This window comes from Capra hircus, chromosome 8 (genome assembly GCF_001704415.2).
Source record: "Capra hircus breed San Clemente chromosome 8, ASM170441v1, whole genome shotgun sequence".
Lineage (NCBI taxonomy): Eukaryota > Metazoa > Chordata > Mammalia > Artiodactyla > Bovidae > Capra > Capra hircus.
The window spans coordinates 102,027,278-102,307,181 of record NC_030815.1 but is presented as its reverse complement, the minus strand read 5'-3'; the positions used below and the strand labels follow the sequence as shown (position 1 = coordinate 102,307,181).

General features: G+C 44.1%; 7 protein-coding genes and 2 pseudogenes across 19 annotated transcripts; 5 read left to right on the top strand and 4 right to left on the bottom strand.

Annotated features, from left to right (window-relative positions):
* WDR31 (WD repeat domain 31) lies at window positions 9,383–40,155 on the top strand. 5 transcript variants are annotated; one of them, XM_018052625.1, is made up of 11 exons: window positions 9,383–9,482; window positions 14,818–14,945; window positions 19,957–20,100; window positions 20,462–20,594; window positions 23,853–23,927; window positions 24,864–25,008; window positions 25,112–25,212; window positions 26,359–26,426; window positions 27,382–27,523; window positions 28,911–29,073; window positions 33,571–35,889. In XM_018052625.1, exons 3-11 carry the CDS (start codon window positions 19,985–19,987, stop codon window positions 33,729–33,731), a joined length of 1,104 nt encoding a protein of 367 aa, XP_017908114.1. In that variant the 5' UTR covers window positions 9,383–9,482; window positions 14,818–14,945; window positions 19,957–19,984; the 3' UTR covers window positions 33,732–35,889. The 5 variants fall into 5 exon arrangements, with proteins under 5 accessions (XP_017908114.1, XP_017908116.1, XP_017908115.1 ...); XM_005684323.3 differs by lacking the exon at window positions 9,383–9,482 and adding an exon at window positions 13,740–13,782; XM_018052627.1 differs by lacking the exons at window positions 14,818–14,945; window positions 33,571–35,889 and adding an exon at window positions 39,071–40,155.
* LOC102176606 lies at window positions 47,673–48,992 on the top strand (annotated as a pseudogene).
* RNF183 (ring finger protein 183) lies at window positions 53,198–61,626 on the top strand. 2 transcript variants are annotated; one of them, XM_018052622.1, is made up of 2 exons: window positions 53,198–53,897; window positions 60,591–61,626. In XM_018052622.1, exons 1-2 carry the CDS (start codon window positions 53,775–53,777, stop codon window positions 61,191–61,193), a joined length of 726 nt encoding a protein of 241 aa, XP_017908111.1. In that variant the 5' UTR covers window positions 53,198–53,774; the 3' UTR covers window positions 61,194–61,626. The 2 variants fall into 2 exon arrangements, with proteins under 2 accessions (XP_017908111.1, XP_017908112.1); XM_018052623.1 differs by lacking the exon at window positions 53,198–53,897 and adding an exon at window positions 58,662–58,900.
* On the bottom strand, window positions 63,733–64,169 carry LOC102171709 (annotated as a pseudogene).
* On the bottom strand, window positions 66,184–86,322 carry PRPF4 (pre-mRNA processing factor 4). Of its 2 annotated transcripts, none has more exons than XM_005684322.3 (14): window positions 86,198–86,322; window positions 85,274–85,451; window positions 83,232–83,418; window positions 76,934–77,021; window positions 76,430–76,509; window positions 76,166–76,259; window positions 75,555–75,649; window positions 74,095–74,153; window positions 73,528–73,651; window positions 71,099–71,188; window positions 68,524–68,646; window positions 68,306–68,413; window positions 68,098–68,216; window positions 66,184–67,234 (listed from the first exon to the last, which is right to left on the bottom strand). In XM_005684322.3, exons 1-14 carry the CDS (start codon window positions 86,222–86,224, stop codon window positions 67,041–67,043), a joined length of 1,566 nt encoding a protein of 521 aa, XP_005684379.1. In that variant the 5' UTR covers window positions 86,225–86,322; the 3' UTR covers window positions 66,184–67,040. The 2 variants fall into 2 exon arrangements, with proteins under 2 accessions (XP_005684379.1, XP_005684377.1); XM_005684320.3 differs by having other exon boundaries at window positions 86,192–86,317.
* Window positions 86,371–100,046, top strand: CDC26 (cell division cycle 26). Its single transcript, XM_005684319.3, has 4 exons — window positions 86,371–86,567; window positions 93,954–94,063; window positions 94,521–94,643; window positions 99,620–100,046. Exons 3-4 carry the CDS (start codon window positions 94,563–94,565, stop codon window positions 99,794–99,796), a joined length of 258 nt encoding a protein of 85 aa, XP_005684376.1. The 5' UTR covers window positions 86,371–86,567; window positions 93,954–94,063; window positions 94,521–94,562; the 3' UTR covers window positions 99,797–100,046.
* On the bottom strand, window positions 101,443–136,566 carry SLC31A1 (solute carrier family 31 member 1). The gene is made up of 5 exons (XM_005684318.3): window positions 136,434–136,566; window positions 108,255–108,412; window positions 107,180–107,252; window positions 105,848–106,016; window positions 101,443–104,740 (listed from the first exon to the last, which is right to left on the bottom strand). Exons 2-5 carry the CDS (start codon window positions 108,360–108,362, stop codon window positions 104,539–104,541), a joined length of 552 nt encoding a protein of 183 aa, XP_005684375.1. The 5' UTR covers window positions 108,363–108,412; window positions 136,434–136,566; the 3' UTR covers window positions 101,443–104,538.
* On the top strand, window positions 136,792–198,524 carry FKBP15 (FK506 binding protein 15). 6 transcript variants are annotated; one of them, XM_018052619.1, is made up of 28 exons: window positions 136,792–136,922; window positions 146,822–146,937; window positions 154,158–154,242; window positions 154,991–155,060; window positions 159,287–159,361; window positions 159,735–159,833; window positions 161,708–161,857; window positions 162,744–162,812; window positions 164,816–164,962; window positions 167,614–167,756; window positions 168,316–168,373; window positions 171,405–171,512; window positions 173,697–173,799; window positions 174,301–174,407; window positions 175,889–176,003; window positions 177,706–177,815; window positions 178,509–178,616; window positions 179,037–179,131; window positions 179,947–180,049; window positions 185,813–185,984; window positions 187,918–188,054; window positions 189,703–189,858; window positions 190,944–191,096; window positions 192,065–192,187; window positions 193,209–193,316; window positions 193,607–194,250; window positions 195,293–195,389; window positions 197,883–198,524. In XM_018052619.1, exons 1-28 carry the CDS (start codon window positions 136,870–136,872, stop codon window positions 197,958–197,960), a joined length of 3,582 nt encoding a protein of 1,193 aa, XP_017908108.1. In that variant the 5' UTR covers window positions 136,792–136,869; the 3' UTR covers window positions 197,961–198,524. The 6 variants fall into 6 exon arrangements, with proteins under 6 accessions (XP_017908108.1, XP_017908107.1, XP_017908106.1 ...); XM_018052618.1 differs by having other exon boundaries at window positions 190,941–191,096; XM_018052617.1 differs by lacking the exon at window positions 197,883–198,524 and adding an exon at window positions 197,361–197,866 and having other exon boundaries at window positions 179,947–180,019; window positions 190,941–191,096.
* On the bottom strand, window positions 200,526–208,945 carry SLC31A2 (solute carrier family 31 member 2). Of its 2 annotated transcripts, none has more exons than XM_018052620.1 (4): window positions 208,817–208,945; window positions 204,875–204,941; window positions 202,624–202,813; window positions 200,526–201,558 (listed from the first exon to the last, which is right to left on the bottom strand). In XM_018052620.1, exons 1-4 carry the CDS (start codon window positions 208,820–208,822, stop codon window positions 201,390–201,392), a joined length of 432 nt encoding a protein of 143 aa, XP_017908109.1. In that variant the 5' UTR covers window positions 208,823–208,945; the 3' UTR covers window positions 200,526–201,389. The 2 variants fall into 2 exon arrangements, with proteins under 2 accessions (XP_017908109.1, XP_017908110.1); XM_018052621.1 differs by lacking the exon at window positions 208,817–208,945 and adding an exon at window positions 207,661–207,820.

Here is a 279,904-nt window from a genome sequence, read left to right as displayed (position 1 = left end):
GAGTCATGATCAAAAAAGTTTGAAAGCTGCCTCTCTAAGGGGACCTTTGGAGTCTTGGTGGGAGTACGGGGGAGGGGAGTGCTGAACTTGAACTTTAGGGCTTACAGAGGCAGGACAGGGTGAGCTAGGGACAGAGAAGAATGTAACCTTTGTTACATTTTAGTCATTTAACAGATTTATGGAGCACCTTCCTATGGGTCAGGCCGTGTTTAAGACACTGAGGATACAACTGTAAAGAAGAACAAAGTCTACTCTCCCAGACAAGTAAAACAAATGGGTATGTAATATAATGTTGGTAAGTGATAAGAGGGATGAAAACGACTCACAAATCACAGGAAAGAAGGCTTGATGGAGGTGCTGATATAGAAAGGATGCAGGAGGAGGTCTGGAACTGTGTCCTAGATAAAGATAGCAAGCAAACTGAGAGTATCTGGGGAAGAAACTTTCCAGGCAGAGGGATGAGCAAGGGCAAAATTTCTTTTTATGCCATGAACTCTGCTCTCTCCCCTTGCCAAAGAATTGGACACTTGTTACTGCTTGTACACTGTACAACGTGTTACTGAAGGAGGAAACAAACAGAACAGGCTCCATCTTGAAAGCAGGACTCCATCTTGGGTCAGACTGTGGACTTTGAGCTATATGCCCAGTATTTACGGAAACGACATACCAACTGGAAAACCAGACCCCCCCCTCCCCCGGAATGGAAGAGCCCCAGGGCTTGTATCTAGGCTCTCCATCACCTAAAAGAATACACTAATTATCTGTGTAACCAAATAGAATCATAAATTCTATTATGCTTATTGGGATATGACCACAGGCCTATTAATAATTGTCCACTGTTAACTACCTAGTCGAACAAGGCAATGACAGCCCACTCCAGTACTCTTGCCTGGAAAACCCCTGGACGGAGGAGCCTGGAAGGCTGCAGTCCATGGGGTCGCTGAGGGTCTGACACAATTGAGTGACTTCATTTTCACTTTTCACTTTTCACTTTCATGCAGTGGAGAAGGAAATGGAAACCCACTCCAGTGTTCTTGCCTGGAGAATCCCAGGGATGGGGGAGCCTGGTGGCTGCCGTCTATGGGGTCACACAGAGTCGGACATGACTGAAGTGACTTAGCAGCAGCAACTACCTAGTCGAACACGACTGAACTAAACTGAGCTGACTGACTGACTGAACTACCTAGGCCTAAGGCATATGAATCACGGATTTAAGGCATATGAACCACGGGTTAACTTTGAATGTATCTTTCTTTTCCTTTGTTCAGACTAGTTTCAGAGAATTTGGGGAGTTGGGTTTGAACATATACACTTAGGGTATATAAGATTTTCACAAAAACTTGTCGGGGTCCTTGGCTAAGAGGAGACTCTGCCTTGGGCCCGCCGGTGTAATAAACTGCACTCCACTATTTGCATTGTCCTTCTGAGTGCGTTTGTTTCCTGGAAAGCGTGGCTACAACATTACCGCTCTGCTCACAGAGGGCTGGCTAATCAGTCTACAGATGAAGTGTTGAAGCAAGGAATACAACTTTATTCAGAAAGCCAGCAGACCAAGAAGATGGCAGAATAATGTCTCAAAATAACCATCATCTCGAGGTCTGGATGCCAGGTTATTTTACAGATGGGAGTAAGGGTGAGGAAAGTGAAAAGTGACAGTGAAGTCGCTCAGTCGTGTCCGACTCTTTGCGACCCCATGAACTGCAACACGCCAGGCCTCCCTGTCCATCACCAACTCCCAGAGTCCACCCAAACCCACGTCCATTGAATTGATGATGCCATCCAACCATCTCATCTCTGTCGTCCCCTTCTTCTCCTGCCCTCAATCTTTCCCAGCATCAGGGTCTTTTCCAATGAGTACTGGAGTTTCAGCTTCAACATCAGTCCTTCCAATGAACACCCAGGACTGATCTCCTTTAGGATGGACTGGTTGGATCTCCTTTCAGTCCAAGGTACCCTCAAGAATCTTCTCCAACACCACAGTTCAAAAGCATCAATTCTTCGGTGCTCAGCTTCCTTTATAGTCCAACTCTCACATCCATACATGACTACTGGAAAAACCACAGCCTTGACTAGATGGACCTTTGTTGGCAAAGTAATGTCTCTGCTTTTGAATATACTATCTAGGTTGGTCATAACTTTTCTTCCAAGGAGTAAGTGTCTTTTAATTTCATGGTTGCAATCACCATCTGCAGTGATTTTGGAGCCCAAAAAAATAAAGTCTGACACTGTTTCCCCATCTATTTGCCATGAAGTGATGGGACCAGATGCCATGATCTTCATTTTCTGAATGTTGAGCTTTAAGCCAACTTTTTCACCCTCCTCTTTCACTTTCAAGAGGCTCTTTGGTTCTTCTTCACTTTCTGCCATAAGGGTGGTATCATCTGCATATCTGAAGTTATTGATATTTCTCCCAGTAATCTTGATTCCAGCTGTGCTTCTTCCAGCCCAGTGTTTCTCATGATGTACTCTGCATATAAATTAAATAAGCAAGGTGACAATGTACAGCCTGGACATTCTCCTTTTCCTATTTGGAACCAGTCTGTTGTTCCATGTCCAGTTCTAACTGTTGCTTCCTGACCTGCATATAGGTTTCTCAAGAGGCAGGTCAGGTGGGCTGGTATTCCCTTCCTATAGCCATCCACAAATGGACAGGGTCCTAAACAAAGGCATTTTGGTTTAACATTCAGACAGAGGGGCAGGGTTCCTGAGGCAGGACATTGTGTGTGTGTTAGTTGCTCAGTCGTGTCCAACTCTTTTTGACCCCATGGACTATAACCCACCAGGCTCCTCTGTCCATGGAATTCTCCAGGCAAGAATACTGCAGTAGGTAAACATTCCCTTCTCCAGGGTATCTTCCCATCCCAGGGATCAAACCTGGGTATCCTGCATTGCAGGCAGATTCTTTGCCATCTGAGTCACCAGGGAAGCCCCTCCATTAGGTATGGACAATATAATTTTAGTGAACAAAAGCCACAGGAAGCAAAGATTAAAGTAAAAGAAACAGATCCAATATGGAGTCAGTTCTTCCCTGTAACAAATTCACATTCTGAAATGGCACCACAAGTATATTTTACAGATTCCCACACACATGATAAAATATTCATTAACTCCTACTATATGACATAGGTGGGATTGTATTTATTTTTATAAAATTGGGATTATCTGTACATTCTGCTCTGTAATCTAACTTTTCACTTGTTTATGATGTTTGGTTTTGGTCTTTTTTTTTTTTAGTAGCGAACATTTGAGAAAATTCTGTTGAAAAGGACTATCCCTGGCCGTTACTGTCCCACAGACCTGCCCTTTAATAGTGGCCCTTGTCTGCCTGCCTGTCTCTGATGTCAGGGCTGGAAACCATCTGACTGGGGTTTGCATGGATTACAGGAGTGGCAAGAAGTCTCTCAGCACTGCGGCTTCTTTCCTCCTGCGATGTATTCACAGCATAGCCAGTCTCAGCTGTTACCTTTAAGAGGGGCTAGGCCGTCTGCCCGGAGAAGGCACTGGCACCCCACTCCAGTAGTCTTGCCTGGAAAGTCCCGTGGACAGAGGAGCCTGCCTGGTAGGTTGTAGTCCATGGGGTCGCTAAGAGCCGGACACGACTGAGCGACTTCACTTTCACTTTTCACTTTTATGCAGCGGAGAAGGAAATGGCAACCCACTCCAGTGTTCTTGCCTGGAGAATCCCAGAGATGGGGGAGCCTGATGGGCTGCCATCTCTCGGGTCACACAGAGTCGGACACGACTGAAGTGACTTAGCAGCAGCATAGCAGCAGCAGCAGGCCGTCTGCCACTGCTGAATTACAGACTCAGGCCACGTGGCTGCCACGTGGTGAAGTCTAGGTCTCTAAGCAGAGTCTTCTCCACTTTGGCCAGACGAGATCCTAGAAGGGACTGGATGAGACCAGGTCTTCTCTCCAGAAGGCTCTCAGGATCAGCTCACTTCAGAGGAATGACAGTATCAAACCGGACAAGTCCAGGAGAGAATCCAGCTAATGCAGTAAAAAGACAAGAACTAGGTTTATATCAATATTTATATAAGGCAGAATTAGAGACACTGGTTTCATTACACTAAGGGGATAAAAGGTCAGGGGGGAAAAAGGCAGTATATGAATTTGCCTTACTTACACCCACAGCATTCTATCTTGCGTCCTAATTGGCTGTCCATGACTGACTTTCACTCTCATTTCTTTATTCAAAAATACTCAGTGATTAAAAAAAGAAAGAAAGAAATACAACCATGGGAAAAATCATCATAAAGGATCACCTCCATCCTTAAATGCATCAGTATTTGGCGGGTGAGAAGTAAATATAATGACCAGAAGTGGCGTTTAAAAAGAAAAAAAGGAAAAAATTGCAACCAAGCCAAAAATATTCCATGAGCATAACTGAGCTGCCCAATACTATAGCCACAAAAACACAGTACCATGGGTACTAAAATTTAAAGTTAAAATTAAATTGTAAATCAACTCTACTTCAATACAAAATAAAAAAAAATTTTAATGTTATTCACAAAAAAGAAAAAGTGGTTCCAAACAATAGTCTCTAGTGCCTATCTCTGAAGGAGATCAGCCCTGGAATTTCTCTGGAAGGAATGATGCTAAAGCTGAAACTCCAGTACTTTCGACACCTCACGCGAAGAGGTGACTCATTGGAAAAGACTCTGATGCTGGGAGGGATTGGGGGCAGGAGGAGAAGGGGACGACAGAGGATGAGATGGCTGGATGGCATCACTGACTCAATGGACATGAGTCTGAGTGAACTCCGGGAGTTGGTGATGGACAGGGAGGCCTGGCGTGCTGCGATTCATGGGGTCGCAAAGAGTCGGACATGACTGAGCGACTGAACTGAACTGAACTGAACTGAGTGCCTATCTCATCGGAGAAGGCAATGGCACCCCACTCCAGTACTCTTGCCTGGAAAATCCCATGGATGGAGGAGCTTGGAAGGTCGCCGGGGGTCGGGCACGACTGAGCGACTTCACTTTCACTTTTCACTTTCATGCATTGGAGAAGGAAATGGCAACCCACTCCAGTGTTCTTGCCTGGAGAATCCCAGGGACGGGGGAGCCTGGTGGGCTGCCATCTCTGGGGTCGCACAGAGTCGGACACGACTGAAGTGACTTAGCAGTAGCAGTGCCTATCTCATAGTCCATAAGAGATCTTCATAACCTGTAAGGAAAACCTGACAGTTATTTTTTAAATGTTAAAGATCCACTAAATAGTCAATGCTATATCTTCTTTTGGAGAAGACAATGGCACCCCACTCCAGTACTCTTGCCTGGAAAATCCCATGGACAGAGGAGCCTGGTAGGCTGCAGTCCATGGGGTCACCAAGGGTCAGACACGACTGAGAACTTCATTTTCACTTTTCACTTTCATACATTGGAGAAGGAAATGGCAGCCCACTCCAGTGTTCTTGCTTGGAGAATCCCAGGGACGGGGGAGCCTGGTGGGCTACCGTCTATGGGGTCGCACAGAGTTGGACACGACTGAAGTGACTTAGCAGTAGCAGTAGCATACCTTCTTTTTCTCTAAAGAAAAAAAAAAAAAAGTGTTTCACAGCCCAACAAATTCTAAGAAACAACAGGGCAGGAAAAAAATCCTGACAATTACTCTTAAATACCAAGATCTTAAAGCTCAGGGTCTGGCTTTCTAACGAACACACCCACCCAGAAGAAGCACCCTCACCACACACACAGTTAGAATTAAATTCAATTTAAAAATCAGTTCTTCACTTGCACTAGCCACATTTCAGGTGCTCAATAACCACAAGTGGCTGGGGACTAGGAGATGGTATAGAGAAGATACAGAACACTACCATCATAGAAGAATGTCTTATTGTAGCACTATGTTAGACGCTGTGTTAACACAAGCAATCAACCCAGGTGGGATCAATCAGCCACTGCCCACACAGAACTCCCAATCAAGTGAGAAAGACAAGAAAATGAAAAATTACGCTAGATGGTGGAAAGTGTGGGGGCTTTGCAAGCACAAAGGAAAGACGGATAACTCAGTCTGGAGGAAGAGAGGTATGGTGGGGAAACTTGTGGGCAGAGAGGGAGATGGCCTTTAAGCTGAGGATAGTGAGGCAGACAGAGACAGGTGATCAATGTAAGGACTGTGGACAGAAGGAACACCTGTGAAAGGATTCACACGTGACAGCTGAATAAGCCAGGGAGCTGCAAGTGGTTTCAACCACTGAAGCATATAGTATGGGTGGTAGACGTTGAAGTTGAGATTCAAAGATAAAGTATATTCCAAACCTTACAGAACCTAGTTATCTTTTGTGTGGGCTTCCCTGGTGGCTCAGAGGTTAAAGTGTCTGCCTGGAATGCGGGAGACCCGGGTTCGGTCCCTTGATCGGGAAGATCCCCTGGAGAAGGAAATGGCAACCCACTCCAGTACTCTTGCTGGAAAACCCCATGGAGGGAGGAGCCTGGTAGGCTACAGTCTTTTGTGTATAATAAACCATCCCAAAGCTTCAGTTCAGTTCAGTTCATTTCAGTCACTCAGTCGTGTCCGACTCTTTGTGACCCCATGAATCGCAGCACGCCAGGCCTCCCTGTCCATCACCATCTCCCAGAGTTCACTCAGACTCACGTCCATCGAGTCCGTGATGCCATCCAGCCATCTCATCCTCGGTCGTCCCCTTCTCCTCCTGCCCCCAATCCCTCCCAGCATCAGAGTCTTTTCCAGTGAGTCAACTCTTCGCATGAGGTGTCCAAAGTACTGGAGCTTCAGCTTTAGCATCATTCCTTCCAAAGAAATCCCAGGGTTGATCTCCTTCAGAATGGACTGGTTGGATCTCCTTGCAGTCCAAGGCACTCTCAAGAGTCTTCTCCAACACCACAGTTCAAAAGCATCAATTCTTCAGCGCTCAGCCTTCTTCACAGTCCAACTCTCACATCCATACATGACCACTGGAAAAACCATAGCCTTGACTAGGCGGACATTAGTCAGCAAAGTAATGTCTCTGCTTTTGAATATACTATCTAGGTTGGTCATAACTTTTCTTCCAAGGAGTAAGCGTCTTTTAATTTCATGGCTTCAGTCACCATCTGCAGTGATTTTGGAGCCCCCCAAAATAAAGTCTGACACTGTTTCCACTGTTTCTCCATCTATTTCCCATGAAGTGATGGGACCAGATGCCATGATCTTCATTTTCTGAATGTTGAGCTTTAAGCCAACTTTTTCACTCTCCTCTTTCAGTTTCATCAAGAGGCTTTTTAGTTCCTCCTCACTTTCTGCCATGAGGGTGGTGTCATCTGCGTATCTGAGGTTATTGATATTTCTCCTGGCAATCTTGATTCCAGCTTGTGTAACAGCTGTTTGTTTGCTCACAGTTCTTGGGATGGCAAATTGGGCTGAGCTCAACTGGGCTGTTTTTCTGATGTTTACTCGTGTGCTTGCAGTTATGTGATTGCTCAGCTGGGTCTGGTTGGTCTAAAATAGCCTCACTCAGGGACGTCCCTGGTGGTTCAGTGGCTAAGACTTTGCACCTCCACAAGGTAGAGGGCACAAGTTCGGTTCTTGTTCAGATAACTAAGATCCCACATGCTGTGTGGTGCACAGAAAAAACATTTTTTTTTAATTAAAATAGTCTCAGTCATACAGCTGGCATTTGGTGCTATCTATTGGATGGTCCATGTGTGTTAAACAAGCTAGCTTGGGCTTCTTCCTGTGGTGGCAGTGTTTCAAGAAGGTGAGAGCAGAAACTACTTGGCCTTTTGAGGCATAAACTCACCAAACAAGTTTCAAGGCCAGCTCTGATAGGAGAAGCTACAAAGAACTTGTGGCCATTTTTAATCTATCACACTGGGATGATGTTGGCCTGAAGCAGGGTGGTGGATAGAGAGAAGCGGAGAGATTTTTATTTTTCGGATATTTAGGAGTCAGAATTGAGAAGTCTTGAGGATTGTTCTGGAACACAGAGGAGAGGGTGAAATTACAAATGACTCCTAGATCCTTTGGCTTAGGTGATTGATGAATGGTGGTGCCCAGTACTCAGAAAAGAGGAAGAACAGGTTTGGGGGGGAGATAATGTTTCCAGTGTGAGTCACGTCAAGGATGAAATGTCTTTTAGACATCTAGGTGGAAGTAGGCAGGAAGCAGGTGGATATGCAGATCTAAGGAGAAGTCTGGCTAGAGATACGAGTTTGGGAATTTCTGGTGCCTTTGGCCTAAGGCAGCTTCCAGGGAGTCTGCAAACTCAGAGCTGGAACATATTACCAGGCAGGGAGGGATCTGGTAAGTCAACTCTGTAGCTGCACTAAGCCTAACCTAGTATCCCAGGCAAAATAATCAGTCTCTCCTGGTTGAAAGTTGCTAGGATGTTATAAGAAAGAGAGATTAAGTTTCTAGGCAGAGTCCTCGGCTCTGAACTAAGATTAATGTTGTAAATGGCAAGAAGGCAGATCCCAGCTCCTGTCAGGAGGAAGTCTCCTAACAACAGACCACTAACTGATAAACTAATGAATGTACCGTCACTGAGGGAGCATTAACAGAGGCTAGAGGAACTGTGATGCAGAGGCTTGGAGGGGATTCCCTCTCTGGGTCCAATGATAGACCTCCATGGCCAGCCCTGACACTCTATGAAGGTAAATTTCCCTCGCCACCTCAGCTTCTGATCCTACAGATACCTAACTTTCAGAAACTGCACGAGTCTTCATTGAAGGCAGTTCTGCTGGGAGATCAGCACTGCAAGAGGCACCTATTAGGGTGCAAAAGAAATGTTGCCTAGGGTCCTTGCCATTCATTCATTTATTCATTCATTCAACACACATTCAACAAGCCACTAGCAAGTCCTGTGCTCTGTACTAGGAACAGAGACACGAAAAGACTCTAATCTGGAAGAAATTCAACTACAACTACAAAAGCTGTCTTGTGGCTGGTGTTAGTTTCTAGGACCGTCTTCCCATTGGATCTCAAGAAGTACTCCAGGGTCTCCTTGCTATGGTGTTGGGCTGTAAAGTTTTGATGAAAGAAAGAAAGAAAGGAATAGGGGTGTCTGAGACCTGGAGAAATGTACAAGGGAGGGATCTCTGCCTGAGTGGAATCAGGGAAAACTCCTAAGAAATAAAGCAACATCCATATCTGAATGAATAGTTAAAAAGAAGACATGTATTAAGTGCTTTCTCAGTGGCTATTACAGTGATACATCGTTTCCTTGTATTATACAGATTCTCTGGCATTGGTGGTCTTGTACACATCAGTCCTATTTTCTGGAACCTCCTCCACGCACTGTCGCAGTAAGAAGGCGGCGGGACTCTCTCGGCTCTACCCCAGAGAGACGTCAGGCGAGCGGAACCCGGGTTCGGTGGCTGGCGAGGGCGCCCGGAGGGTTTTCTTAGGACTCCAGACCTAGCGACGCGCATTTCGTTGCTAAGGGCGGAGGCGCCGGAGGCTGCCGAGCCTGGAGGCTGTGGACGCCGTCGGGTTCGGCGTCCTCGTTGGGCCTCAGCTCCCGGCCCGGCCGGCCCGCCGGTGGGTATGGAGCCCGAGGCGGGAGGAAAGGGTGCAGCTGGCGGGAGGGGAAGTGGGAAGCCTCGTGCTCTCCGAGCCGAACCCGCCTGACTGGCCAAAGCGGGGAGGGGGTTCCCGGGGCCCGCCTTGGGTTGGGTGGCCTTACATCCAGTCTTGGGTGAACACCCCTCCATCCATTCCCACCACCCCCGCCCAGCCTCATCAAAAATAAGCTTTGGGCAAACGTTTAGAAGAGGCGCAGGGCATTTGTGTGATCTGAAAGGAAAAACTGCGCAGTTTGTCCCCACAATTTGGGGCAACCTTGGGAGTTCTGACGTAGTGCTGATTCCCTAAATGACCTTGGGCAAGACCCTCTTATTCTCTGAGACGTTCTTTCCCCTACCTGTACCACTGGAAGGTCATATCGGGCTATTTCCTACTTGCTTCTACCTGTGGTTTTGTTTCTGTTTGAGCTTTGGTTTTAGATTCCTTGGTCTTCCAGAGCGTAGTTTAGATGAATGCAGAAGGAGATCTGGGGAGAAGGAGGGGGCTATGAAATCATCATTTACATGAACAGTGGACCAGGAGTCCAGCTGAATAAGATCCAGTGCCCCAGCTTCACCCCTTTGTGACCTTCGGAAATGGAAAAAAGTGAAAGTGTTAGTCACTCTGTGACCCAGTGGACTGCCGCCCAAGCTCCTCTGTCTGTGGAATTCTCCAGGCAAGAATACTGGAGTGCGTTGCCATTCTCTTCTCCAGGGGATCTAACTGACCCTGGGATCAAACCCGGGTCTTGTGCATTGCAGGCAGATTCCTTACCGTCTGAGCCTCCAGTCCCAGTTTCTTCATGGAAGGTGACAGGTGGAAATATTCTGGAGTGTACCAAGGAATGTTGCACTGGAAGGTTAAAAGAGAATTCTCTGAATTATGCTTAGAGTGACCGTTGAGGGGCTTTCCTGGCAGTTCAGTGGTTAAGGTTTCATGCTTCCGCTGCAGGGGGCACAGGTCGGGTCCCTGGTGAGGGTACTAAGATCCCACATGATCCACGGTGAGGCCAAAAAATTAAATAAGATAAAAATTTAAAAATAGAGTGACCACTGAGGATCTTAAAGGCCTTTGGAGAGTAGCTTGGGGCAGAAATCGTTCCTAGGATTCAGATTTAGGTCTGATTCAACCTGGAACCAAGTCGTCTAGCGTTTCCAGTGCTGATATGTGGAATGGGTCAGAGTAACTGCTACCTGGAAAATCTGTTATTGGACAGTATTAAAGGACCCAAATATTGTTGGGGGCTTCCCAGGTGGCACTAGTAGTAAAGAACCCCCCTGCCAATTCAGGAGACGTAAGAGATATGCCTTTGATCCCTGGGTTGGAAAGATCTTCTGGAGAGGAACATGGCAACCCACTCCAGTATTCTTGCCTGGAGAATCCCATGGATTGAGGAACCTTGTGGTCTATGGTCCACGGGGTTGCAAAGAGTCAAACACACCTGAAGCAATTTAGCATGTATGCACATATTGTTCAGTTCAGTTCAGTCGCTCAGTCATGTCCAACTCTTTGCCACCCCATGAATCACAGCACGCCAGGCCTCCCTATCCATCACCATCTCCCAGAGTTCACTCAGACTCACGTCCATCGAGTCCGTGATGCCATCCAGCCATCTCATCCTCGGTCGTCCCCTTCTCCTCCTGCCCCCAATCCGTCCCAGCATCAGAGTCTTTTCCAGTGAGTCAACTCTTCGCATGAGGTGTCCAAAGTACTGGAGCTTCAGCTTTAGCATCATTCCTTCCAAAGAAATCCCAGGGTTGATCTCCTTCAGAATGGACTGGTTGGATCTCCTTGCAATCCAAGGCACTCTCAAGAGTCTTCTCCAACACCACAGTTCAAACGCATCAATTCTTTGGTGCTCAGCCTTCTTCACAGTCCAACTCTCACATCCATACATGACCACAGGAAAAACCATAGTCTTGACTAGGCAGACCTTAGTCGGCAAAGTAATGTCTCTGCTTTTGAATATACTATCTAGGTTGGTCATAACTTTTCTTCCAAGGAGTAAGTGTCTTTTAATTTCCTGGCTGCAGTCACCATCTGCAGTGATTTTGGAGCCCCCCAAAATTAAGTCTGACACAGTTTCTACTGTTTCCCCATCTATTTCCCATGAAGTGATGGGACCAGATGTCATGATCTTCGTTTTCTGAATGTTGAGCTTTAAGCCAACTTTTTCACTCTCCTCTTTCACTTTCATCAAGAGGCTTTTTAGCTCCTCTTCACTTTCTGCCATAAGGGTGGTGTCATCTGCGTATCTGAGGTTATTGATATTTCTCCCGGCAATCTGGATTCCAGCTTGTGCTTCTTCCAGTCCAGCGTTTCTCATGATGTACTCTGCATATAAGTTAAATAAGCAGGGTGACAATATACAGTCTTGATGTACTCCTTTTCCTATTTGGAACCAGTCTGTTGTTCCATGTCCAGTTCTAACTGTTGCTTCCTGACCTGCATACAGATTTCTCAAGAGGCAGGTTAGGTGGTCTGGTATTCCCATCTCTTTCAGAATTGTCCACAGTTGATTGTGATCCACACAGTCAAAGGCTTTGGCATAGTCAATAAAGCAGAAATAGATGTTTTTCTGGAACTCTTTTGCTTTTTCCATGATCCATCGGATGTTGGCGATTTGATCTCTGGTTCCTCTGCCTTTTCTAAAACCAGCTTGAACATCAGGGAGTTCATGGTTCACGTATTGCTGAAGTCTGTCTTGGAGAATTTTGGGCATTACTTTACTAGCATGTGAGATGGTCCTTAAAAAAAAGCTTGCCAAGCAGACTCTCCCACCTTAGTATTTCATTCATTCATTCATTCAAGAGATATTTGCCTTGTACCTGTTTTCATAGGCCGTGCTCAAAGTGCAAATACAAAAATGAATAAGACATTTTCCTTTTTCTCAAGTATACTGCTGCTGCTAAGCTGCTAAGTCACTTCAGTCATGTCCGACTCTGTGTGACCCCATAGATGGCAGCCTACCAGGCTCTGCTGTCCCTGGGATTCTCCAGGCAAGAGCACTGGAGTGGGTTGCCATTTCCTCCTACAATGCACGAAAGTGAAAAGTGAAAGTGAAGTTGCTCAGTCGTGTCCGACCCTCAGCGACCCCATGGACTGCAGCCTTCCAGGCTCCTCCGTCCATGGGATTTTCCAGGCAAGAGTCCTGGAGCAGGGTGTCATTGCCTTCTCCACAAGTATACTGCAGGTTCACTATATAAACTATGGCAGATAACTTGAATAGTGTTTTCATTTCTTAGTCTACAGCAACATGGACATTATCCAAGTACATATACTTTGTTCTCAAGATTTTAAATCGCCTTGCTGTATCATATCTGGGCTTCCCGGGTGGTGCAGTGGTAAAGCATCCTCCTGCAATGCAGAAGGCACAAGAGATGCAGATTCTATCCCTGGGTCAAAAAGATTCCCCTGGAGAAGGATGGCAACCCACTCCAGTATTCTCGACTGGAAAATTCCATGGACAGAGGAGCCTGGCAGGCTACAGTCAGTGGGGATGCAAAGAGTCAAGACACAACTGAGCGAGTGGGAGCATCCCTTCCTTTCATATAATATCTAACATAATGAATTCTTAGCCTTAGTGTGGTCAGTCACGCTGGTCAGGAGACATAATTGGCTTCAGTTTAATATACTCCAGACTCACTTTCACATATGTATATTCTCTGTGTATATTTGTAATGTACGTTTAATATGTGTGTATTAAGAGTAGAATTAATAATAGTGAAAATTGCCGCTTTTAGCATTGCTATCTCTGTCAATCCAGTAACCATTCGGGTAGTCATCATTTGTTACTAACAATCTGCAGCTCGAACCAAGAACTTGAAATGCACTAGCTTTTGCAGAGATGCAGTATAGTAAGCTGGTAGGGAGCAAAGCCCCTGGAGTCCAAATACCTATACTCAAGTTTCAGCTAGGACGCTTACTTGCAACTTATATGTAAACTTGGACAAGTAATTTAACATCTCTGTGCCTGACTTTTCTCATCTGCAAAATGAAGATAGTAACAACGTCTATCTCAGAGGCTTGTGGAATAGATTAAATGAGTTAAATATAAAGCACTTTTTAAAGTCCTTGGCATATTTTAAGTGCTGTTTTAAAAAATATTTATTTATTTGTTTGTTTGGGTTTCCCAGGTGGCTCAGTGGAAAAGAATCCCCCTGTGATGCAGGAGACTTGGGTTTGGTCCCTGGGTCAGGAAGATCCCCTGGAGGAGGATGGCAACCTACTCCAGTATTCTTGCCTGGAAAATCCCATGGACAGAGGAGCCTAGCAGGTTGTAATCCATGGGGTCACAAAGAGTCAGACCCAACCTAGCTACTAACCAAGAGCAACAGCAAATTTATTTGGCTGCACTGGGTCTTAGTTTTGGCACACAGGATCTTTAGTTGCAGTGTGTAAGATCTGGTTCCCTGACCAGGGATGGAATCCTGGCTTTCTGCATTGGGAGCTCGGAGTCTTAGTCATTGGACCACCAGAGATGTCTCTAAGTGCTATTTTTAATCTTCACAGAAGCTGAATGGTAGAGTTATTACCCTACTTTACACATAGGAAACTGAGACTTAGGTTTAGGAACTTGCTCTAGACCGAGCGAAGCAGAACTGGAATTCAGACCTAGGCCTCATTTCAAGGCTAATGTGCCTAATGAAATATTATTCTGACCATTTTGTGCTGCTCTTAATAATTAGAATAAGATCTATCAATAATTAGAGTTTATTTGAATTCTTAAAATTTAGTTGTTAAAATGCAGTAAAGCTGTTTCTTCTTTGTAGATGTTTATAGTGGAAATTCTGGACTAGAAGTCAAGAGCTCTACCTAGTTAGAATTTTGAGCAAATGATATTTCTGCCCATATTCTGCATATCTTTAAATAAAGAGTTTATATGTGATGATTTTGAGAAACTGTTTCTACTTAAAGTAATATTTTAAAAATTCATACTTAAAGTATTAGTTTAAACAGGAGAATTTGCCTTTCTCACAAAAACAGTAAGCTTGGAAGTAAGCAATCACTCCTGAAGATTTCTGATGAATGAAAATATTACTATGAGTAAAATAAAAATATTTAATGAGTTTATATCCTATTTTGCACATTTAAAAATAGTTGTATAGTTAACATTATGGTATAGTTTCCCCAAGTATTGGAAATGTGCAAGTTATAAAATCTTTGAATTTTGCAAGGTAAATCTTTGTGAGGGGAAATGACACTTAACAATCTCTTTAGTAAACAGTTTCTTATTTACCTTGTAAATCTCCTTTCAGTACAAACATGCTTAGAGAAGAGATTAATCTGATTGTCTTTTCACTAATTACAGAGATTAGGAAGTGGCTGCCTGAACTGTTTTCCAAAGGATAGCTTTACAAAGCAGCAGCTCACCAAGTTTACAAAGTTTACAACTTTACAAATACGGCAGCTCACCAAAAAGATCCCACTGGTTTGGGCGTAAGTAATTCTAAAGATTTTCTTTTCCTTAGAGTGTCCCATGAATATGCTTCAGATAGGAAGTATGGCTGTCAGAAGACACCAGCTAAAGATCCAATCAGTTTTAAGCAGAGTCAGTCCATTTATAGCATCAGTGACCTAGATCTGTGGGTGGCATCTGTCCTTAGTTTGATGGCAGTGTTAAAAAATGGGTTAGGTTGGCAGATAGGAAGCCCTGCAATCTCTTATCTAACTATAACAGTACAACACTGCAAGCTTTTTGAAAACTATCTTGGAATTTTTCCTGGGGGCATATTTGTGGTAACTGAAAAACTAGATTCCCCTCTTGCTGGGTGTCAAGCCAAAAAGACACAACCAAGCCAAAGAGCAGAAGAAAGGATTTAGAACTTGCAGCAAGTTGAGAGAACAGGGATATTTGCCCAAACTGTGTCTCTTGGAACAGCAAAACTGGAGGTTTTAAGATAAGAGTGCATGCATATATATGAAAGGGCTCGGGTGGTGTATGCATATTCATAAGGGGCTTGAGTAGAGGAGAGTTCAGCATAGATTTGGGACACAGGTTGTCAGAGTCACAGCTTTAGTTGATCAAGTCACCAAGGTCAGCAGAGGTCAGCATCATCATTCCTTAAGTACCAGATAGTCTTGTGGTTCGGAGAAGGCAATGGCACCGCACTCCAGTACTCTTGCCTGGAAAATCCCATGGATGGAGGAGCCTGGTGGGCTACAGTCCATGGGGTCACACAGAGTTGGACACAACTGAAGAGACTTAGCAGCAGCAGCAGTCTTGTGATTAGTGTTTGAGGGTGTTTGGATCCTGCAATGTAGCTCAAGAATGTGCCTCTTGCTATCCTGTACCTTCGAAAGAGAACCGGGAGTCCTTTTTTAAAAACTTTAAACGTTATCTAGTATTTCAGCTCTGCTGGGTCTTTGTTGCTGCACGGGCTTTCTCTGCTTGAGGTGTGTGGGCTTCTCATTGCAGTAGCTTCTCTTGTTGCAGAGTACAGGCTCTACTGGGCTTCAGTAGTCACGGCTCCCAGGCTCTAAGGCACAGGCTCAGTAGTTGCGATGCACAGGCTTAGTTGCTCCATGGCATGTGGGATCTTCCTGCACCAAGGATCAAACCTGTGTTCCCTGCATTGGCAGGGGAATTCTTTACACCTGAGCCACCGGGGAAGCCACAGAACTGGGAATGTTCACAATTGATTTATCATCTCCCTGGAGAAGGAAATGGCAGCTCACTCCAGTATTCTTGCCTGGAAAATCCAATGGATGGAGGAGTCTGGGAGGCTACAGTCCATGGGGTCACAAAGAGTCGAACACGACTGAGTGACTTCACTTGGTGTGGTCAAGAGCAAGCCTTCTGGCCAGGCTTAGATCACAAAATGTCTAGGCCTGTAATGGTTCTCTTATGTCAAAGAAGTTCCATCTGGTTCTCTTCCTCTGGGAACCCTCTGGTCTATCTGGCAGCACTTGGGCTTGTCACAGAGAACCCTACAGAACCCTTGTCTGAACTAGAGGAGCCCTTCAGTTCAGTTCAGGCACTCAGTCATGTCTGACTCTTTGCAACCCCATGAACCTCAGCACGCCAGGCCTCCCTGTCCATCAACAACTCCCGGAGTTCACCCAAACACATGTCCGTCGAGTCGGTGATGCCATCCAACCATCTCATCCTCTGTTGTCCCCTTCTCCTCCTGCCCTCAATCTTTCCCAGCATCAGGGTCTTTTCCAATGAGTCAGCTCTTCACATCAGGTGGCCAAAGGATTGGAGTTTCAGCTTTAGCATCAGTCCTTCCAAAGAACACCCAGGACTGATCTCCTTTATTTTTTATTTTTCTATTTTTTTTTTCCTGATCTCCTTTAGAATGGACTGGTTGGATCTCCTTGCAGTCCAAGGGACTCTCAAGAGTCTTCACCAACACCACAGTTCAAAAGCATCAATTCTTCTGCACTCAGCTTTTTTTATAGTCCAGCTCTCACATCCAGAGGCCTTAGGTTTGCTATTTCACAACACATGTGTTTGTCATATCGTGCAAGCTGCTTGAAGTTCAGAGAAGGATATGAGAGTCCCTCTTTTTATGGAGCGTACAGTCTGCTAGTAATCTTGGAGTCTGGTGTCCGTGTTTATACATTAGAGGGGAGGCTGAGGCACAGTGTGGAGGATCGAGGAGCTCCATGATGCATGACACACGTGAGATGAGGCAGGCCTGGTGCCAGAGGCCAGAGCTCTTGATGCCGCTCGTCGTGTTCTTTCCACTGCATTTGCTTCTGTTCCTTGTCAACTTAGAAAATATTCACCACCTAAAAGTTGAGAGTTAGGTTTTATTCGGTAGGAGTTTTTAGGACTTCATGCTCGGGAGGCGACATCTCAAGTAATCCCTAGAAATCTATTCCAAGGAGGCGAGGGGGTGAGCTCGGATATGTAGGAGTTTTGCAATAAAGGGCAGGTAGTCTGAACATCAAAAAATTATTGTTAATTAAAGAAAACCACACACACAGACAACATCAGAAAAGGAAACCAGATGCACCAAGTTAGGGAATTTTGCACTTTTCTATGTATGGGGAGATGCGAGAGTCTGGGCTCACTGAAATCATTCCTTTGATCTGCAGGATTCTTTTCATATCCTGAATCTCCTCAGGACTCACCAGCTCACCATAGTGTGTGGCTGCAACTCCTGATGACTGTGACACCCTTTGTTTACTGATATGGCAGGAAATAGTCCATTTCTCACTGGTTACCTGTTCTTTTCAGGAGGTCAGTTCTGGCAGCTTTCAAATGTAGGCTGAAATTCTTCTGGAAAACTGTGGTGGGTTTTTTGTTGTTTTTTTTAAGTGTTTTGTTTTTTTGTTTTCATCTATTTTGTTGAAGTATAGTTGATTTACAGTGTTGTGTTTATTTCTGCTATACAGTAAAGTGATTGTTATACATATATATACACGCGTTCTTTTTCATTGTGGTTTATCACAGGAAGTCAACTATAGTTCCCTGTGCGATACAGCAGGACCTTGTTGTTCATCCATTCTGTATGTTATCGTTTGCATCTGCCCCCTTGGCAGCCGCAAGTCTGTTCTCTGTGTCTGTCAGTCTGTTTCTGTTTTGCAGGTAGGTTCATTTCTGTCATATTCTGGATTCCGTGTATGATGATAACATATGGGATCACTTCCTCTTTCTGACTCACTTCCCTAAGTGTGATCATCTCTGCTTGCAGTCACACTGCTGCAGGCAGCATTACTTCATTCTTCTTTATGGCTGAGTAATATTCCATTGTGTATATATGTACTACATCACCCTGATGCATTCATATGTCAGTGGGCATTTAGGTTGTTTTTATGTCTTGGCTATTATAAATAAATAGTGCTGCCTTGAACACTGGGGTAACTTATATTTGCAAATTAAGGTTTTCTCCATATGTATCCCCAGGAATGGAATTGCAGGATCACATGGCAACTCTATTTTTAGTTTTTTGAGGGACCTCCATAGAGTGGAAAACTGTGGGTTTTTTTAAAGGTAATGATATGGGACTTCCCTGGTGGTCCAGTGGTTAAGACTCCAAGCTTCCGTTACAGGGAGCCTGGGTTTGATCCCTGTTCGGGAACTAAGATACTGCATGAAGAGTACTTGGTGAGTTTTAGCTGCTATTTCTTGTTATAGACTATTCTTCCTAGAACTAGGTAGGCTCATCGTTCCCGTAAGAAACTCATCTCCTAGAATTTCTTTAAGCAGAGCCCTGGAAGAGATGGCGACTGGGTACTCCCACCTCTACCCTCTGCCATCTCAGGGGACAGCTGATTGAGTAGCAGACGAACATTACCCAGAGAAGCTGAGATTACATCCGAGTCATGTACCTTCAGTCCCATCAGGCGTCCACAGTGGCCACATATTCTGATCTTGACATTAAAACTGAGATTTTTTAAAAAAAATATTTATATATTAACTCTTTTAAAAATAATAAACCTTTTTGCATGTAAACATAAATAATTTTATGAAAAATAAATATACTTTTGAAAACACACAAAAATGTTTGATTGGAAGAGAACGGTATTGTTTTACATTTTTGCAAATCTCTTTACTGTTTGGCTTAAACAGAAGACTGTTAGATTCTCATATCTGCTTCTGCATTCAATCTATTGCAGGATATTGTTTGCATTGTAGTATAAGAAGAAAGTCAGGACTCACACAGAGACATAGTTGGGAAGAGGATTTCACAGACTCCCTGCCGGGGTCTCAGGAACCCCCAGCAGTCCTGAGATCACACTTTGAGACCTGCTGGTCAGGTCATTACCTGTGTCACTATCTCCCACATCTCGTTCTTATTACAGAATAACCTCATGACCCTGCAAAGTATTTAATAGCAGTCCCACAAGCTAGGAAGGTTATAGCCTTTAGAATAACTAGAGCTCTTTTCTAAGAAGCTTACTGGTATAGATTGGTTTTGTTTTTTTTTTTTTGGCCTTGCCTCAAAACTTATGGGATGTCAGTTTCCAACCAGGGATTGAACTCAGGCCACAGCAGTGAAAGCTCTGAATCCCAACCAGTGGACCACCACGGAATTCCCAGTACTTCATTCCTTTTAATGGCTGAATAATATTCCTTTGCATGCATAAACCACATTTTGTTTATTCATCCATTGATGGACACTTGGGTTGTTGTTAGCTTTTGGCTATTGTGAACAGTGCTGCTCTGAACATACATGTATAAATTTTGGATTGAGCACCTGTTTTCAATTCTTTGGACTATATACCCAGGAGTAGAATTGTTGGATCACATAGTGATTCAATATTTGACTTACTGGGGAGCATGTTAATATTTTTAAAATTAATTTTGTTTTTGTTTATCTGCAAATGCTGTATGGAGGGATGGTGCCTTCCCAGGGCCATAAGAGTGAGGCAGGGTAAGAAGGAAAGCCAAATGCCTACAGTTAGTCTTTAAAAAAAAGGTTTTAGCATAACTATACTACCTGCCGTTCTTGTGCCTCACAGAGTTAACAGTGTGTATTTTCTTTTTACCAAACAGGGAACACAGCTTCCAGCAGCCACAAGGGATGCTGCTGCTCAGGTGCCATCTGAAACGAGCTCTTCCCCAGAAGGTCTTGTGCAGGCTCTGTGCAGTGATGGGGAAACTGCAGAGCAAATTCAAACACAGCACTTACAAATACAGGTATAGCAGTCTGCCCTCAGGTGGGATCCCCAGTTTTGTGTCCCATAACAATTCTTTCCTGTAGAAGGAGAAGGCCCGGAGCCATCGTTGATGCCCTCCCTGAACAGTCAGTTTGGTCTTCTTTGGGAATCATCTCTAGAGCAAGCAAAGACTGGGTTTCTTCCTTTATCAGACCCCAGTCATCCACTCATTCTGAGCATTTACAGAGTTAATAATGCCATTTGGTGACATCAGTGTGTCCCCTTTCTCTGCTCCCTTTCTGTCTTTCTCCTCAGCTTGGCCTTGTGGTCCACACTCTCTTCCCCTTGCTCCACTGTGCACCCTACACCGTGGGGCTCCTCATTTTCCATCCTCTCTTTAGCAGGCCTGATGGATTTATCGAAGAGAGGATTCAAACTAAAGCCTTTCAAGAGTATAGCCCAGCTCACATGGATACCGTCTCTGTTGTTGCTGCTCTGAACTCAGACCTCTGTGTCTCCGGAGGAAAAGATAAGGTGGGGTTTCCAGTGCTTCCCAGGGAACCAGCTTATTGCAGAGAAGGGCCGATGTTTGGAAAGGAAGTGCTGGCTTTTCATTTCTGGCAGCAGGGTTGAATAGTGTAAAAATATGCGCTTTAGAGTTAAAAAGACTGGGTTTAAATTCCTACTCTGCCGCTTCCTGTTACTTTGGGCAAGTCTTTTCATTTTCTTGAGCTTCAGGCTCCTTATCTATTAAATGCGGGTAGTAATACCAACCACCGGAGAAGGCAATGGCACACCACTCCAGTACTCTTGCCTGGAAAATCCCATGGACAGAGGAGCCTGGTAGGCTGCAGGCCATGGTGTCCCTAAGAGTTGGACACTACTGAAGCGACTTAGCAGCAGCAGCAGCAATGCCAACCACCCAGGATAGTTGTGAGGATTAAATAGGAATACCCTCAGCACTCTGCAAGACCACCCACATGCTTTTTATAAATGACAAGTATTACTCCAGCTTATCCATTTTTACACCTGCATGCACATAGGAGTTATTTATCAGCAAAAGGAAAGTTCTAGTCTCTTTTATGCCTCTCTTTTGCCAAAATATCTACCACTACTTCGAGACTGCTCCCATTTTCAGTGTTAATCTGGTTGCTTTATCTCCCTCGTATTTGGATCTGTCGTAGCACTCAGACCTAGGCTCTTGCTAGCAGAAATGCTGATTCTTTCATAACAAATAATGCCACTAATTTTCAATAGCCATTTAGAATCTTCAAATTCCATTTTCATAATGTATTTCACTGATTCTAAGGTATGTATGTTTCTACATTTTAACACCTCTGAAATCAGGATGCATCATTTAATTGGCAGCATTTTGTTTTAACATCTAGACATGAAATTATATTTCTGTGATCCTTGCCTATGAGGGGTAGATAGTGCAAGGATTAGCCTCTCTGTTTTGCAGGTTATGAACCTGGGATTTAACTAGGTCATAGTACTGAACTACAGAGACTGGGCCAGAGAATGCTTCTGAATCCTGTTTAGGGGGAGAAATACAACAAAATACTAAAATATATTCCTGGAAAAAGGACGGGAAGAAAATTCTCATAATGATTCTCTCTGGCAGATGGGATTATGGATGAGATTTTTTGAAATTAAAAAAAAAAAGTATGGGGACTTCCCTGGTGGTCCAGTGGCTAAGACTCTATGCTCATAATGCAGGGGGCCCGGGTTCAAGCCCTGGTCCAGGAACTAGATCCCACATGCTGCAACTAAAGATCCTATGTGCTGCAGTGAAGATAGAAGATCCCACATGCCTCAGCTAAGACCCGTGACAGCCAAATAAATAAATATATTAAAAATATATGATCTGTTTCACAACAGTGTAAATATACTTTTATTTTTTTGGCCATGCCACGTGGCATGTGAGATCTTAGTTTCCCAGTTCAGTTCAATCTAATCACTCAGTCTGTCTGACTCTTTGCAGCCCCATGGACTGCAGCACGCCAGGCCTCCCTGTCCATCACCAACTCCCAGAGTTTATTCAAACTCATGTCCATTGGGTCGGTGATGCCATCCAACCATCTCATCCTCTGTTGTCCCCTTCTCCCACCTTCAATCTTTCCCAGCATCAGGGTCTTTTCAAATGAGTTAGCTCTTTGCATCAGGTGGCCAAAGTATTGGAGTTTCAGCTTCAGCATCAGTACTTCCAGTGAATATCCAGGACTGATTTCCTTTAGGATGGACTGGTTGGATCTCCTTGCAGTCCAAGGGACTCTCCAACACCACAGTTCAAAAGCATCAGTTCTTTGGTGCTCAGCTTCCTTTATAGTCCAACTCTCACATCCATACATGACTACTGGAAAAACCATAGCTTTGACTAGATGGACCTTTGTTGGCAAAGTAATGTCTCTGCTTTTGAATATGCTGTCTAGGTTGGTCATAACTTTTCTTCCAAGGAGCAAGTGTCTTTGAATTTCATGGCTGCAGTCACCATCTGCAGTGATTTTGGAGCCCCCCAAAATAGTCTGTCACTGTTTCCCCATCTATTTACCATGAAGTGATGGGACCGGATGCCATGATCTTAGTTTTCTGAATGTTGAATTTTAAGCCAACTTTTTCACTCACCTCTTTCACTTTCTTCAAGAGGCTCTTCAGTTCCTCTTTGCTTTCTGCCATAAGGATGGTGTCATCTGCCTATCTGAGGTGTTGATATTTCTCCCCGCAATCTTGATTCCAGCTTGTGCTTCATCCAGTCCAGCATTTCTCATGATGTACTCTGCATATAAGTTAAAAAAGCAGGGTGACAATATATAACCTTGACATTCTCCTTTCCCTATTTGGAACCAGTCTGTTGTTCATGTCCAGTTGTAACTATTGCTTCTTGACCTGCATACAGATTTCTCAAGAGGCAGGTCAGGTGGTCTGGTATTCCCATCTCTTTAAGAATTTTCCACAGTTTGTTGTGATCCACAGAGTCAAAGACTTTGGCATAGTCAATAAAGCAGAAGTAGATGTTTTTCTGGAACTCTCTTGATTTTTCAGTGATCCAGCAGATGTTGGCAATTTGATCTCTGGTTCCTCTGCCTTTTCTAAATCCAGCTTGAATATCTGGAAGTTCACAGTTCACATATTGTTGAAGCCTGGCTTGGAGAATTTTGAGCATTCCTTTGCTAGCATATGAGATGAGTACAACTGTGTGGTAATTTGCGCATTCTTTGGCATTGCCTTTCTTTGGGATTGGAATGAAAACTGACCTTTTCCAGTCCTGTGGCCACTGCTGAGTTTTCCAAATTTGCTGGCACATTGAGTGCAGCACTTTTACAGCATCATCTTTTAGGATTTGAAATAGCCAGGGATCAAACCTATGCCCCTTGCACTGGAAGTGCAGAATCTTAACCCCTGGACCACCAGGGAAGTCCCTAAATATACTTTTAACACTACTAAATTGTACACCTAAAAATGATTAAAATGGTAATTTTTTTTTTTTAAGTAGGGAAAAAAAATCTAATCCCATGTAGATTTTCCTTCAGCATCTACACCCAGAACCTCAACCTAAACCAGATGCCCCTGGGGAGTGTTGTCCCAAACCCATCATTAAGGCCCAGACGCTTCAGCGGAGGGGCCCAGTTCTGGAAGAGACAGAGAGCTCAAACTTGGGGAGCATGAGGAGCAACACTACAATAAAACCTTGGTAGAAAGGGAGAAATTAGGTAGAGAACAAGATAAAGGCTTGTTGTTTCAGCTAAACAAAAAAAATCAATTAAACTAAAATATTCTAATGACTCTCTGCAGACAGTTGTGGCCTATAACTGGAGAACTGGAAATGTGGTGAAAAGGTTCAAAGGACATGAGCGTGAAATCACCAAGGTAATTGTCATATGATTAGCATCACGAGGAAATTTGGAATTGAGTAAAGGAATGCCTGTAGCTCTATGTAGTAAGAGTGGTTGAATATTTCAGTGTTAAGGAAAAATGCAGAGGTTTCACTTGATGTCACTGTGTGAAGCCCCACTCACACCAGAGCAAACCATTCACTCAGCTATAGTTTCACGTATAGTAGACACAGTTTTTGTTTCATCATTAAGCCCTTCATAGCTTCCCAGGTAGTGCTGACCCACCTGCCAGTGCAGGACATGTAAGAGACATGGGTTTGATCCCTTGGTTGGGAAGATCCCCTGGAGGAGGGCATGGCAACCCACTCCAGTATTTTTGCCTGGAGAATCCCATAGACAGAGGAGCCTGGTGGGCTATGGTCCATAGCGTTGCAAAGAGTTGGACACAACTGAATCGACTTAGCACATAGCACAGCACAGGTAGTAAATAGAGGAGAGCTGAGATTAACTCCCCCTGCCCTGTCCTAACTCACCAGGGTCATGTATCGAAGCCTCACTAAATGTTTACTCTAGGTAAGAAAATGACAAACTCTCCATAGTGAGGAAACTTTTAGTCTAGTTGGGGAAATTTTTTAAAAGCCAGAAACAGTTAAATAATTAATTTGTTAAAGAGCATGACAGAGTAGACTGAGATTCCAGCAAAAATGATAGAGAATGTCAAATTATGTAACTCCTCTCTCTGAAGTCCACCTACATGAACTGAAACTTGAGAAGCAAACTCCATCCTAATGAGGCTGAGTATCAGCGACAGTCACGTAGGACAGAGTCTGTTTACCTGCCAGATACAGCGCACTTTGGGCCAGACTGAGAGTGAACACCAGGCTCTAGCACCTTCATCTCCAGGCTTGTTCCATTTTTAACGTCCAAACAAGCACACTAGAGCTGTCTTTTTTTTTTTTTTTTTGAGCAGATAGCGTGTATTTTCAAATCAAGCCAGTTCTTCAGCGCCTCTCGCGATAAGATGGTCATGATGTGGGACTTGCAGAGCTCCTCACAGCCAAGACAGAAGTTCTCTGGCCACACCATGGTGGTCACTGGACTGACCGTGAGTCCAGGTGAGGTCAAGCCAACGTCTTCCCAACACCAGCACTGTGGTACTTTTCTGAAAAGCCCTGTCCCAAGTCCGTCTCATGGACCGTCTTGTCATTGTTCCCTAAGATTCATCACAACTGTGTACTGGCTCCCGTGACAACACCCTGCTCTTGTGGGATGTGGGCACTGGACAGTGTGCAGAGAGAGCATCAGTCTCCAGGAACCTGGTACGAACTCAAACTTGGTCCAGAGCAGGGCAACAGAAGGGAGCCTGGGGTGAGGAAGAGCGTAGGAGAGAGACGTGGAGACCGCATGACCAGGCCTTAGAGTCTTGGGTCCTAATTACTGCTCGCCCCTAACTAAGGTCTTCTGCTCCAGAGAACAACTCCACTAGTTTATATTGGAGTTTTCAATGGTGTCCTCACTTATGCCTTCAAAACATAGTTATTCCATATCTTCTGTGGACTAGGCACTGTGCTAGAAGCAGCGTTAGTGGCCCAGGGCTTGGTTCCTGGCCTCCAGAAGCTCACAGTTTATGCTTATCATGTGTTCAGTATATGTAACATTATGCAGAGAAATAAGCATGACCTTTTGCTATTTATATAGTTTGATTTGCTTATGAAGACCAGTGTTTTCCGGTAGCAGACTGATGTCAACCCCACTGCCTATGACTAACCTTGTACCTGGGTTTAAAGCATGGATACATCACTTTTTAGCTGTATTAACCCAAGAAAGTTACTAGAAGTCTTGGTGTCTTCATTTATAGAATGGGGAGAGTTATATCACCTGACATGGCAATGTCCTTTAGTGGTTGTCAGACATTAGTCACGTGGTCTTTTCGAGTTTTGAAGACAGCTGCCGATGGCAGGATGTGCTCGCCCCGTGCCCTCTGTATTTGTGCAGGTTGCTGGAAGAAGTGAAAACCGTGTTACCTCCGGTTATTTTGAAAACTGTTTCATGCCTGTCCAGCAGGGGGCTGCAGGGATAAAGGGAAACAGGGAGACTGAGCCCGCTTCCTGAACCCGAGGAGGCCTCAAGTTAGGGTTTCATTGGTCCCACTTGAAAGTAGAGGCCGCTCTCCTTAGCTGCCGCTCAGCCAGCGGTGTTTAGGTTTCAGACACTCTGAGAGTGCTGCATGCATTTCGGGGCTCACGCCCAGTCCAGGTGCTTCCATTGCTGCTGATAACCTGGGAGCTGCAGGTTGAGCATGACCGATGGGCCTCTGCACCACATAAAATCCCTCTTAAGTCAGATGTGCTAGGCTCAGCATCCTTGAGAAGTGATGACAGAGATGCTATTTAGTGACATTTACAGAAATTACAGCAGAGGAATGGCATGGTGTGGAGACGTTTTGAAACTTTTGCTTTTTCTAGGTCACTCACTTGTGCTGGGTCCCCGGAGAACCTTACATACTCCAGACCTCCGAGGATAAAAGCATCAGGTGGGCTTACTCAGCAGCAGTGAAGGTGTTTCTGGTGAAGGTCTGTGGCTCCCGTGCTTACCTGACTCTGCTCCTGCTCTGCTCCTCCGCGCCGCTGCGCCTTCCCCAGGGCCTTCCCCTCCTCTGCTCTTTGCCAGTGCTGGTGTCTCTCGGATCTGGCCCCACGGATCACCTGGATAGAGGTGGAATGGCAGGAGGCCAGCTTGTTCTGGCTGGTTTGTAGAAGCAGCTGATTTTGCCAGCCCTGACTGTGGGAACATGTTCAGATTAACCTCAGGGTCAGTCGCTTGCTTGTCCCACCCCTTCAAGTGGCCCTTACTGGGCTCCAGGTGTTCTCAATCACCTAGCCCTCAGAATCACCATCAGGGAAGTCAAATGAAGTAAATCCTTCTTGGACTAGAAAGCATGACCAGAAACATTGGATCTCAAGAGATTCTTCTTAGAAAATGGTAGGAAGAAGATAAAGAAGTAAAATTGAGACAAGAGGTAAAACAAAACGGTCCCCAGTTAACCCCATGGGTCAGTTGGCCAAGGCCTATAAATCTTCTGTGTCTGATTCTGGAATGATGCCTGCTTCTCTCCATCATGATATGTATCTTTGAAAATTTTTGTTAAATCACAGGCGCAGAAATATTCTCTCTTGTCTGTTGAAAGTAGTACCCCAGAGGACCAAATTAACAAATTAACTTGAACAGTTAAGATGCTTGGTCTAAATTCCCATTAATTAGATCTCAAAATAGAAAGAACTCAGATGTCATTCAGTTTGGTTATTTCCTGACAGCTTTACCATCTCTGAGATTGATCTGGTTCATGTTGCTGTTTTTAGGTAAATCACAGCGTTCTGTTCTGACTTGCCAAAGCCTGCAAAGAGCCAAGACTTCGGTGTTCACAGGCAGTTACAGGTGCATTTCAGCACATTTACTGCAAACTCATTCGCTGCCGTAATTTCTTTCAGACTGTGGGACAGTCGGGGGCTGCAGGTAGCTCATACATTTCCCACCCAGCAGCACATCCAGACGTACTGCGAGGTCAGTGAGGATGGGCACAAGTGTGTCTCCTGCAGCAGCGGCTTTGAAGGGGAAGGCTGTGAAGCCACGGTGAGAGACTGTGGGGTCCAGGTATCGGGGTGCTGACGAGAAACGACTTCCTCTCGCCTCCTGCCTGTCCTGAGCTATACAGGCAGGCTCTACTAAAGTCTCAGGCCTATTCCAAGTGCATAGTATACATGATCCTTGGCATTCTGGATGCTTCTTTCAAAAAAACTCCATTGCCTAAGCTCTCTGCATCAGTCATAGAAAAGAGAAATGTGATGGGAATCAAGATAGGAAGGCGTTAGACACAGAACCACCTGCTAATGTTCCTGATCCCAGTAGAATTTAGAAAGGGGATGAACTGTTTGAAGAATCAAGTATGTTCCCATTGCGCATGTGGTCACAGTAAAGGAATTCAAGTTCTTTGGGAAGTTTGGGGCTCTAGTGTTGGTCAAGGGCCCACCACATCCTGAACCCCTATACCTTTCCTTGCAGTTAATTTCAGGATAGATTGTCTTGGCTTCTCCAGAGTACCTTGGATTTCTCACAGTAAAATATTAGTTAAAAGATTTATCTAGTATCCAAACAGGACAACTATAACTCCCATTTTATTGGACATTTATTATATGCAGGGCACAGGGCTGAGCACATCATGTGCATTATCTCATTAAATCTTTAAAACAATCTCGTGAGTTCAGTATTATTATAGTTCCCATTTTACAGATGGGGAAATAGAGGCATGGCGAGTTGAAATCTCTTGTACAAGACCACACTTCTCATAAGTGGTAGGTTGAAGTGTTGAATCCCAGGCTTCTGATGTAGCATTTCTTCTCCAAGCTAAGCATTTGCATTTCCAGCTCCTACAATTATTCCTTGGACAGTGACTCAGTGTCCAGAGATTTCATTATTTTTTGGACACAGTTCCATGTGCTCTTGTCTGTGAACGTTATTCTCTTAAGTGTAGTCTGATTAGTATCAGCAGGAGTGGGCTGGCAGAACTGTCGTCTCCCTTGTTATAGAATCTAGTCTTCCTATACCAAGAGTCAGTGTCTTGGTATTAAATCAGAAGGTCTGCACCTGTATACACTTATGAGAAGGTGTTCCTAACTGTGGGGTCTCCATGGGACCCACAGATGCCAGGAGGCTGGTATAAGGCCACTCTTGAGCTGTTGTAGAAAATAGGTCACCCCCTTCTGTTCCACTGTGCTGCCATGATGATAATGAAGAAGGCAACAACCCCCGGTTAAACCATCTTTAACCTGGCTTCTTTGACACATAGTCACTGATTGACTGGATGCATGGATGGGAGGGATGAAGATAAGGGTGTCTGTGTGAGGAGGTAGGTTGAGGGAGTAGGTGCATCATGAGAGGCTGGGGAGAGGATACTAGAGAATGAAGCATGTCTGAAGCTCGGAAATATGTATGCAAGCCAGCCCCTGTCATTACTTTGCAGCTGTGGGACCTGAGGCAGACACGGAGCAGAATCTGTGAGTACAGGGGGCACTTCCAGACCGTTGCGTCCTGTATCTTTCTACCCAGAGCTTTAGCCTCGATGCCTGCAATTGCTACCTCATCACATGACTGCAAGGTGAAGATCTGGAATCAAGACACGGGAGGTAAGGAGCCTGCCTCTCAGTACAGTTCAGTTCAGTCACTCAGTCATGTCTGACTCTTTGCACCCCCATGAATCGCAGCATGCCAGGCCTCCCTGTCCATCACTAACTCCTGGAGTTCACTCAAATTCATGTCCATCGAGTCGGTGATGCCATCCAGCCATCTCATCCTCTGTTGTCCCCTTCTCCTCCTGCCCCCAATCCCTCCCAGCATCAGAGTCTTTTCCAATGAGTCAACTCTTCACATGAGGTGGCCAAAGTATTGGAGTTTCCGCTTTAGCATCAGTCCTTCCAATGAACACCCAGGACTGATCTCCTTTAGAATGGGCTGGTTGGATCTCCTTGCAGTCCAAGGGATTCTCAAAAGTCTTCTCCAACACCACAGTTCAAAAGCATCAATTCTTCAGTGCTCAGCTTTCTTCACAGTCCAACTCTCACATCCACACATGACCACAGGAAAAACCATAGCCTTGACTAGACGGACCTTTGTTGGCAAAGTAATGTCTCTGCTTTTGAATATGCTATCATATTGGCATATCATAACTTTCCTTCCAAGGAGTAAGCATCTTTTAATTTCATGGCTGAAGTCACCATCTGTAGTGATTTTGGAGCCCCAAAAAATAAAGTCTGACACTGTTTCCACTGTTTCCCCATCTATTTGCCATGAAGTGATGGGACTGGTTGCCATGATCTTCGTTATCTGAATGTTGAGTTTTAAGCCAACTTTTTCACTCTCCTCTTTCACTTTCATCAAGAGGCTTTTTAGTTCCTGTTCACTTTCTGTCATAAGGGTGGTGTCATCTGCATATCTGAGGTTATTGATATTTCTCCCAGCAATCTTGATTCCAGCTTGTGCTTCTTCCAGTCCAGCGTTTCTCATGATGTACTCTGCATAGAAGTTAAATAAGCAGGGCGACAATATACAGCCTTGATGTACTCCTTTTCCTATTTGGAACCAGTCTGTTATTCCATGTCCAGTTCTAACTGTTGCTTCCTGACCTGCATATAGGTTTCTCAAAAGGCAAGTCAGGTGGTCTGGTATTCCCATCTCTTTCAGAATTTTCCACAGTTGATTGTGATCCACACAGTCAAAGGCTTTGGCATAGTCAATAAAGCAGAAATAGATGTTTTTCTGGATCTCTCTTGCTTTTTCCATGATCCAGCGGATGTTGGCAATTTGATCTCTGGTTCAAAACCTTTTCTAAAACCAGCTTGAACATCTGGAAGTTCACAGTTCATGTATTGCTGAAGCCTGGGTTGGAGAATTTTGAGCATTACTTTACTAGCGCGTGAGATGAGTGCAATTGTGCAGTAGTTTGAGCATTCTTTGGCATTGCCTTTCTTTGGGATTGGAATGAAAACTGACCGTTTCCAGTCCTGTGGCCACTGCTGAGTTTTCCAAATTTGCTGGCATGTTGAGTGCAGCACTTTCACAGCATCATCTTTCAGGATTTGAAACAGCTCAACTGGAATTGCATCACCTCCACTAGCTTTGTTCGTAGTGATGCTTTCTAAGGCCCACTTGACTTCACATTCCAGGATGTCTGGCTCTAGGTGAGTGATCACACCATCGTGATTATCCGGGTCATGAAGATCTTTTTTGTATAGTTCTTCTGTGTATTCTTGCCACCTCTTCTTAATAGCTTCTGCTTCTATTAGGTCCGTACCATTTCTGTCCTTTATCGAGCCCATCTTTGCATGAAATGGTCCCTTGGTATCTCTAATTTTCTTGAAGAGATCTCTAGTCTTTCCCATTCTATTCTTTTCCTCTTTCTTTGCATTGATTGCTGAGGAAGGCTTTCTTATCTCTCCTTGGTATTCTTTGGAGCTCTGCATTCAGATGCTTTTATCTTTCGTTTTCTCCTTTGCTTTTCGCTTCTCTTCTTTTCACAGCTATTTGTAAGGCCTCCTCAGACAGCCACTTTGCTTGTTTGCATTTCTTTTCCACAGGGATGGTCTTGATCCCTGTCTCCTGTACAATGTCATGAACCTCAGTCCATAGTTCATTAGGCACTCTATCCATCAGATCTAGTCCCTTAAATCTATTTCTCACTTCCACTGTAGAATCATAAGGGATTTGATTTAGGTCATACCTGAATGGTCTAGTGGTTTTCCCTACTTTCTTCAATTTGAGTCTGAATTTGGCAATAAGGAGTTCATGATCTGAGCCACAGTCAGCTCCCGGTCTTGTTTTTGTTGACTGTATAGAGCTTCTCCATCTTTGGCTGCAAAGAATATAATCAATCTGATTTCGGTGTTGACCATCTGGTGATGTCCATGTGTAGAGTCTTCTCTTGTGTTGTTGGAAGAGGGTGTTTGCTATGACCAGTGCATTTTCTTGGCAAAACTCTATTAATCTTTGCCCTGCTTCATTCCGCATTCCAAGGCCAAATTTGCCTGTTACTCCAGGTGTTTCTTGACTTCCTACTTTTGCATTCCAGTCCCCTATAATGAAAAGGACATCTTTTTTGGGTGTTAGTTCTAAAAGGTCTTATAGGTCTTCATAGAACCGTTCAGTTTCAGCTTCTTCAGCGTTATGGTTGGGACATAGACTTGGATAACTGTCATATTGAATGGTTTGCCTTGGAGACGAACAGAGATCATCCTGTCATTTTTGAGATTGCATCCAAGTACTGCATTTTGGACTTTTTTGTTGACCATGATGACTACTCCATTTCTTCTAAGAGATTCCTGCCCACAGTAGTAGATATAATGGTCATCTGAGTTAAATTCACCCATTCCAGTCCATTTTAGTTCGCTGATTCCTAGAATGTTGATGTTCACTCTTGCCATCTCCTGTTTGACCACTTCCAATTTGCCTTGATTCATGGACTTAACATTCCAGGTTCCTATGCAATTTTGCTCTTTACAGCATCAGACCTTGCTTCTATCACCAGTCACATCCACAACTGGGTATTGTTTTTGCTTTAGCTCCATCCCTTCATTCTTTCTGGAGTTATTTTTCCACTGATCTCCAGTAGCATATTGGGCACCTACCGACCTGGGGAGTTCCTCTTTCAGTATCCTATCATTTTGCCTTTTCATACTGTTCATGGGGTTCTCAAGGCAAGAATACTGAAGTGGTTTGCCATTTCCTTCTGCTTCTCAAAGATACGTGAAGTCCTATAGGTTTCTTTAAAACTCTTTCTTCCATTGCTCAGCATGTACAGAGTCACCCATGCTCTGCCACTGTCCACCACCATAGTGGTTAAGAGATGGCATCAAGAGACCAGACTCCCTGTCCAGCTGGCTAGAAGCTGTCAGCACGTAAGCCCTGGTATCATGTTGTACAGACACCTTCCTAAAAGCTCAAATATATTTGGTTCTTTCATTCTTTCTACCTGAAGTTCCTCATCATGTTTTAAGTTGTGATGCTCAAAATGTCTGGAAAAGAGAACAAGAATTGCCACTTTAAGATTCATTTTCAAGGGCTAAAATGAGAGCCTCAGTTTGGTGGGGGTGAGGTGTGGGGTAAGGATAGCCTCAGAAAGACTCTGGCCTCTCTTGACTCTGCAGCTGAGGTTTGGGATTATAGTAAGGTCACGCAAAGCACCAGAGAAAGACACGCTTTAGGGAGCCAGCTCGCCAGTTTCCTCAATGTGCTGCTGTGCCGGAGCCAGCTTCTCCTCGCTGACGGTTAAATATTCAGGAATATTTAACATGGTCATGGCAGGAGTATTTAACCTCACAAAAATTGGCAAATGCTGTGAATGAAGGCTTTTTTTTTCTTTCCAAAAAGCCAGTTTACCAGCACCCCACTGCCTCCATACTATTCTGTCCTAGACACTGGCTTCTGGCAGACACAGGGCTAGTGTTCATTTAGAGACCCTCAAGCCAAATCCCTTCGACAGTCATCTCCCAGAAACTCAGCTCCTAGCAGGGGAGGATAGGGTTGCCCCCCTCAGACGTGTGGGGGCACGTCTAGCGGCTTCCACAGTGAGTGCAGTCAGGTACCCTGACCTGGGCTTGTGGGAGGAGCAGCTGTTCCAGATTCAGGGATCGAAATCCGAGACCAGGGAGGACCGGGTGTGAAAGCGCCGCTCGGCCCTCCAGGCATTCATGTGTGCTCTTAGAAGAGCAGCCTGCAAGACGCTGACGGAGGGGAGTGGGTCAGCAGTCCCAGACTGCCCTGCAGGTGCCCCATCATCCTTTGTCCTGAAAAGACAAAGCGAGACCCCGGGGTGCCACAGCTGAAGATTGGTGTCCTTACCTTTTGCTCTGCGCTTTGTTCTCTGGGCGAGTGCCTGAGGGCAGCATTTTAACATGACCTTGCAGTGAGGCCCCAGTTGTCCAGTGTACTTCCAGGTGGAATACGTCCTGTGCTGACAACTTAGGTTGACTTCCCAGTGAACGCTCCTCTGAGGCACTGGGGGCCTCTCTTACCTGGGTTAGATGCGTATACATAGCACGTGCTTTATTTCTGTAGGTTTCTTACAAAGACGCCACCTTTCATGGTATGGCACCCTTGGTCTAACGTGCCGGTTCCCCCTTCCTCCCCAGCCTGCCTTTTCACCTTGTCTCTGGATGGATCAGGACCTTTGACTTCCCTGGCTGTGGCCGACTCCATCTCCTTATTGTGTGTGAGTTTCAGCAGAGGAATTCACTTACTCAGGGTGGACCGCAGCCAAGGGCTGGAACTGCGGGAAGTGGCGGCATTCTGAGGCCAAGAGACCTTCACTGGACAAGAGCAAACTGTGGCCCCTTCTTTCTCAGTGTGACTTTGTGTTTTTTCATGTTCTCTTGAGGGGAGGGCGATCTGGAGCTGATGTTCTTTGCTTAGGTTCCCTTGGAAGATACGTCAGTGTTAGAAGTCAATTTAAGTCAAAATCAGGTGCAGAGATTAGAAATACGGACTCAAATCTGGCTCTCAATTGAAATTAAATCCAAGTACAATTTTTAGTGAGCTTTGGGGACTACTCTTTAAGAAAAGTGAGTATATGAGCCTCTCGATGGCCCACACTCCTATCTGTGGAGTGTTTCTCCCAAGGCCGTCTTACCTTCCAAGATGGACTGCATTATGTTCATAGAATATGTATCTCTCTTAAAAAAAAAAAAGGTTTATAGCTCAGAATGATTACCTGTGGGTATAAGAGTGATAGGCCTCTGTCTGTGAGAGTCAGAACACAGGTCTGAGTCTGCTGAACTGACCTTTTCCATGTCTCCACGAAAGAAAAAAGTGTAGTGGAGAGAGAAACTGTTGTGGTTGCCTCACAGTTATCTAGATGGGAAAGGTTAGTGCAGCTCCATGGAAGAAAGGGATTGCAGACATGAAATTAAGCTCTAATCACAGCCCCTTCCCAGCGTAAAGAATCAAAGTTAGGGCCAGGAAGCAAAAGCCGCCTGGGCCAGCGCTGCATGAGCAGGAAGCCTGCGGTGGTGGGCAAAGAGGGTGACAGCCACCCTGCCCTCCCGGAATCGGACGGATCATCAGACCCATTCCATGGACACAGGAATGGAGAGGTTAAGGCTAAGAACTTCGTTTGTGTATTTTACTATCTTTACTTAGTTTTATATAACCCTTCCTGGGAGATGGCCAGAGCGAGGCAAAGGGAGTGCCTGCCGTGACAGTGGAACATGGAGAAAGAAGTAGGAAGACGGACCCAACCGTGCCAGCCACTGAGCCCCCGCGGTGAGGAGGAGCGGGGTGCTCCCGTCTGTCTGGGTGGTCCCCAGGAGATCGGTCCCGAGCCTGGTGCTCACAAGCCTGCTTTCCTCCAGGGAAAGTAGACTCACTCCTGCCTCCGGCAGGCCCCCACATAAGGTAGCTGAGGCCTGGAAAGTCCCTTTCTGATGAGTCCCAAAGAGTCCTCTCTGGCCCCTGCCTGTCCCTGATACCAGTGGCTGACAGCCATCTTCCATGTCCCCCTCTTGCTCCTCTTTGGGGCCAGCTCCCCCATGCTGTCTCCAGCCACCGGAGAGGAGCATCTTAAGCTGATGCAAAGCATCAGACCCAGGTTGGACTCTCCATGTCCCCATTCAGCTGAATGATCTTGAGAAAGTTAAAAAACCTCAGTTTCCTCACTGAGAAGATGGAGCTCATAACCCTACCTTCCTCACAGGGCTGTTCTGAGAATTGGACCATGTTAAATGCCAAGCAAGCTGCTGGATGCTCACAGTTGGCAGCCCCAGCTCCCCAGTGCCCTCTCTGCCCAGACTAGATGCTGTCCTTGCCATGGGACACATCCACCACTCCACCCATACTCCTTAGGTCGTGGTTTCTAACCCTTCAGTCATTATCCAGCTTCCCTGTGATCCCTTAAGGCACAGATCTTTGAGCCCTAGAAGGACATGGTGAGAGAGGAAGAGGCCTCACTGAGCACCAGCAGGTGGCTGAACACACATATTCCCACTGTGGTTCTGCTAGTCCCCTGTCACAGATGAGCAGACTGAGGCCTGGGGACGTGCAGTCCTCTGCCCGAGGTTACACACATGGGGAGAAAGAGGAGGAGCCCTTTGCCTCACCCCTTAGCCTCTGCATGATGTCACAAAGTCCACTTCAGAAATTCTTAGACCGTGACACTGTTTGTATCTTTTCTAGACCAGTTATCCACTTTTGGGCTCCAAAGAGACCTCCTAACAAGGGGCCTGAGAGTAGTAGACGGGTGTCTCAGGTAAAGTCCTAGCAAGTCTTAAACTAATAGTGCTACAACCGAGCCTTTTTTTCTAGGAAGAAGAAAGAGAATCTAAGGGAGTGGGTTGGGAGGGGGTCCCAGGGAAGACGAATTAGAGGGAATGTATGTGAGAAAATTCGGAGAAGGCAGTGGCACCCCACTCCAGTACTCTCGCCTGGAAAATCCCATGGATGGAGGAGCTTGGTGAGCTGCAGTCCATGGGGTCGCTAAGAGTCGGACACGACTGAGCAACTTCACTTTCACTTTTCACTTTCATGCATTGGAGAAGGAAATGGCAACCCACTCCAGTGTTCTTGCCTGGAGAATCCCAGGGACGGCGGAGCCTGGTGGGCTGCCGTCTCTGGGGTTGCACAGAGTCGGACATGACTGAAGCAACTTAGCAGCAGCAGTAGCAGCATGTGAGAAAATTAAAGGACTCTGACAAGCCCAGTTCTGTTACCAATTAAATCATTTCCCTACACTCTATACCTGCTTGATGTAGAAATTCCTTACCTGTGCATTTTAAGTAGAAAATAGATTCATAAATGCACATGTTTTTATAGGATTTTTCAGTCTTTCATGCCCTAATGCATTCATTTGTTCATCGAACATCTCATTTTAGAGGCTGTTCCTCTAAAATCACATAAGGGAACCTTCCAAAGACAGTTGACTTCTTTTTTCTTTTTTGGCCGTACCACACACATGGCATTCGGGATCTTAGTTCCCTCACCAGGGATCAAACCCATGTCCCCTGCAGCTGAACTGTGGAGTCTTAACCACTGGACCACCAGAAAAGTCCAGCTTTTTTCTATGAAACTATTTAAGCCCTTGGAATCTGGCTAATTATATTGCGATTTTAAAAAATCATATATTTACTTATATAAGTTGCAAATATTTATATATTAATATTTAAGGAAACTGCATAGTGATTATTTATGACCTTTTTAAAATATTTATTTGGGGTTTTTTTTGGTGGCTTAAACTATCTTATGAGGACCTTTATTTTTTCTAAAAGGTTAAAAATAACCTGGAAAAGGGTGTTTTCTTTAAAATAGCAGCATTTCTACCTGCAAGTATTGTGATGCAGTGAACATCATTGGTATCCTCACAGTATCGGACAAGTTCTGATTATCACTGACTTCCTGAACAATGATTATTAAAGAAGGTTCGTGAAGAATTCTGGGTTTACAGTCACCAAAACAGAAATGATATCTGATCTTTCAGGCCAGCAGCAGAAATGTGCCTTCAGAAGTCTGTTTTCAACATTGGTATTGAGAGAGATTGTTTTCAGTCTATAAGGACCTTTGTTTTGATACAGGAATTGCAAGTATAGAACTCAAGAATCGGGGAGTATAGAACTCCCCTTCCCTTCTCTCCTTCAATCTTTCCCAGCATCAGGGCCTTTTCAAGTGAGTCAGTTCTTCGCGTCAGGTGGCCAAAGTACTGCAGTTTCAGCTTCAGCATCAGTCCTTCCAATGAATACTCAGGAATTATTTCCTTTAGGATGGACTGGTTGGATCTCCTTGCTGTCCAAGAGACTCTCAAGAATCTTCTCCAACACCACAGTCCAAAAGCATCAATTCTTCTGTACTCAGCTTTCTTTATAGTCCAACTCTCACATCCATACATGACTACTAGAAAAACCATAGCTTTGACTAGACAGACCTTTGTTGGCAAAATAATGTCTCTGCTTTTTAATATGCTGTCTAGATGGTCATAACTTCTTCCAAGGAGCAAACATCTTTTAATTTCATGACTGCAGTCACCATCTGCAGTGATTTTGGAGCCCAAAAAAAGAAAGTCTGTTTCTACTGTTTCCCCATCTATTTGCCATGAAATGATGGGACTAGATGCCATGATCTTCGTTTTCTGAATGTTGAGCTTTAAGCCAACTTTTTCACTCTCCTCTTTCACTTTCATCAAGAGGCTCTTTAATTGTTCTTTGCTTTCTTCCCTAGGTGTGATGTCATCTGTATATCTGAGGTTATTGATATTTCTCCCAGCAATCTTGATTCCAGCTTGTGTTTCTTCCAGTCCAGCGTTTCTCATGATGTACTCTGCATAGAAGTTAAATAAGCAAGATGACAATATACAGCCTTGACATACTCCTTTCGCTATTTGGAACTAGTCTGTTGTTCCATGTCCAGTTCTAACTGTTGCTTCCTGACCTGCATACAGATTTCTCAAGAGGCAGGTTAGGTGGTCTGGTATTCCCATCTCTTTCAGAATTTTCCAGTTTGTTGTGATCCACACAGTCAAAGGCTTTGGCACAGTCAATAAAGCAGAAATAGATGTTTTTCTGGAACTCTCTTGCTTTTTCCATGATCCAGCGGATGTTGGCAATTTGATCTCTGGTTCCTCTGCCTTTTCGAAAACCAGCTTGAACATCTGGAAGTTCACGGTTCACATATTGCTGAAGCCTGGGTTGGAGAATTTTGAGCATTACTTTACTAGCTCATGAGATGAGTGCAATTGTGCAGTAGTTTGAGCATTCTTTGGCATTGCCTTTCTTTGGGATTGGAATGAAAACTGACCGTTTCCAGTCCTGTGGCCACTACTGAGTTTTCCAAATTTGCTGGCATGAGTCAGCATCATCTTTTAGGATTTGAAATAGCTGGAATTCCATCACCTCCACTTGACTTTGCATTGCAGGATGTGTGACTCTAGTCCAGTGATCACTCCATCATGGTTATCTGAGTCATGAAGATCTTTTTTGTATAGTTCTTCTGTGTATTCGTGCCACCTCTTCTTAATATCTTCTGCTTCTGTTAGGTCCATACTATTTCTATCCTTTATTGTGCCCATCTTTGCATGAAAAGTTCCCTTGGTATCTCTAATCTTCTTGAAGAGATCTCTGGTCTTTCCCATTCTGTTGTTTTCCTCTATTTCTTTGCACTGACCATTGAGGAAGGCTTTCTTGTCTCTCCTTGATATTCTTTGGAATTCTTCATTAAAATGGGTATATCTTTCCTTTTCTCCTTTGCCTTTCATTTCTCTTCTTTACATAGCTATTTGTAAGGCCTCCTCAGACAACCATTTTACCTTTTTCATTTCTTTTCCTTCAGGATGGTCTTGCTCCCTGCCTCCTGTACAATGTCACAAACCTCCCTCCGTAGTTCTTCGGGCACTCTGTCCATCTGATCTAATCCCTTGAATCTATTTGTCACTTCTACTGTATAATCAAAAGGGATTTGATTTAGGTCATACTTGAATGATCTAGTGGTTTTCCCTACCTTCTTCAATTTAAGTCTGAATTTGGCAATACTATTCTGAATTTGGCAATAATGGTAATCTATTATCATTATCAATGGTAGTCTATTGATGGAGTCTGTTTTTTCAACCCCTTGAATCTGTGATGGCCTTTGACTTGGCTGACCGACGGAATGCAGAGGAACAAATGCTATGCAAGTCTGAGGTTCAGCCTTAGACCTTGCAGCTTTACTTTTACCCTCTTGGAACGTTGCTCTGAGGCCTCCACACCAGAGAGGTGACTGAGGCCCTGTGGAAAAGAACCCAGAACCACCACACAGGTGAACAAGGTCTCCTTGGACCTTCCAGCCCTGCCAAACCCTCAGCTTAATGCAGCCACTGATGACATCAGAAGAGAAACTGGACAACTAGCCACTCAATCATGAAGAACAACCAGTTGTTTTAAGACGCTAAGTTTGGGAACAGTTTGTTATGTAGCAGTAGAGCTAAGAGAAACAGTTTGTGCTCTAATCTTGAGCCAAGTTTCTTTGTTTCAACATGTTTGTGATATAGATTCATGTTGTTGGATAGTATTGTATTGTGTGACAATATTATAATTTATCCACTTAACTACTGATGGGCATATGGGAAGTTTCTAGTTTGGCATGCTTATAAATGGTGCTGCTATGAACATTCTATTAATAAGTCATGTGATGAAGTCTGCCTGCATTTGTGTTCACTGTATAAGCAGGGGAGGCCTTTCTGAGCCATAGGGTATCTTACATGATCAGCTTTAGTAGATATCCACCTCTTTTCCAAAAAGTTTGTCCCAGTTCACATTCCCACCAGCTGTAAGACATTTAGCAGAGTTTCAGTTCCATATCCTTGCTAACACTTTGTGCTTTTAAACTTTCCTTAAAACTCTAAGCTTTAAAGATAAGTGCAGGGACTTACCTGGTGGTCCAGTGGCTAAGACTGCACTTCCAATGCAGGTTTGATTCCTGATGAGGGAACTAGATCCCACATGCCACAACTAAGACTCAAAATATAAATAAGCAAATGAGTGTGTAAATGAAGACCGCACTAGGAAGGTGTCAGCTCTGTGAGCCAACCTTAGAAGCTGGACCAACTGGTTTTGATTCCACCATTCTTCCTGACACGGCCAGTTAAGAGGCCAGAATTTAAAACAGAATCTTATATGCTCTGTACTTTACAAACCACTTTCACAACCATAATTTCATCCGAGTCTCCTAATAAAATAACCCTGGTATCAACTAGCACTGCATATCTAGGTGCTGAACTCAGTCTATCCAGAAATATTCCTTTGGAAACCAGCCACCTTTATATGACTGATAACCTTGCTGACATTTAAAATGAGGCTGCAGAACATTGTCCATGGTTCGCCCTAAGTGAAAAACACAGGTGACAAAACAGCTCCATACAGCCTCATCCTATTTTGGTAAAAACATATCTGCATATATGTCTATACATTCATAGGTGAAGGTCTGGAAGAAACAGACCAAAAATGTTAACAATGTTATCTCTGAGTATTGAGCTTAAAGATGAATTTATTTTCTACTTTATGCCTGTATTTTTTTATAATGAGGATGAATTCGTTTCATTTTTAAAGTTTAATTATTTTTGAAATCAATAACATTTATATAGTCATAATCAAGAGTACAAGAGGTTACACAGCAGTCTCCTTCTCATCCTCATCTGCCTTCCATCTGGCTCCCTCAAGAGGTAACCAGTGTTCCAGCATCTGCAGAACCCTTTCAGAGACGTTTCATGCATACACTACAAGCAAACACATAAATTTAATTCTTCTGTCACTTTTATGATAAAATAGGCTATTTTCATTTTGAAGAAAACATTGTAGAATGTGTCATGATGTGGAAAGATAAGTTCAAAGACTACAAAACAGTGCATAGAGTAAGACATTTTATAATGGTGGCGGTTTAGTTGCTAAGTCGTGTCTGACTCTTGTGACCCATGAACTGTAGCCTGCCAGGCTCCTCTGTCCATGGGTTTCTCCAGGCAAGAATACTGGAGTGGGTTGCCACTTCTCCAGGGGATCTTCCTGACCCAGGAATCAAACCTGGGTCTTCTGCATTGCAGGCAGGTTCTTTACCAACTGAGCTACAAGGTAAGCACCTATTTTATAATAATTTATGAAAAAAATTGTATATTTAAAATACTAAAAGGCTATATACCCAAATGTCTTGGTGGTCACTTCTGTGTGTAGGATTTTGGGATGTGGCCTGGGTTTAGGGTGTTGACTCCAGTACCACAATGCCTGGTTCGGATCCCAGTCAGCCTCCTCTTAGCCTCACAGACCTGGGGCCAGGGACCTACCTGTGTCTCCGTGCCATCACCTGTGAAATGGAGATCATATGATGGTAACACCTGCTCACAGAGCGTCATCAGAAATGTCACAGGTTCAGGTAGAGCCCCTCAAATAGTGCCTTGCATCGCTCCTGAGTATCGTATTATTCATCTGAGTCACCTAATTTTTCCATATTGGACATGTATTACAATAAAAGTTAAAGAGTAAATTCCCATGAGAGAACGGAAACAGGTGTAGAGGCAAGCGCCGATGAGAAAGTGCCACAGAAAAGCGTGCAGACCATGAGGCCCTGTGGACCCACCAAGGAGGGTGTGGCCCGGCTTCCTGATTTTGACTAACAGCCCCGTGAGAGGGTCCCTTTCTCCGGTGCTGCCCGCTGAGCACTCCAAGAGCAGAGATGGACTTTGGCCGTCTCTCTCGGGGCATTTGGAGAAAGCTTTTGAGACCTTCCTGGAAACTCCCCTGTCCCTTCCTTACATAAACAACCTCTTGCAATGCTGCCACTGTCTTCCTTCCAGGCAGGGGTCACGTGAGGAAAGATTTCAGAGTAAGTGTGAGGTCTTATCTGGCTGTGCCTGGCCCAACTTACACCAAGGAGCTTCGGGGGACCATTACTGCCAGCCCAATGTGGCAGAAGCTCTGGGGGTTTGGAGAATGAGATGCTTCACAGCCCAGCGGGAGGAAGAACTGTCTGATTACAGTTTTGAGTTTCCAAATACAATCCAGGCAGCATGGGCAGGAGGCCTGCCGTCCTGTCTGCTTGGGGATAGAGCGGGGAGGGGAAAACAGATGAAGGGAGGGGCGGAAAGCCCAGGGCTGGGAGCTGGAGGCACTGGGGGTCCAGCCTCAGCTTGCACATTTCAAAAACTGATGTTAGCTGGGAAAAATTCTCAATTTCATCAAAATCCAGTCACTCCTTACAGAACCCCTCGAGTTGATCTGGGACTGCAATGCCAGGTGTGACCTGCTTGGCGAGAGTAATTATGTGAACTACTTTATATTCGAAAGAATATCTAGGTCTTGTGTAGTTCCTGCTAAGTCTGAGGTAAATGAAGGTTGGGAAATAGTGCAAATCAACGTTTCTAGATTTATTCAACTGGTACACTTTAAAAATAAAATGGTGGTCCAGTGTTTTAAGTCCTTGCCTTCCAATACAGGGGGTGCAGCTTTGATCCCTGGTTGGGGAGCTAACATCCCATTTGTATCACAGCCAAAAAGCCAAACCATAAAACAGACGCAGTATTGGTCGGCTCTCTCTCGAGCCAACCCACTGTTCTAACAGCGTGTCCTGCTCTAATAAATGCTGTTCTCCTCTCATTCCACCTCATGTCTGGAAATTCTTTTCCAACCCACACACAGACCACGACAAACCCTGAAAGCTGTATGGGACAGCCAAAAATAAAACAGAAGCAATATTGTAATAAATTCAATAAAGACTTTAAAATGGTCCATATTTTAAAAAATCCTTAAAAAATAGAATAATAAAATAGTTCATAATCCTTATCCACAGTACTAAAATTCCCACAGTCTGGAGACAAAGTATGTTAGTTGCTCGGTCGTGTCTGACTCTGTGCAATCCCATGGAGCCCACCAGGCTCCTCTGTCCATGAAATTCTCCAGGCAAGAATACTGGAGTAGGTTGCCATTTCTTTCTCCAAAGGTTTTCTTATTAAATTTGGTGCCAAAATTGGCCTGACCTGATGGTGCTTATTCTTTCAGCTTTCACCCTATAATAAATTGCAGAATATTAGTACATTTGATTACAGTGTGCTGCCTCCTCTCACTGGTATATGGTCAGTGCATCATATTATGTTCCTAAAATATGAAAAATTCTGAATTCTAAAACACATCTGGCCCCAAGGGTTTTGCATAAGGATTGTGGCTTGTGAAACAGATTCAGATGCTATACAAAGGAGACACAGAGATGTCCATTCCCACGCTGAGATTTACCCAGCCCTGCCTGGAACATCTTCTTGGTGTCAGGTCCATGGGAAGTCTTCAGGAATCTGAAGATGAATGTACTCAGGATGAGTCAAGGAGCATGTACTGGGGATATTCTTTCCTAAATTAGTCCTCATACTCCAGTGTGTGTCTGAATTTCCCTGGGGAGCTAGTGAAAATGCACATTCTGACTTGGTAAGTCTGGAGTGCGCCTGAGCTTTGGCGTTGCTCTCAGTCTCCGGGTGAGGCCTCTGCGGCTGGGACTTCTCTAGGCTCTGGGTGGGCCTAAGGCCAGGCGCCAGGTGACCCCATGTGGTGCCCCACAGGGGTAGCTGCCCCTGCGCTTGTGGGGTGGGGTCTCACTCAGCCCTGGTCACCGGACCAAACCTGCCTCGTCACCGCCTTTACTGCCTCCTCCGCTGCCCGTTTCCTGCCTTCTGCTGCCTCTTCCTCCCCACGTGGTTCATGCCACCTTCCACCTCCACTCCAGATCTTGGCTGCGCTCCACCACATCTCATGACTCTTCACTCACCCAGTTTCAACAGACTGCTTAGACAAGGTGCTTTTCCAGCTGACTGACCTCACTTCCCAAGCATGAACTAAGTTTGTTCAACTGTCAAATTCTTGAGATGCCTCACTATCTCTCCTGGGTATCTCCCCGGAAAATTTTCCACTATTTGCAAAGTACTCCCTAGCCCCGACCACCCAGAGACACTGTGATAGCGCATTTGCTCGCTAGACAAGAAGTGACCCGGGGAAGGGCCGTGCTTAGACGAGGTGTTTTTGTGTCAATGCTTGCAATACCCTGATTTCTTACACACCCGCCTTCCTTTTCTCCTTAAGTTCTGGATTCCTTGGTTGCAGAGAACTCAGACTTACTTATTTTCCAAGTGAATTCCCCTACTCCAGAAGTGAAGCCATTAGGGGGCTCCGCTCCAGTCCTTTATGTCTCAGAACAGAAAGAATTCAGGAAGAGGCAAAATAATAGATAAAAAGTGATTTATTAGAATAGGACTCTTATGAGGCTTACAATTGGTTGGTGAGAGGGTGCTGCCTCAAGAACTCCATGGCTTATATTTTTATAATCAGAGGAAATGTGGGGAGGGGAAAAAGACCGCTTTCTTTCTCATTCTTCAATAGGTGTCACACTTCCACCATCAACTCCTCCTCCAGGTTGGGTAGGGGAACTTTCTTGTCCCTACATGGTCAAGCTGGCACTACAGAAAAATTACTTCAGGTCTCAGTACAATGAAGGTCTTTCCCTTTGAATTGTCACCTTTCATAAATCGTTGTTTTTAATGTGTGCAAAGAGCATGTCCTCGGAGCCATTAACTCACTGACTCACTGGGCGAGATGCGGTCTCATGCCACCATTGTTGAATTGTTTTGGCCATGCTCCTGCTTCATGGTTTCTGTTGCTACGAAAGCCTACTTGATTTTATGATTAATCAAATCTGATTGCTTAAATGATCATTAACTTACCATAGTCCCCCAAAGTCCCTTAAAATTCCCCCTCTATCTGTGCTCCCCTAATGAAATTTCTGGGCTAACTATTTGATTATCCTACTTTGTCCCTATCAAAAGTAATACATATTTATTAATAAAAGTTTAAAAAATATAGATAAGAAAATGACAATACCAGTAAGCCTAGCACACAGAGATAACCATTGTGACATTTTGTCTCATGGCCTTCAGCCTGTACAAGTTTTGTCAAAGTCTGACTCACACATACAATATTTTGTAAACTGCTTTGCCCCCTCCATTTATAGTATATTGTGATCATTTTCACAAGTCAATAAAAATTCTTCCACAATACCATTTTATTTTATTTTATTTTTTTACTTTAAAATTATTCTTATTTTTTATTGGCATTTTCTTTTTTTTTAATTTTTATTTTTACTTTATTTTACTTTACAATACTGTATTGGTTTTGCCATACATGGACATGAATCCACCACGGGTGTACATGCATTCCCAAACATGAACCCCCCTCCCACCTCCCTCCCCATACCATCTCTCTGGGTCATCACCATGCACCAGCCCCAAGCATGCTGTATCCTGCGTCGGACATAGACTGGCAATTCGATTCTTACATGATAGTATACATGTTTCAATGCCATTCTCCCAAATCATCCCACCCTCTCCCTCTCCCTCTGAGTCCAAAAGTCCGTTATACACATCTATACAATATCATTTTAAATGATTGTATAGTTTTCCACTTCACTGATGTCCTATACTTGGCTCTATTTTTTTTTAAATTAATTTGTAGTTAAAACTGCAATGAACATCCTCACTGAACCAAAAGATATAGGTATATTCCAATTGTGACTGATTTGGATGTGTCTGTATCACACTAGCTGGGTGTACAGTTCAACTCAGTTCTGATGCTACCTGGCTGGAGAAAGCATCAGATCCCAAAGCTTATAGGTTCAGTGTCACGAGACTGCCTCCCCTCCACACACACTTCAGATATCAATTGAAAGCCCACGTAGTTCCTTGTGCTTCTGACCAATTGGCGATAGATCAGAGGTTCCCATGACCCCATCTTGGGTTTGATTAATTTGCTAGAGCAACTCACAGGACTGAGAAATATTTGCTTCCATTTACCTTATATAGGTAATTATAAGGTAGCATATTATAAAGGATATTATGAAGGATATAGATGAGCATATGTATGTCTAGTCAAAGCTATGGTTTTTCTAGTAGTCATGTACAGATGTGAGAGTTGGACCATAAAGAATGCTGAGGCCAAAGAATTGATCCTTTCAAACTTTGGTGCTGGAGAAGACCCCTGAGAGTCCCTTGGACAGCAAGGAGATCAAATCAGTCAATCCTAAAGGAAATCAACCCTGAATATTCATTGAAAGGACTGACTGCTAAAGCTGCAGCTTCAATATTTTGGCCACCTGATGCAAAGAGCCAACTCATTGGAAAAGACCTTCATGCTGGGAAAGACTGAGGGCAAGAGGAGAAGGAGGGTGACAGAGGATGAGATGGTTGGATGGCATCACTGACTCAATGAACAGAAATTCGAGCAAACTCTGGGAGATAGTGAAGGACAGGGAAACCTGGCATTCTACAGTCCATTTATTTAGTCACAAAGTCGGATACAACTTAGCGAGTGAGTGACAACAACAGATGGACAGCCAGATGGAGGAGATGTGTAGGACAAGGTAAGAGGGAAGGGCTGTGGAACTCACATGGGCTCTCGAGGCACACCATTCTCCTAGCGCTTGATGTGTTCAGCAGTCCAGAAGCTCTCTGAACTCTATCCTTTTGGATTTTTATGAGGCCCCATTACACAGCCATGATTAATTAAATCATTGGCCATTGCTGATGGAACTTAATCTCTAGCTCCTTTCCCCTCCCAGGAGGTGGAGGGTTAAAGTTAGGATTGTAAGGACCAGACTGAAAACTCAGACACAAAATCATAAGATTGATTCCCTTGGCAAGCAGCCGCCATTCTTAGGTTATCTTGTATTTTGAAAGTTACCTCATTAACATAACAAAGACACCTTTATTGTTCTCAATCACTTAGGACATTCCAAGGGTTTTAGGAATCTGCACCAGGAACACAATGAAAGCCAAATATACAGTTCTTACTATAAGTCACAATATGACACATATCTTTTGCAGGAAATTATATTATTATGTCAAATTGTATAAACTTCATGGTTTGCAAGAGTTGCCAAACCGGAAAGCATGGCTTCCAAACTTTCAAATACAAACCAGGTCTTCTGGGCTTAATCAGTGTTTTGAATTCTCACTAAACTTAGTTAACCAGAAATGGAAAGTAGGGCATTCCAGGGCTGAAAGGGAATTCCAGGCCACCAGGTCAGGCCGTGAGACATCCCTGTTTCCTGATCAGACAGAGGAAAAATGCTTCCCAAAGAACACAACTATTTTCCAGACAATTCTAGACTTATCTAAATACTGCAATCATTTTGGCGTTTATTTTTCCATCCAATGTTTATATATTTAAAATGAAGGGATTGGGGGAATTCCCTGGGGTCCAGTGGTTAGGACTCCAAGCATCCACTGCAGGGAGCCCAGGTTCTATCCCTGGCAAGGGAACTAAGATCCTGCGTGCCTTGAGGCACAGCCAAAAATGAAGACAAGGGGTTAGATCAAGAAGGGAATGGCTGGGCAGCTCGTCACTCAGTGGTGGTGGTGGTAAAGGGGACGGCTTTAGCTTTGGCCTGTGTCTATAGTAGACCCATGGGGGTGATAGTTGATCCCCAACTGCAAGGAGATCCAACCAGTCAATCCTAAAGGAAATCAGTCCTGAATGTTCACTGAAAGACTAATGCTAAAGTTGAAACTCCAATACTTTGGCCACCTGATGTGAAGAACTGACTCATTGGAAGACACCCTGATGCTGGGAAAGATTGAAGGCAGGAGGAGAAGGGGACGGCAGAGGACTGAGACGGTTGGATGGCATCACCGACTCCATGGACATGAGTTTGAGAAAGCTCCAGGAGCTGATGATGGACAGAAAAGCCTGGCAAGCTACAATCCATGGGGTTGCAAAGAGATGGACATGACTGAGCGACTGAGCAGAACAGAACTGAGCATCCAACTTCTTGCCCAGGACAGAGCTCGAGTGTATGACACCGCAGGAACTGACTTCAGTGCCCTGATAGGCTGTCCCTGTATCTCTCAACATGGGGCAGGGGTCTCCTCTGGTTTGAGAATGGCTACCCTTCAAGATGAGCCAGTTGCTGAGATTGGTGTTGGTGCCCATGGGATGGAATGCAAGGCTGACGATCCCCACAGTGGCCACTTTGTGGCCCTCAAGAGCATATGAGTGCCCTGGAGGGGGCCTACTGGACACCTGTGCCAGCCTGAACTGATCGGGAGACCAAAGTGATCCTGATGTGTGAGTATGTGGACCGAGACCTGTGGTCCAGGACAAGGCACCCCACCAGGTGTACCCGTGGAGACCATCAAGGGTGTGAGGCACCAGTTTCTAAGAGGCCTAGATTTCCTTCATGCCCACTTCTTCATTCACCAAGACCTGAAGCAGAGAACATTCAAGTGACAAGTGGTGGAACAGTCAAGCTGGCTGACTTTGGCCTGGCCAGAATCTGCCCTTTCCATCTGGCACTTACCTCTGTACTTGTTACACTCTGGTACCCTGAATTCCAGAAGTTCCTTTACTGTCTACATATGCAACACCTGTGGACATGGGGAACGCTGGCCGTATCTCTGCAGAGATGTTTCCTCAAAGGCCTCTCTTCTGTGGAACCTCTGAAGCTGACCAGTTGGGTAAAATCTTTGACCTGACTGGACTGCCCCCAGAGGAGGACAAGCCCTGAGAAGTGTCTCTGCCCCATGGAGCCCTTTCCCCCAGAGGGCCTCGAGCCCCTAGTCGCTGGTACCTGAGGCTGAGGAGTCTGGAGCACAGCTATTCCAGAGATGCCAGAGATGCTGACTTTTAACCCACACCAGCGAATCTCTGACTTCCGAGTCCAGAGGCACTCTTATCTGCACGGTGACCCAGGGTGAGCAATGGGAATGGTTGCATCAGAACCAAGAGAGGAAACACTGACATTTCCCTTCCTTCGAATCCTGGAGTGTGACCTCTGCCTCGGTCTCTGAGGCTTGCAAAGACTGGAGACTGGAGACTTCCTCCAGTTTTTAATAGAGACTATTTTGCTGCCTTAATGACATTCCCCTCTAACCCCTCCTTTAAAAAAAAAAAAATTTAACCTAATTTTATTCATGCTTGCCTTGGGACAGAGAATAGATCTTTCAGTAAAAACATATAGTAAAAATAAAATATGTCTTATCATGTACAACTTTTAAACTACAGTAATGATGTACCTTAATTACTTCCAGGCATACAAGTTTAACATTACAGTTTTCTTGTTTCTGTTTTTTAATAAACACAATTAAGACTTCTAGGAACATTGTGTAATAAAGTACTAATCATTCTTAATTTTTCTTTGCAGATAGATCAAGCACCTCCAAAATACAGATTCCTATACACAGCGAAACTTAAAAGCTCAACATTCAGAAAACTAAGATGATGGCATCTGGTCCCATCACTTCATGGCAAATAGATGGGGAAACAGTAGAAACAATGACAGACTTTATATTTGGGGCTCCAAAATCACTGCAGATGGTGACTGTAGCCATGAAATTAAAAGACGCTTACTCCTTGGAAGAAAAGTTATGACCAACCTAGAGAGCATATTAAAAAGCAAGACATTACTTTATCAGCAAAGGTCTGTCTACTCAGAGCTATGGTTTTTCCAGTGGTCATGCATGGATGTGAGAGTTGGACTATAAAGAAACCTGAGTGCTGAAGAATTGATGCTTTTGAACTGTGATGTTGGAAAAGACTCTTGAGAGTCCCTTGGACAGCAAGGAGATCCAACCAGTCCGTCCTAAAGGAAATTGGTCCTGAATATTCATTGAAAGGACTGATGCTGAGGCTGAAACTCCAGTATTTTGGCCGCCTGATGCGAAGAACTGACTAGAAAAGACACTGATGCTGGGAAAGAACGAAGGCAGGAGGAGAAGGGGACGACAGAGGATGAGATGGTTGGATGGCATCACCGACTCAATGGACATTGAGTTTGAGTAAACTCCGGGAGCTGGTGATGGACAGGGAGGCCTGGCATGCGGCAGTCCATGGGGTCACAAAGAGTCGGACACAACTGAGTGACTGAACTGAACTGATACACAGTGAGTGCTTTCAGTTCAGTTCAGTTCAGTTCAGTCGCTCAGTTGTGTCCAACTCTTTGCGACCCCATGAATCACAGCACACCAGGCCTCCCTGTCCATCACCAACTCCTGGAGTTCACTCAGACTGGCGTCCATCGAGTCAGTGATGCCATCCAGCCATCTCATCCTCTGTCGTCCCCTTCTCCTCCTGCCCCCAATCCCTCCCAACATCAGAGTCTTTTCCAATGAGTCAACTCTTCGCATGAGGTGGCCAAAGTACTGGAGTTTCAGCTTCAGCATCATTCCCTCCAAAAAAATCCCATGTCCTTTAGAATGGACTAGTTGGATCTCCTTGCAGTCCAAGGGACTCTCAAGAGTCTTCTCCAATACCACAGTTCAAAAGCATCAATTCTTCAGCTCTCAGCTTTCTTCACAGTCCAACTCTCACATCCATACATGACTACTGGAGAAACCATAGCCTTGACTAGACAGATCTTTGTTGGCAAAGTAATGTCTCTGCTTTGGAATATGCCATCTAGGTTGGTCATAACTTTTCTTCCAAGGAGTAAGCATCTTTTAATTTCATGGCTGCAGTCACCATCTGCAGTGATTTTGGAGCCCAAAAAGATAAAGTCTGACACTGTATCCACTGTTTCCCCATCAAGACTAATACTTAAGTAAATTAAGTACATGGACAGCCTTAGGATAAGTTGACATTATATATTCAGCTAAACAGGCAACAAACCATAGAGCCAAATGGAAAAAAAAAGTGTATTTGCAAATAAAATTCAAAAGCTAACTTTTTACAATGAAGTACAGAAGATATACTGACTTGCTAAAAAAATAAGATGTGATATAGTAACACTTCACTATAAAGAATGCATACCAGAACATTTTTACATGGTGAGTGAAAGTTATTAAGAATATTTTACTACAATAAACGCTGGCTAAATAGAACCACCTCCCCTTTGGAGGCCTATCCTTCTGCCCCTGTGTGTCCTTACACCAAGGGGGGTGTCTCTCTTGTTCCCTCCTTCACTATACCTTGATACTCGGATCCTTTGTTATACAGGAAAAACAAAACAAAGGAAAAAAAAAAAAGGAATGATTAAGTAATTTCTGGTACAGTCATTCAATGAGATCCAGTACAGCCATTAAAAAACTGAAGGGGCTTCCCTTCGGCTCAGTGGTAAGGAATGTCTCCTGCCTATGCAGGAGACACAGGTTTGATCCCTGGTCTGGGCAGATCCCACATACCACAGAGCAAGGAAGCCTGAGTGCCTCGACTACTGAGGCCCAAGTGCCCTAGAGGCTGTGCTCTGCAACGAGAGAAGCCAGTGCAACGAGCAGCCTGCACAGCACAACAGGAGAGCGGCCCCTGCTTGCCGCAACTAGAGGAAAGCCCATGCAGCAGCAAAGACCCACAGCAGCCAACACACAAATAAATAAAATTTTTTTTAAAAAAGGAAAAAACTCTTTATACACTAATACAGAATGATATCTCAGATACATCATTAAACGAAAAAAGCAAGATGTAAAAACGTGTACCATATGCACATTTGTATAAAAGGGAGGAAAAGAAATACATGGACATTCTAACATAGGAGTTTTGCTTGTGTGTTCATAAAGCATCTTGGAAAAGATACTCAAGAAACTGATAGTATAATATGCTAATTTTTAGGGAAATTAGGTAGCTGAGAGAAAAACATTTCCATTGCCAAATCAGACCTCTCATTGTGCTGAATACATGAATGTGTCACCTATTCTAAAATAAAAATTGTAAAACACAAATTAAGGGGACTAGGGCATTTGATTACATCACCAAATACTTTCATTTCTGTTTTTTTTTTTTTTCCTCTTTTTTCTCCAAACCCCAATTTAAAGGATCTGTAAAGGAACGGATCCCTACAGTCCATGGGGTCTCAAAGATTTGGACGTGACTTAGCGACTGAATAACAAAAACAAAAAAGAATAAAAGAAGAATAGGAGAAGGAACAAAAAGAGGTTGTATGAACATGATTTGGGCAGAGAATGAGGCAACAGCAGAGATTTCAGGCTGCACTTCCAGTCCCAGCTCTTTCATTTGTTTCTCCTGAGCGCTTGGGCAAACAAATCCCTTAGAGCTTCTGATCCCTTACCTGTGGAAGAGTAAGCATGAGTCACTGATGTTCTGTTTCCTATATTGTGCCTTGTGGGAATACTGGGATGATTCACTGTCAACAATCAGAAGGATTTAATAAAGTACATAGACTGCTAGTATTACTTTTAATAATAGTAGCATTTTAAGCTATTAGTAATTCAGTCTCAGTCTGATAGGGAAAATAGCAGTATCTTATTTAAATTTGAATTTCTCTAATTATAAATGGGGCTTCCCTTGTGTCTCAGCTGGTAAAGAATCTGCCTGCATTGCGGGAGACCTGGGTTCAATCCCTGGATTGGGAAGATCCCCTGAACAAGGAAAAGGCTACCCACTCCGGTATTCTGTCCTGGAGAATTCCATGAACTATAAATGAAGAGAGTACGAAAGCTGGTTTGAAACTCAACATTCAAAAAATGAAGATCATGGCATCTGGTCCCATCACTTCATGGCAAATAGATGGGGAAACAATGAAAACAGTGACAGACTTTATTTTCCTGGGCTCCAAAATCACTGCAGATAGTAACTGCAGCCATGAAATTAAAAGACACTTGCTTCTTGGAAGAAAAGTTATGACCAACCTAGACAGCATACTAAAAAGCAGGAGCATTACTTTGTGAACAAAGGTCCGTCTAGTCAAAGCTGTGGTTTTTCCAGTAGTCATGTATGGGTGTGAAAGGTGGACCATAAAGCTGAGCACTAAAGAACTGATGCTTTTGAACTATGGGGTTGGAAAAGACTCTTGAGAGTCTGTTGGACTGCAAGAAGATCAACCAGTCAATCCTAAAGGAAATCAGTCCTGAATATTCACTGGAAGGACTGATGCTGAAGCTGAAGCTCCAATACTTTGGCCAGCTGATCCAAAGAGCCGACTCATTAGAAAAGACCCTGATGCTGGGAAAGATTGAAAACAGGAGGAGAAGGGTTCGACAGAGGACAAGATGGTTGGATGGCATCACCAACTCAACGGACATGAGTTTGAACAAACTCCAGGAGATGGTGAAGGACAGGGAAGCCTGGCATGCTGCAGTCCATGGGGTCGCAAAGAGTCACACATGATTTAGCAACTGAACAACAGCAACAATTATAAGAGGTTGAATAATTACATGTCTATTCCATTTGTATTTCTTTTTCTTTGATGTGCCTGATCATTTATAATAGTTAAGATTTACTGCATGTTACTGTGTACCAGGCACTGTGTTATGATCTCTATCCAAATTATCTCATTTAACCTGCAGATCAAATGGGTAAAATTATTATGCTCGTTTGCAGCTGAGAAAACCAGTATTTAGAGAAGTCAATTTGCTCAAGTCTCCATCACTAGTAAGGAGAGTCCGGATTCTGATTGAGGACTTGACTCTGACCCAGAAATCTGACTTGATTGGGAACCCAGGCTCTTCAGGCTTTGGTTTCAAAGACTCTCCCCCTGATCATTTTCCTTTTGCATTATTTGCCTTTTCCTAATATTTTGCAAGAGCCCTTTGTAATTTGGTGGTAGGGCTCAGAGTAGGGGAGGATCTATCTGGGCCAAGGGGCAGAAGTGACTTCAAAGAAGCACCCTGCCTGGCCTTCAACTACCGCTAAGGTGGTGTGTCAGCCTAGGCGGTGCAGTCAGCCATGATGGCAGCAGACCAAGCTGTGTTCTGTGTTACAGAACACGGGTCTGCAAAGACAAGTGGACTTCAACCCCTTTAGAGAGAAAGCAAGAGTGACTCACAGGAGGAGGATGGAACCAGAGCTTTCAGGCTGTCCAAAGTCATCAGAGGGAAAGAAGAAAACATGAGCTGGCCAAGAGCTTCCTGAAGACCATGCAAATGAGGCCCGCCCACAGCTGCCTGGAAACCACGCGCCAGGAGCAGGCAGAGCCCAGAAAGCACGCTGCAGGACCGCTCAGCCGAGGAGGAGGAGGTGGAGGAGGCGCTGAGAAACAGGTAAGGAGTCAGGGAGGGTCGTGGAGGGAAGGGCCACAGAGCCCTGCGTTCTGGAGAGGCAGCTTGTCCCTGGGGTGAACACCGGCTTGGGAGGCAGGGCTGCTGGGATCATCTTTCAAGTTCAACCATTCTTTAGCTGTGAAGCCTTGGGCAAGTCAATTCACCTTTCTGAGTCTTGATATTCCCATCGATAAAATGAGTGTAAAAATGTCATGTTAACTACGCATTGAGCATCTGCTGTGCTTTGCTGGGCACATAATAGCCATTATCCATTCCTCACAACAAGCTCATGAGGTGGGCTCATTAGCCTCTATCATAGAGGAAAACAAAGCTCAGAGAGGTTAAGCCATTTGTCTAAGACCTCACAGCAAAGAAGTCTGGTTCTAAAACTACACACTTTCAACTCTTGATCCTGCTTTCTTCTGAGGGTGGTTTCACACAATCAAATGGTCTATGCAAAAAAAAAAAAAAAAACTGTAAAAGGCAATTTTACCATCAAAATGGGAGTCACTCCACTCAGACCCTGGCCAGAACTGATGCCCTTCGTAAACTGGGAAGTTCTATGAAAATGCTAGCTCTTCACCTCTTTCCTCTTTCCAAGTTGAAAGCAGACAGACAACTGATATTTGGCTGAGTGAGCAGGTCACAGACGGAGGTGATGTCTTGGGTGGTATTGGGATATCCCAACTTGAGAGTCAGTCCAAGTTGGATAAGTGGCCAGTCTCTCCTGTTTCCTGGAGACAGACTCTGAAACCACAGCCAAGGCCTGAGGGGACCATGGCCGATAAGGGCCCAGGTGCTGCTTCGACCATAATCATCCCTCCTCACAACCCTTAACAGATTTAGCCATGGAACTTCAGAAAACGGAAGTCTACCTTGTGGGGAAGGAAGTTCTTTAAGGGTAGTAATATAAGCTTAGCACAGTAAAGTTTGAATTTTCAGATAGAATCAAAAACAAGCCAACAAACTTACACTCTTAGCCGCAGAGATAACCACTGTTGACAGTGTTTGTTTTTCCATGCATTTTTCCCACTGCACACATATATTGGAAAATTAGATTGTACTGTAATATGGTTTTACTGCTGGTTCTTTTCACTAATGACATGTCATGAATGTATTTCCGTATCAATAGATGTTTTAGGACATTGTTTACAGGCTGCAGAACATCTCTTTGTATAGATGGAGAGAACTTATTTAATCAGTGTCCTACTATTGGATAATTAAGCAGTTTTCAATTTTTCACCATTAAAGCAGTGCTCAGATCTTTGCACAGGACCTGGATTGTTTACATAGTATAAATTTCCAATGAGGGGTACTGCTGAATCAAGGTTATATACATTTTAAGGTCTGCTTCTTCTGACACACTCTGGAATTCAGGGGCTTCTCAAAGCTCAATGCAGAAAGCTTCATGGCTTCAAAGTCAGCCTTTTTCAATTTTATTTTATTTTTGGTTGTAGTGGGTCTTCATTGCTTGGGGACTTTCCTCTTGTGGCAATCAGGGGCCGCTCTGTAGTTGCGGTGCCTGGGCTTCTCATTGTGGTGGCTTTTCTTGTTGCAGGGCGCAGGCTCCAGATAACAAGGGCTTCAGTAATTGCGGCACTTGGGCTCAGTTTCAGCTCCCAGGCTGTCGAGCACGGGGTCCGTAGTCGTGGCATGCTGGCTTAGGTACTCTGTGGCATGTGGAATCTTCCCGGACCAGGGACCGAACCTGCATCCCCTGCATTGGCAGGTGGATTCTTTACCACCGCCTGGAAGCCCTCAGTCTCCCTTGAGCCTTCCTCTCTCTCAAAGCCCTTTGCAGGGATAGTTCAACCACCTCATAGATAGTCTTTCCTGGGTGCCAGGTTCTGTCTAAGAACTTTACCCTCTGAGGCACCACCACTTTTAGCTTCCTTTTCAGAAGAAACGGAAGAACAGAGAGGTTAAGCAATTCAGCTGAAATCACAGCCCTAATAAGCAGTGGCTTGGAGATCAATAGCCTTGACAATCTGGTTCTAGAATCTCTGCTGTCCACTGCTTCTCAGAGAGTGCATTTGATCCCATCTCCAAAGATCTCTTTTACCCATCCCTTTGATCTTCTCCACCATCGCCTCACCTGCATCAAGTCCCACCATCCCAACGTGGACCACCGCTAGAGGGCCTATCTGGTCTTTCATTTCCACTCATGCCTTTCAGTCTGTCTTCTGCTCTGCAGCTGAAATGGTGTTTTAAAAATAGAAACAGGATCAGGTCAGCCCCCATTCCCCAGCGCCACTGGCAAGCATACACAGACATAGACTCAGTCCTAGAATAAAAAACCCAGATGCTTTCCCCAGCCTCCAGGGCAGTCTCTCTTAGGATTCTCCTCAGGATTCTTCCTAAGCCACTTTTCATTCTAGACCTGCCCACTACACCTCAGTTACCCAGCCTCCTTTCATTTCTTCAAAGCTGCTTCTCCTTAGAGTTTTGGCACAGGCTGTTCTCTTGAACTGGAATGCTCCTACTCCACTCTACAGGGTTGGATTCTTCTCATATCCCCTCTCTGGTAGTCTCATCTGAAGCAGCCAGTCCTCTAAGCTCACTTTCCTTTTTGTTTATAGCATTCGTTAAAATTGTGCGCTTATTTATTGCCCGTCACTCACTCATTAAATGTTTCCTTCCCTCACTAGACTCTAAATGTCGTGAGGTCAGAGACTAGGTCTATTTTGTTCCCTGTTATTTACTGAGTGTCTAGCACAGTGCCTGACCGGTGATGTTCAGTTCAGTTCAGTTCAGTCACTCAGTCATGTCCAGCTCTTTGCGACCCCATGGACCACAGCACGCCAGGCCTTCCTGTCCATCACCAACTCCCGGAGTTCACTCAGACTCATGTCCGTTGAGAGCTGTGATGAGCTCTCTTTAATTCAATGACTGCTGGACGGATGGACGAAAGACCCACAGGAGGAGGCATTCATTGGTCGGGATCTTTGGCAGACTATCCCAGCTTTGGCCAGAGCTGGTTAATCCTCCCCTGGCATGTCTTCCTCTTCCCTACATGAGGCAGTGGCAGAGGTCTAGGGTCTAGCAGGAAACCAGGAAATCATGGTTGAGAGCGTAAGCAGGTTTTGCTTCAGGTGCCATTTCAGTCAGGGTAGATGAGGTCATGTTTGGGGCACAAGGGAGACACATTGTCCCCAAATTCCACCCCCCCCGCCCCCGCACACTTCCTGGATTCCTACCATGAGAGGAATATTTATGGCTGCTAGAACTCTCCTGCTGCTGCTGCTGCTGCTGCTAAGTCGCTTCAGTCGTGTCCGACTCTGTGCGACCCCATAGACGGCAGCCCACCAGGCTCCCCCATCCCTGGGATTCTCCAGGCAAGAACACTGGAGTGGGTTGCCATCTCCTTCATCAATGCATGAAAGTGAAAAGTGAAAGTGAAGTTGCTTAGTCGTGTCCGACTCTTCGCCATCCCATGGACTGCAGCCCACCAGGCTCCTCCGTCCATGGGATTTTCCAGGCAAGAGTGCTGGAGTGGGGTGCCATCGCCTTCTCCAAGAACTCTCCTAGTGAAATGCAAACTCCCACTATCCAGTCAGTAACACATATCCAGCAGGTGAACCGAATGGTGGGTTTTGTCTCTCTGACTGCAGCATGGTGGTGGCCTAGAAGTCCCGAGGTCACCAGTGCGTGACCCTGGCGGTGGTTTAGTCGCAAGTCATGTCTGACTCCTTACAACCCCATGGACTGTAGCCCATCAGGCTCCTCTGTCCATGGGATTCTCTAGGCAAGAATACTGGAGTGGGTTGCCATTTCCTTCTCCAGAAGGTCTTCCTGACCCAGGGATTGAACCTGGGTCTCCTGCATTGCAGGCAGGTCTCTACCCACTTAGCTGTGAGGGAAGCCCATGAGTGACGCTGGGGGAGACTGAAGGGCTCCCCAGGTGGCGATAGAGATAAAGAATCTGCCTGCCTATTCAGAAGACACAAGATACATGGGTTTGATCCCTGGGTTGGGAAGATTCCCTGGAGAAGGAAATGGCAGTCCAGTCCAGTATTCTTGCCTGGGGAAAATCATGGATAGAGGAACCTGGCGGGCTACAGTTCATAGGGTTGGACATGACTGAGCGTGCGGGCGCGCGCACACACACACGCGCACACACACACACACATCAGCAAAATGAGGGCTTAGGTTGGAGAAGAGGTTTTTAAACTTTTTTTTTTTCTCAGAAGCGCAACTCTTCAGCTTGTTCGAGTGATTAATATGAGGAAAGCCAAGTGTTTCTGGCTGAAATACAGAAGCAGGGCTGGAGCGCTGCTCCTCCTCCATGACTCCCTCTGAAGTCCCCAGGGTGGTGGGAGGGTCAAGTCTTGGACTCAACCCAGTAGTCAGTGCCTGCCGGCTGACCGTCTATGTTCTAAGAACAAAGGGGCAGCGAGGCCTGCATGTTCTGGGTGTAGTTCCTTGGGCCCATTAAGTGATCAGGAGGGCACTTGCTGAATCTGATATTGAGAGAATAGTCAGAGACTTTAGGCAGGGCAGCAAGTGAATTTCATAGCAATTGAAGGGCAGGGCTGGCAGCCCCTTTGTGTGAGAAGGAGGTTTCAGCCATTGTAGAAGAGAAATGAGGGCCCAGGAGAGAGGAAGCCCAGAAGGGTCATTTACCCTCTCTACAATCTAGAAAAAGGCAATTGCCACCCCTGCCTTTCCAGGCCAGGGAGCCCAGGCCTTGAGGAGACTGCCCACAATCTCGCAGACGCTTGGCTTCCAGGGCGCGTTGTTTGCCACGCCCCAGTGGAACGCTGGTCCCCCACCTCCCCACTTGCCACTCTGGCCTTCGCTGCAGGCAGGCGCGCTCCAGAGGCTGCAGGTTGGGCCACCTGGCAGCTGCAGGTGCTGCGTGTGCGCTGCCATGGAGACAGGCCCCGGGGTTGGTGGCGAGAAGGCAGTCTCCCAAGGCTTTGTGGATATTGGAGAGGAAAAGACTGGAGCCTCCGACCTTCCGGGTCAGTCTGCCTTACTACCCTAGTGCCAAGGGAGCCCAGGTGGGTGCTTTGGGGGTTTCTAGGACAAACGGATGGAGGAGGAGTCACGGGAGACCAGATCTTGGGAGAAGGCTCTGGAAGGGTTGATCTGGGGAGCCGGGGAGGGAGGAGCCTGTCCATGATTTCATGTCAAAGGGAAAAGCCTTCACAGAGGTCCCTTTGCCAGGCCAGCGTGGTGCCCTGCACAAACACTGGGTCCACGGATTGCGGGGATTGGCCCTGTAGCCCAAGGGGATGAGGAAGGGAGGGCCTGGCATCTGCCCCCAGAGGAGGGGTAGACCAGGTATCGGCAAAGCCCACCTCTGCCCTAGCCAGGGATGTGAGGTAGCAGGTAGGGAAATATTCATCCTCCAGGAAGATCCCCTGGGGGAAGGCATGGCAACCCACTCCAGTATTCTTGCTTGAAGAATCCCACGGATAGAGGAGCCTGGAGGGCCACTGTCCATGGGGTTGCAAAGAGTCCGACAGGACGGGAGTGACTTAGCACACCTAGCTCATGAAGCACTGTCTGCGGTTCCCCTGCCTCTCCCTGGAGTCCAGGAAACCAAGGGCAATCCCATACAGCACAGGAAACATTTTAATCCGCTTTCAAGGCCAGAGAGCTGTCTCCTTCAGCGTGAGCTCAATGATGCTGGGGTGGCTCAGGCCTTCGCCCAGCACAGGGGATGCTGCCAGAGCACCAGGCTTAGGAACCTGGTGATCTGGAACAATCACTTTTTTTTTTTATTAAATTATTGGCATATAGTTGATTTACAATGTTGTGTTAGTTTCAAGTGTACCGCAAAATGAGTCAGTTATATATATTCAGTTCAGTTCAGTCGCTCAGTTGTGCCCGACTCTTTGCAACCCCATGGACTGCAGCACGCCAGGCCTCCCTGTTCATCACCAGCTCCTGGAGTTACCCAAACTCATGTCCATTGAGTTGGTGATGCCATCCAGCCATCTCTTCCTCTGTCATCCCCTTCTCCTCCTGCTCTCAATCCCTCCCAGCATCAGGGTCTTTTCGAATGAGTCAGCTCATCTCATGAGGTGGCCAAAGTACTGAAGTTTCAGCTTCAACATCAGTCCTTCCAATGAACACCCAGGACTGATCTCCTTTAGGATGGACTGGTTGGGTCTCCTTGCAGTCCAAGGGACTCTCAAGAGTCTTCTCCAGCACCACAGTTCAAAAGCATCAATTCTTCAGTGCTCAGCTTTCTTTATAGTCCAACTCTCACATCCATATATGACCACTGGAAAAACCATAGCTTTGACTAGACGGACCTTTGTTGACAAAGTGATGTCTCTGCTTTTTAATATGCTGTCCAGGTTGGTCATAACTTTCCATGTATCCACTCTTTCTTACACTCTTTTCCTATATAGGTCATTACAGAGTACTGAGTAGAGTTCCCTGTGCTATACAGTAGGTCCTTACTAGTTATTTATTTTATATATAGTACTGTGTACATGTCAGTCCTGATCTCCCAATTTATCCCTCCCCCGCCTGCCCCCTAAGAACCACAGCTTGTTTCTATATCTATTTCAGTTTTATAGATAAGTTCATTTCACTTCATCTTTTTGAATGTAAGTTTCAGTTTCATCTGCGAAATAAATATGGATGATAATGCCTTTCAACAACCCTCAAGACACAGCCTGAGGCCAAGCACGGGCACGGAGACTAATGGGTGTTCCTTTGCTCCTTTTCTGCCAGGACGTCTCCTGTCAGACCCCCCCAGTGTCTGGCCTGAGGATGGCAGAACAGCAGGGCCGGGAGCCTGAGTGCCCTGTCTGCTGGAACCCCTTCAACAACACATTCCACACCCCCAAAGTGCTGGACTGCTGCCACTCCTTCTGCGTGGAATGCCTGGCGCACATCAGCCTGGCGACTCCGACGCGCCGCCTGCTGTGCCCGCTGTGCCGCCACCCCACCGTGCTGGCCTCCGGACAGCCTGTCACTGACTTGCCCACGGATACTGCTGTGCTCACCCTGCTCCGCCTGGAGCCCCACCACGTCATCCTGGAAGGCCACCAGCTCTGCCTCAAGAACCAGCCCAAGAGCCGCTACTTCCTGCGCCAGCCCCGGGTCTACACGCTGGACCTGGGCCCTGAGCCTGGGAGTCAGGCGGGGCACCCCCAGGACGTGGGCCCTGGCACCAGGCCAGTCCCCATCCCCAGCCGTTACTCTCTGCGGGAGTGTTTCCGCAACCCGCACTTCCGGATCTTTGCCTACACGATGGCGGTCATCCTCTGCGGCACCGTGTTGTTCATCTTCTCCATCTTTTGCACCAGACGATTTTTCTTGGGGGTGGGGTGAGCGTCTGTTCCAGACACCTTTCCTGGCAGCTGCTGGGTATGGGGACTGCGGAGCACCACTTGGGGTTGGTCTTCCCTCATAGTATTGTTCATTTTTACAATCCAGGGGTCCGCTAGGCTGTGCATCTGCTTCTAGCAAGAGTCCTACTATAATGAGAACCTCTGAAAGCTAACGGACTGGGGAAGATGTGAAGAGACCTCTGGGTGTGAACCGTGGGTCATGGAAGGGCAGAGAACAGACCTGTGATTACAGAGCCAGAAGCAAGTTGTGCCAAAAGGCTGGATGAGGGTACCCAGGAGCCTGTCCAGCCCAAATAGCAGGCTGCACTTCTTACTGGAGCTGCTTTGAACTCAGTTCACATTTGTTTGTTTGTTTGTTTTTTGAGTTGCTCTTTTTACTATTTGTTGCTAAAAAAATCTGGGAGTGAACTTCAGTCGGGAGCAAGTGTGTTTGTCTTCTTTCAGTTTTCTCTTTGGCTCTCTTGCAACCATTCCCGGTAAAAAGGGCTTGCATTCATTAATTTATTCACTTATTCAACAACCTGTTGGCTGGTCCTCTGTCAGAACTAGGGGGAGAGAAGGGTAGGATTAACCAGGAGTGGCAGAGTTCTTATCAGTAAGGAGGGCAGGCCCACTCAGTTGCTTCTTGTTCACGATGACCTCTTGTTAGTATGTGGTTTATGGAGTGTTAAGAGTATAAAAGTTTAAAGGGAAAAGAAACCAAAGTCAGTGGATCAAAAGAAATCTGGGATTTGGAGGAAAAGATTTTTATTCCTCCTGGTAGGTGCAGGGTAGAGTTCTGAGTCCCTTCCTTCAACCATTTAATTCCGGCCTTAAGAGGCCAGGCAGGGCACATCCATCATGGCACAGTGGGTAAGAAGCCGTCTGCCAGTGCAGGGGACACGCTTTCGGTCTCTGGTCGGGGAAGATACCACATGCCGAGGAGCAACTAAGCTGCAACTATGGAGGCTGCACGCCTATATCCTGAGCTTGGCAATAAGAGAAGCCACGGCAGTGAGAAGCCCCCGTTCACTGCAATAGAGCAAGGCCTCGCAAAGCAACGAAGACCCAGTGCAGGCAAAAATACATACAATTATGTTTTACAAAAAAAGAAGTAAGGCAGGGAATTCTCTGGCAGTCCAGTGGTTAGGACATTCGGAGTCCACTGCAAGGGAACTAAGGTTCCACATGTCATGAAGCGGAAAAAAGAGAAAAAGAGATAAGGCAGAAACTCTGGATAGAGTAAAAGCCTTAGCTCCCATCCCAAGCAGCACGGCCAGGGGACCCTGGTTTTTATCTTGTATCACAGCATCAAGGGACCAAGGGAAACTGGATAGAATTTGGCTGCTGCTTGACTGCCAGTGGCCACCTCTGCAGTATCTAAAACCCTGACTTCTGTTTCCCCACTTTTAATGCTACCTGGTGACTCAGGTCTCTGAAACGACCTCAAAGCAAATTAGAACACCATCACAAAACGGTAACATTTTGTTCTGGGGGGATGAATTTGTAGAATAAGCTTTCAGAGCCCGGAAACTGAGTTGATTTCCTTTGTTCTATATAACATTTTGTGAGTTTCATGAAGGTAGCTTCTATAAATTCTTAGCGTCTTGATGTATAAGATAGTCCCAAACTGCTAAGACATGCAGACTTTTAGCAACACCAAAGCCTTAAGCTCCACTGTGAAGGAAAAGTTCTCCATTACGAAATCAGAAAGCCGCCTTCATATCCTGCCAAGGGACTAACATCTACCTCTCGATTTGTGCCATCAGGTAATTACCCTACAGCTGGAACTCCACACTTCTCCCCACTGACTTCATTTCTATACACATTCTTGCTTCTTAACCTTGTGGCGGGTCAATTAGGCAATGAGCTCACGTTCTCAGAGCCATGAGGAACAGAGAGGAGCTGGGGGAGGCTCAGGAAGGAACACCCGCCTCTGTACTAGGGCCGACTGCTCCCGAGTTCAGGAGGTCTCACCCAAGTTTCACAGATGAAACTGAGGCTCCCCAAGTTCAGCTACCTTGTTCAAGGTCACCCAGGTAGCCTGTGGTGGAGGCCTTTCAGTCAAAACAGAACCTCTACTCTTGGAGTGGCTGATTCACCAAGCAAGACTCAGCTTTGAGTATTCTGGAATAGGGAAGGTTATACTTAACACTGCAGCACCTTCTGTCTCCACATTTAATATTAATGGTTCTAACACTGGGCAGTGCCGTCCTTCTAGAGTGCATTTAGAAATCTTTGGTCCTCCAATGCAGGGGTGAGTTTTGTTTCTGGCTGTTGGTTCTCAGAAGTCAGGGATGCTAAGACATGCTGCAATGCTGCAGACATTTCTACAGAACAAAGCACCATCTGACCCAAAATACAAATAGTTTCCTTGTAAGTTCACAGGTACAAGTGATGAAATTAACTCCCTTTGGCATGAAGTCAGAGTAACAGACGCAGTGATGTGGTATAAACGGTAGAACAGGCTTTTCCAGTAAGTGACCTGAGGTGACTTTTTTTAAGGAATGAGGCAATTTATTAACCCAGGATCATTTGCTCTAATGCTGTTTGTTGGCAGCTGCCACCTGTCTGGTGATTCTGTCCAGAGCTTTTTCCTGAGATGTCAGTTTGCAGCCCCAATCTTGGTCCTTTTCCACCATTTTCAGCCCCTACAGGGCCTGGAGGACCTGATGGGCCACACTCTTGGAACCTCTGCTGAAGTGGCTGGGCATGACGCCATTCCTCTAATCCCCCTGAGATTGTGGTCGTGGGGCCAAGCCCAGCGCCCCTGGAGGTACAGGTTCTGTGCAATGGAAGCAGCTCGTGTGTAGGATCAGCTCTCATTGTAGGGAGTGAGCTCTTTATGCTTGGCCAGCCTGACAGTGTCCACCCACTCAGGGACTTTCAGCTTCCCGAACTTTTTCAGGAAGGCAGCCAGTGCTCTGACAGACTCCTGCTGGTTCACGTCTTTTCCAGTAACTCCAGGCATCATGCAGCCTCCACGCTGCCAGCCGGGGAAAGAAGGGGACTTCTAAAAATGGTTTGCTATTCAGTTGACCCAGAAACCCCAGAAAATCATGCAAATCAAGAGGCTCAAAATCTTCATATGTTCACTTTAATAACACTTGTGAAACGGCCCAGGCCATCTAGGGTGTGCATATTTGAAATGCCACCAAGTATCTGAACAACGTCCCTTTACAGAACATGTGCCGTGCCATTCTGTCGTCACAATGGCAGTTTGTAGGTGTGCTCAGGCCGAAGGGGGGCTGGATGCAGGGTTGGTGGTCCAGAGGGCTGCTCAAAGATGCAGAGAGCAATGCCGAACTGAAGGGCTTAGATGCAGATGCTCTGGCCACCAAGCACATCCAGGTGAACAAAGCCCTCAAGAGGGGGTGCAGGATTTACAGAGCTCGTGGTTCACCTGATCCAGGAGCTCTCCCTGCCACACTGAGACGATCCTCACTGTCCCTGCCACGCTGAAAAAAGGACAAATTCTCACTGAAAAAGGAGACTGTTCCTAAACCGGAAGAGGAGGTGGCACAGAAAAAAAACATACCCCAGAAGAAAATGAAGAAACAAAAAACGTGATGGCCTGGGAATAAACGCCGCCAAAAAATAAATGCAAGTAAAAAATAAATACAAGGTAGAGTGGTTAAAAAGTTCAGGCTTTGTACAGGGAACAGGCTGTGCTGGCTAGACTGTTTTTTTTTTTTTTTTTGGTCTGGTCAGTGTTGCTAACATACTGAAGTCCTAGGAAACCTCTTATAAGGTCACAGAGACCAGAATCTACCACTTACTAATTAGGTCATCTGGAGCAAGTTACTTCTTTGAACTGCAGTTTTGTTTGTAAAAAAGGTAAGAATAATTAACTCATGAGACTGTGAGAAATAAACAAGATGTCTGTGTTGCCTGGCAGGATCTAGACAAAGTGTCCTCTTACGTGATGACGGTAGTGTTTATCTCATCATTATCATGAAATGCCACACTTAGCGTATGCTCCTCAGCCAAAGGCTTTCTAACATTTCCACTGAGGAAATGTATATTCCACATTTCTTTTGCCAAAGGCTTAGATGAAATGTTTTCACTCAGTTGCTACTCCTAAATCACTTGAACACCCCATCCCACCAAAAAGACACATTTGAATGATAGTAAAATTTCACTTTGAGAAAATCTTGCACACACTATATTTTAAAATTGCATGCTAATACACCAAGGTTCATTATTAGTTTCAACACACTACAAAGGCAGTTATGAAAAAAATAATTTTTCATGGCTTAACTATGGAGGAAATGGTAACCCACTCCAGTATTCTTGCCAGGAGAATCTCATGGACAGAAGAGCCTGCTGGGCTACAGTCCATGGGGTTGCAGGAGTCGGACACAACTTTGTGACTAAACCACCACAACTATGGAGGAAATACAGCCCGTTAAACAGTGAAAAGAGTGAAGTCCCCAATGGAAGGCAGAGCTGATAATCCAGAACCTCCAGAGGCACACAGGATGTGTAACCACTTGGTTGCAACTGAAATCAGACTAAAAAGTCTATTTAGCTACATGTCACTCATTCATAGTTTGTACAAGAGTAACTGTCAGCCTCCCTGAGGAGCAAAGGACAAGTGTTTTGAATGTTCAAGAAGCCATCATATAAGCCCTTCAATTTTCTATACACAATCCTTGCCAATTCTACTTTTGTGTGAATCTGTGCGAATTCAGATTTCAGTGGTTGTGTATCTGGGGTGGAAAGAGAAGGTAACTGCTGCATGGCCAATGAATAAGAATTAGAGGGTCCAGATACAGTTCACTGTAGTCTGGCCTATAATGCAACAGCCCTCTATTAAAAGAAAAAAAAAAGACTGACAGAATGCTTACTAAGGAGATGGAATTGGAAAAAGCCATACTTGAGATCATTTGTTACACCCCAAACTTAAAAAAAGGATCTCTGTGGACTCAGGAAATGCTTCACTATACAAAAAAAATGCTTCACTATACAAAATAATTCTTTAAAGGACAGTTTTTTAAATAGGATTTTACTCGGTAGCAAGTGTGCAATAAAGAAAAAAAGTTTTATGTTTAGGAATATCCATTAGGGATTTTCCCCCCCCCCGAGTTATCTCCACATGAAGGGTACATATAAATAACCAACAGAAAAGAACTTGCACAACAGAGACATCGTGTTTGCTTCCTAAAAATTTCACAGAATCTTGACACAATGGCCTAGTTTTGGGGTAATACAAAGGATGCCAAACTTCAAAGCAAAATGGAAGACATCTTCTGAAGAGGCAGCTGCTCAGTTCTGAACTTCCCGATGCAGTTCGCATTCCCAGTGAACTCAACAGGATGAGGTAAGACCTCCACTGCATAACCCGGGACACAGCTGTGGTCTACGTCCCGCCTTCCATTCTCAGGGTGCTCGCTGTCAGGTACTGTTCAGCCAGCGCACAGTGAGATGTGCTTCTCACCTGAGGGCTTCCTGCACAGAGCACAACCGTCTTGCTCGCTGGGTCACATGGAGTCCTGAAACATGTACCATGTAACGGAAAGCCAGGTTTCAAGAAGTAAAAACTGAGTGGTTTGAGGAAAGCAAGAGGGCATTCAAACAAAAGATTAATAAAAACAATGTCTACAAAGTTCATGGAGGGGCTTGAAGATGAAAACTAAAAATTTTCAACCGTGGAAGGGGTTGACCAACACCCAGGGATCGGGCTGCTTGCCTGCAGTGGGAGCTGAGACAGAAATTCAGTTCTTTTGAGGATCTATATACATGGTAATTGGCAAAATACATGATAGAACAAAACACATCAATTCCTTTCTTTTGAAAATGGCTCTAAAGGGAGAGTGAGGCTTGAGTCCTTCTTCCATGGTCCTGCCTATTCAGCCATCCAGAGCTTGAAGGTCCTGTCATAGGAGCAAGTGGCTATGAGCTGCCCATCGGAAGAAATGTCTAGGCCCATCACTTTGCCTTCGTGGCCGGCCAGAGTCTTCAGAGGGGACCAGCCTGGGTGAGTCCAGATCTTGGCTGTGTTATCATAGGCACCAGTGAGCAAGAAATTCCCATGGATAGCTACAAAAGAGAAGAGGAATTACTTAAGGAAGTGAAATATTAGAGAGCGTAAGAAAAGAAAAGAACCCAAATCTGCAGGCTGTGTGCTTAGTCGTGGCCGACTCTTGGTGGCCCGCCAGGCTCCTCTGTCCACGGAATTTTCCAGGCAAGAATACTAGAGTGGGTTACTTCCCTGGCGGTCCAGTGGTTAAGATTCCATGTCTCCACTGTAGGGGGCATGGTTTGACCCCTGGTTGGGAAATTAAGATCCCACATGCCACATGAGGAAAAAAAAAATCTAAAGCAATTAAGAATACTGGAGTGGCTTGCTATTTCCTCCTCCAGGGGATCTTCCCAACCCAGGGATCAAACCCACGTCTCTTGCATCTCGTGCACTGGCAGGTGGATTCTTTACCGCTGTGCCACCTGGGATGTCCCCAAATCCACTAGAATATACTATTTTCAAAAAGATGTTATTTCGGCATTCACAAAACGCCAACCTCCAATCTGCATTTTTACTAGGCCTCTACAAAAAAGACAACAACTACAGACAGACTTAGGGAAACAAATAACATTATTAAGGTCTTTTGGTTCTTTCCCTGATACACAACCTATTCAAAATAATATTAAGAACTAAGAGCTTGGACCTTCCATGGAAAGCAAAACATGCACAGAAGTCTTCTTTCCTTCCTAGCAACAAGAAGCATGCAGTCACAGCTGTGTCTGAAAGGGTGTTTGAGGGAAGGAAATTATCATGTGTTCCTTCAGCAGGGTCCAAATTCTCTCATGTTCCCCTTCCAAGTTAAGCTAACACCTGGTCTGCATTTCATGCAAACGCAATCTGTTTGTCTTGAAGTTAGGCTTACAACAGAAGGAAAACTTACGCTCAAACTTGACACCTGTCACTAGGTTCTGATGGGCAGGAATGGTATAGACACAACGTCGCTGTCGAAGGTCCCACACTTTGCAGGTGTTGTCGCCACTGCCAGTGGCAATGTGGTAGCTGTGGATCAGATGTAGCGAGGAAGTTAGACACACAGAATACTTCCTGACCAATAACCCCTCCACCCCTCCTTCAGTGAGCTTATTTACCCATTGGGGGAGAAACTTATTCCATATATTTCCTTCAGGTGACCTTCTAGGAACATGATACAACGTCCGGTGCGCAAGTCCCAAACTCGACCAAATGCATCCAGTCCCCTGACAAAACAATTCATGAATGAGTATTTTGAACCCAATTCTCTGTGGAAGCAGGCAGATGTCAGAGGTCAGAGGACTGCGCTGCCCCGGCTATGTGGAAGAAGCCTTACCCAGTGCCAGCCAAAGAGCCATCTTGATGGAAGGCAATGTCATACACACCCATGCTGTGGCCCTCCTGATGCAGGATCTCCTCTTGAGCTTCCAAATCCCATAAGCGCCATGATCGGTCATAGCTTAAAAAGCCAAGCTAATAATTAACAGCAGATACTCGAAGTGTACAAAGTGCTATAAATTACAAGTGTACAAAGTGCTTCAATGTACCAAGTACTATAAATAGTTGGAGCTCAAGTTATATTTCTGAAACTACTCAAACAACCATATTAATAAATTCTTTTCTGGCATAAATAATGTCTCCACAACTAAGCATATCTGTCTTGGGTGCTAACTGGGAAACTATGGACTGCCTATGCCTAAAAAACTACCTCAGTGGCTATTTTAAAAAAGAGAATCCCCCTAGAATGGCCCAGAACAAAGACTCTGTCACCTACTTTCTTCCCCAATTTCACTGTTGTGTCCTTCCATTCACTGAGCATTTACTGGGTCCTAAACTGAATGTTGGGGATATAATCAATCACAAATAAATCAAGAGAATATAATAGAATAGAGAGTATATAAAGAGGCCCAGACATACACGGTCAAATGATTTTCAATGCAGCCACCAAAGCAATTTTAATAGTGAAAATCTCAATAAATGAGAAAACTGTAATACATATGGGAAAAAAGATAAAACAAATAAAAAATCCTCAATTAAAAAAATGAGTAAAGCACCTGAACACTGAACAAAAGAAAATACACAAAGGGTCAATAAGCATATGACTCAACACCAACAGTCATCAGAGTAATAAAAACTGAAACCATGAGATTTCACTACATACTTCCAAGACTGGGCCAAATGATGAGACTGCCAATGCCAAATGTTGCAAAGATGTTAAAACAACAACAACAACAACACTAGAATGCTGGGAATGCAGAATGACACCAACACTATGGAAAATTTAAAAGTTAAATATACATCTATCCTATAACCTTGCAATTGCATTCCAAGGTATTTATTCAAGAGAAAGGAAAGACAAATATGTCCACAAAAAGTACTGGACAAGAGTACGTGTAGTAGCTTTATTCTTACCAGCCAAGAGTTGGAAACAGCCCAAGTGTCCACCAATGGGAGAATGGATAAACTGCCAGTTATGCAACTGACTACTTCTCAGCAATAAAAAGGAGCTACTGATACATGCAAGGACAAGAATGAATCTTAAAAATGTTGTGCTGAGTAAAAGAACCCAGACACAAATGAGTTTATACGGTATGACCATATAGAATTAATTTATGGTGACAGAAATCAGGGCAGGGGTTGTTTTGGAAAGGGGAGTTGGCTGGGAAAGGCATGGGGGAACTTTCTGGGGTGATGCAAGTGTTCTATCAACAAGTGTATGGCTATGAGCATAACTGATGCCGTCTTGGGCCCATACAGTCCTTCCTGTCCTCCTGCTGACCCCACCTAGAACTGTACTGTGTGGTAAATCACTTTTCTATTGTCAAGGGCTTTTATTAATAGTTAATAGATATTGTTTAACAACCATTAGGACCAGGAGACCTCCATGCTCTGTTAGTCGTCAAACAATGAAGACCTTTGCTGATGTATTCCCAGCACCTACTGGTTACCCATTCATAAATCTTGACTTAGGAATGTACTTCCTGCTTCCAAGCACAGACCCCCATACGCTACGTTCACTATAAAATTGCTGCAATGGCTTCTTGAAGGTGCAGAGTGCAGCTGCGAATGCTTCAGGATTGCTGACTGCCAGATCCCACCCTATAAGTGACCCTATAATAAACTGATCCACTGGTTATATGGATGGAGTTGTCCACCTTGATTATTCATCTCAAGATGCTTCTCAGGGACATCCCTCATGGTACAGTGGATAAGAACCCACCTGCCAATGCAGGGGACATGGGCGCAATCCCTGGTCCGGGATGATTCCACATGACGTGGGGCCACCCATGCGCCATAACTGCTGAAGCCTGCGCGCTCAGAGGCTGAGCTTAGTCGGCAATAAGGGAAGCCGCTGCAATGAGACGCATGTGCACTGCAACAAAAGCAGCGCCGGTTCACCACAACTACAGAGCCCACAGGCAGCAACGAAGACTCAGTGCAACCAAAAAAAAAAGACTTCTCAGTTTGGTGGGCACTTTTTGTTCCCTTGGACATCCAACAACAGGGATGTGGGTCATGTGGATGTATGCATTTGTCAAGACCGACTAAATTATACACTTAAATCCATTTCACTGCATGTAAATTGTATCTCAAAAACTTCTTTAATAGATTCTGGCCTCAATGAATTTATAGAACCAAGAAAAGAGACTAATCTGTAAGCAGTGAAGTTATAATACAATGTATAGCCCACCCCGCCACCCCCCTCCACCAAAAAATGCACTTCTAGTACTAGCCAAGAAAGAGAAGAGGGAAACTCTAGCTCTCTGGCATTTAGTGACCGAAATTTCAGATTAACTGCAATTTAAAGCCAAATACACTTAGCCTTAACTGTACCATATAGTCTTTTTTGATTCTGATTCATTGCAGTCCAAGAAAATATTACTTGAAGACAGAGTAAGAGGATGGCTTACCAGGTGGTACCTAAGAAACGTCCTGATGGATGCCACATTACACGGGCAACACGCACTGTGTGGCCTTCAATATCTGCCACCGGTTCATCACTGAAAAGGAACCAAATATCGTAAGCAAACTATTTTACAGTCATGCAAATATTCACTGAATTTTTTTCAATGGTTGAGCACACAGGCACTCATTCTGCATGGGTGGGCAGGCCAAAATGTAATTTGTAATCTTAAAATTTTAGGGCCAATGATAATTTAATCACCTCCCAAGGTTATAAAAGCTTTGGGACTATTACATATGTCCACAGGGGAACACTGCCCATCTTCTGTTGCTCAGTAGCTCAGGTGTGTGCTACTCTTTGTGACTCCATGGACTACAGCAGGCCAGGCCTCCCTGTCCTTCACCATCTCCTGGAGCTTGCTCAAACTCATGTCCACCGAGTCAGTGATACCATCCAAACATCTCCTCCTCTGTCGTCCCCTTCTCCTCCTGCTTTCAATCTTTTGCAGCATCAGGGTATTTTCCAATGAGTCAGTTCTTCACATCACGTGGCCAAAGTATTGGAGCTTCAGCTTTAGCATCAGTCCTTCCACTGAATATTCAGGGTTGATATCCTTTAGGATGGACTGATTTGATCTCCTTGCAGTTCAAGGGACTCTCAAGAGTCTTCTCCAGCACCACAGTTCAAAAACATCAGTTCTTTGGAGCTCAGCCTTCTTTACGGTCCAACTCTCGCATCCATAAATGACTACTGGAAAAGCCATAGCTTTGTGTATATGCACCTCTGTTAGTAAAGTAATGCCTCTGCTTTTTAATACGCTATCTAGGTTGGTTATTGCTTTTCTTCCAAGAAGCAAGTGTCTTTTAATTTCATGGTTGCAGCTGACATCTACAGTGGTTTTGGAGTCCAAGAAAATAAAGTCTGTCACTGTTTCCATTGTTTCCCCATCTATTTGCCATGAAGTGATGGGACCAGATGCCATGATCTTAGTTTTTTCAATGTGAATTTTAAGCCAGCTTTTTCACTCTTTTCTTTCACCTTTCATCAAGAGGCTCTTTAGTTTCTCTTCGCTTTCTCCCATAAGGGTGGTGTCATCTGTATATCTGAGGTTATTGATATTTCTCCAGGCAATCTTGATTTTAGCTTGTGCTTCATCCAGCCCGGCATTTCTCATGATTTACTCTGCTTGTACGTCAAATAAGCAGGGTGACAATATACAGCCTTGACGTACTCCTTTCCAAATTTTGACCAGTGTGTTGTTCCATGTCCGGTTCTAACTGTTGCTTCTTGACCTGCATACAGGTTTCACAAGAGGCAGGTCAAGTGGTCTGCTATTTCCATCTCTCTCAGAATTTTCCACAATTTGTTGTGATCCATACAGTCAAAGGCTTCAGTGTAGTCAGTGAAGCAGAAGCAGATGTCACAGCACTTCAGCAAGCATTGTCGTTCTACTTCAGTTCACTGTCAACAAACGCTCAATTCTATACCACTTACGATTAAGAGAAAAACCTAACAAGCAAAATAATTTCTCTGAACCAAAGGACTGCTGAGAGTCTAGAAAGAAACATACTTTGATAGAGATGCAGGGCAATGTCAAACATTTCTGGTGCAAGTGGATTATAGATAATTTTATCTCAAACTTCAGCTTGTCCAAGGATCTTCATGAAAGAACTCCTAAACAGAGGCTTAGTTTCCTTTCAGTGGCCCTTAAATTCTACTACCAGCAACAGCAGAAAGATCTGAAACACCAGTGAAAGGAAATAAACACAAACCCTAAAGAGGGCAATTAAAAAGGGAACACTATTAATGTGGATACACAGAACTAATCAAAGCCCTAGGGGAACAAACATTGCTACTTATTACCAAAGCCAATTAAAACTTGCTGTGCTCACAGGTAATATCCTATCTAGCAGAGTGGAGACACTAATTAGCTCCTCACAAAATCCTAGAACAAAAGCCTCATGTGCTTTCCCAAAGAAGGAAAACTAAGCAACTGAATTCAGAAGTCTTTTAGGCAATAAGGTGCTTCTAACTATTTCTTGGAAAACAATAAATAATCACAAACACATTAAAACAGACAAGCCTGTTGTAATTGGAAAATATGGTTTAGGTAAAGTATGATGAAATTGGGAGGAGATACCACTTCCTTGGCAATACTGCTGGACATAGCCTTCTTTCTCTCCCCTGCGGCTGTTTGCTAAGAACCAATGTGTTGTCTGGAGTATTATTTTCAGTCAATCTACCAAATGGCGCATTTCTCCAACGTCAATCTACTGCAATGGCAGGTATAATAGATCGTTCCAGAATAACTGGAGCCAGGAAACAGTGGTCACTGTTTAGAGGCAAAAGCCAAGGTACAGAGTTCTAGGTCCCTAGGGCCAACCAATCAACTGTTTACTGTGGTGACTGCCGTGCAGACAGAGCAGTAATATTCACCTGTCAAGGCTCCACAGTTTCACAGAACCATCAGCAGCACAAGAGGCCAGGTTGACGTCTTTTTGGTCCAAGGAGACCGTGGATTTGGGATGGAATACGATCGCTCCCACGTTTGTGTTATGGCCTGAAGGAGTGTAAGAGATGGAAATTAAAGGGCTGCTGTTCCGTTATAACTTAAGTGTAAATATACACAATGAGGAATATTATATATACACATTTCAGAAAACGTGAACCTATAAAGTATTAGTTATTCAACTACTAAAAAACTGAACTTTTAAAATTTAAACGTATAAATTACATTAAAAAAAAAGCTAAACACACACAAAAAAGTTTCTTGCTTTAGAGACTGCAAATGCCAGAGTAGGGCTGGACATGAGAGAGAACTATGCATATGATATCATTATCATTCAGCCTTGCAGTCAAAGAAAACCAAACCAAGTCAGATCATATCAAGAATTAATTGTGTGTGTACTGGGTTTGAGTGTCTGGTAGAGCTTTAAGAGCTATACTGCTTGATAGAGTTTGAACTGGGAAAAAGACCAAGCTTTGGGTAAGAGTCTAACTCACCTCGCAGAGTGTGAAGGAGGTTGCAATCCGGAACAGACCAGAGCTTGCAGAGCCCACTCCTATCAAACACAAAGGAAAGCACCTCAGCCAGGGTTGGTCTGGGAAGGAAAAGGTATCTTGGTAACATTACTAAAGGACAGTATCTTCTTACCCCCAAAAATAGTTATAGTGGCAGACAAAAAAGAAAAGACTTATCATTTGAAGGGTTATATAAGAAAGCTATAACCAGGTCTGAAGCAAACAAAGGCCTCTACTGGACTATAAATATTATAGCACAAGTTGCTCTTCTCCTTAACTTTTGGACCAATTTCTAGGCAAAGTAGGAGAAATTAAATTATCTAACTATAATATTAATAATGATACTATCTCCTTAAATATGAATAGCATATTACTTACAAAGTAATTAAATTTTAAAAACTGCTTTATTTTGAAAAATTCCAACAAATTACTTTTATATCATCTCAGATGACCCTTGTAACAGATTTGTGAGGTACATAAGACAGGAATGATCATTTCTACTCTACTTGTGTGTTCGTTTTATTTTCTGTAATTAACTTTTTAAATTGGAGTATAGATGATTTACAATGTTGTGCAGTTTCTGCTGCACAGCAGAGTGAGTCATTTCTACTTTATAATAAAGACGGCTAAGGCTTTGAAGAGGTGGACGATCTACATAGGTCCTTGGTTTTCTCCTGAACTGGTCTTGATTTTTGCCTAGTCAGGTAGCTTCTGTGTGTACAATGTAAGGAAGATAGCCCCTCACTAGATGACAATGTCCCACAAGAACACTAAGTGACTGAACAGAACAAAACACCAAAGTTTTCACATCTTAAAAGTTTTTTGCATATGCGATGGCAAACAGAAAACAGAATAAACACAAAAACGGTAATTCGCTTTGCTTTACAGATAAAGAAACTGAAGCTTACACAGAAGTATCTTGCTTAGGTCACATAACTAATAAAGAAAAGCTGTATCAAGGTGTGTATAATTAGTCTATAAACTCCTTGTATTAATATATCTGCTCCAAAATGATGCTAATGCCAAGAATATGACTGACACATGAGAACTGAAAGCTCTATTATAAACTACAATGGGTACACATTACCACCTCTAGTTTGATGTGATCATGAGCAGCAGAGGAAAATGGGATGGCAATGGCCTTCTATTTATTTTTCACCTTTTTTTTGAAAGTAGCTCAGTCACATCTGACTCTTTGCGACCCCATGGAATTCAGTCCATGAATTCTCAAGGCCACAATACCGGAGTGGGCAGCCTTTCCCTTCTCCAGGAGATCTTCCCAACCCAGGGACTGAACACAGGTTTCCCACAATGCAGGCGGATTCTTTACCAGCCGAGCCACCAGGGAAGCCAAGCAATGACCTTCGAAAACAAATGTTGACTTTCCCCCCAGAACCCCATTCAGGGAAAAGAAAACAAAACACTGTAAAATGGGGACTTACCAACAAGCTGTGGCCAGCATTTTGGAATTGGGACTAAAGTGACAGTAGGAGATAGGCCGATCATCCCCAATCTGACTGCAGAAATTATTCAAAGACTTAAAAAAAAGACAAACAAGGAATCATTAAATGCTAACCCAAGACTTTCTTGGCTTTTCCACCATAAAAACAACAACAACAACAACAACAAAAAAAACCTTTTCAGTTTTAACCCACCCTAAGATTCCCCACCCCTCCTCTTTTGTCAGGAGACACTTCTACAAATGAATGAATGAACCGAGTCAAGGCTTATCTGGAACTCCCTCATGCTGTCATCTACAGTCTGTGTCGACAGCGTCTCTGTCCGCTAAATATAAACCAGAAAGCCATGGCAAGCCTTAAAGCACAGTCTAACATTTTAAAAGGGAGAAGTACAGCACAGAACCACAGGCGCCTGCCTCGTACAAAGTACAGCAGGTTCCCTGGCACCTTAACGGACGGATCCTCTCAAGCAGCAACAGTGCAAGCAAAGATGTACGGCTGCCTTTTATTTGTTAGAGGCGGGCCAAGGTAGAACATTTAATAAACACTGCAAGAAACCTTTAAACATCGGGCAATCATGGAGAGCGCCTTACCCGGAGAGATTTGTGCAGCTCTTGCATCTGGGAGGTTCTAGTTGTCTCAGGAATCTCTTTATGAAGACGGGCCTCTTCTAAGCGTTTCATTGCCCTGTAACACAGAAAACATTACCCTGGGCAAACTGGCTGGAAACAAGGGTCCACAGAAGTCTCTGTACCACTCAATTTCAACTAACAACCACAGTCATTATAAAGCAGATCCTCAGTCCCTGAGAGGAAACAAGAAGCATGCTTCTTCCTCCTCCTCAAATTTCTCCTTACCTGGGCAGTGAATAATTAGCAATCCACAGTCTAGCAACCTTCAGGCTGTTTGGTCCTTCATGGTACCAGGTCTGCTGATACTGAAAGTTAAATAAGAGCAGAAATGTCAAGTCTGAGGCATCCCTGCCTCTTTCATAGCTATCAATTCCCTACTGTAACTGCCCAGGAAAAAGGTGAATTAGTTCAGTATAATGTGATGAAATCAGGTATATGCGCTTACTGCTGTGTTTCTTTCTATGAGTTCCTATTGGATGATTTCTGGTTCCTTTTTAAAAGGGAAACCAGGAATGCTGTGCTTCTTTCCCAAAATGGGAAACTCGCTTACCTCCGTTTGTATCTACAAAGGAACCACAAACAACTGCCAACAACTATTCCTGAACAGCAGTCTCCAACCCCTGCTCTGCGCCTCATCCGAGGCAAAGCTCAGCTCTGAAAACAGAAAACGAGAGAACTAGCCCCTTGCCTCCCGCGTGCTGACACTATGAAGCCAAGGACGTATTTTACCTCTTCTTTGGACTTCTTTGATTTCTCATCATCTTTTTTGGTCTTTTTTAAGGCATCAGTACCGACCACTGAGAGGATATTTCTTAACCTGTAACAAAGAAGAACAGAATTTAAATAGAGTTGAGATAAGGTAAAGTAGGACTTTCACCTTACTTCACTCAGCGCCACAGTGTGTTGGATACTCTTGACGCGCTAAGTATAGAAAATGACCAAGAAACACCCTTGACTTCACAGGGTGCTAAGGGGAATCATGAGTAAACCACCTAGACTTGGAGGGAACCAGGGAAGGCCTTGTGGAGAAGATGGTCTCTAAACTGAGCCCTCAATCAATCAGGTCAATAGGTCAAGAACGTTCGGAAAGGACAGCTAAGGCAGAGGGTTCCACAAATGTGAAGGTCTAGAGGCAAGCATGTTGAGCCTGGAATCAACAGTTCAGTATGGCTGGAGCATGGGGGCTGGGAAAGGCTGAGTGAGAGAAATGGCTGCGAATCTCAGTAGGGGCCAGGCCACAATGTGCTCCTAATGCCAGGGTGAGCAGGGTTCACATTTGAGAAAGACTCCTGGAAAAGCATGGAGGAAAAAGAGGGAAGAACAAAGGAGGGAACTCAGTATACTGTGATATCCTCCACTTGAGTCTTAAAGGACTCAATAAGACAGTGGCAGCGGAGACTCCAGACAGGCACCTAAGGGACACAAACAACAAACAAAGTATATCCTTTGCGAGGCTATTAACAAAGTAACACACCATGACAGAGTATAATGTCGGGGCTCACTTTACCAGGGACCAGAGGTTAGGAAGAGCTTCTTTAAGGAGGTGATATTTATGCTAAAACCCAAAGAATTAAATCCATGGACAGAGGAGCCTGGCAAGCTACAGTCCATAGGGTTGCAAGAGTCAGACACAACTTAGCGACTAAATCACAACACAAAAGGTGAGCGAGGGGAACAAAAAAAGGAAAATTAAGTCAAAAGACAGAAAATAAAGCTTGAGTATCCTAGGAGGATCATTATGGCTACTAAGTCTAGTAAACGGGAAGAAGGGTACAAGGTAAGGATGAAGAGCATATTAGGAGTTTTTTACTCTAAGTTTAGTAAGAGACACTGTAGGATTTTAAGCAAACAATTAATACAGCAAATCTGGGGTTATTACAATAGTCTAAATGTGAAACTAGTGGAGGGAGAGACAAGAGGACATGCTGGAGGTATATTTCAGAAGTAGAATAAACAAGATTTTGCTGATGGGTTATAGAGAAGGTGACGCAGGTTTTTAACTGAAAACTGTGTGAATGGTTGTGTTATTTGCAAGAATAGGAAAAGGATGGAAAATAGATGAGTTCAATGTCAGCTCACTTCAGTTCAGTTGCTCAGTTGTGACCGTATGGACCGCAACACGCCAGGCCTCCCTGTCCATCACCAACTCCTGGAGTTCACTCAGACTCACATCCGTCGAAGTCAGTGATGCCATCCAGCCATCTCATCCTCTGTCATCCCCTTCTTCTGCCTTCAATCTTTCCCAGCATCAGGGCCTTTTCAAATGAGTCAGCTCTTTGCATCAGGTGGCCAAAGGACTGGAGTTTCAGCTTCAGCATCAGTCTTTCCAATGAATATTCAGGACTGATTTCCTTTAGGATGGACTGGTTGGATCTCCTTGCAGTCCAATGGATTCTCAAGAGTCTTCTCCAACACCACAGTTCAAAAGCATCAACTCTTTGGCACTCAGCTTTCTTTAAAGACCAACTCTCACATCCATACATGACTACTGGGAAAACCATAGCTTTGACTAGATGGACCTTTGTTGGCAAAGTAATATCTCTGCTTTTTAATATGCTGTTTGGGTTGGTCATAACTTTTCTTCCAAGGAGTAAGTGTCTTTTAATTTCATTCAACGTAGGTCCATGAGTAAAGGTAAATTGGAAGTGGTCAAGCAGGAGATGGGCAAGAATAAACATCGACATCTTTAAGGAATCAGTGAACTAAAATGGACAAGAATGGGCAAATTTAATTCAGATGACCATTAAATCTACTACAGTGGGCAAGAATCTCTTAGAAGAAATGGAGTAGCCATCACAGTCAATAAAAGAGTCTGAAATGCAGCACTTGAGTGCAATCTGAAAAATGACAGAATGATCTCAGTTCGTTTCCAAGGCAAACCATTCAACACCACGGTAACCCAAGTTTAAGCCCCAACCATTGATGCTGAAGAAGTTGAAGCTAACCAGTTCTATGAAGACCTATAAGATCTTCTAGAACTAACACCAAAAAAAGATATTCTGTTAATCTCAGGGGATTGGAATGCAAAAGGAGCAAGTCAAGAGATACTTGGAGTAACAGGCAAGTTTGGCTTTGGAGTACAAAATGAAGCAGGACAAAGGCTAACAGAATTCTACCAAGAGAATACACTGGTCATAGTAAACACCTTTTTCCAACAACACAAGAGACAACTTTACATGTGGACATCACCAAATGCCAGATTGATTTTATTCTTTGCAGTCGTAAATGGAGAAGCTCTATCCACTCAGCAAAAACAAGACCTGAAGCTAACTGTGGCTCACATCATCAGCTCCTTATAGCAAAACTCAGGCTTAAACTAAAGAAAGCATGGAAAACCACTAGGGCATTCAGATACGACTTAAATCAAATCCTCCACGATCATACAGTGGAGGTAAGAAAGAGATTCGAGGGATTCGATCTGGTGAACAGAGTGTCTGAAGAACTATGGACAGAGGTTCGTAATACTGTACATGAGGAGGCACTGACTAAAACCATCCCAAAGGAAAAGAAATACAATAAGGCAAAGTGGTTGTCTGACAAAGTCTTACAAATAGCTGAGGAAAGAAGAGAAGAGAAAAGCAAGGAAGAACGGGAAAGGTACACCCAACTGAATGCAGAGTTCCAGAGACTAGCAAGGAGAGAAGGCCTTCGTCAAAGAACAATGCGAAGAAACAGAGGACAACAGAACAAGAAAGACTAGAGATCTCTTCAAGAAAACTGGAGATAGCAAAATTCATGCAAAGACGGGCACAATAATGGACAGAAAGAGTAATGACCTAATAGAAGCAGAAGAGATCAGGAAGAGATAGCAAGAATACACAGAAGAACTGTACAGCAAAGATCTTAATGATCTAGATAGCCATGACGGTGTGGTCACTCACCTAGAGCCAAACATCGTGAGGGCCTTCAGAAGCACTGCTGCCAATAAAGCTAGCGGAGGTGATGGAATTCCAGCTGAGCTATTTCAAAGCCTAAAAGACGATGCTATTAAAGTGCTGCATTCAGTATCTCAGCAAATTTGGGAAAACTCAGCAGTGGCCACAGAACTGAAAAAGGTCAATCTTCATCCTAATTCCTAAGAAGGACAGTACTAAAGAACATTTAAACTACCAGACAATTGCGCTCACTTCCCATGCTAGTAAGGTTATGCTCAAAATCCTTTAAGCTAGGCTTCAGCAATATTTGAATGCAAACTTCCAGATGTACAAGCTGCGTTTAGAAAAGGCAGAGGAACCAGACACCAAATCGCCAACATTCACTGATCATAGAGAAAGCAAAGGAATTCCAGAAAAACATCTACCTCTGTTTCACTGACTATGCAAAAGCCTTTGACTGTGTGGATCATAACTGTGAAAAACTCTTAAATAAGAGATGTGAATACCAGACCATCTTACCTGTCACCCGAGAAACCTAAATGCGAGTCAAGAAAACAAGTTAGAACCTTATATGGAATAAACGACTGGTTCAAAATTAAGAAAGCAGTATGACAAGGCTGTATACTGTCACTCTGCTTATTTAACTTATACGTAGAGTACATCATGGAAATGCCAGGCTGGATGACTCACAAGCTGGGAGAAATATCAACAGCCTCAGATACACAGATGATACCACTCTAATGGCAGAAAGCGAGGAGGAACTAAAGAGCTCCTTGATGAGGGTGAAAGAGAGAGTGAAAAAGTCGGCTTGAAACTCAATATTAAAAAATCTAATTAGATGGCCTCTGGTCTTAACACTTCATGGCAAACAGAAGAGGAAAAGGTGGAAGCAGAGACAAATTTCCTCTTCTTGGGATGAAGAAAATCACTGCGGATGGTGACTGCAGCCATGAAATTAAAGATGATTGCTTTCTGGAAGGAAAGCAATGATAAACCCAGACAGTATATTAAAAAGCAGAGACACCACTTAGCTGAAAAAGGTCTGTACAGTCACAGCTATAGTGTTTCCAGTAGTCATGTACGCGTGTCAGAACTGGACCATCAAGAAGACAGAGTTCTGAAGAACTGACGCTTTTGAACTGTGGTGCTGGAGAAGGCTCTTGAGAGTCCCTTGGACAGCAAGGAGATCAAACCAGTCAATCCCAAAGGAAATTAACCCTGAATATTTTCATTGGAAGGACTGATGTTGAAGCTGAAGCTCCATACTCTGGCCACCTGATGAAAACAGCCAACTAACTGGAAGAGGCCCTGATGCTGGCAAAGACTGAAGATAGCAGGAGAAGAGGGCAACAGAGGATGAGACGGTTGGATGACATCATCAATTCAACGGACATGAACTTGGGCAAACTCCAGGAGATGGTGAGGTACAGGGAGGCCTGGCATGCTGCAGTCCCTGGGGTTGCAAAAAGTAGGACACGACTTGGTGACTGAACAACAACAACTTAGAGACGTCAAATTTGAGACTATCGAATAGCCAGGCTACAGAGACCTGGGAGTCATCAGACTCCATGCCATGGGAGTCCATATAAACTCCACATACACCATGCCATGGGAATGGACCTGATCCCTCACGGCTGGTGCAGGACAAGGACAAACAACAGCGGTTTATAAAGGTTATGCAGGGGGAAAATGAGGCTTAGAAGAATTAGCTAAAGAAACAGGAGGAAAACCAGGAGGATTGGGTTTTATGGGAGCCAAGGAAAGGGAGCGTTTGAAGGATGGAATAGGTGGCAGTGTACTGGGGCTGTTCTTAGTAATGAGCTGATGACCTTAATGAACAGCCATTTCAACGTGGTAGTGGTCCGTCAGTTTGCACTGGGCTGAAGAGTGGCAAGGGCCTTAAGAGGGTAAATGTAGTAAGTGAGGAATAGTTGAGCCCCAAGTCTTGAAGAGGCAGGCAGGTCACATCCTCATAACTGCACACGACTAGCCTGTCACTGACAGTTTTGGAACTTCAGAATCACAAGAGTAGCATTATCTGAGGAAAATACCTCTTTTCAATAATGTCCAAAAAACACTTACCATCATGTTTTATGTTAATGACAAAAAACGCGTTTGCTGTTTAAATTTTCAGAGTTCAGTGACAAATTTTACCCAACTGAAAACTACACACTAAGGAGAGGAAGGGGAAGGAACATGTTAACATCTTCACAGTTTATAAAGAAAAATTAGTACTGGAGAATAAACTGGCCTAAGACTTAGATTATGGACTAAACCATATTCACACAACTTAATAAGATATTCTGTCAACATTATGTGAGACATTCTATTAAAGGATTAGCTACAAGTATCAACTAAATAATGGCAGAAAGTGAAGAGGAATTAAAGAGCCTCTTGATGAAAGTGAAAGAGAGTGAAAAAAGCTGGCTTAAATTCAGCATTCAAAAAATGAACATCATGGCATCTGGTTGAATCACTTCACAGCAAATAGATAGGGAAAAAGTGCAAAGTGTCAGATTTCATTTTCTTGGGCTTCAAAATCAATGTGGATGGTGACTGCAGTCATGAAATTAAAAGACACTTGCTCCTTGGAAGAACAGCTATGACAAACCTAGACAGGGCGTTTAAAAAGCAGAGACATCAGTTGGCTGAAAAAGTTCCATATAGTCAAGGTTATGGTTTCTCCAGCAGTCATGTATGGATGTGGACCGTAAAGAAGGCAGAGTACCGAAAAATCAATGCTTTTGAACTGTGGGGTTGGAGAAGACTCTTGAGAGTCCCTTGGACAGCAAGATCAAACCAGTCCATCCTAAAGGAAATCAATCCTCCAAAATTCATTGGAAGGACTGATGCTGAAACTGAAGCTCCAATACTTTGGCCACCTGATGCGAAGAGCCAACTCACTGGAAAAGACCCTGATGCTAGAAAAGACTGAGGGCAGGAGGAGAAGAGGACGGCAGGATGAGACAGTCGGATGGCGTCACTGACTCAATGGACATGAGTCTGAGCAAGCTCCGGGAGACAGTGAAGGACAGGGAAGTTCATGGGGTCACAAAGAGTCGGACATGACTTAGTGACTGAACAACAACAACAACTAAAATCTGGAACTATAATCCTGTGATTAAAAAAGAGTAAGTACTTAGAAAGGGTACCTTTCTCTTCTTTCAGCAGGACCTTCTCCAAAAAGTGTGATGGGTTCCCCCAAAGCTCTAAGGCAAGCTTTGACCTCTGAGTCATCTGTGGAAACGTTGATTTGCCGGGCTCGCTTCCTTCTCTCAAACTCTGCTAACACTTCAGCCTGTCTCTCACTGATGTGCTCTTCAATTTCAAACACTTCTCCTATAAACAGAACAGGCAATATCAGCATAATCACCAATCTTCTTTAATTAAGGAGAGAGAAATAAGCTCTTACAACTGGAGTTTGCACGCCTCTGCTGCTGCTGCTAAGTCGCTTCAGTCGTGTCCATCTCTGTGCAACCCCATAGACGGCAGCCCACCAGGCTACCCCATCCCTGGGATTCTCCAGGCAAGAACACTGGAGTGGATTGCCATTTCCTTCTCCAATGCATGACAGTGAAAAGTGAAAGTGAAGTCGCTCAGTCGTGTCCGACTCTTAGTGACCCCATGGACGGCAGCCTACCACGCTCCTCCGTCCATGGGATTTTCCAGGCGAGAGTACTGGAGTGGGGTGCCACTGCCTTCTCCGCTGCATGCCTCTAGGGACAGTTAACTAATCTGTTAGAAACTTTAGTTTCTCAGTTTATTAAAGTATGCCAAACACAGAAAACTAAATGAGGTTTTAAAGGCCAGAAACTGGTTCAAGTCATCTTGTTTCATTTGGCAACTTACACTTACATAAACACACAGCCTTCATGAGACAATGAGAATATGGAGCACTTTTAACAAGTTATCTAGGCTTTCTATCCATGGCAAAATAGAAACATTATTTTAACAGTTGCCAAAGCTACTCTCTGAAATAGTCTCAGTATAGGAACACTAACAAATCTAACAGTGAACTGGAAATAATTACCATGAAAATGATAAAGCCTTAACTATAAGGCTTTTTGGATAATCTAGTAGCTAGTTTTAAAACTCACATAAAAAACAAGCATTTGGGTGAGAAGTACAAGGGTGATGCAGTCATGTTTAAAATAACATAAAAGGTTTAAAACTCATGAAAAGTGCACACGTATAGAAAAGAAAATGTGTGGGAGGGTCGATGAGAAACAACAGAAGTCCTATCTGCACAGAAGTCTTTTTATACCCTTCCATACTTTCTGAATTTCTTATGACAAACATGAATGATTTTATTTTTAAAATATAGTAGACTACGAGTTACTGGCATGAAAAAATACCCTCAACAGTGTGTGCATACTTACTGGCTTACTTGTTTCCAACTCTTTGCGAGCTGGTGGACTGTAGCCCACCAGACCCCTCTGTCCATGGGGTTTTCCATGCAAGAAATACTGCAGTAAGTTGCCATTTCCTCTTCCAGGGGATCTTCCCCACCCAGTGATCAAAGCCACACTGTCTCCTGTGTCTTGCATTGCAGGTGAATTCTTTACCCACTGAGCCATCAGGAAAGCCCATTTAACAGTATTCACAATGACAAATGCAGCTTACAAAACAATTGGTTTATCGTGATTTCATTTATGGGAAAAAAAAGTGTATTTTTATAGTTTTATTAAGTTCTTGAAATGACATAGCTCCAATTAATAAAGATTACAGGTTTTTCTACTTCATATGTTTCTTTATTGTTTAATTGCTTTCAAAATAAAGATGGCTATCACTTTAAAATTTAAAAGAGATAATTTCATTTTGGGTGAAAAACAGTTGAAAAACTAAAAAGAGGAGAATATTAGGAAACACAGTAGCTCCAAGCTAACGCCAGAACTACACTAGATCTCCAGAAGACAAAGGAAATCACTCTGAATTCAAATACACACTGAATAAATAAATTCCTAGTAAAATTACTAACAGTTCACTGAAGGAAAACTGTATAAAAGGTTTTAAGGAAAAGGTTCTTTGGATGATAAGACCAAGTCAGGTAGGCGGAGAATATGGACTTTGATAGGTGCAAGCTTATTAGTTGTAGTTTCTTGACATAAACTAGTGATATTTAAGATGAGGAAGGTAATCATTACAGAAAATTTGAGCACCAAAGGTAAAGATGAACTCACAATTTGAATCTTACCAGAGGTTATGTTAATGTTTCCTGCTTCAATTCCTGCTTTGAGTCCTTCTTTTCCCAAAAGCCCAGATTCTCCTTTGGCCAGACGCTCCCTCTCCTTCTCTTCCAAACTTCCATAATAGATGTGTGGTTTCTTCACAACAGGAGCCACTAAGTCATCTGGTGCCTTAGTTTTGGTTGCCTGCTAAAACAAAGACCTAGGTTAACCTAAAGCTTAATCTTAGCAGCCTAATAGGTTTCGCAGCAGAATGCAGCTTATTTAGAGCTTCAAACCTATTTCTTCCCCACACAAAGGACAAACCAGACACCAGTTAAAATGTGTCTTCCTTAATCTGGGGGTGGAGGGAAAGAGTGGTTCCAGTCTCTTAATCACTTAAGTTTTGTAGATAGGAAGAGATGGATAAAACTAGTCAATTTCTCGTGCTGATTTTTCTGTCAAAGGTTTTCTCTTGAACATGTGTATTTCATACGGTTGCAGTAGGTGAAATCTCTTCTTGGCTTTTATGAAATTTCCACAATTACTGCTCATCACAGGGGTATCAAGGATAACTGAAATAACCAACGCGATGGTACGGGGGCCAAGTTAGAAAGTTACTGTTCATACATTTCTAACGTTTCGGATATGAAGCAGTAGATAAGTTAGGAGGCCTCGTTACAATTAAGAGTTCTGAAAGTGTCATAAATCTTGGCCAAGACTCTACTCCCTTTCAGAGCTCCGTTTCTGAACCAGACGGAAGAGATATTTACATTTCGGGGCTGGAGTGAGAGGTGAAAACGAGCTAAAACAGATGGAAGCACCCAAGAATTAGGAAAACACCGAAGCCTTCCTCCTCGGCCCTCCACCGCCGTAGCCCGTTCCCTAATGGCCCTGTTTCGCAGGGACCCCCCCCACCCCCTCAGCGCTCCCTGCCAGAATGAGACCTGTACCGTGGAGGAGGGTCGCGAGGAAGCCATGCTGGGCTCCGGGGACGCGAAGCCCCAGCGAAAGCCGCACTCTACGTTTCAGACCGTCCACCGCGCGCCCAGCAAAGCGGAACTACGTCACCGACCGGAAGTGGTCCTAGGTCCGACGCAGCATCCTGGGAGGCGTGGAGCATTATGGGAATCGTAGTAGGAGGGAGTCTGGGCGAGTTGAGAGATGTGATCTGTAGAGCCTCCGAGAGAAGCACGCGGAGGCCAAGGTTCTGCGAAGAGAGAAACTCAGAGGCAGTGTGGGAAGTGTAGTCCAGTTGGCTTAGCGGATGATTCGGGGTGGGCGCCGAGGTTCCGGAAAGGGACTGAACGGGCCTGAAAAGAGGTAGGTGCGGGGAATCGCGCGGCTGCGAACTGAACTCAGGGAGCGAATCGAGGGATTCCGGGGCCTACTGTCGGCTCCCGGCCCGGCCAGGGGCTCTAAGTCCTCCTGGCGCCAAGGCCCATGTTGCCATGGAAACTCTCGCCCTGGACCCTTGAGTGCAGCCCGGGAGCTGCGGCGGGAGTGCTGTTCTCCTCCGCTGTCAGGAAGTTCTCTTGGCAGTTTCTTCTGAGCTGGGTGGGTTTTCGGTGGATTTGGGCAGTGGTGAAACAATAAGTTCAAAGAGCCCTCTAGCGCCGAAGTGAAATAAAGACCAGGCGGAGGAGCCACGCCCCGCTTTTGCTGTCTTCAGCAGGTCTTTCTGTCTTATTCCGAGAGAGATGATGAATGTGAGGCGTCAGGTAAACTGCAAGCAAACAACTTGCACGACTCTGCTGCCCTGGGTGCTGGGGCATCAGAGGCGGACAAGACAAGATTCTTGCCCCCTTGTAGGGCGTGAAAGTGAAAGTGAAGTCGCTCAGTCGTGTCCAACTCTTTGGAACCCCATGGGTTCTCCATCCATGTGATTTTCCAGGCAAGGGTACCGGAGTGGGTTGCCATTTCCTTCTCCTTGTAGGGGGTGGAGATGCTCAAAATATTGATGTTTCCAGAGCTGGAAAGAGCCCCCTCCCCTCCCCTAGGCCTCTTTACGATAATAATGCCTATTTACTGTGAAAAATTCTGAAAGAGATGGGAATACTAGACCACCTGACCTGCCTCCTGAGAAATCTGTATGCAAGTCAAGAAGCAACAGTTAGAACTGGACATGGAACAACAGACTGGTTCCAAATCAGGAAAGGCTTAGTAAAGGCAATATATTGTCACTCTGCTTATTTAACTTATTAGATGCAGAGTACATCATGCAAAATGCCAGGCTGGATGAAGCACAAGTTGGAATCAAGATTGCCGGGAGAAATATCAATAACTCAGATATGCAGATGACACCACCCTTATGGCAGAAAGTCAAGAAGACTTAAAGAGCCTCTTGATGAAAGTGAAAGAGGAGAGTGAAAAACTTGGCTTAAAACTCCACATTCAGAAAACTAAGATCACAGCATCTGGCCCCATCACTTCATGGCAAATAGATGGGGAAACAATGGAAACAGTAACAGACTTTATTTTGAGGGGCTCCAAAATCACTGCAGATGATGACTACAGCCATGAAATTAAAAGACGCTTGCTCTTTAGAAGAAAAGCAATGACAAACCTAGACAGCATATCAAAAAGCAGAGACATTACTTTGCCAACAAATGTCCATCTAGTCAAAGCTTTGGTTTTTCCAGTAGTCATGTATGGATGTGAGAGTTGGACTATAAAGAAAGCTGAGCGCTGAAGAATTGATGCTTTTGAACTGCAGTGTTGGAGGGGGCCCCGGCTCCTGAGCCGGGGCTCAGGATCCAGCCCTGGGAGAGTAACTAAGACCCTGCAAGCCATGTGGTACAGACATTAAGTAAACACTCCAAAAATCTCCCTTCTTTTCTACCCTGTCTGTACCTGAGCCCCCTTGGACAGCAAGGAGATCCAGCCAGTCCATCCTAAAGGAAATCAGTCCTGAATATTCATTGAAGGACTGATGCCACAGCTGAAACTCCAATACTTTAGCCACCTGATGCAAAGAACTGACTCACTTGAAAAGACCTCGATGCAGGGAAAGATTGAAGGCAGGAGGAAAAGGGGACAACAGAGGATGAGATGGTTGGATGGCATCACTGACTCAATGGACATGAATTTGAGTAAGCTCCAGGAGTTGGTGATGGACAGGGAAGCCTGGCATGTTGCAGTCCATGGGGTCACAAAGAGTTGGACACAACTGAGCAACTGAACTGAACTGACTGTTTGCTAAACGCTAGGTTTCATTACAGGAATTTACGCTGCAATGTGACATTCAATCCATATAACAATAGATACAGACCAAAGGAAACAAAGATCTAGTGAAAGGTGAAGCCAGTTGACCAAGATCAGTGGGGATGGAATTAGAATCTCTGCCTCCAATTGTTGTTCAGTTGCTCAGTCATGTCGGACTCTTTGCGAGCCTATGGACAGCAGCATGCCAGGTTTCCCTGTCCTTCACCATCTCCTGGAGTTTGGTCAAACTCCTGTGCATTGAATTGATGATGCTGTCCAATCATGTCATCCTCTGTCATCCCCCTCTCCTGCCTTCAATCTTTCCCAGCATCAGGGTCTTTTCTAATGAGTCGGCTCTTTGCATCAGGTGGCCAAAGTATTGAAACTTCAGCTTCAGCATCAGTCCTTAAAATGAATATTCAGGGTTGATTTCCTCTAGGATTGACTGGTTTGATCTCCTTGCTGTCCAAGGGGCTCTCAAGAGTCTTCTCCAGCACCACAGTTTGAAGGCATCAATTCTTTAGTGATCAGCCTTTTTTATTGTCCAGCTCCCACATTGTATATGACTACTGGAAAAACTATAACTTTGACTATATGAACTTTTATAGGCAAAGTAATGTGTGTGGTTTTTAATATGCTATCTAAGTTTGTCATTGCTTTTCTTCTAAGGAGCAAGTGTCTTTTAATTTCTGGCTGCAGTCACCATCCACAGTGATTTTGGAGCCCAAAATAGTCTGTCATTGTTTCCGTTGTTTCCCCATCTATTTGCCATGAAGTGATGGGACCAGATACCATGATCTTAATTTTTTGAATGTTGCGTTTTAAGCCAGACTTTTCACTCTCTCTGTCACCTTCATTAAGACTCTTTAATTCCTCTTAACTGTCTGCTGTAAGTGTCATCTGCATATCTTAGGTTATTGATATTTCTCCCTGCATTGATTCCAGATTGTGCTTCATCCAGCCTGGCATTTCGCATGATGTACTCTGCATAGAAGTTAAATAATCAGGGTGACAATATACAGCCTTGACATACTCCTTTCCCAGTTTTGAACCAGTCTGTTGTTCCGTGTCCAATTCTAACTGTTGGCTTCTTGACCCGCATATGGGTTTTTCAGGAGGAGGTAAGGTGGTGTGGTATTCCCATCTCTTTCAGAATTTTCCACAGTTTGTTGTCAAAGGCTTTAGTGTAGTCAATGAAGCAGAAGTAGATATTTTTCTGGAATTCTCTAACTTTTTCTATGATCCAAGGCATGTTGGCAATTTGATCCCTGGTTCCTCTGCTTGTATATAAATTCAGCTTGTGCATCTGAAAGTTCTCAGTTTACATACTGTTGAATCCTAGCTTAAAGGATTTTGAGCATTACTCTGGCTAGCATGTGAAATGAATACAATTGTGTGGTAGTTTGAACATTCTTTGGCATTGCTCTTCTTTGGTATTGGAATGAAAACTGACCTTTTCCAGTCCTGTGGCCACTGCTGAGATTCCACATTTGCTCGCATATTGAGTGCAGCACTTTACAGCATCATCTTTTAGGATTTGAAATAGCTCAGCTAGAATTCCATCACTTCCACTAGCTTTGTTCGTAGTGATGCTTCCTAAGGCCCACTTGACTTCACAGTCCAGGATGTCTGGCTCTAGGTGAGTGATCACACCATTGTGGTTATCTGGGTCATTGAGATCTTTTTTGTATAGTTTTTCTATGTATTCTTGCCACCTCTTCTTAATATCTTCTGCTTCTGTTAGGTCCATACTGTTTCTGTCCTTTATTGTGCCTATTTTTGCATAAAATGTTCCCTTGGTATCTCTAATTTTCTTGAAGAGATCTCTAGTCTTTCCCATTCTATTGTTTTCCTCTATTTCTTTACCTTGTTGACTTAAAAAGGCTTTCTTATCTCTCCTTGCTGTTCTCTGGAACTCTGCATTCAAATGGGTGTATCTTTCCTTTTCTCTTTTGCCTTTCATTTCCACAGTTTCCACAGCCGCTTTTTTTCTTAGCTATTTGTAAGGCCTCCTCAGATAACCATTTTGCCTTTTTGCAATTATTTTTCTTTTGATCACTGCCTCCTATACAATGTTACAAACCTCTATCCATTGTTCTTTAGGCACTCTGTCTATTAGATCTAATCCCTCGAATCTATTTGTCATTCCACTCTATATCGTAAGGGATTTGATTTAGGTGATACCTGAATGGCCTAGTGGTTTTCTCTTTGTTCTTCAATTTAAATTTGAATTTGGCAATAAGGAGTTCATGATCTGAGCCGTAGTCAACTCCCAGCCTTGTTTTTACTGACTCTGTAGAGCTTCTCCAGAGAAGCCAATGGCACCCCACTCCAGTACTCTTGCCTGGAAAACCCCGTGGATGGAGGAGCCTGGTAGGCTGCAGTCACTTTCACTTTTCACTTTCATGAATTGGAGAAGGAAATGACAACCCACTCCAGGGTTCTTGCCTGGAGAATCCCAGGGACAGGGGAGCCTGGTGGGCTGCCGTCTATGGGGTCGCACAGAGTCAGACGCAACTGAAGCGACTTAGCAGCAGCAGCAGCATAGAGCTTCTCCATCTTCAGCTACAAAGAATACAATTAATCTGATTTCGGTATTGACCATCTGGTGATGTCCACGTGTAGAATCTTCTCTTGTGTTGTTGGAAGAGGGTGTTTGCTATGACCAGGGAGTTCTCTTGGCAAAACTCTGTTAGGCTTTGTCCTGTTTCATTTTGTGCTCCAAGACCAAACTTGCCTGTTACTCCAGTTATCTCTTGACTTCCTGCTTTTGCATCCCAGTCCCCTGTGATGAAAGGACATCTTTTTTTTGGTGTTAGTTCTAGAAGGTCATGTAGGTCTTCATAGAACCATTAAGCTTCAGCTTCTTCAGCATTAGTGGTTGGGACATGGATTTGGATTACTGTGATATTGAATGGTTTGCCTTAGAAACGAACAGAGATCATTCTGTCATTTTTGCGATTGTACCCAAGTACTGCATTTTGGACTCTTGTTGACTGTGAGGGCTACTCCATTTTCTTCTTCTAAGGGATTTTTCCCCATAGTAATAGATATAGTGGTCATCTGAGTTAAATTCGCCCATTCCAGTCCATTTCAGTTCACTGATTCCTAAAATGTCAGTGCTCACTCTTGCCATGTCCTGTTAGACCACTTCCAATTTACCTTGATTCATGGACCCTGGACTTCAAGATCAAACCAGTCAATCCTCAAGGAAATCAGTCTTGAATATTCATTGAAAGGGCTGATGCTCCAGTACTTTGACCACTGATGCGAAGAACTGACTCCTTAGAAAAGACTCTGATGCTGGGAAAGATTGAATGCAGCAGGAGAAGGGGATGACAGAGGATAAGATGGTTGGATGGCATCGCTGACTCAATGAACATGAGTTTGAGCAAGCTGTGGGAGTTGGTGATGGATGGAAGGCTGGCATGCTGGCGTCCATGGGGTCACAGAGTCAGACATGACTGAGCAACTGAACTGAACTGACTGATGGACCTAACATTCCAGGTTCCTATGCAGTATTCTTCTTTACAGCGTCAAACTTTACTTTCACCACCAGACACATCCACAACTGCATGTTATTTCTGCTTTGGGTCAGCCTCTTCATTACTTCTGGAGAACTGGACACCTACCAACCTGGGCAGTTCATCTTTCAGTGTCGTATCTTTTTGCCTTTTCATAGTGTTCATGGGGTTCTCAAGGCAATAGTGCTGAAGTGGCTTGCCATTCCCTTCTGCAGTGGACCACGTGTTGTCAGAACTCTCCACCATGGCCCGTCTGTCTTGGGTGGCCCTACAGCACATGGCTCGTAGAGTCATTGAGTTAGGCAAGGTTGTGGTCCATGCGGTCAGTTTGGTTAGTTCCCTGTGATTGTGGTTTTCATTCTTTCTGTCCTCTGATGGATGAGGATAAAAGGTTTGTGCAAGCTTCCTGATGCGAGGAACTGGCTGTGGGGCAAACTGGGTCTTGTTCTGGTGGGCAAGGCCATGCTCATCTCCAGAGCAGGCACTTTTGTATGTTACCCTATACTGCTCCCTAGTGGTGAGCTTTTTACAGTTTGCAGAAAGGTTAGAATGTGTCTCAGTTCTTTTTTTCTTTTAAGCATTCTCCACCCTTGGAACTTTGGCCTCCTGTACTTTTTTTCTACATTGGAATCAAGATAATATCTGATTTAGTACAAAGCAATTTGAAATGTGATATGCCAGTGTTTTATATTGGTAAGGGATATTATTTGTGTCTGTCTCAATCTTCGTGGGAGGAGGAGACGTTTCTTCCTTGGTGTATTTCAAAGTCCTGTCTATATCCTAGATACATGTATTAATAATTTGTATCTGTACATATATTTTTGGTTTTTGTTTGTGTGTTTTTTGCTTGGTAAGAAGTGAATTTATTTAGAGAGAAACACACTCTACAGAGTGTGGGCCATCTGAGAAGGCGAGAGGGGCCTATGCATATTTTAAAGGAGCTTTCACTTACATGATTCTCATGTAATCCTCTCCCTGTGGCCTATGTACAGTTTTTATGGGAGGGTGACTTTTTTTTTGTTCCTTCTTGAGGCATGTGGATCTTAGTTCCCCAACCAGGGATCAAACTGGTGCCCACTGCAGTGGACACCCAGAGTCCTAACCACTGGACTGTCAGGGAATTTCCCAGGAGGCTGACATTTATTAATCAAACTGAGCAGCTAAGACTTTATCTGAGCTGCTGCTGCTGCTAAGTCACTTCAGTCGTGTCCGACTCTGTGCGACCCCATAGATGGCAGCCCACCAGGCTCCCCCGTCCCTGGGATTCTCCAGGCAAAAACACTGGAGTGGGTTGCCATTTCCTTCTCCAGTGCATGAAAGTAAAAAGTGAAAGTGACGTCGCTCAGTCCTGTCTGAATCTTAGTGACTCCATGGACTGCAGCCTACCAGGCTCCTCTGCCCTTGGGATTTTCCAGGCAAGAGTACTGGAGTGGGGTGCCATTGTGAAATAGGCGTAATTTTGCCAGCATCATGGAATTTCTGTGCTAAAGTAAACCTGAGAATGTAAAAAGAAGAGTGTGGCACAGTGCTCAAGAAAAGTTCATTCCACTTTCTTTTTGGTTTGGATCTCTCAGTTTATTCAACAGAGCATTTACTAATGGTTATTATAGATGATCTCTACTAGATACCATGAGGATATAAAGATGATGCCATCAACAGGTTTTAAACTCAATTGAGGAGTTTTATTTTCTTCTAAAAGGAAAAAAAAAGCTTTTTTTTTTTTTGTAGCATAAACATTACCTTGGTTTTTCAGATTCCAGAGTGTTCTCTTGAGCCTCTGTGTATATTTATTCTCTCTGCCTGGGATGCCTTTAATCCCCCTTTTCTGCCTGTCCTTCAAAAATCAACTTAGACATCATCTCCTCCACATCCCTGTTCACCCCACTGGGTTGGGTGCCTGTGTGATGCCATTACATTACCCTCATCAAAGTTCTTGCTACAGTATATTGCGGTTTTCTGTTTATGTTTGTTTTCCCCACAGACTGTGACTATGCCTTTTAACTCAGTAGCTGGAGCACAGGAACTGTTGGTTGAATGAATAACCCATCCATTGAAGACCTATTTAGACCTTGAGGATAACCCTGTGAACTGGTGAGTTAGAAGGAGTTTTCATATGATTTCGCAAACTGATTTTAGCATTCAGGAGTGATCATAAGTCTCTCACAATTCCCAGATAGTGTTGGTCAAATCTATTTCCTACTAACTATACTGAATTAAAATTGTGATATGTTAGCTTTATTCTCTTAGCTAGAATATTTCTCTGGGAATGGCCATGAGATTAAAGTGATTGATGCCTAGAATCCTTTTATAGGCAGCTGGCTATTTTAAATTCTGGAAGAAAGATTTTTGTAATTACAGAGTTGTGGATCTGCGTCATGTAATAAAAACGCGATAATTATATCCCTCAGGACTTAGAAGCCAGTGTGTGATTCCAGATGAGTCTTTTGTATCACCATTTGTTTTTGTGTGCATGCTTACAGACTGATCTTACGTTTGTAGCTGGGATTTATGCCTTACAATTTTTTCTCCTCTCTACCATTTTTAACAGCTAAGAGTTTACTGGATCTGCCCTTATAGTGTTGATTTCATTATGCTGCGACGAAAACCAACCCGCCTGGAGCTGAAACTTGATGATATTGAGGAGTTTGAGAGCATTCGAAAGGACCTGGAGGTAAGAGTACAACTTTCAAACCCTTAGGAATATTTAAAACAGTAACCCTTAACTTTTGAACTCCAGATTCTCACACCAACAGCTTGTTTGAAATCTCTATTTGGATGCTTTACAGGCATCTTAAACATAATGTATTAGCTTCCTGTGTCTGCTGTAATGAATTTCCACAAACTTGGTGGTTTCAAACAACAGAAATTTAGGCTTTCACAGTTCTGCAGGCAAGCAATCTGAAACCAGTATCACTGATCCAAAATCAAGATGTCACCAGGGCTGTGCTCCCTCCAGAGACCGTGGGCGATGGTTCTGTTCCTTGACTGTTGCAGCTTCTGGTGGCTGCTGGCATTCCTTGACTTGTGGCCACATCAGTCCGGTGTCTCTGTCTGTAATCACGTTGTCTTCTCTGCCTGTCACGTCTCCCTGTGCCCTCTCTTACAAGATACATGCATTGGCATTAAGGGCCCACCCGCATATTCCAGGGAAATGTCCCCATCGCAGCATCCTTAACTGAATCACATCTACAAAGACCGTTTTCACATACAAGGCAACAATTACAGGATCCTGCCGCCTATGGGGTTGCACAGAGTGGGGCACGACTGAAGTGACTTAGCAGCAGCAGCAGCAGCAGCAGCAGCAGCCTTGGAGGTCATTATTCAGTGTACTACACTTAATATGTTAAAACAAAAAACTCTTGATATCTTCCTCGAACCATTTTCACCTCAGTATACTCTATGTCAGTATCTATATAGTTGCTCTCGCCATAATCCTGAGAGTCAGTCTTAAGTTCTCCCTTTCCCTCACCTTTTATGTTCAATTTTTTCCATAAATCCTTTGGTTCTACCTCGAGAATATTTCTAGTATCTACCCATAACTTTTTTATCTCCACTGTTAGAACCCTGTTCCAATAACCATTATCTCACTGCACAATTCGAGTAGCATCCAAGTTGTCTCTCTGCGTCCATTATTGTATTTTCAATCCTTTCTCCATTAGGTATCTATATAAAGTGATCTTTAAAAAATTTCAGCTCATGTTATTCTCATGCTTGAAAGTCCTCAGTGGTTTCCTGAACCTGGAATAAAGCCTCAGTTCCTTGTCATGCCTCCAAGTGTTTGTGTGTTCTGGCCCCTCTCAGGTCTCATCTGCCACTCTTGCCTTGCCCTCTGCACCCTAGGCACATTGGTTTTCCTTTATGTCCTTGAACATGCCAAACTGTTTATAACTCGTGGCCTTTGCACTTGTTATTTTCCCCTGCCTGGAGTCTTTCCTCTTTCCTCATGTCTCAGTTTGAATGTGACCTCCTCAGTCTGAGAGGCCTCTTCTGACCCTGTCCAGCTTCGGTGTTTCATTCCTACCCGTGCTCTCTCCATCTCATTAGGATCTCTCAGAACACTTTATTCTTTTATTTCATAGCACTTATTATAATTTACAATGATTTGTTTATTGTAAAATCACTTACATTAGGAACATTGATTGTAAAAATCATGCCTGTCTTCTCCACTGTTGAGTTCCTAGCATCTAGTAGGAGTTCAATGTGTATTTTTTAAGCATAGCCTTACCACACGGTATTAGATGTCAATCAGTAAGACTTAAATTCCTTACTGGCTTTTGGAATAAAGTACAAATTCCTTAGGATGACATAAAAGGCCCTTTTGATCTGGTCCTTGGTCATCTCTCCACCTTATCTTCTCCTGACAAGTTATCTTTAATTTCAGTGTCAATAAACACTGTGCACTCTTTCCCTGAAAGTCCCTTATGGTTTAAACTTCAGTTGTAAACTTCAGTGTTAGTCTCATACTGAAATTTGAGCTTGCAGAGTCAGCTCCCCATTGAGTTACTTTTTTTTTAATTGAGTTAATTCTTATGACTGAGTAGTGTTTCATGGTGTATCTAGACAGATGTAGATACAGATACACCGCATCTGCGTTATCCATTCATCTGTCATGAGGCACTGAGGTTGTTTCCATATGTTGGCTATTGTGAATGACGCTGTGATGAGCATGGTGGTGAACTCATCTTTTTGAAATAATGTTTTCATTTTCTTTGGATATATACCCAGGAGTGGAATTGCTGGATCATATGGGAGTTCTACTCTTAACTTTTTGAGAAATCTCCATTCTGTTTTCCTTACTGGCTGTACCAGTTTACATTCTCACAATGTGTGGTTTCCTTTTCTCCACGTCCTCTCTAACACCTATTATTTCTTCTCTTTTTGATAATGGCCATTCTAATGAGCATGAGATGATATCGCATTGTCGTTTTGATTTGCATTTCTCTAGTAATTAGTGATGGCACCCCACTCCAGTACTCTTGCCTGGAAAATCCCATGGATGGAGGAGCGTGGTAGGCTGCAGTCCATGGGGTCGCTAAGAATCGGACACGACTGAGCAACTTCCCTTTCATGCATTGGAGAAGGAAATGGCAACCCACTCCAGTGTTCTTGCCTGGAGAATCCTGGGGACGGGGGAGCCTGGTGGGCTTCCGTCTATGGGGTCGCGCAGAGTCGGACACGACTGAAGCGACTTAGCAGCAGCAGCAGCAGCAGTAATTAGTGATGTTGAACATCTTTTCTTATACCTGTTGGTCATCTGTCTGTCTTTGGAAAAATGTCTATTCAGATTCTTGGGTCATCTGTTTTTTTGTTGTTGAGTTGTAAGAGAGTTTTATATATCTGGGGTATTAATCCCTTATCAGATAAATTATTTGCAGCTATTTTCTCCTGTTTAGTATCCGGTCTTCTCATTTTGTTGATGGTTTCTTTTGCTGTGCCAAAGACTTATAGTTTGATAGAGTCCCATTTATTTTTCTTTTGTTTCCCTTGCCTGAGGAAGGCATACCACCTATGTTTTCTTCTAGGAGTTTTATTGTTTGAGGATGTCTTATAATAAAGTCTTTAATCCATTTTGAGTTAATTTTTGTGTAGAAGGCAGTGGCACCCCACTCCAGTACTCTTGCCTGGAGAATCCCATGGACGGAGGAGCCTGGTTGGCTGCCGTCTATGGGGTCGCACAGAGTTGGACATGACTGAAGCGACTTAGCAGCAGCAGCAGCATGATGCAAAATAGTGGTTTAGCTTCATTCTTCATTGAACAGCATTGGCTGTTCAATTTTCTCAGCAGCATTTATTTAAGAGACGGTCCTTTCTCCATTGTATGTTTATTGCTAAGTCACTTCAGTCATGTCCGACTCTGTGCGACCCCAGAGATGGCAGCTCACCAGGCTCTTCTGTCCCTGGGATTCTCCAGGCAAGAACACTGGAGTGGGTTGCCATTTCCTTCTCCAATGCATGAGAGTGAAAAGTGAAAGTGAAGTTGCTCAGTCGTGTCCGACTCTTTGAGACCCCATGGACTGCAGCCTACCAGGCTCCTCCGTCCATGGGATTTTCCAAGCAAGAATACTGGAGTGGGGTGCCACTGCCTTCTCTGATGTTCTTTGCTACTTTGTTGTAAATCAGTTATCTGCATATGTGAAGGTTTATTTCTGGGCTCTTAGTTCTGTTCCATTGATCTGTGTCTCGTTTTCTGCCAATAGCATGCTGTTTTGATTACTGTGGCTTTGTAGTGTAATTTGAAATCAGGGAATGTGATACCTCCAGCCTTGTTCTTTTTTTTCAAGATTGCTTTGGCTCCTTGGGGTCTTCTGTGGTCCTATACAAATTTTAGGAATTTTTGTTCTATTTCTGTGAAAAATGTTGTTGGGATTTTGATGGGGATTGCATTGAATCTGTAGATTGCTTTAGGGAGTATAGACATTTTAACTGTCCTATCCATGAGCATAGAATACCTTTTCATTTCTTTGTGTCTTCAGTTTCTTTCAACAATGTCTCATTTTTAAGTGTACAGGTTTTTTTACCTCCTTGGTCAAATTTATTCCTAGATGTAAATTTATGCCCTGATATTTTTGTTCTTGTTTTTAATCTTTTTACTACAGATAGTTATTTAGTGGGTTTCACTTGTTTTAGAGCAACTTTGGAGGGAGGAATAGTTTTTGTTCTGTGCTAGAATGGAACAGAAAACCTGGTATTTTACTTGTTACTAAAATTAGTTTAATTACATTTTGCTGACTCTGGATTTTGAAATAGTCAGCAGTTGTACACAGTTGGAAGCCTTTTCAATGATTTCATTTTAGTTGGATATTCTGAATTTCTCACAGCTTATAAAATGATATCATCCTGTGCCTTTTAGAACTTGTCTTGACAAAAGTGTTTAGGGAGAGCTTTTCTAATGTTATGTAGGTAGTATAACCTAGAGAGTAACTCAGGAAGGTCATTATGTATTTATATATATATAAAGTAATACCTCACTGATGCACTATATATTTTGATGCTGGCATTTAAAGGCTCCCAGTTCAGCAGTGGTGAAGAATAGCAGTAAGTGGTGAAGAATAGCAGTGATTCCAGGGATTGGGATTGGTGTAGGGGAGCTGTTCTTCTAATAAGGAACTCTCAGGTAGGGTAGTTGTAGGATGTTAGTTTCTCTCTTTGAAAGTGATCAAACTGAGACATTGACTGTGAATTCTGTAGGAACTTGTGGCTGGAGCCAAACCTTTTATCTGAAAACAAAAATGAATTCCCCAAGTCAGACAGACCTCATGATAAGATAGCACAAACTTTCTATTCTCGTGTTACATTTAATCTCATGGTGTTATCTGTTAATTTCTGGTGGTTATTGTTTTACCAGTCACGTTGATTTCCATCTATTGTGTGGACTTTGCTCTGTCATAGCCCTGATTCATCTTCTATTTTAATGGTCTATTTCCCTTTTAGACTGTGATATCCTGGAAGGTAGGGCTTACATCTTTTATCACTGCATCCTCTTATATCCTCTCGGACCCCTAACCATCTAAACCTAGGATTTCAGCTTATTGTTGTGTAATCCCAAACCCTATCCTTTTCCCTAATGCCTAAAACATTGTAGGTGCTAAATAAATGTTTGTTAATGAATAGAATATTGCCTTAACACGAAAACATTTAAACTTTCAGACACGTAAGAAACAAAAGGAAGATGTGGACATTGTAGGAGGCAGTGATGGAGAAGGTGCCATTGGACTCAGCAGTGATCCCAAGAGCCGGGAACAAATGATTAATGATCGAATTGGTTATAAACCCCAACCAAAGCCCAACAATCGTTCATCTCAATTTGGAAATTTTGAGTTTTAGAGGTGGATTTTCTTGTGTGCCAGAGCCCTGGAATGGAGTACAATGATGGTAGAAACACAAACAAGATTTAGAGAATGGAGTGCTCGAAGTCAGGCAGAATATTTTACCTCCTGCAGAGAAATACTTCTGCGTGAGATTATGGATGCTTAACTTTCACTCTGAAATTCAAACTCTGGTTTGTCTCTGGAAAATTTGACTCGATAAAACTTGTCTGATTTTTGTTTTTAAAAATAAATATATTTTTGGGAAAGTGTGTGACATCCTTAATGAAATATAATAGCACCATTAAATTGCTACATCATTCTTCTCATCTTAATTAAAAGACCCTATGCACAGAATGGGCTTTCTCAGGTGGCTCAGAGGTAAAAGGAGTCCCCCTGCCATTGCAGGAGACGAGAGTCTGATGCCTGGGTCAGGAAGATCCCCTGAAGAATGGCAACCTACTCCAGTATTCTTGCCTGGGAAATCCCATGGACAGAGGTGCCTGGTGGGATACAATCCATGGGGTCGCAAAGAGTCGGACACAACTTAGCAACTACACAACTAACACAGGACACATCCAGTTGATCCCTGTAACTGATTTTCACTTAATTCATTTACTCGACAAGTATTTATTGAGTGCCTCCTATGTGCCAGGTACCATTCTAGGCACTTAGTAACAGCAGTGAACAAATCGAGATCCCTGCCCTTGTGGAGATTAGAATCTCACGATTTTGTATAAACCTGATTCAGCTGTGGATTTCCAGAATCTTTATAGAATGGCTTTGTAACTAGTTTGAGAGGATAGGCAGTGGAGTGTTAGCATTCCAACCATCCCAGTTTTCCTTCTTTCCCAAACTGCCTGAGAGCTTTCCTAACGAGTCAATCTGAGAGGAAGCTCAGAGACTAGAATTATATCCTGTTGTTTTCACTGTTTAATTCAACTACTGGGAACTGCCAACTATAGTAGAAAAGAACCTCTGGAATCAGCAGTTCTGTAGAGACCCACTAGCAGGATTTTACCCAGCCTTTCTGGGGTAGTTTAAGTCTGGGTAATCACAATGTGGGGGGCAGGAAGAGAAGAGGATATATAGTTTCACGTCTTCCCTACCATTCTTACAATAGTTTTATTCTTCCACTTTCAGCTGGGATTTTCCATTCTTTTATCTTGAAAACACAGCAATAGTGGCTCCAGATAGGGAAACTGAGTTCAATTATTTTGAATGCTACAAAGGCCAGGATCAAAGAGTGAGAGAAAAAAAATCATACAAGACTGCCTCAACCAGTCACTGTGGCTTCCCAGCATGAGTGGGCACAGAAGCACAAAAACATTGAGGCTTCTGAGTTTCTTCTTCCCTCCTAATAGCCACACTCAAGAGGATGTTCTGTCAGCATAAACACAGGGAAATGATTATGATATGATAAAATCTTTGGTGTACTGAGATATTGCATCTTCATTAAGACTGTCTCCTGTGCAAAAGGTCATGTTAACTCTTCTGGCGTGTACAAAGCCTGTCGTTTAAAGTAGGAGGACAGTGAGATGAAACTATAACTGGGTCACGCCACCTGAAAGACGGACATCTTAAAAACTGATGATAATGGCCGGAGTCCATGTGGACAGTGAAGAGACCACTGATTCTGACATCACTCTGGGTGGAAGACACACATAGAATCACAAAATCAAAATATTTATTTGTTCTTTTGCACATGACACTGTTAAAATATTCCTACAACAGCAATACTGCCCTCCAGGAGCTTACAATCTAAAACAGTCAACATTAATTGTAGAGCCAGTGATTAAGGCATTATATCAAATGCAGACTTTGTATCTTTAGATGTATCTTCTCAAGGAAGCAGCTGGAGAGGGCAGGACCAACAGTAAATGACATGAAAGTATACTCCCTACCACCTCCCCTTCCAGCTTCTACAGGGAACCCGAAACCAGTGCCCCACAGCCTAAAAGGGAATTTCAGACAACCCTACCATAGAAGCAGTGAAGAAACTACTGACTCCCTGGTGGACAGAGGCCTCTGTCTGTGGGCAGTGAGGGGCTGAATGTTCCTCTGGCATAGGTTGGAGACGGTACCTAAGATTTTGTAACTTAGTGGATAGTACCAGGTAGCCCTTTACCCAGCCTCATAGAAATTCCAACAGGACAATTGCTCCTCAAAGTGTGCTTAGGGTCTCGAATGAGTTTTACAGCTTCCAGTTGGTATCAATATCTAAACCCACTGCACAGCATTGTCCAGTGCATTGGGAGGGCTAAGGAGATTAATAGACTAGATGTATAGGATAAAAGACTGAAAGACAGTAAGGGGCCAAAGACAAGGCGATACGGCTTCCACTTGTTGTGAACAGGAGGAAACGAGCAATTTGCATCCAAAAGGAACAAAGTCAGGCACTAAAATTCTAAATGAACAGGGGTACAGATATGAAAATCAACACGATTATCAACATTAACACAGTCCAAGAACTCAAGAAAGACAGAATTTAAGGTTTACTTCCCCCCCTCCCCCTTCACTAGTTTCTTCCTTTGGCAACCTAGCTCAAGATCACAGAATTCAGGTTTCTCATGAGACTCTATCTTGAATACCCAAAGACACATCCCAAATTGCTTCTCTCTGAGAGTTTGAAATTCGCAGCGTTTTGTCTTAACTGGCCTTGATTTTTCACACCTTGAAAATAACCTGATAAGGTTACTTCATAGCAGATCATGACAAGATGTCTAGAGAGTACCAGGGTTACTACTAAACATTGATTCTTATTTTATTTCTCAGGGTTTTATTATTCATTGGCTTCTGAGACAGTACAGGCTATTTGTACCTTAATGTTGGATTTTTATCAGTACCTGTCATTCCCTTTGCTTATACTAAGTATCAGCACTACAAGGGGTTGGAATGAGAGAAAAACATAAAATTCTAAGTGTTGGTTCTTAGGTTTTAACCTCGAACTGGTAAGCTCATAAGCCTCTCTTGATTCAAAGCCATGCAAGTACACATTTGTCGCCCTCCAATATTTAACTGGCATCAACAGAGTAAGTACAAACTTCAAAACCACAACAGAGGCCAACAGGATAGCTGTGTTTTCTCTCTCCTGCCCTGAGGCACAAAAGGAGTCTAGCACCAAGGAGGGCAGGATTTAACAGACCAGCACAAGAAGAGTCACTATACAGAGGTAGGCTGGACTGGGAACAAGACTGCAGCGTAGACTAACGAGAATGAAAATCCAATACGATTCTTCACTGAGGAAAGCAATTTTTGGCCACCTGTGATCTAATTAAGCTCTCCCCACCCCGAGTAACAAAGATGGTCATGCAGAGAATGAGGATCTGCCTGGTATGCCTTTGGATGTCGGGGCTGAGGAAAATCTGCCCATCAGCCAACCACACCCTAAGCCTCTCAAAGAGATGGCTGGGCTTTTGCCCTTCTAACCCAAGACTGGCTGATTTACATTGCAGATCAAAGGTCTTTCTCAACCTTCAGGCTACTTCCAAGAAATTACAGATCTTTAAAAATAAGGACTAGTGATTTCATACATGCTAAGAAAAGTTTACTTTGGCTCCAGCCCTTCTGTGCATGTGGGCCTGGGCACACAGACACACCGGGGCTGAATAAATGTTTGTGGAATGATTAAGTATTGACCAGCAGCATTTAGTACATGAGTTAAGCCCAGACACACCACCTCGTAATAGCAAATCAAATTCCCGTGCCCGGTCCCAGGTAGCTCACCCACTAGGTGATACTCCCTTAGTTTAAAGCAGAGATGCTCAAAGTATGGTCCCCTGATCATCAGCAGGAGCATCACTTGGGAATTTGTTAAAAATACTGATTTAGGAGCTCTGGGTCGAGGCCCAACAACTGGGTTTTTAACAAGCTCGCTAGGTGACTTTCTGATGCATGCTAAAGTTTGAAAATCACTGGTTTAGAGGCAGACACATGAAAACAGTAACAGAAGAAAATGTTTAAACGCTTGCTTCATTCAGCTGTGACATACTAAGGTACCAAGTCAAAGTAAAAATGTCAATGGTTTCATTTTAAAATATCTATTTTCTCAAATTGATTGTCACCTTTTTTTCTTGATTAACAAGTTCATTCTAATTAAAATGTTGAGTGGGAACATAAGTTGATTAGTCAGCCACCCAGGAATGCACTGTCCTGCAAGTTCTGGGCCTGTATTTATACAGTCTCAAACCATCTCTGACCCTACAAAGATTTCGGTGCAACACGTCACATCTAGGGAAGGCATAACCTATCTTCCACTCATTGAGTCCAAAGACTAAAACATGTTTGGGTTCTGGGTTTAGCTGGGCAAGACTTTCCCTTGCCTGCCATCAATCTTGGCTAAAGTTAACCCATTTCCATCACTGACCCAGGAAAAACCCATCAAATTCACAAACTGTCTGTTTAAAAGAAAAAAGAGAACACAAGACTAAAAAAACAGGAAGCAGGCGATCGAGCCATTGAACAGAAAGCTACCGGGATTAGATAAGAACATATAACTCGGATCTAAGATAATGAGGGAGGAGAGGACTTCTCCTGAGTGGCTTCACCTCAAGAGAAACGGGAAACTCAGCTCATTAGGGAAAGAAGTGTGGGGGGAAGGAAGTTGCCACTTTAGCTCAGAGACTGTAAGCTAAACCTCTGTTGAGCAGGTGTATGTGTGTTGTAAGGAGATAAGGAGCAAGAAGAGAAGGTGGAATCCTGTCTTCCAGTCTTGAACTGCTTTCCACTGCAATCGATAAGGCCACACCATGGACTGAGACGTTAATGGCAATGCTCTGTGATGTCCACTACCACCGCCTTCTTCCAGCTGAAGAGGAAGTACCCTGTGCCAGCCCCAGCTGCTACAGCAATGCAGAGGTACCCGTTGTAGGTCATGAAGATGAGCATGAGGAAGTAGCTGATGACCACTTGGATGATGTGCAGCACTGTTTGCAGGAGGTGCGGGAAGCTCAGCATCTGCTGCCTGGAGAGTAAACAGGGACACAAGAGTTAGGGCCCCAGGAGTGCTCAGGCAGCTCGGCACGCGCTTCAGGGGCAAGAAAGGGAACAGTTGTAGTCATGAGCTCAGCTTGAGCTGCCCTCTCTCAGTCACCTTGGCAACTCCAGGGTACTTGTGTCTACGCAAGTTTTGTTTATTGGTCCTTGGAATGAAAAATGATAGGGCTATGAGGTTAATAGACATCAGCCAGATATGGTTCTATGGCAGCAGGAGTCAAGCTCTTCAGGAGGAGGGCAGAGGGAGGCTGCAGTGTGACTCACCCCCACGGTGGAACCTGAAAGGGATGACCCACACCCTCCCACACTTATTGCTGCGAACATTTTCAGGCCTTCCACCTTCGCAAAGCTCATACTCTTAAAGACTTGGAAACAGAATTGACGGTGGGGTGGTATAGTAGACAGTTCTTAATTAGGGATCAGGAGACCTGGCGGTTTATCTCCTCTGTCACTCACTAGTTCTGTCAGCTTAGATGAGTCGCAATCTGGTTGGCCCTCAATCATGGGTACTACTGGAATAAATAATATTGTGCTTACTTGAGAGTAAGACATTGGTCTATAGGATTCCTTGAATTCCAATTTAGCTTTAAGATCTATGTTTCTATTATAACGGAATTTAAAAAAACACTTGCCAATCTGTGGGGAAAACCAAGTCATCCAAATACTTTAAGTGAAATACAGACCTTTACATAGTGTTATAACAAAATGAGACCAGAGGTGGGCAGGTACCACTTTCTATAGAAAGGAATCAACAGGGTTCTGCCATTCTTCTGTACCCTGACCTGAAACTTCTTTCTTTAACTTGTTTATTATTATTTGACTAATATGTTAAAATGATTCCTTTCCTTTTTCCAAAGTGACCAGAGCTTAGAATTCAGAATGAACTCTAAGAAGAGTTAATATCATTCCTCTTTCGACCTAATGACTCACAATCCCAAGCCTCCACAGAGTGCTGATCAAGGTGATATGGAATCATTAACTCAAGAAAAGGGATGTTGCTAATAAAATAGCCACTTTGCTATTTGGCTAGTTCAGCTCTACAGAACTTCCACTTGGATCTGTTCAATCTCCTTACCCGACAGTTTTGTGTGTCTCCATAAGGATGGTTCCATTTGGTCCTGGGACGGGCATGGAATTGTACCGAATGCTGACTTGGGACTTGCGCAGGAGGCCCTCTCGGGCTATCTTGAGTCCTTCATAGAACATGGCTAGTAAAAACACTGCCACGAAAGCTCCAGCCATTTCTAAGTAGGAAAGGAAAAGATGGCAGTAATGTCAAACATGCAAAATGCTTAGCTGGTGTGCTCTCCAAGCGTGAAAGAAAACGTAGAAAAACTGCTCCTCTTTTTTTTTTTGGACGGGGTGGAGGTGGGTGGGAATGGGCCTTGCTACTCAGCTTGCAGAATCTTAGTTCTCTGACCAGGGACTGAATCCAGGCCCTGGGCAGTCAAAGTGCCATGTCCTAATCACTGGACTGCCAAGGAATTCCAAAAAACTGCTACTCTCTACTGTTAATTCCAGAATATATTGTTACCTCTTCACTCCCATGGGTGGAAGAGAAGGACTAAGATGGTGTTAGTGAAAACTACAGTCTCTACTAAAGAATATACTCCTTTTCTGATTAATATAACAAAAAAATAATTGGAACAACAATAACCTTTTGGTCTGGCTGCTTGATGTGATTAAATTAGTTTCACACACAGAGACACACAATGTAAAACACATGAAAGAGAAATAAAATGCTTATTGTTAAGACTCTGACCTCTCAGTGTAGGGGCATAGGCTCCAGCCTTGACTGGGATCCCACATGCTGTACTGTGCCCTGCCTGCCCTTCTAAAGCATGTGACTCTATTTCTTGAATGGGCATTTCAATTCTGTCTTTCACACTGTGAATTGTTGGTAATAATATGCATGTTTTCAAAACTGATTTAACATACTACCTGAATTAAATGCTTCCCTTCTTCCCAAAACAATCGATTTTGTGGGTCCAAAGAGACTGTACTCGATTAGTAGTTTTGAAGCTAGGGTTATTTTGTGGTATGTATATACAAAATGCTTCTTATATCATTCGAACTTGACTGTAGTCTTACGTCTGAGACCAATCAAACAAGGAAACACTCTGGAAAAGGGTGAAAGACAATGGTCTGCAAAAGACTCCGACCTGTATCTAAATTACGTTTCAGAAACTCTAAAACATACACATGTTATTTAAGAGAGGTTTACAGTAGGACCTAATAGTCATTGTGTATCCTTATCTTCCAGGTAGGAAATAGGGAACCAGATGGTTACAATCGCAACCCTCACGACTCAGTAACTCTGGCAGGAAGAGGTGCTGGGTTTCCAGATTCTTTGTCACTGTCTCTCATGTGAGTGTCACCTTCAAACAACACCTGATGGCTTACTCACCTCCAGCCGTATTGATCACCAAATTGGAAAACAATAGTTCCACGTTCTTAAAGCCAAAGTAGAAGGTCATAGGCTGCCAGGAAACCAAAACATGTTAGTTAGAAACAATCGAAGTTTCTACATGAGAATCTCAGGTCAAGAAGCAGCAGTTCTGGGTAATAAGAGGCATTCATTGAAGTGGAAAGCTTTCTCCTCATTTTCGTATCACTAATATAGGCACTTCTCTGCATGTACTCTCCTTTGCCCTCACTGTCAACTTCTGTCTTTTTTCTCGTCTACACAAAGCATAAAGAAATTAATCCAGGGTCAATTTTGAAAGGAAGATATACTGAAGAAAGAACCATAATGATTCTGGTATAGCCATGAAATTAACCTGCCACATAATCTTGGGTCAATCACTTGACTTCTCTAGGTCTGCCTTAGTTTTTCCTCATCGGTAAATTGATCTTTAACCTTGAAAAAAAAATGCTACCACAAACCAAGACAGTGTATTAAAAAGCAGAGACATCACTTTGTCGACAAAGGTCCATACAGTCAAAGCTATGATCTTTCCAGTAGTCATGTATGGATGTAAGAGCTGGACCATAAAGAAGGCTGTGCACCGGACAACTGATGCTTTTGAACTGTAGTATTGGAGAAGACTCTTGAGAGTCCCTTGGACTGCATGGAGGTCAAACCAGTCAGTCCTAAAGGAAATCAACCCTGAATATTCATTGGAAGGACTGATGCTAAAACTGAAGCTCCAATACTTTGGCTATCTGATGCGAACAGCTGACTCATTGAAAATGACCCTGATGTTGGGAAAGATTGAGGGCAGGAGGAGAAGGGGACACAGAGGGTGAGAGGGTTGGATGGCATCACCAACTCGATGGATGTGAGTATGAGCAAGCTCTGGGAGATAATGAAGGACAGGGAAGCCTGGCGTGCTACAGTCCATGGGGCTGCAAAGAGTTGGACACAACCTAGTGACTGAACAACAACGACAAACACGGTCCTCTTGCAGTCCTAAAATCTGATCATTCCTATGACCCGGGGGGTGGGGGAGGGCCCGGGCTGCCTTCGCGTTGGCACTTACCATCATCATCATCATGTGGTTGTGGGAGTGGTCCGATGATGTGGTCGGGTGATGGTGAGGTGGCATGGTGCTGTTGTCTCCACCACTCATATCCATGTTCATCCCCATGTGGTGGGAATGGCCTATTTTCCCAGGAAAAGTTGAGTCAGCAGACGATTCTTTTAAGAAGAAGAATTATATACAATAATTAAAAACACAAAATCTTGATTTTTTTTTTTTTTAAATCTTCACAATGTTTCAGCTTGTCTGTTTTTCTCCTTTGGCCACACTGTGTGGCACGTGGAATCTTAGTTCCCCGACCAGGGATGGAACCTGTGTCCCCTGCCCTGGGAGCACAGAGTCCCAGTCTCTGGACTGCCAGGGAATTCCCCAAATCTTGTTTCTTGATAAATACTTAGTCTACGTGGGATTTCAGCCAATAAATATATGCTCCCCTAACATTTTACTCAGAATTATTTTTTAATTATCTACAGACACAGAGAGGAGTAAGTGCACCAACAGGGGATGTCCTCTGGCAGAAGGGATTTGTACATAGGGTTTCAGAAACCTCTCTTTTTTAAAAAAATCATTTTTATTGAAGTATAGTTGATTTACAATGTCATGTTAGTTTCTACCATACAATACAATACAAAGTGAATCAGCTATACAATATCAGAAACCAAACTCTTATTCTGAAGAATCAATGCTCTTCTAGATACATTCAATGTATGTTCAAACTTAAATATGAGATAAGGAGAAGAAAAGTAGCTTCTTTGGGTGGCAGGAAATAATTTGTAATAATTTGCATAAAATTGATGCCATGGATGAAATTTAACAGCCTTTCTGATCACAAATGTCAGTAGATAAAAAGCAAGAGTTTTAAGATAATTCACCTAATTGGATGGCCTGTGTTCAGTCAGGATATTACGAATACACTCTCACATAGGGACTACCAGGCTTCAGCTAATTTAAATTAGAAGGAAAGGTCTACTGCTGCCCTAGGCAAGCACTGTGTTCAGAATTTGATATACTATCAATATCAGCAGGGCATTAGACCGGGGAACATAGGGGAAAAAAAGGTATAAATTAGATATTCTCTATTAAATTAAGTCTAGACAACTGCACATTCAGTCTTGTGTCTGTTTACTACCCCTTAATGGTTTTATTGCAGAAGTCCATCCAAGATGTTATTCAAAGAGCAAAAATTCTGGTAGCTGGGGTGGGGAGTGGGAAGGTGAAGAGAGTAGAGGGGGAGGTGGTGGGATTCTCTTTATGTGTCCCTCAATGCCAATTTGTGGAGGAAAGAGTTCTTTAGAAATCCCAAGTAGGCGTTCATGTTCATCAGCCTGTGTGCCTCTTTTATTAATCCAATCAATAAATATTTATCCAGCTTTCGCCAAACTCTGAGCTAAGTGCTAATAATTCAACAGTGAATAAGACAAACAAAGCGCAGGATGGAGAAACAGTAAACAGAACAGTTTCGTGTGGTGATTAGCGCTGTGAACCAAAGACGGGGATATGGCAGGACTACCAAGAGGCTGAAGAGAGGCGCACTTGAGATACAGAAGCACGAATACTCCACCATTTATTTCCCCCTCTTCAACTTCTATCCCATGATTCTATGATAGCAAGCTGAAAAAATAGGTTCCAGCAAAGGAAATGGCAAAGGATCCGTTACAGATAATCAAAGTTCAACTATGAATTTAAATAACTTTCATGCCAGATACTGTATTGCTTCATCATGAGAGAACTCGACAAGCTGGTGGTGTTAATACCATTGCCATAAGGGGACCAGATCAGAGGTACAATGAGACACATAGTAAGATTTTTGCCCACAAAGGTTTATTTATAGTGAATGGTTTAAAAAAAAAAAGAATACACACAAAAATAATCAACAAGCGAGAATACACGAATGCTCGTGGTGCGCCTTCTGGCGTCAGCGACTGAGGGGCATACAGAGATGAAGCAGACAGACTCCTTCCTCGTGGCGCTTCAAGGCTAAAGTTAGAAGGGGAAACGGAACAGGCATAACTGAGTTTGGGGCATAAGATGAAATGTGAAGGACAATTTAAAAAGTAAGAACACGATAGCATCAGAAACTAATTAAGATTTGTGCCCTTGATTTTCCTCACGAACTTTTACATATTCTTCCTTTCACTGCGTTTCTTTTGAAGACCCATGGGTCCCTAATTGTCCAGGCATCTCATTGCCAACCAGAGACACCTATTTAATGAAAGTACTTAATCAAATCTCTTCAGATGTATCAGTATTCTATATGTCCAAATCTTAAGAACGTCTTTCGAGTTATGCACCTGTTTTGAAGTATCACCTTGTAGGATACATTTCACACTGAAATATACTAGAGAACAGAGCAGGAACCGAATCTATTTCCTTCCACTGTCAATAGACAATTAATTTCTTTTTTTTCTTTTACCTTTATTTTTTTGACCTTATCACGTGACTCACAGGATCTTAATTCCCCGACCAGGGATTGAACCCAGGCCTCCAACGGTAGAAGCACTGAATCCTAACTACTGAACAACCAGCAAACTCTCACAGTGGATTTCTTGTTTTGTTTTTTTTAAATAATTTAATTAATTAATTTATTTTTGGCTGCGCTGGGGGTTTGTCACTGTGCAGGCTTTTCTCTGGCTGTGGAGAGAAGGGGCTGTTCTCCAGCGCTGCTACTCAGGCATCTCATTGTGGAGCACAGGCTCCAGGGCACGTGGGCTCCAGGAGTTGTGGCTCAAGGGCTTCGATGCTCCATGGCTTGTGAGATCTTCCCCGAATCCCCGTCTCCTGCATTAGCAAGTGGACTCTTTACCGTTGAGCTACCAGGAAAGCCCACAGTGGATTTCTTATAGTAGAATCCTAGGTAAAAGTCAGCTTTCTGTTAGCTTCTCTCTTGCAGAGTATTCTAGTTAAGACCACTTTCAAACCCTTTCTGCCCATCCTCTCTCCCGAGGCCACAAAATGACTATCAACACATGTGGATGGTTCATAAAAGCTCTCTTGTCTAGCATAGAAAACTTCTTTGCTCTTTAAGAAAATAGATCAGAAGCGGTCTAGGATTTGGCGAGAGAAAAAAATCAAGTATGAATTTCTATGAAACTTAGTTCATAAAAAAATAGGTGAGACGCTTATTTCTTTGGAAGGCTTTACACTATTCAGTTTCCAGGGAACATTCATGCTCAGCTGCGTACTTGAGGTTGGCTATATGCCAACTTGCTTGTATTGGTTGGAATACTATTAGAATGAATGACACATCCTAAACTGAATAACCTGATGCTGGGAAAGACTGAAGGCAGGAGGAGACGGGGATGACAGAGGACAAATGGTTGGACGGCATCACCGACGATGGACATGAATTTGAGTAAGCTCTGGGAGACGCTGAAGGACAGGGAAGCCTGGTGTGCTGCAGTCCATGGCATCACAAAGAGTCAGACATGACGGAACAACACCACCACTGAATCCCAAATAGCTTTGCATTTCCTACCTTCTCCTTTTCCCCATTTAATAAGTATGGTGCCGTCTTTATAAAAATAGATTTCAAAACTTCCTTGGATTCAAGGATCTAATTCCTTCTCAGTCTACTTTTGAGAATCATCAAAAAGAAGCTTCCTCTGTTCCTGCCAACACTTCTCCCAAACACATGCATTGTAAAGCTTAGAGGGCCAGAATATTTTTTGCAAAATCTAGCATCTCTAGCAAAATATATATCAATTTATAGACAGAAGATAGGGAACTAGCGAGCAGGTTAAATTCTGATGCCCATTCTGAGTCTTAGCACTGACCTTAAACTTTAAATCCTCTTTTATTTTCCTGGTATTTCACAATGGTGAATGAGAAACAATAGTCCATAGGGACTACGATTAGATCCCACAAAAGACTACACAGAAGTGGTCACACATCTGCCATATGGTCCCTCTCCTCCAGCTCAGTCGGATGTAATCCGGAGCCTCAGATAATTCTTTTGGAGACTGCTACCAGTCTTTCCTGACTTTCATGATAAGGAAGAAAGCTTTTATTCTTAAAATGATTAGGGTCATGTTCTTTTTTAGATTTGTAAAAACATTTAACAAAGGGAACTCTATCTAGTCACTCTTCTGCTTTCTGGAGTCAATAGTTATGATTGATGATACAAGCTTTTGGCAAGCATAGACAGGGGAGATTCAACACCAAAGACAATGCACTACCGTAAACAAGGGTTCCTGCATATGGACTACGTTCATGTGATTAAGCAACAAGTTTAATTGGACTAATCCTGCCTTTTCATGACCTGTATGGGGTCAGCAGATATTCTGAGGAATGACTCTGGGTTTGTTTCAAGTGCCTCTATAGGTGAACTTTGAAAGTTTCCTATACATGGCTCAGATGATAAACAATCTGCCTGTAATACAGGAGATCTGGGTTGGAACCCTGGGTTGGGAAGATACCCTGGAGAAGGAAAAGGCTCCCCACTCCAGTATTCTTGCTTGGAGAATTCCATGGACAAAGGAGCCTGGTGGGCTATAGTCTGTGGAGTCGCAAAGGGTTGGACACGACTGAGTAACTAACACGATCTTTTATGAATCCTGCTGCACTTATGCTGTTTGCAGGAAGTGGCAAAGGAATGTAGCAATAAAGGAGAGATCTTGAAATAATGCAGTAACAAAACAGGCCTTGGTGCCTCTCTATAGCCTGACATTTCAGGCCAATATACTGAAGTTGTTTAGAAAAAAAATGTAGTGGTTTCTAGGGAAGGGAAATACAATTTGATGAATATAAATGGGGAAGGCCCTTTCCCTTGATGGCTATGATGTTGTTTCACTCATACTCTAGGCCCTGGCCTCACATTTTTACTCCAACTTGACTGACAGAAATGTGGTCATAACTGTTTGAATATAACCACACCATGCTTTGGATATTTTAACTCTCTTTCCTTGGCCTGTATCCATCTTAGAGTGCAGTTAATCATAAGGATACTTAAACTAATTTCATTTACAAAGAGTATTAGGCGTGAGTAAATCTTAAGTTTATACACAGGTTCTAGCCAGAACTGGCAAAAATTTTTGACTCCCAGAGTTCTGCCATATCCATGTATTAAATAACAGTTTAGGAAAATAAGACAGTAGAGGCAGCAAGAAAATAAGTCAGGCCAATAAGAAAAAGGAAATGGTAAAGACCTTAAAATCACAGAGTTCTGCCCAGGTTAAATTTGGCAGGTGATGGGAGGGGATAGGGCACGTGCTATAATTGTAGCTTCCCTGGTGGCTCAGACGGTAAAGCGTCTGTCTACAATGCGGGAGACCTGGGTTCGATCCCTGGGTCGGGAAGATTCCCTGGAGAAGGAAATGGCAACCCACTCCAGTACTCTTGCCTGGAAAATCCCATGGACGGAGGAGCTTGGTGCAGGCCACTCACTGTCCATGGGGTCACAAAGAGTCAGGCACGACTGAGCGACTTCACATAAAGACAGAACGCCAGAGAATAATTTCCAAAACCCTACCACCAACACTGTGTTAGTCGCTCAGTCATGTCTGACTCTTTGCAAACCCTATGGACTAAAGCCCGCCAGGCTCCTCTGTCTATGGGATTCTCTAGGCAAGAATAGTGGAGTGGGTGGCCATGCCCTCCTCCAGGGATCTTCCCAACTCAGGGACTGAACCCAGGTCTCCTGCATCGCAGGTGGATTCTTTATCATCTGAGCTGCCAGGAAAATCCAAGAATAGTGGAGTGGGTTGCCATTTCCTTCTCCAGGGCATCTTTCCCACCCAGGGATCAAACCTGGGTCTCCTGAATTGTAAGCAGATTCTTTACCATTTAAGCCACCAGCGAAGTCCTACCACTAAAAATAAAAAAAAAATGAAAAGGAAAGAAAGAAAACCTAGATTTTATCCTTTAAAAAAATTTCAATAAAACTAAGGCTACCAGGACTTCCCTGGCAGTTCAGTGGTTAAGACTTTCGCTTCCAATGCAGGGGACACAGATGTGATCCCTGGCCAGGAAACTAAGATCCCATATGCTGTGAGGCAGAGTACCAAAAACAAACAAAACCTAAAGCTACCATTTTCTCTTCTAAGTTTGTGCCTTTGTTGATAATTCCAAAGTGAGCTCTACTGTAAACAGATAGTGTAGGTGTTACTGAGTCCAAGCTCGGTCTGCTCACTGCTGGACAGGCCAATTAACCAGAAGATTGAGGCAAGGAATACGATTCTATTGGGAAAGCTGGCTGACAAAGATAGTAGACTAATGTCTCAAAATAACCATCTTGTCTGGGTCTGGATGCCAGGTTCCTTATAGGACAGAGACAGGTAGGAGTTGAAGAAGTAAAGACCATTATCTTGCAAATATCTCCTGGAATGGCCATCCTCCAGAGGTGATGTATCAGTCTTTTCCAGCAGAGGTGCAGCCTTCCCCAAGGCCGGTCATTATGTACTATCATAATAAAGGGGCTTCCCTGGTGGCTCAGAGAATCCACCTGTAGTGTAGGAGACCAGGGTTCGATCCCTGGGTCAGGAAGATCCCCTGGAGAAGGGCATGGCAACCTATCCCAATATTCTTGCCTGGAGAATCCCACTGACAGCTACAGTCCTTGGGGTTGCAAAGAGTCGGACACAACTGAGCAACTAACAACATAGTAACAAAAGCAACACAAAACAAAAGTTGAAGTCAAGGAAACAGATCCATCGTAGAGACAAAACTGACTCTTCGATGTAGCATAGGAGGCCCCTGAGGACAAGAAGCAGGTTTAGCCTTTAGATATAAGAGAAGCCATTTTAGGCCTAAGCCATTTTGCGATCTAAGTCTGGCTACCATGCACACCCTTGAACAAGGTCTCAGTAATAACGATCTTAAGGGAACGTAAGAAGTAACAATAGCAAAGATAAGTCTGTTGCAGGATTCCTTGAAAGCACTTTTTGTGGAAAGAAACCAAACTACACTCTACACACTTAAGCGATAGCAGAGTCTATGTGGCTGTACCACTCATGCATCAGACTAATTGGATGCATCAATAGTAATCAGTGGCCAGAGACAAAGGCGAAAACTACTTCAAATGGTTACACTTAAAACTTAAAGGGCCTCCGTTTATGAGTGGCCAATTCCCTGGTGGTTCAGGTAGTAAAGAATTGTCCTGCAATACGGGAGACCTGGGTTCAATCCCTGGGTTGGGAAGATCCCCTGGAGGAGGGCATGGCAACCCACTTTAGTGTTCTCACCTGGAGAATCCCCATGAACAGGGGCAGGCTACGATCCTTGGGGTTGCAAATAGTCAGACACAATGGAGCGACTAGGCACACACACAGTGATCTAGGCAAACAAGAAAGGCTACATGGACTGAAAGTTTTTAGAAGAACAAAAGAGCTATGAATTAGCGGCAGTAGATCTTTTATACTGAAATTCTTGGCTAAGAATGACCACTCAGGAGCTGCCCTGTGAATCTCATTCTAACTATCTATTGAAAAGACAGAAAGCAAACCCATGATTTGATTCTAATCAGAATAAGACAAGAAAGGCTTTGCTTCCAGGGGATTCAAGGTCACCCCCTTCTATCATAAACTTTATCTTTCTATATCTCCACTCAACAATGGTTAATCTGCTCAGGCTGAGCAAAGGAGATGAGAAGCCTGTTTGTCCTGGAGGAACTGATTACAAGACAAATTATACAGCTATATAATAACAGAGGCTTATCATTTTGAAGAGAAAGCATGCTAAGGACAAACTTAATATTTAAAATACCCAATGCAGATGATACCACCTTAATGGCAAAAAGTAAACAGGAACTAGAACCGCTTGATAAATGGAAGGGGAGAGTGAAAAAGCTGGCTTAAAACTCAACATTCAAAGAGCTAAGATCATGGCATCCAGTCCCATCACTTCATGGCAAATATATGGGGAAAAAAATGGGAACAGTGGCAGATTTTATTTTCCCGGGCTCCAAAATCACTGCAGATGATGACTGCAGGCACAAAATTAAAAGATGCTTGCTCCTTGGAGGGAAAGCTATGACAAAACTAGACAGCACATTAAAAAGCGGAGACAGACCTTTGCCAACAAAGGTCCATATAGCCAAAGCTATGGTTTTTCCAGTGGTCATGGACAGATGTGAGAGTTGGACTCTAAAGAAGGCTGAGTGCCAAAGAATTGATGCTTTCGAACTGTGGTGCTGGAGAAGACTCTTGAGAGACTCTTGGACAGCAAGGAGATCAAACCAGTCAATCCTATAGGAGATCAACCCTGAATATTCACTGGAAAGACGGATGCTGAAGCAAACCCCAGGAGATAGTGAGGGACAGGGAAGCCTGACGTACTGCAGTCCACAGGGTCACAAAGATTCGGACACGACTTACTGACTGACTGAACAACGACAAATCCTCACAGTATCTCTTCTTGTTTCAGAGGAACCAAGGCACAGAAAGTGAAAAGTGGAAGTATTAGTCACTCAGTCATGTCTAACTCTTTGCAACCCCTATGGACTGTAGCCTGCCAGGCTCCTCTGTTCATGGGATTTCCCAGGCAAGAATACTGGAGTGGGCTGCCATTTCCTTCTCCAGGGGAATGGAATCTTCCTGACCCAGGGATCAAACCTGCTTCTCCTGTATTGGCAGACAGACTCTTTACTGCTCAGCCACCAGGGAAGTCCAAGACTTCCCTGGAAAGTTTAAGCAACCTGTTCAATATTATTCTAGAAAGTTGTGGAAGTACCCTGGCAAGAACTTATGTATCCTCACTCCTAGGCCAGGGATTATTCTCTGTTAAATCTGCCTTACTATTTATTCAGTGTCAAATTTTGATCATTTTTCCTAATCCAAATAAGTAAGAAGATTCACTCAGGCTGCCTCTGGTTTTCACAATCACTCTCTTACAAACATGGGTTTTTTCTCATGGTACTTCTGCTCTCTGTTCATCCTATGTGATACATCAATGACAAATCAATCTGCCTAAAGCATGGCTCTACTTATCTGTCCCCAGCATTCCACTGCCTACCAACCTCTCCACTGTCTAGTAACCTCCTTGTTCTAAGATCATAGATCTTTAAAATAAAGGCCTCAACCTACCTTTCGGCCTACAGGTACTTTGTGTTTCAGCCGAACAAGCCTAATTAGCCCAGTTTCTACTCTTACCACACTTTGCTGGCTGGTGTCTTCTGACATTGTTTCTCTAGTCTGCAAGGCCCATCCTTACAATCTCTAAATGCAACACATCTTCCACCTCTTGCAAGGTCTAGTTCTAAAACCTCAGACCACTCATAGCACAATGTGCCTTTCCTCATGACTCCAACTGAGACTAGGTCTCAAATATCCCCATTTTTTTTTTTTTAAATGCTCTTTCAATCTGTCTGTTTTAGTCATCACCTGATAGAACACTGTTGAGAAGATGTAAGAGAAACAGTTGAATGGAGTGTTTCTCCAAGTCCTCATCTTCATCAACTGCAGACATTTAACAAACTCCCCTTGGATGCTTAGCCTCCTGACTCAGCTAAGGAGAGAAGTCTGGCTTCAACAAGCAGACCTAGAAAGAGATGAATGAGCCATCTCTCCATCTATCGGCAGACCACCTCAAAATAAAACCTAGTGCCCTGCCTCTCAATTTGTGGGTCACAGAAACCTCACTAAGAATTGGAAGGGTTTAGGACTTCCATGGTGGTCCAGCAGTTAAGACTCCATGCTTCCCCTGTTCCACTGTAGGGGACATGGGTTCAACCCCCGGTTGCAGAACTAAGATCCTTGTGCCACACAGCATGCCCCTCCCCACAAAAAAAAAAGCCTGGAAGGCTTTTAGAAGTCATCAGATACAGCTATTCAGTAACAACCAAATTCTGTACCAACTGTTTTAGCACCCCTCAGGATGTTTCCATTCCAGAAATATAAGGATGCAAATACTCTTTCCAGTCAAACCAAGCCCAGGAGGTGTTTCAGAGGAGCTGCATTTTGCTGTTTTTTGGTGACGGTGTTGATAATAGAACCAGTAGTTCCAGTGAAACCAGTATCCAGATACTATTTGCATGTATTTCTCAAACCGTGATTTGCATTTTAGGTTTTACTCCCACGAACTAATCTGTCTGCAAAGAAACACAGAAGTATCTTTCTTCACCTCACCCTGCTCATCATTTATTTTATGTTCACTACCTGGCATTTGGGGCTTCCCAGATAACTCAGTTGGTAAAGAATCCACCTGCAACGCAGGAGACCCCGGTTCGATTCCTGGGTTGGAAAGAAACGCTAGAGAAGGGATAGGCTACCCACTCCAGTATTCCTGGGCTTCCCTTGTGGTTCAGGTGGTAAAGAATCCACCGGCAATGCGGAGACCTGGGTTCAGTCTCTGGGTTGGGAAGATCCCTTGGAGAAGGGAAAGGCTACCCACTCCAGTATTCTGGCCTGGAGAATCCCATAGACGATACAGTCCATGGGGACCCAAAGAGTCAGACACAACTGAGTGGCTTTCACTTTCACTGGCATTTACTTATGTCTCTGTTACAGATTTCCTTCCCAGCCTTACCCCAATCTAATCCTCTTCACATTCAGATATTCCAGTGAAAGTCATCCATTCACTCTTCCTGAATAAATTTAGTACTTTGATAGCTGTACGCTTTTTTGGCTCAGCAGTCCCCGTCCCATCTTCTGAATATGTGAAAATCCTATCATTAATTATTCAACATTTACAGTACACTTAAAATGTGTCAGAAGTAAGTGAAGTGAAGTGAAAATCGCTTAGTCGTGTCTGACTCTTTGTACCCCATGGACTATACAGCCCATGGAATTCTCCAGGCCAGAATACTGGAGTGGGTATCCTTTCCCTTCTCCAAGGGATCTTCCCAACCCAGGGATCAAACTCTGGCCTCCCGCATTGCAGGTGGATTCTTTACCAGCTGAGCCACAAGGGAAGCCAGAAGTAGGATAAAGTTAAAATATCTATGAGGTTTTCCTTGAATTCCTGACAGAAGAAATTGCTTTTTATTGGATATCGTTAGCAATCTTCTCTTATGGAACATGTGACTTACAGTTCTTAAAACACAAGATAAAAAACACCATATACACACAGCAAAGTTCTTAGAGGGCAAGTTACTAATTCATACCTCCTTACTGCACCTGGAAGAACACTGGACAAAATATTCATTCACTCAAAATGTATTTAATTCTTACAAAACCCATGTAGGTTTTATATCTACTTACAAGGATCCAGGTGCAAAAGACAAGATTCTTCCTTTTGCAAAACTTACCCTAGAGGAGGAAACTCAAATATGTAAATAAGTAAATGTGTTTAAGTATATAGTTGGAAATACACATGGTACTGTGGTAGGAGAATAACAGTAAGCTAACTTAGACGAAGCAGGGGTAGGCAGAAGAGAGAACAGAGAAGCCCTCTTAAGGTAACATTCAGGCAGACTGAAAATTACTGGAGATGGGTAGATGGGCAGAGAATAGCACCCCTGAGGCAAGGAAAGAATCAAGGTCATTCAAGGTCCGTATGAATAGAACATAGTGAGTACGAGGAAGAGAAGCCTGTGAGGCTGAAGACAGGCAAAAGGGGTACAGTGAAGAAGGCCTTACAGGTCATTTAGAGCAGACTAAACTTTACTCCAAGGGCAGCTAGAAGCTATTTAGGGTAATAAGCAGGGGAGGGATATGACCAGATTTATATTTTAATAGAATACTTTGCTGTGTAGAATAACTGGCCTTTATTTGTTCTTACCTAATAATATTTTCTGCTCTAGCTTCCTGTGAGGCGTTCACAGATGGAAAATAACAAATTCCTTACAGAGCCATGGACCATAATCCTTTAATTTCCCCAAATCCAGAAAGACATCTGTTAAAACTTCCAAAGGATTAGACGAACCTTCTAATTTCTGGCTTATTTAATGGTTTGAGGGGCAAAAACTGAAGAATACTCTACAAGGACGACCTTGGGTTGTAAGAGCAGGTCCACTTCTGTAGGAGGGAGTTAAGCTTACAGAATATTGTTAACAGCATGAGTCAGGTAAGATTCAAATCTTGGCTCTGCTACTTTCTCTCTGAGTAGCTTGGTGACATTTCCTATAAGTCTCATGAGTCTTTCGATAGGCAATCGGTACTATGCAGAGCCTGTTACAGGGGCTGCATTCAGATTTCAATAGCATTTGGGTAACTTACTCAGATTTGGTAGGTTCTCAGTAAGGTGAAAAATATGACGAAGGTAGACTAAGCTCCCTGGACAGCACGTGCCTAGTGGACTGTTATTGGGTTATACAATCTATACTAAACATGGAAATCTTCAGCCATGATATTTGACAAATCCCACTTTTCACTCCACAAGACACTAGCAATAAATCCAGAATTTATGTGACTCCAGTTTTTAATGCTAAGGGCAGTGGAGAATATACGAGACTGAGTTCAAGACCTGGATTTCTGCTTCATCCAACTCCATCACTCTATATTCTTTGGAAGTAAAACGCCAATGTCAGTTTCTCAATTTTGATCTCAGCGACATTTGGGGCTGAACAATTCTTTTTGAGCTGTCCTGTGCACAGTAGGAAGTTTAAGTATTCCAAGCCTTTACTCACTAAGTGACAGAAGCACTATCCCAGCTGTGACAACCCAAAAATATCTCCAGATTTTGCCAAATATCCCCTCGGGGCAGAATCACCCTACTTCTTCGAGAACCACTTTTTTTTCTGTCATACTTCATGACATGTCGGAATCTTAGTTCCCCAGCCAGGGATAGAACTTACAGCCCCTGCTTTGGAAACACAGAGTCGTAACCACTGCACCACTTGGGTAGTCTCTGAGAACCACTTTTGATCTCTGAGTTTAGGTACCTCATCTGAAAGTCAGGGGAATGAGATAAAATCTGTCCTGTTCCTTTTCAGGGCTTTTGTATCATTAAAATAAGATAATGAATGGTAAGAAATACTGAGAGGAAAAGGCAGTGTAACATACATAAAAGCATGATTATTACTTTGTGGGCTATGTTCTATGAGTGCTCAATAACAAGGCTGAAGAAAGCTACTCACATCCTGTTCATGGCATGCATAGTAAGGCCTACTTTAGACTAGGTGGAGTCTAATATACCATTTACCTTGGTATTCAATAAATACTTGTTGACTGAATGCTTCTGAGTCTGGGTCCAATCAATAGTAAACTTTCTTTCCAGCACGTTCTCAGGTTTTCCTGCTGAGCAAGCACAATGTAGTATGTTGCTAGACCTAACTGCATGTGAAAGATAGGACTGGATTAAACAAGAACGGCTACTTACTTTTATAGCTGGAAAATAGAGGTACAAGAGGTTAACTGACTAGTCAAGGTCAGGTGGCAGTCAGCAATTAGAATCCAGATTCTGACCTCAAGTCCAGTGATCATTTTATTACTCATATCACTGGACTTTCACCCAACTCTTCTGTCCTTGTCTCTCAACATAAAGGTGTTAGGGACTTCCCTGGTTGTCCAATGCTTAAGACTTCATGCTTTCACTGCAGGGGGCATGAATTCAATCCCTGGCTAGTAAAGGAGGAACCCCGCCCCTGCCTAGTCAAAGGGAAACAAAACAAACAAAAAACAAAGGTAGCTATTTACTTTCTGGAGGCAATCCTGGCAGATTGAGATAAGGAAACAAAGTTGTAGTTTTTAGGGAGCTTGGAAAGAAACACAGACCTATTTTTATCAGGAGAAAGAAATGAATACTCCCTATACTCAGGGTAAACCAACATCAAATTATCCAAGGGCCTGGGCAAGTCTGTAAAGCACATTAAAGGAATTCTTCAGGTGAGATTACTGGAGTGGGTAGCCATTTCCTTCTCCAGGAAATCTTCCTGACTCAGGAATTGAACCTGGGTCTCCTGCTACTAGGCTTCCCTAGTAGCTCAGACAGTAAAGTGTCTGCCTGCAACGCGGGAGACCTGGGTTCGATCCCTGGGTTGGGAAGATCCCCTGGAGAAGGAAATGGCAACCCACTCCAGTACTCTTGCCTGGAAAATTCCATGGACAGAGGAGCCTGGTAGGCTACAGTCCATGGGATCACAAAGAGTCGGACACGACTGAGCAACTTCACTGTTCTCCTGCATTGTAGACAGATTGTTTACGCCTGAGTCACCAGGCAAGTCCATTAAGTTGCTGAGGAGGAGCTAAATCTACTTGTTATCCACCTCCAGAGTAGTTGTGCCTTGTGTTAAAACACAGAATACTGCAGTATTCTAGGTTGCTTTGCCTCTGTGTGGCTCTAAGTAAATGGATTTCCATATAGCCTGAGCTCCAGGCCATATTTCAGCAGCCCACTGAAATTAACAAAAGTCCCAAATGCCGTTCTACTATATATTTTCAGTGTCAAAAACAGAACTTTGAAACAGCTAACTCATAACAATGTCACCAATAAAAAGTCACCATTTATTCTACTCCTTTAAAATACCAGAACACTTCTGATTATTATGCCGCTGTGTGAACTTTCAAATGGTGAATGTTGTCACAGAGTCATCACTCCCAACCACTGATTCAACAATCTGAGGTATTCTCAGGCAATGTATGGATTATAGCCCACCTGTGCCTTTATAATTATTATAGCTTGAAAGAAAAGAGCAGAAATTCTGAGATAACTTGCTGAAGCAAAAGTACCAAGAGCAAGAGCCCTCCTGGTTCTTGGAGTTAGACACTGACTATCACAAAGCCATGCCATCTTTGGAGCTAAGAACAGGTTTACTAAAATTTTGTGGAAATAATATACATAAGCCTGGGATAATAAAATCTCACTGTTTTTTGAACACCAAATATAAAGATACATATGAAAGTGACTGACACACTAATAACATACATAGAAAATAATAAATGTTAATTACTGCCCTCCTTAAAAAAAAAAAAGTTACTGCCCTCCTAACTCACGAGTTTCTCAAAGTGTGGTCTAAGGACGGCCTGAATCAGAATTATTCAAGAAGTTTGGCTAAAAATGAAAATTACAGACTCCACTCTAGGCTCCCAAATCTCCTCTCAGGGAATGGGGCCTCAGAATTTAGGTATATATCCAAGTATATAGCAATTCTTATCTATTCTGAAATTTGAGAACCAAAATTCTGAATTATAAAGACAAACAACATAGATAAGGGCTTCCCAGGTGCCAATGCAGGAGACGCAAGAGACGCGGGTTCCAGCCCTGGGTCGGGGAGGTCCCCTGAAGAAGAAAATGACAACCCACTCCAGTATGCTTGCCTGGAAAATTCCATGGGCAGAGAAGTCTGGTGGGCTGCAGTCCATGGGGTTATAAACACAACTAAGGGAATAAGCACAAGCACAAGACGACATAGATACAGTGCACAGAACCTAAGGACTGTACTGGATTGGCCAGAAAGTCTGTTCGGGTTTTTCCATAAGATGTTACAAAAACCTGAACAAACTTTTTTGCCAACCCAATATATTTAAACGAGGGAGCTAAAAAGTAAGTGAAGCCTCAACCAGGAACTAAAATAAAGCATTTCTTTATTGTGATATCCCAAAAGGGCACAAAGGTAGTCCAGCATCACTTAAAATTTACACATAGGATCACCTAATATGGTGCTGATAAAGTGCTGCACGCAATATGCCAGCAAATTTTAAAAACTCAGCAGTGGTCACAGGACTGGAAAAGGTCAGTTTTCATTCCAATCCATGGCATCCAATCTCATTACTTCATGGCAAATAGATGAGAAAACAAGGGAAACAATGACAGACTTTATTTTCTCAGGCTCCAAAATCACTGCAGATGGTGACTGCTCTTTGGAAGAAAAGTTATGACTAACCTAGATAGCACATTAAAAAGCAGAGACATTACTTTGCTGACAATGGTCCGTCTAGTCAAAACTATGGTTTTTGCAGTAGTCATATATGGATGTGAGAGTTGGACCATAAAGAAGGCTGAGCACTGAAGAACTGATGCTTTTGAACTGTGGTGTTGGAGAAGTCTTGAGAGTCCCTTGGACTGCAAGGAGATCCAATCAGTCCATCCCAAAGGAAATCAATCCTGAATATTCATTGGAAGGACTGATGCTGAAGCTGAAGCTCCAATACTTTGGCCACTTGGTAAGAAGAACTGACTTACTGGAAAAGACCCTGATTGCTGGGAAAGATTGAAGGCAGGAGGAGAAGGGGACGACAGAGGATGAGATGGTTGGATGGCATCACCGACTCGATGGACCGGAGTTTGAGCAAGCTCTGGTAGTTGGTGATGGACAGGGAAGGCTGGCGTGCTGTAGTACATGGGGTCACAAAGACTCAGACACAACTGAGCAACTGAACTGAACTGAACCACCTAATAATCAAAGAACTTTCTGGGCTAACGCTAAATTTAATACAAAATGGCTCATCTTTGGAATTTGACAGCAGTTTCTTTCACACACTGTGGGAATAGTTCCCAACGTGATTAATGAAATTAAGATTGGCTTCCAGCTGAGCACTCCAGGGCCTGTCCCTAACCATCGGCTCCTGCTTATCTGAAAATGGGAGTTCAGCTTGAGATCCTGAATAGACCACTAAAAATAAACAACAAAAAACATGAGGAGGAAGTTGTGGGCAGAAGAGATATTTTCTTTTTCTGTTTTATGGCGGCTCTCCAAGTATGCAAGGAAGTGATACTCAATCTCTAACTGGTAAAACTGTACCTGCTGGTTGTGGGCCCTTGGGTGAATTACTCAATATCTCTGGCCTCCGCTCTAAAATAAAATAATAGAAGTAGCCTACCTCATAGGGATTGTTATGAAGAGCTCACTGAGGCAGCAGGATACTCAGTTTCCGTGACGACCGCAATGAGAGTATTGCCTACCTTGTGGCAGTGTGCCCTTAAACATGAACTCAGTGCAGCGCCCAAGCACAGTAAGCCCTCGATCAACAGTCATTACTGTTACTTCTCAATCTACTGTTCTTTCTAAACTTAGCATAGGTATAATCCCCTCCAATCTTTTGATTTGTCCTTTGTCCATTTCCCACTTGGGTTCCCAGGTGGCTCAGTGGGTAAAGAATCTGCCTGCAGTGCAGGAGATGCAGGAGACGTGGGTTTGATCCCTGGGTTGGGAAGATCCCCTGGAGCAGGGCATGGCAACTCACTCAAAGTATTCTTGCCTGAGAAATCCCCTGGACAGAGAAGCTTGGTGGGCTATGGTCTACTGGGTCACCAAAGAGTCAGACGCGACTGAGCATGCACGCATAGCTACTCCATAGCTAATTTTTCTTTCTAATCTTTGTTGTTCTCATTTTGGGAGTGTTCAGGGTGTACCAGTGAACCCTATCCACTGCACTTCACAGGGAAGGATGTTCTTCACCCATGTTGAATCAGGTGGTCAGTAATTTGCTTCAATTTGATTCCAATCTGCATTTATAGTCTTTGAAATGTCTCCAAGTTTCAGATTTCTTTAATCTCTATTTTCTAATGATAAAAGATATTTTAATGGGTGTTTTCCCTGCTGCCAAGCAATTCTCTAACTCTAGTGGGGTGTCCTACAATTCAACTCAATTCTATCTTTTCAGAGATAGCATAAGATTATGCAGATTAGAAAGTCCTACAAGACTGCCCTTCACTTCAGATGTCAACTGCAAGCCTGTGTTTGTGATCCACTGGCTATAAGTCAGAGGCTCCCACAATCTCTTCTCCTTGAGTTCTATAAAATTTGCTTGAGTGGCTTATGGGTGCTTAAGTCGCTTCTCCTGTGTCTGACTCTGAAACCCCAAGGACTGTAGCCCGCCAGGATCCTCTGTCCCTGGAATTCTCTAGGCAAGAGTACTGGAGTGGCTTGCCATTTCCTTCTCCAGGGGATCTTCCCGATTCCGGGATCGAATCCGTCTCTTGTCTCCTGACCTGGCAGATAGGTTCTTTACCACTAGCACCACCAGGGAAACCCAACTCTGGTCACTTAGGAAATTCCAAGGGTTTTAGCTCTGAGCCAGAAATGGGATGAAGATCAAATATTTATTGTAAATCATGACAACAGTTACCTTCTCCTGTTTTTATATTTCTAAAGACATTTCGTTAGCATTTTGAGAAGGAAAAAAAATTGTTCCAAGTGCAACCTTGAAATGTAAGATGTTTTGGCCCATCTTATATTTTCTATATTCTAAGTTTCTTAAGAATATGTAAGAGGCAAGTTAACTCTACCCCTTAATTCTAAGCTATAACACAGCACCATACACCTCGGGTATTTTTGAAGCCATAATAAACGAAACTCTTTTCATGGTTAGTTTCTAGAAAGTTTGTGGGCGTTTTACAAGTTTGTCCAAATAACAGGCAGAAAGAAATCTAGTGAGGCATCTCATTGGCACTCCCTAGCAGTAATTTCCCCTGGGAATCTGGCATTAAAAAAAGCTTATATTTGAAAAGATGGGACCCATCTGGGTAACTTACATGCTGGGCCCTATACTCCTCTCACCTTACTACAGGAGTCCAAAAGTAAGCCTAGTCATCTTCTATCCCACAGAGATTATCAGAGCTATGCCACAGAGAATTTATGAGTACTTAAACCATGGCCCATAGACAAGTTTCTTTATTCTAAAACCAGAAGTTGACAGAGTTTGTGTTCATCTAATATTCATGTTTATGATTATATACACATAAGATGAGATCTGTGGGAATCAAAAAATACGTTTATTTTGAGTTGAAGACTCAAAATAAGTAGGTTATTCCTACTGAGCATGTCTAAATCAGGCTTTCCTGGTGGCTTAGATGGGAAAGAATCTGCCTGTGATGCAGGAGACTCAGGTTCCATCTGTGGGTGGGAAAGATCCCCTAGAGAAGGGAATGGCTAACTACTCCAGTATTCTTGCCTGGAGAATTCCATGGACAAGAGGAACCTGGCAGGCTACAGTCCATGAGGTTACAAAGAGTCGGACATGACTAAGCGACTAACACTTTCACTTTCTCAAGTCTAAATCCATAATTACCACTTGTGTGTAGCTTAATAAATAAGGCTCCAATTTTTTAACTGCAGCACAAACAATGGCACCCGCGGCCAGAAGGACTGTGTGTGTGTGTTAGTTGCTAAGTCTAAGTTAGTTGCCGGACTCTTTGTGACCCCATGGACCGTAGCCTGCCGGGCTCTATCCATGGGATTTCCCAGGCAAGAACACCGGAGTGGGTTGCCATTCCCTTCTCTAGGGGATCTTCCCCACCCAGGAATCAAACCCAGGTCTCCTGCATTGCAGGCAGATTCTGTACTGTCTGAGCCAGCAGGGAAGCCTGATGTGTGTGTGTACCTTTCCTTAAACATACACAGACACAAACACAAACTCCTCTCCAAGATAATTTACTTCGTCTTTTGTCTCTTGCTGAATCACATCAAGTATGCATACCAAGTGGGCTGGAGGGTGTGTCACACTGTGCAGGTAAAATGAAGATGTCACCTTGAGAGGGTAGCAAAGTTGAAGCCAAATTGACATCTACCCAAACTTCAGTCAGAAAGTATTTACTAAGTACCGTCTCAGTTCAGTTCAGTGGTTCAGCTGTGTCTGACTCTTCGTGACCCCATGGACTGTAGGACGCCAGGCTTCCCTGTCCATCACCAACTCCTGGAGCTTGCTCAAACTCATGTCCATCGAGTCAGTGATGCCATCCAACCATCTCATCCTCCTTGTCCCCTTCTCCTCCTGCCCCAGGGGTTATAGGAAATTTAACAAGAGGCTGAAGGCTCTAGCTGAAACCTGCTATTTACAGAGCAGATTTTGCAAACGGCTTAAGACACCTACAGAAAGAAGGATGGAAGTGTGGAAGGGAGGGAAGAAGGTGAGTGGGTTTGGTCAAGAAGGTAGGAGGGGATGATTTAATTTTGGTCTGCTTTGAGGTCTCTAGCTCCTCTAACGGAGAAGGCAATGGCACCCCACTCCAGTACTCTTGCCTGGAAAATCCCATGGACGGAGGAGCCTGGTAGGCTGCAGTCCATGGGGTCGCTAAGAGTCGGGTACGACTGAGCAACTTCACTTTCACTTTTCACTTTCATGCATTGGAGAAGGAAATGGCAACCCACTCCACTATTCTTGCCTGGAAAATCCCAGGGACACCGGAGCCTGATGGGCTGCCGTCTACGGGGTCGCACAGAGTTGGATACGACTGAAGCGACTTAGCAGCAGTAGCAGTAGCAGCTCCTCTAAAAGGCTAGAGATTCTTACGGTATCACCCATTTTACAAAGTTATAACTCATCCCACAATCAGCAAAAAAAGAAAAAAAACACCTGGGAAGCCATTAAAAAGAGCACATAGAAACAGACAAATATAGGTTCTCTTATCTTTTTTTTCACTTTCAGTCCATACATGGACTATAAAAAACAGCTAGTCTTCTACATGGCAAATACTTGTAAAAGTAGCTAGGAGACAGTCCCCTTTTGTCCTTAGTTTATAACATTCCCTTTACAATGTAATAATACCCTGAGTAATACTTCACCGAATAACACTAGAAAAAGGATTGTGATGTGACTTTTGGCAAGTTCTCAGTTCAACATCGTTTTGATGAGACTGCTTATACTTGGCCCTTTACTTAAATCAAGATATTTTTAAGGAAATGATACTTTCTCATCTCTCTCACTGATCATTTACAATTTCACTTCTAAATATCTATTCTACAGATAACCTGACACATACGTGAAATGTTATATGAACAAAATTATTTGTTGCAGGGCTGTCCTTTACAGCAAAAAATATTGAAAAAACAAGCTAAACATTAATTGACAGGGCACTGATGAAGTAAATTATTTCCATAGAATGGACTGCTCTGTAGCCATAAACAATGAAGAAGCTCTTACATATTGATAGAGAATGACCTCCAGGGTATATTATGAGATGAAAAAAGATGGGATGCTGTATACTATCATTTGTAAAAATTTTTTAAAGGGAAGAGTATATGCATATTGTTTGTAAACACCTATACTAACTCTGGAAAGACTGAAGGCAGGAGGAGAAGGGGACGACAGAGGATGAGATGGTTGTATGGCATCACCGATTCAGTGGACATGAGTTTGAGCAAGCTCTGGGAGTTGGTGATGGACAGGAAAGCCTGCCATGCTGCAGTCCATGGGGTCGCAAAGAGTCAGACATAACTGGACAACTGAACTGAACTGAACTAACTCTGGGGGCCACAGGGCATGCAGGATCTTATTCCCCAACCAGGGATTGAACCTGTACCCCCTGCAGTGGAAGTGTAGAAGTATGGAAGCCTGGAGTCTTTACCACTGGACAGTCAAGAAAGGCCCATTGATGCTAATATACTCTTTAGTCACCTGCTTCTGGATCCAGCTTCTGTAACACTGGGCTAGCTACTTTCCCCAACCCCCGTGATTTCTCCAGACAGTCTGCCGGGAAGCAGCAGCAGGAGGAGGGGTTTCTGAGCTTTACATATCCTGTTTTAGTGACAAATAATACAGAAGCTCTTGTTTCTCTTGCCCACTCTCACCTTTCTCTACAAAGAAGATCAAGTATACAACTACATTCTTCACAAAAGCCCTTAGAAAAGCTTTTATTTGCCTGGTCCGAATAGGACAGCTCAAATTTGATATGTCAAACAAACAAACTGAAAAGGTCTTTTAGTTATGCAATGGTAGAAGGGCCTAAGTCCAATGGGGAGTGGATCTCCCAGTTACTATACTCCACTTCTCTGATACCTTTTGTTGTTGGCTAAGCTACATCCTTGGAGAAGGAAATGGCAACCCACTCCAGTATTCTTGCCTGGAGAATCCCATGGAGAAGGAGCCTGGTGGGCTACAGTCTATAGGGTCGCAAAGAGTCAGACACGACTGAGCGACTTCACTTTCACTTTAAGCTACATCCTGGAATAAAGCACTCAGGAGATGCACCCTTTCAAACTCCTCTTATAGGACCCATTTGTAGTCTTAATGCATTTCCACCATGCTAACCATGAATGCTTAAGTATGATTTATGTTAAGATCTCAGTGTTTTATGAAAAGTGTGAGAACAGTGGGGACAGCCCTGGATTAGGCAGCAGAGGCTCTCAGCTGTAGACACTAGTTTGCCATGTATCAGTATATTAAGCAAATCACCTTAACTCAACATGCACTAGATCCTCTATTGCAAAATGGATATACAAATACCCACCCTACCCATCTCACAGGTTTGTAAGGATCAATAAGTCAAAATACCTCCTAATTCTAAGGTATCATAAATATGAGATTTTATTAATGATAGCCTGCTTTCTCATTAGAGGACAAAATTTATCTCTGAAAGGAGATATCCAAGTCACACATGGGGCTCACTTTCATGTCACTGAAAACATACAGACTTGGGACTTCCCTGGTGGTTAAGAATTTGCCTGCTAATGCAGGGGACAGGGGTTCTAGGAATCAGAAGACCTGGGTTCAATATCTGACTCTTGGGGCTTATTACCTGTCTGACCAGAGAAACTCAGTCTCTTCATTCATTCATTTGTTTTTATATTTTTTATTCATTCATTCAAATTTATTGTGCACCTACTGAGTGAAGATAGTGTGATGAACTGGTTGTACTTTGGCCACCTCATGAGAAGAGTTGACTCAATGGAAAAGACTCTGATGCTAAGAGTCTTCTCCAACACCACAGTTCAAAAGCATCAATTCTTCGGCACTCAGCCTTCATACAAGGGATACATACAAATAATTAAAATACAGTAGGAGATGTACTAAGATATAGGTGATGCACAAGGTGATGGGATCTGATAAAAAGCCATTGGAAAAGGTAGGAGAGAGGAATGGGCACCTGTGGGGACATAGTTAGCAGCATTCCTCTTCTTTCATTTCATGAACTGAACAAATACATTCTAGATGCTCTAAACTGCTCAAAATTACATAAAAACTCTGTATAGTTCTATAATAAATCTACTACCTATTTAGGGAAAGACTCAATCTGGCTGAAAAAAAAAAGGCTCTGCTAACATTTTACTGGTTGCTAGAGTTTTGCTCTCTTCGCGTGTTGCCCCCCAAATCATTTCTCTTATTTACTTTTGTCATGCAGGTTTCCATCTCATTATGCTGCACTGCACAATGTCCTCAGCCTACAAAAGCAGGTTGTATACAAAAACCCAGGTCCTTTGTGCAAAGGAAAAGAGGTAGGGTGGACCCTTCTCAACCCTTTCCTTCTCTGCAGGGCTTTGTATTCCTAAGGATGGGCCCCTCCTCTGCTTGGGGATGTTACCTAAATCATGAAATGATATTACTCAAAGCAATGGAAACTTCAAAAGCACTTCCTTCCCAGTGCCTTCTCTAAGATTTCTCTTGGCACAAACTGGTTGTTTTAATAGGATTAAGAGTCAGACCCTTGCTGACTTCTCATACTTAGTTACAAACTACAGAAAAGATTTTTTTCGATGGCTTTATTATGCTAAAATCTGCATGTGGGAGTGAAGGCATCAGTCAGCAACCTGCCTTCTCTTCCCTCCCTTTCCAACCATGCCTGGCTTGCCAACTTTAAATGGCAGAGTTATCTGGGTGCTGCCTGGTTACTGACTTATCTGACATTCCACTAGTTGAAGTCATCTTGTCGCTATAAACACTTGCTTTTTCAGTGACAACTAAGTCATCTTTTTCTCTTTTGCAGCATGTCTGGTGAGGAGGGCAAAAAGAATCAACAGCAGAGGCAAACGGGAACAAGGAGAGGAACAGGGCTTAAGAAACAGATTCTTAGGGGCACGGTACACATTGTTACCTTTAGAGAAGTCATTTAATTTTATTCACATTCAGTCTAGAACATTTATTTTTCTCAATTCAAAATTGAGATTATAATCCAAAGAAGAACTGGATTGAGGTTTTTAACAGATGAATACTAGTGCCCTAAGTAATGTTTACCATACCATATTGCACTCAGTTCTCATATCAACTCCACATCTTAAACCATTTGCATTTTTAAAAATATGACCCATGTCATTTAGAATAAAAAATTCCATTTCCTACTGGGCTAAGTACAAGCTTGGCTTTCAATCTATTCGACAAATATGGTCCTGGTCTCCTTTTCTATTTTAATCCACTACTTCCCTATATATACTATCATCCTAAACTCTCAGCAAACTATTGCACAGAACTCTCTTAATCAGTTTAACTAATGACACATTAGCTAGGCCAGTCTCCAGTATCAAGGGAGCAACACTAGCTGTCTATGAGAAACTATGTGTTGATTGAGGGTATCAGTTGTGTTTATCCACAAGCCCATGTACCGCAATTGTGTTTATTATTCTAAATATATAATTTAATAAAATATTAGGTAAAGCAATGAAGTAAAAAGGAGAAGAGGAAAACAACAGCAGCAGCTATTACTGAGTACTTACTACCTGCCAGACATTGCTCTAAGTGCTTTAGGTAAATGACCTCAGATAATGTCACAAGAACCCTAGGACTAGATACTATTAATTATCTCTATTTTACAAAGGAGGTACATTGAACAATGTACCCAAGGCCTACACAACTCATAAGTGGCAAAACAATTTGGCTCCAGAGCTTAAGAAGTTAACTCCTATGCTATACAGACTCTCAAGAAGTTGTCTATGAAAACTGAGCTGAAAGCTAAGGCAAGACCAGGTAAAGATGAGCAGGGGAAATGGCAACCCACTCTAGTACTCTTGCCTGGAAAATTCCACTGACTGAGGAGCCTGATAGGCTACAGTCCGTGGGGTCACAAAGAGTCGGATACAACTGAGTGACTTCACTTTCACTTTCAAACAAGTGAGCATGGCTGGGTTCCAATAAAACTTTATTACAGAAACAAGCAGCAGGCCAAGACAAGATTTTGCCCTTACACTGTAGTTTGCAGATCCCCGAGACCCACATTCCAAGAAAAGACTTCTATTAAAAAAGTGGCAAAAGATGTTTATGTTTTAAGTTAAAATATAATATGCTTAAGGTCTACGGGTAACTAATATCTGTATCATTCTCTGCTTTAATTTACTTTTTTTTCAGCTAGCCAATTACTAGCCCTAATTGCTTCAGTTAAGAGTGGTCATGTATGGATGTGAGAGTTGGACTGTGAAGAAAGCTGAGCCCAGAAGAATTGATGCTTTTGAACTGTGGTGTTGGAGAAGACTCTTGAGAGTCCCTTGGGCTGCAAGGAGATCCAACCAGTCCATTCTGAAGAGATCAGCCCTGGGTGTTCTTTGGAGGGAATGATTCTGAAGCTGAAACTCCAGTACTTTGGCCATCTCATGCGAAGAGTTGACTCATTGGAAAAGACCCTAATGCTGGGAAGGATTGGGGGCAGGAGGAGAAGGGGACGACCCAGGATGAGATGGCTGGATGGCATCACTGACTCGATGGATGCGAGTCTGAGTGAACTCCGGGAGTTAGTGATGGATAGGGAGGCCTGGCGTGCTGCGATTCATGGGGTCGCAAAGAGTCGAACATGACTGAGCCACTGAACTGAACTGAAGAGTGCAACTCATCTTAAACTTGGAAAGCCTTGCCTCCTCACTTCCATCTGGAATTCCAATCCCAAACCTACATTCAGTTCATAATCCTAACACCACACTTAAGATCTAACTTGCTTATAATTTTAAACTATTAGTTTTAAAATCATTCACCAGAACAGATTAATATACTATATAGAATTATATAGTACCTGTATATAAACACTGTCATCTCTGTAGCAAAATTGTTGATAATCCTAAAGGAACTGTTAAAATTCATGCTTTCTGATTAATCTTCAGGGGGGTCAATACATTTCACAAATATGTCTAAAAGCTATATACTTAAGCAAAACAAACAAAAATGCTTTATTCAAACTTGAGACAAGGTAGTGCCTATTTACCTTCGTATCCCCAGCAGTATTATTTAATAGATGTCTGGTAGATTTTAGGGAGCCTGGCCCAAGCTCAGAGAGAGTTAGGAGGGCCGGGACAGGAATTCAAGTTTCCTGATTCCTAGTCCACTATTCTACTTCAGGAAGACAGTGGCTTTTTTGGGTGCACTCAATCCTGCAGTCCAAAGCCTGGAAGACTGGGCTTCCCTGGTGGTCTAGTGGTTAAGAATCTGCCTGCCAATGCAGGGGATGTGGGTTCGATCCCTGATCTGGGAGGATCCCACATGCCACGGAGAAACTAAGCCCACGTGCCTACTGAGCCCGCACCGTAGAGCCCATGAGCCCCAGCTACTGAAGCCCACACACCTAGAGTCCATGCTCGAAACAAGAGAAGCCCCTGCTCTCCGCAACTAGAGAAAGCCCGTGTGCAGCAATGAAGACACAGGACAACCAAAAACTTTTAAAGAGTAAATAAATCTTAAAAAAAAAAAAAAAGCCTGGAAGACTGAGGAAGGCTCACCACTGTCTTCTCCTTTCTCCCAGTGCCAATCAGAACCAGCAGCTGTGTCCTACAAGGGCAAACCGGGCATGCGTATTTGTGGTGTCTCGTCACTAAGAAGGCTGATCCGTGATCCAGATTTTAGTTAGGATTCCTGCCTATCTAGAAAGGTAACTTAAACACCCTGGATATCTGATGTTCACCTAAAACTATCACGACATTGTTAATCAGCTATATCCCAATACAAAATTAAAAGGTTTAAAAAAAAATGCTTTACTGAGAAAACACTCCCAACTCAAGAACACAAGATAAGTGCTCATTGGTCCCCTTTAACATTTGTAAAAAGCACTATTCAGATGCTGCAGTGATGGAATGACAATAACCAGTCAGTCCTAGGCAGAGGGAGTGGAAAGAGCTGTTACTTATATAGATTATTCTTCCCCTGCACCCAGAGTAGCCAAGCTCACATTCAAAAGACAGCTACCACAAAGGATCCCAGTTCCAGTGCTTAGCCTCCAGTTGCATCATTGCTTTAACACTGTCAGCCTTCGCGGCTTTAACCATCTTAATCTGTAAAATAAACACAGGAAGCAGACAACAGCCCTACCCCTCCGTTTAACAGAGGAATACTTTACGAACAAAAATTAGACCTACATATAATATTTCTAGCTATCCCGTTCCTCCTTTTCCCCCTCCCCTAGAGCTTTAAACAACATTAAAGTCATCTTCAACTGAAAAAAAGAGACTAAGCTACCCAGACAGTTCACAGCTAGTACAGCACTTTTATCTTTCTGGAAGCTACTTAGACAAGGCAAGAGCCATTGCTGGGCTCTTTGGGTCACATGGGGAAAAAATATGCTAAGAGGGTAAATTAAGGAATAAGGAAACAAGGCTGAATTGCACTACTCAGTCTAACAAACGAGTAAACGAGAACCCATTACAGGCAAGAGGGCACAGTGCTCCGCGACACAGGAGACACCAGGAGGAATAAAACTGTCATCGTCCTTGAGTTTACTTACCATTTAATAGAGGCACACAAACTATAATAAAAGCAGAACAAGCTAAGTGCTAAGAGGCATTAAAACTCTGGGAAGGAGTTACCAACCACTTCACTCCGTACTCATGTTAACAGATTAAACCTTTCAGGTAAGGGACACGTGTTGTCCTAATATGGTTGAGATCTGTGTAAAGAAGCTAAGGTGGGACATATTCTGCTTATCCACACCTCCTTCGGCTAAGTTAGGCCTACCCAGAAATTGTTCCAAAAAAAACCCCACCAGGTTAACCAAAGAAATGCTTATATCAGATAGAGAGGGTGCAAACTGGAGAGAAGTCGACAACAAATGATGTTGACTTAGATTTGTGACAAGATTAAGCAAAACCCAGGCCAAGGTTGGGGCCAGGGATCTTCAGCTTCTGAAATTTCCTCCTCTCCATCACCCGCTCCCAGCTCTCCTGCGTAGGTGGACACTAGGGAAGGAACTTCTCTCCAGAGGTGTGCCCACTCTGTGAGAGTACACAGTACTTAAGGGTTGATAACATTCTTGTTGACCAAGGCAGCTTGCTCAGTCCCTAATCAAGAAACCAGGGATCCAGCCTCAGTCAGCCCTTTACTCTGTGTGACCTCGGACTAGTCATCCAAGTGCTGAGTTCCTGTCTTTCCATATTTGTGGAGTCTGGGATTACGAGGAGACTGGGATTGAATTGGATGACCTCTGAGGTCTTAAAGCTTCTTGACCAGCCAGCACACTAAAGCACTGGACAAACAGCTCGTTGAACAAATAGCGAGGGCAGCCACAGGGAACAGGCGGCAGGGGGATCAGACTCGTTTTATAGACAGGGAAACGGAGGCACGCAACACCCTGACCCAAGGTCACTCCAGTTATGTCCCAATGGGGGCTGGGCCGAAAGCTCGGGTCTCCAGACCTCCGGTCCCGGGCCCTTTCTCCTTTCGCGGAGCAGAGTGGCGTGGAGGTCCCTGTCCCGGAGAAGAAAGGACTGTGTTCGTGCCCGGGTTACGAGAGGAGCAGAAGAGGCCTTACCTTTCCAGATCGAGTCCCGCCACCGGTGCCTCTCTCTCAGATCCTTAATCCGTCACACCTCCAGGACTCTTCAGAAGCCCCTCCACTTCTGACCCTCGCGACGTGTCCGAGACCGCCACCGAAGCGTCGATTCCCGCCCCTACCCCGCCCCCTGACTCGCTGGCCAATCGCCGCCCAGAGTTTCTGAGCGCCTGCCGTTCTCACCGCCTCTGAGGGCAGAAGAAGCTTACGTCACTCATCAGGCCTCGCCCGCCAGGTCCTCTTATTTGCCTTTGCTCCACCTTCTCCACAGCCTAGTCTCCTCCTGGCCCAATAACCATGAGAGAGTTCGCCTTGCCGGAAAGCAGCGCGCCGCCGCGGCATTTTACGGCGCCGGCGTTGAAAGTCTCTGGAAACGCTCCGACTTCCTCCCCGAAGCGGGGCGAAAGGCGGCGCGATGTTCGGTGCTGGAGACGAAGACGATACCGACTTCCTCTCGCCTAGCGGCGGGTGAGTGCAGAAGCGTAGGGCAAGAGGGCGTGGCTGAGAGCCTGGCAGATCGGTCGGAGGGGGTCGCTCTCTTTGCAGACCTCTTCCCAACTTCCGGGTCCCGAGACCCTTGCCGCATTCCGGTGCTGTACAGGTCCCGGAATCTGGACAGAACTGAAACTGTGCTGAGTCTGTCCACCCGGATTCTGGACCTGACATCTCCCCTGAAGCGCAGTATGACCACAGGGTTGGAACTTTTGTTTTCTGGGTCACAGTTTCTCCTGCTGTGAAATGGGTATGATTGTTGATAAAAAATACCTAAGAATTTTTATGAGTCCACCAGTGCCGATATGAGGCTTTCTCTGCTCCGTGGACAAGACGTTGACCCATCAGAATTGGCCCTGGTGGGTCAGCTTCACCATCCTTCAAGGCCTAGCTCGGATGTCACCTTTTCGGTGCTTTCCCTTCTCCCACAGCCCCAGGCAGAATAAACTGCTTTCTCTTTCTTATCCCCACAACTAGGTGTGTTTACCTTTATCTTTGCACACCGAACCTACTAGATTATAAGCCCTAATAGGACACGGACTGTTCAGTCTGTTCCTGCTGTCCAGCGCTCAGCACAGTACCTGGCACATAGTGACTTCTCTAGAAGGTGCCTGCTGAGTGAATGATAACTGTGAAATTGCTCTCTAAAGCTTAGAGCCCATGTAAGAAACTGCAATTGCTGCCCCCTGTCCCCAGTCTATGTATATATGTACACACACACACACAGGTTTTCAAGAGTCAGGGCCTTGTCTCTTCCAGTAATCATTTTAACCTTTTCTCTTGTAATGTGTCGGTAGACAGCTTGACTGCCTTCAGACTTGTGAACTGCCAAATTCTGATGTTTGCAGAGCCTTTCTTTGAACATCTGTTTAACCACTTCTGGCCTGGAGGATTCCATGGACTGTATAGAAAGAAAGTGAAGTCGCTCAGTCGTGCCCGACTCTTTGCGACCCCATGGATAGTAGTCTGCACCAAGCTTCTCCATCCATGGGATTTTCAAGGCAAGAGTACTGGAGTGGGTTGCCATTTCCTTCTCCAAGGAATGTTCCCAACCCAGGGATCGAACCCAGGTCTCTCACACTGTAGACAGACGCTTTACTGTCTGAGCCAATGGAGTATATGGAGTCGGCACAGGGACTGAGAGACTTTCACTTTCACGTTCTTTGAACATCTGTTTAACCATTTAAGAAGGTACCCAGGAATGAGGAAAACACCAGTATACAATCCTACAATCCTTATTCTACTAAACGCTTAGAGGTTACAGAGATGATTAAGCTGCTCTGCGTGCTCTCAGATTGCTTCTAGTCCTGGTGGAGAGTTCAGTTGACTTAAAATGGCGCTGGCTCTGTTTTGCTCTTAAATAGGATCTTTTGACTTACACAGTGACTAGTTCTATATTAGCCATTCTAAGTTCTCTTTTCATCCTCACTGCCCTGTTCCACCCCTGCCCTCACTTTGGATGGCCTGCATCCACTTAGTTTCATCTTGAGTTCTTTTGGTTGCTCAGTTATTTTAGAGTTAAGCAATCTTTGGTTCCTTTTTTTCCTACGGCACCCAAAGCATTCACTAATATTTCCACACATCCAGCCTGTTGCTGTTGACTGTGTAGTCAGCCATTTGGATGAATGTTTTTTTCTTAACAACCTGTTTTGCAAATGGCTGTACCTTTTGAAAGTTTACAAAGTGTGCTTTAGATTCACATTCTTCACTAGGTGAAAGTGTTGGAGGGAAGTTTAATTTTTATTTTATATTGGAGTATAGTTGATTGGCAGTGTTGTTCAGATTCTTTTCCCATATAGGTTATTAAATTAGAATATTAAGTAGAGTTTCGGGCTTCCGAATTTGGTGCAACAAACACTGCTGACTGAAAATTCCTGAATAGATAATAACAGTCATGTGCTCTTCCCCACATTCCTGGCCTGAGATAAGTTCTTGGTGGCTCAGCGATGCTGCTTTCCTGTCCAGGCTTTTCAAGGTCTTGAGAAGCTAGTTGTGGGCATGAGACTCCGCCCCTAAACACAGGCAACAGCTAATTGAATGAAAAAAAGGCTTCGAAACAAGGATATACAGAGAACTTTTGAGTTTAAGGCTGAGAATACAGAAGGTTTCACCAGCATTTCCTAATTCAGCTGTTCCTGTTCTGGTTCCCTGTGAGGAAGTAGAACACATGACAGTGAGCACTGCGGCTGCTTTTCAGTCCCTCTTGTATATTGCTTATAATTTGTAAGTATTCTCCACTGAAAAAGATGCACAACATGAGAGTTGCGAGTTAAGTTTTATTTGGGGCAAAATGAGGACTGCAGCCTGAGAGGCAGCACCTCAGATAGCTCTGAGAGACTGCTCAAAAGAGGCACTCAGGGAAGGTCAACATATAAGATTTTGGTGAAGGGGGAGTTCAATGCAATCAAGCTTACTTTACAAGAGGTTTTCTGATAGTTGAAAGGATCTGATGTCATCATGAAGGGATTTAGTGCTTTTCTAGATATGAAGAGATGATAAGATTGGGATCATGAAATCAGTTCAGTTCAGTTCAGTTGCTCAGTCTTGCCACATGAACATGTGTGAAAAGATGGTCCAGGATATAAACTGTTATAAGATATATAGGTATGCTATTGAAGACTACCTTCCCAAGAATATCCACCCCTCATTTCTACACTGTCTGACTTCTGGCAAATTTTCCTGTGAGTATATCATTGAGTCAGCCATTATGATTAATTAAACCACCAGGAACTAAGACCAGATCCATTTAATTTGTATTCTGTGCAGAATTAGACCTGTTGGTCACCCTACAATGCTGACCTCAGCTATGCCCCACCAGGGTTCCAGCTGAACAAAGCTCAACTATCAGTGTCTACCTTAGAAAGCCAAATGACTTTCTTTCTAAGGTTCTGTATTACCCCAAAGCATTACTCCAAGTGGGGCAGGATGTATTCGCAATTGCAGTGTCCTTGGAAAGTTTTCTAGTTTGGGCCAGGGGATGACTCTGAAGTAGGATCTACATCAGTTGGAAAGCACAGGTTGATAGTCAACTAGTATGCCCTTCAGTTCAGTTCAGTCGCTCAGTCGTGTCTGGCTCTTTGCGACCCCATGAATCGCAGCACGCCAGGCCTCCCTGTCCATCACCAACTCCCGGAGTTCACTCAGACTCATGTCCATCGAGTCAGTGATGCCATCCAGCTATCTCATCCTCTGTCGTCCCCTTCTCTTCCTGCCCCCAATACCTCCCAGCATCAGAGTTTTTTCCAGTGAGTCAACTCTTTGCATGAGGTGGCCAAAGTACTGGAGTTTCAGCTTCAGAATCATTCCCTCCAAAGAAATCCCAGGGCTGATCTCCTTCAGAATGGACTGGTTGGATCTCCTTGCAGTCCAAGGGACTCTCAAGAGTCTTCTCCAACACCACAGTTCAAAAGCATCAATTCTTCTGGGCTCAGCTTTCTTCACAGTCCAACTGTCACGTCCATACATGACTACTGAAAAAACCATAGCCTAGACTAGATGGACCTTTGTTGGCAAAGTAACGTCTCCGCTTTTCAATATGCTATCTAGGCTGGTCATAACTTTTCTTCCAAGGAGTAAGAGTCTTTTAATTTCATGGCTGCAGTCACCATCTACAGTGATCTTGGAGCCCCCCAAAATAAAATCTGACACTGTTTCCACTTCTTCCCCATCTATTTCCCATGATGTGAGGGGACCAGATGCCGTGATCTCCATTTTCTGAATGTTGAGCTTTAAGCCAACTTTTTCACTCTCCACTTTCACTTTCGTCAAGAGGCTTTTCAGTTCCTCTTCACTTTCTGCCATAAGGGTGGTGTCATCTGCGTATCTGAGGTTATTGATATTTCTCCCGGCAATCTTGATTCCAGCTTGTGCTTCTTCCAATCCAGCGTTTCTCTGATGTACTCTACATATAAGTTAAATAAGCAGGGTGACAATATACAGCCTTGACGTACTCCTTTTCCTATTTGGAACCAGTCCATTGTTCCATGTCCAGTTCTAACTGTTGCTTCCTGACCTGCATATAGGTTTCTCAAGAGGCAGGTCAGGTGGTCTGGTATTCCCATCTCTTTCAGAATTTTCCACAGTTTATTGTGATCCAAACAGTCCCATTTCATGGGATCATGAAATCAGTTCCTGAAAATACCCAACTCTCTGAGGACCTGTCCCACCAGATATCCTGGAGCACAGAGTGCCTCACTCCAGCCTGAACTCCCTCAGGAGCTGTTAAAGGTCAACAGCTGCAGCAGCACAGGGTTCAATCTCCGCAGAGGCAGCAGCAAATGCCCTTGTTGTTGTCTCTGGCAATACTCTTTGCTAGAGCCAGTTTGTAGTTGATAGTATCTTGACTTCCCTATAGCTCAAAGGGTAAAGAATCTACCTGCAATGAAGGAGATCAGGGTTCGGTCCCTGGGTTGGGAAGACCCTCTGGAGAAGGGAATGGCAATCCACTCCAGTATTCTTGTTTGGAGAATCCCATGGGCAGAGAAGCCTGGCGGGCTGCAGTCCGTGAGGTTGCAAAGAGTCAGACATGACTGAGCAACTAGCACATGCATGCATGACTTAAATGTGTGACTTCCTTGATTCTATTTAAGATAGTCAAGCCTAAAAGAAGTGGGAGTATTGGTACCTAGGATGGCTGTCTAGATGATTAATAATTTGTGTTCCAATTTTTCAGTCCTCTTGGTCCGCGGTTAACCTAGAAGTAATAAAGTAATAATCAGGATGCTTTTTTTTGGGGTCTTGGCCCTTTCTCCGCTTTGAGACTGAAATGAAGAAATATGTGAATGTCTACCAGGTGTATGGTACTTGGCTTCAGCTGACAAAGATAGGAATAAGGCACAGTTGCTGCCACTGGAAAACTTCCAGTTTAGTAATGGAATGCAACAGTCCAGTAATAATAATTGAAAAGCATTTTTAGGGGGCCAGTAATATATACTTGTGTTTTAGATTATGTAAAAGTTATATGTAGACAAGTCTGATTAGCATAGTAATGATAAATCCCCATTGTAGAGGCAGAAAAAGGAAATTTAGAACTGATCATCAGAAAGCATTTTTAAGTTCTATAAAAGATATGGAAATGCCTCGATTCTAAAGTTGTTTCTGCCCCCAGTTAGGAATGTGACTTTGAAGTCACTCACTTCCCATCCTTGGCTCTCCACACCCCAGTCTAGTAAATAATGGGGTTGTTCTTAGTGATCTTTGAGACTTCTCCCCGTCTTGTAGCTTTGTATTTATGCTGATATCAGTTCATAGTTCCAGGTCAGCTTGTTCATTGATCAAGCATGCTTTCTTCCTTCTAGGGGTATCTGAGTTGAACTGACATTTTTAAGGTAATAGGATGTGGACACCTGTGTATAAAACATATTGTGTACTTACTTTGTGCCAGGTGCTATACTAAGTATGACATATGCAATATCATATTTAATTTCTCTCTACTACTCTCTGAGGCAGTTTTTACTATTAATCTCATTTTGCAAATAATGCTCAGAGAGGTAGCTTGTTCATGGTCAAACAGCTAAAAAGTAGAAGAACCTGCATTTGAAATCAGGCAAGCAGATTTCATATGCCTGACTACCCATATGCCTTCTTATTATAATAGAAGTAAATGTTTGATACAACAGTTTGGAAAAGAAGTACTTCAACAACAAAAAGAATCCCCATTTGTTAAAATATATTGATATATCCTAAATGTGTATATTTCTGTTTTGAATGAGAAAAGAAAAGGAATATAAAACTAAGGTTAGATAAGGACTTTGATACCTAAATGCATTGGCATTTACTTTTAAAATGTGACTAATGCTGTAATGACTTTTCCTATGAATTATAAACTTAGAGACTGAAGTCCGGAGTTAGCAAACTCACTCTTGCTGAAGTAATTAGGGGGATATGTACATTTGGGACTTCCCTGGTGGCTCAGACGGTACAGCGTCTGCCTACAATGCGGGAGACCTGGGTTCAATCCCTGGGTTGGGAAGATCTCCTGGAGAAGGAAATGGCAACCCACTCCAGTACTCTTGCCTGGAAAATTCCATGGACGGAGGAGCCTGGGCTACAGTCCATGGGGTAGCAAAGAGTTGGACACGACTGAGCAACTTCAATGTCGATGTCAATGTACATTTGAGAACACTTTAGAAGTAGAAAATGTAATAATTTAGAAAAAAAAACCTGTGCCCCTTGTCTGTGTAGAGTTCGTTTTAAAAATTAATAGAAAATAGCTTTAATCTGAAAGATAATTGGGTTGACCTGACTTTTGGATTGACCTGCAGTCATCAGTTGGCTGGCCTTTAGGGCATCTATGGAGCATAGTTTACCTATAATACTCTTGTCTTTCTGATGAAAAAAAAATCTGCAAAATTAAGACAGTAAAGTCAGTACTCATAGTTTACTGAAGCTAACAAGGACATTCACGATTTGTGCATAATCTGTTAATCTTAACAAGGTTTTAAGCTTTGCAAATTTTTCACAAAGTTAAAGGCATTGCTCAACTCTCCTAGGATCTTAAAATTCTTTTAGGGAACCTGCTCTGATTGCCCTAGGTAAAAGGAGATCTCTTGGTCTTGAAATTTCATTAGCATTTGTTGATATCTTAATGTGGAGTAGGCCAGCACTGCTGTCTATGTTTGTAATCTCATTGAAACCTCTTAGTCCATTAAAGTAGGCATTGCTGGCCCTATTTACAGGAAACTCACAGTATACTCACTACCTTGAGAAAACAAGGTATTAATATCATATTAAATTTATTTTGTAAAATCTAGTATGTATTATACATTAAAATTATCTGTGGGAAATAGCCAAAAAAAGTTGTTGGGAAGCTTCAATATTTACTTTACCTAAACTAAAGATGGCTTTGGAGAAGTGGAGCTCAGCTAAATAAGACTTTGAGTCACTTATTGAGCCTGTTACATACCAGACCATAGGGAAAATATAGTTTAGTCGCTAAGTTATGTTGGACTCTTTTGCAGCCCCAAGGACTATAGCCCACCAGGCTTCTCTGTCCCTGGGATCTCCCAGGCAAGAATGCTGGAGTGGGTAGCCATTTCCTTCTCCTGCAGTGCAGGAGGATTCTTTACCACTGAGCCACCTAGGAAACCCATACAGTCAAGTAGTGATCATAATCAATAATCGATTACCATGTTAGATGATAAACAGCTGAATAACTTTTATTAATCTCTATGTTTACTCCATAGTGTGTTAACATGATCTATATGTTGTATTCCATATAACAGCCACTTGCTATATATCTCATGTTATAGGTTACATGAGTGTATCTAATATAGTGTGTATCTAATTCCCTTGTTACAGTATACAAGTTGCTTGAAAACAGAACCCAGTTTTGCTCACCGGTGTATATGTAGCACTTAACATAGGGTATGGTGCATATTTCTTGAATGAATGAAGTACAGAGTTCTCTGGGAGCCTGTAGGAAGATCAGCTAACCTAGTCTTTGAGATTAAGAAGCAGCTTCCAGGGGAAGAATGTTTCAGACAGAGAGACTAGCATATCCAAAGACTGGAGATTAGAAAGATTGTGCCTTATATGAGAAATTAAAAGTTCCACTGTGTAACAGTAGCCTGCATTTGAACCTGAGACTGTTATCCTTAAAAAGTCCTGCTTACAAGGTTGACCCTTTGCTGGCAGATGGGAACTTGATTGACAGCCACAGTTTGCCACAGTGATATAAAGCTTTCCACAAATGATAAGAGCAGCTCGCTGTGCCTCAACTGTTTGTGCAAATGATATGGTTTATACTGAACCTTGTCTTTCTTCTTGAGTGTCCCTTGGACTGCAAGAAGATCCAAGCAGTCCATCCTAAAGGCAGTCAGTCCTGGGTGTTCATTGGAAGGACTGATGTTGAAGCTGAAACTCTAATACTTTGGCCACCTCACGCGAAGAGTTGACTCATTGGAAAAGACCCTAATGCTGGGAAGGATTGGGGGCAGGAGGAGAAGGGGACGAAAGAGGATGAGATGGCTGGATGGCATCACCGACTTGACGGACATGGGTTTGGGTAGACTCTGGGAGTTGGTGATGGACAGGGAGGCCTGGCGTGCTGCGATTCATGGGGTCGCAAAGAGTCGGACATGATTGAGCAACTGAACTGAACTGAACTGAACTGTCTTCTGGGAGTCTATATATATATATATATATTTTAACGTTTCTAGCAGCTTTATTCATAATTGCCAACACTGAGAGTCAAGAATTTTGGTACATGTTAGAAGGTTTCTATGTGACTGTTGCTCTCTAGTCGCTAAGTTGTGTCCAGCCTTTACAACCCCATGGACTGTAGCCCACCAGGCTCCTCTGGCCTTGGAATTTCCCAGACAAGAATACTGGAATGGGTATTTCCTTCTCCAGGGCATCTTCCCAACCTAGGGATCAAACCTCTGTCTCTTGTGTTAGCAGGCAGATTCTTTATTGCTGAGCCACAAGGAAGCACCTTCTGTGTGACTGGCCCACAATAAAAAACCTTGGGCACTGAATGTCTAGTGACCTTTCCTGACAGACCACACTCAGACGTTATTACAACTTATTGGTGGAGGAATTTAACATGTCCTGTATCACTCCATTGGGAGAGGACTCTTGGAAGTTTGTTCCTGGTTTCCTTTGGACTTTGCTCCAGTGCACCTTTTCCCTTTGCTCATTTTGCTGTGTATCCTTTTGTTTTAATAGATCCTAGACCTGAGTATAATATTATATATATTATGCTATAACTATGTGTTAAGCCCAGCGAGTCCTTCTAGCAAATCACTGAGCCTGAAGGTGGTCTTGAGGACCCTCACACAAAATGTCATTCAGGGAGAAGAAGCACAAGAGTAAATACAGGTTTTATGGGGCAGTGGACACTGGAAAATACAACCTTTGGTTTGGACATGTTGCATTTGTCTTCCTTGTGGAACATCTGTGTTGTCTGACATTCAGAAGAAATTTTGTGCTAGAAATACTGATTTGAGCATCATCAGCATTTGGGTAGCACTGATATCAAGGTAAATAAATTAGATGGCCAAAGGAGAGACTAAATCTTGGAGCATGGATGCTTAAAGGTTGGACAGTGGTAGAAGAGAACAAGGAGTTAAATGAGCCAGAGAGATGGAAAGACAATAAGCGAGGGATCCCATTAACATTTGTTGACCTCTTCTTTGGGCCAGCCCCTCTTCCCACCCTTGCAGATATCCCCGCAGAAGTCAAGAGAAGAGTTTGTTTAAAGAAGAACAAGTTAGTTGACAGTGTAAAAAGGCAGGATGAAAGCCAAATAAGATAAAGACAAACAAGCTGTTCATTAACAAAGAGATTGTTGGTAACTTTAGTAAGAGCAATTTCAGTGGAATAGCTGGGGCATAAGATTCATCATAAAAGAATCATTCTGCCATGAAGGATGGAGTCATAGATGGGATTATGTTTGATGGAGTAAGCTTATAATACAGTTTTTTTTAAAAGGTGACAGTATTATTTTTCTTTCTTTTTTTTTTTTGAAAGCTCAGAGCCCTAACCACTGTACCACCAGGAATTCCCTGTAATATAACTTTACTTCAGTGTAATAAACTAGTAAAAACTAGGAAACTATGACTTGCTAAAGGTAAGAACGTACAGTTTGAAGAGGACACCTGGGCTAATCCCCTTAATATACAGATGAAGAAACGGAGGCCCAGAAAAGAGAGACACCTTGACCAGAGTCCTGTGGAGGGGCAAGGCTATTTGGTGCTGCCCAGATCAGAAATACAATCTTGATTTCAAAGATACTTAGCTGCTGCTTCTGATATCGAGTGGTGGGATATATAGTCGAGGAGGGATTTGTTCACGGGTGGAGCATGAGCAGCATTTGTAATAATCCCAGGTTTGAAATGTGTCAAATGAAAGGTCGTTTTCATTTTCTGCAACAGTACCAGATTGGCCTCTCTTTTTGGACTGGATCAGGCAGCTGCTGGCCATGGAAATGAGTTCTTCCAGTACACAGCTCCAAAGCAACCCAAGAAAGGCCAGGGAACAGCACCAACCGGTAAGTTAAGAGGTTAGGATTGATCTCCGACAGGCTAGTTGGGACATTAAACAGCCTTCCAAAGGTGTCATGCCAGGTCACCCATCCTTGATCGGCTTGGCCAGGCTCACCACCAGTGAGGCACAGACTGCTCTGAGCTCTCAGATTCTTTCTGGCGGCTAGGTAGTATGCTCATGTTTGGAATCTGATGGAGGAAGGTCACAGGTAAGCCCTTCTGCTCCAGGTGGAAACCACTCTCCAAAACTCTGCCCAAGGCACTCTAAGTAGGCACTGTCCAGTGTTTCGACAAGAAGGAAGAGCTAGCTGCCTTTCACATCCTTCACCTGGATAGGTTAGATATATGCTAACAGTGAATTTTTCCCAACTAGACAGTGATGCTCAGTGCTGTATCACCTGTACCTTTCGTCATGATGAACACAAGAAATAAGGAATGAACATTTGTTGAATAAAAAGAGAGAAGAAGAGTCTAATATTTTTTAAATGCCTGCCACATGTCTGGTCTCAGGTGCTTTACCTGGATTGTCTGATTTAACAATTCTGTGAAGTAGGTGAGACTGCCACCATTTTAGAGGCTCAGAGAGGTTTGGGGGCATAGTTAAGGTCAAAACCAGTAAGTGACAGAACTGAAATTTGACTTACTCTGATCTGACTTACTCCAAAACTTTTCTGCCCTTCTCTGCACTTTGCTGTATTTGTGTAAGAGTCTGAAGAGGAGTGAGGGACTGATAGACACAGCCCAGGAACGTCCCTGGTGGTCTAGTGATGAATAAGAGTCCGCTTGCCAATGTGAGGGACATGAGTTCGATCCCAGGTCTGGGAAGATCCCACATGCGGCAGAGCAACTAAGCCCCTGCACCGCAGCTGCTGAGCCTGTGTGCTGCAGCTGCTGAAGCCTGCGTGCCTGCAGCCCGTGCTCCGCAACAAGAGAAGCCACCGCAAGGTGCCTGTGAGGAGCCCATACGCTGCAGCTAGAGAGCAGTCCCCCCTCACCGCAACTAGAAAAAGCCCAGGTATAGCAATGAAGGCCCAGTGTGGCCAAAACAGACAAGTGAATGAGTAAATGAAAGGAATAGCCCAGAGCAGAACAAGTGGTAAGAGACGTTATATTAAATTTTTGTTGGATGAAAGAGGGAAGTATTGAGTGTCTTTTATGTGCTAGGCACAGTGCTGACACCGAGGGTGCTGTTAGGATATTTAGAGTTGAATCCTTGCAGCAAATACTGTGTGGCTTGTAGTCCAAAATATTCACTGTTTGGCCCTTTACATACAGTGTTTGCAGACCCCTGCTCCAAGTCTCACCTGTCACTTTTGACAGCTTTGTCGTGGATTGTGGGTCCTATTTTCCAAGCCATAATCTGGCCAGATTTCTAGTAGGCTGTGCTTTTTACATTTCCTCTGGCACATCTTTTCATTAGCAGTGTGCTTGTGACTCAGTTTATGGTGATTGAGTTAATGGATGTGGATAAAAACAAATACCCTCAGTCCCTACCCAGTGAAGTAACTTGGTTTTTTTAAATTAGAAAACAACAACTGTGAATTTGTTATGCTTTTAAAGGGGAAATTATAGAGGTATTTAAAATGAAAAATTAACTGTATTGTCTTATGTAGGCATTCACAAATAAAATAAAAACTAGTAATACAGGAGATGCTCTCTGTTCAAGGAGTATTTATGTAGCAAGTTATTGTAGAGAAGGAGGTGGCTGCAGCATAGCTCTTGAATCTCTTCCGAGATCTATAGAAACAGAGAAACTAGATAAAATAGACAAACTTATAGATAATACTTATAATAAAACCAATTGAAAAAAGATCTTCGTGAACCTCCCAAGTATAAGCAGGTGTGGACCCAGCTTGCATGGTGTCAACATTTGCATGGGAGAAAACCAGGAAGCAATGGAATAATATCTGCCTCTGAGAGTGAGAGAACCCCAGAGTAGCCAACAGATGTTCATGAGAAATACGGCAGGTCAAGCTGGAACTGCAAAGCATTTTGCCTGTTTTAATTGGCTGAGTAAAGGGGTTGATGATGGGGACTAGAAGAGCTGGAGCATTCTTGCTTCTATGAACTTTTGAGACCCACCCTCTATGATGACCTTCTCAGAGAGGTCCCCACGCCAAGAGGAACCTGCTGGGAGTGGAATTAAAATTGAGGAGGTTAAGGATATTAGAAGTGAAGGTTAGGGACTTCCATGGTGGTCCAGTGGCTAAGACCTGGTGCTCTCATGCCGAGGGCCTGGGTTAGATCCTTGGGCAGGGAACTAGATCCCGCAAGCCGCAACTAAGGAGTCCAAGTGCAGCAGCTAGGACCCAGTACAGCCAAATAAATACATTTAAAAAAAAAGAAAAAGCAAAGGAGAGAAGATTCAGATAAAAGTAGGGCTAGAACAGAATCAGGAAGCAGGCAGAAGCCCCCTTGCTTTTTTGAATCCTCACAGCAGAGGAGTGAGTTCCATGAAGTTAGGAAAGCCACCTTGAACGACTCTTTTGTCTAAAAGTTCGGAAAAGCAAATTTCACATAAAAATAAACAATAGAAAAGTATCAAGCTCCATGCAAAGTTATTACAAGAGCAAGGAGCAGAATAATATCCCTATAACATGAGCTCTATTCTGTGAGAATGTTTCTTAACATTCTCACAGATCAAAACTGCAGCCACCTATTACCATTAAGAAAATAACATAAAGACATGAAATGGGAACATAAATGAGAATTTTAAAATCCCAGAAGTAGGTGACAGGACTCAGGCAAGAATTAGAGATATCAGAAAAATTATTTCAGAAATGAAGGCTAAACTAGAAGGAACACAGTTTGAATACACACAACAGGTTACGCCTTAAGGGAAATAGGAGGCTGGTAAGAGGACATTTTTAAACTAAAAAATTTAAGAGATAAAATATTTTCAAAGGAAAGTAAAAAACTTTGCTGGAGAAAAAGATTTCAAATCACATATTAAAAGCAGTCCTTATGAGCAGGGAATTAAACAATCTGTACAATCTTGATTTCAGAGAGGAAGAAATGCTTAGCCAATGAGAAGATCCCATGATTGTGACATCTGACTTGCTTATCCCTCTAGCAAATCCATGAACAGTCTTGCATTTTCAGGATGATAGGTAGGGAGATGAGAGCCTTGAGGAGACAGTAATTTTTTTTCTCAGTGTTAACTGCGGCCTGAGTTTCTCTTTTTCTTGGTCATTTACTACTTCTCTGGAGAGAAGTTTTATATTCTATAGCGTCACATACATACAACTGGAAAGTACTGTTGTCGGTTTTTACAAAATAATAAGGAGAATAAGAACACCACAGACTAGGAAAATAAGCAAGCAATCTAAAAGAGGCAATTCATCAAAATCAAACAAAATAAACGGCCAATACAAATCTATAGAAAATGTTGAATTTCTGCTTCCCGGTAATCTATAAATGCTAATGAAAACAACCGTGAGATGGCATTCCCCTTTCCCTAAATGCCCCCCATCCCATTGATAAAGATTGAGAAAGCTTATCTCCTCTTGTTGGCAAGGATGCAAAGCTGGCATATTCATACTGCTAGTGGTATTTGTTTTGGAGATTCTTTTGAAGAGTATAAGGAAATGTGTATACTAAGTGAGAAAAGGAAATTGCCAAATCATATCATTAATGTTTTTTTTTAGAAAAGATGAAAAAGCTGACAAGTTTATGTATATAGAAACAGGGCTAGGAATAAATGCATCATACTATTGATGTTTATTTTTTGGTGGTGAGATTATAGATTGTTTTTATTTTCTTTGTGTGTTTCTGAATTTACCAAGTTTTCTACAGTATACATGTACTCTATATAAACAGAAAAAAATATGTCAATAGTGTTAATAAAATTCAGCTGATTAAATTTTAAAGATCTTATTGGCTATATTCAGCAGTTCATAAATTGAGTGGCATGAGATGGTAAAGCATCTGCCTGCAATGCGGGAGGCCTGGGTTCGATCCCTGGGTAACGCTGAAGAAACTGAAGTTGAACGGCTTTATGAAGACCTACAAGATCTTTTAGAACTAACACCAAAAAAAAGATGTCCTTTTCATTATAGGGGACTGGAATGCAAAAGTAGGAAGTCAAGAAACACCTGGAGTAACAGGCAAATTTGGCCTTGGAATGCGGAATGAAGCAGGGCAAAGACTAATAGAGTTTTGCCAAGAAAATGCACTGGTCATAGCAAACACCCTCTTTCAACAACACAAGAGAAGACTCTACACATGGACATCACCAGATGGTCAACACCGAAATTGGATTGATTATATTCTTTGCAGCCAAAGATGGAGAAGCTCTATACAGTCAACAAAAACAAGACCAGGAGCTGACTGGCTCAGATCATGAACTCCTTATTGCCAAATTCAGACTCAAATTGAAGAAAGTAGGGAAAACCGCTAGACCATTCAGGTATGACCTATATAAAATCTCTTATGATTCTACAGTGGAAGTGAGAAATAGATTTAAGGGTCTAGATCTGATAGCTAGAGTGCCTGATGAACTATGGAATGAGGTTCGTGACATTGTATAAGAGTCAGGGATCAAGACCATCCCCATGGAAAAGAAATGCAAAAAAGCAAAATGGCTGTCTGGGGAGGCTTACAAATAGCTGTGAAAAGAAGAGAAGCGAAAAGCAAAGGAGAAAAGGGAAGATATAAGCATCTGAATGCAGAGTTCCAAAGAATAGCAAGAAGAGATAAGAAAGCCTTCTTCAGTGATCAATGCAAAGAAATCGAGGAAAACAACAGAATGGGAAAGACTAGAGATCTCTTCAAGAAAATTAGAGATACCAAGGGAACGTTTCATGCAAAGATGGGCTCGATAAAGGACAGAAATGGTCTGGACTTAACAGAAGCAGAAGATATTAAGAAGAGGTGGCAAGAATACACGGAAGAACTGTACAAAAAAGATCTTCATGACCCAGATAATCATGATGATGTGATCACGAATCTAGAGCCAGACATCTTGGAATGTGAATTCAAGTGGGCCTTAGAAAGCATCACTACGAACAAAGCTAGTGGAGGTGATGGCATTCCAGTAGAGCTGTTTCAAATCCTGAAAGATAATGCTGTGAAAGTGCTGCACTCAATATGGCAGCAAATTTGGAAAACTCAGCAGTGGCCACAGGACTGGAAAAGGTCAGTTTTCATTCCAATTCCAAAGAAAGGCAATGCCAAAGAATGCTCAAACTACCGCACAATTGCACTCATCTCACATGCTAGTAAAGTAATGCTCAAAATTCTCCAAGCCAGACTTCAGCAATACATGAACTGTGAACTCCCTGATGTTCAAGCTGGTTTTAGGAAAGGCAGAGGAACCAGAGATCAAATTGCCAACATCCGCTGGATCATGGAAAAAGCAAGAGTTCCAGAAAAACCTCTATTTCTGCTTTATTGACTATGCCAAAGCCTTTGACTGTGTGGATCACAATCAACTATGGAAAATTCTGAAAGAGATGGGAATACCAGACCACCTAACCTGCCTCTTGAGAAATCTGTATGCAGGTCAGGAAGCAACAGTTAGAACTGGACATGGAACAACAGACTGGTTCCAAATAGGAAAAGGAGTCCATCAAGGCTGTATATTGTCACCCTGCTTATTTAACTTCTATGCAGAGTATATCATGAGAAACGCTGGACTGGAAGAAACACAAGCTGGAATCAAGATTGCTGGGAGAAATATCAATAACCTCAGATATGCAGATGACACCACCCTTATGGCAGAAAGTGAAGAGGAACTAAAAAGCCTCTTGATGAAGGTGAAAGAGGAGAGTGAAAAAGTTGGCTTAAAGCTCAACCTTCAGAAAATGGAGATCATGGCATCTGGTCCCATCACTTCATGGGAAATAGATGGGAAACAGTAGAAACAGTGTCAGACTTTATTTTGGGGGGGGCTCCAAAATCACTGCAGATGGTGACTGCAGCCATGAAATTAAAAGACGCTTACTCCTTGGAAGGAAAGTTATGACCAACCTAGATAGTATATTCGAAAGCAGAGACATTACTTTGCCAACTAAGGTCCACCTAGTCAAGGCTATGGTTTTTTCCTGTGGTCATGTATGGATGTGAGAGTTGGACAGTGAAGAAGGCTGAGCGCCGAAGAATTGATGCATTTGAACTGTGGTGTTGGAGAAGACTCTTGAGAGTCCCTTGGACTGCAAGGAGATCCAACCAGTCCATTCTGAAGGAGATCAACCCTGGGATTTCTTTGGAAGGAATGATGCTAACGCTGAAGCTCCAGTACTCTGGACACCTCATGAGAAGAGCTGACTCATTGGAAAAGACCCTGATGCTAGCAGAGATTGGGGGCAGGAGGAGAAGGGGACGACCGAGGATGAGATGGCTGAATGGCATCACGGACTTGATGGACGTGAGTCTGAGTGAACTCCAGGAGATGGTGATGGACAGGGAGGCCTGGCGTGCTGCGATTCATGGGGTCGTGGAGAGTCGTACACGACTGAGCAACTGAACTGTACTGAACTGATCAGATCATTCCTGATTGGTTTAAGATTCCATTTCTTGAAGAGCCAAAACTGTGATTACGTTGAATCTCTGTTTAGTGGATTGGAGCTTAGGCTCAGTGATTCCATTTTGGGCCTGTTGTCTTGTTTTTTAACAACAACGAAAAGAATCAAATGAGGATTCTTTTGAAAATAAGTTCTTAGCTGCTATGTCCACACCTGTGTTCTCACTGTTCCATCAGTGCGTTCCTGTGGTGGGTGTGCATATATGATTTCCTCTAAATGTACTAATTTAAATGTTAGTGTTGCTTTACTACTGTGAAAGTAAAGTTATGAATATAATCTCAGTATCAAAAATTTTCAACTCTGAAAGTAAAGGAAGGGGAAACAACTTCATTTTTACTAATTATCACTGTCAACATATTGAAAGGAGAAAAGAAAGTAATGGAACGTAATCTTGCTTTCTAGACAGTGCTGCTTGTCCAGCCCAAGGGTTTGTTTGGAATGGAGCCAGAATCCTGAGCGCTAGTCCTAGGCTTGCTACTGTCACCATGTAAGGTACTTGGGGCCTAGAGGCTCAGTCTCTTCATCCCCAGCCATTACCACAGGGGCCCTTTTGTGGATCAGATGAGGACAAAGGTTGTAAAAGCATTGTGACATCAACTGTAAGGTTAAAGAAGAATTTTGAAGCTGCTTTAATGGTTAAAAATCAGTTTCAAGCAAGAAATGAATGACAACTGTTGTTTTCTCCTTCATCTCTTCATCAGGGAATCAGGGGACACCAAAAACAGCGCCCACCACGACAGGCACTTCCACAGTGTTGGTTGCCACAGCAGTCCATGCCTATCGTTAGTAAGTAGCTGAGAAGGACCGCTTTCTGAAGTTGCTTGGGGCTGCGGGATAAGCTCCTGTCTTTTCACAATAGGCCTCTCTCTTCATTGCAAAATGGCTAGTCAGTCCTGCCGTAGACAAAGTATTAGTAATGCTTTTAATGTTTCAGTTGGGCAGTTCTGTACACAAAATTTTGAAGAGCCATCACCTTGTGTACTCTCTCTAGGAAGTGCTTATACCCTCAGCAGCAGCCTTTTTAAAAGTTCAGAGAAAGATCATGAACAGTAGATGTTTAAAGAGTAAAGAAGTTGTGTCAGAGCTTTAAATTATAAACTGTTGTCTGCCCTTTCCAGAGGCTGAATGACTAGATTCCCCACTTCTATAGTTCTTTTTAACAGTTACTTGACTTCCCTGGTGGCTCAGACGGTAAAGCGTCTGTCTACAATGTGGGAGACCCGGGTTCGATCCCTGGGTCGGGAAGATCCCCTGGAGAAGGAAATGGCAATCCACTCCAGGACTGTTGCCTGGAAAATCCCATGGACAGAGGAGCCTGGTAGGCTACAGCCCATGGGGTCGCAAAGAGTTGGACATGACTGAGCGACTTTACCTTTACCTTACCTTTACCTTTCATCTAATAAAGTCCATGCATTACAGTTGGTTACTATGTTTCTTAAATCTCTTTCATTCTTCCATTGGGAGATATATAATGTCTGAGCTGGATCTACTTATTTGAAGGAAATGTTAATACCTGTTTTTCTTTCTTCTGTAGCACAAATGGTCAATATGTAAAGCAGGGCAAATTTGGTGCTGCAGTCCTGGGAAATCACACAACCAGAGAGGTGAGAATGCCCCCTTGTCTCATGTATATTCAGGTGTCCCAAATCATACCAGTGAACTGGTTTTTATCGGGACTTGGCTTATATATCAGAGGATTAGAATGATTGTACTTAATATGAATTTTTAATGTTAGGTGTATAATGATATTTATAGTCACGTTTTGCTTACTGTTGTGCATTAAAACAAATTCAACCACTCAAATTCGTTAAGTTTGACCTTTGTGATATGGATCTAGCTTAAGAATTTGTAGAATCTTAGAGTCATTCATTTACCAAGGACATTCTTTTGTTAGGTAATGAGCAATGCTTAGAGTATGACCACTGTTTATCTTTTTTTTGTGTGTGTGTGTGTATCTTTTTGGTGAGTTGGACAGTTTATCACACAGCAAAATACTGATTTGAGTCAAAAAGATGTGATTAGAAGCCCAGAGACTGATTTCCTTGTGTAGATTATGTTCAATTCAATTCAGTTCAGTCCCTCAGTCTTGTCAGTTTGTGACCCCATGGACTGTAGCATGCCAGGCCTACCTGTCTATCACGAACTCCCAGAGCTTACCCAAACTCACGTCCATTGAGTTTGGGATCCAACATTCTCATCCTCTGTCGTCCCCTTCTCCTCCCGACTTCAGTCTTTCCCAGCATCAGGGTCTTTTCTGAGGAGTCAGTTCTTTGCATCAGGTGGCCAGGGTAGATTGTATCTAGCTTCAAATTCTTCTCCAGAAGGTTTTGAAGATTGTTAAAATACACATAGCAAACAATAGAATTTCAGAGGTCCAGATAACATGCAGTCCACATACCTCAGAAATTCTGAGATGCTGAGAGAGAAGATTACCTGTTCAGGGTAGCTGAAGTAATAGACAACACTCATGTATATGAAAAACAAAAAGCTTAATTTTGGAAATATACAAAACACGTGTGAAAACAGTGGGACTAGAATATCAGACACCCACATGTCCATTACTGAAGTCTGACAGTTATTAATCTTTTTCATCTCAACTCCAACCTGTCTTCCTGTTCTCCTGCTCAGATCATTTTGGATAAATCTCCAGCATACAGTTTTAGCTGGAAATATTTTAGTACATATGTCTGCAAGATAAAGATTTTAAAAACATAACCATTATTGCTCCTAAACAAAATCCACAATAATTCTTTGATCTCATGCACACTACCAGTTAGTATTCAGATTTCCCTGATTATCTGTTTTTTTCTTTTTAACAGTTACTTTCAACCTAATAGGGTCCATGCATTGCAGTTTGTTACTGTGTTCCTTAAATCTCTCATTCTCCCATTGGGAGATATATAATGTCTGATTGTCTCTCATTTTGTCATGTTAGCAGCCATTGTTGTTGGGTTTTTTTGGACCCACTAGGAGGCATGTGGGATCTTAGCCCCCTGACCAGGGATCAAACCTGCACCAACTGCAGTGGGAGCGTACAGCCTTAACCACTGGACCACCAGAGAAGTCCCTGTTACCAGCCATTGTTGATTATTATCTAACTTTGTTAATTCATTAGAGATTGCCATTTGGATTTTAAAAATCTGGTATTGGGACTGTGAGCTTCCCAGGTGACACTAGTGGTAGAGAACCTACCTGCTGACACAGGAGACTTAAAAGATGTGAGTCCCATCCCTGGCTTGGGAAGATCCCCTGGAGGAGAGTATGGCAACTCACTCCAGTATCCTTGCCTAGAGAATACCATGGACAGAGGAGCCTGATGGGCTGCCCAGTCCATAGGGTCGCACAGAGTTGGACATGACTAAAGTGACTTAGCACAGGCACACGGGGACCTCACCACCCTTCACTTCCAGATAGAAAGTCTTATGTTGTAGCAGGCAACAGTATAAAAAGACAAAGTGAAAAATTGTATTAGGGAGCTATGGAAATGATGAGGAGTAGATGAATTAAAATTCTGAGAGGAAAGAGGCAATGAGCTGAGCCTTTCCTTGCCTTGAGATCTTTGCTGATACTTAGGAGTAGACTAACCATCAAGTGTGTCCCAAGCAGAGACCACCAGGGAAAAAAGACATTGGCAAAAACTGAAGGCGCTCCAAACACAAGATGGTTTTTCCCCATGGGACGTTTGATGAACTGGGGTGTGGTGTGGAAGTCCGCAGACTATGCCAGAAAAGCAGAGGGAAAGATTGCCTTTGGCTCATAGGAGATAAAATCCGACTTAGGGTTGGGAAGCAACAACCTTCCTCTCAATACATGTGCTAGGTTTTGAACTTCATGGGGAAGAGACTAAAGAATCTCAGCTCAGAATCTCTGATGGGCAGAAAACTTCAGGACCAAAGAGTCAGAGGCCATCCAGGCTCTCAATCAAAAGCCTCCGTAGTTAGTGCTCAGGAATAGGGACAGCCCGGAAGTGAGCCAGCTCTTCATATACCTGTGATCCTTCCCTGAGCAGCTCAGTCTAATTGGATTGGCAAGAGGTGATCAGTCCCTGCTATATCTGCCTCACGTAGTATAAGAGAAGTCCTTTCTACTACATGATTATATATGAGCTTCTGTATCAGTCTCTCCCTCCCTTCTAGGGTTGAATTTTAACTTGTGTGTGTGTGTTGTAAATATGTATGAGACATAAAATTTACCATTTTAATCATTTTTAGCTATATAATTCAGTTGCATATATTGCGTTCACAGTATTGAGCAACCATCGTCACTCTTTCCACTTTTTTCATCGCCCCAAACAAAACCTGTAACCTTTAAGCAATAACTCCCCATCCCCTTTCCCTTATTCCCTGGTAACCCCTAATCTACTTTCTGTGTTGTTCAGTCCCTAAGTCGTATCTGACTCTTTTTGACCCCATGGACCACAGCATGCCAGGCTTCCCTGTCCCACACTATCATGAGTTTGCCTACTCTAGGTATTTCATATAACTGGAATGATAAAATATTTGTCTGGCTAATTTCACTTAGCAAAATGTTTTCAAGATTCATCCATGTTGTAGCATGTATCAGAAATTGGTTATTTTTATGGCTGAATAATATCTTATTGTATATATATATATATATATGACACATTTTTAATATTTATCCATTCATTATCTGCTGGACACTTAGTTGTTTCCACCTTTTGACTACTGTAAATAACAGTGCAGTGAACATTGATGTACAAGTGTATGTTTGAGTCCCTCTTTTCAGTTCTTTTGCATTTATACTAGGAGGGAAATTGCTGTGTCGTATGGCCATGAAATTAAAAGACGCTTACTTCTTGGAAGGAAAGTTATGACCAACCTAGATAGCATATTAAAAAGCAGAGACATTACTTTGTCAACAGAGTTCCATCTAGTCAAGGCTATGGTTTTTCCGGTAGTCATGTATGGATGTGAGAGTTGGACTATAAAGAAAGCTGCGTGCCAAAGAATTGATGCTTTTAAACTGTGGTGTTGGAAAAGACTCTTGAGAGTCCCTTGGACTACAAGGAGATCCAACCAGTCCATCCTAAAGGAGATCAGTCCTGGGTGTTCCTTGGAAGGACTGATGTTGAAGCTGAAACTCCAATACTTTGGCCACCTGATGTGAAGAGCTGACTCATTTGAAAAGACCCTGATGCTGGGAAAGATTGAGGGCAGGAGGAGAAAGGGACCACAGAGGATGAGATAGATGGTATCACCGACTCGATGGACATGGGTTTGGGTAGACCCCGGGAGTTGGTGATGGACAGGGAGGTCTGGCATGCTGTGGTTCATCGGATCGCAAAGAGTCGGATACAACTGAGGAACTGAACTGAACTGAACTGAATGGTGATTCCTTGTTTAGCTTTTCGAGGAACTGCTGAACTCTCTCTACAGCATGTATACCATTTTACATTTCCATAAGTGATATATGAGGGTTCCAAGTTTCTCCACTACCCTGCTAACACTTTGTTTTTTTCCTTTTTCTATAATAGCAATTCTAATAGGTGTGAACTGGTACCTTATTGTGGTTTTAATTTATATTTCCTTAATGCCTAATGATGTTGAACACCTTTTTTATGTACTTGTGGGCCATTTGCCTATCTCTTTAGTCACCCCTCATTCAAATAAAAACACCAACAAAATAAAGACATTGCTAATTACAGTTAAAAGAGTAGGGTCGAAATGAGGAGAGATTAAAGTAGATGGTGAGAAGATAAACTCTAAACTTTAATGGGTTAACTGAGGTTTGAGTTTTATACCTGCATGAAGCATGACCCCTGACATAACTTCTCTCTCTTTTTTTTCTGCCCGTCTATGCTTGAGTACAGTATAAGATTCTTCTTTATATCAGTCAGCAACAGCCAGTAACTGTTGCCAGGATTCATCTGAACTTTGAGCTGATGGTAAGGCTTTCCCTTTTGGAACCAGTAGCTCCTTTGGGACTGGTTTATAGGAAAGATGGGTCTGTGCATACCTGGTGGGAATTAGATCTACTATCTTCACTCTGGATTCTAGAGTGGGTATCTTTTTTTTTGGCTGTGCTTGTCAGGAAATTCCCCAAAGTGAATGTCTTAACAGAACCTCTCGGGAAGGTCTCTTGACTTTCTTCTGTGGACTAAGGAGTGATTGGTAGAGGATAGGAGGGAAGAAATAAGTTCCCTGGTAACTCTCCTTGGGTCCACCTGAGGCAAGGCCCTTCTCCGTGAGCTTAGGCAGTCACATGTATCCACTGTGCTGTCTGCTGTTGGGTTATCTCAACATTTCTCCTTTCTCCAGGTTCGGCCCAATAACTACAGCACCTTTTATGATGACCAGAGGCAAAACTGGTCCATCATGTTTGAGTCAGAGAAGGCTGCCGTGGAGTTCAATAAACAGGCAAGATTATTTTATTCTTTCTGTGAAGAGCCAAGCACTAGTCTGGATTTCCCTTGATTTTAAGAAGATATATGGAAAACTCATCACTTGCTATATCGTTAGTTACAAGCATTAAAAAACCCCACTAAATTCATCCCTTGAACTTATTGTATTTTAGGGAAATAATAAGAATACTTATTGCTTGAAAGGAGAAAGAAAAGGCTAAATACAAACATACCTTTAAACACGTCTCATAAATTATCTTAAGGAATACATACAACTATCTTTTTTAAGACATTATTTTAAAAGAATTTTTTAAAAGTTATTTCATTGTCATTATAGAAAATTTAGAAAAGCATTTTAAAGCATTCATAATCTTACTACCCAAAGTAATCACTGTTATCATGTGACATTTCTTTTTTTTTCTTATGTATAAGGTGTATATGTAGTTACAGTCCTTTCAGCATGCATGTGTATTCAGTAGCTCAGTCATGTCCGACTCTGCGACCCTGTGGACTGTAGCCCATCAGGCTTCTCTGTCTATGGAATTTTCCAGGAAAGAACACTGGAGTGTGTTGCCACTTCCTACTCCAGGGAATGTTCCCAACCCAGGGGCTGAACCCATGTCTCTTGCATTGGTCTCTGATTATTTCCTTAGGCTAGAAGAAGTGAAAGATGGAATCAAAGAGTTCATATATTTTTAGATTCTGTATAAATTGTACTATTTTACATCCATATCAGTTCTCTCACTATACCTTTGCCAACATTTATTTATTTTTGACTGTCCTGAGTCTTCGTTACTATGCTTGGACTTTCTCCAGTTGCAACAAGAAGGGGCTGCTTTCTAGTTGGAGAGCACAGGTTCTAGGGCGCTGAGGCTTCAGAAGTTCTGGTGCGAAGGCTCAGTGTTTGCAACTTACAGGCTCCACAGCTTGGGCTCAGTAGTTGTGGCACACAGACTCAGTTGCCCCTGGGCATGTGGGATCTTCCTGGAGCAGGGATCAAACCAGTGTCCCCTACGCTGCACGGCGGATTCTTAGCTACTGGACCACCATGGAAGCCCCTTAGCCAACATTTAGAATTATTATAGTCTTTTTTTTTCCTTCTTACTCTTATTTACTTGATAAAAAAATGACTTCTCATTGTTTTAGCTAGCATTTGTTTGATTGCAATAATGAAACTTTTTTTTTTAAAGAAAATGAGTAGCAAGTTTCTAAGGTATATATGTTCAAACATTGACTATAGAAAAATTATTCATAAAAATATGTTTGACTTCTTTATCTAGTATCTGAGCTAACATAATATGGGTACATCTGTAGGTGGTAGAGATGAATTCTAGGAATACATCATGGTTTTGTAAAGGGCCTTTATTTTGTTTCTTTAAATAGCCTTTTGACATTTTTTTAGATGCTCCCTTATCTTTCATAGGCTCCCAAACACTGAAGCAGTAAATTAGTATAGTAATGATCGCAAATGTTTATTGTGTATTTACTGTTATTTGCCCGGCATTGTGCCAAGTACTCTCCTTGTTCAGTCTAACCTAGGGTTCAGTTAGGTTCAGTCTAACCCTAGGAAATATGCAAAGCCTTTATCCCATCCTACAAAAAAAAACAAAACTCTGAAATAAGGTTCATAGGAGTTATGTTATTTGGCTGAGGTCACAGGTTAATAAGTGGCAGTGCCCAGATCTGTACTCAGACAATCAGACTCCAAAGCCATACTCTTAAGCACTTTGATTGCTGGCAAGATTACTGACTTCTGGATGGTTTGCTTCTAAACATGTAATTTGTTTTGTAAGTGGGTGCCACTGTTTGGAAAAGAGCAATTAGTAGTAACTGAGTGAGTCCTTAACTGAGCTTAAACTAGGTTCATGCTGCTTCGATTTCACCTCGCAGGTTTGCATTGCCAAGTGCAACAGCACCTCTTCCCTGGATTCAGTGCTGTCACAGGACCTTATTGTAGTGGAAGGCCCTGCTGTAGAAGTTGGAGATTCTTTAGAAGTGGCCTATACCAGCTGGCTCTTTCAGAATCACGTTCTGGGCCAGGTAAGAAAAAGTACCTTGCAAGTTCTTTTGTAATTTAAATAGCATGAGAGCTATTCAAATGTACAGTATATTACTGTGAATTGCTGCTGTTAGCAAATAGAAATCTTTTAGGAGCCTTGGTTTGACTTCTACCGCCGCTTTTGAGGCATAGCCATGAAATGCTAGTGTATAAAATCTGCTCGGTACCACTGTGTCTCTTCCTTAGAGCAAGTGGAAACTAGTTTGCACCAGTGTTATTTTTGGTAATTGTTCATGTGTACATCTTGTCCTCCTGTACCAATTTTAAATTTGAATAGATTCTTATGGGATTAGGCCTTAAACTTTTTAGACTTTCTTCACAGTTTTTTCTCTGTTTTTCTTATACTAGTGTGAATAGATTGGGCTTTGTTGTGTTTTTATATTATTAAGCCCTCAAAAGTAGTATGGTTTGATAAAAGGAGCTTTAGATTATAAGTCCAAAAATGTGGATTCAAGTCCCAATTTTATCCTAACTTGACTTTGTCAAATCATTTAAGCTCTTAATTTTTTTTTTCCCCCATGAGTTGAGCTTAGTTAGTAGGGCTCTATCTATTTTCTTGGCCAGATGGTTGTTCGCATCAAATGAGATAATTTATTTAAAAGTTCTTTATAGATTAAGATCATTTTAAATATGTGGTGGTAGAAGTTTATTTTTTTCTAAACCTGGAAATTCCTTGCCTCAGAGATACTCAGTGTGATAACACTTTTAGCCATGATGTGGTCCCTTTTTTTCAGGTCAGAAGTATTTTTCCGGTATATTTGACATTACCTATTTCAGAAGTACTATGCTATTCTGTGTTAAGTTGAACATCATAATGATTATTATTATTTGTGAAGTTGGCTGACATTTATTTTGATCAACTTTCAGGTTTTTGATTCCACTGCTAACAAAGATAAGCTTCTTCGCCTGAAATTGGGGTCAGGAAAAGTCATCAAGGTAAAGGCTTAACTGTGTTCTTGTAAGAGTTTATCAGTTGCAGTGTGCTTAATTTAGACTGAATTTTATGAAATTTCTAAGCTAGGTTTATTTTCTGAGACTCTTGAAAGGCTTGATTATAAAATACAGAAAAATGTGCTACGTTATCTGGATTTGAGAGCCTTTTCCCTGTGAGACAATATATTGGAGAAGGGTACATTTCTTTTTTGTGGTCCCTGCCTTTCATTTTTCATTCTGTAGTTCTGAGGGAACTATTAAATTCTTCCTTTTGCCTCCTTGGGAAAGAGATTAAATTGTTTCTTCTAGAGGTGTATCATTAATGAGTGATTCTGATCTGTCTGGGATGCTTCGATTCATGCTGGGAAGCAACTGCAACATAGCAGGAGGGACATTGGGATTGGAGTCCAAGGACCTGGGTTCACATTGTGAATTTCTTCTCTAGCAACTGTGGATGTATTTTATAAAGTAAAGATTATTTTACAAAACAGAAACAGACTCACAGACTTAAGAGAACAAATTTATAGTTGCCAGGGGTGATGAATGGGAGGAAAAGAGACAGGGAATTTGGGATCAACATGTACACTCTCCTGTTTAAAATGGATAACCAATAAAGTCCTATATAGCACAGGGAACTGTTGCCAGATCTTGGCTGTCTGTGCACTAGTGCCAAACAGAAATATGGAGACAGAGTTATAGCGAAGAAAAAAAGAGTGGCTTTGTTACTTTGCCAGGCAAAGGGGGAGTACAGTAGGCTAGCCCCTCAAGAACCTGTGCCCCCCTCCCTGGTGAATAGGGAGAGGTTATATAGTCAGGGTATAGGCTAAGGATCAAGGCAGTAACAATCTTCATTCCTTCCTCTGCACTGTTTCAAAAGGGTGGGGTTGCTGACCTGATTCGGGTGTGTGCAGGGTCTTAGGTCTCATCTCCTAATCTTGATGGGCCTCTCTGGGCTCTTTAACCTTGCCTCAGGTGGTTTCCTTGCTGCTTCTCCTTTGTTTCAGTCAGTTCAGGTCAAGAGAACTCAGAGGTCTTTTAGGCAGGGCCCTGTTCAGCTGCTCAGTGTTACCTGGCAACCTGGATGGGAGGGGAGTGAGGGAGAATGGGTGCCTGTATTTGTATGGCTGAGTCCCTTTGCTGTCCGCCCGAACCTACCACAACACTGTTTTTTGTTTCTTTTTCTTTTTAAAAAAAATCAATGTGGCTGTGCCAGATCTTAATTGCCACACGCAGGATCTAGTTCCCTGATGAGGGATTGAATCTGCGTTGGGAACGTGGAGTCTCAACCACTGGATCACCACTCACAACACTGTTAATTGGCTATACTCCGATATAAAATGAGAAGTTCTTTTTGTTTTTCTTTCTTTAGAAGTTTTTTTTAAAAAAAGAATGGTTTACACATGCGAGGTATCATTGTGTCAGGACATATTGATGCATTGTTAAGTACCCATTCATCCGTGTGGCAGAGTATTTTTCTCCATAGTTTTGTTAATGACTCCTTTTCCCAGAATCCTTTGGAAACTTTTTCCTGAAGATGATAGTAGTTGGGGCATGACACTTAACGCTAGACTGATCTAGTGTTGAATCTTGACTTAACAATGTACTAACTGATCTTGGGCTAGTTACCTTACCTTCTCAAGCCTCAGTTTTCTCTTCTGTAAAATGGGGCTATTGCTACTAACCTTATGAAGTTATTTTAGGAATTAAACAACATAGTGGAAGTAAAGCACTTACCAAAGTACTTAGAAAAAAGTGTGTTTAATAAATGATAGCTTTTCTTTCTCTTTTAATGCCGTTCTGTTCCTCCCAGTTTCTCTCATCATCTGAGATATTTCATTTAGCCCTGGATGTGCTGGCTTTGACAAGTCAGCTGAGAAGAAGTATTCTAGATGTTCTTATAACTGGTGTGTGGGAGCGGGGAACATAAACTGATGATCCTCTACTATGTTTTGTCTTATGAGAAGGTTTGTATCTGATGAACTTTTCCTCTTCTCTGATTCCTAAAGAGCTGGGAGGATGGAATGGTGGGCATGAGGAAAGGAGGGAAGCGGTTGCTTATCATCCCCCCAGCCTGCGCTTCTGGCTCTGAAGGGGTAATAGGATGGACTCCCTCAACAGACTCGATCCTGGTGTTCGAGGTGGAGATTAGGCGGGTGAGTGAAATTGTGCTGTGCTGTGTTTGATGAGTCCTCTTTGCTAGTGAGGTAAAATGAATAAATAAATGTGTTGGAAAAGATTCTGAAGATCTCGCTCTCTCTCTCTTTTTTTCTTTTAAGTAGAAATGGTATAGTTGGAAAGAACAACAGCTTTGGAATCTAAAGGCCAAAGTTTATGTCCTTCTTGGCTCTGTATTTATAGTCACTTCTCTTTTTATTTTTTCTGTAAAATAGTGATTCTTACCCAGCGTTCATACTTTTTGATTTAGTAATCCTGTGGCTACAAGTTTACCCTGTCAATATGTTTACATAAGTGTGCATGTATACCTGTGTGTAGATAGATAGCTAGAGACAGAGGCGTAGTTTTTTGCCACATTGTTTGTGATAGTGGAGAACTGGGAACAGCTTAAGTGTGTGTCATTATGAGACTGATTGAATTATGGTTTTTCAGGGGGTGGACATCTGTGTATTTCTTAAAGAATCTCGAAAATCTGTTTTTAAGTGAAAGATACAAGTTGCAGAACAGTATGGGTAGAATGATCTTGTGTGTGTATGTATCATATACAAATAAATATATATATATGCCTACCTATTCATATGAAATTTCTGGAGGCATTTAAAGAAATGTAGTGATTTTTCCTCTGGAGAATGGAAATGGAGTTCAGAAACTTTTACATTCTACCCTTTTGTACTATTTAAAGATTTTATTACAAATAATTTCTATGTTAGTCACTCAGTCGTGTCCCAACTCTTTGCTACCCCTGGACTATAGCTTGCCAGGCTCCTCTGACCATGGAATTCTCCAAGCAAGAATATTGGAGTGGGTAACCATTCCCTTCTCCAGGGGATCTTCCCAACCGAGGGATCAAACCCAAGTCTCTTGCATTGTAGGCAAATTCTTTACTGTCTGAGATATCAGGGAAGCCCAAATAAAGTTTATAGCAACTGTGGTTCATTAATGTTCCCCCTCCAACCCCTTGCCCCCTCACCCCAAAAAAGACTCTGTTTGCTTTACACGGTGATTATTAGGTCCAAATGTGATAGTGTTTGGGACTGTAAACTACAAAATACAATGCAAGTAGATACTATGGCCATCTTCATCGTGGCGTTATTCCTGCATTGTTTCTCAGTGATGCTTCCTACCCTTATCTCTGGTGGACATTTCAGCCCTCTTTGACTGACATGCTTCCAGCTGCCTTTTTCACAGCTTTTATATTCTGTCTCCATTTCCTTTGAGGACATCATGGCTGTGATAGATAACAAATCAATTTTAATCCATTAAGACTTTTTTGTAAACGTAAGAAAGAAATACCCTATTTTACCAATAATCAAAGAATTACAAATCGTTTGCTAAACTGACAAGGCTGGGGGAGTTCCCTGGTGGCCTAGTGGTTAGGATTCTGGGCTTTCACTGCCATGGCCTGGGTTCAGCCTCTGATTGGAGAACTGAGATCCTGCAAGCCGTGAGACATGGTGGAACAACAACAACAAAGCTGACGAGGGTGATAGAGAATGGCACTACCCAGTGGGACAAGAGTTTTGAGAAATGGACTTCCCTGGTGGCTCAGACGGTAAAGCGTCTGTCTACAATGCAGGAGACCTGGGTTCCATCCCTGGGTCGGGAAGATCCGCTGGAGAAGGAAATGTCACCCCACTCCAGTACTATTGCCTGGAAAATCCCATGGACAGAGGAGCCTGGTAGGCTACAGTCCATGGGGTCGCAAAGAGTCGGACGTGACTGAGTAACTTCACTTCACTTCACTTTGGAGTAGAAGGGCTTCCCAGGCGGTGCAGTAGTAAAGAATCAGCCTGCCAATGTAGGAGGGGCAGGAGACTTGGGTTTGATCCCCGGGGGTCAGGAAGATCCTCTGGAGTAGGAAATAGCCACCCGCTCCAGTATTCCTGCCTGGAAAATTCCATGGATGGAGGAGTCTGGTGGGTTACAGTCCAAAGAGTCAGACATGTCTGAGCAACTGAGCATACATATGGAGTATAAAAGTAGTTCACCCTTTATGGTGTGAAATTTAATGGTATATATCAAAAGTTTTAACAGTAAGTATAACTTTTACCCAGCAATTTAACTTCTGGGAATTTGTATTTTGGAAAAGATTATGTGCAAAGATACAGAAATAAAACTATTCATAGAAGTATTGTTTGTATGGAAGAAATTAGAAATAAACTGAATGTCCACCAAGTAGGAAATGATGAAATATATTTTGTGATAACATAGATATTTATGACTTCTGTCCCCAAAGTCCTTTGGAAACTTTTTCCTGTAGTTGATAGCAGTTAAGGGTATGACCTTTCAAGTTAGAAGTTAAAAAGGATATTGTTGATTAAGAATTTAGTTAACATTGAAATATTAACACGTTAATCAGTGAGTGAGTGAAGCAATATGGCCCCATTTTTGTAAAACACATACACATAATATAAATGTGAAATATTACATCTGAAATCCTTAATAGTTGAATTGCCAATAATTATCTTTTTTTTTCTTTTGGCTTGTCTCCATTTTCTCTTTTGCCTACCATGAGCAGGTAATGACTTTGTATGATGAAGAATAAGTAAGATGGAAGGAGAATGGAGGGGGAAGAGGGCTGTTTTTGTGGCCTGTTGGCCTACTCACCCTGTGGTTGGTCTTTCCCTAGGTCAAATTCGCTCGAGATCTTGGCTCTGATGGGCACAGTGTTGGCTCCCGGGGCTCTGCAGCCCCTTCTCCCGTCCCTGCTGCTGACAGCATCTCTGCGGACCCTGTTGTGTCACCCTCCGCATCGATGCCTTTCAAATTAGGGTGAGACACTGCAGTTGCATCAAGCTCTTTTATTGTCCATAAACATGATTCTTAGGGTAGTTCAGAAATAGGGATATATTAAGTTGGCCAAAAAGTTTGTTCAAGTTTGTCCATTGCATCATCTAGAAGAATCTGAATGAACTGCTGGACCAACGCACTAGCTGAAAACTGAAATAATTTTAAATAATTGAGGGGGGATAATGGGATAAAGGAAATGGGAAACATAATTGCTTCAGATTTTCTAACAAAGGATTAATATTCATAGTCTATAAAAGCACTAATTCAGATATAAAAGAATATCTGCTAAACTTTGGAGAAAGATTGGGCAAAAGCCATAAACACTTATCTCTAAGGATAAAATGTAAATTTCTCTGTTTGAATGGAAAATTGTTTATCTTCAGTAGCTTTCAGAAATTATGCGAACTACAGAACAGTTGAAATTCTATTTTACAGCTGTTAAATTATCAAACATCTTAAAAAACAGTGTTTATCCAGTATAATCTGGACTTGTGATTATAGATTTTGTTTTTATCTCAGGATATGTCTTATTTGCTTTCAGGGAGTCAGCTCTTCGTTCCAAATCTAACTCCCTTAGTGAACAGCTTACAGTAAATACAGTGAGTATATATGTATTATCTCCTTAACCTCAGTTTGCTAGGAAGGTTTCATGTGCCTCGGGTGTGGTAGGTTAGAGAAAAAAAAAAGAGAGAGAAATGTTGATTTAGGGTAGAAATCAGTGGTTACTTGATTCACTGTCCTTTACTTGGGAGTCAGTTTAAATTAGCTTGGGCTTCTGCATAGACCTGGATTCAAATCTTTATTCTTACAAACATGTGACCTTGAGAAAATTATCTAACTTCCCTGATCTTCAGTTTCTTCCTTATTAAAATGGAAATAATTCTCACAGCCCCTCTTTGTGATATGTTTTTGTGATATATTTATAAAGCTCTAAGCTCAGAGCCTACATAAAACATGTCTTTAGTAATCTCTCAAGATTTTTATGAGGTTTAATTACGTGTGTACGTGTGTATGTGTGTGTGCGTGCATGCGCTCAGTTGTATCTGACTCTTTGCGACCCTTTGGACTGTAGCCTGCTAGACTCCTCTGTCCATAAGATTTTTCAGGAAAGAATAGTGGAGCAGGTTGCCATTTCCTTCTCCAGGGGATCTTCAGTGCAGGGATTGAACCTGCATCTCCTGCATTGCAGCTGGGTTCTTTATCTGCTGAGCCAGAGCGGAAGCCCATGAGGTTTAAATGGAGTAATGCCTGTGGAGTTTCTAGTATTGTGTCTGGAATATTGTAAGAGCTTAGTTACCATTGCTTCTTGTTATCATAATTACTGCTAACACTACATGTCTTTATACTTTCATTTTCTCAGAGGAATTCTACACTAATTCCCCAGCTAGTTGGCTTTGTGGAGAAGGCGGTGGCACCCCACTTCAGTACTCTTGCCTGGAAAATCCCATGGACGGAGGAGCTTGGTGGGCTGCAGTCCATGGGGTCGCAAAGAGTCGGACATGACTGGGCAACTTCACTTTCACTTTTCACTTTCATGCATTGGAGAAGGAAATGGCAACCCACTCCAGTGTTCTTGCCTGGAGAATCCCAGGGGCGGGGGAGCCTGGTGGGCTGCTGTCTGTGGGGTCATACAGAGTCACAACTGAAGCGACTTAGCAGCAGTAGCAATTGGCTTTGAGCAGGTTGCTGGGCTTCTGTGTTTCCCAAACTTTGAGATAAGGAGACCAGCATATTGTTATAATAAACTTTGGATTTGAAGACCTTTGGGAGGATGTATACTGTGTTGGAGGCTGCCCTGCCTGCTCCATGAAGGCATCTGTTTGCTGCATGTGGATGGGATGATAGCTGAGGTGCTTCAAGTTCTAAAGCTTTGTAGCTTTCACCTGCCACATTAGGCTAACTGTGTGGACTGAAATGGATGATTAATTTCCCTCCAACTCTAGTTTACTTGTTTATATCCAGTCCAGAGTAGGAATTAATTAAGCAAATAATTGATCTGATATGTATAAAAAGTGATCTAAACCCAGAAGGTTAAGCCAAGGAATCAAGAAAATGGGAAAACAGTGTGAAATCTCAGATCTTTGAATGCCGACAGAATTGTTCAGTATTAGTTCTTTTGTACTCTCTAGACACAGCTACTTTTATCAATTATTTCTAAACTTCGGTAACTTTTGGTAAGTTAGTGGTCTACAATGTTTTTTTTTCCTTTCTTTTTTTGCAATTTTGTTTTTTTAATTGAGACAAGGTTCATATGACATAAAACTTAAACCATCTTTTTACATTGAAGTTTTTATTAAAAATTTTTTTATATGGACCATTTTTAAAGTCTTTATTGAATATGTTACAATATTTCTGTTTTTCATGTTTTGGTTTTTTACCTGCGAGGCATGTGGGGTCTTAGCTCCTCTACCAGGGATCAAACTTGTACCCCCTTCTTTGGAAGACAAAACCCAACCTAGACTGCCAGGGAATTTCCCAAGTTTTTATCTTTTGCTTTGAATATATAATTACATTCATAGGGCACAGTTAGCAAAACAATATAACAGGATATACATTGAGAAGACTTCATTCCTAACCCTTCCCTCATGTACCCTTGTTTCATTTCACGGCCCACCCCCCCCCCCCTCGCCCTGCACCTTGGGTAAATGCTTTTATTAGTTTCTTATGTTTTCCTTCAGTGTTTCTTTATGCAAATGCAAGCAAGTAGGAATGTATATTTTATTTCCTCCCTTTCACAAAAAATAGCATATGTATTACCTACCTTTTTATACTAACAGTGTCTTTCCATGTTAGTGCGTGGAAAACTTCCTCATTCTCTTTTATCTTTAGATCCCAGTGTTCCATTGTGTGGATATTGGTTTATATAATTAGTCCTCTTTTGAGGGATCTAACGTTTTTAGCTGATGTGCCTCCACTGTTAAAAAAAGATGAGCACACACTCTCAGTATATATTTGTTTACAAATTATATGAAGTGTTGTCCATCCCTGTAAGCAAGTTTAATGTCTTATGTATACAGTAGCTTGAGCAAGCTCTGGGAGATGGTGAAGGACAGGGGAGCCTGACTTGCTGCAGTCCATGGGGTCGCAAGAGAAACTGCTCTGAAAACTGCACTTTGAACCAGTTAATGAATACAGAGGCATCCAGCTCAGGGACTAGTATGTCATCAGTGCCAAGTCAGTGTTAAATGAACCTGAATTTAGAACGCAGAGTTCCTGTTTACCTCTCTCCCTACATCTCTTCTGAATGTTTACCTACTGAGTTGCTCTTGGGCTTTTGAGAAGGTGTTATTATCTAAAATGCCTCCCTCCCTTAATCTGTACTTGAGTTTTTCATCTGTAAAGTGAGAATACTTATGCCTGGTAAGGAGATTTGATTGAAATGAAGGAATACAGATGGAACCACTTTGTCCATTCCAACATGTAGGGAATTATTTTTTCTACTATCATTAATTGTGACCCATGTATGCTTCTAGGAAAGAAATCTTTAATTTTCATTTTATAGAAAAAGTGCTTTCAATAGAAGTGACAGGGGGACTTACTGAAAGATTTGACGTAAGAGTCAAAGACATAGAGTTGACTAAAGGTAATGAACCTTGATTACAGTGATTTTTGTCTTTCCTTTCCTTTTAGAATCCTGATACAGTCAAGGCCAAGTTGATCTCTCGGATGGCTAAAATGGGCCAGCCCATGCTGCCCATTCTTCCACCACAGCTGGATTCTAATGATTCAGAAATTGAAGTATGTCCCACTGGCTGTCTTAGAATGAATAGTGCAGATGTTGCTGTCTTCCTTTTTTTTTTTTTAATATTTATTTATTTGACTGCCCTGGGTCTGCAGCATGTGGGACGTACCCTGACCAGGGATTGAACCCTGGCCCCTTGCACTGGGAGTGCAGAGTCTTAGCCACTGGACCACCAGGGAGGTCCCTCTCTGTTCTTTTAATTGAAATTATTGCTTTTCCTGCCTCTAACCAGAATTGTTATTGAGAGAGCTTATAGTCAAAATGATACAGGTTGGTATTGGTACATGTGTTTCTCCTATAATTAGCACTTCCCCTGAGAAATGGAAGCAATTCTGTAAATCTGTCACAAGAACTGGGCGGTTTTAAGCAGTTACTTTAGTTTTCTACTGAAATCTCTATTGTTAGTAAAAATCAAACCTTTTAGACCTCATGATGCTCAACCCATAAAGAATGTTCAAGTCATATTTGTTGATTGAATTGCTTAGATTCTCTTGGGAAATGTTGATTTTTCAAGTTTAAAAATTTTATCTATCAAATTTTTCCCTTTGTTTTTTACTTTTGACAATATGCTTAGAAAGCTTTCTCACTTTCAGATATTGTTAACATTACATGTGTCTTTAAAATATTTATTATTATATATTTATATCTGTTATTTCATACTTAGTCCATCTGGAATTTGGTGAATGACAAGAAGTAACAATTCCAATTAAGTTCTTTAACCACTGGTTAATTCCTTATTGAATAAAATAATGCTTTCTCAACTGAATTGAAACACTTAACAGTGATTAATTTTTAGGATTCTTTGACATTGATGTACAGCAAAGCAAAGGTGATGGTCTTAAGAAAAAAATTCATGAACAGTTTTATTTTTTCATATTTTTATTTTATTTCTTCATGGAAAAGCTGTGTGCAGATTTAACATTTTAACAAAGATAAGATTTCTGGGACCTGTTATAGAATTGATTTTTGTCTGGGTTCTAGAAATGAAATTTGGGTGAGATAATATTCTCATTAAAATTTGTAAGTGCTACTTACTTATTATAGGGTAATTTAAATTAAAAAGAAGACATATTTAACAAAAAGGGCATTCTTTTTGTGTCATTTTATAATCAGATTTTTGAACTTAATATTATATCATGAACATTTATGTTAGTATCAGTAATATAAGAAAAAGAAATAAAGCAAAGCTTTATCACCTTTAAAGATAACCCAGCACTCTGTTATATTGATTTATCATAATTCCTTTCATTCTGTTGTTAGACGTTTAGGTTGATTTGTGTAATCATGTAAACCTGGGGTGCTTTTCCAGAAACGCATAATACATTTCTGAGAATTTCAGGAGATAAGAGGAAGTTCTAAAGTAAAAGAATGTCGAAGAGATTTCAGCCCTTGAACTACTGTAGCTTAGCAGATCACAGTCACTCACAGTCACTGTATATTGTGCCTCAAGTTTCTTGTTTCCTCATGTGAATCAGGAAGATGTCTATACATTAAGTTTGTTTAGACATTGTTTTTTTTTTGTTTGGCCACTTTGTGTGCCATACAGGATCTTAGTTCCTTGACTGGTGATTGAAGCCATGCTCCGTGCAATGTTAACTTTATTTAGAATTACAATAGGACCAGCATCGCTTTGCTTTTCTGAAGAAAAAGAATGATGGGAAAATACTCTAAAACTATATTGTCAAAAATAGCCTGGTAATGAGCACAGTGAATCCTACTGTGTGTGATTTTCTGTGAGTACCTTGAGGTCTGTGGAGGTTATTTGGCAGAAGAGAAAGGCTGCATTACTCCCTGGGGTTCCTTGTGAGAGGCCCTAATTCTGTGGAAGCAGACTAGGTCAGTCTTAAGGTAGCTGCTGGTTTGGAAAATGATTCATTATGGAGAGCAGTCACTCTAGCTGCTTCAGATAAAATAACATCATCAGTGTACACTGGAAATTTAACTATAATTATTTGAGATAACTTACAGGGAGAGAGATCCTACTCTGGTACATAATAGAGTGCCTTCCTCCCAGAGCCCATGCCTTAAATTCGTGCCTTTCTGCTTACCTTTCCTGCCTCTTTTTTTTTTTTTTTTGGTCTAAAACACTGGTCGTAAGCAGGTTTAGGGTGGACAGTCGGTCTCAGTCTTCAGCTAAGGACCCATAGATGTAATAACCAAAATGCTCGTGCCCGTTGTAGGATGTGAATGGTCCTCGAGGAGCTGGGCAGCCCTTGGTGACCCCATCCGTCCAGCCCTCTCTTCAGCCAGCCCATCCGGTGCTTCCACAGATGACCTCACAAGGTAAGGAATCCCTCTGAGGCTCTGTGGCCTTAAATTGAGTTGGTACCAAAATTATCATCACTGTACTCTAAAATGTTAGGCTGTATTGTTTTAGTACTGAGAACTGGACTAGAGTATAAAACTTCCCAGACTGTCCCTGGCTAGGGCATGGTCAGACCTGAGATGTGTTTGGTCTGCCTGCTGTGTCTTCTGCTGTGTCGCATTCTGTTTTGGAAACTGGCACTCAGCTGATGAGCCATCTCCCTGTGTGTAATTCTGCACTTCCTGTCAGCTGATGGGGTCATAGGTCTGAATCTCGTGCGCCCGAAAACACCCAGTTTCCTTTCACTAGCTCAGTAGGTTTAAATCCTACTTGCTGAGATCCAGGAGGTCTGGTTTTAGGAGAATTAGGTGAGACAAGTGGTCAAGTGTGAAGGGTGATGGTATGTAAGGTGATAGTCCGGACTTGTACCAAGAAGTGGGGAGTAGGTTTAACAGTGAAAACTTTTTGCTCTATCTTAGCACCTCAGCCATCTGTTTCTGGTCTCCAAACACCATCTGCTGCTTTGATGCAAGTTGCATCTCTTGATTCCCACTCAGCTGTATCTGGAAATGCCCAGTCCTTTCAGGTAACATTTTTTAACCATGTCAGTTATATGCTCTTATTTATTATTGTTCTGTTCAGTCTCTTTTTCTCTTTTTGCTCAGTTTGTACAGCAGCAGTTCCCCTCAGAGCTTTAAATTGTTCCCCTTCCTGAACCACCACTTTTTCATGTCTAAACAAGCAAAGGATTACCTGCTTTACAGGTTGTCAAGATTAAATGTGAGAACCAGCAAAACACCTGGTACAAGGCCTGACACATAGTGAAAGCCCAACTGATGTCTATTTCCCTTCCTTTTCACACATGTCTAATTTAGAGACATATATTCAAGTCTTTGTGTTTTTCTCTATCAAAGAGCTGATAGGCTAAGATTCTGCTCTACACTCAGTAGAATGGTTGTGGTGGAGGGGCAGTGGGGGAGGCTGTATACAAATACAGCTGAACTCGAATTGTTTAGTTATCCTCCAGAGATGAGCTCTTAAAAGTAGGGTTGTTATTTTTTTTTTTTCTGTTTTCATAGGAAGCAGTGGCAACAGCCTGTGTGCTTCTGCTGACAGTTTGCCAGGACAGTAGACTCTTTCTTTTGCCCAACACATTTGATGGATAAGACTTAACTCCCCATGATAAAAGACTCTTACTTCTTTGGTGATTCTTCCTGTCAGATGCAGGGGGGTGAGGGGGAAGGGGTCAGAGCAGTGGTGGTCAGGCAATGCCTCATTAGTAAGGGTGCATCAGAAATGAGGAAAGTCCTAGCTTGCCCTCTCTCACTCATGAATGGACCTAATGGAGAGTTCTATCTTGTATACTAAGATTCTTTTTTAGTAATGGAGGGGTAGTTATACCTGTCCCTGGAAATGAGCTGGATTTCCTTAATTCAAGGAAGAATAACCATCATTATTAAAATGACAACTGCTATTTATTGAACATTAATTGTCTTCCGGCACTTACTTACCAGGGAGTTAGGAACTTTAGCTATCTATCACTTCATTTAGCCCATACAACAACCATAAGAAGTGGTATTGTTATTTTCATTTAATTGTTGAGGTGACAGAGGCTCAGAGGAAAATGAGAGCGCTTGGTCATACAGATAAACATCAGAATCTAGCTAGGCAGAGGCATCCTTTGGAAACTAGTGGATTTAGTTTGGAATCAGAACGCCTCTTTTTTTACTTGAATGAAACCAAGTAGAGTTTGCTTAGTTTGACAATGTCTCAGACCATCTATTGGCCCAGTGGCTGAGGGATGAATTCCTACTGAATTAAATCATCACAAGAGGACTGGGGAGTAACCTGAGATGCCCATAGGGCATTAGTGACGGGCATCACTGAATTACATCATTCCTCTTCTGCTGCAGTTACTGTCCAATACCAAACCCTGGTCTATCCATCGCCAGCTTCAATATGTTTGAGTCTCCAACCAGTTTACCTACCTTATTCCATCAAAGGCAAACTAAGCAGAAAAGAGAGATGAATGTTTTGTAAACCGGCTGTAATTTGGCCTCTTCTCAGCCCTATGCAGGTGTGCAGGCCTACGCTTACCCCCAGGCACCAGCTGTTGCTTCCCAGCTGCAGCCCGTTCGGCCCTTGTACCCTGCACCACTCTCGCAGCCTCCTCATTTTCAAGGTAGGCATTTCCATCTTCTGCTCTTGCTGGGCTTCCCCGTCTCCCATCCTTTCTCATTTTGACTCCAGTAGATCTCTGCCCTTTTTGTCTTTTCTTTTTTAAGCAGCTTAGTTGAGGTATGACTTACATGCCATGGAGTTCACTAGTTTTTTTCCTTTCTTTTTAAAAATGTAATAAAGATTTATTTCTTGTGCATGCTACATATCCATTATGGGTAGGCTGGAAGTTGGGTCATGCCTGGTCATCAGTCTGGAAGGAGGTTCCTGGAGCAGGCACTCTCTGAAACCCTGACCTTTGCGAGTTTTATGTGGATCCATATGTTCCTTTCTGGTGGCCAGGGACTCCTGTCCGCCGTCAGCTGGTGCTCTGTGAGACCCTCTATATCTGAAGATGTATCCCTAAGGAATCGATGGAGAGAAAAGTACCCCGCATCCACCAACTCCTCCGTCTCATGTCATCCATCTCCCCAGTTCACTGGTTATAAGTGTACAATTCAATGACTTTGTTTACACAGTTGTGCAGACATCACCATGATCCAACTTTAGAACATTTCCAGTATCCCTCTCAAAGCCCTTCTGACTGGTGTTTTGTTTCTTGCATTTTTTTCCTGCCAGCCCTTTAAATTCCTCTCTCAGAGTTGCTCTGTAGAGTTCTTAGTAGATAGTAAAAGAGGAAAATATCAGAGGAAATTGGGAGAAAGCATGACTGTTTAATGTCTCATATGAAAGCTACTTTGTTACAATTTTAAAGTTGTGAAAAGAATATACTTTTATAAAAAGTCAACACAAAAGAGTATGAAATGAAACTTTACTGTCTTCCCTCTTTAAACCCCCTTGACCTTAGCAAGCAGTCACTCGAGTAACTCTTCAGGTATCTTGTATACATGTACAGTATGGTTGCCTTGTGTAAATATGAAGCAGAATAAGTATATGCAGCTGGGATGGTACCCTGCCTTCTTGTTCTGCAGCTTGTGTTTTGCGCAGTGATCACTTTGAGTATTAGGACGGGGTAGAAAGAAGCAAGTACATCCCCAACGAAATGTAAGGTGCGGGAGTGGTTAAGAGTTTCCTGTGTGCATCCTTGGTCTGGAAGCCCTGCTGTTCTCCATCTGGGAAACTACCAAATCTGTAATCTCTTCTGAGAAGCCTTCTCTCTTACTATCCCTCCCTCCTCTCCTTCCAGAGATGTAAATGTATATGTGTCACTAAAAAGTTAATGTTGCTGTTCTCTGTGCTCCTTTTTGTACCTTGTAACCTGGTACATGGTTCATTCTTTGCACTTACAACAGTCTGTTATAGTGATCTGTTCACTTGTGAGTCTCCTCACCAGACTGAGCTTATCAAGGGCAGGAACCGTGTTTTACTCATTGCTGTATCCCTGGTACCTGGTCCAATGCCCTGCACGCAGTTGGGTGAATGGAGAAGCAATCTGAGCTGCTCATGCCCCTACGTGTGCCCTGGAACCAGACTGTACCTCTGGTTGCATGCCGCAGGAGCGCATCGTGGTTATTGTTAGCTTTGGAGCCCTTTGACCGTTACCGCTGCTCCATCTTCTCCTGACAGTGTGACTCACCGCCAGCCTTTCCTAGTCTTTGGAAATGTTCATTTCTTTCTCTCCTCTGCTGATAGAGCTGTTGGTTTTTCCTCATTCAGTATCCTCTGTTACAGTTTCATAAGTTTCTTCTTGGCTTTTGTCTATTTAGGATCAGGTGACATGGCTTCATTTCTCATGACTGAAGCCCGGCAACATAACACTGAGATTCGGATGGCAGTCAGCAAAGTGGCCGATAAAATGGACCATCTAATGACTAAGGTAATGGAGCCATCTCATTTTGAAAGTAGGGGCATAAAGTGAATTCCCTGGTGGTCCAGCGGTTAGGAATCATTGCTTTCACTGATTCAGTCCCTTGTTGGGGAAGTAAGATCTGGAAAGCCGTGCATGGTGCATCCAAAGAAAATAAAGTGGGGGTATAAAGAGGGAGTGCGAAAAGGGAGCCACCAGCACGATAGGCACACTCTTTCTTGGTTTCTGTATTCATAGTGCATACTCAGTCACTCAGTTGTGTCCAACTCTTTGTGACCCTATGAACTGTAACCTGCCAGGCTCTTCTGTCCTTGGGATTCTCCGAGCAAGAATACTGGCGTGGGTTGCCATTCCCTTCTCCAAGAGATCTTCTCCACCCAGGGACTGAACCTGCGTCTCCTTCATCGCAGGCAAATTGTTTACCACTGAGCCACCTGTGAAGCCCCATATTGATAGTGGTTAGTAGTTATTTCCCAAAAGAGTTGTTTTATTTAGGGATGCAGTTAGCAGAAGAAAACTCCTGCTTCCATTAGAGATTGTCTCAGAAACTTATTAACCCTCTCAGTGGTCAGATCTTGGATACATTGTATTTCTCCTTGCAAAAATTTCATTAAAAATGGAAATTAATTTTAATGAAATTAATTCATTTAATTCATTAATTTTAATGAAATTGTAAAGACTTTTCTGGTACTCATTTTATAGGTTGAAGAGTTACAGAAGCATAGTGCTAGCAATTCCCTGCTCATTCCCAGCATGTCAGTGACCATGGAAACAAGCATGATTATGAGCAACATACAACGGATTATTCAGGTGAGAGTGGTCTCAGCCTGGAGATCTTCCCATGCTCTGTCCGGAGATGTACTTCCTTTAAAACCTCCACTCCAGGAATAAGAGCGTGTAATAAATACTCACGCCCCACAGAATTGGGAAATTCTGGGAAAATCCATTGTGGCTTAATCTAGTCCAAGTGACTTATCACTCTGTAATCAGAAGGAAGCATTTCTTTTTTGACCATATACCAAAAATTCACTTCACTTTATAGCCATTTATATGTTTAGTGATTTGTATCCATCAAGTAGAATTTGATATGTTGTTGTATTTATATTTATCTGGACAGAAGTTCTAGATTTTTTTTAACAGTATCACCCATCAGTTCAAGTTGATTCCCTTTTATCTGATGCTTTTCTCTTAAAAACTTCAGTCTTACACATCACATATTTTTGAATTTAGGAAAATGAAAGGTTGAAGCAAGAGATCCTTGAAAAGAGCAGTCGGATAGAAGAACAGAATGACAAGATTAGTGAACTAATTGAACGAAATCAGAGGTAATGACAGGTATGGGGCACTGGCTAGGATGAAGAGAAAAGCGTTTAGCTTGTAAATGCCTGAGTTCAGTGAACGTGTTTGTTCAGGGGGGTTGTGTATGTTTCTGCTCTTTTCTGCTTCCTGCCCGTCGCATGGATGACTTCTTGGTGATGGAGAAGGATTTCAGGAGCCTGCGACAGAACACAGACCTGGGTTTGAGTCCACGCTCTGCTCCTCATTTGTTCTGTGGCTTTGGGCATTCTGTTTATTCCTTCTGGCTCTAGTTTCCTCATCTGTAAAAGCAGTGTTAATGCCTAGAAAACTCATTGTCAGCTCTTCTGTCTTCTGTGTGGACTGACTGTTTTATCAACCAGAACTTCACATAAACCCAAACACTGTAATTTTTCTAGATCCTTCTGAAAAAGAATTTTGGAGGAGTGGTCAGGGGAACATGTCACAGCATATAGCATTTCATTTTAGAAATACTGTTTTCCCATATTTCTCTTGTTCAGTGTCCCTTAACTCCCACATGGAGGAGAGGGAATTGGTTTTCTTCTCTTCCTTCCTTGCAGCCTTCATATTCCTATCTCTTCTCTCATTTCCCGTCACTACATCGGATCGAATTCCTCTCCTCTTTATTCTACACATTCAGAGCAGTTCAGCCCTGGGCCCAGTTACCTGCCTCCAAACTTGATTACTGCAGATCTTAGGAAAGGAAACTGTTTTGGGATTGCTGCTGATGCAGGAGCAGAGCAGCGCTCGGCTGCACACTGGGTTGTGCCTGCTCTGTGTGGAGCGCCCGATCCATGTTTTCTTTTCCCTCCTTATTTCACAGGTATGTTGAGCAGAGTAACCTGATGATGGAGAAGAGGAACAACTCTCTTCAGACTGCCACAGAAAACACACAGGCAAGAGTTTTGCATGCTGAGCAAGAGAAGGTAAAGAAACTGGGGAGAGAGAAGCCCGAGTCAGGATGTGTAGAGGCAAGGAGTGTGTCCTCTACACGTACTCACCAGTCTGCTTTTGAGCAGAATTTTTGCCATTGTCGGGAAGAGAACTAGAAATCTCCCAGCAGATTTTTAATATATCCGCCATCCAGATTTCTGTTTTTAAAATACGTTACAGTTAGTTGACTTAGAAGCAATCACTGATCTTAGTAATTTGGTTAAGGTGAGGATTCACACAGTTTATTAGAAAGGAATCCTATTCTGCTGAAAAAATCAGCAACAGTTTCTGTTACGCCACGTAACACATATTTATTGTGAAGTTTGAGATGGTTTAAGTAAGCAATTCTTCATCTGTATCTGCCAGAGCATCTTAAAGTACTGCTGTTTGACTTCAGTCAGCTCAGAATTATGTATTTTGACCTGTTTCTGAAGTAGCTGTAAGGAAGACTGCTGAGGGTCTTGCGTTGAGGAGGACCGGTTTGGAAGCCCCATTCCTCCTATCTTTGCTTCAGTGACACTGTTTATCTGGAATGAATTCCTTTCTGTTTGGCCTCTCCCTCATCAGCTGGGAGATTGCAACCCTTCATCTGCTGTTTTTTTCAGAGGTTTCAGTTCAGTTCAGTTCAGTCGCTCAGTCGTGTCTGACTCTTTGCGGCCCCATGAATTGCAGTACGCCAGGCCTCCCTGTCCATCACCATCTCCCAGAGTTCACTCAGACTCAACGTCCATCGAGTCCGTGATGCCATCCAGCCATCTCATCCTTTGTCGTCCCCTTCTCCTCCTGCCCCTAATCCCTCCCAGCATCAGAGTCTTTTCCAATGAGTCAACTCTTAGCATGAGGTGGCCAGAGTACTGGAGCTTCAGCTTTAGCATCATTCCTTCCAAAGAAATCCCACGGTTGATCTCCTTCAGAATGGACTGGTTGGATCTCCTTGCAGTCCAAGGGACTCTCAAGAGTCTTCTCCAACACCACAGTTCAAATGCATCAATTCTTCGGCGCTCAGCCTTCTTCACAGTCCAACTCTCACATCCATACATGACCACAGGAAAAACCATAGCCTTGACTAGATGGACCTTAGTTGGCAAAGTAATGTCTCTGGCTTTTGAATATGCTATCTAGGTTGGTCATAACTTTCCTTCCAAGGAGTAGGCGTCTTTTAATTTCATGACTGCAATCACCATCTGCAGTGATTTTGGAGCCCCCAAAAATAAAGTCTGACACTGTTTCCACTGTTTCCCCATCTATTTCCCATGAAGTGATGGGACCGGATGCCGTGATCTTCGTTTTCTGGATTTTGAGCTTTAAGCCAACTTTTTCACTCTCCTCTTTCACCTTCATCAAGAGGCTTTTTAGTTCCTCTTCACTTTCTGCCATAAGGGTGGTATCATCTGCATACTTGAGGTTATTGATATTTCTCCCAGCAATCTTGATTCCAGCTTGTGCTTCTTCCAGTCCAGCGTTTCTCATGATGTACTCTGCATAGAAATTAAATAAGCAGGGTGGTAGCTTATATTTTGTATTTGAATATTTTTTTAAAACACAAAAAGTTGAGTAGGATGCACTTTATAACTTTACACACTTTTTCACATACTGGTAATGACAAGACCTTTCTTGGGTCTCATTGCTATTATTCTTTATGTTCTCTTAGCTAATATCCAGTCAGGTAGTAATAATAATAATTTAAAAGTGGACACCTTATCCTCAGATAAGCCGTGTTTTGCCGAGTCCAGTCTTGACCCTGAATCTTTCCCACTGCTCCTTGACACCGCCCTTTGTTTGTTGTGGCTGAGTCCCAAAGCCTGGATCCCCACTCCCCATGAAGTCTACTTTTTTACTATTTCTCTTTCACCTACTTTTGTTTGCTTTCTCTTTCCTAACAAGGCAGCCACATATCTTATTTGTTGTGGCTGTTAACTATTATTCAGGTCTACAGTTGATTACATAACTTGTTCTAGATCAGTGGTTCCCAAATACTGGTTTGGCTGCCTCAAAATCACTTAGGGAGCTTGACCCAAAATATACATGTGTAAGCTTCACCTGGAGATTCTAATCCAACATTTCTAGTTGAGCTCTGAATCTGAACTTTTTAAAAGCTCCTCTTGATTCTGAGACAGAGCCAGGTAGGAGGCCCTGCTTTTATCAGTGATTTCTTTTGCCACTGTGGAGGTGGCAGCTGCCACACCTTGGTTTTTAGCAAGCTTACTATGTGGCTCCCATGCTGAGTATCAGTGGTATGTATGCGTGCGTGTATGTATTCCAGTCAAACTTTATTCACAAACATAGACAGCAAGCCAGTTTGACCTGCAGGTGATAACTTGCCAATCCCCTGAATTAGCTAACTAATCCACCCAAATGTTTATTGATAAACTCCAAAAGTGTCTGGTACGATACATGAACCTGGTCAGTGCTCTACTTATAATAGCCAAAACGGTAGTGATAATAACAAAAACAGTACTACCTGTTGTTGTTGTTCGGTCGCTAAGTCATGTCTGACTCTTTGTGGCCCTGTGGACTGGAATACCAGGCTTCCCTGTCCTTTACTATCTCCTGGAATTTGCTCAAATGCCTGTCCATTGAGTCGGTGATGCTATCTAACCATCTCATCCTCTGCCACCCTCTTCACCTGTCAATCACCTCCTCGGTCCTAGGCACCAGGCTTTACACAGATCTGTTTGAAGATATCTCCTGGGCCGAATGGCAGGAGATAGCCTTGATATTCTTGATGAGTCAGGTGCCATATACATGCTTCACTTGGTCTCCTTTATTCCAGTGAAACTTACCAAGCCTTGACGCTCCCATTTTTCTTTTGATCCATTTCTTACTTGTCTTCCCTGTGATATCTCTCCTCTTAAATGGAAATAATCAAGGTCCTTTCATGCTTGGAGGTACTTCTCTGCCTGCAGGCACAGTTCAGAAACCTATGGTTATATGCTCAATGAATATTTGGTAAATGAAATTATTTTTCTCTACGGCAGTATTAATATTTCCACAGAAAACCATGGAATAATGGTTAAAACTGGAGAGAAGTTACATTCATCTGGTTTGCTATTCTTTTCCAGAAGAGTAAGGTGAGGCCCAGGTAGAGTAAAAGTCTTGCCTGGGGCTTCACCTGCAGCCAGCTGTGTCCTTTTCCCTTTGCCAGATGGCCATCTTTCTTCAGTACCATGTTCCTCCTCCATCCCGAATGCTCTTTCCCTTGTTTTTCTGAATTCTTGGTTCTTTCTTGTCATGGCTTTCTTTTCCCAGCTCTCCATGTCAGCAGTGGAATTTGATCCCAGGTGCGAACCAGGGAGCTGTCCTATCCACTGTAGGTTTTTGATATTTTCCTTTCTCACTTGATATTGCAGACCCTTACTTAAAACAATCATAATTTACACACCCACACACATGTGCACACAGATGCACATACATATATAAATTTATATAGATTCACACATTTCTTTCTGATTACAAACATTGCATCTGTTTCTTCCAGGAAATACAGATAAGCGAGCATAAAACATAACTCATTAATGGTCCTCCCACTCAAAGATGCCCTTGTGCTAAGACTCTTCGCAACCCCATGGACTATAGCCTGCCAGGCTCTGCAGTCCATGGGATTTTCCAGGCAAGAAGACTGGACTCCGTTGCCATCTCCTATTCCCAAGGGATCTTCCTGACCCAGGGATCAAACCCACGTCTCCTGCATCTCCTGCATTGGCAGGTGGATTCTTCACCACTGAGCCATCTGGGAAGCCCCACACTCAAAGATAATTTTTATACATATCATTCATCCCTTCATGGTTTTCGCTATGTGTGTGTTTGGGAGAGAGTATTACTTTTCTTGCTTGTAAGAGGCCTTTCTCTGTTAGGGCCTTTGGTAAGAGCTTTTGAGTGATCTTCGATTCTGCTTGTTCTTGGTGAGCATGAGCACTGCCTCTCCTCTGGAATTTGTCTCCTCCCGTGGTCTTAGCTGCTCCAAGGTGCTATGTGAATGGTCTTCACGCTGATATTGGTGAACTCTGGAGCTACAGTGAATACGGAGCTCTCTGAGCGTTGTGTTAGTTCAGTTTCTACCAGGCCACTTGGGATAGGACAGTGAGTAAAACTTCTATTCTACTTGTGGCAGATGAAAACCCTCTTCTGTCTGGAAATTCAAGCTGCCCTTGTCCTCTGTGTTTAACAGATGAAAACGTAAGGCTGCTGAACAGCAAAAATAAGTATCTTAGAGCTCACTCTGAAGGATGTTGTTAAAAAATTTATTCTGATGCTTACTAAAACTGTAAGGGAGACTTTTGTTCAAGACTGTTGGTATAGATGAGAGTTCTGTGGTGGCCTCGGGGTTAGGATTCTGGGCTTTTACTGCTGTGGCCTGGGTTCAGTCTCTGGTTGGGAAACTGAAATCCCACAAGTCACAAGGCGCAGCCAGAAATCAAGACTGTTGCAATAGGTATGAAAGATTGAGCTCAACTCTAAACACAAGAAGGGCAAGAGAGCAAGTAGGGAATTTACAGCCAGAGTGAGAGGGTTAGTGGATGGAAAATTACTAAGAGGAGAATCATAGGAAGGGGGATTCTTGCTAACGACAGGCCAAGGACTTAAATAGTAAAGATTGGGATAAAGAGCTGTGATCAGATATCAGGGGTAGAGATTCTCTCTAACCTTACATAGCAGGATTCTTGCTAAAACTGGGCTGGTCAGGCCAAAGACTGGGTGGGGAGACCAAGGCTGAGCGCTCTGAGGCCCTGACTTGAAGTTTGGCCAGAGAGAGAGCCTTTGCCCATGGACACTCAGATGCTCATTCATAACCTATTTCTTGTTATTTTGCGTACAATTTTTTTTATTTCCTCTACCTTTAAGAGAGCCAAAATATCGGAATTTAAATGTAAGCTAGAAAACTGATTAAGGCTTTGGAATGAAGTTTAAAAGTGAGGTGGGTGCAGTGACAACCCTAAGAAGGGACAAGTGATACCAAGGAAATAGACAGCGGTAGAAATGCATGTGAACTACAGTGGTCTAGGGAGGAGGAATGGTGGTAGCAATACAGTATGGAAAGATGGTCCAAGCCCAGATACACCCTGCTGTCCAGAAGTCACGACCTTCGGAGCCATCACGCCCTGCCCTTCCTGTCCTGTTTTTACAGGAGCTCGTCAGCTCAGGTGAAATGAATGTGGTATTTGTCGCTTGTTTACCATTCCTTTTCACTGACCACCCTTTCGTTTCCATCATCACCCTTAATACACAAAACATAGTAGATGATTTTTCCAGGGTGTCATTTTGGTTTCATCGAATGTAGCTTGAGAATATTTAGCTCCTGTTTGGCCAGTACGAGCACTGTTTAGAATGCATTGAGCAGCCAAAGAAGTTGGAGTGTTCCTTTCTTTTATTACCACTCTTGTTCCAAAAACCCCCAACACAGTTACTCTGACATGACTGATCTTTATAGTACCATTAGTACTCAGTGCTCAGGAGAAGTTATAGACCGAGAAGTGCATTGCCATTGAAAGCATTCAATTTAAAATTTAAAATACTCTTTTCTTCTTCTTTTTTTTTAAAAAAAGATTGTCCTTTATAGGAAAACCAGAAAATGGCAAGAATACTATTTTTACAAGGTAATTCCCGGGTCAGAAACCTTGCACATTTGAGGGCTTGATTTTGATTCAATGCAGGTTGAAGGTGGCCTTAGCTCTCTTCCTACCAGTTCAGCCAGCACAGCGTATGTGAGGTTGGGCATCAGCATGTTTAAAGTGATGTCGTACTTTGTCGCTTTTCAGGCCAAGGTGACGGAGGAGCTAGCTGCTGCCACCGCACAGGTCTCTCATCTGCACCTGAAAATGACGGCCCACCAAAAGAAAGAAACAGAGCTGCAGGTCCAGCTCACAGAGAGCGTGAAGGAGACAGACCTCCTCAGGGGTCAGCTCGCCCAGCTGCAGGCAGAGCTCTCAGGTATGCCCTTGTGGAGGGGGCTGGGACTGTGACCAAGTAAGCGTAAGGAATTACACTGTTTCCTTCCTCTCGGTCCATTGGACAGAAGGCTCATGAAGGTTATGAAGGATGAAGCCAAAAATTAAGGTGAACCAGTATAAACCTACATGATTGTTTGACATAAATGACAAGAGAACTGACCTTCCATTTAGTGGCCACTAAGTGGCCACAGTTCTGCTTTGTTTGGTCAAGTGTTCAGTATCTTTGGTACTTAGAATTGGCCTCATAGGCCTTGAAGGGAGAATCTCACTTGTGACTAATCTAACTGAGGGGTTCCTCTAACTTGAGACTCAGTAGAGGCTTGAGAAGAAGGTGCTTCCTGCATTGGTTGCCTCTTTCCTAGAGGATGGATTGCAGTCTTTCAGCCTGGCACTCAAGGCCCCTCCACCTTGGCTTATTTCCCGTTATGTTGCTTAATTCATCGTAGCTCTGGGCATACTAGCCAGCCTGCTGCTTCAGCACATCCTGTATTTGTCTTGCTTTTTGTCAGTACTGTTCTCCGGACTTATGGTGTGCCCACCATCACCAGGATTTACCTCCAGTTCTCTCCAAAAACTGCCTCTTTCAGAAACTTCACCCTTTTTTTTGCCCCTAGAATATTTGATCTCCTTTAAAATCTTGCATCTCTGAGTGCATTATTGTGACCATTTTCAGAGTTAGCCTTTGATCAGCACTACTTGTGTGTCTGTTTTCCCTTCTATAATGCAAGCCTCTGAAGGGCAAATATGATGCTTTGCTCATCTTTGTGAAGTCCTTCCCTTAGTACTAGTTCAGTGCCTGGCCCAAAGGTGCTGCTCGAGACATGGTGAATAGCAGATTTGTGAAGACTGGCATGTTGATTCATCCACCACCTTGTGTAAAAATACATGTAGAAGGCACAGATGGGACCAGTAGGCTGGGTATGGCAAGAACAGCAACAGTTTTAGGAAGAAACAAAATTCACTTGCCCAGAAAGAGAGCTAAAAAACACTGATGTCAGTTGGTGAAGTGATACCTTGAAGATAAGTCCTTTCCTTCTTAGAGCATCACATGAGCAAACTTGAAGGAAAATCTTAGATTCGAATGTCATACTGATATCTTCTTTTCTGTTTTCACAGTGCCCTGTGACAGTTACCTTAAGGGTACCATAAAGGTCTCAAAAGTTTTCCAAGAAAATGAATATTGATGCATTACATTTTAAAAATTGTTACTATTTTCTTATTGAAGTATAGTTGATTTACAGTGGTTTACAGTATTGTGTTAATTACTACTATACAGCAGAGTGATTCAGTTATACATATATATATATACTTTTTAAAAAATCTTTTCCATTATGGTTTATCATAGGGATATTACCCCTATGGCACAGATGTCGCTCTGTGCCATACAGTAGAACCTTGTTGTTTGATAGATTACATTTTAAAGAAATATTCCAAATAGCTTTATTTGAGAAGGAATGTTTAGAAAACAGACTATTGATAGAATGTCCCAGCTACCAAGAAAGTTGAGAATATCTTACCAGGCACTGAGAAAGGGCCTGGACCACTACTAAAGAAAGATGTCAATGTGTTGAGTCCAGTGTGTTGAGATGATGACTGACATGGAATTGAAGGACCGATACATGTCAGGGGTGGTCTCTGACTGCTTGGTACACTTCTCTTCCATTTTGTGTGTGTCGGAGGTGACCTGTAGGTACAGAGATAAATATGGATGGGTGTGGAAGTCAGTGAGTCAGTTTATGGCTTGATAAGCCTGCTGCTGGTCAATGAGGTGATGCTGGAAGAAGTGCGTGGAAGAGGCTCGTGTGGGAGGGCTGGAAGATGAGAGAACGCAGTTTTGAAGGAGCTGTTAGGATGCCATACGGCCCACGGCAGCTCTGGTTCTACAGCCAAGCCTTTGTGCTGTCATATCTCAGAGCTCCAAGAAACCTCCCAGCAAGTGCAGTCCAAATTCAAGAGTGAAAAGCAAAGCCGGAGACAGCTGGAACTCAGGGTGGCCTCCCTGGAGGAGGAGCTGACTGACCTGCGAACTGAGAAGGAGTCTCTGGAAAAGGTATGCTCTCCATCTGAAGTTTCTCTGTTGTACCCAGGTGGCCAGAGTGGGCTGTTTCACAAACATTATTATTTTCCTTTTAAAAAGTACTGTAGCGTGTGCTCACTGTAACATACAAATAATACAGAAAAATATAAAATAAAAAATGAAATTTATGTTTTCCTCTTCTCTACACTAGAGGCAAGAACTATAAAAAAATGTATGATTATTCTTCCAGATTGTTCTCTGTGTATAATATATAATGCACATAGCATGCATATGTATATGTATAAAGTATATGTATATACATGTGTATACTGATAACATTTTTAATAATAATGTGGTCATGTTTAATACTTTAAAGATTGTATTGTGGCCATTATACTAATAAGAATGAGTGCTTTCTCATTCTTTGTAACTACTACATAGTAGGCTGCTGCAAGGCTATACCGTAATTATATTTAACTATTCACCTGTTGATGGGTATTTCCGTTTCTGACTTTTCACTGTTTCAAACATTGCTTTCATGGATATCTTTGTACTATATGTATTAAATGAATTTTTGCAAATTCATTTGAGCATTTCCATAAAATGGATTGCTTGAATTTGAATTGCTGCATCAGAGAAAATTCTCAACAGTTAAATTTTTAAAATAAATATCACCAGATTATGCTCAAAAGTATGTTAACTTACATTTCCAGCACTATGTAAGTAAGCCTATTTCTCCATTATTCTTCCAACTCTGCCTGTATAAATTTTTACAATCTTTCATGATAGGTGAAATATGCTTATCTTGTCTTTAGGGGTATTTTTGTTAGTAGTAAAGCTTTCATATATTTAACACCTATTTGTATTTCCTCTGTTATAAGCACTATTAAAGTGCTGATCCTTTGTCAGTCATAGATGTTACAAATATTTTTCTAGTTTGATGTTTTTTAACTTTATTTAATGGTATCTTTTGTTCTTTTATAAATTTTAACACTAGGATAATACTAGCCCCATTGAACAAATTGGGAACATTTCTATCTTTTTCTATATTTTGGTACAGTTTAGATTTGAAAAGAGTGTCCCGTTACTGTGCTTTTAATAAAACTCTCTAGTAAAGCCCTTTTGCCTAGTGCCCTTTTAGAGGATAAATCTTGGTCTGTACTTTGTTTCTTCCATAATTTTATCAGGTTTTTTAAAAAAAGTTCTTTCTGATTGTGAGGGCTGTTTCCATTTTCCATTGTTCTCGATACTCCTACAGTGACCATCCTTGTAACACATAATCTTTATGATCTACTGCTTCCTTAAAATAAAGCCTAAAGTGTAATTTCTGGATGTGTATGTATTTTGAAGGTCCTGTCACAGAATTGTGACTTTCTTACCAGCAGATTATGAAAGTATCTTATTTCCCTGTACACCTACCACTGTTAAGATGTTCCTCATCTCTTAATACAGTGGTAGATAAAGCTCTTCTAGTTTACCTTCTTCTTGTTGCAGTTTTGGGTTTTTTTTTCCTGCCAGTAGTCGAGAATGTTAAATATATTGGGGAAACTAAATTGAAAAAATGAATTGTTATCATTAACGAAGTAAGGACCCAGTGATGTTAGTAACTGCCACCACCATCACCATCTCCATTTATTTTCCTCAAACAACTAGAACTGATGACGGTTCTCTTGTTCCTAAGAACCTCTCAGAAAGGAAAAAGAAGTCAGCTCAAGAGCGCTGCCAGGCTGAGGAGGAGATAGACGAAATTCGTAAATCACACCAGGAGGAATTGGACAAACTTCGACAGCTCTTGAAGAAGGCTCGGGTGTCCACCGACCAAGCAGCTGCAGAGCAGGTAATGGGAAACTGAAGCACTTTGGAAAAAAAGGGAGGCACGAAGGACTCAGAAAAGCTTCTAGTTTCTTGATCCTTTCAGATGACATTTCTCATAGTTGATGCTCTCTAACTTTGGACAAAGGTGGAAGAAGAGCCAGGAATCAAATGGAGAATCTTCTGTCTGTTTTAAAGCTTAGTGGAAATCTTATTATAAGTAAAACATGAAGGCAAAAAGTTTTCCAAACATGACAAGGCCAAAGTCCTCACCCACCAGACACCATCCTCCAGGCATCGTCTGAGAAAAGAAGGGACTTATTTAGGTAATGAGGCAGGGAAATCAAGGGCAGTGGCTGCTGCTGCTGCTAAGTCGCTTCAGTCATGTCTGACTCTGTGCGACCCCATGGACTGCAGCCCACCAGGCTCCTCCGTCCATGGGATTTTCCAGGCAAGAGGACTGGAGTGGGGTGCCATGGCCTTCTCCAGGGCAGTGGCAGGACACAGCTAATCTCTAGTCATTTGACAGCAGCCTTTCCCTGGTGGTACAGAGGTTAAAGCGTCTGCCTGCAATGTGGGAGACCTGGGTTCGATCCCTGGGTCGGGAAGATCCCCTGGAGAAGGAAATGGCAACCCGCTCCAGTAATCTTGCCTGGAGAATCCCATGGACGGCGGAGCTTGGTGGGCTACAGTCCATGGGTCGCAAAGAGTCGGACATGACTGAGCCACTTCACTTTCCACTTTCCACTTTTCTTTTTGTAAGTTTCTGCATTCATGTTTATATGTTGTATGTTCTTTAGGTAGAGTGAATTGGTGTCCTCCATTTGATCATCTGTGGAATTTTGGAGGGAAATAAATTTCTTCTGTTTAAAAAGGTCTAAGGGTCCAGATCCTGAAAAGTGTGATCATATTATGGCCCTGGGGACCTGTCTGTAGACAGTCTCCCTTGATCTGGTTGTAGTACCTTTTGGAGTCCTGACAACCAAGGTCTTCCAGATGGTTGTTTCTCTGCTAAATCTGGGCTCTTAACTTTTTTGCCTTGTTAAAGATGGGGTTTCCCAAGATGTAGTTAGACCCCCCCAGGATACAGTGATTACTTTCTCTTAGCAGCTGTCTCTAGTACAGGCTGAGCTGCAGACCCAGTGGGAAGCCAAGTGTGAGCAGCTGTTGGCGTCTGCCAAGAATGAACACCTGCAGCAGTACCAGGAGGTGTGTACACAGAGAGACGCCAGTCAGCAGCAGCTGCTCCACCTGGAGGAGAAGGTGAGTGTTTTCCCTTGGACTTAAGCAGCCTGGGCAAACAGGTTGTTCAAGTCTTGTAGCTCCTTTTGTACCTGAAAGATGTTAATCACTTTTGAAAACAGAATCATACTGGTTCAGCTCTTTGGTTGATCAGTCGTATTTCACGTACTCATTTGGGATGACAGGTCAGTGACCTAGAAAAAGAAAAAGCAGCATTCATGTTCTGGACTATGTTTTCCATTATAATTTGATCCTTCATTTATTAAGCAAATACTTATTGAGTGCCAGTTGTGTTCCAGGCACTCTGTTAGGGAAAAGGCTTAGAAAGAACACTCCTCAGGAGTCTCACAATCAAGAAAGGGAGAACCGAGAAACAAAGAGAAGCATTAAATGCTGTGAGGCCCAGAAGAGGAAGTGCCCAGGGGAGCAGAGGCAAGCGGGACAAGGAGCTTTGATGAGGTGGGGAAGGGCACAGGTGTTCTGGACAAAGGCCCTGAGATGGGCTGGAGCACGGGTGTGGTGGGATCATCTGGCATAAAACGAGAGAGAGAAGGAGGGGTGGCTCAGCACCACATATGGAAGTCCTCATATCTGGAGGTCAGTTAAAGTATCCAGTTGAAAATCTTCCACTCAGAGATGAGGAAGACCGTTCATATGTCTGTGTGACTAGGGTCATCAGAATGTCTGTGTGACTAGGGTCATCAGACCCTTCCTCCCGTTTTTCGTCATATTCTTGACCTAAGTAGGAACAAGGCAAGCGACCTTGTTGGGAAAGAGGAGATGGAGCGGTGAGTTGGGACTGAGCGATGAGGAAGTGGAGTGCTCTGGGTCAGCAGGCCTGGGGTGTGGGTGGAGGGGTGTGGGTGTCAGCAGGCCGACGTGAGGTGGACACTTAAAGCTTTGGATGCTTCTCCTCCTCCTGGGCTTCCTGACCTTCACCTGGAAGTCCAGGTTCCCAGGCCACAGCCACAGCCTGTTCGTTTTTGCAGTGTTCAGCCCTCCAGGCCCAAGTCACATCCCTGAGAGAGCAAAATGCACAGCACATCAAGGACCTAGAGAGCAAGGCCCAGACGTCTGGGGTCGAAGCCACTGCTGCTGACCCCTCAGAAAAGGTGAGCTAGCGTTTCAGAGAAGCGAACCGCGTCCTATAGGGCGGTCGCGTATGCATAGCAGGCCTTCAGAAAGGATTTTTGTCGTCAGTGTGTTGTGTCGTTAGCTTGTTTTCCGATCCACCACCATCTGACTTGCTGCTGCTGCTAAGTCGCTGCAGTCGTGTCTGACTCTGTGCGACCCCATAGACCCCACCAGGCTCCCCCGTCCCTGGGATTCTCCAGGCAAGAACGCTGGAGTGGGTTGCCATTTCCTTCTCCAGTGCATGAAAGTGAATTGGTCGTGTCCGACTCTTAGTGACCCCATGGACCACAGCTTACCAGGCTCCTCCATCCATGGGATTTTCCAGGCAAGAGTACTGGAGTGGGGTGCCATCGCCTTCTCCGACCATCTGACTTAAATCAGAGTTAACCCATTGGAACCTGTCTCTTTGGTGGCAAACCCAAAGAACCCCATGCTGAGGTCTTGACAGATAAGGGAAATGTTTCTAAGTCACAGGAGAGGAGTGGGGAGCGTGCCAGCGTCTTCTGGCCACTAATCCTGGTAGCCTGTGGCAGCTCCAGGGGTGGCCTCAGTGGGAGAGTGGCATCGGTGAGCCGTCTTTGAGAGTCTTAAGAACACACGCCACAGCTTACCCGTCCTTCCTATAGCCCTTCTGCCAAGTGCTGCTGATTATTCAACATTGTCCCCTCCACAGTGTTAGCCTTCGGTGTCTCAGTTCCTGACCAGCTATGTCCCACTGCAGAGTCCTAAGAGGGCTTCATTTAAGCCTTCCAGACCTCACTCTGGAATTTATTTATTTAACATCCAATTTATTTGGCCATGCTGAGTCTTTGTTGTGGCATGTGGTATCTCGTTCCCTGACCGGGAAGGGAACCTGAGCCCTCCGTGTTGGGAGCCCAGTCTTAGCTACTGAACCGCCGGAGAGAAGCCCCTCTCTGGAATTTACATGCATCCCTTAGTCGCTTGACTTTGGCAGCATACATTTTGATCTTGTTTCTCTCTCCTCACGTGGTCATGCAGGTCAAGAAGATTATGAACCAGGTGTTTCACTCCTTGCGGGGACAGTTTGAGCTGGAGGAGTCTTACAAAGGCAGGGCTATTCTGGGGACCATCATGAACACCATCAAGGTACAGCTGGCTGTCATTTGTGTTATTGAGCTGGGTGTCTCATTGCTTAAGTGCCGTCCAAAGGATCCTGAGTGAAAAATTATTGAAGATTGTTGATCAGTAACTAGGATGTCTGTACAGATATGGGCAGCCTCTTTTGAGAGGAAGAAACAAAGGCATTTGTACTGAAAAATAACAGAACAGCAGAGTTACTTGAACTCAACGACCAATTGTGTTAATAGAGACTGAAGAACTGGGAGTGCCTCCGTTTCTGGTCAGTGATCCTCTCCTCCTCCTTGGCTTTTGAACAGATGGTGACCCTTCAGCTGTTAAACCAACACGAGCAAGAGAAAGGAGAGAGCAGCAATGAAGAGGAAGAGGAAGAGGACGAGGCGCAACCTCGGAGCCCTTCGGGACAGTCTCAGGCACCCCTGGACGGGGAGAGGCAGGAGCCCCCTGCAGTGCTGTCAGAGAGGGTGGTCCAGGAAGATGCCCCGCCGTCTCCTCAGGGGTGTCCCACCCCCCAGGATGACGCACAGAGAAGGGAAGGGGAGCCCTCAGAAACAGAGGCGAGCTTAGAGATAAAAGAACGTTCAGTCCCTCCCGAACTGGCTTGCCTCCCCTCACGAAGAGCTCTGGGACCCCCGACTTCAGTTCCCCCCAGGCCTCCAGGCCCCGTAGCTGTGGACTCTGAGGGCGAGGAAGCATTGGGAGATGCCCGTGTCAGGGAGGAAGAAAGCTCCATGAGACTGTCCCCGACCTCAGACCCCGAGAAGGTGGACCCACCGGCCGTGGGACCTGAACGTCCAGGAGGAGAGCCTCAGCCTCCAGAGCTCCAGGAAGACAGGGATGCCACAAGCTCGGCTGCCCCCTCCCAGGAACCGTGCAGCCCAGAGGCAGCCCCGGCAGCCTCAGGAGCAGCACCTGCATCTGGACACTGTTCTCAGCCTCCCAGGTGTGTCCCTGAGCAGCTTCAGGAGCAGGCGGCTGCCTGTGGAGGTTGTCTCCAGTTTTTCCAGGGCGAGTGATTCATCCTCAGAGACTGGCTGGCTGGCTGAATCACTCATTCATTCACGTATTTACTCGGTACCTGCCATGCAGTAGGCTCTGTGGGAGTGTGGGAGGCAAGGTGGAGTTGGTTTTTGCCTTGAAGAGCTTACAGTCTATTAGGGAAGACAAACAAATGCTTATACAGTTGACCTTGAACAACACAGGAGTTAAGGGTGCTGACCCTGTGTGTGTAACTTTACAATTGGCTCATCTCCAGACTCAAGAAGTCGGACACGACTTAGCGACTGAACACCCCCATACTCACCCAAGTGCAAATCGTGTTTATTGAGAAAAGTCTACATATCACTGGGCCTGCATGGGTCAAACCTGTATTCTTCAGGAGTCAACTGTATGTTATAAATGCATGATAAATGCTTTCTAAAAAAAACGAATCAGGGTTATAATAGAGAATAAAGGGGGACTTATTCTACTTTCGGTCGGGTGACTAGGGAAGGATTCTGAGAAGGTGACATGTAAACTGAGACCTGAAGGGTGGATAGGAGCCTTCTCTGCCAAGAGTGGGCAGGAGCGTTTGCAGAAAGCAAGGCCAGCACACGCAAGGCCCTGCGGTAGGAGGGTCGCGACGCAGTCCAGGAAGAAGGCACAGTGGGTGGGAGAACAGTGGTGTATGCCGAGGTTGGAGAACTCAGGAGGAGCCAAGGGATGTGAGATTTTGTTGTCGCTGTTAGAAGTTTGGACTTTAAGTGCAGTGAGCAGCTTTTAAGGGGATTAAGCACAGGAGTGATGTGACTGATTTACTGGCTTTAAAAGATTGCTCTGGCTGTAGGTTATGGAGGGAGTCGAGAGTGCTGGGGTTGAGTGTGGAGAAGCGGAGGATTCCTGGGCAGTCACCGCAGCTGTTGGATATTTAGCCCAGAGCCTGTGGGCACTGTGGCCTGGGGCAGGAACATTTTCCTATGACTTGATTTTCCTGATTTTGCTTTCAGCCTCTCTGAGGATGAAGAGGATGAACTCTTTAAAGGGGCAGCTCTGAAAGTTCCAAAGCCCAAAGCGCAGGCTGAGGAGGAGGATGAAGACGAAGTGGTAAGGAACTCCCAGGCCCTGCCAAGTCCCCACACCGCCCCCTGGGGGCCCCTCCCTGCTGGCTGTGAGAAGAGGAAGGGAGTCTGCTGGTGGCCCACCCCCGAGCTCTGTGTTCAGGGCCCTGTGCGAGCAGGCTTGGGGCTGGGAGGGAGCGGCTCTGTAAGCCTGGTGGGGATGGGCAGATACCACTCTATTCTTGAAAAAGGATCATGGTCTCCATTCATGCAGCAGTAATTTCTATTTGAAGAAAGTTGGGCTGCTTAGTCCCATATTAGAATGCCAAAGCCTCAGGTTTCCAGACCTCAACGCTGCTAAGGTGTTTTATTTTAGAACTGGAAAGGACTTTGAAGGTCTTCTTGTCTGTCGTCTGTATTCATAGACAGACTGAGGTTCAGAAGGATGATTTACCTAAAGCCACAGAGTGAGTTAATGGTACAGCTAGGACTCAAACCCCCGGCTCCTACTCAGACCACCTGTTTCTAAGCATTTTCTGCTTCATCAGCCTGCTTTCCACCTTCTTTTGTTATCACAATATCCCTGGGCAGAGAATGGGTTAAGTGCTAAGAGTGTAGGGCTTCCCGGTGGCTCAGTGACAAAGAATCCACCTGCCAGTCCAGGAGACACAGGGTACACGGGTTCGATCCGGGGGTTGGGAAGATTCCCCTGGAGTAGGAAATGGCAACCCACTCCAGTAATTTTGCCTGGGAAATCCCCAGCAGGCCACAGTTAATGGGGCCCCAAAGAGTCAGACACAACTTAGTGAGTAAACCAACAGCAGCAACAACTGATAGGGTAGCCTCACTTTACAGAACTCCAAAGTTAGGCCAGAAAGGTGATCTGCTGACTAAGCCTGGATCAGAACCCCGTTTCTTGCATTCGTGGTCCCCGTTGTGCTAAGTTACAAGCATTCTTGGCTCTCTCTAGGACATTTGACTGTTGTGATAATTTCACTAGGGTAAAATGTGGGTGGAGAACACAGATCAGAGTCAGGCTGTCCATCCCAGGAACAGAAATATGAGGTGAATGGGGGCAGATTTTCTCCCCTTTTGTATCCACCAAAATGGATTCTGCTTTTTGCCAAGACCTTGGGAAAACAGCTGTGGCAGAGCTGGGATCCGGCTCCTATGTACAAGAACCCTTTCTCTCTTGCTTGTGTTCCCCGGGAAAGCGCACTGGTTCCTCCCACTGGCCTTTCTTCCCAAGAATTACATTTTCATTTGAGAGTTCTGAATATGAACAAAAAGCCAATTGAATATCTCAAGTGACTGTCCTATATATGGATGGAGTTTTTTTACTTTAGCAGAACATTATTGGTGTTAATACTAATATCATCAAGTTAATGTCTGTTTTTTGGGTACTCTGAAAACTATAGACATTTAATCTTCTGCCAGTTCAGTGAAGTGTAGGCACTTTTATTCCATTTTGTAGAAAGAAGGCCACGGCTCTGGAACATTAAATAGGTGGTCCAGGGTCACATAGCTGGCAGATGCACACCAGAACCTCAGCTGGAACAAAACAGAGGCAGTGAGCCACGTTTTAAGGTCCCATACCGTCAGAGTTTAGAGATCACTTCACAGATGCCCGGAGAGAGGTTCGAGGTCTGTTGGTTGGGAGTGGAGATGGCATTAGCCCAGGGACTTCCGATCATATCACACCGCCTTCCTTTGGCTGGCCCTGGGAAGTCCGATCCCGGGCCAGAGTAGTTCACCAGAGCAGAAGGTACCTTACTTAGGTAGAGAACACTCGGGAGTGCCTATCTTCAGCGTCAGTCCCAGCAACCCATAGGATTTTCCCTGCCAGTCTAGAGGGAAAAGGCCAGAGGCTCAAGTCACGAAAAGGGGGTAGAATTTCTTCTGGCTCGTTAATCCCCCTTATTCTCCTGCCTGATGGGAGGGACGGAGGGCCAGTGAGACCAGGGATATGAACCTACGTTCCTGGGTTTTCTTCATCTTGGGATTCTCCACTTGGTAGGGTGGCCAAGACTTTAAATTCGACTCTCTCTCGAATGGTGGGCCCACGTCCAGAGCCAGGCAGGCTACCGCAGGCCACAACAGCGTTTCTTCAGGTGTGACTGTACTCTTCCCAGCTTCCTTCTTCCTGTGTCCTCTGCCCTGAGGGCGGTTCTGCTTCTCTGTTCCCTTATCCTGCTCCCCCTTCCTCTTCCCACACGAAATGTGTAAGTTACCACATGCGAGAAAGCCCGTCCAGTCAATACATGTGTTTCTCAAATAAATGACGAAACGAGCCAAACAAAGTTGGTCTTCTTGTCTCCGTGTTGAAAGATTGCCGCCCTTCTCTGACTGCTTGTCTCAGCTTTTCTGGAAGCCTGGGGTTTGCTGGCCTCAGGGTTCGTCCCTTCAGTTAAACCCTCACCAGCAGTCTCCTTTCCCACCTGGAGCCGGGAAAGATGCTGGTCACTTCATCTTGCACAGGCGGGAAGTCCATCTGGTGCAGGGACAAGGGAGGACTGACTACTCTTTCCTGTCTTGTCAGAGCATGAAGGGACGCCCGCCCCCAACACCCCTTTTTGGAGATGATGACGATGATGATGACATTGACTGGCTGGGATGAAGACCCAGGAAACCGGTGCAAAGGTTTCTCTACCAACCCTTCCCTAGGCACAATTTTGCACAGCCAGCGCTGGCTTTAGATGAGCCACGGGGTGAGGTGAAGGTGAGCACGCTGAGGACAGTAGTTCCGATGCCTGAGCTGGCCCACCTCCGAGCCCCTGCCTGACCAGGTGAAGCAGCGTGGGACCCTGTCTTCGGAACCCTGGGGTTGGCAGCAGCCCACCCTGGTCCTGCCTCAGAGTCCTCCGTGGAGAAAGGGTTGGGGGGGTCCCCTCCAGCAAGGCCCTGTGAGTCCTGCCCTCTCCCACGCCTTCTGTTCTCTGAACTCCCAGACTGACCTGCCTCTCAGTGCTCCCTGTGTCCCAAGGCGTCACATACTATACTTTCTGTGGTGAGGTCTCCCTGGCAGAACTGGTAGAGGGTAAAGTACCCCATCTAAGCCCAATTACCAGCCTTGCCTGCAGTCCTGGGACGTGTATCTTTTCTCTGCCTTAAATCTGATATAAGAGGTCAATGAATATTTGAAATTAACAAAACAGAAATAAATGTCTGCAATGAAACCTGACTCAAGCTTTTGGGGTGAAATCAAATCTGGTTCCGAGAGCAGTCTGTACCCTCTGGGAATGTGAGGGTAGGGGTTGTAACAGATCTGGGTTGGTTAACATGCATGAAAGCACTGTGACATGCTTCCTTTGGTACTTAACCCTGGAACTGTTAGACTTTCCAAGCACTATCCCAGCATCCCAGCTACTCTCGGGCTCAGGGCAACAGGGTTAGGACCAGCCCTGTCGTCCACTGACTCCTGCGGGTCCTACACCCTAGGAAGCCAGGCAGAGAAGATGGGGAGGGTCCCTGTGTTGTCGTCCATCATGGATGGCACCTGAGAGCATGAGTCTTCACTTGAAGAGCAGCTTCCATTTCCTCTGATTTCAGGCCCAGGACTAATGCAGGAAACAGTAGTGAGAAAATATTCATGGTCATTTTACTTATTTCAGCATTTTCCAAAGACCATGTAAGCAGTCTTTAAAAAGTAGAATAACTTTAATAAAAATGTTTCCTGATTTTAAATGTTTATAAGCACCCAGATTCCACTCCATCTCACCTGCCAATCAGACGTATCCTTTCTGATGATAGCTTTGAGCCTGTCTTCCATCTGTGGGCCTGGGAGGCATAAGAACTACCATTTACTAAACTCTATTGTTTAACAACTAGGCGCTGTTGTGGGGCACTTTACCCAGACTGTCTCATCTCCAGCGGCCCTCACAGAAGATATTTATCCTTTAATAGAGGAGATTGAGGCTTAGAGAGGTAAAGTCACCCGTCCAACCTTACATAGCTAGTAAGCGACAGAACAGGCACGCAAATCCTGGCCGTGGGATTCTGAAGCTGGGGCTCTCAGCCAGCCCAGCAGCATTTGTCCTGGGTTGAGGGAGGAGGGCAGTGTTGTATGTCAGAAATACAGGCTCCTGGGCCCCACCCCAGGTCCCCTGAAACAATTTCCGTCCTGTTAGGGTGAAATCCACACAGCACAGACTTCTCAGCCTCCACTGTCTGCATTCACACCCTTGTTCCACTGGATGCCGTGTGGCTAAAGCCAGTTACTGCCTCAGCGCCACAGCCCTCATCTGAGCTGATGAGCAGACTCTAGGCCAGGGAGCCTGACCACTTATTAGCTGGGTGACTGTTTGTAGCTGCCTAGCTTCCTCATCTCTGAGACAAGGGCAGAAATACTTTCTACTTTATTGTGGGAATTAAATGAGTTAATACTCTAAAGTGCTTAGAACACTGCCTGTCTGGTAGATAGTAAGTATTATATAGGTGTTTGTTAAAAACAAAAATTTGAGTAGAGAAAATACCACCTTTTGTGACTTGACTCTGAAGACCGTTGAAATGCCTACTTTAACCTGGCCATATAATCCATTTCTCTAGACAGTAGATTTTTTAAAAAGCCCTCCATGCTGCGAAAGCCTCAACTGTATTTAAAGAGACTATCAAAGGAAAGAGGCTGCTGATCACCTACAGAGATGATCTCAGCAGTGCCTCAGGGCAGGGGTGGGGTCTTAGCTGGACATGGAAGTGGATGCCTGACCGTCCAACTACAAGACTACAAATCTTAACACCAGTTGTGACACTGAGCAGCTTTCCATCTCCCTGCTTATGTGGGGAGAATACACGGATCAGTACTGAAGGCGTCACATACTATACTTTCTGTTTCAGCTCTTTTCTATTGTAACTTTTAAAAGGGGCTTTGATATATTTTTGCTTCTGCCCTCAGGGAGAGAAGGTGCTAATAACAGTGTCGACATGGGCGTTTGTAGTCCATGTGACAGTTCTTTTTCTAATCATTATTTGTTACATGAACAGAAGAATGGCTTATTGACTAGGCTGGCACTGAGGGTGTCTGCTGAGGGAACAGCGTTTCGGTGCTGGGTTTGCGGAGCACAGAGTTGTTTTCATGGGAGACAGACAGACTCAGGCCCTGGGCAGCCCTACTCAGCTCCTGCAGTTCTCTCTCAGGGTTCCGGGAGCTTGCTGTTTGAATGAGGAGAAACAGAAGACACCCACAGACTATTTAAAAATATATATTTATTAAAATAATTTCTTTTTTAATTCTCAAAGCTTCAGACCATCTTTCCTCTAGCCCATGAGGTACTTGAGTATAGACATTACAGTAGACAGCAGTGATTTTCTCTCCCTGGGTCTATTCTTTCCTTTTCTTCCAAGCGAAAAGGTTCAATATCTGAAGAGCCCCCACCTAACTCTACTCATTGGCTTGATGGCTTATTTCATCTTCAGTCGATACGCCCTGTGGCTTACTCAGTATTTGAACGAATCATGTTTCCCCACCAGATCACTATGGGTGAGCAGTAAGTAATAAATAGAAAACATCATGATTGAATATTACTCAGTGAATTCTTGGTTTTGCATTAGGGGGAGGATCAGGATAAGATTAGGGCCACAAAGAGCTCCCCTCCCCGACACCTAATCCGTTTAACTATCACCGTCCCATGGCAGTGCCATCCCATGGGAGGAGCTCACTGTATTTGGAGGGTAGGTCACAGCCCTGGTAAGATCCTGCTTCTTTGCCTTTAGTCAGCTGTCACTTTCACCCCAGGAGAGGGAAAGGGATCCCAGCAAATGCTGCCGTGGTTATGAAATCTGCCCCCAGGTTCTGGTCTCCACCCCACCTCCTGTCAAAGCAGCCTTCTTAAAGGCACAGAAAGACTTCGCCAGGGCCCTCTGCAGCCTGGCTGAGGAGCGGCAATGGCCTCAGAACTCCAGGGAGCAAGCGCTGGCTTCAGCTGAAAGTTTCCAGGAGCCGGCAATGCCTTGAGAACAGCCAGCAGAAGAAACAGGAGACATGGGGTTCAAGGTCTGGAATGAGGTGCCCCAGGTCCTTCCAGCCCCCAGAGCCCTCACCCTCAACCAGCTAAGTCATGTTGAGAAGTGGGTAGGCCAGGTAGTAGCCCACACCGGAGCCCAGGACCACGCCGAAGAAAATCCAGGTGTTGTAGGACATAACCGCCAGCATCATGAAGTAGCCCACGACCACCTGAGCGACATGGAGCAGAGACTGGCCGAAGTGACACAAAAACCACCTAGATGAACAGGAACGCCCAGTTAATGCCGGCAGAGAGCTGGAAGCTAGGAGTTGGTGTCAGGGAGCGGAAAGAGCAACCAAGGTACAGGACTAGCTTCTTTATAATCCGTACGCTTAACCCAGGAGAGATTTATTTTTAAAGAGACATGTCAGAAACCAGTGATAGAGCAGGGAAGAGGGACTTGTGCAAGGAGTTTGGGATAATCCTTTCTCTACCATACTGAGCTCTGAGCTTCCTGGTATCCAGGGCAAAAAGGGAAAATGAGATATGTGATCAATCACATCTGACAAAGGATAATAGAAAATCATCAGTAAGGCAGACATTTTCCCCCCTGAATCAACTGTGAGCTGTGAATGGAAGTATTACAATGGAAGAAGCATGGACCCTGGTAACAGACTAATTTCTAGCTCTGCCACGTGCTAACTGTGGCTCAGCATAAGCGTCTTAACCTCTCTGAACTGAAATGTCCTCATCAGTAAAACATATATTAGTAAGACCAGTACGAAAACACCTCCCTTGCAGCGGGTTTGTGACTGTTCAAGGCCCCCGCCTAAGGAGCAGACAGACACAGTTAGCACAGCCAGTGCTGTACAGAGGACAGAATGGGAATCCCCAGTGGCTATCAGAACGGGGAGGGAAGGAAGGAGCAAGAGGTTGCCCTCTACCAAGCTGGTACGCTGCTGACAACAAATTTTTATCATTTGTATAGAAGAGCTGCAGGTACCATCTTGGGTTTGGAAGCCTTAGTGATCTAAGAAAACCTGCTATGGTTTTGGGGTGGGCTGAATAGACACCCTTGTTGCTGGACTGAGGCTTGCACCGGAGTCAGAAAGATTGGAGCCTCCCACGTGGCTGTTCAGAGAGCCCCAGCCTGGGTATCAGGAGACCTGGCTATAGTCCACGTCACTGCCAACTAACTGGAAGCGCTTGGGCAAGTTCCGGTCTGTCCCTGGGCCTCAGTTTCCCTTGGATGAAGTGGGGCTAAGTGTCCTGCAGGTCCAGCCTACCTCTCAAGGTGAGTGTGAGCACTCTGCCCGTTGCCCCCGACCCCACGTCTGTTACCTGAGAGGGCTTCTGCTGACAGGCAGGGAGTCTGAACTTGAAGAATCCTGGTCTGTCTCTTCGATAAGCTGCTGGCTTGTGGGGATGGACAGGTTCATCAGGGCCTGGTAGAGCAGCCTGGCTTTGCCAACCTTGATGCTTTCATACAACACAGCCAGAAGCAGGATGACCAACACGGAAAGGGCCATGCCTGTCAAAGGAGACTGAGTTACAGAGCCCAGCCAGGCAAACACCGCTCCCCTTCTGGCAGCTTCTCTGGGGACTTGGCACCTCCCCCAACCCTCCCTCTGAATCCATTCCTCCCCCCTTCCCCTCCCATCTTCTTCCCCACTCTTGCTGGGCTCATAACTCCTGTCTCTTTCTCCTTCCAGCCCATTGTTGATGGGAGTGGCCTGCTGGAGTGTAGCTTTGGGCTCAGCAGGAAAAGCCACCTGGCAAAGCCTGTGGGGGAGTGGTGGGGAGCATGCCCACCGGCACACCGCCCCACCTGCACCCCAGCAGGCAGCACTGCGTCCTCTGAACACGGTGCATGGGTTCCCTTTAGTTCACGGAGGTCCACCTTATTTCTGTGGCTTCATAATGTCTGTGAAAGATTAGATTCTGCAGAGATGGCCGCCTCACTCTATCCCACCCCACATGCTCTTCTTACAGTGGCAGCATTCCTGCCATCAAGGGGTGGCATCTGTGTTCCCTCCCTTGTTCCAGAAGACCTCTGGGACTGCCTCAGCCAATAAAGGTGGAAATGATGCTCTCTCACTTCTAAAGCTAGGTCTTAAAAACTAGGCTTTTTTTTTTTTTTTTTTACCTTGTTCTTGCTGTCTCCCTTTTTCCCCCTACCTTTTTCTCTTGGGACACTCACTCTGGGAACCTAGCCACCTTGCCACAAAGACCTCAGCCAACAACCCCTGCTGAGGTCCTAGCTATCAACCAGCATCAATTTTGATCAATACCTGTAGTGATGGGCGTTTGGGTTTCTTCCAGTCTATTTTTATTCCTTTTATTTTTTGATGGTACTCAACACAATTTATTGAATGAATAAATTAAGAACTAAGAATTGACACTTCCAAAACACAGTGATTTTTAAATTGTTTTATTTTTATTTATTTATTTAAATTAATTTATTTTTTAATTGAAGGATAGTTGCTTTACAGAATTTTGTTGTCTTCTGCCATTAAATGACATTGTTTTAAATGGACCTGAGCTCTATAGAATTGGATTATTCATAATCTTTGCCTTTGCTACTATCATTGCTGATCTAAGAACAGTCCTCTTATCACTTTTATTTTATAATCTGCCTACCAAGCTAGAGTTAACAAAATCACATGTCCTATTTCAAAGTAACTTTTTGAGAAACATGTATTATTTCTATTAACAGAGGTAATAACAGACTTGGTAACTAAATAAAGCTACTCAACTAGGAAACAACGCATCCTGCTCTGTTTCTTTGTTCCTTCTATTATGTTACAATGCCTTTCATAGTCTATCCCCAGGTTGTAGGTAGATATATTGTGATCACAGCAATTTCCATCCATAGGTTGCCAGCAGAGATTATAAGCCCAGAAATTAAAAATGGTGAAAGACTGAAGAAAACAAATATGAGTCAGGTCTAACAGGTATAGGGGGAGAAAGTATAAAGAGCTGGAGAGAGAGAGAAGATCAGAGAAAATGGGCAGATGGGAGACGTGGACTCTTCACAGAGACAACTGGATCCCTGCAGTGAAAGCTCTGGTCTCGGCAGTCTATTTTTAACATGTAAGTGCTTAAGTGGAAACACAACTCCATCATGAATTAGTGCCCAACTCGGCCTTTTCAAGTCAAAGGAATACTCATCTCTTTCAAATTTATGTCTCACTTGAGGTCAAAGGCTGCAGCAGCTACTCTGGGCTTCTGAGCTGACGCTAGACAGTGAACCCTGTATGAAGGAGGTGCTAGGAGGCAACAAGAGGGCCTGATCTATGTGTCCCTGGACAAGTCTTTCCCCCTCTCTGGGTGTCACCCTCTCTGGGTGTCAGTTCCTTCCCCTGTAATGGAGGGGGAAGCTGCACCCTCGTGCCTCTCTCTGGGCCTCACAAAGAGCTCTTTGCAGTCTGAAGGGCAGAGATTCCAAATGGAATGACAAATGCAAAGTTACCTCAATATTTATGGAAGCAGAGTCAGGCTCCCGGAAATGTCCACAGAGCATAATAATGAGAACCTGGGTTCCCACTGCCCAGGTTACTCAGTCTACAAGTCTGGGCTTCCCAATTCTTACCTGTAGGACTGTGGACGCTCCAGAAATCAAAGAGAAGCACTACCTCATCTGAGAAGATGAAATGCATCTGAAAGAGAAGGGACTGCATCAGAGGGGGCTTAGGGCAGTGGGAATCATGTTCCCGATTGCTCTCCAGCAACCTCTTCTCAAGACCCAGGAAAACAAGGTCACTGGATTTAAGGGCTGGAAAGGCCATTAGAAGCCATCAGAGCCAACTGAAGCCAGACAGGGCAGGGAACTGCCCAGGGTCCCACAGTGGGTGAGCAGCAGAGCTAGAATTGAGCTGGCCTGTTCCAGGTAGGGGCTTCCCTGGTGACTCAGATGGTAAAGAATCTGCCTGCAATGCGGGAGGCCTGGGTTGGATCCCTGGGTTGGGAAGATCCCCTGGAGGAGGGCATGGCAACCCATTCCAGTATTCCTGCTTGGAGAATCCCCACGGACAGAAGAGCCTGGTGGGCTACAGTCCATAGGGATGCAAAGAGTCAGACATGACTGAGCTACTGAGCACAGCACAGTACCCGGTACATGTAAGGTGCTTGAGGGTGCCCATCCTCACTGGACCAACCAGTCACAGTGCTTTCAGTCATGCAGAGATGACTCCTTTGTGCCCTTGAAAGGCAATGAGGACGTGCTAAGCTGAGGACTGACTGCCTCTTCTTACCCCCAGGGCCCCAGCCATTCTGTTCCAGCAGTGTTTATCATGGATGAGCCCAGGGTCAGCTGTCTTCAGTGTGTACTGCACACCTGTTCACCCAAAATTCACTAAACAGTTGCTGAGCCTAATCCCATGCCCAGCATTATGGAGAGAGGTTAATGTGTCTGCCCTTGATGAGCTCACAGTCTTATGGAAAGAATGAAGGTAGAAGCAAAGAGCGCGCAGCACCTGTCTGAAGGCTCTTCTCGAAGAGCAGCTGGTCCACCCTGTGTTCTGGGTGGCATCAAGAGCTTTGCATATAATATCTCAGTTCACCACAATCTTCTGTGTGGCAGGGCCAATTAGGTCCATCGTATAAGAAAGAAAACAGGGAACTGGGCTCTGAAAAGTAACTTGCTGAAGGTCACAAAGCTAGTATTAATAAGTTGGCAGAACTGGGATTCAAACCCGAGTCGCGTTAGATGCCAAAGCCCCATCCGTCTATGCTGCCTCTCAGTGACCAAGAGAAGAGGACAAGATGGGAACTGAATGGGATTCTAAATGCCTGCATCAGGCTTAATGATTGGCAAGATTAAAGCCAGAGAAATCAGTCAGCTCACACTCTCAAAGAAGGGATGTTTCCCTCCTGTCACCGGGCGAGACCTCAACCAGCAGAAGCACTGTCAGTGCCCAGCTATAGCCAAGCAGATCCTGGCTGAGTTGGGATCAGCTGGTGGAAGACTTCACTTCCAAAGACAATGGCCAAATATTAGAATCTCCAAATGCCAGAGTGACAAGTGTCCAGAAAGTTTTTAAATTGAGACATAATTGACAAATAATGTATTCATTTCATGTGTACAACACGATTCCATATATGTGTATATTGCAAAATGGTCACCACAAGGAGTCTAGTTAACATCCATCATGACAATTACAATGTTTCTTTCTTGTGATAAGAACTTTAAAGGTCTACTCTTCCCAACCTTCAAATCTACAGTACAGTATTATTAACTAGTCACCATGCCATTATATCTCCAGAACATTTTCTCAGAGAATTTTTAGTCCCCTGGTTTTCACCTTTTTCCCCCCACAGAACACTGACAAAATGTTCCTTGTAACTCCACAATCTAAAACACAGGGCTTTTGGTGAAGAGGGGAGAGAGGTCTGAGCTCTGCTGAAATTCAATGTGAAAAACACTGATCTGGTCCAATTCTAGTCCCTTTCTAACCACTTCTCATTTGCAGATGGGTAAAAGGAGTTCCAAAGGGGAAAGGATTTGTCCAAAACCTCGTAAGATGAAAACTGAAACCTAGAAAGTCTTTAAAAAAATCATGTTAGATAATTTAAAAATAAAGATAGCTTTTTATCTCCCTAATATGAAGGTGATACTTGCTTAATGGAAAAAGCTGAAACAGTACCAAAAAGAAAGTAAAAAATTATTTTGAGTCCTACTACCCAGAGATACCCTATGACACGATTTCAAAAAGAGTATCCATTGAGGTGGCAAAATGTTCACAAAAAATTGATAGGCAAAAACAAGCAGGTACAAGTAATCCTGTGAAACTGCATTTATACTGGAATTGCACTTAGGGAATTTCAGAAGCCTGCAGCACCGTCTCTGCAGCTGGAGTGAGGTATGGAGCCTTGACCCCTACTCCAACTTCATTTGATAAAGGAGCTGGCATGACTGGAATGTCCCCTGTGGCTAATTAATCAGAGAGGTTCCAAAACTGGGTTCTTTCTGTCATCCTTAGGCTTGGGTCAGCTATCTCAGGGACCCCAAACAATTTCCGCAGTAGATCGGAACACCCCCAAAGGCTGTGCTAGGGGTGCAGGTGCTGGAGACAAATGAGACAAGTCCTTGGCCCCCAAGGAGCACCTGTTAGGGGAGAGGGCGTGAACAAATAGTACAAAGGGGTTTATGTGTTCAGCAAGGGGGAGGCCCGGGGAGTGGGGCATCTGGGGGTACTGGGGACAGAAGATCCCTGGAAGACACCTAACCCAGCCAGGGAGGCAGGTGGCTAGGACATCTTCTGAAGCAGGAAGCAGTCAGGGCAGATGGACAGTGCAGGTTTTCCAAGCTGCAAGTGTCCACACAGAGCGTCCACCCCACTGGGGAGTGAGGGGCCCGAAGGAGGGACAAAGACTCACCTCTCTTGGCTTTTCACCCGTGAAAAAGATTCAAATCAGCACACCCTGACTTGGAGCTGCAGTTTCCAGTCAAAGAGCCCTGTGGTCAGACACTCAAGGGGCGGGCCTCTCATCCAGTTTCACAGCTTTGGATAAACCAGGGCCTCCAGTAGCTAAATTACGTGTGTCTGGTTCAGGGCCCCACCCTGTGGGGAGGGGCTACGCGGAAAAAGACAGCAATCACGGGACTTATTTCTTTATTTTCTCATTTGGAGTTACTCACACTTTGAGAATCCCAGGGACAGAGGAACCTGGAAAACTACCGTCCATTGCCTCGCAAAAGAGTCTGACACTACATGGCAACTAAACAACAACAACAACAAGCACTTCCAGAAGAGCGCCCTCACTGATAAGCCAAAGAGTTTAGGGGCAGATTAAGGTGCCAGTCCTAGCACTGCCTGGCTGGGGAACTTTGCATATAAACCCTTTCCATCTGTTTCCCCTTTCAGAGGGCCGTCGGGAGTTGGGTGTTGTGCGTTTGACTAAATGACCTGCGTTGGCTTCCTGACTCTTCAACTCTACGACATTCTTCCTGGAGGAAGAAAACCGTGTACATGATTTATTCATAGACCGAAGAGTTTGCAAGCTGTCGATTCTCTCCAGCCCAGGTGAACTCTACCAAGAAAACTAGTTTATCTGAAACGCTATTTCCAACCCAAGTGTAAGAGGATGGGAAGTGGCAAGCTCTGTTTGTTTTTTTCTCCGAAAAAATCAGATCACGAACTTGCGAAGGCAGGGAACCGCCCGGGGGTGTGTGTAGGCGAGCCCCGCCGCCGGCTGAAGTGCTCCGAGAATTCCCTCCTCATGGGCGCCGCCCCGCAATCTCCCCCAAGTCACCGCGCCCAGAGCAGGGGGAACCCCCGCCCGGCAGTCTTCACCCAGCGTACCCCGACCCTCATCCGCTGACTGCTAGTCAAGCCGGACTGACTCCCAGCAGGAGGAACAAATAAAAACCCCAAAGCCCCGGCCAGCTCTCCCGCTCCCGATGGTGACACCGCTGCCAGCACAGCCCCTCACCGGCCCCCTGCCAGGGGCACCGCGGGATGCCCGGGGTCGCCTGCTCCAAGGTCCCAGCGCCCACCCCGCGGCCGCTCCTCCAGGAGGCGCCCGGACTCACCGCCATGGTGAGCGTGCTGGGCGGCCGGGCGCCGGGGCCGCGTCTGCTCGCTCGGGACTGGGGCTCCGAGCCCGAACAGCTGCTGTGATCGCGACCGGGGCTGCGCGGTCACGTGGTCCGGGCGAGGCGCGCGCGCGGGCGCCTGGGACTTGTGGTCCCCACAGTGTCCCCGCATCCTCGGGCGCACCCACCGGCGGACCTCCTGCCGAGCTCCAAGAAGGGAGCGGAGCCGGCCTCTGGGCCAGAGCCGCCAGCGCAGCACAGCGGGGTCCCTTCTGCCTTCCCTTTGGGCCCCTTCCTGTTTTGCACTTGACTTGTCTTTCCATTATCATAAAAGGATTTATTGCTTGTTATAATGAACAGCTTAGCACCTGTTAAGTCCATCTTCTGGACGTGATAGCAAGAAGTTAGAAGTAAATTAATGAAATTATGCCCCAAGCTTTTCATGTAACCATCCTTCTTCTTTTTCTTCTTCTCCTTTTTCTTTTTTTTCCCCTCAATCTGAAATGAAAAGCAATACACGGTTGTAATTTTAATTTGTATTTCTTTAATAACTAGGATGGTAAACTTTCTTTTTATTGGTGTAGCTGTTTTTCTGTATTCTCTGTCCATTTCATCCATCCTGCTTGGGGTGGGGAGAGTTTTATAGGAGATGAGGGATTTTTAACAGTATTTAATTTAAAATATATTTAGTAGCGACTTCACTTTCACTTTTCACTTTCATGCATTGGAGAAGGAAATGGCAACCCACTCCAGTGTTCTTGCCTGGAGAATCCCAGGGACGGGGGAGCCTGGTGGGCTTCCGTCTATGGGGTTGCACAGAGTCGGACACGACTGAAGCAACTTAGCAGCCACAGCAGCAACCCTTTGCCAGTCCTTCTGGGAGGAAAGTGGCTTCTTAGAGAAACCTTACCAGAGGCAGCACTAGCAGACCTTGAACCTGGAATATGACTTCATTTCAAATCCTGCGCCAGCAAGAACTGGCTGCAGGACCTCCAGGAAATGGCTTTACATTTCTGAGCCTTCGTTTCCTGGTGGGTAAAATGGAAAGAATAATAGAAGCGTGTCAAGTGAAGTCTAGCGTGTTAAATCCTCATCAGAGAACCTGGCAGTCAGAGCTTACTCAAAAAATGGTAGCCATTGTCATCTTTAGCAGCAAATATTTCCGTTCTGTTGTAACTGAACAGGATCCTGTGGTTCCTTCCTGGGACAGACCCTCCCTACCTCCTCTGCCTGCTTCATCTTTATAGAAAACGTCATCTCCTAAGTCTCTCCTGAGCCACAAAAACCTGACTCAAGAATTAGTGACTGAAAGGGTGAACATGTAGTGACAAAAATTGGGTACTGAACCAGGAGAAACTGGTAAGAACTTAAAAAATAAATCGGCCATATGGCAGTCACAGAATCTTACGTTCCTTCCTGAAGTATCTAGATAACAGTATCTGATGCAAATTTCCTGAGTTGTTTTACAGATGCTAAAACCCACCAAATAGAAGAAGTTAACATTAGATGACCATGAGTGTGTAACCCCCGGACCTGCTGGAGCCTGAGGGTTAATATTGTTGACCCCTGTGACACCCCCCTGTTACCTCACCATCAACCAGTCAGAGAATTGTGCACAAGCTGATCATACACCCTGCAACTCCTCTCCCTCACCTTGTCTTTAAGAATGCTTCCCCAGAGGGACTTCATTGGTGGTCCAGTGGTTAAGAATCTGCCTTGCAATGCAGGGGACATGGGTTCACCTGGTTGGGGAACTAAGATCCCACATGCTATGGAGCAACTAAACCAGAATGCTGTAGCTACTAAGCCTGTGTTCTACAACCCGTGTTTCACAACTAGAGAGGAAAGACCCCACATGACATGTGGAAGACCCTGCTTGCCGTAACTAAGATGCAATGCAGACAAATAATTTTTTTTTTAATGCTTCCCTGAAACCCGTTAGGGATTTTGAGTCCTTTTGAGCATTACCCGCCCTGTTCTTCATGCTCAGCCCTGCAATAAACCTTTCTCTGCTCCAAACTCTGACGTTTCGGTTTGTTTGGTTTTACTGTGCACCGGGCGCGTGAACTTGGGTTCAACAACACTATGAGAGGAAGCCACTTCAGAGGCCAAGCCACTTGCGCAGGGCCACACAGCTTCTAAGGGCCTCAGTCTGAAAGACAGTAAGTGTTAAGGGAAATTGGGTTGGGCAGCCTCAGGGAAAAGCATGGGGCCAGCACTGTGAAGGGGTCTCAGGGGGACGGCCTCGGCTGTCAGGGATGTGCCAGGCCCCATGGAGGAAGCAATGGGGAGAAGAGGTGTTCTTGAAGCATCCGGGCCTCTGGAGCTTGGTGATTTGGGTGTAATTTCTCACCTCTCTGGGTCTCACCTGGGCAACAGAAATAAGAGAACTTAACCTTCACACTAGCAGGCTCCCATGCACTCCCCCACCTTCCGTCAAAGGATTTTCAACACAGCTTTATTCATTTGACCATTTTTGTTGGCTTTGTTACAATCTGATGAACTTCACACTTAGTTCTCACTTCCTCATTTGTGTTATAACAGTCCTCAAGTTCTAAAGTGCCCTTTTACTTCCTGATCTCCCAAAGACGTCCCTCCTCCGGCGCCCAGACAGAGAACAGAATCCCAGTTCATAATGGTAACACCGTAGATAGCCAAGCCTCAGTCCATGGCAAGAGATTCTTTCCGGATTCTGTACTAGTAGGTTCCCCTTCTCCTGAGAAACAGCAGAGAATCTGCCCTTGTCTTTCCAGCGCACACCTACAGCCCCAGGACAGGACAGAATCCCCAGTCAGAAAAAACGGTGCTGCCTCAGTTATCACAGAGATCAGCCAGGGCCCCTTTAAACTGGGTGCTCAGCTCATGCCTGCTCAGTTGGTGGAGGGAAAATTCAGCCAGTCATTTCTCCTGTTGAGGTTCGGTGGAGGAACTTGATGTCTCATGAAAAGTCTACAAAATATTACTTCTGCAGAATATCTGGCTTTGATGTGCAGATAAGTCTGTGTGACCCCATGGGCACTGCTATCCCTCTCTGGGCCTTTCTGAAATGGAGGACCTCTAACCGCTCCTTCATATACTAATGATCTACAGTTATAAGGGAGCTTGAGGTTGGGGTTGAATACTTTATGGCTAGGATTTTTGCCATGTAGCTCCATTCAGCTAACTTTCCTTGTTCTTCCACAAACCTCTGCTATTATATACATACATATATATATATATATGCTATGAGTAGCATAATGTATAATGCATACATAATACATAACACAACATTATGCATCTGGGCTGTGCAGCGTAGGGGGAGTATGCACACTGGAGGTTGATGAGGTTGGGGGAAGCAGGAGCCAGGCCACCAACAACCTGAAGTGCATGTTTAAAGCCAGGACTTTGGGACTTCCTTGGTGGTCTAGTGGTTAAGATGCTGAGTTCCTAGTTCAGGGGGCTCCGGTTCCATCCCTGGTCAGGGAACTAGAGCCAGCATGCCATGATTACGACCTGGCACAGCTGACTAAGTAAATAATAATAATAAAGTCAGAAATTTATTCTATGACAAAGAACCACTAAAACGTTTTTCCCCACTGGGCAAGGTTCCCCAAAGAGGGATCAAACCCATGACCCCTGCATTTGTAACATGGATTCTTAACTACTGGACCACCAGGAAAGTTCCCCAAAGTGGTTTTTAATGTATGCTTTTCTCCCTGCAGTTTCCCTTTTCTTTCCCAAATGTCACTCTCTTAGTGAGGTCTGCTCTGACCACTGATTTAAAACTGCAATCTTTTGTATCCCTCACCAACCATTGCCACCCATCCCCCATCTTACTCTGCTTTATTGTTTTTCCATGGCACGGGTCACTGGGTAGTAAGTATCCTGTTTAATTTGGTTATCTAGTGTTCCTTTCTCTGCACTCAAATGGAACCTCAAGAACAGGGATTTCTGTGTTTTTATTCAAGAAGGCACTCCCAGTCCCTACAAGAGCTCATGTTACAACATGCACTGTCTGCTAGCATTCGTTGAATGAATCAGCACACCCCAGCAGGCATGTGCTTCATTGCTTCAGAAGAAGGAAGTGGTAGAAACCAAGGCAGCCTCTGGATGTGATGGTTTTATTTCCCATGAGACTGTGGAAGGTTTGGGGAGGTTTGTGGGAGCAGTTAGGAAATAATTTGTGAAGAAGCACAGGAAAAATCAGGGATACCCTCCCCCAACCCACAGAATACCCCAGCCCAGAAGAGGGAGCTTGGAGCGAGGGGCCTCTGGGTCACCAGGGGAGGAACAGTGACAGACAAGACAGAGGGCCATGCCCCAGCTCTGGAAAAGCCCAGCTGCGAAGTCATGAGGCCTTGCAGCCCATAATAATGGTAGCCAACCCAAACATGGCCCTTCCTCCCAAACTCACAGAGCAGGGGTGGAGAGAGTACCTACCAATCATACCAAAAAACACACAACCTGTTTCAGTTCAGTTCAGTCGTTCAGTCGTGTCCAACTCTTTGCAACCCCATGGACTGCAGCATGCCAGGTTTCCCTGTCCATCACCAACTCCCAGAGCTTGCTCAGACTTCATGGCCAACAAGTCAGTGATGCCATCCAACCATCTCATCCTCTGTCATCCTCTTCTCCTCCTGCCTTCAAGCTTTCCCAGCATCAGGGTCCTTTCCAATGGGTCAGTTCTTCGCATCAGATGGCCAAAGTATTGGAGTTTCAGCTTCAGCATCAGTCCTTCCAATGAGCACTCAGGACTGATCTCCTTTAGGATGGACTGGTTTGCAATCCAAGGGACTCTCAAGAGTCTTCTCCAATAGCACAGTTCAAAAGTATCAATTCTTCGGCATTCAGCTTTCTTTATAGTCCAACTCTCACATCCATACATGATTACTGGTAAAACCATAGTTTTGACTAGATGGACCTTGGTTGGCAAAGTAATGTCTCTGTGTTTTAATTTTCTGTCAAGGTTGGTCATGACTTTTCTTCCAAGGAGTAAGCGTCTTTTAATTTCATGGCTGCAGTCACCATCTGCAGTGATTTGGGAGCCCAAGAAAATAAAGTCTGTCACTGTTTCCACTGTTTCCACTGTTTCCCCATCTATTTGCCATGAAGTGATGGGACTGGATGCCATGATCTTCGTTTTTTGAATGTTGAGTTTTAAGCCAGCTTTTTTACTCTCCTGTTTCACTTTCATAAAGAGGTCTTTTTAGTTCTTCTTCGCTTTCTGCCATAAGAGTGGTGTCATCTGCATATCTGAGGTTATCGATATTTCTCCTGGCCATCTTGATTCCAGCTTGTGCTTCATCCAGCCTGGCATATCGCATGATGTACTCTGCATATAAGTTAAATAAGCAAGGTGACAATATACAGCCTTGATGTACTCCTTTCCCAATTTAGAACCAGTCTGTTTCAATTCAGTTCAGTTCAGTTCACTTGCTCAGTTGTGTCTGACTCTTTGTGACCCCATGGATTAACTATTGTTAATACAGCACGCCAGGCCTCCTTGTCCATCACCAACTCCCGGAGTTCACCCAAACCCATGTCCCTCTAGTCAGTGATGCCACCCAGCCATCTCATCCTCTGTTGTCCCCTTCTCCCTGCCCCCAATCCCTCCCAGCATCAGAGTCTTTTCCAATGAGTCAACTCTTCACATGAGGTGCCCAAAGTACTGGAGTTTCAGCTTTAGCATCAGTTCTTCCACTGAACACCCAGGACTGATCTTTAGAAGGGACTGGTTGGATCTCCTCGCAGTCCAAGGGACTCTCAAGAGTCTTCTCTAACACCACAGTTCAAAAGCATCAGTTCTTTGGTGCTCCGCTTTCTTCACAGTCCAACTCTCACATCCATACATGACCACTGAAAAATCATAGCCTTGACTAGACGGACCTTTGTTGACAAGTAATGTCTCTGCTTTTGAATATGCTATCTAGGTTGGTGATAACTTTCCTTCCAAGGAGTAAGCATCTTTTAATTTCATGGCTGCAGTCACCATCTGCAGTGATTTTGGAGCCCAAAAAGTAAAGTCTGACACTGTTTCCACTGTTTCCCCATCTATTTCCCATGAAGTGATGGGACCAGATGCCATGATCTTAGTTTTCTGAATGTTGAGCTTTAAGCCAACTTTTTCAGTCTCCTCTTTCACTTTCATCAAGAGGCTTTTCAGTTCCTCTTCACTTTCTGCCATAAGGATGGTGTCATCTGCATTTCTGAGGTTAATGATATTTCTCCCAGCAATCGTGATTCCAGCTTGTGCTTCTTCCAGTCCAGCGTTTCTCATGATGTACTCTGCATAGAAGTTAAATAAGCAGGGTGACAATATACAGCCTTGACATACTCCTTTCCCAATTTGGAACCAGTCCATTGTTCCATGTCCAGTTCTAACTGTTGCTTCCCGACCTGCATATAGATTTCTCAAGAGGCAGGTCAGGTGGTCTGGTATTCCCATCTCTTTCAAAATTTTCCACAGTTTATTGTGATCCACACAGTCAAAGGCTTTGTCATAGTCAAAAAAGCTCTTAGGTGATATAAACTGGATTAGACTTTCTTTAGGCATTGCTAATTATCAACTGAATAACCTATTTAATACTTTAAAAGGAGATCCTGATTTAAATAGCCCTCGTTCACTATCTCAAGAGGCATGAGAACTCTATTTAGTGAAAATAAATTACAAAAACAATTTCTTACTCCCATCAAACTAGATTTACCTCTAGAATTATTCATACTCCCCTCTCCTCATTCTCCCACAGGACCTCTTGCCCGACAAGAACACCCAGTAGAATGGATCTATACCCGTTTTAGGGGAATGAAGTCACTTACACCCTACCTTGATTTAATTGCTCTAATCATTATCAATGGAAGAAATAGGACTAAAACTCTAATTGGCTCTGATCCTCATAAAATTGTAATACCTATCAATAAATCTCAAATTGAGAACGCATTACAAGCTTCTACCGATTTCCAAATAGCTTTTACTCGTGGTAATGAGCAGGCTGATAAACTGGTTTCCTTTGCTATTCCGGAGGAACAGCATGCTCTGTTCCATAACAATGCTGGCTCCCTACACCAGCTATGGAAAATCCCACACCGCCAGGCTAAAGAAATTATTAGTAATCGATCTACTTGTAGACCCTACATCTTTGACCCATCGCCCAAGGTATTAATCCTCGTGGTTTGCAACCTAATGAACTATGGCAAATGGATGTAACTCATTGCCCTGAACTTTCTCCATTTTCTTTCTTGCGTGTCTGTATGAACACTAATTCTTCTTTTATTTGGGCCACACCTCTTCTCGGTGAAGCTACACAACATGTTATAACTCATTTATTAGCCTGTTTTGCTGTAACTGGAACTCCTAGTTCTATAAAAACAGACAATGGCCCTGCCTATATTTCTAGACACTTTAAACATTTTTTACAGTTTTTTTCTATTAAACATATTACAGGTACTCCTTATAATCCACAGGCACAAGGCATAGTCAAACAAGCACATCACACACTAAAGTTGCAAATAAAAAAATTTAAAAAGGGGGAATACACAAGGTACAGTACTGTCTTCCTTATCGAAAGCAGACTTTACTAGATTCCAACAAAAGATATTTTCTAAAGCTATAACTATTGTTAATACAGCTTTATTTGTTTTAAAATTTTTAAACTTACCACAGGGAGATATCTTAACAAGAGCAGAAAAGCATTTCAAGGAACTGAAGGACACTTCTCTTCCTCTGCCCATTTGGTACCAAGACGGGTTAACGAAACAATGGAAATCTGGGAACTTAATCTTGCAGGGAAAGGGGGATGCTTGTATTTCCCCAGATGGATCCAGCAAACTCACATGGCTTCCTCCTCGGAAGACTCGACCCAAGGCAGGCCTTGGCCTTCAAAACGGAGATGGGACAACAAGGACCCCAGAAGGAAGAGATTCCAGTGTGGGCCATGGTGGCTCTGAAGATCTCCAGGAAGCACTGCTGTCAGCGGCATCACCCCTATGATCTCCCCACTTGGGGACAAATAAAAACTCTTACTAATCGAGCTGAAAATTAGGTCCCTCAACAGGGAAGGCCTCGGAGTCCTGAATACATTCTCCTGGCAATGCTCAGTCTCCTGGCCTGTCCCCATTCTAGCTAATCATACTTCCTGGGCTTACATACCAACCCCCATCTACTACAGGTGGTCGAATGGACGGAGAGAGGACCAATCGTTTCAACTAATGACTCTATACATATGCCTTCTCCCTGGAGCATTAAAGGGCCCTCACACGCTGAAGAAGAAGGAAAACTAATTAACATTTCTTCTCTCTTGTGAAGTCCTTCCTTTGTCCCTGGGCCCAGCAGAATTATGCATAAACGTTAGCCGACAAACTTGGGCTTTCGCCCTGCCTCCCCAAAAGGATTTTTGGATGTTGCTTCGATTATTTACTGCCCTTTCTTTGTCTATGAACCATATTTATACTACTGAGACTGTAGGGAAAGAGTTAGGGAAAGAACAAAGAACATCATGCAAAGGGTTTACTCATAAGAACTTTACATATACTCCTGTTCGTTGGGACAAATGTCAAGCCAAATCAGGAAAATTAATGTTTGTGGCTAATCATACGATTGTCGATTGGGGACCCCATGGTATGTGGTTATCTAACTGCTCAGATGGTGTTAACAGCACTGTGTGTGACTATGCTATTCAAGTGGCATGGAAAATTAAAGACACTATGATGGAGCATTACCATGATAAAGGACTTCTTGGGCGGCTTGACGGTTGATCAGCCCCACCTCGTCCTAGGATTGTCCTCGATAAACAGAGTGGGCCTGAACAATGGGACATTTGGAAACTTGCTGCGAGCACCGAGCACCGAAGAACTTGGGACTTGGACCGGACATTTCACAGGGACCAGTCATAGTTACAGTAACTATTTTTTCACTATAATCAATCATATACAGGCCTGTGTCTCACTCCCTTTTGTTATAGCCATAGGAAGTTTACAATTTAATAAGACTTTACATTCTGTAACTTGTATTAATTGCAAACTATATACCTGTCGTAACTCCTCTATTTCTTTAAGAAATGATTCCCTTTTGATTCTTCGATCTCGACGTAATTTGTGGTTTCCAGTAAATCTCCAACGACCCTGGGAAGAAGGTCTCATGGCTGGACTTGCTTCCAGACTACTTACTAAACTGCCCCAACGATCTAAACGATTCGTTGGATGGCTGATCCTTGGCATTTTGGGGTTAATAGCTATTTGCACCACTGCCATGTCGCCAGTGCTGCTCTACATACCTCGGTTCAAACACATAATTTTATCCAAAATTGGACTGAAGATGCTCATAATATATGAGCTACTCAGGCTCAGGTAGATGAGGATATTCAAGAGGAAATACAGGAACTAAAAACAGCCATCACATGGGTCGGAGATCAATTAATAGATTTGCAAAAACAAGTGATACCAAAATGTGATTGGAATTCTACTCAATTTTGTGTTACTCCTGTTCATCTCAATCATAGTGCCTACAACTGGGGACAAATCAAATTTCATTTACAAAACATACATGATAATGCCTCTCTGAAGGTACAATTACTGCAAAAGGAAATCTTTGAAACATTTTCTAAAGGTCTGCCCTCTTCCACTAATTTGGAAACTTTAGCTGAACAACTAGCTGAGGAATTATCTGGGCTAGACCCACAAGGATGGTTTCAAAGGATTACCCACAGCTTCGGGTCTGGAATTGTAACTTTGGTGATTGTCTTGGTAATTATATTTGTTGTTTATCGTTGCCTTTCTATAAGGTTGGTCAATACTAAACAAACTCAATTGGTCAGGACCTTTTTCATAAATATAATAAAATAGGGGGAATTGCCAGAAAGCATTTAACAGGAGGCTTCCTGTGTGCTGTTTTGGATCTGTCGTGAATCCTCTGTTCCTTAGTAATTCCTGAATATTCAGGAATTAAAAGCAGTGACAAACGCTCCCAGGGCAGAGGAATGCATGCATTTCCATCGTTAATTTTTCCATTCGGTGAGAAGTAACTATTTATGACCATCTTCCTTTTTATGAACCATACAGTAACAATGATTATTTACAACGCTCTCTCTTTGATATGGATTGCCTTAGGTTTCCTTGATAATTTGTAAGTCTGGACTTTCGATCTTTATCTTTGCTGAACAAAGCTACCTTGTAAGACATTATATATACCCACACTATGCTGAATAAAACACCTTTGCGCCATCAGAGCTTTGGTCCCTGTGTCTTTCTTCTTTTTCTTTCTCTCTCTCTCCAGCTAATTCTCTGGAGCGTAGAAACCCGCCGTGCTCACTTGCCTGCCCAGGCTTCCAAGACCCTTGCAAGAGGTGCCACTGTGCCTTCACCCTCTCAAACTTTGGAAGGAATGATGTTAAAGCTGAAACTCCAGTACTTTGGCCACCTCATGTGAAGAGTTGACTCACTGGAAAAGACTCTGATGCTGGGAAGGATTGGGGGCAGGAGGAGAAGGGGACGACGAGGATGAGATGGCTGGATGGCATCACGGACTCGATGGACGTGAGTCTGAGTGAACTCCGGGAGATGGTGATGGACAGGGAGGCCTGGCGTGCAGGGATTCATGGGGTCGCAAAGAGTCGGACACGACTGAGTGACTGAACTGAACTGAACTGAACTTCCAAAGAAATCCCAGGGCTGATCTCCTTCAGAATGGACTGCTTGGATCTCCTTGCTGTTCAAGGGACTCTCAAGAGTCTTCTCCAACACCACAGTTCAAACGCATCAAATCTTCGGCACTCAGCCTTCTTCACAGTCCAACTCTCACATCCATACATGACCACTGGAAAAACCATAGCCTTGACTAGACGGACCTTAGTTGACAAAGTAATGTCTCTGCTTTTGAATATACTATCTAGGTTGGTCATAACTTTTCTTCCAAGGAGTAAGCATCTTTTAATTTCATGGCTGCAGTCACCATCTGTAGTGATTTTGGAGCCCAAAAAAATAAAGTCTGACACTGTTTCCACTGTTTCCCCATCTATTTCCCATGAAGTGATGGGGCTGGATGCCATGATCTTCGTTTTCTGAATGTTGAGCTTTAAGCCAACTTTTTCACTCTCCTCTTTCACTTTCATCAAGAGGCTTTTTAGCTCCTCTTCACTTTATGCCATAAGGATGGTGTCATCTGCATATCTGAGGTTATTGATATTTCTCCCGGCAATCTTGATTCCAGCTTGTGTTTCTTCCAGTCCAGCGTTCCTCATGATGTACTCTGCATAGAAGTTAAATAAGCAGGGTGACAATATACAGCCTTGACGTACTCATTTTACTATTTGGAACCAGTCTGTTGTTCCATGTCCAGTTCTAACTGTTGCTTCCTGACCTGCATACAGATTTCTCAAGAGGCAGGTTAGGTGGTCTGGTATTCCCATCTCTTTCAGAATTTTCCATAGTTTATTTTGATCCACACAGTCAAAGGCTTTGGCATAGTCAATAAAGCAGAAATAGATGTTTTTCTGGAACTCTCTTGCTTTTTCCATGATCCAGTGGATGTTGGCAATTTGATCTCTTGTTCCTCTGCCTTTTCTAAAACCAACTTGAGCATCAGGGAGTTCACGGTTCATATACTGCTGAAGCCTGGCTTGGAGAATTTTGAGCATTACTTTACTAGCCTGTGAGATGAGTGCAATTGTGTGGTAGTTGGAGCATTCTTTGGCATTGCCTTTCTTTGGAATTGGAATGAAAACTGACCTTTTCCAGTCCTGTGGCCACTGCTGAGTTTTCCAAATTTGCTGGCATACTGAGTGCAGCACTTTCACAGCATCATCGTTCAGGATTTGGAACAGCTCCACTGGAATTCCATCACCTCCACCAGCTTTGTTCATAGTGATGCTTTCTAAGGCCCACTTGACTTCACATTCCAAGATGTCTGGCTCTAGATGAGTGATCACATCATCATGATTATCTGGGTCGTGAAGATCTTTTTTGCACAGTTCTTCCGTGTATTCTTGCCACCTCTTCTTAATATCTTCTGCTTCTGTTAAGTCCAGACCATTTCTGTTCTTTATCGACCCATCTTTGCATGAAATGTTCCCTTGGTATCTCTAATTTTCTTGAAGAGGTCTCTAGTCTTTCCCATTCTGTTCTTTTCCTCTATTTCTTTGCACTGATCACTGAAGAAGGCTTTCTTATCTCTTCCTGCTATTCTATGGAACTCTGCATTCAGATGCTCATCTCTTTCCTTTTTTCCTTTGCTTTTCGCCTCTCTTCTTTTCACAGCTATTTGTAAGGCCTCCCCAGACAGCCAGACAGCGGCCGAGAGGAGCTACCCCGTGTACGAGGTCAGGGCGGTGGCCAGGAGGAGCTACCCCCGTCGGAGGCCAGTGGCGGCCGGGAGGAGACACCCCTCGTCCGAGGTCAGGGGCGGCCGGGAGAAGCCACCAGGTGCCCGAGGCCAGGGGCGGTGACCCGGAGGATCCACCCCGAGCCCGAGGCCAGGGCCGCCGGCCGGAAGGAGCACCCCGAGGAGCAGCAGGGCTTTGCAGGCACAGGAGGGCCTAGAGGAGCTATCCCACGTTGAAGGTCAGGAACGGTGGCAGTAAGGAGATACCCCTCATCCAACGTAAGGAGCAGCCACTGTGCTTTGTGGAACAGCCGTGAAGAGATACCCCACGCCAAGGTAAGAGAAACCCAAGTAAGATGGTAGGTGTTGCAAGAGGGCATCAGAGGTCAGACACACTGAAACCATACTCACAGAAAACTAGTCAATCTAATCACACTAGGACCACAGCCTTGTCTAACTCAATGAAACCAAGCCATGCCTGCGGGGCAACCCAAGACAGGCGGGTCATGGTGGAGAGGTCTGACAGAATGTGGTCCACTGGAGAAGGGAATGGCAAGCCACTTCAGTATTCTTGCCTTGAGAACCCCATGAACAGTATGAAAAGGCAAAATGATAGGATACCAAAAGAGGAACTCCCCGGGTCATTAGGTGCCCAATACGTTACTGGAGATCAGTGAAGAAATAACTCCAGAAAGAATGAAGGGATATAGCCAAAGCAAAAACAATACCCAGTTGTGGATGTGACTGGTGATAGAAGCAAGATCCAATGTTGTAAAGAGCAATATTGCATAGGAACCTGGAATGTCAGGTCCATGAATCAAGACAAATTGGAAGTGGTCAAACGAGAGATGGCAAGAGTGAACATCGACATTCTAGGAATTAGTGAACTAAAATGGACTGGAATGGGTGAATTTAACTCGGATGACCATTATATCTACTACTGCGGGCAGGAATCCCGCAGAAGAAATGGAGTAGCCATCATGGTCAACAAAAGAATCCAAAATGCAGTACTTGGATGCAATCTCAAAAACGACAGGATGATCTCTGTCCGTCTCCAAGGCAAACCATTCAATATCACAGTTATCCAAGTCTATGCCCCAACCAGTAACGCTGAAGAAGCTGAAGTTGAACGGCTTTATGAAGACCTATAAGACCTTTTAGAACTAACACCCCAAAAAGATGTCCTTTTCATTATAGGGGACTGGAATGCATAAGTCAAGAAATGGAAGTCAAGAAACACCTGGAGGAACAGGCAAATTTGGCCTCCGAATGCGGAATGAAGCAGGGCAAAGACTAATAGAGTTTTGCCAAGAAAATGCACTGGTCATAGCAAACACCCTCTTCCAACAACACAAGAGAAGACTCTACACATGGACATCACCAGATGGTCAACACTGAAATCAGACTGATTATATTCTTTGCAGCCAAAGATGGAGAAGCTCTATACAGTCAACAAAAACAAGACCAGGAGCTGACTGTGGCTCAGATCATGGACTCCTTATTGCCAAATTCAGACTCAAATTAAAAAAAGTAGGGAAAACCATTAGACCATTTAGGTATGACCTAAATCAAATCCCTATGATTCTACAGTGGAAGTGAGAAATAGATTTAAGGGTCTAGATCTGATAGATAGAGTGCCTGATGAACTATGGAATGCGGTTCATGACACTGTACACGAGACAGGGATCAAGACCATCCCCATGGAAAATTCCCTTCTCCAGTGGACCACATTCTGTCAGACCTCTCCACCATGACCCGCCTGTCTTGGGTTGCCCCGCGGGCATGGCTTAGTTTCCCTGAGTTAGATAAGGCTGTGGTCCTAGTGTGATTAGATTGACTAGATTTCTGTGAGTATGGTTTCAGTGTATCTGCCCTCTGATGCCCTCTTGCAACACCTACCATCTTACTTGGGTTTCTCTTACCTTGGGCATGGGTATATCTCTTCAGGGCTGCTCCACCAAAGCACAGTGGCTGCTCCTTACCTTGGATGAGGGGTATCTCCTCCCGCCGCCCTTACTGACCTTCAACGTGGGATGGCTCCTCTAGGCCCTCCTGCGCCCGCGCAGCCACCACTCCTTGGACTTGGGGTTGCTCCTCTCAGTCTCCGCCCTGGCCTCTGGCTTGGGGTTGCTCATTCCTGCCACCACCCTTGGCCTCGGGCGCCGCCCCTGGCCTCGGACAAGGGGTTTCTCCTCCCGGCCGTCACCTCTGACCTTGGAAGCAGGGTAGCTCCTCTCGGCCATTCCTTCACTGTCGTAGCCTGGCACTGTAGGCTGCTGCCCCTGACCTCGGATGTCGGGCAGCTCCAACCGCGCCTGCTCTTAGTGTGCCAGCGCCGCCGCTGCCTGCGCTTTGGAAGGGCTGATGCTAAAGCTGAAACTCCAGTACTTGGGCCACCTCATGCGAAGAGCCGACTCATTGGAAAAGACTCTGATGCTGGGAGGGATTGAGGGCAGGAGGAGAAGGGGACGACCCAGGATGAGATGGCTGGATGGCATCACGGACTGGATGGACGTGAGTCTGAGTGAACTCTGGGAGTTGGTGATGGACAGGGAGGCCTGGCGTGCTGCGATTCATGGGGTCGCAAAGAGTCGGACACGACTGAACGAATGAACTGAAGTGAGCTGATGACTATTCTAAAATTGTATATTTTAAAAGGATGAATTCTATAGTATTAAATTATATCTCAATAGAGTCATTAAAAAAAAAAAAACTATGAAGTTTCCACTTTGTACGCTAGGTGTCTTTCAGGACTCTGAACTGCTAAGCATTAAAAAAATAATCTGAGTTGCCTGAGGCCACCATTTTATAAGGAAGTCCAAGCCATATGGAGAAGCTATGGATAAGTGCTCCATTTGACAGCCCACTTCACCTCCCAACTGTCAAACAGCATCAGGTGAAAGAAGCCAGATTTGAGGTCCAGCTGGGTTGAGCTTTCAGATGACATCAGCCTCAGTGGACATCTCAGTGAAAGCCTGGGAGAGATTCCAAGCAAGAACCGTCCAGCCAAGCCCTTTCTAAATTCCTGTTGCACAAGATCTTACCCAGAATGAAACAATTGTTCTACTTTAAGTTGGGGGGGTAATCTGTTAAGCATTAATAAAAACTGGAACACTTATAACACTGTTGATTTCTGCTTCATCCCTTGGGTTCATTTTGTGGAGGTGAGGTAAGGCCAGGGATGTAGAATGTCCTTAATATTTTCTGAAGGTCTTTGTTTGTTTTGTTTTTTGTCTGTGTTTGTTTGTTTTTTTTTGGCCTCCCCGCATGGCATGCAGGATCTTAGTTCCCTGACCAGGGATCGAACCTGTGCCCCCTGCATTGGGAGCAAAGTCTTAACCACTGAACCCCCAGGGAAGTCCCTGGTTTTGTTTAACTGACCATTTGTTTATTTACTAACATGTCCTTCCTCCACACAGGGGCTTTGAGGCAGTTCATAGAGAGAGTTAATAAAAGATTTAAAAAATGAAATAAATGAGGGAAAGATTCACGATGATCTGGGAGGAAAAGCAACAGAGTTGTTCAGAAGAGCCCACAGAGCGAGTGACATTGGCTCTGAGCACACATGAGGTGTCACCAGCCAGCAGCTGTAATGAGGTTGTGATGTGAGCTCCCAGGCCCTGCAGAAGCCTGCCTCAGCAGGGACTCGCAGGCCAGCAGTAAGGAATATTCTGGGAGGAGTCACATGTGGGCAGCTCTGCATGACCGTCAGCGCTGACGATGGCCCATTCTGGAGGCTGAGAGCTGTGGTTCCGGGCCCCATTCGTCCTCAGAATGATGGTCGGAGCCCAAGTTCTTCCCTCTCTGAGACATCTCTTGGCACTGGCTCTGTCACTGCCAGGACCTTAAGGTTTTCTTCACTCCTAAACATGACCCTACTCATCTTGGGTTAGTGAGCACGCAGAGGGCAGCTCCCTGGGGTCCCTGTGACCAGGGCTGCACTGGTGTTCTTTCTCTCTGCTGGGGCACTTCCCATGCTAACATCCCCCGGGCCTCTGTGCCCCCATGTGCCAGTAGAAAGCCCCATGGAACACAGCGTGCACTTCAGTGCCTCTGGCCTCCCCATCCATCATCTCTACTTCTGAAGCCTGCAGGATGAAGGAGGGCATGGACCAGCCAGTCTGCCATGGCGGGTACTTTCATTTTCTATGGCTGTAGGAACAAACGACCACCAAGTGAGTATCTTAAAATAACACCTTTATTCTCTTTCAGTTCTGGAAGTCAGAAGACTGAAATCAATTTCCCTGAGATGAAATCAAGGTGTTGCTCTTCCCAGAGGCTCTAGGTCAGACTCACTTCCTTGTCTTTCCTGCTCCTATAACTGTATTCCTTGCATTCCTGGGCTTGAAGTCACCTTCCTCTATCTCCGTAGCCCTCAGTGTAGCATCACCAAATCTCACACTGCCTTCTCTCTCCTCTGTCTCCTTCTGCCTCCCTCCTCTTGACTACAGTTAGGATCTATGCAGATAATCCAGGATAACCTCCACATCTCAAGATCCTTAATCATATGTGCAAAATTATCCTTTGCTGTATAAGGTAACATTTACAGGTTTCACCAGTATGACCTGGATAATTTTTAGGGCCATTATTCAGCCTATCAAAGGGAGCATCAATATTTATGACTTTTCTGCTTGTTTAGAAGGGCCTTTAGCCAAACTCGAGTGAGCCACAGGACTATAAACAGATGAGAAAGAAAAGAATGGTTGGCTTTGGCCTCAATGGGAGCGGGTTTTCTACATAGACATGTTCTTTCTTGAAGCCAGGGTTGCCTGTAAGACTTCTTGGGTACAGGCTTTCTGCCTGACTTCACAGGGACCCTGGGCTTGTCTTAACAGACTCTTTGACACCTCTGTGACACCATTCTAGCTGCCAAGGGCTCCCAGGCCTTGCCTCCTACAGGAAGACTGAAGGGCCCCAAAGAGTTTCCATCAGGTTGAAGTTAGCCATGATGTCACACCACAACAGTGACTCAGATGCAATTGGAAGAACCATATGATAAGCAGCTGGTCCTGGTTGACTCAATAGACACCTCGTACTGTTTGGTATTGCAAAACAAAGAACCAATCACATGGAAGTTTACAGTTCAGGAAGATTTTCTGCTGTGAGTACCCAGATGTCCAGGCAGTTTTCCCAAACACATCTGAATGTCCCCTCTGAGAAGTCATGAGTGATTGGCAGGGAGAGGTCAGCAGAGCACTGTGGGTGAGGGGCCATGTGTATGTGGATGAGGATGTGATGTGTGTATGGAGAGTGTGTGTATATCTGTCAGAGTACATGTGGTTAAGCACTTGTGTAAGTGTGCATATGTATTGGGTAGATGTATGATGCTGTATTTCTGAGAGTGATCAGTGAGTCTGAGTTTGTCTGAGTTGAGAATGTGGGTAAATGTTGAAATGGTGTGTGTGTTTGTGAATATGTAGGCAACTTAAAAGGATTGGGGAGAAATGAAGGGGGCGAATTCCCAGTGTTGGTCATGAAAAAGCCCCCAGGAAGTAAGTCTGGGACATGAATGCTGCAGGGTTGATGGGCAAACCACATCCTTGGTCCCTGATGTGGCAAGCCCCAGGGCTGGCACTGCTTCCAGCCAGAGCCAGGGTTGATTGCAATGTGCCTTTCTAGACCCAAGGTCAGTCTGTCTGGGTTCCTACTCTCAGAGCAGCATCTGAAAGCTTCCTCTTATTTCTTCATGCCCTGAAACCCCTCCTCGATAGACAGTCTCCATCTACAGGCCCTGGCCTGCTTTGGAAAGGGGGAGACGGGGTTTTTACCTTTCAGAAAGCAGCCTAGAGTTGCTTCTGTATAAATGGATGGAGCGCAAGAACCAGGTAATGAGGTCACCTGGCCTGTCTCTGAAGTCCCAGAGAGATTTCTGTTTCCAGACAACTATAATCAGAGCTCTAGGGAATTTGAAGGAGCAAGGATATGTTTTTTTTTTTCTTTCAGAGAGATCAACAGCAGGGGATGTCCCCTCTGAACTGAGACTCAGGAGGCCTGAGTCCAAACCATGCTATTGTGTTAGGAACTAGGAAATCGTTTCCCTCCTTGGGCCTCTGAAGGGATAAAGATAATCTGTAACACAGAATCTCTAACTTTTCTTTTCTTCCAAGTGGTTAGCACACAGTATTTTAATGATCAGTAAACTTGTTCTGGCTTCCCCCACTAGAACCCAATGGACTGTTTCTGTCCCCCTGATGCCCATTCATATGTTGAAGCCTTAACCCTCAACATGATGGCTTTTGGAGGTGGGGCCCTTGGGAGATAATCAGGTTTAGATGAAATTTTGAGGGGTAAGGTCCCTACGATGGGGTTAATGTAATGATATGAAGACAGAGACTTACAGTGCTCTTTCTCTCTCTGTGCCATGTGAGGACACAGCTAGAAGGCAGCTGTCTGCAAACTTGGAAGCGGATTCTCACCAGGAACCAGATCTGCTGGCTTGATCTTGGACTTCTCAGCTTCCAGAATTTTGAGAAATAAAAAAAATCTGTTGTGTAAAAAACCCAGCCTGGTGTATTCTGTTACAATGGCCCGAGCTGACTGATGCATATGTGGAGTTTTCTTCAGTATTTCCAGGACCTACCCAAGTTTCCGGCATATATTGAGCATGTTGTTGTTGTTATTAAGTCGCTAAGTCATGTCGGACTCTTTTGCCACCCCACTGACTACAGCCCGCCAGTCTCCTCTGTCCGTGGGATTTCCCAGGAAATGCTGGAGTGGGTTGCCATTTCCTTTTCTAGGGGATCATCCTGACCTAGGGATCAAACCCATGTCTCCTTCATTACAGGTGGATTCTTTACCACTGAGCCACCTGGGAAGCCCCATATTAAGGATGGCAATAGCAATAATGGAAACTAACAGTTACAGTACACTTCCTGTGCCCGATTCTACGCTGATCACGTCCCGTGGATTACCTTTTCTAACCAGCACAATAACCGGTGATGTGGATCCGTGATGGTCTCTGTCTTTTCAGAGAGGCCAAGCAGCTTGCTCTGGGCACACAGCTGTTAAAGGGAAGACCCCAAGCAGTCTGATTCCTGAAGTTCCCTCTTGGGCAAAATCAAACTTGCCTTCCTTAGGAGGCATATTAAGGTGCTCAATAAATGAGGATTAAACACTGGCTGAGTAAAAGAAACTGTTCCCTCCAGTTGAATGCCTTCCCCCTCCCAGCCTGTCAAATCCCTTTTCAGGGCTCAGTTTTCCTGCCTCATAATAAGGACATGATACTGTCCTTGTGGATACCTTTTTTTCTGAACATTTTTTGATGCTTTTTCCTTATTCTTACCTTAGAGATCTCTAACTTACTTCCTACAGGCCTTTGTGGACTCCTTCAGGATGGGCTTGCATCTTACCTACTTCTGTATTTCCAATCCACTACTTAGAAGTTTTTAGGCATATGATAAGTGCTCAGTTGACATCCAGTCCATCACTTCATGGCAAATAAATGGGGGAAACAATGCAAACCGTGACAGGCTTTATTTTGGGGGGCTTCCAAATCACTGCAGATGGTGGCTGCAGCCATGAAATTTTAAGACGCTGCTCCTTGGAAGAAAAGTCATGACCAACCTAGACAGCATATGAAAAAGCAGAGACATTACTTTGCCAACAAAGTTCCATCTAGTCAAAGCTATGGTTTTTCCAGTAGTCATGTATGGATGTGAGACTTGGACAATAAAGAGTGCTGAGCACCAAAGAATTGATGCTTTTGAACTGTGGTGTTGGAGAAGACTCTTGAGAGTCCCTTGGACTACAAGGAGATCCAGCCAGTCCATCCTAAAGGAAATCAGTCCTCAACATTCACTGGAAGGACTGATGCTGAAGCTGAAACTCCAATACTTTGGCCACCTGATGCAAAGAGCTGACTCATTGGAAAAGACCCTGATGCTGGGAAAGATTGAGGGCAGGAGGAGAAAGGGATGACAGAGGATGAGATGGTTGGATGGCATCACTGACTCGATGGACATGAAGTCTGAGCAAGCTCTGGGACTTGGTGATGGACAGGGAAGCCTGGCATGCTGCAGTCCATGGGCTCGCAAAGAGTTGGACACAACTGAGCGACTGAACTGAACTGAACTGCAGTGCTCAATTAATGCTGGGTTGACTGACTAGTAAAAAGCCAAGGATCATTTCTGAAAATTTCCCCGAAGTGACCACATAATCAATATATATAAAACCATTGACCCACAGAATCATATATACAAAACAAAATGTGTAAGTAGAGTTATGGGGAAAACATATTTTCCTGAAACAACTCTCAGTCTTTCCTCAATTTTGACTTTCAGAAATAACACATAATTTAATAAGGTGTTATTAATTTACTCAATGAGGTATAATGTACACCTGAATGAGTTTTGACAAATACATATATCTATAAAACCATCACTACAAAGAAGATATAAACTTTGTCAACATTCTAAAAAGTTACTCTGTACCCTTTCTAGTTAATTCTTTCCACTCCTTGCCCTTTACAAAAATTGCTCTGATTTTTATCACTGTAGTTTTGTTGGTCTGTTCTAGAATGTCAGCTAAATAGAATCATACATATATACTCTTTTGTATGCGGCTCCTTTTGGTAAGCCTAATGTCTCTGAGTCCATCCATGATGTTGTCTGTAGTTCATGCTTTTCATAGCTGAGGTAGTATTCACTGTGTGGATATATTATTTCTAGGAAATAAATATATCAAATATCAATATATATTTGAGGTGAACATGAATTCTTCATGTACAAGTGATTTTGTAGGCTAATGATTTTTCTTGGGTAAATACCTACAAGTGGAATTACCGTGTCAGGCTATTTTCTTTGGTACCCAGAGTCCTTTGTAAGGGTTAGAAAAAAAATGTTTTTCAGAAACGTGACCACTTAAAATGTCACATCATCATCTTAGGGCCTGGGAATTTCCTGGAGCATGAATGCTTTGTGTTCCTTTAATTGGTACTCTAGGCAGTGTATTCAGGGCTCAGAAAAAAGAACAAAGAAAGAGTATGACCTCACAGAACTGTATGAAGTTTCTGAGAGCGTTTATGGTTTGAACAGAGCAATGGAAAACACTAAAATCACTCAGTCAGTGCAGAACTTCGGAGTAAATACTTGGATAGGACTAAAGACACACTCAGACCCTGTTTAGTTGGGTGTTGGTTAAGCCGTGTCCTCGCTGTGTGACCTTACACAAAGCTGCACAACCATCTCTGCATCTCAGTGTCACCTTGTAAAATGAGAGGTAAGCCTTGTGAAACAAAGACAGACATTCTCTGCCCCCTGCTTAGGGATGCTGTGAGCAGGAGCAAAGATAAAATTTACCCAAGTCTCACCTTGATAAACTGTAAAGTGCCATGCAGTGTGAGATAATACCATGTGGAGAGAAGCAGGAACGCACACAGAGCTCGTTTTGTGCTCTGATGACTCGCATCCGTTGCCGCGAGGACTTGGCTGCCTTGCTTTCTGGGGACTTTGGGAAAAGTCAGAAACACAGTGACAATAACTCTTTGTGAGCTTCCAGCTAGACCCGGATATCTCTCTCCACTGTGTTCATCTCTCCAGTAGAGGACTGCCAGTTTCTTTATTCCTTTACACCTGCAGGAGAATTGTTCCCCAAATCACAGCCACCACCCCACCCTCCACACAATATGTCTTCAACAATTTTGTCCTTCACTGATCGTATCACACGACTCATTCTCGGTCCACCACTGAAAATATAACCTAAGGGTGACTATTTTATAGAAAGTCTCTTTGAGATAGTTCTAGCCAAAGACCCCAAGAAGACAAGATATCCCAAGTGGAGATGAAAGATGAACGCAAGCAATGTCACATGCGAGCTATATTTACTGGGAACTTACCTCTGCGAGCTACATGTTCATAACCATCTTATGAGCTGGGCACTAGTATTACTTTACAGATGAAGAAGGACTAGGAGCCTTGGAACCTGAGGCTTCCATTGTGGTCACTAATCAAGGCTACTGCCAGGTCACATGATCTTGGGCCTCAGTTTCCTTATCAGTAAAATGAGAGTGCGGACTACTTTCCTTTAATCTTGGATGTCTTTTCCAGCATCAATATCCTGTGAGCCCGTGTCTGATTCTGGATGAGTCAAGTAGCCCTTCAACTCTTTTCTCATCTGTAGAAGGGGGAGAACCGAAACCGCCTGGCTAGTCTTCCCAGCAGGGCTGCTGTGACTGCATGCTGTGAAGAGAGAACTGTGCTGAGATGCTGAGCGTATGTCTCTGCTATCTCCTCGGGGCCCCTGAGCCCCTAGGAAGCGGTGGGAACCCACGATGAGCAGGAAGCCAGCTGCTTCGTTGCAGGTTCCCCATTCACTTGGTCAGGAGAAGACAGAAGAGACAATAGGGATTCTGTGATATTTTGCCCTGATAGGGCTGTTGACTTATTTACGGCAGCACTGCAGGGCATGCGGGACTTTAGCTCCCTGACCAGGGATTGAACCCGTGCTCCCTGCAGTGGAAGCGTGTAGTCTTAACCACTGCATCTCAGGAAAGTCCCTTGCACCAAAAGGACCTTGAGATCAGCTTATTAAATACTTTCCATTCCACAGACAAGAAAACTGATGCCAGCAAGGGTAGTGCTTTTCCTTACAGAGCAAGGGAAGAGCTGGAATTGCCGCCCTGGCTCACTGATGCTGGGTCAGTTCTTCCTGAAGCATCAGGGTGCTCAAAAGCAGAAAAGAAAGTCGCATCACTCCCTGAGCCCCACTCTATGCCTGGGTGTGCTTCCTGTCTAGCCACATTTCAGGTAATTCATAGTCAACGTGTGGCCAGTGGCTGCCATGCTAGATAACTGCCTCTTGAGAGAAGCGCTGCTGCTTTAATGAGGATAGGCCACTGGGTGGCGCTGTTATCCATTTTGCTCAGCACTTGAGAAAAGAAACAGAGGAAAACAATAGAACGGGAAAGACTAGAGATCTCTTCAAGGAAATTAGAGATACCGAAGGAACATTTCATGTAAAGATGTATACAGTAAAGGACAGAAACGGTATGGACCTAACAGAAGCAGAAGATATTAAAGAAGAGGTGGCAAGAATACACAGAACTATACAAAAAAGATCTTCATGACCCAGATAAGCATGATGCTGTGATCACTCACCTAGAGCCAGACAACCTGGAATGTGAAGTCAAGTGGGCCTTAGGAAGCATAACAACGAACAAAGCTAGTGGAAGTGATGGAATTCCAATGGAGCTATTTCAAATCATAAAAGGTGATGCCGTGAAAGTGCTGCACTCAGTCAGTTCAGTTCAGTCACTCAGTCATGTCCGACTCTTTGCGACCCCATGAATTGCAGCACGCCAGGCCTCCCTGTCCATCACCAACTCCCGGGGTTCACTCAAACTCACGTCCATCGAGTCGGTGATGCCATCCGGCCATCTCATCCTCTGTTATTCCCTTCTCCTCCTGCCCCCAATCCCTTCCAGCATCAGAGTCTTTTCCAATATGCCAGCAAATTTGGAAAACTCAGCAGTGGCCACAGGACTGGAAAAGGTCAGTTTTCACTCCAGTCCCAAAGAAAGGCAACGCCAAAAAATGCTCAAACTACCACACAATTGCACTCATCTCATATGTAGCAAAGTAATGCTCAAAATCCTCCAAGCCAGGTTTCAACAGTACATGAACTGTGAACTTCAAGACGTTCAAGCTGGTTTTAGAAAAAGCAGAGGAACCAGAGATCAAATTGCCAACATCCATTGGATCATCATAAAAGTAACAGAGTTCCAGAAAAACATCTATTTCTTCTCTATTGACTGTGCCAAAGCCTTTGACTGTGTGGATCACAATAAACTGTGGAAAATTCTTCAAGAGGTGGGAATACCAGACCACCTGACCTGCCTCTTGAGAAATCTGTATGCAGGCCAGGAAGCAACAGTTAGAACTGGACAGGGAACGACAGACTGGTTCCAAATAGGAAAAGGAGTACGTCAAGGCTGTATACTGTCACCCTGCTTATTCGACTTATATGCAGAGTACATCATGAGAAATGCTGGGCTGGATGAAGCACAAGCTGGAATCAAGATTGCTGGGATAGTATCATTAACCTCAGATATGCAGATGACACCATCCTTATGGTAGAAAGCAAAGAAGACCTAAAGAGCCTCTTGATGAAAGTGAAAGAGGAAAGTGAAAAAGCTGTCTTAAAACTCAACATTCAGAAAACTAAGATCATGGTATCTGGTCCCATCACTTCATGGCAAATAGATGGGGAAACAGTGGAAACTGTGACAGGCTTTATTTTGGGGGCTCACAAATCACTGCAGATGGTGACTGCAGCCATGAAATTTTAAGACATTTGCTCCTTGGAAGAAAAGTCATGACCAACCTAGACAGCAAAATTAAAAAGCAGAGACATTACTTTGCCAACAAAGGTCCATCTAGTCAAAACTATGGTTTTTCCAGTAGTCAGGTATGGATGTGACAGTTGGACTATAAAGAAAGCTGAGTGCCGAAGAATTGATCCTTTTGAACTGTGGTGTTGGAGAAGACTCTTGAGAGTCCCTTGAACTGCAAGGAGATCCAGCCAGTCCATCCTAAAGAAAATCAGTCCTGAATATTCATTGGAAGGACTGATGCTGAAGCTGAAACTCCAATACTTTGGCCACCTGATGCAAAGACCTGACTCATTTGAAAAGACCCTGATGCTGGGAAAGATTGAAGGCAGGAGAAAGGGATGACAGAGGATGAGATGGTTGAATGGCATCACCGTCTCAATGGACATGAGTCTGAGTAAACTCTGAGAGTTGGTGATGGACAGGGAGGCCTGGTGTGTTGCAGTCCATGGGGTTGCAAAGAGTTGGACATGACTGAGCAACTGAACTGAACTGAAAAAAGTCTCAGACACAGACGTAAGGGGAAAGCAAGGTGGCTTATTGCCCTTATCCTTGCTTTCCCTGGTGGCTCAGACTGTAAGGCATCTGCCTACAATGTGGGAGACCCTGGTTTGATCCCTGGGTTGGGAAGATTCTCTGGAGAGGGAAATGGCACCCCACTCCAGTACTCTTGTCTGGAAAATCCCATGGATGGAGGAGAGTGGTAGGCTACAGTCCATGGGGTCCCAAAGAGTTGGACACAACTGAGTGACTTCACTTTCATTTTTTGCCTTCCAATCCCTGTCCCTGCCCTTCAGAAGACCCATTTCAAAGAAATTCAGCTTAGCTCAGGCACAGAATTCTCTGAACACAGTAGGTGAGCTCTCACAGGGCCTGGGCCATGCAGTGCCAGGTGGTGGGTAGAGATGCTAGCTGAAGCCAGATGCCCTCCAGTCATATCAGGCTTCCATGTCACACAAGGTCCTGGGGGAGGCTTGTGCAGAATTTTACAAAGGAGTTCAGATATCCAAGCCAATGTTATCAGAACTTTCTTAGGAAAAGGCAAAATATACACCTGTGATTCATTTCTTAAGAAAAATCATTTGGAACAAAGCCTGAAGCTAAATAATCTAATAGGAAATTCTAGCTAACCATGACATTTCTGGAATGTTGGCTGCTAGGCTCTTTCTTGTGCAAGCTTTGCAAACAAGCTTTAATATTTTCTTTGCTCTCTGAGAGAGGAGTACAGAAGCTCATTACAAATGTATTTGGCAACTAAGAAGAGTGTGCCTACAAATGGAGTTTACATAGTTACACCCTAAGACACAGCAGTCTGTGGGAATTTCATTATTTTCATGCTGAAACAGTTCAGGTCATGAATCTGGGAATTTCTACCCATTTTAGAGGCAGCACCAACACTGTGCATTGAATAGAAGGGTTGACATATACATAATCTCGTACTGTGTCTTCACTCTGATCTACTGGGAACACTCTTTCTAAGCTTCTTATAAGACTCTTACCTTTCAGATACTGATCTAGCATGAGATCTGAATCTCCAAAAAGATACCACAGTGTGGGCGATACTCTGGCTCCCAACTTGTAGAAGGCTGGGTGTGGGGGCACTTCCATTCCTCTCCCACTTAGGGATCATGTAGAACACCTGCCACCTTCTGTGAAAGAAAGTTCAATGTGAGTTCCTACCGCCTGCACTGTGACCCTTCTCTGAGTTTCTCGGGTTTGCTGGAAGCCCCTGATCAAGTTGGGTTCACTGTTAGAAGGCAGTCAATTCTCTCAAGTGTGACTCTCTCTTTTAATTAACTTTTTTTTAGAATTTATTTTTGGCTGCTCTGAAACTCCAATACTTTGGCCATCTGATGCGAAGAGCTGACTCATTGGAAAAGACCCTGATGTTGGGAAAGATTGAGGGCAGGAGGAGAAGGGGACGACAGAGGATGAGATGGTTGGATGGCATCACCGACTCGATGGACATGGGTTTGGGTGGACTCTGGGAGTTGGTGATGGACAGGGAGGCCTGGTGTGCTGCAGTTCATGGGGTCACAAAGAGTTGGACATGACTTAGCGACTGAACGGAAATGAACTGAAGCTTTGGTGCTTTGCTCAGGCTTTCTCTAGTTGCGGAGAGCGGGGCTACTCTCTAGCTGTGGTGCCTGAGCTTTTCATTGAGCTGGCTTCCCCTGTTGCAGGGCACCGGCTCTAGAGCACAGATGCAGTCGCTGTGGCGGGCGGGCCCAGGTGCCCTGAGACATGTGGAATCTTCTCAGACCAGGGATCCAACCCATGTCCCTTGCATTGGCAAGCAAACTCCAAAACACTGCACCGGCAGGGAAGTCCCAAAGGTGACTCTCTAGGTGTGGCCTTGCAGGTGGGCCCAGGGCAGGGGTACAGCAGAGGAAGCGGGAAGTGCTGGCTAGGGATCTAGGAAGCAGACCTGGCAAGGACCCAGGAGCAGTGGAGGCCGAACTGCACTGGAACCCAGCCCTGATTTCCCACCAGAAGGCTTCCACTGCCCCCTAGAGCTCAGTGAGCCAAGGCCAGCCAGGCAGGTTGGAGGAGAAGGAGGGTGAAGGAAAGATATTTGAAGGCACGCCCTCTGCCAGGTCAGTCAACTTTGGTGGATCCGATCTAAAGATCCCCTGGAGATGGAGCAGCACTTGAGAAACAGTGAGATACTGACGCTATCTAGATTGGCTTGGTTACTATAAAAAGGGATCATAATCCTGGCTTCTGAGACGCTTTAGGACTCAAACATCCCTTTTCTGGATTTTTAAAACCCCAATCCACGGACCTCTAAATTTCCAAAAGCCACAGAAATTATATGCAAAAGGGTGTGTGTGTGTGTGTGTGTGTGTGTGTGTGTGTGTGTGTGTGTGTATGTATATATGGGCATTTCTCTAGAGAGAGAATCCATAGTTCATCAGACTCACAAGAAAGAAAATGGTAACAATTCTTACATTAAAGTATTCTGAGTAAAGGGGATAAATTATCTCAGGGGGTTGTGGAAAGAATCACTTTGGATGGATGAAGTTCTTGGTAGAATTTACTGGGAAAATAGGCTTCATGGCAAGATAATATATAAGTATTTAACATTTGACAGCTGTTTAGTAAAGAAACATGCTTAAAAAGACCAGCAATGGAGGTAAGACTGACATACACAAAGCTGATCATATTTAATGTATACAACTTGATGAATTTGGGGATAATGACACCACCCTTATGGCAGAAAGTGAGGAGGAACTAAAAAGCCTCTTGATGAAAGTGAAAGAGGAGAGTGAAAAAGTTGGCTTGAAGCTCAACATTCAGAAAATGAAGATCATGGCATCCGGTCCCATCACTTCATGGGAAATAGATGGGGAAACAGTGGAAACAGTGTCAGACTTTATTTTGGGGGGCTCCAAAATCACTGCAGATGGTGACTGCAGCCAGGAAATTAAAAGACGCTTACTCCTTGGAAGAAAAGTTACGACCAACCTAGATAGTATATTCAAAAGCAGAGACATTACTTTACCGACTAAGGTCCATCTAGTCAAGGCTATGGTTTTTCCTGTGGTCATGTATGGATGTGAGAGTTGGACTGTGAAGAAGGCTGAGAGTGAAAGAATTGATGCTTTGAACTGTGGTGTTGGAGAAGACTCTTGAGAGTCCCTTGGACTGCAAGGAGATCCAACCAGTCCATTCTGAAGGAGATCAGCCCTGGGATTTCTTTGGAAGGAATGATGCTAAAGCTGAAACTCCAGTACTTCGGGCACCTCATGTGAAGAGTTGACTCATTGGAAAAGACTCTGATGCTGGGAGGGATTGAGGGCAGGAGGAGAAGGGGACGACAGAGGATGACATGGCTGGATGGCATCACGGACTTGATGAACGTCAGTCTGAGTGAACTCCGGGAGTTGGTGATGGACAGGGAGGCCTGGCGTGCTGCAATTCATGGAGTCGCAAAGAGTCGGACACGACTGAGTGACTGAACTGAACTGAACTGAAGTGATACAGCTGTAAAACCATTGTCACAATCGATGCCACAAACATATCCATCATCTCCAGAAGTTTCCTCCTGTCCTCTTCATTATTACTTTCTGTGGTACAGGCATAAGATAACTTAAGATCTACCCTTCTAGCAAGAACTTAAGGGTACAATACGGTACTGTTAACTAACTGTACAGCAGATCTCTAAGACTTATTCATTGCGTATAGTTGCAGTTTGTATTCTCTGACCAACACCTTCCTGTTTCTCTCTGCCCATAACCCCTGGCAACCACCATTCTACTCCCTGCTTCAGTATATTTGATTATTTTAGATTCCTCATATAAATGGTATCATGTGGTATTTGTCCTTCGGTGTCTGATTTATATCACTTAGCATAATGTCCTCCAGGTTCACCCATGACATTACAAATGGCAGTATTTCCTTTTCTTTTAAGGGTAAATAATATTCCATTGTATGTAAGTACCACACTTTATTGATTCATCTATTGATGTACACAAATTCTTTTTTTCTTGGCCATGATGAATATTGCCACAATAAACGTAAGAATGCGGTTATCTCTTCAAGATTCCAATTTCAGTTCCTTTGGATACATGTCCAGGAGTGGGACTGCTGGATCAGATGGTAGTCCTTTTTCTCTTTTTTCTTTTTTTTCCCTGTGCCATGAGGCATGCAGGATCTTAGTTCCTTGAGCAGGGATTGAACCAACACCCCTGCAGTGGAAGTGCAGATGCTTAACCACTGGACCACAGGGAAGCCCCTGGATCATACGATAGCTCTAGCTTTAATTTTCTGAGGAATTTCCATATTCCTTTCCATAATGGCTGCACTGATTTACATTCTCATTAACAGTGTATAAAAATTCCCTTTTCTCAGAACTTCACCGACACTTACTCTTTTAAAAAAATTTCATAGCCATCTTAACAAGTGTGAGATGACAGCTCACTGTGGTTTTGATTTGCACTTCCCTGATGATTAGTTGAGCACTTTTCATTTGTTGGGGATTTATATGTCTTCTTTGTAGAAAGGTGTATTCATATCTTTTGCCCATTAAAAAAAATCAGGTTATTTGGATTTTTGCTATTGAGTTATAGGAGTTCCTTATATATTTTGGATATTAATCCTTCATAAGATATAGGATTGGCAGATATTGGCTCCTTTTCCTTTAGAATAGCCTGCCTTTTCACCTCAGTGATTGTTTCCTTGCCATGTAGGAACATATTTTTTTTTATATAGGTTATCTCACAGACCCTCCCAAAGCTGACAGTCCAGAAATATTAAACAGCTTGTCCAGGTCTCAGCACTTACTGGCCAGTCTCCAGGTCTTCTAACATCTGCTCAGTGCTATTGCAACTGCAAATCTGAGAGGCCAGCTCTCCTTTCTACAGGTGCTGCAGCTGGCCTTCCCTGTCCGACTCTGAAGCTGAGTCAGTTCTTCTTTCCGTGGAGACATACCAAGAAGTGACTTGTCTCAGTCAGAATCTTGCTGCTGCTGAATCTGGAACATTCGAGTTCAAAAAGACACTGAGGCAGATCCTGAAAGTGCTCAATTTGGCGGCTTCCTCTTCCAGCAATTGTCTCCCAAGTACATGGAAAAGGGGTTGTGAGTGGCCCTAATACCCAGATGTTACTTCCTGTGAACTCCTGGAGGGGGATGGGTATTCTGGGAAGTGAAAGGTGGAAAGGGCTCAGTTCAGTTCAGTTCAGCCGCTCAGTTCTGTCTGACTCTTTGCGACCCCATGGACTGCAGCACACCAGGCCTCCCTGTCCATCACAAACTCCCAGAGTCTACTCAAACTCATGTCCATTGAGATGGTGATGCCATCCAACCATCTCATCCTCTGTCATCCCCTTCTCCCGCCTTCAATCCTTCCCAGCATCAGGGTCTTTTCAAATGTTCTTCGCATCAGGTGGCCAAAGTATTGGAGTTTCAGCTTTAGCATCAGTCCTTCCAATGAATATTCAGGCCTGATTTCCTTTAGTTGGTTGGATCTCCTTGCAGTCTGAGGGACTCTCAAGAGTCTTCTCCAACACCACAGTTCAAAAGCATCAGTTTCAGTGTTCAGCTTTCTTTATAGTCCAACTGTCACATCCATACATGACTACTGGAAAAACCATAGCTTTGATTAGATGGAACTTTGTTGGCAAAGTAATGTCTCTGCTTTTTTTTTTTTTTTTGGCTCTTTATTTTTTATTTTTTTAAATTTTAAAATCTTTAATTCTTACATGCATTCCCAAACATGAACCCCCCTCCCACCTCCCTCCCCATAACATCTCTCTGGGTCATCCCCATGCACCAGCCCCAAGCATGCTGTATCCTGCATCAGACATAGACTGGCGATTCGATTCTTACATGATAGTATACATGTTAGAATGCCATTCTCCCAAATCATCCCACCCTCTCCCTCTCCCTCTGAGTCCAAAAGTCCGTTATACACATCTGTGTCTTTTTTGCTGTCTTGCATACAGGGTCGTCATTGCCATCTTTCTAAATTCCATATATATGTGTTAGTATACTGTATTGGTGTTTTTCTTTCTGGCTTACTTCACTCTGTATAATCGGCTCCAGTTTCATCCATCTCATCAGAACTGATTCAAATGAATTCTTTTTAATGGCTGAGTAATACTCCATTGTGTATATGTACCACAGCTTTCTTATCCATTCATCTGCTGATGGACACCTAGGTTGTTTCCATGTCCTGGCTATTATAAACAGTGCTGCGATGAACATTGGGGTACATGTGTCTCTGTCAATTCTGGTTTCCTCGGTGTGTATGCCCAGCAGTGGGATTGCTGGGTCATAAGGTAGTTCTATTTGCAATTCTTTAAGGAATCTCCACACTGTTCTCCATAGTGGCTGTACTAGTTTGCATTACCACCAACAGTGGAGGAGGGTTCCCTTTTCTCCACACTCTCTCCAGCATTTATTGCTTACAGATTTTCGGATCGCAGCCATTCTGACTGGTGTGAAGTGGTACCTCATTGTGGTTTTGATTTGCATTTCTCTAATAATGAGTGATGTTGAGCATCTTTTCATGTGTTTGTTAGCCATCCATATGTCTTCTTTGGAGAAATGTCTATTTAGTTCTTTGGCCCATTTTTTGATTGGGTCGTTTATTTTTCTGGAATTGAGCTGCATAAGTTGCTTGTATATTTTTGAGATTAGTTGTTTGTCAGTTGCTTCACTTGCTATTATTTTCTCCCATTCAGAAGGCTGTCTTTTCACCTTGCTTATATTTTCCTTTGTGGTGCAGAAGCTTTTAATTTTCATTAGATCCCATTTGTTTATTTTTGCTTTTATTTCCAGAATTCTGGGAGGTGGATCATAGAGGATCCTGCTGTGATTTATGTCTGAGAGTGTTTTGCCTATGTTCTCCTCCAGGAGTTTTATAGTTTCTGGTCTTACATTTAGATCTTTAATCCATTTTGAGTTTATTTTTGTGTGCGGTGTTAGAAAGTGATCTAGTTTCATTCTTTTACAAGTGGTTAACCAGTTTTCCCAGCACCACTTGTTAAAGAGATTGTCTTTACTTCATTGTATATTCTTGCCTCCTTTGTCAAAGATAAGGTGTCCGTATGTGTGTGGATTTATCTCTGGGCTTTCTATTTTGTTCCATTGATCTATATGCCTGTCTTTGTGCCAGTACCATACTGTTTTGATGACTGTGGCTTTGTAGTAGAGCCTGAAGTCAGGCAAGTTGATTCCTCCAGTTCCATTCTTATTTCTCAAGATTGCTTTGGCAATTCGAGGTTTTTTGTATTTCCATACAAATCTTGAAATTATTTGTTCTAGTTCTGTGAAAAATATCTCTGGTAGCTTGATAGGGATTGCATTGAATTCGTAAATTGCTTTGGGTAGTATACTCATTTTCACTATATTGATTCTTCTGATCCATGAACATGGTATATTTCTCCATCTATTAGTGTCCTCTTTGATTTCTTTCATCAGTGTTTTATAGTTTTCTATATATAGGTCTTTAGTTTCTTTAGGTAGATATATTCCTAAGTATTTTATTATTTTCGTTGCAATGGTGAATGGAATTGTTTCCTTAATTTCTTTTTCTACTTTCTCATTATTAGTGTATAGGAATGCAAGGGATTTCTGTGTGTTGATTTTATATCCTGCAATTTTACTATATTCATTGATTAGCTTTAGTAATTTTCTGGTGGAGTCTTTAGGGTTTTCTATGTAGAGGATCATGTCATCTGCAAACAGTGAATGTTTTACTTCTTCTTTTCCAATTTGGATTCCTTTTATTTCTTTTTCTGCTCTGATTGCTGTGGCCAAAACTTCCAGAACTATGTTGAATAGTAGCGGTGAAAGTGGGCACCCTTGTCTTGTTCCTGACTTTAGGGGAAATGCTTTCAGTTTTTCACCATTGAGGATAATGTTTGCTGTGGGTTTGTCATATATTGCTTTTATTATGTTGAGGTATGTTCCTTCTATTCCTGCTTTCTGGAGAGTTTTTATCATAAATGGATGTTGAATTTTGTCAAAGGCCTTCTCTGCATCTATTGAGATAATCATATGGTTTTTATTTTTCAATTTGTTAATGTGGTGAATTACATTGATTGATTTGCGGATATTGAAGAATCCTTGCATCCCTGGGATAAAGCCCACTTGGTCATGGTGTATGATCTTTTTAATGTGTTGTTGGATTCTGATTGCTAGAATTTTGTTGAGGATTTTTGCATCTATGTTCATCAGTGATATTGGCCTGTAGTTTTCTTTTTTTGTGACATCTTTGTCAGGTTTTGGTATTAGGGTGATGGTGGCCTCATAGAATGAGTTTGGAAGTTTACCTTCCTCTGCAATTTTCTGGAAGAGTTTGAGTAGGATAGGTGTTAGCTCTTCTTGAAATTTTTGGTAGAATTCAGCTGTGTAGCCGTCTGGACCTGGGCTTTTGTTTGCTGGAAGATTTCTGATTATAGTTTCAATTTCCGTGCTTGTGATGGGTCTGTTAAGATTTTCTATTTCTTCCTGGTTCAGTTTTGGAAAATTGTACTTTTCTAAGAATTTGTCCGTTTCTTCCACGTTGTCCATTTTATTGGCATACAACTGCTGATAGTAGTCTCTTATGATCCTTTGTATTTCTGTGTTGTCTGTTGCGATCTCTCCATTTTCATTTCTAATTTTACTGATTTGATTTTTCTCTCTTTGCTTCTTGATGAGTCTGGCTAATGGTTTGTCAATTTTATTTATCCTTTCAAAGAACCAGCTTTTGGCTTTGTTGATTTTTGCTATGATCTCTTTTGTTTCTTTTGTATTTATTTCTGCCCTAATTTTAAAGATTTCTTTCCTTCTACTAACTCTGAGGTTCTCCAATTCTTCCTTTTCTAGTTGCTTTAGTTGTAGAGTTAGGTTATTTATTTGACTTTTTTCTTGTTTCTTGAGGTATGCCTGTATTGCTATGAACTTTCCTCTTAGCACTGCTTTTATAGTGTCCCACAGGTTTTGGGTTGTTGTGTTTTCATTTTCATTAGTTTCTATGCATATTTTGATTTCTTTTTTGATTTCTTCTGTGATTTGTTGGTTATTCAGAAGTGTGTTGTTCAACCTCCATATGTTGGAATTTTTAATAGTTTTTCTCCTGTAATTGAGATCTAATCTTAATGCATTATGGTCAGAAAAGATGCTTGGAATGATTTCGATTTTTTTGAATTTATCAAGTTTAGATTTATGGCCCAGGATGTGATCTATCCTGGAGAAGGTTCCATGAGCACTTGAAAAAAAGGTAAAATTCATTGTTTTGGGGTGAAATGTCCTATAGATATCAATTAGGTCTAACTGATCTAATGTATCGTTTAAAGTTTGCGTTTCTTTGTTAATTTTCTGTTTAGTCGATCTGTCCATAGGTGTGAGTGGGGTATTAAAGTCTCCCACTATTATTGTGTTATTGTTGATTTCCCCTTTCATACTTGTTAGCATTTGTCTTACATATTGCGGTGCTCCTATATTGGGTGCATATATATTTATAATTGTTATATCTTCTTCTTGGATTGATCCTTTGATCATTATGTAGTGGCCTTCTTTGTCTCTTTTCACAGCCTTTGTTTTAAAGTCTATTTTATCGGATATGAGTATTGCCACTCCTGCTTTCTTTTGGTCTCTATTTGCGTGGTATATCTTTTTCCAGCCCTTCACTTTCAGTCTGTATGTGTCCCTTGTTTTGAGGTGGGTCTCTTGTAAGCAGCATATAGAGGGGTCTTGTTTTTGTATCCATTCGGCCAGTCTTTGCCTTTTGGTTGGGGCATTCAACCCATTTACGTTTAAGGTAATTATTGATAAGTATGATCCCGTTACCATTTACTTTATTGTTTTGGGTTCGGGTTTATACACGCTTTTTGTGTTTCCTGTCTAGAGAATATCCTTTAGAATTTGTTGGAGAGCTGGTTTGGTGGTGCTGAATTCTCTCAGCTTTTGCTTGTCTGTAAAGCTTTTGATTTCTCCTTCATATTTGAATGACATCCTTGCTGGGTACAGTAATCTGGGCTTATTTTCTTTCATCACTTTAAGTATGTCTTGCCATTCCCTCCTGGCCTGAAGAGTTTCTATTGAAAGATCAGCTGTTATCCTTATGGGAATCCCCTTGTGTGTTATTTGTTGTTTTTCCCTTGCTGCTTTTAATATTTGTTCTTTGTGTTTGATCCTTGTTAATTTGATTAATATGTGTCTTGGGGTGTTTTGCCTTGGGTTTATCCTATTTGGAACTCTCTGTGTTTCTTGGACTTGGGTGATTATTTCCTTCCCCATTTTAGGGAAGTTTTCAACTGTTATCTCCTCAAGGATTTTCTCATGATCTTTCTTTCTGTCTTCTTCTTCTGGGACTCCTATAATTCAAATGTTGGAGCATTTCATATTGTCCTGGAGGTCTCTGAGATTGTCCTCATTTCTTTTAATTCATTTTTCTTGTTTCCTCTCTGATTCATTTATTTCTACCATTCTATCTTCTATTTCACTAATCCTATCTTCTGCCTCCGTTATTCTACTATTTGTTGCCTCCAGAGTGTTTCTGATCTCATTTATTGCATTATTCATTATATTTTGACTCTTTTTTATTTCTTCTAGGTCTTTGTTAAACCTTTCTTGCATCTTCTCAATCCTTGTCTCTAGGCTATTTATCTGTGATTCCATTTTGATTTCAAGATTTTGGATCATTTTCACTATCAATATTCAGAATTCCTTCTCAGGTAGATTCCCTACTTCTTCCTCTTTTGTTTGGTTTGGTGGGCAACTCTCCTGTTCCTTTACCTGCTGAGTGTTCCTCTGTCTCTTCATCTTGGTTATATTGCTGCGTTTGGGGTGGCCTTTTTATATTCTGGTAATTTGTGGAGTTCTCTTTATTATGGAGCTTCCTCACTGTGGGTGGGGTTCTATCAGTGGCTTGTCAAGGTTTCCTGGTTAGGGAGGCTTGTGTTGGAGTTCTGGTGGGTGGAGCTGGGTTTCTTCTCTCTGGAGTGCAGTGGAGTGACCAGTAATGGGTTATGAGACATCAAAGGTTTTGGAATAATTTTGAGCTGCCTGTATATTGAAACTCAGGGGAGTGTTCCTGTGTTGCTGGAGAATTTGAGTGGTATGTCTTGTTTTGGAACTTGTTGGCCCTTGGGTGGAGCTTGGTTTCGGTGTAGGTATGAAGGCATTTGATGAGCTCCTATTGCTTAATGTTCCCTGAATTCAAGAGTTCTCTAATGTTTTCAGGCTTTGGATTTAAGCCTCCTGCTTCTGGTTTTCAGTTTTATTTTTACAGTAGCCTCTAGACTTCTCCATCTATACAGCACCGATGATAAAACATCTAGGTTAAAGATGAAAAGTTTCTCCACATTGAGGGACACTCAGAGAGGTTCACTGAGTTACAAGGAGAAGAGAAGATGGAGGGGTTAGTTAGAGGTAACTGGAATGAGATGCGGTGAGATCAAAAGAGGAGAGAGCAAGCTAGCCAGTATTCACTTCCTTATGTGCGCTCTATAGTCTGGACCGCTCAGAGGTATTTACGGAGTTATATGGGGAAGAGGAGAGGGAGGAAGTAGACAGAGGTGGCCAGGAGGATAAGAGAGAGGAATGAGAAGGAGAGAGACAAATCCTGCCAGTAACCAGTTCCTTAGGTGTTCTCCACTGTCTGGAACACACAGAGATTCACAGAGTTGGATAGAGAAGAGATGGGGGAGAAAAGAGACAGAGGCCACCTGGTGGAGAAAAAGGAGAGTCCAAAGGAGGAGAGAGTGGTCAAGCCAGAAATCTCGCTCTCAGGTAAACTTGGGTAGTGAAGTTTGGGTTTTTAAATGTACAAAATTGACAACAAAAACCTAAGAGAAAAGACTGAAAATCTAGATTAGAGATTGGATTTTCAAAAATACAATATTAAAGAAAAGAAGCAGAAGGTATATGGTGTTTGCCTTTAAAAAAAAGTCTTTTTTTAAAAAAATAGTAATAGTAGGTTATAGAAATAAAAATTAGAGGAGAAATAGAAGACTTAACAATTAAAAAAAAAGTTAGAAAAAAAATTTAAAAAAAATGAATGATTTTAAAAATAGTAAAAATATATCTTGCCCTTCTCTGATGTTGTGGGCCGTGTGGGATCACTTCCAAGGTGGTTCCCTCTGTTTAACTTCTTCTGTTTGCTGGTTTTTTAGGCTCACTAGTTCAGTTGTGCTGTGGGAAGGGGGGATGCTGCAAACAAATAGCGCTGTCGTGTGCACACAGTGTCTCAGCCCCGCTTGACCTGTCCCTTCTTTCGGCGTACAAACCGCTCCGGCTCTACGATGCTCAGCCGGGAACCATCTGGGGCCGGCCCTAGGCTGCGTGCACTTCCCCGGTCCAAGCCGCTCAGGTTCGGCGCTCAGGCAGCCCTCAGAGGCACAGATTCAGCTGGGACTGCGCTTTGTGCCTTTCCCAGGTCTGAGTAGCTCAGGAGTTTGGTGAGCGCGATCGCCGTGACTTGTCACCTTTTCTGCCGATGCTGCTCAGCTTTCTGGGTGGACCGCTGGCGCCCCCCGTGAGGCAGATGATGACTGTCCAGCACCCCCAGAAATCTTAGCAAAGAAGCCTGCTTGCAGTTAGGTAAGCAAAGTCTCTCCGGGTCTGCAATTGGCCCCTTTCCAGTCCTTACGGCTCTGGCTGCCTGTCCCCGGCGGGGGATGGTCTGCAGCCGGCTTATTCCGTTCCATCCTTTGTTCTGTGCTCGGTCCTGGCGGTGTCTTATGTTCGAGCTTTTCGTGCGGTAGCTATCCCACAGTCTGGTTTGCTAGCCCAAGTTAGATCGTTCTGGTTGCGCCTGGGGCGTTCCTGCCCGATTCTTTCAAAGCACTGCAGCCCGCGCCTCCCGCGCGTCCCTGCCCTGCCCCCACTTCCCAATGGCGGATGCAGGCGTCTGTGCTGCTTTTCTGCTGGGGGAGTTACTGTTGGGCTTGTAATCTGTTGGTTTTAATTATTAATTTATTTTTCCCTTCCTGTTATGTTGCCCTCTGTGTTTCCAAGGCTCGCCACAGACTCGGCAGGGAGAGTGTTTCCTGGTGTTTGAAAACCTCTCTTCTTAAAATTCCCTTCCAGAGACGGGCTTCCCTTCCCGGGACGGAGCTCCCTCCCCACCTCCTTTGTCTCCTTTTTCGTCTTTTATATTTTTTCCTACCTGTTTTTGAAGACAATGGTCTGCTTTTCTGGTTGCCTGATGTCCTCTGCCAGCCTACAGAAGTTGTTTTGTGGAGTTTGCTCAGCGTTGAAATGTTCTTTTGAGTAATTTGTGAGGGAGAAAGTGGTCTTCCTGTCCTATTCCTCCGCCATCTTTACAGTTCCCAATGTCTCTGCTTTTTAATTTCGCTGTCTAGGTTGGTCATGACTTTTCTTCCAAGGAGCAAATGTCTTTTAATTTCATGGCTGCAGTCACCATCTGCAGTGATTTGTGAGCCCCTCAAAATAAAGCCTGTCACGGTTTCCACTGTTTCCCCATCTATTTGCCATGAAGTGATGGGACCAGATGCCATGATCTTCGTTTTCTGAATGTTGAGTCATAAGCCAGCTTTTTCACTTTCCTCTTTCACTTTCATCAAGAGGCTCTTTAGGTCTTCTTTGCTTTCTGCCATAAGGGTCGTGTCATCTGCATATCTGAGGTTATTGATACTATCCCAGCAATCTTGATTCCAGCTTGTGCTTCATCCAGCCCAGCGTTTCTCATGATGTACTCTGCATAGAAGTTGAATAATCAGGGTGACAGTATACAGCCTTGATGTACTCCTTTTCCTATTTGGAACCAGTCTGTTGTTCCATGTCCAGTTCTAACTGTTGCTTCCTGACCTGCATACAGATTTCTCAAGAGGTAGGTCAGGTGGTCTAGTATTCCCATCTCTTTCAGAATTTTCCACAGTTTATTGTGATCCACATAGTCAAAGGCTTTGGCATAGTCAATAAAGCAGAAATAGATGTTTTTCTGGAACTCTCTTGCTTTTTTGATGGGTCCATCGGATGTTGGCAATTTGATCTCTGGTTCCTCTGCCTTTTCTAAATCCAGCTTGAACATCTGGAAGTTCACGGTTCACGTACTGTTGAAACCTGGCTTGGAGGACTTTGAGCATTACTTTGCTACATGTGAGATGGATGCAATTGTGCAGTAGTTTGAGCATTCTTTGGCATTGCCTTTCTTTGGGACTGCAGTGAAAACTGACCTTTTCCAGTCCTGTGGCCACTGCTGAGTTTTCCAAATTTGCTGGCATATTGAGTGCAGCACTTTCACAGCATCACCTTTTATGATCTGAAATAACTCCACTGGAATTCCATCACCTCCACTAGCTTTGTTCATAGTGATGCTTCCTAAGGCCCACTTGACTTCACATTCCAGGATATCTGGCTCTAGGTGAGTGATCACACCATTGTGATTATCTGGGTCGTGAAGATCTTTTTTGTATAGTTCTTCTGTGTATTCTTGCCACCTCTTCTTAATATCTTCTGCTTCTGTTAGGTCCATACCGTTTCTGTGCTATGTTGTACCCACCTTTACATGAAATGTTCCTTTGGTATCTCTAATTTTCTTGAAGAGATCTCTAGTCTTTCCCATTCTATTGTTTTCCTCTATTTCTTTGCACTGATCACTGAGGAAGGCTTTCTTAGCTCTCCTTATTATTCTTTGGAACTCTGCATTCAGAAGGTATATTTTTCCTTTTCTCCCTTGCTTTTTGCTCCTCTTCTATTCACAGCTATTTGTAAGTCTTCCTCAGACAGCTATTTTGCCTTTTTGTATTTATTTTTCTTGGAGATGGTCTTGATCCCTGGCTCCTATACAATGTCACGAACCTCTGTCCATAGGTCTTCAGGTATTCAGTATATCAGTTCGAATCCCTTGAATCTATTTTTCACTTCCACTGTATAATCTTAAGGGATTTGATTTAGGTCAACTTGAATGGCCTAGTGGTTTTCCCTACTTTCTTCAATTTCAGTCTGAATTTGGCAATAAGGAGTTCATGATCTGAGCCACAGTCAGCTCCTGGTCTTGTTTTTGCTGGCTTCTCCATAGAGCTTCTCCATCTTTGTCTGCAAAGAATATAATCAGTCTGATTTCGGTGTTGACCATCTGCTGATGTCCTTGTGTAGTTTCTCTTGTGTTGTTGGAAGAGGGTGTTTGCTATGACCAGTGCGTTCTCTTGGAAAAACTCTATTAGCCTTTGCCCTGCTTCCTTCTGTACTCCAAGGCCAAATTTGCCTGTTCCTCCAGGTGTTTCTTGACTTCCTACTTTTGCATTCCAGTTCCCTGTAATGAAAAGGACGTCTTTTTTGGGAAAGGCTGGCAGATCCTATATCGTGGAGCTGGGCCTGCCACAGCACACACTGCTCCTGGTGCCACCTGGCAGATGGGTTTCCTGACTCCCAGGCCAGGAACTTTCCCTCCCATCAGACCACTCCTCTGGGGGTTTCCTGGGTGGTCCAGTGGCTAAGACTCCATGCTCCTAATTTGGGGGGCCCAGGATGGGTCAGGGAACTTAAGATCCCACCTGCCACAACTAAAAATCGCACATGCTGCCACTGAAAGAAGATCCTGCATACCGCAACTAAGAACCTTCCCAGACAAATAAAAAATAACATGGGGCTTCCCTGGCGGCTCAGTGGTTAAGAATCTGCCTGCCAATGCAGGAGACAAGGGTGCAACCCCTGATCCAGAATGATTCCATATGCCTCTGAACTTCTAAGCCTCTGCACAGCCATAAATAAATAAACTTAAAAAAAAAAAAAAACAAACCATCCCTCTGGCGCATTATCGGTAGCTCAAACGGTGAACAATCTGCCTGCAATACGGAAGACCTGGGTTCTATCCCTGGGTTGGGAAGATCCCCTGAAGAAGGGAATGGCTACCCACTGCAGTATTCTTGCCTGGAGAATTCCATGGACAGAGGAACGTGGCGAGCTACAGTCCATGGGGTCGCAGTCAGACACGACTGAGGGGCTAACACTTTCACGGGTGCATTCACCGGAAACCAGTTAAGCAAGCCCAGTGATCAGGATAACCACGGTGCTCATCTTCTGTCCAACCCCGCTACCTTGAGGGAGTTTAATTTGAGGAGTGTGTGAGCCACCTCTGAGGTACAAGAATATCCCCTACGAAAATAAGACAAAGTAAGGTCAGGATTTAAGTTGAACCTTCTTTCCGTTTTATGAGTAAAAATGTCTCTCATTTCTAAAACACGGCTTTAGATTCGCATGATCTGTTCATATATTTTAAAAAGCATCCATCTAGGAGACGGTCCCCAGGCCCGCACCGCGGCGGCTTCGTCCGTCTGCTGCGCGCGCTGGCGCCAGGACCCCGCACACTGCGAGCGTCTCCCTGCGGTCTCGCGGGGACCGCCGCCTACCGGCGAGTCTGGAGAAGCCGCCGCCACCGCCTGGCAGACCGCGGAGGAGCCCGCGCCGCCGAGAGATGAGGGCTGCGCGCGGCGCTGAGAAAACAGCCTCCTGTCGCCTCTGGCTGCGGGACCTCCGGCTGCGGGGCCTCCGGCTGCGGGACCTCCGGCCCGGGCACTCGCGCTCGTCCCGGTGCCCGAAGCCCGGCCACGGCGGCGAGGAGGCCGGGAAGGGACGCCCCCGCCCCAGGCCATGGAGCCGCGCGCGCTTGGCGCGAGGCCGTGGAGACTCGGCCGATGCTGCGGCGACGAGAGGCCGGCAGCGCTAGATGGAGAGCGGGGCCCAGCGGGCCGGGTCTGGCGGCGGGGACCTGCAGACCCCTGAGACCCCGGAGGAGGAGGTGACACACCGCCTCCAGCCGACGCCCCGGTCCCGGAGGGACTCGCCGGCGCCCTTTCCCGCGGCTCGCGGACTTCGCTCCGTGACGAAGTTTTCTCTTGTGTTTTCCCGAGGACTGTTCTCCACGTCTAGGACGCGCATTCTGGCGGACACACGCAGTTTGCTTTGGGAGATAACTTGCCTCGCTCCCACCCACATCTTTCCTTGACTCCTTCCAATTGGACGTTCCAGATCACTGAATGGAGTTTTGAGTTGGACTTTTGTGTCCCTTACGGAATCGAGCCTGATCCTGGAGCACTGGGGCTGGAAGGGTTTCTGTAAATGCAAGTTAGATAAAAGGAAGACCTCTCGCTGGGGGATCTAGTGAATGGCATACAGTATACCATCACGGACAGGTTGGGGCGAAGCTGACTCTGCGCTTAGCCTGCCTGGATGGGGCCCCCGACCTCGCAGGAGAGTCGGGGATTGCCTATTGCCTTTGCCCCCTGAAGTTGACAGGCAAGTGACAGGGGGTTGTTTCCAAGCTCTGCGATTAGCCTGGGCTTGTTGCAAGTTACCCGGTTGATTGAATTTGGAAATTCAAAAAACTGAATTTTTTTGGTTTATTATTGCTTTTGAAGAGAAACTTTTCTCCAGATTCTCAGAAGAAGGGTAGATAAAGCTACGGTTGTGTGTTTTTGTCTACAGTATGAGTTAAGATACTGTACTGATCTTAGAACCGTTTGTTGTTCAGTCGCTCAGACGTGTCTGACTCCTTGCGACCCCATGGACTGCAGCTCGCCAGGCTTCCCTGTCCTTCAGTTCTCCCGGAGTTTGCTCAAACTCAGTCGGGGATGCCATCCAGCCAGAGGAAGGTCACTGTGGGGGAAGGTCAGTGCCTGAAGCCATCTGGGGTCATCGGTGCACTGTCAGTTTTACTCCTGAGCTGCAGTTCTCCAAACCCTGTTGCATTTTCGGAATTCATATTTGTAAACTTCATTCTGAGATGGCCCTATGATAACTTATGAATCTGATACAGTGTTTATCATCTAATGGTTGTCCAGAATGTTGCAGTTACTAGTAAATCACAGGCTCCTAGTGGGGACCATAACAAGGAGCTAAAAAGAGGTGAGGGAACCTCATGGGGCATGATTTTAATTATTGCATTTTATTATTTCATCTTCCAGAAACATTTGCATTTAAGAGGTATAAAAACTAAGTGAATTATAGAAGCTGGTGGGTGGATTTGTTGAGTTGAGTGAGTCCTTTATAGTACTTACCTATGTTCCTTGATCTCCTGGAGAAGGAAATTGCACCCCACTCCAGTACTCTTGCCCAGAAAATTCCATGGACAGAGGAGCCTGGTGGGCTACAGTCCATGGGGTCACAGAGAGTCGGACATGACTGAGCAACTTCACTCACTATGTTGTTTGGTGGTGGTTGGTGAACTGAGCTAGACCATTTGTGGTTTAAGTGGTGTTCCCTTACTCTTAAGAGCTATTCTTTGGAGTATTAGGTGAAGTTATAAAAGTATATTCTTTTACTACATTTTACTTCTCAGTTTAGTTATAACATTGTATTCAGGTCCCAAGTTTCAATCAGTCTATTTTCCCGGGGTGGGGGTGGGTAGACCTTCAAACTGTTACATCATTAAAAAAAAAAAAACACTAAAATAAGGGACCAAAGAAAGCACTTTGATGAGAAGTGCAATAATTGTGCTCCTGCAGAAATTAGTTGAATTTCCTAGTTAGAGTTTCACTCAGTTTTAAGACTCATTTGTTGATTTTAAAAAGGCCAGATTCCGTTATCATAGCATATTAGCTATTCCAGAAACAGAATTTCCTCTTCCTGTTGATGCAGTGTAGTATCATGTGAATGCCTACCTAAAAGATTCCATTAAATATTTAACCTATTAAAAAAGCATCTATGGAGTGTACCTATGTGCCAAGCACAGAGCTGTGCGTAAGAGTCAGCAGCAAACAAGTCATTCATGCCTCCCCACCTACGTGAGTTCACAGCCTGGCAAAGAGTGAAGCCCTAAGCCTTGGTGAGCTCATGGGGAGACATCACCTTGCCGCCTGGTTAGACTTTCCTGCACCTTCCCAGGTGATACTTCCCAAGTCACAGAGTGTCCTAGGTACCACATAAGGACTGCCCAGTGAGCAACAGTGTCGCTCTAAGGCCCAGATATGTGCAACTTCGTATTTACTAGGCTCATTCCTCTGGTAGTACCTTTTCCTGGGAGATGTTGGCTACTGCTCTCTCCTTGACTCTCAACAGAGTGAAATGTTTCCTCACACTCATGGTGATGCAAGGGAGTATCATGAAAAGACGGTTTTTAAGAGAGAGAATTAAAAATGTTCCTGTGCTGTGTGCTGAATCTTTCCCTCTCGGCACAGCTAGGGTGGCCAATCCTTGTCAAATTACAGAAACTATTGTGGTAATCTCCAAATTATATTAACTTGAAAGTGCTGTTTCTGGAAGGGACATCTTCCTGGTCTTTCTTATAAAAGAGCTTCTTGTATAGGAACAAACAAGGAAGATCCACATTGACTGACTGCCTCAGACACAGACATCTGTGTGGAAAGAGATCCACAGACAGTTTTACATCTTCCTCTCCTAAATAGTGCACTTACAGTCCTTTCCTTCTGGGATCTCAATACCCTTTGCGGCTCCCATTAGACTGAAGTGATGCTTGACAGGTCTAGGAGAGCAGTGTCCAATCCCAAAGACTGATCAGATCCTTTCCAGAGTTTGAAATTCCTACCTTATTATTAAGATGCTTGAGGATAAATTCTGCTATTTCTTTCCTCCTTAAGGGTTTTCTTCTCCAATCTTGAAAACATTGAAACTTCAATACTTTTAATCTGTTAACATTGTGTAGTGACTTTCTTTATTCCTTTTTCATTTGTTGTCCTAACAGTGGTGTGAACAACTTGGAAAATAATGAGTCATTAACCTTTGTTTTCCACATTTGCCAAAGTCATCACTCTGGTTTCATTCTTGAAGACTATAGAAAAGAGTTCAGAATCAGGAATTAGAGAATTCTCTTCTTGCTGTTCTGCTTAAAATGGATTTTAAATTTTTTAATTTTTTTAACTTTCTGGTTGCTCTGGGTTTTCATTGCTTTGTGCAGGCTTCCTCTAGTTGCAGTGAGTGGGGGCTGCTCTTCATTTTGGTGCACAAATTTTTCATTGTGGTGGCTTCTCTTGTTGGGGAGCACAGGCTCTAGATGTGTGGGCTCAGTAGCTGCAGCACACACGCTCAGTAATTGCTGCTTGCAGGCTCAGTTGCTCATTAGGATCATAGTAGCAATCTCATAGTGTAATGATGAAGGTTACTTTAGTAAAATGTATATTGATCAGCAGGGAAAGGATATTCAGATCCAAAATACCATGACCTTCTTTGGGTCAATCTAGTGCCGGAAAGCTGTCAGCACTGAGAGCTGTCTGTGGTGCTGATTTCACCAGCGCTTCACAATCTTGGGAACACCCGCTGCACACTCTGCCTGCATCATCCTTCTGGGGTCTGAACTGCTGCCTCCATCTCAGCAGAAGCCTGGGCTGCAACAAGTGTGCAGACACCACCTCCTCCCTGCCCATTTCCAGCCTGCCAGTTCAGCCTTTCTGTGAGCCTTGTGGAAGAAGGGCTGACTCAGAACCATATGATGGGATTGAGGTTCTCAGTATCCACACTCCTGGCCCTGTAGAGGTAGAATGGGGGAGTGGATGTTTATTCACGTCCTCCACCTGTCTGAGAGGAGTGCCAGGATCCAACTCTAAACTTCTGCAGAGGAAACTCAGCCCTCCTCTCAAAAGCCTAGGAAGTGTGTTAGCTCCTGCTAAGAGCAACTAGGTGCAACTTTGTCCCCCAGGGGACACTTGGCACTGTCTAGAGATATTTATTAGTTGTCGCGACTAAGGGGTGGGGGCATCAATTACTGGCTTCTAGAGGATAGAGGCCAGAAGTGCTGCTAAGCATTCTATAGTGCACAGTACAGTGTCCCCATACAGTCGCGGAATTATCTGGCCAATTTAGCCCCCAAACTAGTGCTGACGTTGAGAAATCCTGCTCCAGGGTTTGACGCAATTTGGTATGGTGACCAGGACTTTACTGGCATCAAGCTCTAGCTCAATAATCTTTATTTACCACCTCTTACCTTAGATAAATCATTGAACAGCTCTGAGCCTCATTTACTACATATGAATGTTTAGGTTCTTGGACTAGACAGGCTTAAAGCCCCTTCAAGTTCAAACTCAACATGTCTGCATAAATACTTGCTGAATACACCACTAGGAACCAACATTCTGGATATATAAAATATATATAAAATATCCAGAAATGCATAAAATATCAAAAGAAAAGGAATATACCAGGGTAAGGTGAGAGTTGTTAAACGGTTACAACCAAAATATCAGCATCCTAAGAGCATTCTGGATGAGGTCATTTGACTATTTTTTTCTCCTTTAATTTCAACATTAGACAATTTTTTCTGAGTTTATGCCAATACTGGGCTTAGAGGGGAAACAGTTTTCTTATATTTACACATTTAATCCTAACTATATCTTATTTCAGGTGTGATTCAGGAACTAAACCCAAAGAAGGGAACTGAAGAATGCTCCATCATCCTGTCGCTGAAATATTAATACAGTCAATATTTTCTGATTTTTTCAATTTTTAAAATAGTAATTGAATATTTTTACAATTAAGACTTTCCTTAGTTCAGTTTAAGGTTCAGAGCAAAAAGGAGGGAAAGCACAGAGATTTCCCAGATGCTTCCTCCGCACACGGGCACAACCTCCCTTGTTCACGCCAAAGAGGTCCCATGTCACAGCTGGAAGACTTGTACTGACGAATCAGGATCCCAAGTTCACGCTTCTGTTGTACATCCTCTGTGTTTGAACTTTCATGTTTTCATTAAAATATCTGTTTTCAATTGAAGTGTAACTGATTTACACTTTATATATATATATATGCATATTTTTTAAATGTTCTCTTCCATTGTGGTCTATCACAGTATTGAATATACTTTAGTGTGGTATACAGTAGACATTTTGTCTATCCATTCTATACATACACTTGTGAGCACACTCACGAATCACACTGACAAAAGATTGCAATATTTAAAAATTTATTGCAGTCCATTTAGAACACAATGTTCTATAATAAGTAAAAATGTAGTTTTAATTTCAACACCAGAAATCTACAAAGTTCATCATACAATCCAGATTTCTCATTTGATATAAAGATTTGTTCAAGGTAGGTTTCTAACCATAACCTCAAAAAACCCAATCTCTAGAAAAAACCCCAAAAGACAATTGTTCCGTAAAGTGGAACCCACCCCTAGGAATCTATCTCTATCTCTACATCTCATCTGTCCATCTTTCTTTCTCCACCACCACCCATCCACCTGTCTCTCATTTCATTTTTCAAGTAAAAGAGGAAATACGGAGGGATGAAAAGGCACAAGTCACATCACTAAGGTTTGCAGTCTGAGCCTTAGGATTAAAGAAGCGTTGTCCTCTGAACGCACATCCTAGCAGGCTGACTTCTGGCCACAGGAACACATCTCCCTGAGCTGGGGTGCAGCAGGGGATGAGGTCTGATCCATGAGGAACACCGTCCCCCAAACAGGTGGGTTTCTGCCTTTTGTGGAGGAAGTTCTCCGCCTCAGGATACTGAGATGCAGTCTCGGAGCCTTGGAAGACCAGACAAGTGGTGGAGAAAGGTGAGGTGCGCCCTAAGGCCCAGGCGGCCAAGGCGGGGAGACCTGCGGGCCCGGAGGTCGGTGGTGCGCGGCGAGCAGGGAATCGAGCGCCGTCAGCGCCCAGTGCAGGGCGGCGCCCGCGTGCGTCAGCTGCCAGGTGAGCCAGGCGCGCTGCGAGGCCGTGGGCTCCGTGCGGTCGGTGGCCACCGGGAGGAAGGCGCCCCCCGGGGCCCGCAACTCATCCAGGACCACTTCAAGGGCTCCCATCTGGTTGGAGAGCTTGGACGTGAGCGCCTCCAGGGCCGTGGCGGCTTCAGGAGAGTGGGTTCTGCGAGGGCGCTTGGGCGAGGCGGGCCTAGACTCCGGCTTGTACTGGCAGCGTCTCTGGCCCCGGGCCCACATTGGCGATCGGAACCGGGCCCCCCTTTCCTGGAGACGCCCGGAAGTATGGGCAGAACCTAGGAGGGGGACAGAACAGGAGAGGTTCCTGTGATGTGCGCTGCCCCTGAAACTTTTGGTCAAATGCACCACCGCCCCTTGCCTGTCCCAACACCTCCACCCCAGGCCTAACACCGCACCATACCTGACTGTTGGCCTCTTCCAACATCTGCTGGCAACCAGGGCCAAGTCCTGGGCACCTTCCTCTCAGCCTGTTCCCACTTCATGGGGGTCTCACCAGGGTCAGAGGCTTTCTCTGCCCTCTGGGGGTTCAGTTTGCCCCTCAGGGCCTTTGCCCACATCCCCACCTCTACCAAGCTCAGCCCAGAAACCTACCTGCGCTGTGGTAAAGTCCTGGTCTGCAGGAGTTTGGATGCTCCTTAGATCTCCACTGGGCTAGGGATGGTGGTCCCCTCATCTTCTTTTCTCCATGGCTGTTTCCCTTGTGACTCTCAGGGGAGCCATCCCGGCTTCTGCATCGCTTGTGCCTGGTGACCTCTGTGGGTGAAGAGGAGGACAGGAGTGAGAGTGTTCCCTGACCTCCCTCTGGATTCTGAGGAGAGTGGATTAGAGAAGGTTCCAAGTCCCACTGCTCCTCCACCTCCGTGCCATCCTCTCCCCCAAACTCTGGTTTCCTCCAGCCCCCCTCTCCCTCCATGAACATCTCAGAGTAGTTTCTGAGCTGCCTGGCAGGCATGCCCCAGGAAGCCCTCTCTCAAGTTCAGACCTCAAGGATGGCGTAGCTGGTAGAGCCCCTGATCACAGGGGATTGGGACTTCGCCCTGGGATTCCACGCCTTCTTTCAGAGGTGTCAGGGTCACATCTGGGACCTGTTCCTCTGTCCTACAGCCCAATCTCCTTTGTCTCCCAAATTCTTTCCAGGATCACTGGAAACAGTCTGCAGAAAAGAATCTGGCATCTTACCTGCTTTGCCCTGAGAGCCCTCTTGTGTCTCCATGCTTTGTTTTTCTCTTTGCCTTTCTGAGGGATGTCGATCTCCTCCTTTCTCTTTTACAGACAGGTTTTCCTTGGAGGAAACCCTTCCATTTCCCCTGTGGGAGACACCTTGTTTCTGCTGGCCAGGCCTTCTGCCACTTGCAGCCCCTTCCACTGTGTCCATGTCTGCCATCTGCAGCACACGTCTGGATGCCTCAGAAGTGGACCAGGGAATGACCAGGTGAGCAGAGGGTGTGGCCTTGTCTAGCTTCCGGACAGCCCCCTGGGGAGTCACAGATTGGTCCTCAGGAGGATCACACCCCCGAGGGCATTTGCATGATGAGGTTAGCACTCTTTGCTACATCCCACTGACTTTCTAGGTCCTCAGGACATTGTAACTGTTCATTTCAGAGCATTTTGATTCTCTGCTAAATGTCAATATCAGAGGAGGACAATTTAAAAAATTTTTTAAAGTTTTTGATGAGGAAAACTTTTAAAGGCTTTTTGAATTTGCTAAAATATAACTACTTTTTTTTTTTAATTTTTTTAATGATTTGGTTGTTTAGCCACCGCAAGTGGTATGTTAGGTCCCCACCAGGGATCGAACCTGCACTCCCTGCACTGGAAGGAAAAGGCTTAACCTCTGGACTGCCAGGGAGGTCCCGTAAAAGGGCAGGTTTTCCTCTTTGTCTGTTGCATGCTGCTTTTTCTCTATTTGTTTTCATAGTTGTGTGTCTGTATGTCTGTCAGCATGGGTCACTCTATGCCAGGGGTCAGAAAGGTGTTGGTCTAAAGGACTAGAAAACCTTTGCAGTTTGTTTTCCTTTCTCTCTCTTTGGCTGCTACTCAGGTAGACTGTCCTGACATGAACGCCACCAGAGACTCTATGGCTGAAAGATCATATTTAAGTTCCAAATTACCGTGTTTTTTTTTTTTTTTTTTTTTAAGGCATGACCTCTGCTGTCCACATCATACTGAGTTTATTTAATTTTTCTTCTTTTTCTCACTCCTGTTTCTTCTTTTGTCTGGATATGGACCTATTTTTCAACTGGGATCAGAAAGTACAAAAAGACAGAATAGGTGAGTGACAAAAATAACCTGGGACACAGCTTTGAGGGCACTGGTCCCTGAATAATTTGAAGCAAGGGATGGATATATTCACACTGCTCATAAGGTTCTCAAGGGAAAAATACTGAGGTGATTTGCCACTCCCTTCTGCAGCAGACCATGTTCTGTCAGAACTCTCCAGCATGCCACAACCATCTTGGGTGGCCCTACCCAACAACTGTGGGAAATTCTTCAAAAGATGAGAATACCGGACCAGCTTATCTGCCTCCTGAGTACTCTGTATGCAGGTCAAAAAGCAGCAGTTAGAACTGAACATGGATCAACGGACTAGTTCCAAATGGGAAAGAAACACTTCAGGGATGTATATTGTCACCCTTATTTAACTTCTGTGCAGAGTACATCGTGAGAAATTCCAGGCTGGATGAAGCACAATCTAGAACCTAGATTGCTGGTAGAAATATCAATAACCTCATATATGCATGTGACATCCCCCTTATGGCAGAAAGTGAAGAACTGAAGAGCCTCTTGATAAAAGTGAAAGAGGAGAGTGCAAAAGCTGGCTTAAACCTCAGCATTCGAAAAACTAAGATCATGGCATCTGCCCCATCACTTCAGGGCAAATAGATGGGGAAACAAGGGAAACAGTGACAGACTTTATTTTCTTGGGCTCCAAAACCACTGCAGTTGATGACTGCAGCCTTGAAATTAAAAGACACTTGCTCCTTGGAAGAAAAGCAACGACACACCTAGACAGCTAATTAAAAAGCAGAGGCATTACTTTGCTAACAGAGGCCCATATACTAAAAGCTATGATTTTTGCATTGTCATGTATCGATGTGAGAGTTGGACTGTAAGGAAAGCAGAGTGTCAAAGAATCAATGGTTTTGAACTGTGGTGTTGGAGAAGATTGTTGAGAGTCCCTTGGACAGCAAGGAGATCCAACCAGTCAGTCCTAAAGGTAATCAGTCCTGAATATTCATTGGAAGGACTGAAGCTGAAGCTGAAACTCCAATACTTTGGCCTCCCGATGGGAAAATCTGACTCATTTGAAAAGATCCTGATGCTGGGAAAATTGAAGGCAGGAGAAAAGAGGTATGACAGAGGATGAGACGGTTGGATGGCCTCACCGACTCGATGGAAATGAGTTTGAGTAAGTTCCTGGAGTTGGCGGTGGACAGGGAACCCTGGCGTGCTCCATAGTCCAAGAGGTTGCAAAGAGTCGGATACGATTGAGTGACTGAAGTGAATGGATATATTCACTGTCTCTAATTGGAAACAGTGTACTTGTAGGTGGAATAATTTCTGTGAATGAGCAGGAGGGAGCATATGGAGGGGACGGCATTATCTTTTGCACATATCTAGTGGAGGTGATGGAATTCCAGTTGAGCTGTTTCAAATCCTGAAAGATGATGCTGTGAAAGTGCTGCACTCAATATGTCAGTAAATTTGGAAAACTCAGCAGTGGCCACAGGACTGGAAAAGATCAGGTTTCATTCCAATCCCAAAGAAAGGCAATGCCAAAGAATGCTCAAACTACCACACAATTGCACTCATCTCACATGCTAGTAAAGTAATGCTCAAAATTCTCCAAGCGAGACTTCAGCAATAAGTGAACCGTGAACTTCCTGATGTTCAAGGTGGTTTTAGAAAAGGCAGAGGCACCAGAGATCAAATTGCCAACATCCGCTGGATCATGTAAAAAGCAAGAGAGTTCCAGAAATACATCTATTTCTGCTTTATTGACTATGCCGAAACCTTTGACTGTGTGGATCACAATAAACAACTGTGGAAGATTCTTCAAGAGATGAGAATACCAGACCACCTAACCTGCCTCTTGAGAAATCTGTATGCAGGTCAGGAAGCAACAGTTAGAACTGGACAGGGAACAACAGACTGGTTCCAAATAGGAAAAGGAGTACATCAAGGCTGTATACTGTCACCCTGCTTATTTAACTTCTATGCAGAGTACATCATGAGAAACGCTGGACTGGAAGAAGCACAAGCTGGAATCAAGATTGCTGGGATAGTATCAATAACCTCAAATATGCAGATGACACCACCCTTATGGCACAAAGTGAAGAGGAACTAAAAAGCCTCTTGATGAAGGTGAAAGAGGAGAGTGAAAAAGTTGGCTTAAAGCTCAACATTCAGAAAACGAAGATCATGGCATCCGGTCCCATCACTCCATGGGAAGTAGACAGGTAAACAGTGGAAACAGTGTCAGACTTTATTTTTCTGGGCTCCAAAATCACTGCAGATGGTGACTGCAGCCATGAAATTAAAAGATGCTTACTCCTTGGAAGAAAAGTGATGACCAACCTAGATTGAATATTGAAAAGCAGAGACATTACTTTGCCAACAAAAGTTCATTTAGTTAAGGCTATGGTTTTTCCAGTGGTCATGTATGGATGTGAGAGTTGGACTGTGAAGAAAGCTGAGAGTGAAAGAATTGATGCTTTGAACTGTGGTGTTGGAGAAGACTCTTGAGAGTTCCTTGGACTGCAAGGAGATCCAACCAGTCCATTCTGAAGGAGATCGGCCCTGAGCTTTCTTTGGAAGGAATGATGCTAAAGCTGAAACTCCAGTACTTTAGCCACCTCATGCGAAAGTTGACTCATTGGAAAAGACTCTGATGCTGGGAGGGATTGGGGGCAGGAGGAGAAGGGGACGACCCAGGATGAAATGGCTGGATGGCATCACGGACTCGATGGACGTGAGTCTGTGTGAACTCCGGGAGTTGGTGATGGACAGGGAGGCCTGGCATGCTGCGATTCATGGGGTCGCAAAGAGTCAGACACGACTGAGCAATTGAACTGAACTGAACTTCTATAGAAACAGCCTCTGCCAGGTCTATGGGGCCTCTAGTTCAGGTTGTTACTGCTGATGGCTGAGAAAACCAGCACAAGCCAATCAGAATCTATTCTTATTAGACTCTAGGTACCCAGACCTCAGAGTGAAGAGCTGAGTCACATTCATGAGAATGTTCACTCTGCGCTATACCTGAAACTAATAACATTATTCATCAGCTATTCAGTTCAGTTCAGTTGCTCATTCGTGTCTGACTCTTTGCAACCCCATGAATCGCAGCATGCCAGGCCTCCTTGTGCATCACCAACTCCCAGAGTTCACTCAGACTCACGTCCATCAAGTTCGTGATGCCATCCAGCCATCTCATCCTGGGCCCCCCTTCTTCTCCTGCCCCCTGAGGGGCCCTACATGGGAAACCTTAAAAAAGAAGCTTTGCGGTTTAGAACTAAGATGGCTCCTGGAGGACGAGATGAGGGCGTGGCCTAAGTTTGTTAAAACTTTTGATTGGCTCTCTTGATTTCTGTGCACGTGGATAGCATGTGATCACCATAGAGGCTTGTTACAATGAAGCGCATGACGACTTGACCTTTAACGTGATTGGTGCAACTATGCTATATTAAGATTTGACCTTTAACGTGATTGGTGCAACTATGGCATATTATAATTTAACCTTTAACGTGATTGGTTAACTGTGGCATATTATAATTTGACCTTTAACGTGATTGGTGCAACTATGGGAGGCCCCTCGCAGAACCCCTTCGCTTGCCTATATAAACCAAGAGTTTGTGGCGATAAAGCGGAACTGCTTAGATGGAACCCATGTTGGGCCTGATTGTTTCTCGCTCCCCGAGAGGCTAGGTTGGTGGACTGCAGGCTCACCTCTCCTCAGGAGCCCTCGGCTTTGCTGAGGGGAGTTCCACTGCCTCTCTCTTTCTGCGGAGTGCCCCCAGCAGCCCCCAATCCCTCCCAGCATCAAAGTCTTTTTCAATGAGTCAACTCTTCGCGTGAGGTGGCCAAAATACTGTAGTTTCAGCTTTAGCATCATTCCTTCCAAAGAAATCCCAAGGCTGATCTCCTTCAAAATGGACTGGTTGGATCTCCTTGCAGTCCAAGGGACTCTCAAGAGTCTTCTCCAACACCACTTTTCGAAAGCAATTCTTTGGCACTCAGCCTTCACAGTCCAACTCTCACATCCATATGTGACTACTGGAAAAACCATAGCCTTGACTCCAATATGAAACAAAAAGTTAAAAAAAGAAAAGAATATTCTGTGGCCTCTGGGCCTTACAGAGTCCTTACCTGTTCTCAGGCTTCATTAACTGATCCTTGGTTTCTGAGATGTAGCACACCATTTTCACACTAGTGATCTCTGGGCACATATTGATATAGAGTGTCACATATTCCTGGAAAGTGTACATGGTATGAGGGTGGGAATTAATTCCAAGTGCTCAAGTGCATGGAAGGCCCTGATCTCCCATCATTCTGGAGTCACTATTGGGATTCTTTAGGTCTCATCTCTGAAAACAAATGCTTCAAGTGTCATTGTGCTGATTGGCCTGGTGCATGTAGACTTCCTGAAGGTTTCAAATCCAGTGTATCTCCCCAAATAGGTTCACACGGGGGAATCTGTATTCTTTATAATTTTGCTCAAAATATAAAATTTCCTGTACACCAAAGCCTTGCCTTCATTGGGCAGGGGGTTTCGATCTCTAGAGACCTTAGATAAAGCCAGTATAATGCTTAAGGGCTGATCTGCACTCAGGAAAGGTGCTATCCTGTGACCTGAATGTTGTGATTTATAGTAAGAAAGATGTATTTGGTATTTCTCCTGGTTGCTGGCACAGCTACTAAAGCCACTGGAATTTCTTAAGCGTGAAAGTGATAAATGGGCTTTGTTATGTTAATGAGGTGACATTTGGAGAGTATCCCAGTGACCAGGCCCCAGTAGGGGCCTCCTGACCTTATCAGAACCCCAGGAGAGAAAGGAGAGAGGAGCTGGAGGCTGAACCCATCACCAGTGTCCAATGAGTTAATCTCATCTCTGTAATGAAGCCTCTGTAAACATCCAAAAGACTGGTTTGGAAAGCTTCCAGGTTGGTGAAGAGGTGGGGATTCACGGAGATCAGGGAAGCTCACGCCCTTTCCCTTCACCTTGCTTGAGGCACATCTTCCATCTAGCTGTCCGTGAGTTACAGCCTCTTATTATAAAATGATAATCTAATCAATAAAGGTTTCTCTGAGTTCTGTAAGCAAATTCATTGAACCCAAGAAGGGTCCTCGGAACCTCTGCACTCTAGTGGGTCCACCAGAAGCACAGCTGAGAACCTGGAGCTGTGACTGCATCTGAAGTGGGGGAGGGGCTGTCTTGTAACACGGAGCTCTGAACCTGTGGAATCTGAAGTTTTCTCTGAGGACAAAGTGTCAGGATTGTGAGACACCAAACTGGTGTCAGAAATAGGTTGGTGGTGTGGGGATAACACACTGTCACACTGGAACTTTTACTACAGTCTTACCACCCTTACGTGGCTACTGTCTCTGCCAACTACACATGGGGCACTTGCATTCATAGGGCCCCTCTGGGTTCAGACCTGGCAAGAGGTCAGGTAGTGTAAGCTTCAGGGAATCCAGAACAATAGCAAGTATAGCTAGTAGGGATGACTTCTCTTTATTTACCATGAATTTATACTTCTCAGAGGAAGATAATTGGATTATTTTCCCATCACTCATTCTGGAATCTCCTGTCTTCCGACATTTGATTTACTTGGTATCCACAGCTTTGGGCCGCTTTGCCGTTACTCATAGCCCCTTCCCTTCAGCTCAGCCACCCATCATAAGCAGCACAAACCTTTCAGAAGAAAATGTTTTGATCACTTTCTCTAAGGCAGTTATGTTGGAACATTGAGTACTTTTTTTTTTTTTTAAATCATCCCTACTCAGAGCATTTCTAGGTAGAAAACAGACCATTCAATCTATGCTAATGTGAAGATGGGAAAGTTGTATCCTGGCCACGACAATTCCTGTTGGGAGGCTCCTTTATATCCAGATATCTTAGGACCATGTGAGATGAGTAACCTCACCGAGAATGCACCTTTTCTTCTCCTTTTTTAGGTTTAGACCCTGAAGCTGGGAAAGACTGAATGCGGGAGGAGAAGGGGTCGACAGAGGATGAGATGGCTGGATGGCCTCACCGACTCAATGGACATGAGTCTGAATAAACTCTAGGATTTGGTAATGGACAGGGAGGCCTGGCATGCTGTAGTCCATGGGGTTGCAGAGTCAGACATGACTGAGGGACTGAACTAAACTTATTGAATAAGGCATTTGCTGTTTTGTTCCATTACCTTCTGTCATTTTCCAGGTAATTTCATAATTTCATTTTCCAAAAACTTTTCATCTTTCTGAGCAAAGAACTATTCCCAGCGCTCTTTACAGTATTCCAGGGAATTGAAGTTTTTTTCAATAAGAGAATTTGTAACGACTGAAATAAATGTAAACCCAAATGTGCAATGTCTGATGAATACGGCTGGTGAATCAGAACTTCCAAGCCAAGCTGTAACAGTTTTTGCCTAGTCATCAAAGAAACATGCAGTCTTGAGTTATCCTGATGGAAGATTATGTGTTTTGTTGACTAATTCTAGCCGATTTTCATTGAGTGATGTTTTCAGTTCGACTAATTGGAAGCGGTAGTTGCTGGAATTAATGGTTTGGTTTTCTGAAAGAAACTTAGAATAGAGGATGTCCTTTGAATCCCACCATATACCTAACATCTCCTTCTCTGGATGGAGACCGACATTTGGTGTGGTTGGTGGTGTTTCGTTTCGCTGGCCCCACAATCTCTTCCATTCCACATTATTGTACAATATTGACTTTTCTTTGTCCAACACAATTTTATTTAAAAGCAGAGCACTCTTTTTTACATCTCAATAGAGAATCCCTTGTGGAAATGGTCAAGAAGACTTTATCGAACTTATGTGAAACCCAAACATCAAATTGATTAAAATAACCAAGGTGACAAATTATTTTCAACACTTGATTTGGACATTTTGAGTGTGTCTGCTGTTCCTGAAGACATAAGTTGATTGTCTTCAATTAATGTCTCCATCTGATTGCTGTCAACTTCAACAAGTCTACCAGACCATGGATCTGGTCAGTGAGAAATCCCAGCACAAAATTTGAAAACTACATGTTTTCAAATACATGTACATGTGATCAGTCACTGCACCTTCTCCATATACTGCACAAATCTTTTTTTTTTTTTTTTGCATTTCAGTTGCTTTACCTTTCTTAAAATAATAAAGCATACTATGCTGAAAAATGCTGTTTTTTCTTGCATCTTCAATATTAAAATGGTTACACAAAAAGTCACCAATTTTGATATATATATATATTTAATGCATGGTGATATGAGCACTGTCACAATACAATCTAACAAAATTGCTTTGAATAAAGTGAAAGAGAACTAGGCCCTGCAAGATCCATCTTACGGGGTGGGGGCGGGGGGAAGAAGAAAACTTTTGGCCTACTCAGTAGGTGAGTGGTTCACAAATTGTGGTCCCAGGACAAGGAACATCACTCATTTCAGAGCTTGTTTAAAATATAAGTATTAGGGTTCAATCCAGGCTTACTGGGTCAGAACACTGGAGGTGAGGCAGTGCAGTCTGTGTTCCACATGCCCGCCCCCCTCAACCCACCATGTGATTCTGATGCGGGTTTCCATATGAGAAGCACTGAAAGAGAATATGCAGATAGAGGGGCGAGAAAGATGTCACTCATTTAAAACCAGTAATCAGCATCACTTTTCTTTGTCCAACACATCCTAAGAGAGTGGTCTGGATCAGGTTATTTACTATTTTTCCTTTTAATTTCAACATAAAATAATTTTGTATATTTGTGCCCATAATGGTTTTAGGTGGAAAAAAATATTTTCTTGTCTGTATACATTTTATCATAACTATCTCATTTCAGGTGTGATTTCAGAAATTAAACATAAGGGAGGGAACTGAAGAGCACTCCATCATCAGTGTCACTGAAATATAATGCCAGTCAATATTTTCTAATCCTTCCAGGTTTTTAAGTAATAGTAATTTGATATTTTTAAAATTAAGACTTTGCTTAGTGCGGTTTAATGTTCAGAGCAAAAATGAGGAAAAGCACAGAGATTTCCCAGATACCTCCTCCCCACATGGGCACAACCTCCCCTGTGTCCTCACCAAAGAGGTACCGGTGTTACAAGTGAAGGACTTGAACTCACACATCATGATCGTGAGTTCACACTTGTGCTGTACATCCTGTGTGTTTGATCTATTTTTTTTTAAATTAAGTACATTTTTCAATTGATTTCAATTGTAGCGTAGTTGATATACCATGTTGTATTAATTACTGCTGTACAGTCGCTGACTTGGCCTGGACTCAAATCTGACTGTGCCACCTGGCTGCAGTGGGCTCAGGCAACCCCCTTCCCTGCTCAAAGCCTCATACCTGACAAGGTTCCAGAGAACCAGAGAGGAGAGAGTTCCAAAGTGTGTGTTTCAGGTTATACATACATATACATTCTTTATCATGTTCTCCATTTTGGTTTATCACAGGATATTAAATATAGTTCCCTGTACCATACAGTAGGACCTTGCGGTTTATTCATTCTCTGTGTAGTATTTAGCTTCTGCTGATCCCAAGCTCCCATTCCATCCCCTCCCCACACTGTCTCTTCCTGGGCAGCTGCTAGCCTTGTCTACGTCCATGATTCTGCTTCTGATTCATATATCGATTCATTTGTGTCATATTTTAGATTCCACATATAAGTCATATCATATGGTGTTTGTCTTTCTGACTTACTTCACTTAGTAAAATAGTCTCTAGTTGAATACATGTTGCTGCAAATGGCATTTTGTTCTTTTTATGCCTGAGTAATATTCCATTGTTTATGTGTACCACTTCTTCTTCATCCATTAATCTGTTGATGGAATGTAGATTGTCTTCATGTCTCAGCTACTGTGAGTAGTGTTGCCATGAACATAGGGGTGCGTGTATCTTTTTGAATTATCATTTTTTTCTAGACATATACCCAGAAGTGGGAATGCTGGGTCAGCTGGTAATTCTCTTTTTAGTTTTCTGAGGAAACTCTGTACCGTTCTCCATAGTGGCTGCACCAACTTACATTCCCACCAACGGTATAGGAAGCTCCTCTTTTCTCCATACCTCCTCCAGCATTTCTTATTTGTAGACTTTTTACTGATAGCCATTCTGACTAACATGAGGTGGTACATCATTTTACTTTGGATTTGCATTTATCTAATAATCAGCAATGTTGAGCGTCTTTTCAGGTGCCTATTGGCCATCCGTATTTCTTCTTTGGAGAAATGCCTCTTTACATCTTTGGCCCGTTTATCCACTGGGTTGTTTATTTTTTGTGGTTGTTGAGTTGTATGTGGACCTTAATCTTTAATCAAAATATTTTGAGGGTAAATGACATATATTTATAAAAATTTAAAGACAAAACAAAAATTTAAATGTTTTATTGCAGATCACCTTAACATTTTTATTAGCATATAACTAATATGTATAGTATTTTACAACTGTAGTGCATATGTATATAGTAATTTAAATAATAATAAACATATCAGAGGTAACCTTTCCATTTCTTCCAAAAGGGATAAGCAAAGGTGAAGGATTACAGGGTTCAGAGAGCATCTAATATGCAGAGAGACACAGCTTCCTCTGTGACTTCATTCAAATTCATCCCAACCACGTACAGATGCAGGACTTCCAGAGGGAGGTGATGAGACTCATGTAACCCAGCCTGGCCACATTCCTGCTTTCCTTCATCAAATGGAAAAGAAAACAATGGTCGCTGGCCTGGCCTGGACTCAAATCTGACTGTGCCACCTGGCCACAGTGGGCTTAGGCAACTCCCTTCCTTGCTCAGAGCCTCATACCTGCCAAGAATCCAAACCACCCAGAGAGAAGAGAGCTCAAAAGTATGTGTGAACCACCCCCAGGACTGCTGCAGGTCGCTGCCGGATTTCAGCACCTCTCCTGCACTGAACAGACCTGGTGTCCAGGCTATGTTCCCCAGCAGAGTTAGTAGGTGAAGAAATTGGCACTGTGGTGGGGTCCCTGTTGGATGGACCCTCACCCACCTTGTCCCAAGTCATCGCCCTGAGTTCTCTCCTATCCTCCTCTGTAGTGTGGGAACCACCATCACATTGGTCTCAGAGGGTTAATGTGAGGGGAAAATGACAATACAAGAAAGGCATAAAACTGTGCCTCTGGGGATAACCAGTGCTGCTAGAGGTCAAGAGAGGTCACCTGCGGAGGCTCAGAGAGCTGGGCCTAGTGACAAGTGGCTGCAGGGAACACCAAGGAGGCAACCAGGGTTGGGGAAAACCAGTTTGTGACACAGCTGGTGGCTTCCAAGTGTGTTCAGTGTGAACATCTGTCACCCTGTGCTCTGGAGACAGTGGCACTGGGTCCCTGGATTGCATTTTCCAAAGGTGTTTTTTGTTACTATCGTCATGGGAATAGGAAAAATTCTGAAAGTTATTCAACCTCCACAGAGGAAAGGGGAACCACCTAATATTGGACTTCCAGTGGGCTCAGGAGAAACTGCACGAGGTGTGTGTGGGGTGCATACTTATACTGAAAGATGGCAGGTGGGAAAGAGGAAACCACAGAGAAGGCAGATGAGCCAAGAGGCCAGGAGGGGTGGGGGCTGACAGGAGAGATGGCGGCAGAGTGGCCTTCCCATCAGGGTCCCTCTGCCCCCTCCGCTCAGTCAATAACCACCTGTGCCCATCCCACAGCTCTGAGAGGAGGTCCTGGGCCCGCGCAGGGACACACATTCTCTAAGCCTCACACCTGAGCAGAGGTGAGCCTCAGACAAGGGGGACTATGTGCAGTCCTCTGCCTTCAGCCACACTGGGGTACAGGGTTCTTCTCTTCATTTTTCTGTGGGGTGGGGATCTTCCTGTCTCATTACTCAATTCAACAACAGCTATGTTTTCTGACACGTGGGAAATATCCACAGCCTGAGTGAGTGATGGGGTCTGGGCAGGATCCAAAATTCAGTGGCGCTTGTTTTCCTTCTCTTGTTGCCTCTATTTCAAACCAACACTGGAGTCAGTGGGAATTCTCAGGAAGCATTAGATCCTGACTCCAGGGGAACAGGCTGGGTCCCCAGGCACAACAGTGGGGATGGGGGCCACCTTCCAAACGCCCCGGGTCCCGAAGCCTCCTGACAGAGCCCCTGCTCCTGCCTTCAGCACTGGACCTAGGCCAGAGCTTCCCTACCTGGAGAGACCCTGAGAGACCCCAGGGCAGCACAGGATCAGCCTTCTCTGAGCAAAGCTGATCCTTCTCCGTGACTCAGGCGTCCCCCTTCCCATCTAGACCACGGTGTTCTGGAGCAGGCTGGCCTTGACACCAATGGGAGAAACACTGGGAAGGGGCCGGGAAGCCAGGCTTGGGGGAGGGATGAAGGGGGTCATGGAGGCAGAGATGGGGGACCTGGGTCCCTGCTGGGTGAGCTGTCCCTGCCATTAGCAAGGACGCACCTGGCAGCTCCCGTCTCCTGCAGGCAACTGCGCCAGCCTTCTCTCGAGGGTCGCTGTCTGGTCACTTACAGCAGATCTCTGCTCTGAGAGTGTCAGAGCAACCGCGGAAGCAGACATTCCACTCTGGGGAGGCAGGGGGAGTGGGCTCCGTGTGTGTCCCCTTGCACCCACGGCATCCTCACTCGCTCTACCGTCCAGCTCACCAGCCCCCTCACTGAGTCATCACCTCCACCAGGGGAGCAGTTCTGCCCAGATCCAGCCTTCCCACTGAGGCCACGCTGATCGAGGACCACCTGTCACCCCACACCTGCCTGTTCCCATCCACCCCAGAACACAGCCAGATTCTGAAACGGAGACCGCGTTAACATCCACTTGATCTCCGGGGCCTCTCTCCTCACCTGACCCCACACTCTCTGTGGGTCCACGTTCTCACAAACATGTCCCCATCTCAGTTATTCCAACACTTAAATGGATCACATGGCCAGGACAGGGACCCTCATATTGCTCCAGGCTCCCAGAGGTCCCTATGCGTGGGGAGGACAGCAAACAGGACAAGAATCTATCACCAATTCGAGAGAGAGAGACACCCCAGGAGACCCTCAGCAGGAGTGGATCAAAGAAGAGAAGCAGGACTCGGCACTCCCACCTCAGAAGGAAGAGAGCCTGGTGCAGGACAGGGGATGAGAAGAGGGTCCTGGGAACAACACCCCCCTGCCTGACTGCAGACTGACTGAAGGGCACCTTCCAAATACTTGAGCTCTTGTCCAGGGGCTTCTCAGCTGGAATTTGGGGATGGGGTGGGATCCAGAAGATGCACGTCACGGAGTCAAGAATGTGTCTGACTCTGTGCAGAGCCAGGCCCACCAGAATCAGAGGTGTTTCCAAGACAAGGTGGGTGTTAAAACCTGAGGAACAAGTTAATCATGGATCGGATGCTAAAGTACAAAACTGGGGTAGCTTGTGGAGCTAATGCAATGAGAAAAGTCTTCCCAAGGGTGTATTCATAGCCAGGGCAGAACCAATAAACAGAGATCTTGTGATTACGAGGCTCCCTCCTTCCCTAAACAGGACAGGACCTCAAATCCACATCTGCAGACTAGAGCAGCCTCAAGGTCACGATCCCCAAATCTGCACAAGGAAGGTTAAGACAAGGACATGAATGGTGAGAACCGTGAGGCTCTCGGGTCAACACCTGTGCTGGAGGGAACCGCCCTCTGCTCCCCATGGCCTCCTGCCTCCCAGAGAAGAGGCTCTGGGATCAGCTCAGAGTCAGCAGAGACCCCTGGGCCCAGCCCTGGTTCTACTACAGGTTCTGTCCAAGGGTAAAGTAAATACAAACTGAAATTCCCTTTTAGGGTCTTCATCCACTGAGAAGAGGGAAAGATCAAAAAGAGCCATGGTCCAAACCAAGACAGGTCAGGCTGTGTGCAAAAATCACACTCTTAGGAATCAGAGCTGCCTCCATGAGCAAAGGCCCATGGCCACCAAGCCCCTGGCCACTCCAGCTTTGCCTCCTGGATCTGGGGGAGGTTTTAATCACCAGCACAGAATCTTCCTCCCCCTCCCCCTCATTCCTCCAGAGGCCGAGTCTCCAGAATACCATCTGCTCCATTTAGAGGGCTGGGCCAGGTATCCTTTGAAGAGGAGTGTCCCCATGACCACGAGCAGGGAGGTGAGGAAGTATTTGTTTCTCCGAATATCCCTGTGCTGTGCCCTGCCTAGGCTCAGGTTGGGGCTAGAGGTTTAGGGTATCGGGGCTGGGGGCTCAGAGCCTGGAAGGGGCCTCTTCAGCCTTCCTGAGAATCTACTTTGGGTCCTCACACTGGATCGTGGGTCTGGTGACAGGGGCCCTTCACACCGCCCGTTCTAGGCCTCCTCATTGCACCTCCTCGGAGGTCCAGTGACTATAAATTTCACTGGTTCTTATTAAATGTATGGAAGGATTCATGAAACTGTTACATAACATTGGAAGCTTCTACTGGTGAGAAGCATCAGACTCCACCCAAAGACATAGATAAACCAGACTTTGTCCTGTTCCCTCAGCACCTGCAATTCACATGGCTGGGGGTCAAGGTCCTGTGAGGACGTCACAGCGGGCCCTCCTCCACCCTCGGGCCACCAGCACAGAAGGGACGAGACCCCCAGCTCCGGTCTGGGCAGTGTGAGCACACAGGGAGGCGGCTGAGGGGACAGCCAGCCCGTTTAAGGTTCCCAAACCTCCCTTCCTCTCAGAGCTCCAGAGAGGCGTCTGGGAAGCCTGGGGTGCCTGGCACAGGGGCTGACTACTGTGAAGTGAGCATGAGCTGCCCGCATGAGCTCCACACCCTAGGGTGCAGCTGGAGGGGGCCAGCAGAAACCCCTGCTCCTCTTCCTCTTCCTACAAGGCGGCAGGAGCCTCTTTTTAGCAAAACGGAGAGGGGAGATAAGCGGTACACTGACAGCTTCACAAAGATCTCAACCTGCCCCCAAGCAGATCAGGTGACCTTCCAGCCACAAGTGGGGACTTCCCTCAGAGCTGGGGACACAACACTAGACCTGTGCTCGGGGCTCATCTCCCAGCCATCCCCGCCCCACAAGGCTGTCTGCAACAGGAACAAGATCCAGAGAAGCTTAGATGCGTTGCTGGGTCCTGGGCTAACGGCCCAGGTCCTAGAATCAAGCCAGGGTCTGAGGAAGTATCTGCCTCATCTGTGGCTTATCTTGACCTTGACAATGAGGTCTCCCCACTGAGAGTGTATCTTCAGGGAGGGACTCCTGCCCCACACCATCTTCACACTGGCTGGATGGCCTGATCATAGGTCCAAAGGACCCCAAGCTGTCAGTGGTGAAGACGTTCCCCTTGCAGTCCCACCGCACTTGGGAAAATGAGGTGGAGAGAGAGCAAAGTTTTTGGTGGCCAAATCCCCCGCCGGTGAGAGACAAGGACACGGAGGACAGGGCTCCATCCTGGCCAGGTCCCCCCGGTTCCTTCCTCAGAGCATCAAGTCAGTGCCTGCAGGGAGGTCTTCAGGCTGGAGAATCCCATGCCCTCCCTAACACTGTTTTTCGTGACATCCTGCGGGAGCCTGTCCTTGCTGCCAATGACTGGCCTTCAGGGTGGGGGCGCCCCTGTGGTTTTCCATCTGGACGGAGCCTGGAGAGACCTTCAGGGACAGGCACAGCTCGTGTTCCAGATGGGTCTGCCCTCTGTAACAAGGGCAGTTCCTCTGGCCTCGTTCTGGACCACTGCTCAGCCCAGATGAGCGACTCACCACCATCCCAGCGAAGCTTCTGACACCAGCACATCCTTGTTGTCTGCTAACCACCATGGAAGGGCGTTGTAAGCATTGCTGAGAGACAAGAGTCACGAGAGTGAGTCACTAAGAGGAGGGGCAAACGTCCTGAGAGTTCCCAAGAAATCAGCAGAGAAATGAACCTCGGGGTAGCCAGAGAGCTCTTTATGCCCCAAGCTGGGTGCAGTGTATGTTGACCTAAGTTAGTTACTGGGATAATACAGCAATATCCTAGTAATTACATTGATAACTGCGAGCAGTAATTACATCATTTTGCACATTTTGAAGAAATTTTGAGGGATTGAAGATGTTTGCAACTACTTTGGAGTATCTGAGTCTGTTTAACAACAGCTGGCCTTAGTACTAATTTACCCAAGTGGTCCTCATCTCTGCAACCCAGGTTCAAGGACAGAGGGGCTGTGCGGATGGGGAGGAGGAGGTCCTCAGGGTCTGACACATGGTCACCTCCCAAATGACACCTCTGGGAGTGAGGTGCGTCTACTGACTGAAGGAGGAAGGCCCTGGTTCATGTAGGGAAATCAGTGCCTGGCCCAGAATGAGGAATTTACAGCACTGGGGATGTTTCAGGGACCTGCTGGAAGGCCCCATATTTGTGTATTTTGCCCCCATTATAGATAAGTTTTCTCTTTCTCTGGTTTTTTTGTTGGCATTTGTCTCAAGAAATAATACTGAACATGGAAATACCGCACAGTGTGTGATGATTTCCAGCCTCCAAAGGTCTCAACAAATGGATTTCATTTTATAAAAATAAATCTCCCTAAATGTTGTATGTGGAAATTGAGAGTAAGTTGTAATGGGAGCTTCTGTGCTCGGTATTGCAGGAAATTGAGGAGATGGTAGCCACAGCTTCCCAGGTGATGCTAGAGGTAAAGAACCTGCCTAAAATGCAGCAGATGCAAGAGACTCGGGTTCGATCCCTGGGTGGGGAAGATCCCCTGGAGTAGTTAGCAGCAACCCACTCCAGTATTCTTGCTTAGGAAACCCCATGGACAGAGGAGCCTGGCAGGCTACAGCCCCATGGGGCTGCAAAGAGTCCGAAACAAGTTAGCTACTGAACACACTCAGTTAAGTTCCCCTGATGGTCAGGACCAAGGAAAGGCCACTTTTTACTAACTATTTCTGCAGCCCACAGAGCGTCGCAAACTGGTGCAGCGACATACTAAGGATGGTTTTCTCACCCCGGAAGCGGTGCCTGAGCGCAGGGACCCTGGCTGTGGGTGTTTACTGCGTCAGTTGAGACGCCCTCTGCTGGCCGTTACTGAGTGGTGGACGAAGCTGCGCGCGCATCCTCTCGCGGTGGTCTAGTGGAATCAAGTAGATTCTTGAGACCTGCTTCTTTGCTGATGGCAAAGGGAAGCTCGCCTCCGACTGTTCCGGCTCGTTTCTGCGACCAGCCTTTGATCACATCTATAGTAAATGTCGGAGAAGGCAATGGCACCCCATTCCAGTACTCTTGCCTGGAAAATCCCATGGACGGAGGAGCCTGGTGGGCTGCAGTCCATGGGGTCGCTAAGAGTCGAACACGACTGAGCGACTTCACTTTCACTTTTCACTTTCCTGCATTGGAGAAGGAAATGGCAACCCACTCCAGTGTTCTTGCCTGGAGAATCCCAAGGACAGCAGAGCCTGGTGGGCTGCCGTCTATGGGGTCGCACAGAGTCGGACACGACTGAGGCGACTTAGCAGCAGCAGCAGCATAGTAAATGTATGTGGTAAGCAAATCCTGAAATAGAATTCATAGCAGTGGTTGGTTGTTGCTAAACAGAGGGAAGAATGAGAAGTGTCAGTTGTTTTGGGAGGGGGGTGATGAGTATGGCTTGAAATCAGATAGCCGTGAAGACTGTACGGCTTGTGGATATGCCAATCATTGAGTTGAAAACTTTAAAACTATTATTGTATGCTTTGTGAAGTGTATCTAAACAAATTATTAATATTTTTAAAGCTACTAGATGATGGGACTGCTTCTTGTTCTTATGAATTCATTCAAGGTGTGGCACTTGGGCTGTGTTTCCATATGAACTGCCAAAATGATATATAATAATCCAGATACCGAAAGCTAAAGAAGCTGGATCACGAGTGTTGCTGGATCTACCCTGTTTGCCTGCTAACCCATTCACTCTTCCTGATCCATTAAGTATGGCTATATTCTCTCTCTTCACTGCCAGGGATATCATTACCTTCGATGACCTGATCTGATGAATCCTTAGAACAGCTCCCCTCGACTCCATAGGTACCTGTGAGGAGAGAGAATACCTCATCTGTCGGTGTTTTCTTGGCATCCAGTGCATAAATGCCATTTGGGTGACTGTCAATATACTTAACCATGTCAATAACAATAAAAGAATAATGCCAACATATATAGCAGATATAGGTGATTTGAAAGAAAGGTAGTTCATGTAAAGATACATTATAGTTTTCCATGTCTCTACAAGAAAATTATAAATGAAGCTCATGAGTCTTAAAAACAAAACAGCCATTTGATGACAAGCATATTTTTTTCAAGATACCCTCTCCATTTTGCTTTACTCTTCTCGTGATGATGGAGAATAAGCCTGGCTGGGTCAAAGCATCCCCCTGGCCATCAGCAGAGAACCAGTCCTTGCAAATATCCTTCATTTCAGGAAGGCACAGAGGAGCGCGCGGCCAATCCCTTAACCGCGAGGCACGGCTTCATTTGCCGTTTCACCAACGGCCAGCAGACGGCGCCCGACTCTCCTTGGGATCAACCGGCGCCTCAACAGTTGAGGGAAACTCAAGCTCAGGTTCTCCGATATTCTGAGATTCCCACTGCGAGAAGCCAGCTTAGTTTTTCGCTGTTCCGACTGTGTGACACCCCGGGGGCTGAGGAAATAGTTAAAAGGTGACCTTTCCCTGGGTCCCCGACCGCCCAGGGGGAACTCCGCCATGGCGGAGATCTCTTCAGTCTTCAAATCCCGAGCCTAGAACATCCCATTCTCACTCCCGAACTTCCTCATACAACAGTATAGTGCAAGATAGTGCAAAGTGTTTTTAAAAAGTATGGATTGACTGAGACCTTTGGAGGCTGGAAATCATCACACACCGTGAGGTATTTCCATGTTCAGTATTGTTTCTTGAGAGAAATGCCAACAAAAACCCAGAGAAAGGGAGCACCTATCCACAATAGGAGCAATATACACAAACACGGGGCCTTCCAGCTGGTCCCCGAAACATCCCCAGGTGCTGGAAATTCCTCATTCTGGGCCAGGCACTGACTTTCCCACATGAACCAGGGCCCTGCTGCTGCTCCTTCAGTCCTCCAGATGGTCCCGTCTCCAAGAGATGTCTTTTGAGAGATGTCCGTGTGCCTGACCCTGAGGGCCTGCTCCCCCTCCTCCACACACACACAGATTCTCTGTCCTTACACCTGGATTGTAGAGATGAGGACCACTTTGGTTAACGAGTAAATTCAGATTTCACCAGTAATTTGCAAACTTCTTCAATCCCTCAAAATTTCTTCAAAATGTGCAAAATGATGTAATTACTGCTCACAGTTATCATATGTAATTACTAGGATAATGCTGTATTATCCCAACTAACTTAGGTCAATATAACACTGCACCCAGCTTGGGGCATAAAGAGCTCTCTGGCCACCCCGAGGTCCATTTCTCTGCTGATTTCCTGGGGACTCCCAGGACGTTTGTGCCTCCTCTTAGTGACTAACTCTCATGACTCTTGTCTTTCAGCGAAGCTTACATGGCCCTTCCATGGTGCTTAGCAGACAACAAGGATGTGCTGGTGTCAGAAGCTTCGCTGGGATGGTGGTGAGTCGCTCATCTGGGCTGAGCAGTGGTCCAGACCGAGGCCAGAGGAACTGCCCTTGTTACAGAGGGCGGGTCCACCTGGAACGCGAGCTGTGTCTGTCCCTGAAGGTCTCTCCAGGCTGCGTCCAGATGGAAAATCACAGGGGCGCCCCCACCCTGAAGGCCAGTCGTTGGCAGCAAGGACAGGCTCCCGCAGGATGTCACGAAGAGCAGTGTTAGGGAGGGCACGGGATCCTCCAGCCTGACCTGCAGGCACTGACTTGATGCTCCGAGGAAGGAACCAGGGGCACCTGGCCAGGATGGAGCCCTGTCCTCCGTGTCCTTGTCTCTCATCAGCAGGGGACTTGGCCACCGAAAACCTTGCTCTCTCTCCACCTCATTTTCCCAAGTGCGGTGGGACTGCAAGGGGAATGTCTTCACCACTGACAGCTCGGGGTCCTTTGAACCTGTGATCAGGCCATCCAGCCAGTGTGAAGATGGTGTGGGGCAGGAGTCCCTCCCTGAAGGTAGGCTCTCAGTGGGGAGACTTCATCGTCAAGGTCAAGATAAGCCACAGATGAGGCAGATAACTTCCTCAGACCCTGGCTTGATTCTAGGACCTGAGCCATTAGCCCGGGACCCAGCAACGCATCTAAGCTTCTCTGGATCTTGTTCCTGTTGCAGACAGCCTTGTGGGGCGGGGATGGCTGGGAGACGAGCCCCGAGCACAGGTCTAGTGTTGTGTCCCCAGCTCTGAGGGAAGTCCCCACTTGTGGCTGGAAGGTCACCTGATCTGCTTGGGGTCAGGTTGAGGTCTTTGTGAAACTGTTAGTGTACTGCTTATCTCCCCTCTCCGTTTTGCTAAAAAGAGGCTATGCCCCCTTGTAGGGAGAGGAAGAGGAGCAGGGGTTTCTGCTGGCCCTCTCCAGCTACACCCTAGTGTCGGGAGCCACCACGGGAGATCCCACTCATGACAAGGTCATGTGGAAGAGAACTGTTAAGCAAGGCTTCAGGACTTAACGGGCTCTCTAGGCTTTTTCGAGTATCTACCCCAAAACCAGAATCTGTCTGTTTCATTATTTTATGACTTTTACCAACTTTTCTGACATTAACAGGGGGCTATCCCCGACCACCTTTTTCTGGAGAAAATCAACCTAGGGTTATAGCAAATAAGTCTCTTGGACATGAGAGGAAGATTTTAAATCAAACCCCTTTTGTTAGCATTTTAGCTTGTTTGGCAGGTCTATCTAGACTCTTGTAGCTACGCATGTGATTATTTGTAGCCTCTCACCTGTGAGAGGCACGGAAAGCCTAAAACATAGAGCATTTTAAAGAGTTAAAAGTTATTAGAGTTGTGTTGGTGTAGGATTTTATTATTGGGCCAATGTTTGTTGTTAAGTTCCCATATCTCTTATCCACTGTGTACCTGGGAGTATATTAGTTAATGTAGTTGGAATGTAAGAAAAACAAGTGTAGTCTTAAAATTAACCACATCAGACTTTTGAGCTAATTTTTTTTTTTTTTTTTAACTCACTGCACCTTTGCTCGGTGAGAAATGTAACTCTGTTTAACATTTTCTGAGGCTGACATAGATTAAAAATACAGAGAAAAAACATTTCAAGGGAAAATAAGTTTTCTGGTTGAGCAGCCTTTATCAAAAGAGAGCCATAAAATGTCCACAAGCCTCCAAGGCCAGAAGATAATGTACACAACATTGTCTATGGGAAAGGTTTGCAGAAAAAATCCTGGTTTTGATAAAGACAAAACAGATGTAATGTTTGGGCTGACTCTGTATGACTTTACATCTTTCATTTCCCTCTATGTACAAGTAAAGGTATAAAAGACCCTTTTGAAAATAAAAACAATGGGCCTCGCTCAAAGAAGCTTGGTCACCCCACGTTAATCATTCTCTCTCTCTCTCCCTCTCCCTCTCCCTCCCTCTTCTTTTCAGGCTGATCCCTTGGAACATGGAGGCTCCCGGCGTTCACTTTTCTGCCTGGGTTTCTAAGATCTGAACGGGAAGACGTTCTGTGTCTTCACTCCCTCGGGAGACTGGGAGGACACCTGTGGCCTCCGTAAATAGAACAATCTTCTTGTCTAAGAGTTTTATTGGTTTTCTATGTAAACCAAAAAATATCAGCCTCTTTCTCTTCTCTATTTTCTTATCTACAATATTCTTTCCTTATCTCTAAATCATCCGCCGACGCCGTTTTCCCTTCAGGTACCCTGGATCCTGCGGAGACTGGACCCCGACACCCTAGGGTGTGGAGCTCACGCGGGCAGCCCACGCTCACTTCACAGTAGTCAGCACCTGTGCCAGGCACCCCAGGCTTCCCAGACGCCTCTCTGGAGCTCTGAGAGGAAGGGAGGTTTGGGAACCTTAAACGGGCTGCCTGTCCCCTCAGCCACTTCCCTGTGTGGTCGCACTGCCCAGACCGGAGCTGGGGGTCTCGTCCCTTCTGTGCTGGTGGCCCGAGGGTGGAGGAGGGCCCGCTGTGACGTCCTCACAGGACCTTGACCCCCAGCTGTGTGAATTGCAGGTGCTGAGGGAACAGGACAAAGTCTGGTTTATCTGTGTCTTGGGTGGAGTCTGATACTTCTCACCAGTAGAAGCTTCCAATATGTTATGTAACATTTTCATGAATCCTTCCATACATTTAATAAGAACCAGTGAAATTTACAGTCACTGTACCTCCGAGCAGGTGCAGTGAGGAGGCCTAGAAACGGGCGGTGTG

What these genes read in the sequence shown, in the direction of transcription:
- WDR31 (XM_018052624.1), top strand. Translation starts at nt 19,985, where the DNA reads ATGCTGCTGCTCAGGTGCCATCTGAAACGAGCTCTTCCCCAGAAGGTC. An exon ending in CACAGCACTTACAAATACAG is followed by an intron (nt 20,101 to 20,461) that starts GTATAGCAGTCT and finishes TCCTCTCTTTAG; the next exon opens with CAGGCCTGATGGATTTATCG. An exon ending in TCCGAGGATAAAAGCATCAG is followed by an intron (nt 26,427 to 27,381) that starts GTGGGCTTACTC and finishes AATTTCTTTCAG; the next exon opens with ACTGTGGGACAGTCGGGGGC.
- RNF183 (XM_018052622.1), top strand. Translation starts at nt 53,775, where the DNA reads ATGCAAATGAGGCCCGCCCACAGCTGCCTGGAAACCACGCGCCAGGAG. An exon ending in GAGGAGGCGCTGAGAAACAG is followed by an intron (nt 53,898 to 60,590) that starts GTAAGGAGTCAG and finishes CTTTTCTGCCAG; the next exon opens with GACGTCTCCTGTCAGACCCC.
- PRPF4 (XM_005684320.3), bottom strand. Translation starts at nt 86,224, where the DNA reads ATGGCTTCCTCGCGACCCTCCTCCACGGTACAG. An exon ending in AAACTGTGGAGCCTTGACAG is followed by an intron (nt 71,189 to 73,527) that starts GTGAATATTACT and finishes GTTCCTTTTCAG; the next exon opens with TGATGAACCGGTGGCAGATA. An exon ending in ATAAGTTTCTCCCCCAATGG is followed by an intron (nt 68,217 to 68,305) that starts GTAAATAAGCTC and finishes TCTGATCCACAG; the next exon opens with CTACCACATTGCCACTGGCA.
- CDC26 (XM_005684319.3), top strand. Translation starts at nt 94,563, where the DNA reads ATGCTGCGACGAAAACCAACCCGCCTGGAGCTGAAACTTGATGATATT. An exon ending in GCATTCGAAAGGACCTGGAG is followed by an intron (nt 94,644 to 99,619) that starts GTAAGAGTACAA and finishes TTAAACTTTCAG; the next exon opens with ACACGTAAGAAACAAAAGGA.
- SLC31A1 (XM_005684318.3), bottom strand. Translation starts at nt 108,362, where the DNA reads ATGGGGATGAACATGGATATGAGTGGTGGAGACAACAGCACCATGCCA. An exon ending in ACCACATGATGATGATGATG is followed by an intron (nt 107,253 to 108,254) that starts GTAAGTGCCAAC and finishes GTTTCCTGGCAG; the next exon opens with CCTATGACCTTCTACTTTGG. An exon ending in GGTGATCAATACGGCTGGAG is followed by an intron (nt 106,017 to 107,179) that starts GTGAGTAAGCCA and finishes TTTCCTACTTAG; the next exon opens with AAATGGCTGGAGCTTTCGTG.
- FKBP15 (XM_018052614.1), top strand. Translation starts at nt 136,870, where the DNA reads ATGTTCGGTGCTGGAGACGAAGACGATACCGACTTCCTCTCGCCTAGC. An exon ending in GAAATCACACAACCAGAGAG is followed by an intron (nt 155,061 to 159,286) that starts GTGAGAATGCCC and finishes GCTTGAGTACAG; the next exon opens with TATAAGATTCTTCTTTATAT. An exon ending in TGCTCCACCTGGAGGAGAAG is followed by an intron (nt 191,097 to 192,064) that starts GTGAGTGTTTTC and finishes TCGTTTTTGCAG; the next exon opens with TGTTCAGCCCTCCAGGCCCA.
- SLC31A2 (XM_018052620.1), bottom strand. An exon ending in GAGCGTCCACAGTCCTACAG is followed by an intron (nt 202,814 to 204,874) that starts GTAAGAATTGGG and finishes CTCCTTTGACAG; the next exon opens with GCATGGCCCTTTCCGTGTTG. An exon ending in GTCAGCAGAAGCCCTCTCAG is followed by an intron (nt 201,559 to 202,623) that starts GTAACAGACGTG and finishes CTGTTCATCTAG; the next exon opens with GTGGTTTTTGTGTCACTTCG.